Source organism: Sphaerodactylus townsendi, linkage group LG03, assembly GCF_021028975.2.
Source record: "Sphaerodactylus townsendi isolate TG3544 linkage group LG03, MPM_Stown_v2.3, whole genome shotgun sequence".
Taxonomy (NCBI): domain Eukaryota; kingdom Metazoa; phylum Chordata; class Lepidosauria; order Squamata; family Sphaerodactylidae; genus Sphaerodactylus; species Sphaerodactylus townsendi.
In genome coordinates this window covers 145,921,955-146,206,018 of record NC_059427.1, presented here as the reverse complement: position 1 = coordinate 146,206,018, position 284,064 = coordinate 145,921,955, and the positions used below count along the sequence as shown (strand labels likewise).

General features: G+C 59.5%; 4 protein-coding genes across 4 annotated transcripts; 1 reads left to right on the top strand and 3 right to left on the bottom strand.

The window, feature by feature from the left end:
* Positions 1-37,936: 37,936 nt before the first annotated feature.
* On the bottom strand, positions 37,937-38,794 carry LOC125429089 (glycine-rich cell wall structural protein-like; the record flags this gene model as incomplete). Its single annotated transcript, XM_048489864.1, has 1 exon — positions 37,937-38,794. A coding segment is annotated over one exon (858 nt), but the record flags the coding sequence as incomplete, so codon positions are not given.
* A 40,929-nt stretch (positions 38,795-79,723) lies between these two features.
* CACNA1F (calcium voltage-gated channel subunit alpha1 F) lies at positions 79,724-212,364 on the bottom strand. Its single transcript, XM_048488608.1, has 49 exons — positions 212,025-212,364; positions 210,571-210,832; positions 210,328-210,433; positions 206,325-206,464; positions 202,412-202,547; positions 197,443-197,470; positions 194,882-195,034; positions 190,279-190,475; positions 190,073-190,176; positions 187,038-187,204; positions 185,218-185,283; positions 176,176-176,266; positions 169,724-169,750; positions 169,461-169,621; positions 167,790-168,015; positions 165,321-165,528; positions 162,225-162,345; positions 158,125-158,203; positions 151,693-151,747; positions 147,515-147,560; positions 143,895-144,075; positions 142,925-143,054; positions 142,708-142,767; positions 141,786-141,892; positions 140,709-140,796; positions 139,025-139,132; positions 135,967-136,019; positions 130,951-131,097; positions 128,474-128,675; positions 127,405-127,563; positions 123,972-124,082; positions 121,484-121,567; positions 120,404-120,424; positions 115,647-115,775; positions 114,519-114,584; positions 113,024-113,115; positions 111,397-111,556; positions 109,263-109,390; positions 107,014-107,110; positions 104,599-104,701; positions 102,158-102,259; positions 98,471-98,601; positions 98,229-98,357; positions 92,328-92,566; positions 92,062-92,202; positions 91,057-91,220; positions 87,926-88,038; positions 84,376-84,681; positions 79,724-80,796 (listed from the first exon to the last, which is right to left on the bottom strand). Exons 1-49 carry the CDS (start codon positions 212,044-212,046, stop codon positions 80,488-80,490), a joined length of 6,255 nt encoding a protein of 2,084 aa, XP_048344565.1. The 5' UTR covers positions 212,047-212,364; the 3' UTR covers positions 79,724-80,487.
* Positions 212,365-251,452: 39,088 nt separating this feature from the next.
* Positions 251,453-257,490, top strand: CCDC22 (coiled-coil domain containing 22; the record flags this gene model as incomplete). The annotated part of the gene is given in 6 exon segments (XM_048492278.1): positions 251,453-251,605; positions 253,508-253,603; positions 253,697-253,756; positions 254,084-254,158; positions 257,031-257,093; positions 257,095-257,490. Coding segments are annotated over 6 exon segments (762 nt in total), but the record flags the coding sequence as incomplete, so codon positions are not given.
* Positions 257,464-279,681, bottom strand: LOC125430334 (forkhead box protein P1-like). The gene is made up of 10 exons (XM_048492276.1): positions 279,591-279,681; positions 274,945-275,073; positions 273,748-273,870; positions 272,411-272,519; positions 270,489-270,624; positions 269,715-269,790; positions 267,033-267,201; positions 263,350-263,426; positions 260,435-260,536; positions 257,464-258,109 (listed from the first exon to the last, which is right to left on the bottom strand). Exons 2-10 carry the CDS (start codon positions 275,062-275,064, stop codon positions 257,972-257,974), a joined length of 1,050 nt encoding a protein of 349 aa, XP_048348233.1. The 5' UTR covers positions 275,065-275,073; positions 279,591-279,681; the 3' UTR covers positions 257,464-257,971.
* Between the last annotated feature and the right edge of the window lie 4,383 nt (positions 279,682-284,064).

Genomic DNA, 284,064 nt, shown 5'->3' with positions numbered 1-284,064 from the left:
CTACAGGTGAAAACTGAGGATAGAGCCATTTTAGAAAAGGTGTTCCTTGACAGTGGACATCTGTGAGTGTTCCCTGATGACAATGACTCTCGCCTGAAAGTGAGCTTTTGTTCTTTTTTGTGCATCTGGTCAGCAACAGCATACAGATGTGCTCTATCTACGTCACAAGGACAGTAGATTCCAAATCTTTAGGAATAGCTTACATCAGAGTTCCTGTGGGCTAGAACTGGCACTGGGGCAGGGGGGGGGGAGGGGTTTTCCAAACATTCTCACCTCTTATGTTCCCTGCAAGAAGAAATCCCTATGCTTAAAAGAAGGTAGAATCTTAATGTAAGAAGGAAAAAGGCTCCAAAACCTAGCCTTTTTGAAAAGCAAATTTCCCACCTGCAGGAAATGTTATGGGGAGAGGGCTGTTTCAAAACAGCTACCTTCTTGGGCCATCAGAACTGTGCTCTAGATCAGGGGTGTCAAACTCGTGGCCCTCCAGATGTTCATGAACTACAATTCCTATCATTCCCTCCCAACATGAGCACTGGCAATACTGTCGAGGGCTGATGGGAATTGTAGTTTGTGAACATCTGGAGGGCCGCAAGTTTGACACCTGTGCTCTAGATGATGTATGACACAGTCCAAGAGGGAATCTCTTTCAAAGATCTAGAACAGGAGTGTCCAACTCTGGCCCTCCAGGTGTTCATGGACTAGAATTCCTATCAGCTCCTGCCTGGCAGGGGCTGATGGGAATCATAGTCCAGGAACATCTGGAGGGCCAGAGTTGGACAGCCCCGATCTAGAAGATGCTGGGGCCATTTCTAATCCTGGCCTCCCCTGCTCCTTTGCCAGTCTCCCTGGAGCTGTTGCTGAAAGGCCTAACCCCCTAGCCCCGTGGTGGTGAACCTTTGGCACTCCAGATGTTATGGACTACAATTCCCATCAGCCCCTGCCAGCATGGCCATGCTGATGGGACTGATGGGAATTGTAGTCCATAACATCTGGAGTGCCAAAGGTTCGCCACCACTGCCCTAGCCCCTGCCCAATCCCTGCTCATTCCCCAGAAGCTGCAAAGTCTGAACAAGTAGCCTTTAGTGCTTCATCATGAATGATGAGATGGTGATGGTGAAACCCCTCTGTTCAGAATGGGATGACCCAGAAAGGGGTGGAGACTGAAAGCAGCAGGAGGCTGCAGAACTTATGAAGCTGGAGGAAGGAAGGCTACCAGGCTGGGACCTGGACAGACTCTTCACACCTTGTCTAAGCTAACTGCGATGTTGTTGGGAACTAGTGGGAAGGCAGATGTTAAGAACAAGCCAGCTGGATCAGACCAGAGTCCATCCAGTCCAGCTCTCTGCTACTCGCAGTGGCCCACCAGGTGCCTTTGGGAGCTCACATGCAGGATGTGAAAGCAATGGCCTTCTGCGGCTGTTGCTCCCGATCACCTGGTCTGTTAAGGCATTTGCAATCTCATTTGCAATGTTTATTTTTCTTATGTTGTAAAAGTTAGAATGTCTTGTTTCAGTGCTTTGTGTGTGTGATGGGTGAGAGTTCTTTTGGGACCTTCATCATCTCGAATCCAGTACACCAAGCCTCTGGAGCAGAGGTGGGATCCAGCAGGTTCTCACAGGTTCCCGAGAGTAGGTTACTCATTATTTGTGTGTGCCGAGAGGGGGTTACTAATGGGTGATTTTGCCACGTGATTTTTGCCTTAGTTACGCCCCTCCTCTCAGCAGTAGCATGCAGAACTTGAAGCAGTCTAGCAGGAGGTGCACTGGCGTGCGTGCCAGCCTGCGCCCGCGTGCATTCGTTTCCTGCCCAAGGACCGGCGCAGCGGCTGCGTCCTTGCCACAGCCCCACCCAGGAATGCCCCGCCCCTGGAATGCCCGGCCACGCCCCCGTCGTGCCCCGCCCAGCCCCATTGGCGCTACGCCACAGTTTGAATCCCACCCCCATGGGAACCTGATACTAAAATTTTTGGATCCCACCCCTGCTCTGGAGTCTTCAAAAGCCACCCACTTGCCGGAAGAAATGGACTTGGCCTTATCAGACTGTAATTAGAAGGACTGGAAATGAAACTTAAACAGGACCTTGAATTGTTCTGTTCAATGTTAATGTTGATAAGTGTTCTATGTTAAGGAAAAGCAACCCATTCCTTCCAAATTTTGCCCCACAAAACCCACAAGCTGAGGTCACGCTGGTACATCCGGAAGCCTCTCCCCAGCCTCCGCATCATCCGGATGTTGTGCGTCACAAATTCAGAACTATGCGCTGCGCATGCAGAACTCTGGCCACGCCCTGGCAACGATGGCGGCCGTAGCAGAGGCAACCTCCTGTATCCTGGCCTGCCAGGCTCACGGGGAGTCAGGTGACACCTGCTACCAGGTACAGATGCGAGAGAGGGAGAGAGCAGTCTGAGCCCAGAGCAGTGGTGGCAAACCTTTGGCACTCCAGATGTTATGGACTACAATTCCCATCAGCCCCTGCCAGCATGGCCAATTGGGAATTGTAGTCCATAACATCTGGAGTGCCAAAGGTTCGCCACCATGGGCCCAGAGAAACAAGGTCTAAGCAGGTCTGGGACGAGGCAGTCAAGGGTTGAAGGTAGGTCAGGTCAGGCAATCCGGTCAGAGTTCCAAGTAATCCGTCTGCAAGCGGGTGTGGCGGGAAACTGTCAGGCTTTCAACAAGTTTGCGCCTGCAACGTACACTTCCTCAAGCAGGCCTCTTGTATGCCTGCGTTGTGGCTTAATCTCGATCCTGAGCTGACTCACAGCATTCTCTGCGCTGCCCGAGGGCTTCCAAGCGTGCGCTGCGCCTTTTAGAGTGCAGTTCCTGCTGGGTGTGAATTCTCAGCTCTCTCCCAGACTCACTGAGCCGGATGGACTGCTCGTTCAGGTCACAGTGGCCGGAGGGGCTTCTGCAACCACTCTGGCTTCCAACGCTTGGCTCTGGCCAGCTCTGCGTCCCGTGAAGCTTCTGGCTGTGCCTGAGGCCCAGTAGACTGGGGTTCCAGCACAGTGGGGTCATCCTGCCAGTGCTCCTCATCGGAGGACTCCTGGCTGGCTGGCTGACTCTGAGCCCACGACATCCTGGCTCTGGATGACCCGTGTTGTCCAAGTCCCTGGGAAGCATATCAAGGCTGGGGCGAAGAGGAGCAGCAGTGGCGTAGGAGGTTAAGAGCTCGTGTATCTAATCTGGAGGAACCGGGTTTGATTCCCACCTCTGCCGCCTGAGCTGTGGAGGCTTCTCTGGGGAGTTCAGTTTAGCCTGTGCCCTCCCACACACGCCAGCTGGGTGACCTTGGGCTAGTCACAGCTTCTCGGAGCTCTCTCAGCCCCAGCTACCTCACAGGGTGTTTGTTGTGAGGGGGGAAGGGCAAGGAGATTGTCAGCCCCTTTGAGTCTCCTACAGGAGAGAAAGGGGGGATATAAATCCAAACTCTTCTTCTTCTTCTTTTGCAAAGACTCACTTTCCAGGCTACATGAGTGGGTCATGTCACAGAGGGGACCTGGAAGATCTGGGATCATTTCCTACATGGGCAGCAAATCGCCCAGCACCAGTCAGTACCAGGAGCCATCAAGCAGGGACTCGGCATCTGAGTCCAGGTGGGCATCCAAGGCTGGGTCGAAGAGGACGCCCCACAACATCAGGCAGGAAACCCACGCTCAGGCTGAGAGTCAGGGACTCCAGAAGGAAAAATGGGCACCAGGACCCCAGCGGAGCATCCTAGAATAAAGACAGTCTAGCACGTGGTGAATGACTTAGTTCTTTTTTGTTGAAAAGGGTAGAGGACAACAGCTTCAGCACGTTGGCCAGGAAGAAGCCGATGGGGAACACCGCAGCCATTCAGCCCCCAGGTCCGCCTCCCCACTGCGCCCATTGGCTGCTGCACCACCTGATGGACAGTGCCAACACCACACACCCCAGCTGGCTTCATGAGGGTTGGGGAAGCAGCTCCACAGCAGCATTAGCAGCACAAAGGCCAGGCCTGGTCAGCGGGGGCTGCTTGGAGGATGGAGAGGGAGGCTGCTTGTTGTCTTACAGCAGGGGTCTTCAAACTATGGCCCTCCAGATGTTCATGGACTACAATTCCCATCAGCCCCTGCCAGCATAGCCAAGTGATAGGGCTGATGGGAATTGTAGTTCATGAACATCTGGGGGGCCATAGTTTGAAGACCCCTGTCTTACAGCAACGGAGACATCATGTTGTTTCGGCGAGTGAGAGAAGCAGGGGGCAACTCTGCCGTCCCGTTTCTCCCCAAGCCCTTTTATTGACTGTTTGCAAGAGGAAAAACAAACCAGGCAGGCAGGCAGGGGGTTGCAGCACCTGGATACAAGACAATGAACAGAGCAAAGGGCGCAGGGGGATTTGGGCAGGGGATATGGCATTTGCACGTACACACATTGGAGCCAGAGGGTCTGCAATGTCAGCAGTTTTCTCCGAAACCACACTTTGGAAGGAGAGGTCAGTCGGGGGTGTGTGGAATACCCTTTTCCGGTGGTGTGCCCCCCGTACTCGAGCGTTTCCCAGGCCCTCAGGCCCTCCAACAGCTGCTTCCCCAACTCAGCTCAGCTGCTGTCGCCCCATCATACGTTTTCCTATGCAAGCACATGGGAAGCAGCAACATTGTGGGGAACCTGTACTAAGAACACAAGGGATCACTTCCTCCAAAGCAGCCCTGTGAGGCAAAACTGTGGATAGTTTCTTCAGCCAATGCGAACATCAGAAGATGGATCAGATCAGAGGTCCCTCTAGTCCGTCCAGCATCCCGTCTCACACCGTGGCCAACCAGTTCCTCTGGAGGTCCAACAGCAGGGCATGGAAGCCAAGGCCTTCATTAGAACATGAGAACTTAAGAAAAACCATGGTGGAACAGACCAAGGCCAATCAAGCCCAGCATTCTGTTCACACAGTGGCCAACCAATCCCACAAACCCAAGACAAGCCCTTCTGGAATAGACAAGACTGTACTGTCTGAGACTTTTAAGGAAGCAACAACTGGATGGAAAACTCCTGGTGTCCTTTTACCGCTGTGCTATAGAGTGTCTTAACCTACTGCATCTGTGTATGGTTCTCCAGTTGCACAGTGGCAGATAGGAAGGCGCTCCAAAGGGTGATCACTACTGCACAGAGGATTATCGGCTGCCCTCTCCCCTCCTTGGAAGAACTCTATAATTCCCGAAGCCTAAAGAAAGCCCAAAATATTCCGAGAGACCCGTCTCATCCAGCACACTCTCTCTTTGAACTGTTACCATCTGGTAGGCGATACAGGTCTATCAAAACTAGGACAAAGAGGCTCAGAGACAGCTTCTACTCTAGAGCTGTGGCTATGCTGAACTCCGCGGCTTCGTGTTGATGTGTTTGGGGCTGTGTAGGGATGGGTGGAGGAAGGGGGACGTGAGGATGATGTATGAGTCTGAAATTGTATGAGTATGAGGTATTGTATGAAATTGTATGAGTATGATGTATGAGTCTGAAATTGTGTGCATCGAGGAATGCTGCTGTAAATTTTGTTGTGCGTGCACAATGACAATAAAATGCTTATGCTTATGTTTATGCAAGTGGTCCATCTAGTCCAGCATCCTGTCTCTCACAGTGGTCCATGTAGTCCAGCATCCCGTCTCACACAGGGGCCAACCCGTTCCTCTGGAGGTCCAACAACAGGGCAATGAGGCCAAGGCCTTCATAAGAACATAGGAGGAAACCTGCGGGATCTGACTAGTGGTTCATCTACTCCAGCATCCTGTCTTACACAAACAGCAGTAGAAAGAGCAAGCCAGGTTCAACACAAATAATGTGAAGATACTTGTAGATGAAACAGAAATGAAATTACAGTGAGTGTAATTAGATGAAAGAGTCCTAAAGAAAAGCTGTTTTGGTGAATGAGCATCGACCGAGTCTCCCATACCTCCCAGATCTTCTCTGTGTGTGGCCATACAGGAACGCAGTGGTGGGATCCCAAAATTTTAATAACAGGTTCTGATGGTGGTGGGATTCAAACAGTGGCGCCGCCGCACACGCGCACCTCCAGTCCCTATTGGGCAGGGAGGTTGCTTTAGTAGCCCCTTCTGGGCACTCAGAAAACATTAGTAACCGCTTCTAGAGAAGCGGTGAGAACTGGTTGGATCCCACCTCTGCATGAACGTGTGGCTCAGTTGATCCAAGCATGCAGATGCATCATCCCTTAGTGTTTTGATGGTCTTCTATCAAGCTATGTAGGTTAGAGTCTTTATTTGGGGATTTGTTCTATAGCAGGGGCCTTCAAACTATGGCCCCCCAGATGTTCATGAACTACAATTCCCATCAGCCCTATCACTTGGCTATGCTGGCAGGGGCTGATGGGAATTGTAGTCCATTAACATCTGGAGGGCCATAGTTTGAAGACCCCTGTTCGTTTGCTTGGAAGAGCTTTCGTTTGCTTGGAAGAGCCTAGAAAATCACCAAAGCCCTGCTATGAGGAAGAAGTTACCAGTTGCCCTGGGCTTTCAAAAGCAGCTGCATCTGAACGCTATGGACCAGGTTTTCCATTTGGTCTCTACCAATTCTCCTTTTCAACGAGGCTGCTGTCTCAGATGCCTTTTGTCCACACTGTTGGAATAAGCGACTTCTGCATGCCTGGACAATGGGGGACGCTATATATCTTTAAGCTGTTCTATTGTTGGCTCTCCATGTCTAGGCTCCGCCCACCAACTCCTCCTTCTTCACCCTGCAGCCCTTTTCTTTCTTCTTCTCCTTTGCACCGAGCACAGGTGATCGCTACCTGCTCCTGCTGGGGCTTTCCCGCAGAAGCAATTCTCACTTGCACCTACGGGACGGCGTGTTAGAAGGCCCACTTGTGATAGGGGAAGTTATCTCTTTAGTATAAGGTTTCTTACTGTCTACTTTTCACCTGGAACACAGGCATCAAACTCGCGGCCCTCCAGATGTTATGGACTACAGTTCCCATCATCCCCTGCCAGGATGATGCTGGCAGGGGATGCTGGGAACTGTAGTCCATAACATCTGGAGGGCCGCGAGTTTGACACCTATGACCTGGAACAATGCTTGTGATCCGTAGTTACTTGACATAAATGTAAGTTTTCCTTTTTGCATATGTTTGTTTACTGCACTCACACACAGAACTGGGCTGATCCATATTGAAGCAAAATTTCAACACTGTCCCTGGTGTGGACGATTCAACGGTCAACAGGATGTCCCCTCTCAGCCCAGTTGGAAAGTATCCAACCCATTAGGAAGTTATCATGGTTATCTTTGTGCGGTCAAAAGCTTCCTCTCTTGAATTTCGATGATGTGGCTGGCCTCCACACGGGCCAGGGCTTTTACAGCCCTGGCCCCGGCCTGGTGGAACGCTCTTCCACCAGCTGTCCGGGCCCTGCGGGACCTTGGTGAGTTCCGCAGGGCCTGTAAGACGGAGCTGTTCCGCCGGGCCTTTGGAGGGACCAGCCGCTGATAGTGCCCCCCCCTTCTTCTGGCTCCTACACCTGGGCCTATAACATCTGAGGGGATCTGCCGTACCTCCCTTGGGGGGAGGATTTGCTATTAGGTTATCGGGCGTCACCCACACTTTTATTTATGCTTTATTTTAAGTGTTAATGTTTAGATAGTCTCCGCTGCTTTTATAAGTTTTAGCCAATTTATGATGATTTTATGATTGTATTTATTAGATGCTGTACACCGCCCAGAGCCCTTCGGGGACGGGGCGGTATAGAAGCTCAAAGTATAAATAAAAATAAAAAAATTTCTGCAGATGATGTTAAAAACACAGGAGCAGGCTAGATTCTCTTTTCGTGCAAGTGTATTAGGTTCCCATCTGTCTTTTCTTTCATGTGCTAATCCAGACCCTGGGGAATCACACAGAGACAACAGAAGCAAGGAACACATAACTAAGCAAAGATGAGATTCAGGTCACTCAAGGTGGAAAATGCCATCCAGCCTCAACTATATTACGGCAACCCTGTAGGATTTTCTAGGCAGTAGATAAATAGAGCGGGTTGACTGTTGCCTGCCTCTGCAAAGCAACTCTGGACTTCCTTGGTGGCCTTTCCTCCAGTGGTGGGATCCAAAAATTTTAGTAACAGGTTCCCATGGTGATGGGATTCAAACAGTGGCGTAGCGCCAATGGGGCGGGGGGGCATGACGGGGGCGGGGCATTGCTGGGTGGGGCTGTGGCAAGGACGCAGCCGCTGCGCCGGTCCTTGGGCGGGAAACGAATGCACGCGGGCGCAGGCTGCCACGCACGCCAGTGCACCTCCTGCTAGACTGCTCCAAGTTCTGCGCGCTACTGCTGAGAGGAGGGGCGTAACTAAGGCAAAAATCACGTGGCAAAATCACCCATGAGTCACCCCCTCTCGGCACACACAAATAATTAGTAACCTACTCTCGGGAACCTGTGAGAACCTGCTGGATCCCACCTCTGCTTTCATCCAAATACTAACCAGGACTGACCCTGCTTAGTTTCCCAGATCTGATGAGATTGGGCTAGCTTGGGCCAGGTTAAGACAGAGACATATAAAGGTGGTTTGTCATTGCCTGTCTCTGCGTAGCAAACCCAGTCTTCCTTGATGGTCTCCCATACAAGCACTAACCACCAGGGCCAACCCTATTCGGCTTCTGAGATCTGACTAGATAAGGCTACTTGGGCCATGCAGGTGCACGCAAGAGACGGACCGAGGCAGTTTGCCATTGCTGCCTCTGTGGAGTAATCCTGGATTCATGGTCTCCCGTCCAAATACTAAGCAGGGCCAACACTGCTTAGATTCCAAGGCCGAATGAGATGGAGCTAGCCTGGTCATCCAGGTCAGAGCAAGCTAAGCATTACAAGCGAAGAAGTAAAATGCAGACGACGTTTAACATGCCAACGCGAAGGAACTTTGACAGGTTGATTCCGTACAAATTCTGAAGCTGGCGGTTGGCCACGGACGTTCGCTCTCTTGAAACCAGCCGAGTTTCACAGCAGTCTGTAGACAGTAGATGAACAAAGCGACACAGAAGTGACTAATATGATAGACATTGTCACCTCCTCCTATACCAAGTCCTGAAGGAACTGGAATTTCGAGCTGTTTCCACAGCTTGTGGAGGGAGAATGACAGAACTCAGCACAAGCTGTTACTTCTGGGTCTCTTAGTACGTAATTGGACATTTCAGAGCAGTGGAGGGGGGACGCTATGAAATGGGGCAGGGGCCAGGTTTTTACAAGCATCGTATTAAGGCAAGCTTGCCTTGTCCCGAAGAGCAGGGAGGGTTGGCCCCCAAATGCAAGTTCGCACGGCTTGCGTGTTACAGGTAAATGATGACACTGTATTGTCGAAGGCTTTCACGGCCGGAATCACTGGGGTGCTGTGTGGTTTCCGGGCTGTCTGGCCGTGTTCTAGCAGCATTCCCCCCCCCCACCCCCCCCCCCCCCCCCCCCCCCCCCCCCCCCCCCCGGCCCCCCCCTCCCCCCCCCCCCCCCCCTCCCCTTCCTTCCCCCCCCCCCCCCCCCCCCCCCCCCCCCCCCTCCCCCCCCCCCCTCCCCCCCCCCCCCCCCCCCCCCCCCCCCCCCCCCCCCCCCCCCCCCCCCCACCCGCCCCCCCCCCCACCCCCCCTCCCCCCCCCCCCCCCTCCCACCCCCCCCCCCCCCCACCCCCCCCCCCCCCCACCCCCCCCCCCCCCCACCCCCCCCCCCCCCCACCCCCCCCCCCCCCCCCCCCCCCCCCCCCCCACCCCCCCCCCCCCCCACCCCCCCCCCCCCCCACCCCCCCCCCCCCCCACCCCCCCCCCCCCCCACCCCCCCCCCCCCCCACCCCCCCCCCCCCCCACCCCCCCCCCCCCCCACCCCCCCCCCCCCCCACCCCCCCCCCCCCCCACCCCCCCCCCCCCCCACCCCCCCCCCCCCCCACCCCCCCCCCCCCCCACCCCCCCCCCCCCCCACCCCCCCCCCCCCCCACCCCCCCCCCCCCCCACCCCCCCCCCCCCCCACCCCCCCCCCCCCCCACCCCCCCCCCCCCCCACCCCCCCCCCCCCCCACCCCCCCCCCCCCCCACCCCCCCCCCCCCCCACCCCCCCCCCCCCCCACCCCCCCCCCCCCCCACCCCCCCCCCCCCCCACCCCCCCCCCCCCCCACCCCCCCCCCCCCCCACCCCCCCCCCCCCCCACCCCCCCCCCCCCCCACCCCCCCCCCCCCCCACCCCCCCCCCCCCCCACCCCCCCCCCCCCCCACCCCCCCCCCCCCCCACCCCCCCCCCCCCCCACCCCCCCCCCCCCCCACCCCCCCCCCCCCCCACCCCCCCCCCCCCCCACCCCCCCCCCCCCCCACCCCCCCCCCCCCCCACCCCCCCCCCCCCCCACCCCCCCCCCCCCCCACCCCCCCCCCCCCCCACCCCCCCCCCCCCCCACCCCCCCCCCCCCCCACCCCCCCCCCCCCCCACCCCCCCCCCCCCCCACCCCCCCCCCCCCCCACCCCCCCCCCCCCCCACCCCCCCCCCCCCCCACCCCCCCCCCCCCCCACCCCCCCCCCCCCCCACCCCCCCCCCCCCCCACCCCCCCCCCCCCCCACCCCCCCCCCCCCCCACCCCCCCCCCCCCCCACCCCCCCCCCCCCCCACCCCCCCCCCCCCCCACCCCCCCCCCCCCCCACCCCCCCCCCCCCCCACCCCCCCCCCCCCCCACCCCCCCCCCCCCCCACCCCCCCCCCCCCCCACCCCCCCCCCCCCCCACCCCCCCCCCCCCCCACCCCCCCCCCCCCCCACCCCCCCCCCCCCCCACCCCCCCCCCCCCCCACCCCCCCCCCCCCCCACCCCCCCCCCCCCCCACCCCCCCCCCCCCCCACCCCCCCCCCCCCCCACCCCCCCCCCCCCCCACCCCCCCCCCCCCCCACCCCCCCCCCCCCCCACCCCCCCCCCCCCCCACCCCCCCCCCCCCCCACCCCCCCCCCCCCCCACCCCCCCCCCCCCCCACCCCCCCCCCCCCCCACCCCCCCCCCCCCCCACCCCCCCCCCCCCCCACCCCCCCCCCCCCCCACCCCCCCCCCCCCCCACCCCCCCCCCCCCCCACCCCCCCCCCCCCCCACCCCCCCCCCCCCCCACCCCCCCCCCCCCCCACCCCCCCCCCCCCCCACCCCCCCCCCCCCCCACCCCCCCCCCCCCCCACCCCCCCCCCCCCCCACCCCCCCCCCCCCCCACCCCCCCCCCCCCCCACCCCCCCCCCCCCCCACCCCCCCCCCCCCCCACCCCCCCCCCCCCCCACCCCCCCCCCCCCCCACCCCCCCCCCCCCCCACCCCCCCCCCCCCCCACCCCCCCCCCCCCCCACCCCCCCCCCCCCCCACCCCCCCCCCCCCCCACCCCCCCCCCCCCCCACCCCCCCCCCCCCCCACCCCCCCCCCCCCCCACCCCCCCCCCCCCCCACCCCCCCCCCCCCCCACCCCCCCCCCCCCCCACCCCCCCCCCCCCCCACCCCCCCCCCCCCCCACCCCCCCCCCCCCCCACCCCCCCCCCCCCCCACCCCCCCCCCCCCCCACCCCCCCCCCCCCCCACCCCCCCCCCCCCCCACCCCCCCCCCCCCCCACCCCCCCCCCCCCCCACCCCCCCCCCCCCCCACCCCCCCCCCCCCCCACCCCCCCCCCCCCCCACCCCCCCCCCCCCCCACCCCCCCCCCCCCCCACCCCCCCCCCCCCCCACCCCCCCCCCCCCCCACCCCCCCCCCCCCCCACCCCCCCCCCCCCCCACCCCCCCCCCCCCCCACCCCCCCCCCCCCCCACCCCCCCCCCCCCCCACCCCCCCCCCCCCCCACCCCCCCCCCCCCCCACCCCCCCCCCCCCCCACCCCCCCCCCCCCCCACCCCCCCCCCCCCCCACCCCCCCCCCCCCCCACCCCCCCCCCCCCCCACCCCCCCCCCCCCCCACCCCCCCCCCCCCCCACCCCCCCCCCCCCCCACCCCCCCCCCCCCCCACCCCCCCCCCCCCCCACCCCCCCCCCCCCCCACCCCCCCCCCCCCCCACCCCCCCCCCCCCCCACCCCCCCCCCCCCCCACCCCCCCCCCCCCCCACCCCCCCCCCCCCCCACCCCCCCCCCCCCCCACCCCCCCCCCCCCCCACCCCCCCCCCCCCCCACCCCCCCCCCCCCCCACCCCCCCCCCCCCCCACCCCCCCCCCCCCCCACCCCCCCCCCCCCCCACCCCCCCCCCCCCCCACCCCCCCCCCCCCCCACCCCCCCCCCCCCCCACCCCCCCCCCCCCCCACCCCCCCCCCCCCCCACCCCCCCCCCCCCCCACCCCCCCCCCCCCCCACCCCCCCCCCCCCCCACCCCCCCCCCCCCCCACCCCCCCCCCCCCCCACCCCCCCCCCCCCCCACCCCCCCCCCCCCCCACCCCCCCCCCCCCCCACCCCCCCCCCCCCCCACCCCCCCCCCCCCCCACCCCCCCCCCCCCCCACCCCCCCCCCCCCCCACCCCCCCCCCCCCCCACCCCCCCCCCCCCCCACCCCCCCCCCCCCCCACCCCCCCCCCCCCCCACCCCCCCCCCCCCCCACCCCCCCCCCCCCCCACCCCCCCCCCCCCCCACCCCCCCCCCCCCCCACCCCCCCCCCCCCCCACCCCCCCCCCCCCCCACCCCCCCCCCCCCCCACCCCCCCCCCCCCCCACCCCCCCCCCCCCCCACCCCCCCCCCCCCCCACCCCCCCCCCCCCCCACCCCCCCCCCCCCCCACCCCCCCCCCCCCCCACCCCCCCCCCCCCCCACCCCCCCCCCCCCCCACCCCCCCCCCCCCCCACCCCCCCCCCCCCCCACCCCCCCCCCCCCCCACCCCCCCCCCCCCCCACCCCCCCCCCCCCCCACCCCCCCCCCCCCCCACCCCCCCCCCCCCCCACCCCCCCCCCCCCCCACCCCCCCCCCCCCCCACCCCCCCCCCCCCCCACCCCCCCCCCCCCCCACCCCCCCCCCCCCCCACCCCCCCCCCCCCCCACCCCCCCCCCCCCCCACCCCCCCCCCCCCCCACCCCCCCCCCCCCCCACCCCCCCCCCCCCCCACCCCCCCCCCCCCCCACCCCCCCCCCCCCCCACCCCCCCCCCCCCCCACCCCCCCCCCCCCCCACCCCCCCCCCCCCCCACCCCCCCCCCCCCCCACCCCCCCCCCCCCCCACCCCCCCCCCCCCCCACCCCCCCCCCCCCCCACCCCCCCCCCCCCCCACCCCCCCCCCCCCCCACCCCCCCCCCCCCCCACCCCCCCCCCCCCCCACCCCCCCCCCCCCCCACCCCCCCCCCCCCCCACCCCCCCCCCCCCCCACCCCCCCCCCCCCCCACCCCCCCCCCCCCCCACCCCCCCCCCCCCCCACCCCCCCCCCCCCCCACCCCCCCCCCCCCCCACCCCCCCCCCCCCCCACCCCCCCCCCCCCCCACCCCCCCCCCCCCCCACCCCCCCCCCCCCCCACCCCCCCCCCCCCCCACCCCCCCCCCCCCCCACCCCCCCCCCCCCCCACCCCCCCCCCCCCCCACCCCCCCCCCCCCCCACCCCCCCCCCCCCCCACCCCCCCCCCCCCCCACCCCCCCCCCCCCCCACCCCCCCCCCCCCCCACCCCCCCCCCCCCCCACCCCCCCCCCCCCCCACCCCCCCCCCCCCCCACCCCCCCCCCCCCCCACCCCCCCCCCCCCCCACCCCCCCCCCCCCCCACCCCCCCCCCCCCCCACCCCCCCCCCCCCCCACCCCCCCCCCCCCCCACCCCCCCCCCCCCCCACCCCCCCCCCCCCCCACCCCCCCCCCCCCCCACCCCCCCCCCCCCCCACCCCCCCCCCCCCCCACCCCCCCCCCCCCCCACCCCCCCCCCCCCCCACCCCCCCCCCCCCCCACCCCCCCCCCCCCCCACCCCCCCCCCCCCCCACCCCCCCCCCCCCCCACCCCCCCCCCCCCCCACCCCCCCCCCCCCCCACCCCCCCCCCCCCCCACCCCCCCCCCCCCCCACCCCCCCCCCCCCCCACCCCCCCCCCCCCCCACCCCCCCCCCCCCCCACCCCCCCCCCCCCCCACCCCCCCCCCCCCCCACCCCCCCCCCCCCCCACCCCCCCCCCCCCCCACCCCCCCCCCCCCCCACCCCCCCCCCCCCCCACCCCCCCCCCCCCCCACCCCCCCCCCCCCCCACCCCCCCCCCCCCCCACCCCCCCCCCCCCCCACCCCCCCCCCCCCCCACCCCCCCCCCCCCCCACCCCCCCCCCCCCCCACCCCCCCCCCCCCCCACCCCCCCCCCCCCCCACCCCCCCCCCCCCCCACCCCCCCCCCCCCCCACCCCCCCCCCCCCCCACCCCCCCCCCCCCCCACCCCCCCCCCCCCCCACCCCCCCCCCCCCCCACCCCCCCCCCCCCCCACCCCCCCCCCCCCCCACCCCCCCCCCCCCCCACCCCCCCCCCCCCCCACCCCCCCCCCCCCCCACCCCCCCCCCCCCCCACCCCCCCCCCCCCCCACCCCCCCCCCCCCCCACCCCCCCCCCCCCCCACCCCCCCCCCCCCCCACCCCCCCCCCCCCCCACCCCCCCCCCCCCCCACCCCCCCCCCCCCCCACCCCCCCCCCCCCCCACCCCCCCCCCCCCCCACCCCCCCCCCCCCCCACCCCCCCCCCCCCCCACCCCCCCCCCCCCCCACCCCCCCCCCCCCCCACCCCCCCCCCCCCCCACCCCCCCCCCCCCCCACCCCCCCCCCCCCCCACCCCCCCCCCCCCCCACCCCCCCCCCCCCCCACCCCCCCCCCCCCCCACCCCCCCCCCCCCCCACCCCCCCCCCCCCCCACCCCCCCCCCCCCCCACCCCCCCCCCCCCCCACCCCCCCCCCCCCCCACCCCCCCCCCCCCCCACCCCCCCCCCCCCCCACCCCCCCCCCCCCCCACCCCCCCCCCCCCCCACCCCCCCCCCCCCCCACCCCCCCCCCCCCCCACCCCCCCCCCCCCCCACCCCCCCCCCCCCCCACCCCCCCCCCCCCCCACCCCCCCCCCCCCCCACCCCCCCCCCCCCCCACCCCCCCCCCCCCCCACCCCCCCCCCCCCCCACCCCCCCCCCCCCCCACCCCCCCCCCCCCCCACCCCCCCCCCCCCCCACCCCCCCCCCCCCCCACCCCCCCCCCCCCCCACCCCCCCCCCCCCCCACCCCCCCCCCCCCCCACCCCCCCCCCCCCCCACCCCCCCCCCCCCCCACCCCCCCCCCCCCCCACCCCCCCCCCCCCCCACCCCCCCCCCCCCCCACCCCCCCCCCCCCCCACCCCCCCCCCCCCCCACCCCCCCCCCCCCCCACCCCCCCCCCCCCCCACCCCCCCCCCCCCCCACCCCCCCCCCCCCCCACCCCCCCCCCCCCCCACCCCCCCCCCCCCCCACCCCCCCCCCCCCCCACCCCCCCCCCCCCCCACCCCCCCCCCCCCCCACCCCCCCCCCCCCCCACCCCCCCCCCCCCCCACCCCCCCCCCCCCCCACCCCCCCCCCCCCCCACCCCCCCCCCCCCCCACCCCCCCCCCCCCCCACCCCCCCCCCCCCCCACCCCCCCCCCCCCCCACCCCCCCCCCCCCCCACCCCCCCCCCCCCCCACCCCCCCCCCCCCCCACCCCCCCCCCCCCCCACCCCCCCCCCCCCCCACCCCCCCCCCCCCCCACCCCCCCCCCCCCCCACCCCCCCCCCCCCCCACCCCCCCCCCCCCCCACCCCCCCCCCCCCCCACCCCCCCCCCCCCCCACCCCCCCCCCCCCCCACCCCCCCCCCCCCCCACCCCCCCCCCCCCCCACCCCCCCCCCCCCCCACCCCCCCCCCCCCCCACCCCCCCCCCCCCCCACCCCCCCCCCCCCCCACCCCCCCCCCCCCCCACCCCCCCCCCCCCCCACCCCCCCCCCCCCCCACCCCCCCCCCCCCCCACCCCCCCCCCCCCCCACCCCCCCCCCCCCCCACCCCCCCCCCCCCCCACCCCCCCCCCCCCCCACCCCCCCCCCCCCCCACCCCCCCCCCCCCCCACCCCCCCCCCCCCCCACCCCCCCCCCCCCCCACCCCCCCCCCCCCCCACCCCCCCCCCCCCCCACCCCCCCCCCCCCCCACCCCCCCCCCCCCCCACCCCCCCCCCCCCCCACCCCCCCCCCCCCCCACCCCCCCCCCCCCCCACCCCCCCCCCCCCCCACCCCCCCCCCCCCCCACCCCCCCCCCCCCCCACCCCCCCCCCCCCCCACCCCCCCCCCCCCCCACCCCCCCCCCCCCCCACCCCCCCCCCCCCCCACCCCCCCCCCCCCCCACCCCCCCCCCCCCCCACCCCCCCCCCCCCCCACCCCCCCCCCCCCCCACCCCCCCCCCCCCCCACCCCCCCCCCCCCCCACCCCCCCCCCCCCCCACCCCCCCCCCCCCCCACCCCCCCCCCCCCCCACCCCCCCCCCCCCCCACCCCCCCCCCCCCCCACCCCCCCCCCCCCCCACCCCCCCCCCCCCCCACCCCCCCCCCCCCCCACCCCCCCCCCCCCCCACCCCCCCCCCCCCCCACCCCCCCCCCCCCCCACCCCCCCCCCCCCCCACCCCCCCCCCCCCCCACCCCCCCCCCCCCCCACCCCCCCCCCCCCCCACCCCCCCCCCCCCCCACCCCCCCCCCCCCCCACCCCCCCCCCCCCCCACCCCCCCCCCCCCCCACCCCCCCCCCCCCCCACCCCCCCCCCCCCCCACCCCCCCCCCCCCCCACCCCCCCCCCCCCCCACCCCCCCCCCCCCCCACCCCCCCCCCCCCCCACCCCCCCCCCCCCCCACCCCCCCCCCCCCCCACCCCCCCCCCCCCCCACCCCCCCCCCCCCCCACCCCCCCCCCCCCCCACCCCCCCCCCCCCCCACCCCCCCCCCCCCCCACCCCCCCCCCCCCCCACCCCCCCCCCCCCCCACCCCCCCCCCCCCCCACCCCCCCCCCCCCCCACCCCCCCCCCCCCCCACCCCCCCCCCCCCCCACCCCCCCCCCCCCCCACCCCCCCCCCCCCCCACCCCCCCCCCCCCCCACCCCCCCCCCCCCCCACCCCCCCCCCCCCCCACCCCCCCCCCCCCCCACCCCCCCCCCCCCCCACCCCCCCCCCCCCCCACCCCCCCCCCCCCCCACCCCCCCCCCCCCCCACCCCCCCCCCCCCCCACCCCCCCCCCCCCCCACCCCCCCCCCCCCCCACCCCCCCCCCCCCCCACCCCCCCCCCCCCCCACCCCCCCCCCCCCCCACCCCCCCCCCCCCCCACCCCCCCCCCCCCCCACCCCCCCCCCCCCCCACCCCCCCCCCCCCCCACCCCCCCCCCCCCCCACCCCCCCCCCCCCCCACCCCCCCCCCCCCCCACCCCCCCCCCCCCCCACCCCCCCCCCCCCCCACCCCCCCCCCCCCCCACCCCCCCCCCCCCCCACCCCCCCCCCCCCCCACCCCCCCCCCCCCCCACCCCCCCCCCCCCCCACCCCCCCCCCCCCCCACCCCCCCCCCCCCCCACCCCCCCCCCCCCCCACCCCCCCCCCCCCCCACCCCCCCCCCCCCCCACCCCCCCCCCCCCCCACCCCCCCCCCCCCCCACCCCCCCCCCCCCCCACCCCCCCCCCCCCCCACCCCCCCCCCCCCCCACCCCCCCCCCCCCCCACCCCCCCCCCCCCCCACCCCCCCCCCCCCCCACCCCCCCCCCCCCCCACCCCCCCCCCCCCCCACCCCCCCCCCCCCCCACCCCCCCCCCCCCCCACCCCCCCCCCCCCCCACCCCCCCCCCCCCCCACCCCCCCCCCCCCCCACCCCCCCCCCCCCCCACCCCCCCCCCCCCCCACCCCCCCCCCCCCCCACCCCCCCCCCCCCCCACCCCCCCCCCCCCCCACCCCCCCCCCCCCCCACCCCCCCCCCCCCCCACCCCCCCCCCCCCCCACCCCCCCCCCCCCCCACCCCCCCCCCCCCCCACCCCCCCCCCCCCCCACCCCCCCCCCCCCCCACCCCCCCCCCCCCCCACCCCCCCCCCCCCCCACCCCCCCCCCCCCCCACCCCCCCCCCCCCCCACCCCCCCCCCCCCCCACCCCCCCCCCCCCCCACCCCCCCCCCCCCCCACCCCCCCCCCCCCCCACCCCCCCCCCCCCCCACCCCCCCCCCCCCCCACCCCCCCCCCCCCCCACCCCCCCCCCCCCCCACCCCCCCCCCCCCCCACCCCCCCCCCCCCCCACCCCCCCCCCCCCCCACCCCCCCCCCCCCCCACCCCCCCCCCCCCCCACCCCCCCCCCCCCCCACCCCCCCCCCCCCCCACCCCCCCCCCCCCCCACCCCCCCCCCCCCCCACCCCCCCCCCCCCCCACCCCCCCCCCCCCCCACCCCCCCCCCCCCCCACCCCCCCCCCCCCCCACCCCCCCCCCCCCCCACCCCCCCCCCCCCCCACCCCCCCCCCCCCCCACCCCCCCCCCCCCCCACCCCCCCCCCCCCCCACCCCCCCCCCCCCCCACCCCCCCCCCCCCCCACCCCCCCCCCCCCCCACCCCCCCCCCCCCCCACCCCCCCCCCCCCCCACCCCCCCCCCCCCCCACCCCCCCCCCCCCCCACCCCCCCCCCCCCCCACCCCCCCCCCCCCCCACCCCCCCCCCCCCCCACCCCCCCCCCCCCCCACCCCCCCCCCCCCCCACCCCCCCCCCCCCCCACCCCCCCCCCCCCCCACCCCCCCCCCCCCCCACCCCCCCCCCCCCCCACCCCCCCCCCCCCCCACCCCCCCCCCCCCCCACCCCCCCCCCCCCCCACCCCCCCCCCCCCCCACCCCCCCCCCCCCCCACCCCCCCCCCCCCCCACCCCCCCCCCCCCCCACCCCCCCCCCCCCCCACCCCCCCCCCCCCCCACCCCCCCCCCCCCCCACCCCCCCCCCCCCCCACCCCCCCCCCCCCCCACCCCCCCCCCCCCCCACCCCCCCCCCCCCCCACCCCCCCCCCCCCCCACCCCCCCCCCCCCCCACCCCCCCCCCCCCCCACCCCCCCCCCCCCCCACCCCCCCCCCCCCCCACCCCCCCCCCCCCCCACCCCCCCCCCCCCCCACCCCCCCCCCCCCCCACCCCCCCCCCCCCCCACCCCCCCCCCCCCCCACCCCCCCCCCCCCCCACCCCCCCCCCCCCCCACCCCCCCCCCCCCCCACCCCCCCCCCCCCCCACCCCCCCCCCCCCCCACCCCCCCCCCCCCCCACCCCCCCCCCCCCCCACCCCCCCCCCCCCCCACCCCCCCCCCCCCCCACCCCCCCCCCCCCCCACCCCCCCCCCCCCCCACCCCCCCCCCCCCCCACCCCCCCCCCCCCCCACCCCCCCCCCCCCCCACCCCCCCCCCCCCCCACCCCCCCCCCCCCCCACCCCCCCCCCCCCCCACCCCCCCCCCCCCCCACCCCCCCCCCCCCCCACCCCCCCCCCCCCCCACCCCCCCCCCCCCCCACCCCCCCCCCCCCCCACCCCCCCCCCCCCCCACCCCCCCCCCCCCCCACCCCCCCCCCCCCCCACCCCCCCCCCCCCCCACCCCCCCCCCCCCCCACCCCCCCCCCCCCCCACCCCCCCCCCCCCCCACCCCCCCCCCCCCCCACCCCCCCCCCCCCCCACCCCCCCCCCCCCCCACCCCCCCCCCCCCCCACCCCCCCCCCCCCCCACCCCCCCCCCCCCCCACCCCCCCCCCCCCCCACCCCCCCCCCCCCCCACCCCCCCCCCCCCCCACCCCCCCCCCCCCCCACCCCCCCCCCCCCCCACCCCCCCCCCCCCCCACCCCCCCCCCCCCCCACCCCCCCCCCCCCCCACCCCCCCCCCCCCCCACCCCCCCCCCCCCCCACCCCCCCCCCCCCCCACCCCCCCCCCCCCCCACCCCCCCCCCCCCCCACCCCCCCCCCCCCCCACCCCCCCCCCCCCCCACCCCCCCCCCCCCCCACCCCCCCCCCCCCCCACCCCCCCCCCCCCCCACCCCCCCCCCCCCCCACCCCCCCCCCCCCCCACCCCCCCCCCCCCCCACCCCCCCCCCCCCCCACCCCCCCCCCCCCCCACCCCCCCCCCCCCCCACCCCCCCCCCCCCCCACCCCCCCCCCCCCCCACCCCCCCCCCCCCCCACCCCCCCCCCCCCCCACCCCCCCCCCCCCCCACCCCCCCCCCCCCCCACCCCCCCCCCCCCCCACCCCCCCCCCCCCCCACCCCCCCCCCCCCCCACCCCCCCCCCCCCCCACCCCCCCCCCCCCCCACCCCCCCCCCCCCCCACCCCCCCCCCCCCCCACCCCCCCCCCCCCCCACCCCCCCCCCCCCCCACCCCCCCCCCCCCCCACCCCCCCCCCCCCCCACCCCCCCCCCCCCCCACCCCCCCCCCCCCCCACCCCCCCCCCCCCCCACCCCCCCCCCCCCCCACCCCCCCCCCCCCCCACCCCCCCCCCCCCCCACCCCCCCCCCCCCCCACCCCCCCCCCCCCCCACCCCCCCCCCCCCCCACCCCCCCCCCCCCCCACCCCCCCCCCCCCCCACCCCCCCCCCCCCCCACCCCCCCCCCCCCCCACCCCCCCCCCCCCCCACCCCCCCCCCCCCCCACCCCCCCCCCCCCCCACCCCCCCCCCCCCCCACCCCCCCCCCCCCCCACCCCCCCCCCCCCCCACCCCCCCCCCCCCCCACCCCCCCCCCCCCCCACCCCCCCCCCCCCCCACCCCCCCCCCCCCCCACCCCCCCCCCCCCCCACCCCCCCCCCCCCCCACCCCCCCCCCCCCCCACCCCCCCCCCCCCCCACCCCCCCCCCCCCCCACCCCCCCCCCCCCCCACCCCCCCCCCCCCCCACCCCCCCCCCCCCCCACCCCCCCCCCCCCCCACCCCCCCCCCCCCCCACCCCCCCCCCCCCCCACCCCCCCCCCCCCCCACCCCCCCCCCCCCCCACCCCCCCCCCCCCCCACCCCCCCCCCCCCCCACCCCCCCCCCCCCCCACCCCCCCCCCCCCCCACCCCCCCCCCCCCCCACCCCCCCCCCCCCCCACCCCCCCCCCCCCCCACCCCCCCCCCCCCCCACCCCCCCCCCCCCCCACCCCCCCCCCCCCCCACCCCCCCCCCCCCCCACCCCCCCCCCCCCCCACCCCCCCCCCCCCCCACCCCCCCCCCCCCCCACCCCCCCCCCCCCCCACCCCCCCCCCCCCCCACCCCCCCCCCCCCCCACCCCCCCCCCCCCCCACCCCCCCCCCCCCCCACCCCCCCCCCCCCCCACCCCCCCCCCCCCCCACCCCCCCCCCCCCCCACCCCCCCCCCCCCCCACCCCCCCCCCCCCCCACCCCCCCCCCCCCCCACCCCCCCCCCCCCCCACCCCCCCCCCCCCCCACCCCCCCCCCCCCCCACCCCCCCCCCCCCCCACCCCCCCCCCCCCCCACCCCCCCCCCCCCCCACCCCCCCCCCCCCCCACCCCCCCCCCCCCCCACCCCCCCCCCCCCCCACCCCCCCCCCCCCCCACCCCCCCCCCCCCCCACCCCCCCCCCCCCCCACCCCCCCCCCCCCCCACCCCCCCCCCCCCCCACCCCCCCCCCCCCCCACCCCCCCCCCCCCCCACCCCCCCCCCCCCCCACCCCCCCCCCCCCCCACCCCCCCCCCCCCCCACCCCCCCCCCCCCCCACCCCCCCCCCCCCCCACCCCCCCCCCCCCCCACCCCCCCCCCCCCCCACCCCCCCCCCCCCCCACCCCCCCCCCCCCCCACCCCCCCCCCCCCCCACCCCCCCCCCCCCCCACCCCCCCCCCCCCCCACCCCCCCCCCCCCCCACCCCCCCCCCCCCCCACCCCCCCCCCCCCCCACCCCCCCCCCCCCCCACCCCCCCCCCCCCCCACCCCCCCCCCCCCCCACCCCCCCCCCCCCCCACCCCCCCCCCCCCCCACCCCCCCCCCCCCCCACCCCCCCCCCCCCCCACCCCCCCCCCCCCCCACCCCCCCCCCCCCCCACCCCCCCCCCCCCCCACCCCCCCCCCCCCCCACCCCCCCCCCCCCCCACCCCCCCCCCCCCCCACCCCCCCCCCCCCCCACCCCCCCCCCCCCCCACCCCCCCCCCCCCCCACCCCCCCCCCCCCCCACCCCCCCCCCCCCCCACCCCCCCCCCCCCCCACCCCCCCCCCCCCCCACCCCCCCCCCCCCCCACCCCCCCCCCCCCCCACCCCCCCCCCCCCCCACCCCCCCCCCCCCCCACCCCCCCCCCCCCCCACCCCCCCCCCCCCCCACCCCCCCCCCCCCCCACCCCCCCCCCCCCCCACCCCCCCCCCCCCCCACCCCCCCCCCCCCCCACCCCCCCCCCCCCCCACCCCCCCCCCCCCCCACCCCCCCCCCCCCCCACCCCCCCCCCCCCCCACCCCCCCCCCCCCCCACCCCCCCCCCCCCCCACCCCCCCCCCCCCCCACCCCCCCCCCCCCCCACCCCCCCCCCCCCCCACCCCCCCCCCCCCCCACCCCCCCCCCCCCCCACCCCCCCCCCCCCCCACCCCCCCCCCCCCCCACCCCCCCCCCCCCCCACCCCCCCCCCCCCCCACCCCCCCCCCCCCCCACCCCCCCCCCCCCCCACCCCCCCCCCCCCCCACCCCCCCCCCCCCCCACCCCCCCCCCCCCCCACCCCCCCCCCCCCCCACCCCCCCCCCCCCCCACCCCCCCCCCCCCCCACCCCCCCCCCCCCCCACCCCCCCCCCCCCCCACCCCCCCCCCCCCCCACCCCCCCCCCCCCCCACCCCCCCCCCCCCCCACCCCCCCCCCCCCCCACCCCCCCCCCCCCCCACCCCCCCCCCCCCCCACCCCCCCCCCCCCCCACCCCCCCCCCCCCCCACCCCCCCCCCCCCCCACCCCCCCCCCCCCCCACCCCCCCCCCCCCCCACCCCCCCCCCCCCCCACCCCCCCCCCCCCCCACCCCCCCCCCCCCCCACCCCCCCCCCCCCCCACCCCCCCCCCCCCCCACCCCCCCCCCCCCCCACCCCCCCCCCCCCCCACCCCCCCCCCCCCCCACCCCCCCCCCCCCCCACCCCCCCCCCCCCCCACCCCCCCCCCCCCCCACCCCCCCCCCCCCCCACCCCCCCCCCCCCCCACCCCCCCCCCCCCCCACCCCCCCCCCCCCCCACCCCCCCCCCCCCCCACCCCCCCCCCCCCCCACCCCCCCCCCCCCCCACCCCCCCCCCCCCCCACCCCCCCCCCCCCCCACCCCCCCCCCCCCCCACCCCCCCCCCCCCCCACCCCCCCCCCCCCCCACCCCCCCCCCCCCCCACCCCCCCCCCCCCCCACCCCCCCCCCCCCCCACCCCCCCCCCCCCCCACCCCCCCCCCCCCCCACCCCCCCCCCCCCCCACCCCCCCCCCCCCCCACCCCCCCCCCCCCCCACCCCCCCCCCCCCCCACCCCCCCCCCCCCCCACCCCCCCCCCCCCCCACCCCCCCCCCCCCCCACCCCCCCCCCCCCCCACCCCCCCCCCCCCCCACCCCCCCCCCCCCCCACCCCCCCCCCCCCCCACCCCCCCCCCCCCCCACCCCCCCCCCCCCCCACCCCCCCCCCCCCCCACCCCCCCCCCCCCCCACCCCCCCCCCCCCCCACCCCCCCCCCCCCCCACCCCCCCCCCCCCCCACCCCCCCCCCCCCCCACCCCCCCCCCCCCCCACCCCCCCCCCCCCCCACCCCCCCCCCCCCCCACCCCCCCCCCCCCCCACCCCCCCCCCCCCCCACCCCCCCCCCCCCCCACCCCCCCCCCCCCCCACCCCCCCCCCCCCCCACCCCCCCCCCCCCCCACCCCCCCCCCCCCCCACCCCCCCCCCCCCCCACCCCCCCCCCCCCCCACCCCCCCCCCCCCCCACCCCCCCCCCCCCCCACCCCCCCCCCCCCCCACCCCCCCCCCCCCCCACCCCCCCCCCCCCCCACCCCCCCCCCCCCCCACCCCCCCCCCCCCCCACCCCCCCCCCCCCCCACCCCCCCCCCCCCCCACCCCCCCCCCCCCCCACCCCCCCCCCCCCCCACCCCCCCCCCCCCCCACCCCCCCCCCCCCCCACCCCCCCCCCCCCCCACCCCCCCCCCCCCCCACCCCCCCCCCCCCCCACCCCCCCCCCCCCCCACCCCCCCCCCCCCCCACCCCCCCCCCCCCCCACCCCCCCCCCCCCCCACCCCCCCCCCCCCCCACCCCCCCCCCCCCCCACCCCCCCCCCCCCCCACCCCCCCCCCCCCCCACCCCCCCCCCCCCCCACCCCCCCCCCCCCCCACCCCCCCCCCCCCCCACCCCCCCCCCCCCCCACCCCCCCCCCCCCCCACCCCCCCCCCCCCCCACCCCCCCCCCCCCCCACCCCCCCCCCCCCCCACCCCCCCCCCCCCCCACCCCCCCCCCCCCCCACCCCCCCCCCCCCCCACCCCCCCCCCCCCCCACCCCCCCCCCCCCCCACCCCCCCCCCCCCCCACCCCCCCCCCCCCCCACCCCCCCCCCCCCCCACCCCCCCCCCCCCCCACCCCCCCCCCCCCCCACCCCCCCCCCCCCCCACCCCCCCCCCCCCCCACCCCCCCCCCCCCCCACCCCCCCCCCCCCCCACCCCCCCCCCCCCCCACCCCCCCCCCCCCCCACCCCCCCCCCCCCCCACCCCCCCCCCCCCCCACCCCCCCCCCCCCCCACCCCCCCCCCCCCCCACCCCCCCCCCCCCCCACCCCCCCCCCCCCCCACCCCCCCCCCCCCCCACCCCCCCCCCCCCCCACCCCCCCCCCCCCCCACCCCCCCCCCCCCCCACCCCCCCCCCCCCCCACCCCCCCCCCCCCCCACCCCCCCCCCCCCCCACCCCCCCCCCCCCCCACCCCCCCCCCCCCCCACCCCCCCCCCCCCCCACCCCCCCCCCCCCCCACCCCCCCCCCCCCCCACCCCCCCCCCCCCCCACCCCCCCCCCCCCCCACCCCCCCCCCCCCCCACCCCCCCCCCCCCCCACCCCCCCCCCCCCCCACCCCCCCCCCCCCCCACCCCCCCCCCCCCCCACCCCCCCCCCCCCCCACCCCCCCCCCCCCCCACCCCCCCCCCCCCCCACCCCCCCCCCCCCCCACCCCCCCCCCCCCCCACCCCCCCCCCCCCCCACCCCCCCCCCCCCCCACCCCCCCCCCCCCCCACCCCCCCCCCCCCCCACCCCCCCCCCCCCCCACCCCCCCCCCCCCCCACCCCCCCCCCCCCCCACCCCCCCCCCCCCCCACCCCCCCCCCCCCCCACCCCCCCCCCCCCCCACCCCCCCCCCCCCCCACCCCCCCCCCCCCCCACCCCCCCCCCCCCCCACCCCCCCCCCCCCCCACCCCCCCCCCCCCCCACCCCCCCCCCCCCCCACCCCCCCCCCCCCCCACCCCCCCCCCCCCCCACCCCCCCCCCCCCCCACCCCCCCCCCCCCCCACCCCCCCCCCCCCCCACCCCCCCCCCCCCCCACCCCCCCCCCCCCCCACCCCCCCCCCCCCCCACCCCCCCCCCCCCCCACCCCCCCCCCCCCCCACCCCCCCCCCCCCCCACCCCCCCCCCCCCCCACCCCCCCCCCCCCCCACCCCCCCCCCCCCCCACCCCCCCCCCCCCCCACCCCCCCCCCCCCCCACCCCCCCCCCCCCCCACCCCCCCCCCCCCCCACCCCCCCCCCCCCCCACCCCCCCCCCCCCCCACCCCCCCCCCCCCCCACCCCCCCCCCCCCCCACCCCCCCCCCCCCCCACCCCCCCCCCCCCCCACCCCCCCCCCCCCCCACCCCCCCCCCCCCCCACCCCCCCCCCCCCCCACCCCCCCCCCCCCCCACCCCCCCCCCCCCCCACCCCCCCCCCCCCCCACCCCCCCCCCCCCCCACCCCCCCCCCCCCCCACCCCCCCCCCCCCCCACCCCCCCCCCCCCCCACCCCCCCCCCCCCCCACCCCCCCCCCCCCCCACCCCCCCCCCCCCCCACCCCCCCCCCCCCCCACCCCCCCCCCCCCCCACCCCCCCCCCCCCCCACCCCCCCCCCCCCCCACCCCCCCCCCCCCCCACCCCCCCCCCCCCCCACCCCCCCCCCCCCCCACCCCCCCCCCCCCCCACCCCCCCCCCCCCCCACCCCCCCCCCCCCCCACCCCCCCCCCCCCCCACCCCCCCCCCCCCCCACCCCCCCCCCCCCCCACCCCCCCCCCCCCCCACCCCCCCCCCCCCCCACCCCCCCCCCCCCCCACCCCCCCCCCCCCCCACCCCCCCCCCCCCCCACCCCCCCCCCCCCCCACCCCCCCCCCCCCCCACCCCCCCCCCCCCCCACCCCCCCCCCCCCCCACCCCCCCCCCCCCCCACCCCCCCCCCCCCCCACCCCCCCCCCCCCCCACCCCCCCCCCCCCCCACCCCCCCCCCCCCCCACCCCCCCCCCCCCCCACCCCCCCCCCCCCCCACCCCCCCCCCCCCCCACCCCCCCCCCCCCCCACCCCCCCCCCCCCCCACCCCCCCCCCCCCCCACCCCCCCCCCCCCCCACCCCCCCCCCCCCCCACCCCCCCCCCCCCCCACCCCCCCCCCCCCCCACCCCCCCCCCCCCCCACCCCCCCCCCCCCCCACCCCCCCCCCCCCCCACCCCCCCCCCCCCCCACCCCCCCCCCCCCCCACCCCCCCCCCCCCCCACCCCCCCCCCCCCCCACCCCCCCCCCCCCCCACCCCCCCCCCCCCCCACCCCCCCCCCCCCCCACCCCCCCCCCCCCCCACCCCCCCCCCCCCCCACCCCCCCCCCCCCCCACCCCCCCCCCCCCCCACCCCCCCCCCCCCCCACCCCCCCCCCCCCCCACCCCCCCCCCCCCCCACCCCCCCCCCCCCCCACCCCCCCCCCCCCCCACCCCCCCCCCCCCCCACCCCCCCCCCCCCCCACCCCCCCCCCCCCCCACCCCCCCCCCCCCCCACCCCCCCCCCCCCCCACCCCCCCCCCCCCCCACCCCCCCCCCCCCCCACCCCCCCCCCCCCCCACCCCCCCCCCCCCCCACCCCCCCCCCCCCCCACCCCCCCCCCCCCCCACCCCCCCCCCCCCCCACCCCCCCCCCCCCCCACCCCCCCCCCCCCCCACCCCCCCCCCCCCCCACCCCCCCCCCCCCCCACCCCCCCCCCCCCCCACCCCCCCCCCCCCCCACCCCCCCCCCCCCCCACCCCCCCCCCCCCCCACCCCCCCCCCCCCCCACCCCCCCCCCCCCCCACCCCCCCCCCCCCCCACCCCCCCCCCCCCCCACCCCCCCCCCCCCCCACCCCCCCCCCCCCCCACCCCCCCCCCCCCCCACCCCCCCCCCCCCCCACCCCCCCCCCCCCCCACCCCCCCCCCCCCCCACCCCCCCCCCCCCCCACCCCCCCCCCCCCCCACCCCCCCCCCCCCCCACCCCCCCCCCCCCCCACCCCCCCCCCCCCCCACCCCCCCCCCCCCCCACCCCCCCCCCCCCCCACCCCCCCCCCCCCCCACCCCCCCCCCCCCCCACCCCCCCCCCCCCCCACCCCCCCCCCCCCCCACCCCCCCCCCCCCCCACCCCCCCCCCCCCCCACCCCCCCCCCCCCCCACCCCCCCCCCCCCCCACCCCCCCCCCCCCCCACCCCCCCCCCCCCCCACCCCCCCCCCCCCCCACCCCCCCCCCCCCCCACCCCCCCCCCCCCCCACCCCCCCCCCCCCCCACCCCCCCCCCCCCCCACCCCCCCCCCCCCCCACCCCCCCCCCCCCCCACCCCCCCCCCCCCCCACCCCCCCCCCCCCCCACCCCCCCCCCCCCCCACCCCCCCCCCCCCCCACCCCCCCCCCCCCCCACCCCCCCCCCCCCCCACCCCCCCCCCCCCCCACCCCCCCCCCCCCCCACCCCCCCCCCCCCCCACCCCCCCCCCCCCCCACCCCCCCCCCCCCCCACCCCCCCCCCCCCCCACCCCCCCCCCCCCCCACCCCCCCCCCCCCCCACCCCCCCCCCCCCCCACCCCCCCCCCCCCCCACCCCCCCCCCCCCCCACCCCCCCCCCCCCCCACCCCCCCCCCCCCCCACCCCCCCCCCCCCCCACCCCCCCCCCCCCCCACCCCCCCCCCCCCCCACCCCCCCCCCCCCCCACCCCCCCCCCCCCCCACCCCCCCCCCCCCCCACCCCCCCCCCCCCCCACCCCCCCCCCCCCCCACCCCCCCCCCCCCCCACCCCCCCCCCCCCCCACCCCCCCCCCCCCCCACCCCCCCCCCCCCCCACCCCCCCCCCCCCCCACCCCCCCCCCCCCCCACCCCCCCCCCCCCCCACCCCCCCCCCCCCCCACCCCCCCCCCCCCCCACCCCCCCCCCCCCCCACCCCCCCCCCCCCCCACCCCCCCCCCCCCCCACCCCCCCCCCCCCCCACCCCCCCCCCCCCCCACCCCCCCCCCCCCCCACCCCCCCCCCCCCCCACCCCCCCCCCCCCCCACCCCCCCCCCCCCCCACCCCCCCCCCCCCCCACCCCCCCCCCCCCCCACCCCCCCCCCCCCCCACCCCCCCCCCCCCCCACCCCCCCCCCCCCCCACCCCCCCCCCCCCCCACCCCCCCCCCCCCCCACCCCCCCCCCCCCCCACCCCCCCCCCCCCCCACCCCCCCCCCCCCCCACCCCCCCCCCCCCCCACCCCCCCCCCCCCCCACCCCCCCCCCCCCCCACCCCCCCCCCCCCCCACCCCCCCCCCCCCCCACCCCCCCCCCCCCCCACCCCCCCCCCCCCCCACCCCCCCCCCCCCCCACCCCCCCCCCCCCCCACCCCCCCCCCCCCCCACCCCCCCCCCCCCCCACCCCCCCCCCCCCCCACCCCCCCCCCCCCCCACCCCCCCCCCCCCCCACCCCCCCCCCCCCCCACCCCCCCCCCCCCCCACCCCCCCCCCCCCCCACCCCCCCCCCCCCCCACCCCCCCCCCCCCCCACCCCCCCCCCCCCCCACCCCCCCCCCCCCCCACCCCCCCCCCCCCCCACCCCCCCCCCCCCCCACCCCCCCCCCCCCCCACCCCCCCCCCCCCCCACCCCCCCCCCCCCCCACCCCCCCCCCCCCCCACCCCCCCCCCCCCCCACCCCCCCCCCCCCCCACCCCCCCCCCCCCCCACCCCCCCCCCCCCCCACCCCCCCCCCCCCCCACCCCCCCCCCCCCCCACCCCCCCCCCCCCCCACCCCCCCCCCCCCCCACCCCCCCCCCCCCCCACCCCCCCCCCCCCCCACCCCCCCCCCCCCCCACCCCCCCCCCCCCCCACCCCCCCCCCCCCCCACCCCCCCCCCCCCCCACCCCCCCCCCCCCCCACCCCCCCCCCCCCCCACCCCCCCCCCCCCCCACCCCCCCCCCCCCCCACCCCCCCCCCCCCCCACCCCCCCCCCCCCCCACCCCCCCCCCCCCCCACCCCCCCCCCCCCCCACCCCCCCCCCCCCCCACCCCCCCCCCCCCCCACCCCCCCCCCCCCCCACCCCCCCCCCCCCCCACCCCCCCCCCCCCCCACCCCCCCCCCCCCCCACCCCCCCCCCCCCCCACCCCCCCCCCCCCCCACCCCCCCCCCCCCCCACCCCCCCCCCCCCCCACCCCCCCCCCCCCCCACCCCCCCCCCCCCCCACCCCCCCCCCCCCCCACCCCCCCCCCCCCCCACCCCCCCCCCCCCCCACCCCCCCCCCCCCCCACCCCCCCCCCCCCCCACCCCCCCCCCCCCCCACCCCCCCCCCCCCCCACCCCCCCCCCCCCCCACCCCCCCCCCCCCCCACCCCCCCCCCCCCCCACCCCCCCCCCCCCCCACCCCCCCCCCCCCCCACCCCCCCCCCCCCCCACCCCCCCCCCCCCCCACCCCCCCCCCCCCCCACCCCCCCCCCCCCCCACCCCCCCCCCCCCCCACCCCCCCCCCCCCCCACCCCCCCCCCCCCCCACCCCCCCCCCCCCCCACCCCCCCCCCCCCCCACCCCCCCCCCCCCCCACCCCCCCCCCCCCCCACCCCCCCCCCCCCCCACCCCCCCCCCCCCCCACCCCCCCCCCCCCCCACCCCCCCCCCCCCCCACCCCCCCCCCCCCCCACCCCCCCCCCCCCCCACCCCCCCCCCCCCCCACCCCCCCCCCCCCCCACCCCCCCCCCCCCCCACCCCCCCCCCCCCCCACCCCCCCCCCCCCCCACCCCCCCCCCCCCCCACCCCCCCCCCCCCCCACCCCCCCCCCCCCCCACCCCCCCCCCCCCCCACCCCCCCCCCCCCCCACCCCCCCCCCCCCCCACCCCCCCCCCCCCCCACCCCCCCCCCCCCCCACCCCCCCCCCCCCCCACCCCCCCCCCCCCCCACCCCCCCCCCCCCCCACCCCCCCCCCCCCCCACCCCCCCCCCCCCCCACCCCCCCCCCCCCCCACCCCCCCCCCCCCCCACCCCCCCCCCCCCCCACCCCCCCCCCCCCCCACCCCCCCCCCCCCCCACCCCCCCCCCCCCCCACCCCCCCCCCCCCCCACCCCCCCCCCCCCCCACCCCCCCCCCCCCCCACCCCCCCCCCCCCCCACCCCCCCCCCCCCCCACCCCCCCCCCCCCCCACCCCCCCCCCCCCCCACCCCCCCCCCCCCCCACCCCCCCCCCCCCCCACCCCCCCCCCCCCCCACCCCCCCCCCCCCCCACCCCCCCCCCCCCCCACCCCCCCCCCCCCCCACCCCCCCCCCCCCCCACCCCCCCCCCCCCCCACCCCCCCCCCCCCCCACCCCCCCCCCCCCCCACCCCCCCCCCCCCCCACCCCCCCCCCCCCCCACCCCCCCCCCCCCCCACCCCCCCCCCCCCCCACCCCCCCCCCCCCCCACCCCCCCCCCCCCCCACCCCCCCCCCCCCCCACCCCCCCCCCCCCCCACCCCCCCCCCCCCCCACCCCCCCCCCCCCCCACCCCCCCCCCCCCCCACCCCCCCCCCCCCCCACCCCCCCCCCCCCCCACCCCCCCCCCCCCCCACCCCCCCCCCCCCCCACCCCCCCCCCCCCCCACCCCCCCCCCCCCCCACCCCCCCCCCCCCCCACCCCCCCCCCCCCCCACCCCCCCCCCCCCCCACCCCCCCCCCCCCCCACCCCCCCCCCCCCCCACCCCCCCCCCCCCCCACCCCCCCCCCCCCCCACCCCCCCCCCCCCCCACCCCCCCCCCCCCCCACCCCCCCCCCCCCCCACCCCCCCCCCCCCCCACCCCCCCCCCCCCCCACCCCCCCCCCCCCCCACCCCCCCCCCCCCCCACCCCCCCCCCCCCCCACCCCCCCCCCCCCCCACCCCCCCCCCCCCCCACCCCCCCCCCCCCCCACCCCCCCCCCCCCCCACCCCCCCCCCCCCCCACCCCCCCCCCCCCCCACCCCCCCCCCCCCCCACCCCCCCCCCCCCCCACCCCCCCCCCCCCCCACCCCCCCCCCCCCCCACCCCCCCCCCCCCCCACCCCCCCCCCCCCCCACCCCCCCCCCCCCCCACCCCCCCCCCCCCCCACCCCCCCCCCCCCCCACCCCCCCCCCCCCCCACCCCCCCCCCCCCCCACCCCCCCCCCCCCCCACCCCCCCCCCCCCCCACCCCCCCCCCCCCCCACCCCCCCCCCCCCCCACCCCCCCCCCCCCCCACCCCCCCCCCCCCCCACCCCCCCCCCCCCCCACCCCCCCCCCCCCCCACCCCCCCCCCCCCCCACCCCCCCCCCCCCCCACCCCCCCCCCCCCCCACCCCCCCCCCCCCCCACCCCCCCCCCCCCCCACCCCCCCCCCCCCCCACCCCCCCCCCCCCCCACCCCCCCCCCCCCCCACCCCCCCCCCCCCCCACCCCCCCCCCCCCCCACCCCCCCCCCCCCCCACCCCCCCCCCCCCCCACCCCCCCCCCCCCCCACCCCCCCCCCCCCCCACCCCCCCCCCCCCCCACCCCCCCCCCCCCCCACCCCCCCCCCCCCCCACCCCCCCCCCCCCCCACCCCCCCCCCCCCCCACCCCCCCCCCCCCCCACCCCCCCCCCCCCCCACCCCCCCCCCCCCCCACCCCCCCCCCCCCCCACCCCCCCCCCCCCCCACCCCCCCCCCCCCCCACCCCCCCCCCCCCCCACCCCCCCCCCCCCCCACCCCCCCCCCCCCCCACCCCCCCCCCCCCCCACCCCCCCCCCCCCCCACCCCCCCCCCCCCCCACCCCCCCCCCCCCCCACCCCCCCCCCCCCCCACCCCCCCCCCCCCCCACCCCCCCCCCCCCCCACCCCCCCCCCCCCCCACCCCCCCCCCCCCCCACCCCCCCCCCCCCCCACCCCCCCCCCCCCCCACCCCCCCCCCCCCCCACCCCCCCCCCCCCCCACCCCCCCCCCCCCCCACCCCCCCCCCCCCCCACCCCCCCCCCCCCCCACCCCCCCCCCCCCCCACCCCCCCCCCCCCCCACCCCCCCCCCCCCCCACCCCCCCCCCCCCCCACCCCCCCCCCCCCCCACCCCCCCCCCCCCCCACCCCCCCCCCCCCCCACCCCCCCCCCCCCCCACCCCCCCCCCCCCCCACCCCCCCCCCCCCCCACCCCCCCCCCCCCCCACCCCCCCCCCCCCCCACCCCCCCCCCCCCCCACCCCCCCCCCCCCCCACCCCCCCCCCCCCCCACCCCCCCCCCCCCCCACCCCCCCCCCCCCCCACCCCCCCCCCCCCCCACCCCCCCCCCCCCCCACCCCCCCCCCCCCCCACCCCCCCCCCCCCCCACCCCCCCCCCCCCCCACCCCCCCCCCCCCCCACCCCCCCCCCCCCCCACCCCCCCCCCCCCCCACCCCCCCCCCCCCCCACCCCCCCCCCCCCCCACCCCCCCCCCCCCCCACCCCCCCCCCCCCCCACCCCCCCCCCCCCCCACCCCCCCCCCCCCCCACCCCCCCCCCCCCCCACCCCCCCCCCCCCCCACCCCCCCCCCCCCCCACCCCCCCCCCCCCCCACCCCCCCCCCCCCCCACCCCCCCCCCCCCCCACCCCCCCCCCCCCCCACCCCCCCCCCCCCCCACCCCCCCCCCCCCCCACCCCCCCCCCCCCCCACCCCCCCCCCCCCCCACCCCCCCCCCCCCCCACCCCCCCCCCCCCCCACCCCCCCCCCCCCCCACCCCCCCCCCCCCCCACCCCCCCCCCCCCCCACCCCCCCCCCCCCCCACCCCCCCCCCCCCCCACCCCCCCCCCCCCCCACCCCCCCCCCCCCCCACCCCCCCCCCCCCCCACCCCCCCCCCCCCCCACCCCCCCCCCCCCCCACCCCCCCCCCCCCCCACCCCCCCCCCCCCCCACCCCCCCCCCCCCCCACCCCCCCCCCCCCCCACCCCCCCCCCCCCCCACCCCCCCCCCCCCCCACCCCCCCCCCCCCCCACCCCCCCCCCCCCCCACCCCCCCCCCCCCCCACCCCCCCCCCCCCCCACCCCCCCCCCCCCCCACCCCCCCCCCCCCCCACCCCCCCCCCCCCCCACCCCCCCCCCCCCCCACCCCCCCCCCCCCCCACCCCCCCCCCCCCCCACCCCCCCCCCCCCCCACCCCCCCCCCCCCCCACCCCCCCCCCCCCCCACCCCCCCCCCCCCCCACCCCCCCCCCCCCCCACCCCCCCCCCCCCCCACCCCCCCCCCCCCCCACCCCCCCCCCCCCCCACCCCCCCCCCCCCCCACCCCCCCCCCCCCCCACCCCCCCCCCCCCCCACCCCCCCCCCCCCCCACCCCCCCCCCCCCCCACCCCCCCCCCCCCCCACCCCCCCCCCCCCCCACCCCCCCCCCCCCCCACCCCCCCCCCCCCCCACCCCCCCCCCCCCCCACCCCCCCCCCCCCCCACCCCCCCCCCCCCCCACCCCCCCCCCCCCCCACCCCCCCCCCCCCCCACCCCCCCCCCCCCCCACCCCCCCCCCCCCCCACCCCCCCCCCCCCCCACCCCCCCCCCCCCCCACCCCCCCCCCCCCCCACCCCCCCCCCCCCCCACCCCCCCCCCCCCCCACCCCCCCCCCCCCCCACCCCCCCCCCCCCCCACCCCCCCCCCCCCCCACCCCCCCCCCCCCCCACCCCCCCCCCCCCCCACCCCCCCCCCCCCCCACCCCCCCCCCCCCCCACCCCCCCCCCCCCCCACCCCCCCCCCCCCCCACCCCCCCCCCCCCCCACCCCCCCCCCCCCCCACCCCCCCCCCCCCCCACCCCCCCCCCCCCCCACCCCCCCCCCCCCCCACCCCCCCCCCCCCCCACCCCCCCCCCCCCCCACCCCCCCCCCCCCCCACCCCCCCCCCCCCCCACCCCCCCCCCCCCCCACCCCCCCCCCCCCCCACCCCCCCCCCCCCCCACCCCCCCCCCCCCCCACCCCCCCCCCCCCCCACCCCCCCCCCCCCCCACCCCCCCCCCCCCCCACCCCCCCCCCCCCCCACCCCCCCCCCCCCCCACCCCCCCCCCCCCCCACCCCCCCCCCCCCCCACCCCCCCCCCCCCCCACCCCCCCCCCCCCCCACCCCCCCCCCCCCCCACCCCCCCCCCCCCCCACCCCCCCCCCCCCCCACCCCCCCCCCCCCCCACCCCCCCCCCCCCCCACCCCCCCCCCCCCCCACCCCCCCCCCCCCCCACCCCCCCCCCCCCCCACCCCCCCCCCCCCCCACCCCCCCCCCCCCCCACCCCCCCCCCCCCCCACCCCCCCCCCCCCCCACCCCCCCCCCCCCCCACCCCCCCCCCCCCCCACCCCCCCCCCCCCCCACCCCCCCCCCCCCCCACCCCCCCCCCCCCCCACCCCCCCCCCCCCCCACCCCCCCCCCCCCCCACCCCCCCCCCCCCCCACCCCCCCCCCCCCCCACCCCCCCCCCCCCCCACCCCCCCCCCCCCCCACCCCCCCCCCCCCCCACCCCCCCCCCCCCCCACCCCCCCCCCCCCCCACCCCCCCCCCCCCCCACCCCCCCCCCCCCCCACCCCCCCCCCCCCCCACCCCCCCCCCCCCCCACCCCCCCCCCCCCCCACCCCCCCCCCCCCCCACCCCCCCCCCCCCCCACCCCCCCCCCCCCCCACCCCCCCCCCCCCCCACCCCCCCCCCCCCCCACCCCCCCCCCCCCCCACCCCCCCCCCCCCCCACCCCCCCCCCCCCCCACCCCCCCCCCCCCCCACCCCCCCCCCCCCCCACCCCCCCCCCCCCCCACCCCCCCCCCCCCCCACCCCCCCCCCCCCCCACCCCCCCCCCCCCCCACCCCCCCCCCCCCCCACCCCCCCCCCCCCCCACCCCCCCCCCCCCCCACCCCCCCCCCCCCCCACCCCCCCCCCCCCCCACCCCCCCCCCCCCCCACCCCCCCCCCCCCCCACCCCCCCCCCCCCCCACCCCCCCCCCCCCCCACCCCCCCCCCCCCCCACCCCCCCCCCCCCCCACCCCCCCCCCCCCCCACCCCCCCCCCCCCCCACCCCCCCCCCCCCCCACCCCCCCCCCCCCCCACCCCCCCCCCCCCCCACCCCCCCCCCCCCCCACCCCCCCCCCCCCCCACCCCCCCCCCCCCCCACCCCCCCCCCCCCCCACCCCCCCCCCCCCCCACCCCCCCCCCCCCCCACCCCCCCCCCCCCCCACCCCCCCCCCCCCCCACCCCCCCCCCCCCCCACCCCCCCCCCCCCCCACCCCCCCCCCCCCCCACCCCCCCCCCCCCCCACCCCCCCCCCCCCCCACCCCCCCCCCCCCCCACCCCCCCCCCCCCCCACCCCCCCCCCCCCCCACCCCCCCCCCCCCCCACCCCCCCCCCCCCCCACCCCCCCCCCCCCCCACCCCCCCCCCCCCCCACCCCCCCCCCCCCCCACCCCCCCCCCCCCCCACCCCCCCCCCCCCCCACCCCCCCCCCCCCCCACCCCCCCCCCCCCCCACCCCCCCCCCCCCCCACCCCCCCCCCCCCCCACCCCCCCCCCCCCCCACCCCCCCCCCCCCCCACCCCCCCCCCCCCCCACCCCCCCCCCCCCCCACCCCCCCCCCCCCCCACCCCCCCCCCCCCCCACCCCCCCCCCCCCCCACCCCCCCCCCCCCCCACCCCCCCCCCCCCCCACCCCCCCCCCCCCCCACCCCCCCCCCCCCCCACCCCCCCCCCCCCCCACCCCCCCCCCCCCCCACCCCCCCCCCCCCCCACCCCCCCCCCCCCCCACCCCCCCCCCCCCCCACCCCCCCCCCCCCCCACCCCCCCCCCCCCCCACCCCCCCCCCCCCCCACCCCCCCCCCCCCCCACCCCCCCCCCCCCCCACCCCCCCCCCCCCCCACCCCCCCCCCCCCCCACCCCCCCCCCCCCCCACCCCCCCCCCCCCCCACCCCCCCCCCCCCCCACCCCCCCCCCCCCCCACCCCCCCCCCCCCCCACCCCCCCCCCCCCCCACCCCCCCCCCCCCCCACCCCCCCCCCCCCCCACCCCCCCCCCCCCCCACCCCCCCCCCCCCCCACCCCCCCCCCCCCCCACCCCCCCCCCCCCCCACCCCCCCCCCCCCCCACCCCCCCCCCCCCCCACCCCCCCCCCCCCCCACCCCCCCCCCCCCCCACCCCCCCCCCCCCCCACCCCCCCCCCCCCCCACCCCCCCCCCCCCCCACCCCCCCCCCCCCCCACCCCCCCCCCCCCCCACCCCCCCCCCCCCCCACCCCCCCCCCCCCCCACCCCCCCCCCCCCCCACCCCCCCCCCCCCCCACCCCCCCCCCCCCCCACCCCCCCCCCCCCCCACCCCCCCCCCCCCCCACCCCCCCCCCCCCCCACCCCCCCCCCCCCCCACCCCCCCCCCCCCCCACCCCCCCCCCCCCCCACCCCCCCCCCCCCCCACCCCCCCCCCCCCCCACCCCCCCCCCCCCCCACCCCCCCCCCCCCCCACCCCCCCCCCCCCCCACCCCCCCCCCCCCCCACCCCCCCCCCCCCCCACCCCCCCCCCCCCCCACCCCCCCCCCCCCCCACCCCCCCCCCCCCCCACCCCCCCCCCCCCCCACCCCCCCCCCCCCCCACCCCCCCCCCCCCCCACCCCCCCCCCCCCCCACCCCCCCCCCCCCCCACCCCCCCCCCCCCCCACCCCCCCCCCCCCCCACCCCCCCCCCCCCCCACCCCCCCCCCCCCCCACCCCCCCCCCCCCCCACCCCCCCCCCCCCCCACCCCCCCCCCCCCCCACCCCCCCCCCCCCCCACCCCCCCCCCCCCCCACCCCCCCCCCCCCCCACCCCCCCCCCCCCCCACCCCCCCCCCCCCCCACCCCCCCCCCCCCCCACCCCCCCCCCCCCCCACCCCCCCCCCCCCCCACCCCCCCCCCCCCCCACCCCCCCCCCCCCCCACCCCCCCCCCCCCCCACCCCCCCCCCCCCCCACCCCCCCCCCCCCCCACCCCCCCCCCCCCCCACCCCCCCCCCCCCCCACCCCCCCCCCCCCCCACCCCCCCCCCCCCCCACCCCCCCCCCCCCCCACCCCCCCCCCCCCCCACCCCCCCCCCCCCCCACCCCCCCCCCCCCCCACCCCCCCCCCCCCCCACCCCCCCCCCCCCCCACCCCCCCCCCCCCCCACCCCCCCCCCCCCCCACCCCCCCCCCCCCCCACCCCCCCCCCCCCCCACCCCCCCCCCCCCCCACCCCCCCCCCCCCCCACCCCCCCCCCCCCCCACCCCCCCCCCCCCCCACCCCCCCCCCCCCCCACCCCCCCCCCCCCCCACCCCCCCCCCCCCCCACCCCCCCCCCCCCCCACCCCCCCCCCCCCCCACCCCCCCCCCCCCCCACCCCCCCCCCCCCCCACCCCCCCCCCCCCCCACCCCCCCCCCCCCCCACCCCCCCCCCCCCCCACCCCCCCCCCCCCCCACCCCCCCCCCCCCCCACCCCCCCCCCCCCCCACCCCCCCCCCCCCCCACCCCCCCCCCCCCCCACCCCCCCCCCCCCCCACCCCCCCCCCCCCCCACCCCCCCCCCCCCCCACCCCCCCCCCCCCCCACCCCCCCCCCCCCCCACCCCCCCCCCCCCCCACCCCCCCCCCCCCCCACCCCCCCCCCCCCCCACCCCCCCCCCCCCCCACCCCCCCCCCCCCCCACCCCCCCCCCCCCCCACCCCCCCCCCCCCCCACCCCCCCCCCCCCCCACCCCCCCCCCCCCCCACCCCCCCCCCCCCCCACCCCCCCCCCCCCCCACCCCCCCCCCCCCCCACCCCCCCCCCCCCCCACCCCCCCCCCCCCCCACCCCCCCCCCCCCCCACCCCCCCCCCCCCCCACCCCCCCCCCCCCCCACCCCCCCCCCCCCCCACCCCCCCCCCCCCCCACCCCCCCCCCCCCCCACCCCCCCCCCCCCCCACCCCCCCCCCCCCCCACCCCCCCCCCCCCCCACCCCCCCCCCCCCCCACCCCCCCCCCCCCCCACCCCCCCCCCCCCCCACCCCCCCCCCCCCCCACCCCCCCCCCCCCCCACCCCCCCCCCCCCCCACCCCCCCCCCCCCCCACCCCCCCCCCCCCCCACCCCCCCCCCCCCCCACCCCCCCCCCCCCCCACCCCCCCCCCCCCCCACCCCCCCCCCCCCCCACCCCCCCCCCCCCCCACCCCCCCCCCCCCCCACCCCCCCCCCCCCCCACCCCCCCCCCCCCCCACCCCCCCCCCCCCCCACCCCCCCCCCCCCCCACCCCCCCCCCCCCCCACCCCCCCCCCCCCCCACCCCCCCCCCCCCCCACCCCCCCCCCCCCCCACCCCCCCCCCCCCCCACCCCCCCCCCCCCCCACCCCCCCCCCCCCCCACCCCCCCCCCCCCCCACCCCCCCCCCCCCCCACCCCCCCCCCCCCCCACCCCCCCCCCCCCCCACCCCCCCCCCCCCCCACCCCCCCCCCCCCCCACCCCCCCCCCCCCCCACCCCCCCCCCCCCCCACCCCCCCCCCCCCCCACCCCCCCCCCCCCCCACCCCCCCCCCCCCCCACCCCCCCCCCCCCCCACCCCCCCCCCCCCCCACCCCCCCCCCCCCCCACCCCCCCCCCCCCCCACCCCCCCCCCCCCCCACCCCCCCCCCCCCCCACCCCCCCCCCCCCCCACCCCCCCCCCCCCCCACCCCCCCCCCCCCCCACCCCCCCCCCCCCCCACCCCCCCCCCCCCCCACCCCCCCCCCCCCCCACCCCCCCCCCCCCCCACCCCCCCCCCCCCCCACCCCCCCCCCCCCCCACCCCCCCCCCCCCCCACCCCCCCCCCCCCCCACCCCCCCCCCCCCCCACCCCCCCCCCCCCCCACCCCCCCCCCCCCCCACCCCCCCCCCCCCCCACCCCCCCCCCCCCCCACCCCCCCCCCCCCCCACCCCCCCCCCCCCCCACCCCCCCCCCCCCCCACCCCCCCCCCCCCCCACCCCCCCCCCCCCCCACCCCCCCCCCCCCCCACCCCCCCCCCCCCCCACCCCCCCCCCCCCCCACCCCCCCCCCCCCCCACCCCCCCCCCCCCCCACCCCCCCCCCCCCCCACCCCCCCCCCCCCCCACCCCCCCCCCCCCCCACCCCCCCCCCCCCCCACCCCCCCCCCCCCCCACCCCCCCCCCTCCCCACCCCCCCCCACCCCCCTTCCCCCATCCCCCCCCCCCCCCTACCTCCCCACCCCCCCCCCCCCCCCCCCCCCCCCCCCCCCCCCCCCCTCCCCCCCCTCTCCCCCCCCCTCCTCTCCCCCCCCCCCCCCCCCCCCCCCCCCCCCCCACCCCAAATTGCCCACCCCTGTTATAGATGGAGGCAGGGACGTAGGTAAGGGGGGGGGGGTGTTCTCGGGTTCAAACCCCTCCCATTACATGTCCGGCTTGCTTGAAACAATGCATGGAATGGAACAGCCGGAATGGCAGCTCAGTCACTGAACCAACCCCATAAAATATCTATACCTCCGTCACTGGATGGAGGCAGGTGACCGGTATGTACGGCACAGCCACTGGGCTGCAACTATCCCCAGACATAAAGCCAGGTGCAAGGTTAAGTTTGACCCCCATGTCTGGGGATAGTTGCAGCCCAGGCCCAATGGCTGATACCAACTCCGGGTTGGGACATTCCTGGAGATTTGGGGATGGAACCTAGGGAGAGAGGGGTGGGTTTGGGCAGCCCACAGAGCTCCTCTCCCATAGCTGCCATTTCCTCCAGGCGGTTCTCCAGATGTTCATGGACTACACATCCAATTGGCCATGCTGGCAGGGGCTGATGGGAATTGTAGTCCACAAACATCTGGAGAGCCGCAGGTTGCAGACTCCTGCTCCAGGGGAATCAAACGAGAGCTCCGCCGTAATTCTGGGAGATCCCCAGACACCGCCTGGAGGTTGGCATCCCTAGTATGAGCATGGATGACCTGCCTGTACAGACAGCCCAAGCACGTGGCGACAATATTCCTGAATACCAGAGGGGTGTCTTGTTAGCTCACTGCATTAAAGAATAAACAGGAGTCTCATGCAACTTTCTAGACTAGGAAGCTTTTTATTTCAGAGAGCAGCAGCGGCGTAGGAGGTTAAGAGCTCGTGTATCTAATCTGGAGGAACCGGGTTTGATTCCCAGCTCTGCCGCCTGAGCTGTGGAGGCTTCTCTGGGGAATTCAGATTAGCCTGGGCACTCCCACACACGCCAGCTGGGTGACCTTGGGCTAGTCACAGCTTCTAGGACAGTGATGGCGAACCTATGGCATGGGTGCCAGAGGTGGCACTCGGAACCCTCTCATCATTTGGGGGGTGGAAAATCACACACACACCCCACACACATCTAGACTGACCTGGGCCACTGAGCACAACGTGCACACACTGCAGTGAGCAGGGAGGACTCGGCTGGCAGGCCTGGTGCCTGTGCTCCGGGTGGCTGCTGCCCGAGGGGGGGGGGCACAGAGGAGGCAGAGATGCTAGAGAAGCAGAGAGCGGTGATCGTGGGACTTGCTGGAGGCTAGAGCAGGCTGGCCCCTGCTCGAGCAGGAGGGGCAGAGGAAGAGGGAGCCAACCGTTTTCTTCAGCATTCAGGTTAAATTGTCGGGTTGGCACTTTGCGATAAATAAGTGGGGTTTGGGTTGCAATTTGGGCACTCGGTCTCAAAAAGGTTCGCCATCCCCGTTCTAGGAGCTCTCTCAGCCCCACCTACCTCACAGGGTGTTTGTTGTGAGGGGGGAAGGGCAAGGAGATTGTAAGCCCCTTTGAGTCTCCTGCAGGAGAGAAAGGGGGGATATAAATCCAAACTCTTCTTCTTCTTCTTCTTCTTCTTTTATTTCAGTGTAAGCTTTTGGGGACGAGAGCACTGCTGTTTGGGGGACGCCTGGGTGGAGAGACCCTTTCCACCAGCTTTTGAAGCTAAAAAAAGTGATCTCCGTGCCTTGCTCTGGCGGAGAAGTGACAGACGACTTACAGAGGCTGGGACCCTGTGCATACCTACACAGAGCCAAAATCCTTTCAAAATACCAGCGTCGCTCTGCCTCTAGGTTAGCAGTTACAAAACACACAAGAAAATTGATTGTATTTTTATTGTATACTGTGCACCGCCCGGAGCCCTCCGGGGATAGGGCGGTATAAAAGCCTAAAGTATAAATAAATATAAAAATAAATAAATAAAAGATGGATTAAGAATTGCTGGTCCACAGAGGTATATGTATAAAATAATGATTAAAGCAGCAGCCCATGCAACAATAGCCTTGGGCTGGAAAGAAAATAAAAAAATGGACACTTCCAAAATGGTGAGAATATATCTGGGGAAAAGTGACACTGGATATTTTCGATATATTAACCAAAAATACGACGCGGTAAGATAAACAGAATGCAATTTCGAAGGTATGGATAATATACGTGGACTGGAGGAAAGACGCTCGAGTCGATGAAGACATATGGGAGAAGAGGCTACAGAGAATGAACTTACTGCTGTCTGTGTGACAAAACTATGAAGAAGAAGTAATGGGGGAGGGAGAAAAGGGGGGGAAAGTATCGTTTGAAAAGGTATGAAGAAGGAAAATACTATAAACCAGTGATGGCGAACCTTTTTGAGACCGAGTGCCCAAATTACAACCCAAAACCCACTTATTTATCGCAAAGTGCCAACACGGCAATTTAACCTGAATACTGAGGTTTTAGTTTAGAAAAAAAGGCTGACTCCGAGAAGTGTGTTACTCGGGAGTAAGCTTGGTGGTAGTCTGTGGCTTTGTTTTGAAGCAACCCTGCAACTCTTCCAACGGGTTAATCACGACCCTAGGAGGGTTTACTCAGAAGCAAGCCCCACTGCCAGCAACTGAGCTTACTCCCAGGTAAAGATTGTGCTTTAGTTCTTTGTATGAAAATCAGTGGGGTTTAACAGCACTTAACAGGGTTAGCTACACTGCTTCCCCAAAACTAGGTCTTAGGTTTAATGCTAATAATTGAGCCCAGCGGCCCAGGCCAGCCTAGATGTGGTGGTGGGGGGGGGGATTTCCCCCTCACATGATGAACTCTGTGCGTGCCCACAGAGAAGGCTCTGAGTGCCACCTCTGGCACCCATGCCATAGGTTCGCCACCACTGCTATAAACTGTAAAATTCAAATGATACAATAAAAAAAAATTTTTTTAAAAAGAATTGCTGGTCAACCTGACAGATAAAGGGATTTACGGTTTATCTAAAGCTTCGGGTGCAAGGATGAAATAATTTATGAAAGAATAAAGCAAAGAAAGTGGTGGAATTGGTATGCTGGAGAGAACAGATATATTCCGGATTGCTTGGGGGAGGGAAAATTAAGAGTCGGCCCATTCAGCCTGGTGTAGTGGTTAAGAGCAGGTGCACTCTAATCTGGAGAACCGGGTTTGATTCCCCGCTCTGCTACTTGAGTTGTGGAGGCTGATCTGGGGACTCCAGCTGTGCACTCCAACATATGCCAGCTGGGTGACCTTCGGCTAGTCACAGTTCTTCGGAGCTCTCTCAGCCCCACCCACCTCCCAGGGTGTTTGTTGAGGGGGGGGAAGGAAAGGAGATTGTCAGCCCCTTTGAGTCTCCTTACAGGAGAGAAGGGGGATACAAATCCGAACTCCTCCTCCCCCTCCCCCTCCCCCTTCTTCTTGGGTGAACGGTTCCACGGGGAGAATTTTGAACTGCTCCAAACTTTGGTCGATTCCGCACACCAAATGTAAAACATGTTGCAGTTGTTATAAAAGAAACCGTTTTCCTTTTTCCCGTTCCCAAGCGTGCCGTTCAGGCAGCAACTGGAGCCCACGGAAACAATCGGGGTTGCTTCCACCCCCTTGCACAGAGATTCTTCTCTTTTTAAAAAAATTCCGGCAACACATAAGTAACTACGCAGGCACACCGAAATGAACCCCCGCAGCCATCCCAAAATATGATTGGCTGCACCTGTGTAGCTGCGCATGTGCAACACACAAAATTAAAAGGAAAAGGAAAAGGGGCGTCCCTGCAACGGCAGGCAGATTCTCCCTGACCGTGGACAGCCCCGGTGGAAGGAAGGGAAATAAAACTCCTCCTGCTTTATATCCTGAAGGTCTGGAAAAGGGGATTTTGATGGCCCTCAACAATGTCTCTGCCCTGTTATAAATTGGCAGGGCTGCCAATTCCTGGGTGGAAAAAAACTGGAGGTTTGGGGGGTGGCCTGAGGGGGGATGAGGTTTGGGGAAGGGACAGACCACAGCAGAGTCCACTCTGCAAAGCCCCCATTTTCTCTAAGGCAGGGGTAGGGAACCTTTAACACTCAAAGAGCCATTTGGACCCGTTTTCCAAGGGAAAAGAAAACACTTGGAGCCGCAAATAATTTTTGACATTTAAAATAAAGATAACGCTATATATATAGGGGTTTTTTTACCTTTTACTCCGCTCATTCTGGAGAAGCTGCGATGGATGTGCTCCCGCCTCTGCTGCCGGTGCAGGGTGGGCAAGGATGAAGCCGGGCTGCTTCGGCCTTGCATTGGGCGCCGGGAAAGCACTACCGCCCCGCTCCAACGGGCGGGCGAGAGGGGAAGCGAGGCGCGGCGCCGCCCAGCAGACCGCGGGCAGTTAGTGCCTCCCGCCTCCTGCTACCACTCGCAGGGCGGGCAAGGATGGGGTCATGGGCTTGGCTCTATGGAGCCACAGTGCAGCGGGCAGAAGAGCCGATGCTGGGCTCTCCTCGAGCCAAGCTAGGTTCCTCTACCCCCCCTGCTCTAAGGGAACTGATCTCTGTTGTCCGAAGAACAGTTGCAATCCTGGGAAATCTTCAGTTCCCAAACCCCTGGCAGATTTTCACTGGGCCGCCCTGTGGGTTCTCAAGTTTATGTTTCTCTATTTTAAATGCTTTGGGCTTTTTTAAAAAAAAACAACGTGCTTGTATACTTCAGGGTTTCATCGGCTGGTTTTTAACGGCTGTGGATGTGAACGGGTTGATCTTGTTTTCTTCGGCTGGCTGCCTGGAACAGGTCCCTTAGGAAGCAGGCTAAAAAGGCTTTTGGGAAATCAAGAACCAACCGGCTGCAGCAAGGACCTTTCCAGCGGAAATGACAAGAGGCCAGCTTCAGGTTGGAAAATTCTTGGGAGGTGTGGAGGTGGAGCCGAGGGAGGGTAGACTTTGGGGGAGGGGGGAGGCTCAGCCGTTTATAATACCAGGCACCCCACCCTACAAATAGCCATTGCTGTAATCTGAAGATCAGATGTAATTCTGGGAGGTCTCCAGGCCCCGCCTGGAGGGTTGGCAACCCTAATGCTCAGCCAATGCCTGCTTCAAACTTACACAACTCTCCCCTTCAAAGGTTCCAAGGCTACTTTAAGGGCAACTGTGCTACTCTTCAAAGCATGCCTTCCTCTTCCTCAATTCCTTCTCTCTAAAACCCTGCATCACCCCCCAGATCAAACCTGTAGCTCTTTCTTATTCCTGCGGCGGAAGTCCCTCGCAACTGGTTTCCTGTTTGGGGGTAACCCCCACCCTCTAAATATGCTCCTTTGGCCCTCTCAGGTATCTCTATGGGAATAGCTTTCTCCAGAACAAGGACCGGTTGACCATCACTCTTAGAGTCCTTGGGACAACTGCTATGAAAACTCATCTTGAATCTCAGGTAGGGTTTCCAGGTGCAGGCTAAAGGTGAGCAATCTCCTGGCAATTCCTGCTTCCGCCTGCCGACACTCAGCTGTTGGGCAGGTGAAAGCAGGCTGGCTGGAAAGGGGAAGCAATGAGTGTGCACGCATTATTGTCATTTCCAGCACAAACGTGGAAGCCCCAGCATCACGCTAGGGCTATGCTCTATCACTCTCCCCAAAACTCTATGGAAATCATAGAGTTTGGGTGAGAGTGATGGGGCACCCCGCTGGTGCGATGCTGGTGCTTCCGTATTGCATCATCCTGCACGGATGCTGATCACCACAACCTGTCTAACAGACTTCCCTCTGTGATACACCTCTGAAGACACCAGCCACAGAAGCAGGCAAAACGTCAGGAACAAGATCCACCAGACCACGGCCACGCAGCCCGAAAAGCCCACCAGAACCAGTAATAATCTTACAGTTATTATTATGTTTACATAATTGATTCCGCCTCAAATGATAAAGTTCTCATTTCTCATCAAATTCATGTTTTGGGGAAAGGGAGGGGTTTCAGTGGGGTGTAGAAGAAGAGTTTGAAGAAGAAGAGCTTGGATTTATATCCCCCCTTTCACTCCTGTAGGAGACTCAAAGGGGCTGACAATCTCCTTGCCCTTCCCCCCTCACAACAAACACCCTGTGAGGTGGGTGGGGCTGAGAGAGCTCCAAGAAGCTGTGACTAGCCCAAGGTCACCCAGCTGGCGTGTGTGGGAGTGTACAGGCTAATCTGAATTCCCCAGAGAAGCCTCCACAGCTCAAGCGGCAGAGCTGGGAATCAAACCCGGTTCCTCCAGATTAGATACACGAGCTCTTAACCTCCTACGCCACTGCTGTAATACCATGGAGTCCACCTTCCGAAGGGACCATTTTCTCCAGACAAACTGATCTGTGTAACCTGGAGATCAGTCAGCTACTCTGCGTGGAGGCCAAGTTTGGATTGGGACCACAACATGAAAGAGGATAGGGCGTCCCCTGACCTGAAATAGCTGCGGGGAACCATTATGTGCCACTTTGAAGAAATTAAATGTGGCCATTGGTCCATGTTTTGGGTCAGGAAAATATCATATGGGCAAGTTCAAGGCTCTTCTGCTTTCCCCCCATCTTGATCCACGTTGTCTGGACCCATGTGCTTGAGAACGGATATTTGAGCAAGCTTGTTTTCTGCTGCCTCAGAGACTAGGACACGGAGTGATGGTTTCAAGGTGCAGGAAAAGAGATTCCACCTAAACATCAGGAAGAGCTTTCTGACTGTCAGGGCTGTGCGACAGTGGAATTCACTGCCTCGGAGAGTGGGGGAGTCTCCTTCTTTGGAGGTTTTTAAAGAGAGTCTGGATGATCATATGTCAGGAGTGCTTTGATTGTGCGTTCCTGCATGGCAGGGGGTTGGACTGGATGGCCCTTCTGGTCTACTTCCAACTCTATGAGTCTATGGAAGTTCCCAGGGTGGAATCCCATGACGTTCCACATCTCTGCCCCAGGACTTTTGAAATCTGTGAATCAGCTTTCAGACGATCTCAAGCAAGGTAGGGCGGCCAGCCTCTAGGTGAGTCCTGGGGACTGCCTGCTATTACAACTGATCTGCAGATGACCAAGATGTCTTCTTTGGAGAAACTGACTGCTTCAGAGGATGAACTCTATGGCCAGCTATAAACTGGGGCTCATTCCGCACATGCAGAATAATGCACTTTCAAACTGCTTTCAGTGCCCTTTGAAGCTGTGCGGAATAGCAAAATCCACTTCCAAACAGTTGTGAAAGTGGTTTGAAAATGCATTATTTTGCGTGTGCGGAAGGGGCCTGGTGCTCTGAAGGGAGATTCTTTTCAGGGCAGAACTTCTGTTGTGGACACCTTCCCCCCCCTCCCCACACACTGAGTGGCAGATCCCATCATCTCTGCTGTTTGTGACAGCAAGCAAAGTGTGACCTTTTCCCCTGTGTCACAGGGAAGACGAAAGAAACGGCCTTGACTTAATCTTTGTTTTGGGCTTTTTTCTGCCATTCCACCACCGCCGATCTACTTCTGCCCTCTCCAATGATCAGGAGGGCTTTGTAAAACTTTATTTCTGATTCAAACATGTGTACCACATTAGATCTGTACAAATAATGATAAATCTAATACAGGAATGTTGAAATAATAAGCCTCTCTCTTCTCCCGTGGCAGCAGCAGCAGGAAGTGTGTGCATGCATGCATGTGTGTGTGTGTGTAGGGGAAGAAAAGAGAATCTCAGTTCTGGGATATGGTCCCTTTCAGTGTGGTCCAGAGAACTGCTTTGCCTCTTTCATTTGGGGAGGGGGATTATTTTTTGGAAAGGGGCTACAATATTGATACAACAGCTTTAACAATTGCAGCAATCTTGTGACTTCCGGGTGTAATGAAATGTGCACCTTTAAAAGTGAGTTGATGGATGGAGTTAGGAGAAGCAGGACTGAGACCCAGGAGAGTTCAGCAGACTAACCACACAGCAGGCAGTGGGGTACTTCTGCAAACAGAAATGTGAGGAGACCCCCCCTACAACCCCAGTGTGCAGAGAAGAGCCCCAAGGAAAGTGTTCCCTGCATAATGGGCCTATGACATTATACCCTGCTGATGTTCTTCCCCAAACCCCATCCCCAAAATCTCCAGATATTTTCCAACCCAGAAGTGGTAACCTTAAAGCAAAAGGATGGGTCAACTGTCCCCCATTCTGGACCAGATGTGGCCTGCTAGGCAATTTGTCACACTCCATGGTGGCCTTACCAAATTAATTGCTTTAAAACATTTATCAGCTGCCTGTGGGAGTCAGGCAGATCATGTTGTGACTAAAACAACAATCATAAATTCTGTGGTCCCTGACCCCTCGATGATGCGGCTGGCCTCCACACGGGCCAGGGCCTTTACGGCTCTGGCCCCGGCCTGATAGAACGCTCTCCCACCAGCTGTCCAGGCCCGGCAGGATCTCAGTGAATTCCGCCGGGCCTTTGGAGGGACCGGCCGCTGATGGTGCCCCCCCCCTTTTTCTTGGCTCTTACATCTGGGCCTTATACTATCCGATGGGACTCGCTGTTCCTCCCTTTGGGAAAGGATTTAATAATAGGTAGCTGGGTACCACTCATACTTATAATTATCAGTGTCACAGTTAGTCTTTCGCTGCTTTTATAGATTTTAACTGATTTATGGTTTTATGACTGTATTTTATTATATGTTGTACACCGCCCGGAGCCCTTCGGGGATAGGGCGGCATAAAAGCCCAAAGATCCAGCTTATTATTACAAGTCATTGACTCTATGAAAACCCTGACAGAGCTTGATAAAGTAAATATGCTCTTAAACTGTAATGACCTTGACTGTTGTCTCGCAGTGGCAAAGTTTCTGGCTGAGGTTTGCGAACTGAACTTATGATCCAGTGTTGAAGTTTTATCTAGTAATTTTAACTGTATTTATATTGTATGTTCTGTATGCCAATAAAGGCTTATTGGAAAAAAAAAATTTTTTAAGCCCAAAGTATAAATTAAATAAATAAATAAATAGAGTTGCCAACCTCCTGGCAGTGCCTGGAGATCTCCCAGTATTTTAACTGATCTCCAGACAACAGAGCTCAGTTCCCCTGAAGAAAATGGCTGGGTGGACTCTGTGACATTATTCCTTGTCAGGGTCCACCCCCCAAAATCTCCAGGTATCTCCCAACCCAGTGTCGGCAACCCTATAAAAAGGGATAAAAGACCACAGTTCTAAAATCTCAATTAGGACTGCCAACCAATTACAAAAACCCTAAGCTAGTCAAATGAAGCCCGCAATAAAACTGCCCTCTGCTTGTTTGCTTCGCAGAAATCAGAAAACGAAGCCTTTCCCCACCGTACCCAAGCTGCTTGAGAATTCCAATTTCTTAAAGCAACCACATAAGTGAACTGTAAATTTTAATACATGACATGAAAACCATGGCAAAATGCATCAATATTAGACTGATATGTTCTCTGTACAGATTAAAGAATCCCAACGAAAACAGGAAGTCTTTGCAGTGGTCCAAACAAAAACAAAAGGTCTTATAGATTATGCTGATGCCAAAATCCAGACTATGTCTTTTAGCTAGGGATCTTGTTAAACTTAGAATCATAGATGTCAAGAGGCAGCACGATCTGAATAAAACACCCAATTTTCAGTAAAATAATGCTGAATAAACTTTCAATAATGCCTTATCTTACTTCTTTGTTTAACGTTAACTATCGAAGAGCCTACAGCCTACTCCGTTACAACGCCCTTTCGTCTAACTATACCAACGGGATTTATAACAAAGTACCAACTAAGGGTAGAATTTGCAGTTGTCAAATAGGAGGTGTTGAAAACTCGGAACATATATTATTTGAATGCTCATACTATGATGAGATCCGTTGGATGCTTCTGTCCTTTGACCAGACAAACTCTCCTTTGGCTAAGGTTAAAATACTGTTATCAGATACCAATAAAAATCTAACGTATTCTGTTGCCAAGTTTGCCTGGATATCAAGTAAAATCAGGAAGGCCCGACAGAGCACTACTGGCTCTGCCAGCTAATCCTTATTATTAATTATTATTAGACTGACCTTCCACTCATTATCTTGAGCTGATGTTCTGAGTTCCTGAGGCCTATTATCTGCATTTTGTTAACTGTCTTAATCTGTATATTTGTAATATCTGTAAATTTTATGATTTTAATTCTTTTGGATCTTGCTGGTCAATGACCGTAAATAAACTATGATGATGCTTGCTGTATAACTACAGGAAAAATATCACAATAATCATTATATCTAGATGCATCCAGTGGTGGGATCCAGCCGGTTCGCACCACTTCGGCAGAGCCGGTTGTTAAAATGGTGCTTATAAACAACCAGTTGTTAAATTATTTGAATCCCACCACTGGAACCGGTTGTTAAATTATTTGAATCTCATCACTGGATGTATCTCACCTCACAGGCTAAGCTGTACGTACGATTGCTTTCTGCAGGCTAAATCACATATGTGCTAAAGAAGGAGCTGGCGATCTACAAAAACAAGTACTGACCGGGGAACTTATTCTGTTTTCAACTCTCTGGATTTTTGGCACCAACATCACCTAGAAGACTGGCTGTTCCCAGCTGGACGATTGCAAAGAGTTTCTATTTTTGTTTGGATTCTTTAATCTGCACAGAGAACGTATAAAGGAATTTGGATTCTCTAATCTGTACAGAGAACATTGTAGGAAGGATGGTTTCAAAAGGTGCGATAGAGATCAAGAGGGTAAACGTTGTCACAGAGGACTGGTGTACTAGGATCTGGAACTCACCCATTGGAGCACCTTTACAAATCCCAGCGGCTCCTTGAAGACCCGGAATTGCCCAACGGCCACAAGCTGTGAAGAGCGAAAGAAGACATTAGCTTGAGAAAATCCAAGGACACAAGGAGGTAGACTAACCAGCCGCACTGGCTCCCAGTGGAGTTCCGAATCATTTTCAAGGTGTTTTTCCTGCCTCACTTAAATGATGGCCAATGTGCAGAGGCTGCAACTGGGCTAAACTGCGCCTGGTGCGCAGTGTGTTTTTTCCACACACCCCATGGCTTCCCGCAGCCCTCCCCCCACGGTGCCACACCTACTTTAGTTTCTTCTCTTGTTCCAGTACTTCTTTCAGGCTGAAAAAAGCAGCCTCTGCACAGTTCAGGCTAAAAACTGCCTGAGGAGACCTTGAGAGCCCCAAGGTCTCCTGGTTTTCAAGGTGTTGGTGTTGACCTTTAAGGCCTTACGCGGCCTGGGACCCACGTATCTTCGAGACCGCATCACCCCATATGTCCCTATATGGCCTCTCCGTTCGGCGGAGGCCAATCTGTTGGTGGTCCCTGGCCCCTCAATGATGCGGCTGGCCTCCACGCGGGCCAGGGCCTTTATGGCTCTGGCCCCGGCCTGGTGGAACACTCTTCCTCCAACTGTCCGGGTCCTGCGGGATCTTGGTGAGTTCCGCAGGGCCTGTAAGACAGAGTTGTTCCGCCGGGCCTTTGGAGGGACCAGCCGCTGATGGCGCCCCCCCCCCCCCTGTTCCAACTAATGGGACTCGCTGTCCCTCCCTCCTAGGGAAGATTTTTTAAAGTGGGGTTGTCGGACGCCTCTTATGATTATCGCTGCTTTAAATTGTTTTAACTAGTGTTTTAGCTGTATTTTATGTTGTACACCGCCCAGAGCCCCTTGGGGATGGGGCGGTATAAAAATCTAAATAATAAATAAATAAAAATAACCCTCAACCCACAGCTGGGAGGGAGGGACTCATAGGTAGGACATGCAATGCTAGAGAATTCCTGACAGAATCTAGTTCGCCCATCAGTTCCTCTAGTGCAGGGGTGTCCAACTCTGGCGCTTCAGATGTTCATGGAATACAATTGGTCATGCCTAATGGCCATAATAAAACTGACTGACTGGTCATGCCAGCAGGGGCTGATGGGAATTGTAGTCCATGAACATCTGAAGCGCCAGAGTTGGACACCCCTGCTGTAGTGAATCACAGTGTTTAGGCACAAAGGGCTGCCAACTCTAGGTTGGGAAATTCCTGGAGATTTGGGGGGTGGGGCCTAGGGAAGGTGAGGTTTGGGGTGGGACTTCAGCAGGGTATAACGCCACAGAGTCCACCTTCTCAGGGAAACTGGTCTCTATCATCTGGAGACCATTTATAATTCTGAGACATATCCAGGCCCCACCTGGGAATTTCTCTCACTGTTCCAGATTCTAAATCTCCCCTAGAAGTATAGGCCATAGCTGGTGTTCTCCAGATGTTAGGATTGAGCAGCTCATATCCCCCTGCCAGCATCATGCTGGCAGGGGATTATGGGAACTGTAGTCCATAACATCTGGAGGGCCGCGAATTTGACTCCTGTGCCCTAGAGAGTGGGGCTGCCAACCTTCAGGGGTAGCCTGGAGATCTCCTGTTATTACAATTGACCTTCACACTACAGAGATTAGGCCTCCAAAGAAAATGGCTGCTTTGGACTCTGGTGGACTCTGTGGCCCCTTCCGCGCACGCAAAATAATGCGTAATCAAACCACTTTCACAACTGTTTGGAAGTGGATTTTGCTATTCCGCACAGCTTCAAAGAGCACTGAAAGCTGTTTGAAAGTGCATTATTCTGCATGTGCGGAAGGAGCCTGTGGCATTATACCACACTCTCCTCAGCCTGCCTCCCAAAATCTTTAGGCATTTCCCAACCCAGCACTGGGAACCCTGGTAGAGAGGCAGGGGAAGAAGAAGAAGAAGAAGAAGAAGAAGAAGAAGAAGAAGAAGAAGAAGAAGAAGAAGAAGAAGAAGAAGAAGAAGAAGAAGAAGAAGAAGAAGAAGAAGAAGAAGAAGAAGAAGAAGAAGAAGAAGAAGAAGAAGAAGAAGAAGAAGAAGAAGAAGAAGAAGAAGAAGAAGAAGAAGAAGAAGAAGAGGAGGAGGAGGAGGAGAAGGAGGAGGAGGAGGAGGAGGAGGAGGAGGAGGAGGAGGAGGAGGAGGAAAGAAGTTTCGATTTATACCCCACCTTCTATCCTGTAAGGAGACTCACGGTGGCTTACAATCTCCTTTCCCTTCCTCTCTCCACAACAGACACCTTGATAGGTAGGTGGGGCTGAGAGAGTTCTGAGAGAACTGTGGTTGGCCCTAAGTCACCTAGCAGGCTTCACGTGGAGGAGTGGAGAAACGAATCCAATTCACCAGATAAGAGTTCGCCGCTCATGTGAAGTCAAACCTGGTTCTCCAGTTTAGAATCTAACCGCTACACCACACTGGCATCTTCCATGCGCTGTTTTCCTCAGAATATTAAGGGTCTCTGGTCTCTGTGGTCTCATGTTGTGAGCTTCCACCAGCTGTGGCTTTCCAGAGTCACAGGCTTCTCCCAATGGAAGATGCAATGGGCTGAACTAGAGGTCTATTTAAATCAAAGCCCGAACCCTACAGTCCAGCTACTGACCCTCATCCCTTGTATTCTCCTCCATTACAAACCACTTTCTTCTTGGAGTTCTGAACACAGGCAGGCACTGGCGTAATGCCCATTGGGCAAGGTGGGCAGCTGCCCAGGGCATCACCTTGTGGGGGGCATCAAAATGCTGGGTTCGTTTTTGGGTATTTTAGTGGTTTTCCATTTGTAGCCTGCAGGGGTGCAGTTGCTATGCTGCACTGTACTTCAGATTGATTAGGAGACTGCACCCTGCTACTCCCCTCATCAGCGCAGGAGGTTTAATTCAGGGAGTCCAAAGTTATGGACTCTCAGCGCGCCCCCATCTCCTATTAGCTCCCATTGGAAACAATGGGGGATGGGGCACCCCCTTTGGGAGTCCATAACTTTGGACTCCTTGAACCAAACCTCACTAAACTTGGGGAGTAGCATAAGAACAGTCTCCCGATGATGTGCTGAAATGTTGGTGCTGCTATGTCTAAAAATGCACCCCCTGCAGGCACCAATGTCCTGGTGCAAAAAGAAATTTGGTCGTGGTGGAGTGGCCGCCCATGGAGGGGGCATCCAACTCAGGTTTTGCCCAGGGCTACAGTTTGCCCAGGGCTGCCTCGTTATGCCCCTGCAGGCAGGCCTGTTCCCAGTTTGGCTCCTCCGCTCTGACCATTCCATCGGGCGGATTCTTAACCCAACCAGACACAGCAAGGACAACACTGCCCTGTGACCTTTCAACAAATGCACTGGAGCAATAATGGCCCTGATTCTGTTTTTAGAAAACTGAAGAACAGAACTCTGCTTCTGAAACGGCACAGGGAGGAGGAGGAGAAGGAGGAGGCGGAGGCGGAGGAGGAGTCTGGATTTATGCCCTGCATTTCTCTCCTATAAGGAGTGTCAACGCTGCTTACAAACTGAGAGGCAAGCCTTTATTGGCATAGACAACAGTACAACAGTAATAAAAAAACAGATTAAAAAGCATATACAATACAGGTCGAAGGAAATCCACTGGCGTTTAGTAATTTCCAGGAGAAAGTCTGCCACTATCATACAGAGAGAAGGATCAGGGTTGTCCAACGTAGTGTAATCTAATTAAATCGGGGAGATGGGGTAAATGTAAAGGAGTGAGATTCACATACTTGGATCTGATTTCCTTGAATCTGAGACAGTGTAGTCATTGGTGGGCCAGAGATTCAACTGAGCCGTCGTTACATGGGCACAATCTTTTAGCCTTTTCTTGCTTATTAAATCTGCCATGTAACAAGGCAGAAGGCAACTATTGGATAGAGAGTTCTCTACCCTAATCACCGCGGCCAAGAAAACGTGCTCCCCCCTGTATTTTTCTCTCCCATTTGAATGGGGCCACTTGGCACACTACCTGTATTGCTTAATAAACCCTGCTCAAAGGAGAGCCATAATGCTCGCCAGGTTTAATGTTATGCTTACAAACTGCTTCCCTTCCTCCCCCCATGTCAGACCCCTTACGGGGTTGGTGGGGCTCAGAGAGAACTGTGACCGGCCATCAGGCTTCATAGGCACCAGCAGGGAAACACATCCGGTTCACTAGGTAAGAACCTGCTGCTGGTGGAGGAGTTGGGAATCAAACCCTGTCCTTCAGATTAGAACCCACCGCTCCTAACCATGCTGGAGGGAATATGGAAGATAATTAGAAGGGTACAATTGGACTCAAACTACCTTGGCTTGCTAGACATTCCCACTTGGGTTGCCAGCTTCCAGGTTGTGGCTGGAGAACTGCTAGGATTACAATTCATCTCCAAGACACAGAGATCCGTTCTGGAGAAAATGGCCACTTCTGGAAGGTGGACTCTGGCATTATACGCCATTGAAGTCTCTCCCTTGCCAAAACCCCGCCTGCCTCAGGCTCCATGCCCCAAATGGTCAGAGATTTCCTAAACTAGGGGAATCGGACAGTTGAATTTGAAAGTGACAAGATTTTAATTATGGCATGGATTTTTACATTGACGTTTAAACTGCGATGTGAACTGCCCGAGGCTGACCAATGCCGGGAAAGGGGGGCATGCAAATCCAATAAAATACAATGCAATAAATGAGGGTTGCCAACTCCGGGTTGGGACATTCCTGGAAATGTTGAGGGTAGAAACTGGGGAGGGTGGGGTGGGGTTGGGGAGGGGACCTCAGTGGGGTATATTGCGATAGAGCCCTCTTTCCAAAGCGGACTTCTCCAGGGGGACAGATCTGTATAGCCGTGAAATCTCCAGCCACTCCCTGGAGACCTTAGCTACTACAGACTAACGTAGCTGCCCACATGAAATGTTGCCTTTCTGCCCCACAAAGAGATCGTGTCCCCCCTGAGATGCCTCTGGTCTAAACGGAAAAGTCATAAGAACATAAGAACATGCCAGCTGGATCAGACCAGAGTCCATCTAGTCCAGCTCTCTGCTACTCGCAGTGGCCCACCAGGTGCCTTTGGGAGCTCACGTGCAGGAGGTGAAAGCAATGGCCTTAAGAACATAAGAACAAGCCAGCTGGATCAGACCAGAGTCCATCTAGTCCAGCTCTCTGCTACTCGCAGTGGCCCACCAGGTGCCTTTGGGAGCTCACGTGCAGGAGGTGAAAGCAATGGCCTTAAGAACATAAGAACAAGCCGGATGGATCAGACCAGAGTCCATCTAGTCCAGCTCTCTGCTCCTCGCAGTGGCCCACCAGGTGCCTTTGGGAGCTCACGTGCAGGTGGTGAAAGCAATGGCCTTAAGAACATAAGAACAAGCTGGATGGATCAGACCAGAGTCCATCTAGTCCAGCTCTCTGCTACTCGCAGTGGCCCACCAGGTGCCTTTGGGAGCTCACGTGCAGGAGGTGAAAGCAATGGCCTTAAGAACATAAGAACAAGCCAGCTGGATCAGACCAGAGTCCATCTAGTCCAGCTCTCTGCTACTCGCAGTGGCCCACCAGGTGCCTTTGGGAGCTCACGTGCAGGATGTGAGAGCAATGGCCTTCTGCTGCTGCTGCTCCCAAGCACCTGGACTGTTAAGGCATTTGCAATCTCAGATCAAGGAGGATCAAGATTGGTAGCCATAAATCGACTTCTCCTCCATAAATCTGTCCAAGCCCCTTTTAAAGCTATCCAGGTGAGTGGCCATCACCACCTCCTGTGGCAGCATATTCCAAACACCAATCACACGTTGCGTGAAGAAGTGTTTCCTTTTATTAGTCCTAATTCTTCAAGATGGTTGAACTGTAAACCCAGAGTGCCTGAATCACAAGGCCATACAGATGATGGAGCAGGCAGAGAAATTCTTCTCTAACTTAGAACCAGTGTGTTGTGAAGGTTAAAAATGGGGAAAGCCTGCTTAAGACCCTCTGGGTGACCCCCAAGTCACTGTAACAGCCACCACCACCAACCATCATCATCATCATAATAGATAATTGTTACAGCCCTGGAGGCTGCCTGTTGCCCCTCTGAATGAGTTGCTGCTCTGAAGTTGCTTCCTTCCAAGCAGTCTTTCCTGGTGGGGCTGTCATTCCTCCTCAGCAGCAGTGGCGTAGGAGGCTAAGAGCTCATGTATCTAATCTGGAGGAACCGGGTTTGATTCCCAGCTCTGCCGCCTGAGCTGTGGAGGCTTATCTGGGGAATTCAGATTAGCCTGTACACTCCCACACACGCCAGCTGGGTGACCTTGGGCTAGTCACAGCTCTTCTGAGCTCTCTCAGCCCCACCCCCCTCACAGGGTGTTTGTTGTGAGGGGGGGGAAGGGCAAGGAGATTGTAAGCCCCTTTGAGTCTCCTGCAGGAGAGAAAGGGGGGATATAAATCCAAACTCTTCTTCTTCTTCTTCTTCTTCATCACATGGGATTAGATGCAACAGATTTCTCTGCTCTCAGAGGTGGGCTCCACATTCGATATCTGTGTGATTCACCGCTCTGGGCCTATCACCTTCTCATCAGGCAGCTTGCCTAGGACAGTGACTCACACAAGAACACAGGCAAATATTCACGTCCTTGGATACTGCAATGTTCAGTCTTTTTCTGACATAACAGGGAAATGCAACTCAGAAAAGAAGGCACATTTTGTTAGCCTCTCCTGTCCCTCTGGAAGGTGGGTACGGAATGTAAACATTTGACCTGACTTCTAAAAGACCACGAGGGAACTGGTTTGGTGTAGGACGTTCTACGGGGGGGGACTCTCTTGCAGTCAGTCCATATTCAGACTAGGACAGTGATGGCGAACCTATGGCACGGGTGCCAGAGGTGGCACTCAGAGCCCTCTCTGTGGGCACGCACAGAGTCCCCACCACCACATCTAGGCTGGCCTGGGCCGCTGGGCTTGGTTATTAGCATTAAACCTCAGACCTAGTTTTGGGGAAGCAGCGTAGGTAACCCTGCTAAGCCCTGTTAAACCCCACTGATTTTCATGCGAAGAACTAAAGCGCGATCCTTTACCTGGGAGTCAGCTCGGTTGCTGGCAATGGGGATTGCTTCTGAGTAAACCCTCCCAGGGTCATGATTCGCCCGTTGGAAGAGTTGCACAGTTGCTTCAAAGCAAAGCCACCGACTACCACCAAGCTTACTCCCGAGTAACGCACGCCTCGGAGCCAACCATTTTTCTAAACGAAAACCTCAGCATTCAGGTTAAATTGCCATGTTGGCACTTTGTGATACATAAGTGGGTTTGGGGTTGCAATTTGGGCACTCGGTCTCGAAAAGGTTCGCCATCACTGGACTAGGATATGTCTCTGTGCGTGTTTGTATGAGGGAATCTTCTCTAGCGTTGCTAACTTACAGGTGGAGCCTAGAGATCCCGTGGAATGACAACAGGTCTCCATCTTTCAGATATCAGCTTCCGTGGAGGAAATGGCTTCTTTGGAGGGCTGACTCTACGGCATTGTTGACTGTCTGGCACCGAGGTCTTTCCTTCCTTATGCCTTCTACAGTCTCTCCCCCCCTCCCCCCAAATCTCCAGGAATCTCCCAACCCAGAGCTGGCAACCCAACTTCCTGTCCAGCTCCAGAGCATGGCAAGGCAGACGATTTGCTGGCCCAAAGACCAACAGAAGGCCTACCACACCGATACAGCCTTTGCTCGGCCTTTGAAGGGGGCTTCTATTTATTTATTTATTTATTTATTTATTTGTTCCACTTTTATACCGCCCTCCCCCAAAGGGCTCAAAGTGAGAGAAATATCAGGGCCCTGAATCCAGAATCTGTCGCTGTTGTTTGAGCCCCACGGGTGAGATATTCTTGCTAGCATGGTACAGAGAGGCAGCGTGGTGTAGTGGTTAAGAGCGGTGGACTCTAATCTAGAGGACTGGGTTTCATTCCCCACTCCTCCACATAAGCGGCGGATCTTCTCTGGTGAACTGGGTTCAATTCCCCGTTCCTCCACATAGTGGCAGACTTGAATCTGGAGATCCAAGTTGGATTCCCCACTCCTCCACATGAGTGGCAGACGCTAACCCAGAAATAAGGGTTTGATTCCCCACTCCTCATAAGCTGCAGACTCCCATCTGGTGAACTGGAGTTGTTTCCTTGCTCCTCCACACGAAGCCTGCTGGGTGACCTTGGACTAGTCACAGTTCTCTCAGAACTCTCTCAACCCCGCCTTCCTCACAAGGTGTCTTTTGTGGGGAGAGGGAAGGAAGGAATTTGTAAGCTGCTTTGAGCCTCCTTACAGGAGAGAAAAGCGAGGTATAAATCCAAATTCTTCTCTTCTTCTTCTAACACTAGAGTAACCATATCACATCTCACACTCAAACACAATAAACACAGAAATGTAGAGCCTGGAGGGCCCTCAAAAGTCCTCTGCTTCAACCCTTTGCATAATGCAAGAAATTTACCCCATTCCCCAGTGACCTCTGCTCTTTGTCGAGAGGAAGGCAAGGAACCTCTAGGATCCCAAGGACTAACCAGTGAAGCTGAGTCCTTTTAAGTAACGAATGTAATACTGCTGTTTGAAGGGCCAGAAAACATCACGTTCTGCCCAGTGGTGGGATCCAAAATTTTTAGTAACAGGTTCCCTCACCTGCCCCTCCTCAGCAAAGGGGGGCAGAGGTGTACCTAGGCAAACCTGAGCCCTGGGCAAAGCCTGAGTTGGATGCCCCCCCATGGGCAGCCACGACCCCCAAAAATTTTTTTGCACCAGGTCATTTCCAAATCATCACCACATTATAGAAAATGCCCCAACTCACAAATCTGAACACAGCAATGGTGAAACACACAGGTTCTTTGATAGAGACTGGTGAGATAAAAGGTACGAAAGGCTGAGAATCAATGAATTGCAGTACCTGGAAGGGATTAACCCAGGTCAGGGAGTTACATGATTAGTCGCAATTGCTATATGGAACCTTCACGTTCAAAGGCAGGATGCCTCTCAGGGAGGCGAGGGCGAAAGCGGACCCACTTAGTAACCCCCTCTCGGCACACACAAATAATTAGTAACCCACTCTCGGGAACTGGTGAGAACCTGCTGGATCCCACCTCTGGTTTTGCCCCAGATGCAGTTCTAAGCCAAGAGAAATACTTGGAAAACAACAGGAGATCTGGGGGTAGAATCGGGGGAGGACGGGGTTTGGGGGAGGGGGGGGGGCTCAGCAAAGTATATTGCCACAGAAATGACCCTCCAAAGGAGCCATTTTCTCCAGGGAAACTCAGCAGCCGCCACCATGAAAGGTCAAGGCAAAATACAAATGGTTCCTCCTCATTCTGCTTATACTGCACCAACCAAATTCTTTTTTAGAAGGCCGTCGCTAATCTGGAAAACTCTTGCAAAATGTTTTTTCAGAGAACTCAGATGGCAAGACGTGACGTTTGGTCCTTCAGTGCATGTTGCCGAGTCTGAGCTGGAAACTTCCTGGAGATTTGTGGAATGGGGGGATGCCAGGTCATGTTTTCTCCAAGAGAACCGATCCCTGTCACCTGGAGATCTGTTGTGATTCCAGGGGACTGTCAGGTACTTCTAAAGACCGAAATCTCCCATGAGCTGCAGCGGCCAGAGATTTGGTTTGGTGGTGGTTCCCAGACTTGAGATGTTAATTGTTGTTTCTATCAGCCCCTGCCAGGATGGACAATTGGCCATGCTGGCAGGGGCTGATGGGAATTGCAGTCCATAACATCTGGAGTGCCAAAGGTTCGCCCCCACTGGCCTAGGTTCATATTTCCACCTGTCACATGACTTCCTGGGTGACCTTGGCCCAGTCACACTCTCTCTCCGCCTAACCTACTTCACAGGGCTGTTGTGAAGATAAAATAGAAGCAAGGAAAGAATCACATATACCCCCCTGAGATCCTCCAAGGCAGGGCAGGATTAAAAATGCACTAAATAAAAAACTGGTGTTCAGGGACCCATAAGCCTGCAGACACAGCGAGTGATCAAAAGCCATCTGGCACGACTTGTGGGTGAGAGGAGATCCCAACTGCTGATTTCCACGCTCACTGGTACGTTCTGATAGAGCGGCATCACATCTATCCACAGCAGTGACACATACAAAATGGCCTTTGTTCTCTCTCTGTCGCTCTCTCTCATGGACACTCACTCACACACACACACATACACACAGAGCTCACAGCACAATCCAGTTCTGTCCACAGACACACAAAAATGTTTCTCCATCTCTGCAAAGTCAGTGCATCCCGTAATCTCACCACATCTCCTCTTTTCCCTGTGTGAACAATCATAACCCCCATTCCAGTTGGAAAATATGTCCCTGGTTTGTGCATCTGCTCCAAGCCAGCACGACACCCGTCTCTCACGTGCCCACACAGTCACCTGCTCCCGGACCTTCCCCCAATCTTTGTCCACGTTCTGCCCATACGATGGTGTAATGCATCCTTTCTGTTTTTCACAAGCCAGCTTCACTTCCCAGATAGGTTTGCCAACTCAAAGTTGGAAGTTCCTGGCGAGTTGGGGGTGAAGCCTTGGGAGGGCGGGGCCTGAGGAGGGAGGGCCTCAGCAGATGATCCATGGACCACCTCAAGCCTCTGCATGGCCAATGCCAGCAGGGGCTGGTGGGAATTGTAGTCCATGAACATCTGAAGCGCCAGAGTTGGACGCCCCTAGTATGACTATAAGATTCCACCTTCTAAAGCAGACATTCTCTACAGAGGGACTAAACTTTGCAGTCTGGAGATAAACTGATTCCCAGGGATGTCCAGGCCCCACCTGGAGATTGGCAACTCTTTCCCCAGCACAATGCCCCTTCTGCGCGCACGACGCACACAGAAATCAAAATTCACAGTCACATTTTCAGTTTTGCACTTCACCCATCTGTCAATCCAGGCAACGACCCAAGTTCCTTGCAGACACAGTAGGGGTTTTGCTGCGCTAAAATCGAGCCCCCGGCACCGAAAGATCAAGAGTTGGCTTGGATGCTGTTCACGTCCAGGTTCGGTAACTTGGGGATCAGACTGCCAGATCCATCGGCTGCCAGATCCCTGGGCATCGCAACTGATCCCTGGGCATCACAACACACACAGCAAATCAGACACTTGGATCATCGGAGACCGTATTGCGACCCAGGCTGGAAGCAGCTCCCAAGTAGAGATCCTTCACGCCACCTGCAGCTTGATCTGGTCCCTTCTCTAGTTTAATCAGAGATGCCATTTGGGGATTGAGGTTGGTAGCTTCCGCATGGGGTTCTACAGCTGAGCCACGATCCCTCCCCTAGGTTAAGTGGGGGTTCTAACCACCGTAGGTTAGAAGAAGCCCCATTGCGTCTAGAAGCATACATGGGCAAAGGCGACGTATCCATCAGGCAAAGCATGAGCACCGGGCTGTCTCTCCCCTGAGCCGCTGACATCTTTGCAGACCCCATTAACTCAGCCTGCAGTTCTGGAGCCTCAAAATCTGCCTCATTCATTGGGCTGGTCCTACAGCCAGGCTGGCATCTGCCCACCATGAAAACAGAGAATGTCTCTCTCTGATCAAGGGAGTAAAAAAACACAAAACCATCTCCTTTTCCCCAACCACCCTGGTCCCGTTTTCTCTTTTCCATCGTCCAATGGCTCTTTTTCAATGGTCGCCCATCGGAATCAACTCATTTTAAACCATTTTTTAAAAAAATCCAGCAGCAGCTGACAGCCATTTCGGATCCCAAAAGCACATCATGCAAATATTCAAATGCCATTTAAAATATCCAATGTCCCCGGCCCATCTTTTCCCTTTTCTGGATGGAATTCAGAGGCCAAAAGAGAGATTCTCTAGGGCAGGGGTGGCCAATCTATGGTTCTTCAGATGTTCATGGACTGCAATTCCCATCAGCCCCTGCCAGCATGGCCATCTCTAGGGCAGGGGTGGCCAATCTATGGCTCTTCAGATGTTCATGGACTGCAATTCCCACCAGCCCCTGCCAGCCATTGGCCATGCTGGCAGGGGCTGATGGGATTTGTAGTCTATGTACATCTGGAGAGCCATAGGTTGGTCACCCCTGCTCTAAGACATCCACCAACTCCTGCCATTTAGGGAACTTTCCTGCCCCCCTCCCTCCAATCTTTTCAGGCTCTGTGGCTGGAATTCACATTCTGAAATGGGAATTCTCCAAAATATCCTCAATTTCTTTCCCACCTTGAAAAGCCGCCTGGAAAAAGATCTTCGCCTCTCTTGACCCACCTCTCTTGACCCTCTGGACCATCTCCCCTTCAAATCCTCTGCTGAAGCCCCCTTTTTCTCCCCCAAGCCCACACATCTATCGGGGTGTGTGTGTGGAGGGGGGGGTCCTCCATCCCTAAAACCTCTTCTGTTCCCCCCAAAATGCGTTCCACCGATTCCTGCGGAACGACACAACACCGCATCTCCTGGCGGAAGGGTGGGGGGGGGGGGGGAGGCAGCTGCTGGGCTGAATTGGAAGCCCCAGCCAAAGTGAGACCTTCTTCCTCTGCCCCCCCACCCCCACCCGCTTTGGCCATTCCTTGCAGCAATTGCCCGGGGAGCAGCCTCAAGAAAATGCCAGTCGACCCGTCTCTCATGCCCGCCTTCTTCCAATGCCCATCGCCATGGCATATGACTGCGCCCATCCCGTCCAATTTATTTACTGGCGGCTTGCCCCCCCCCCCAAATAGCTGCCGCAAAAATTAAATTCCCTGCCTGTCATTCGCTCCCCCAATATCCCTGCTCCTCCCGCCCCCCCCCCTTCTGTTGCTTCATTGACATGACTTGAAGTTCTTTCGCTGGATCTGTTTGCAGCCATATTGATGCTCTTCACCACCATCTGCTGCAATGGATCAAGGGGAGCTCTGCTAACCACCACCCCCCCCAATTTGCACATGTCCCCGCCAGCCCAGTTCTTGCCCCCCCCCTCATCCCCAGTGGAAGCAACCCCCCAGTCATCCTTGGCTACAAGCTTTCTTTCTGCCAGAACCTGCAAGAAAAACAATGTGCCAACTTGTCCTTTAGTGGAGGGGAGGGTGTCTCCCTCGGAACTCAACATACAACCTCCCCCCCCCCCGCTTTTTCTCAACCCTCCCTCCTTCCTATTGCAAGCAGAGATTTTGCTGCGTAGATCTCCCCCTCCCTTTCCCCAGCGGGTGTGGTGACTAATCCAACCCCCCACCCCCACCCCAGTCAACATGGGTTGCTCCCCCCCCCCCTTCCTTGCTGATTCCTGCCCGCAGGGGGTTATTGGCCAACACCAGTGCAGTGGTATCGATTGCTATCAGTCGGCTGTAGGGGAGGGGGGGGGTAACAAATGCGCTCCGTTTCTTCCTTCTCTAATTTCCGAAGGACCCCCCCCCCCCAACGTTGCGTAGCTTTCCTTCCTTCCTTCCTTCCTTCCTTCCTTCCCTTGCCTCTTTCTCCTGCAATGCCAAGAGAAGACCTCCAATAGGGCGAGCTGCAAAATGTACTTCCCAAAAAAAAAAAAAAGACTCTTCTAGGACATTTCTCGAGCTAATTGCAAGTGAAGGGGGGAAAGGGGTGTTGAAAATGGGGTCGACAAGCCAGTCGCTCCCCATAGATGGCGGTGGAGGGATCCTGGCTCTTTCTCTCTCCCCCCCCCCCCATTGCTTCCATCTGCTTCACTGCAGCAGCGCCAGAGCAGCCCCCCCCCTCCACCCCACAGGCCAATGCACCGGCTGCAAACTGCGGCAGTGGAAAATGTGATGCGATCATTCATCTCTCCCCGCCCCCCCCAACACCCCAAAAAACTGGGTCTCTCCCCCCTCTCTGCCCCCCCCCCCCACTGCTTTTATTTCCATTTGTGTTGGCTGCACCCAGCGCACGGAGAAGACGCGCGCAGCATCCTTGCTAGGCTCAGGGTGGAGGAATGGAGCAAGAAGGATGGGTGCATTGCTGGGGGGGGGGGAAGGTGCTCAAGGAGGGAGGGGGGCAGGCAGCCCGCCAGGATTCCCCCCCCCCCCCGTTCCCGTGGTTCTAGGCTCCGGCTGGGCGCCCGAGCGCTGTCCCTGGTGTTGAAATCCGCAGCGCTTACCTGATTGACGACTTCCATCTTTGCTTGGGGAAAGCGAGGGCGACGCAGCACAGCGCAGGGGAGGTGGGCGGCGGAGGGCGGGGGGAGCTTGCTCCGGAACAGCCCCGGGGGCGGGGTTTAGAGCTGGGAAAGAGGCTGGCTGGGGAGGTGGAAAGAGCCAAAAAAGAAGGGGAGGGAAAAGAATGCTGGAGCAGGGAGAAGCCAGCCAGGAGCCATGTCATTCCTGGGCAAAGCGAGGAGGGCACCCTTTCATGGCAAATGGTTGCCAATTCCAGGTGGATAAATAGTTGGAGATTTGAGGGGTGGGACTGGGAAAGTTGTTAGGGACAGGGCAGGGCCCTGTTCTCAGAGCTAAGGCTCTGTCCGGTTACTCACAAATAACCATCCATCAGCTTCTTCAGTGTTCACAGAGTTTTATTGTTTCAATTCATGCGCAGAAGAGGGGAACTCCTCCTCTGTTAGCCACAGGGAGGAGGTTCGCAAGCGCTGCCGCCTGTGCAAACCTGTATAATTTATAGTTACAAAACATGCCTCCCCGCGTCCTTGCTCATTGGGTTGAGTCAGAGTAGATCGCACAGACCCTGGTCATCTTATCCCACCTCTTACCACACCTTTCCATCTCATATTTTTAAATGTAACTTGAGTCTAAAACACCTCATGCACAAAGTTTCTATAGCAATCAAGTCTTCTGCTAACCCTTATCTATTTTGTGAACATCTTGCTAGCTCCCTTATCTCTACTAACAGGCTTCAAAGGAGGAGATATGACAGTCAAGCCATTAATCCAGGGGTCCCCAAACTTTTTAAACAGGGGGCCAGTTCACTGTCCCTCAGACTGTTGGAGGGCCGGACTAAAAAAACTTATGAACAAAATTCCTATGCACAAATGATTGTAAAATGTTTGATTTCACCTTTCAGCCTTTCTGTCATGGTCTATTTTTAGAACAGTGACCAAAGTATGTCACGTACAGGGTGGGCTCCAAATATTGTTGGGGAGGCTGTGGAATATCTTCCCCTGTAAAAAAAAAGAAGCAGAACTTTCCTCTAATGAAGCATTCCATCTTTAACCCAGGATCAGGGTATCTTCCTGGGTTCTTTTCCTCCCTAGCAGCCAGTGAGCTTATCTTCGCCGCCTGGCTGATGCCAATGGGAGTGAAGCGGAACAGAAAGCCTGAGGAGCAACACACATGGAGTAGCCGAGAGGGAAGGGTGGATAGGCAGGCTGTTACACGCGTGTGAGGTTTCCAACTCTGGGTCAGAAAATTCATGGAGATTTGGGGGGTGCCATCATGCACTGTAATCAACAGCCATTAGGGGCCGGGTTCCTTCCTCTCCTCGAGCCCCCCACTGCACATGAATGGAGAGCCATCAGCTTCGCCATGGCCTGGCGGGTCGATAAATGCCTTCAGGGGCCACATTTGGCCCCCGGGCCGAGTTTGGGGACCCCTTGCATTAATCTCTCCTTCTGTTCCCAACTATGAGTACCGTTCAGGTGGGACATGACCGCAGAGCCGGTGTGCTCTATCCCAATTAGCCAACAAACTTTAAGACTTCTTATCTGCTGTCAAGGTCACTTATGCCTCTTTGGCACCCCTTCTTCGCGATTCCCCTCTCCTGTTTACCTGATTTTCAGCAAGCTCAATTCCAAAGCCTCATCAGGGATGTTAGCTAAGATGATATTTTGAAGGTATACTTGGCGCTATCACTCTTTGTGCAGGCTAACTTTTAAGGCTACCTATATGTGTCTATATGGCTTAAAACACTATAAACTATATATGTGTACATATCAAAGTGGGGTGTAGGGAAGAGAGGGGCCTTGGCCGAGCTCAAAGCAGAGCAATAGAGAGCAGGAATGTGAAAGCTGTTCCAATGCCCTTTCAAACTGCTTTCGGTGCTCTTTGAAGCTGTGCGGAATAGCAAAATCCACTTGCCAACAGTGGTGAAAGTGGTTTGGAAACGCATTATTTTGCATGTGCGGAAGGGGCCAAAGCCATGTGAAGAGATAGCAGGAAGAATTGGCACTGGGGCGCACTCTAAGCCACTACATGTTACAAAGACAGAGACAGTAGAAAACAGAAAGAAAAGTGAGGCCCGTTACCATGACAGAGAACAGGAACCCTCTTGATGTCAGGAGCCCTCTTGACAGCCATTTTGTGGTCGCACCAGTGGCATAGCGAGAGGGCACGGGGGGGAGGGGGGGGGGCAAGAGCCCTGGGCGCCATTTCCCAGGGGAGGAGCACTGCAACTGGAGTTTGGGGGCAGGGGCGCAATTGTGAGCAAGTGGGGTGCAGCTGTGGTGGGGGCAGCCCCCCAGGGTGCTGTTTTACATAGCTACACCCCAGGGTTGCACCACAACCCTGTGTCAGAATCCCAAAGGGGGCCTGGCACAGGTTCAAACAGATGGGATACCTCAATGTAGACTGTAAGAATTCTCCTCACTTCCAACTCTAGTACATATTGTAGACTTGTAATAGGAGGTATTCTCCTATTACATATATGAGTAGGATATATGAGTAGGATACATGAGTAGGTTTGTTCATAGGTATCTTTATTTATTTATTCCATTGATACCCCGCCCTACACTGAAGTCCCAGGGCGGCTTACATAATGGGGTTAAAAGCCCTCTTAAAACATACAGTCCTAAAAACATAAAATGTAAACATTAAAAACTACCATTAAAACATCCTTTAAAAACAGCAAATAAAAACATCATTAAAAATCCCCACCCTTCAGCTGGTATCGATATGGGGGTAACATTTTAAAGGCCTGGGCAAAGAGGAAAGTTTTAACCAGGCGCCGAAAACCATAAAGTGTTGGCGACTGGCGAATTTTTGCAGGGAGTTTGTTCCACAGCTTGGGGCCCACCACAGAGAAAACCCTCCCATGATGAGCCCCCTCCCGCCACACCACAGCAGCAGAAGGGATCACCGGGAGGGCCTCCCCACTTGACCTCAGTGCACGGGCCAGATCATATTGTTACCCCGCTGCTCTTGGTAAACTTTTACAAACTCCGGTACTCCAGCTCGGCAGCCACTTTTTCCAGGAAATCCCAAGCAAGACCCTATTAATTAATGCAGTATAATAAAAGGAAGGTTTATTGAGATGCTGACCTAAGTGTAAGCACCTCCGTTCCACAAGACCACTGCACTGCCTAGCAGTCTTACAACATCTTAAATACATTTCACTCCCGTCGGGGAGCCCGAGGAAACCTCAAGACAACTCCACCACCATTCATTAACAAAATTCAAAACAACTAATCATGCCATTCAAGCTGACATGCGAAGAACCAATCAGAGTTCGATAAAGATCTCTCCTTCTTGCTCTCAAGGCCAAAAAGAGTCAGGGTGAGGGCGATGACGTATGTTCTGGCGGAGAATCACAAAAAAGGTCCTCCAGGTGTTCGGCAAAGTCAGGAAAGCGAGGGCTTGGATGGACGATGGCCCCCCTTATCTGCCTGCTAAGCGACGGGATTTGGCGAGGGCGGTGGGCGCTTTCCTCGAGAGCTTCTTTGTGTGCAGTAATTCCATCAGGGGCCTTTACACGTGAAAGGACGAAAAGGCTCAGTGTGGGCCGTTTAAAGGTGGACTCCTGCCTTGAAGCCGTAAGCAGGTTCCATGTGCAGTCCACAGATACAGAGAAACTTATAAAATCCTATTTCCCTATCTAATACATTTGGCTTTCTACCTAACTAATACAAAAATAAAACATAGTTTAATCCTTAGTCAGACAAAAGATCCAGGAACAGGTTTACTTCTGGCTCTGCTATCAATATGGGCATGATCAGTGATGTAAGCATAACTCTTATGGCATGGGTGCCAGAGGAATGGCACTCGAGCTCCCTCTCTGTGGACACGCACACAGAGTTCAAAATCACTGGGGCAGAAAATCACACTGACACACATCTAGGCTGGCCTGGGCCACTGAGCATGACGGTGCCCGTGTTCCATCTATGTGGCTGCTGCCCTGGTTGGGGCTTGAGAGGAGGCAGAGCTGCTAGAGAGGCACAGAGGCGGTGCTTTCGCGAGGGACTTGCTGGAGGCTAGAGCAGGCTGGCCCCTTGCCTCGAGCGGGTGGGGTGGAGGGAAGAGGAGCCAACCGGTTTTTTCTTAAACTAAAACCTTCAGCATTCAGGTTAAATTGCCATGCCAAATCTGGCCCTTTACGATAAATAATCTGGGGTTTGGGTTTAAGGCAATTTGGGCACCGGGTCTCAGTGTAAAAAAAAAGCTGTTCGGCCATGCACCATAGGTGCTCTTTTAAGTAGGTGGGACCCAAGCCATTTAAGGGCTTTAAATATTTGTCAGTACCTTGAATTGGGCCCGATAGTTGACCCATGAGCAGATTAGCTGCTGCATTTTTCACCAGCTCCAACTTTCGGACCATCTTCAAGGGGAACGTGTATATTTCAAATATGTATATTTATTTATTACATCCTGAATGGTGTGTTACTTTTTATAAGGAATACCCCACCCCACCCTGACGACGACGACTTCCTCTCTTTCCTCATGTCCTGTTCTACAGGATAAGCATAAGCATAAGCATAAGCATAAGCATAAGCATTTTATTGTCATTGTGCACGCACAACGAAATTTACAGCAGCATTCCTCGATGCACACAATTTCAGACTCATACAATTTCAGACTCATGCAATTTCAGACTCATACATCATCATCCTCCTCCACTCCATCCCTACATAGCCCCAAATACATCAACATGAAGCAGCGGAGTTTAGCATAGCCACAGCTCTAGAGTAGAAGCCAAGTCTCTAAGCCTTCTTTGTCCCAGTTCTGAGGGCCCTGTATCGGCTCTGCCAGGATGGTAGCAGTTTAAAAAAGAGAGTGTGCTGGATGAGACGGGTCCCTTTAGAATATTTTGGGCTTTTATTTAGATTTCCGGGCATTATAGATTTCTTTTCCAAGGAGGGGAGAGTGGGCAGCTGATAATCCCTTTGTGCAGTATTGATCACCCTTTGGGAGGCGCCTTCCTATTCGCCACTGTGCAACTGGAGAACCATACACAGATGCAGGTAGAGTTAGGACGCTCTTCATATAGCACTAATAAAGCGTAAAGGACACCAGAAGTTTTCCATCTAGTTGTTGCTTCCTTTTTTGGGTAAAAGTCTCAGAAAGTACAGTCTTTGCTGGGCTTTCTTAACCACCAGCCGAAGTCTGTAACTCCCAAGGTCAAATCCCTCTTTAATCATAACGTTTCCAGGAATTTAAAACTAGCCACCCGCTCCACTTGATCTCCATTTATAGTCAAGGATATTAGGATACATCAGTATGCGGCAATTTCCTGATGATTGTTATATTTATCAGAAGCTGTTTAGCCTATTAATATGTATTGCACCGCTGAGGAAGGCAGTCAGGCGAAACTCGTTGGGCATTTCATCGTTTTGGGATCCTCTTGACCCACTGCGTATGTACAGTAGAGCAATTTTTAAGTTGTATAAGATCTATTGGTTATTATTTTATGGGAATTTAGGGACAATGTAAACATATTTTCAGGTTTTCCCCTCATTGTCTGCGGTTTGGTTACATAACCTTTTTTGGTTATTTGCTGGGATTGAACCAGGGACCTTTTGTGTGTTGAGAAATCGCAGTACCACTGAGCCATGGTCCCTTCCGAAAGAAATATCCTGCCTTTTTTGGCTGACGCCCACGTTTATCATTATTTATATATTTATTATGGAACATATTTCGGGCCGAGAAGGCATCGCGATCAGGACTTAATCGGAGTAGTCAGCCTCAAAAAATAAGAACATAAGAACATAAGGAACTAGCCTGCTGGATCAGACCAGAGTCCATCTAGTCCAGCATTCTGCTTACTTACTCAAGAATGGCCCTCCACCAGGTGCCTTTGGGAGCTCACAGGCAGGGAGGTGAGAAAGCAATGGCCTTAAGGAACCCATAAGCAAGAACTAGCCTGCTGGGATCAGACCAAGGGAGTCCATCTTAGTCCAGCTCTTCTGCAAGTTACTCGCGAGTGGCTCCACCAGGTGCCTTTGGGAGCCTCACAGAGGCAGGAGAGGTGAAAGCAATGGCCTTTAAGAACATAAGAACTAGCCTGCTGGATCAGACCAGAGTCCCATCTAGTCCAGCACTCTGCTACTCGCAGTGGCCCACCAGGTGCCTTTGGGAGCCTCACAGGCAGGAGGTGAAAGCAATGGCTTTAGAGAAATCGATAAGAACTAGCCTGCTGGGATCAGACCAGAGTCCATCTAGTCCAGCACTCTGCTACTTGCAGTGGTGCCCAGCTCCACCAGGTGCCTTTGGGAGCTCACAGGCAGGAGGTGAAAAGCAATGGCCTTAAGAACATAAGAACTAGCCTGCTGGATCAGACCAGGGTCCATCTAGTCCCAGCTCTCTGCTACTGCAGTGGCCCACCAGGTGCCTTTGGGAGCTCACAGGCAGGGAGGTGAAAGCAATGGCCTTAAGAACATAAGAACTAGCTCATGCTGGATCAGACCAGAGTCCATCTAGTCCAGCACTCTGGCTACTTTGCAGTGGCTCCACCAGGTGCCTTTTGGGAGCCTCACAGGCAGGAGGTGAAAGCAATGGCCTTAAGAACATAAGCAAGAACTAGCCTGCTGGATCGTGCAGACCAGAGTCCATCTAGTCCAGCTCTCTGCTACTCGCAGTGGCCTCCACCAGGTGCCTTTTGGGAGCTCACAGGCAGGAGGTGAAAGCAATGGCCTTCTGGCGGGCTGTTGCTCCCCGCGAAAGCACCTGGTCTGCTAAGGTATTTGCAATCTCAGATCAAGGAGGATCAAGATTGGTAGCCATAGATCGACTTCTCCTCCATAAATCTGTCCAAGCCCCCCTTTTAAAGCTATCCAGGTGAGAGTGGCCATCACCACCCCTCCTGTGGCAGTATTATTCCAAACACTCCATCACACGCTAAGTGCGAAGAAGTGTTTCCTTTTAGTAGTCCTAATTTTTTCCCCAGCATTTTCAATGGATTGCCCCCTGGTTCTAGTATTGTGAGAAAGAGAGAAAAATGTCTCTCTGTCAACATTTTCTACCCCACGCATAATTTTATAGACTTCAATCATATCCCCCCCCCCCTCAGACATCTCCTCTCCAAAACTAAAAGAGTCCCAAACGCTGCAGCCCCTCCTCTACTAAGGAAGGTGCTCCAATCCCTTCAATCATCCGTTCGCGTTGCTCTTCTCTGCACTATTTCTATCTCTTCTCGATATCCCTTCCTTTTTTGGAGATGTGGCTAATTAGAACTGAACACAGGACCTCCAGTCGCGGCTCGTACCACTGCAGTTTCTTTATTTATATAAGGGCATGACAATCCTTGCAGTTTTGCAGCCTTCGCTTTAGCTTCCCTTCAGTTACACAGTGAACTTCCTTGTGCTGTGGTGGCCGTTGCTGCCAAAGAAATGTTTTATAAAAAGCAGTACAGCCAATCAAATCTCCAGTGGCCAATCAGAGGCCTTGCTGGGCAAAAGCTCCACCTAGACACTTTCTAAAAACACTTGACCGGCATCAGGAAAGCTGCTGACGGGCAACATGGTTTTACCTTGTAGCTGAATAGCAGTCATGTTTGGAGTGTGACCTAAAGCAATTATGGACCCAGTTTCTAACAGTTTTGACAGCGTTTGCCAAAGTCTCTAAAACCAATATACCAGTGGTGGCGAACCTATGGCACGGGTGCCAGAGGTGACACTCAGAGCCCTCTCTGAGGGCACGCACAATCAGAGTCACACACACACACACACCCCACACACCTCTAGGCTGGCCTGGGCCACTGGGCTCGATTATTAGTATTAAACCTAAGACCTAATTTTGTGGAAGCTGTGCAGGTAACCCTGTTAAGCGCTGTTACACCCCACTGATTTTCATGCAAAGAAGAAAAGTGCGATCCTTTACCTGGGAGTAAGCTCGGTTGCTGGCAATGGGGCTTGCTTCTGAGTAAACCCTCCTAGGCCATTGATTCACCGCATTGGAAGAGCGTATTGCACAGTTATGCTTCAAGTAAGGCAAGCCACCGACTCTACCACCTGAGTATGCCTCGGAGCCAACCATTTTTTGTAAACTAAAGCCTCAGCATTCAAGTTAAATGGCCGTGTTTATTATTATTATTATTATTATTATTATTATTATTATTATTATTATTATTATTATTATTATTATTATTATTATTATTATTATTATTATTATATTTATAAACCGTAGCCCACTCCCTAAGGGGCTCAGGGCGACAAACAAACAAATAGATAGAGCACAAATAAAATCAAATTTTTTAAATAGTTATTAAATATGGCTCTATATGTTAAAATCAGAGCCTTCCATTAAAATGCAGCATCTATCAAAATTACCGATGGCTGCCCTACTCGTGAAGTCCCCTAAGAAAAGAGGGGAGGAAAAGAAGAGGGAGGGGAAACGCGGGTCCACAGGATTTTGTAGAAAGGCATCAGAAGCTACCGGTTTCCCCAGTACCGGTGGAACAGCTTCCACTTGCAGGCCCTCTTGAGCTAAATTCATTAATATCCTGCAGGCTCAAGCAGAGTTGGAGGTAGAGCTGCCTGTTCCACCAGGCAGGGGCCTGGCACTTTGTGATAAATAAATGGGTTTTGGGTTGCAATTTGGGCACTCGGTCTCGAAAAGGTTCACCATCACTGCAATATACGCTACTTACAGGAATGGCTTAGATAGCAGGTTTCCTGTCACAGAAGGGCAGAATCTTCAGGCAGGGTCACAAATATGTGACTTATTAACACCAGCCGATTGTACACTGCTGCTCTGCTCTGCCCTGCAGCAAGGGTGGTGAGAACCACAAAGGATTGCGAAGAGCTCCAAGCGGACCTTGATAAATTAGGTGAGTGGGCTAAGAAATGGCAAATGCAGTTCAATGTTAAAAATGCAAAGTGATGCACATAGGGGCAAAAAAAAATCCAAACTTCACATAACACGCCATACAGGGTCAGTGCTATCAGTCACAGACTTCAGGAAAGCGGATTTGGGTGTCTTAGTTGATAGTTCCATGGGAATGTTTTATAAAAAGGCAAACTCTATGCTGGGGATGATTAGGAAAGGAGTTGATAATAAAACTGCATGGATTGTCATGCCCTTATATAAAGCCATGGTCAGCTAAACCGCATTCTTGGAGTACTGAATGTTCAGTTCTGGTCGCCACATCTCAAAAAAAAGGATATCTCGAAGAGATAGAAAAAAGAGGTGCAGAGAAGGGCAATAGCGAGGATGATTATTGAAGGATTGGAGCACCTTCCTTATGAGGAGAAGGCTGTAGCGCAGTTTGGGACTCTTTAGTTTGGAGAGGAGGCGCTGGAGGGGGATATGATTAGAAGTCTATAAAATTATGCATAGGGTAGAAAATGTTGGACAGAGAGAAATTTTTCTCTTTTCTCACAATACTAGGAAACCAGGGGCATTCATTGAAAATGCTGGGGAAGAATTAGACTAATAAAACACTTCTTCTAGCATAGCTAACGCGTGATTGGTGGGTTTCTTTGGAATTATGCTTTTACAGGAGGTGGTGATGCAGCCACTCAACCTGGATAGCTTTAAAAGGGCTTGGACAGATTTTATGGAGGGAGAAGTCGATCTATGGCTACCAATCTTGATCCTCCTGATCCTCAGATTGCAAATGCCTTTAACAGAACCCGGGGTGCCTCGGGAGCAGCAGCAGCAGCAGAAGGCCATTGCTTTCACCTCCTGCCTGTGAGCTCCCAAAGGCACCTGGTGGGCCACTGCGAGTAGCAGAATGCTGGACTAGATGGACTCTGGTCTGATCCAGCAGGCTAGTTCTTATGTTCTTATGTTCTTAAGGGAATTTTTCCTTCAAGGAAGAGATTTCTGTACTGACATGCTTTGTGTTACGTGCTGCAAATCCTGGAAGCCCTGTGGTTAGTGAGAAACCATATGATTTTCCCTCACTTTGGGGTTTCGTGGTTCTTCCAGGTTCACCATCCCCATATAATTGCCTGGGCACCTCTCCTAAGGAGCCAAGCGTTTGTAAATAGCACACAAATCTATATATATAAAAAACAAACCGTGAGCTTGTTCCTGATGGCCTAGCACAGGAACTGCTGGGCCAATTCCTCTGAAAATTCCCAGCCACTGTAGTCAGCCAGGCGAGAGTGTTTTTAGATGTTCACCATACCTGAAATTTCCTTCACACCTGGCCTTGTCAGGTAAATGCTCTTTTTTTCCTATTTGGCTCCATGGTGAAGGACATGCAGCTGGCTGTGTGTAACTGTCACCCTTAGAATGTTCGTGCCCTCAGAATGTTCGCTCAGATGGCCAGATATTGTTACCGCCAGGAAAATGAACAAAATATTTTCCTGAAGTCAGGTTGCCTGGCTACACTGGCTCCATGCCCGGACACGGAGACCTGTGTGGTTCAGAAGCCTCCATAAGGTTCACAGAGAATGTATATGTATGTGCCAATGCTATATGATTTCCCTTGTGTTTGTGTCATTCTATTTATTATTTATTTATTTATTTATTTATTCATTCCACTTTTATACCGCCCTCCCCCAAAGGGCTCAGGGCGGTTTTTTTGATAGGAAGAAAGAGGATCTACAGAATTAAGCTTCGTTTCAGAGAATAGCCATGTTAGTCTGCAGACAGTAGTAAATTTGAGTCCACCAGCACCTTAGAAATCAGCAAGGGCGGAGGCTTTCGAGATCCAATGTTATAATCCAGCAGCCCCAGCAACAGAGGGACTGGAGTCATATCCCGGATTCTTCCTTTCCATCAAGGGAGTTCTTGAACGAAAATGAACCATCATCCACAGCTGACGAAAGGTGTTTTGAATCTCAAAAGCTCATGCACCGAAAATCTAGTTGATCTCAAAGGTGCTGCTGGACTCAAATCGAGCAGAATTGAGCCCTAAACGAAAGGATACTGTTGCGATGATCCACAATCCTTTCCGCACGAGTTGTTTCAAATGTATTTTGCCACTCTACCTTTTTTCTTTGAATTCCACACTTTTCCCCCTCTGTCTGTTCCCATAAACATTTTCTCTTCATTTTACCTCCTTTTTTCCCCTGAGCATGACTGCCAGATGTGAGATGGTTTGATGGGAAATACCTGGAGATGGAAAGTACCTGGAGATTCTGGGGGTGGATCTTGGGGAAGATTTGGGGAGGGACGTCAGTGAGGCACAGTGCCATAGAGTCCAGCTTCCCGAGCAGCCACGTCCTCCAGGGGGACTGATCTCTATCACCTGGAGATACATTTTAATAGTGGTGCTACCTGGAGGTTGGAAAACCTGGCCCATCTGAATGGAAACACTGTAGGGCTTGAAGTGGAGGCAGTTTTGGAATGAAGAAGAAGAAGAAGAGTTTGGATGTATACCCCCCTTTCTCTCCTACAGGAGACTCAAAGGGGCTGACAATCTCCTTGCCCTCCCCCCCTCCCAACAAACACCCTGTGAGGTAGCTGGGGCTGAGAGCTCCGAAGAACTGTGACTAGCCCAAGGTCACCCAGCTGGCGTGGGAGTGCATAGGCTAATCTGGTTCCCCAGATAAGCCTCCACAGCTCAGGCAGCAGAGCTGGGAATCAAACCCTCCTGATTAGATACACGAGCTCTTAACCTCCTACGCCACTGCTGCTCTGGGGGCAAAGCCTACTATATTGCAGCGCTGACCAACCCTATATATAGGAGAGCCTACATGCTGGCTAGATTTAACATTATGCCATCCCCGCTCCATAGAGGAAGACTCAAGGGCCTACCAAACGATAAGAGGCTTTTGCCCCTGCAGTCCAGGGCAAAGTGGATTCCATTGCTATTCTCCCCACTGCCCACTTTACCAGAATCCAAGATCCAGCTTATTATTACAAACCATTGACTCTATGAAAACCCTGACAGAGCTTGATAAAGTAACTATGCTCTTAAACTGTAATGACCTTGACTGTTGCCTCGCAGTGGCAAAGTTTCTGGCTGAGGTTTGCGAACTGAACTTATGATCCAGTGTGAAGTTTTATCTAGTAATTTTAATTGTATTTATATTGTATGTTCTGTATGCCAATAAAGGCTTATTGAAATTGAATGGGGGCAAATCCCAAGCAGGGCCGATCGAGGTCGCCACGCTGCGAGCCTCTGCCCACTGAAGTCGTGCATTGATTTGACCCTCTGCGGCGGCAATCAGCAACCGCACGGTACAGCTGACAGTCCTAGTACAGATGGAGGAGACTTACAGTTGTCAGTGATAAGGCAAATCCAGGTCACCCAGGGAAAACAAGGACAGCGGGTGCTGCGACCTGAAAGGGGTGTGTATGGTGTGAGCTCAAACGAATGAGGCTGATTGAGGTTTGCCAGCACCGGGTTGGGAAATCCTTGAAGGTTTCGGGGTGAAGCCGGGGGAGGCCGGGGCTTGGGGGAGGGAGGGAGCTCAGCTGAGTACAATGTCTTAGATCCCCCCCCCCCCAATCAGCCATTTCCTCTGGGGGGAATCGATCTTGGCCATCTGGAGAACAGGAGCAGCAGTGGCGTAGTGGCTAAGAGCAGGTGCACTCTGATCTGGAGGAACCAGGTTTGATTCCCAGCTCTGCCGCTTGAGTTGTGGAGGCTTATCTGGGGAATTCAGATTAGCTTGTGCACTCCCACACACGCCAGCTGGGTGACCTTGGGCTAGTCACAGCTGGAGCCTCTCAGTCGCCCACCTCACAGGGTGTTTGTTGTGAGGGGGGAAGGGCAAGGAGATTGTCAGCCCCTTTGAGTCTCCTGCAGGAGAGAAAGGGGGGATATAAATCCAAACTCCTCCTCCTTGTAATAGCAGCCAGTTTCCAGATGCCTCCTGGGGGTTGGCAGTCTCAAGATTGGGCATTACTTTCTCTTCTGACCCATAGACAGTGCGGGAGGGGCGTGCGCAGAAACTGGCTGGAGGTGTGAATAACTCAAAAAGTGTCTTCTGAGTATCGTATGGACACCACACCCCAGCCTAACACCTCTCCTTGTGAACCCAGAAGGTTCCTTTCCAAGAAACATTCTGTAGTGACTCTTGATAAATCAGTATGCGTAGTGGTGAAGAGCAGGTGCACTCTAAGCTGGAGAACTGGGTTTGATTCCCCGCTCTGCCACTTGAGCTGTGGAGGCTTATCTGGTGAACCAGATTAGCTTGTGCACTCCAACACATGCCAGCTGGGTGACCCTGGGCTAGTCACAGTTCTTTGGAGCTCTCTCAGCCCCACCCACCTCACAGGGTGTTTGTTGTGGGGGAGGGAAGGGGAAGGAGATTGTCAGCCCCTTTGAGTCTCCTAGCAGGAGAGAAAGGGGGATATAAATCCAAACTCTTCTTCTTCTTCTAAGTTGAAACAAAAGGTTTCTGAATCTGCCTCCTAATTGAGGCACAGACCCACCCCCATTCCGATTGGGATTGTAACACGAAGGAGGGGATTTCAATCTTCCCCTTGCTGCTTCCTGATTCTGCAGAGCTGCCGTTTGTACCGATGGGAGGAAACCTACGGATTGCAACCGGGAGTGGGCCCAGCAGCATCAACAGCAGCTCCGCAGGGCTGTTTCAGGTTAGGGCAGTGGTGGCGAACCTTTGGCACTCCAGATGTTACGGACTACAATTCCCATCAGCCCCTGCCAGCATGGCCAATTGGCAGGGGCTGATGGGAATTGTAGTCCATAACATCTGGAGTGCCAAAGGTTCGCCACCACAGGGTTAGGGAGTGGAGTCCGGTTGCCAATGTCCAAGTGGTGGCTAGAGATCTCATGGGATTACAACTTCTCTCCAGGCAACAGAGATCAATTCACGCTGGAGAAAATGACTGCTTTGGTGGTGTCATGAGCCAGCCCCTGGAGACTGAAGACACTCGTGTAGAGCCTGAAGATGCTGTCGAGCCAGAGCATGAATATGAGGGCTTTTTGTTTTCAACATTAAGCATTGTCTTATAATGTTGGGATTTGAGGATCTCGATAAGCCAGTTTATACCGGCAGCAAAACACCTCCTCTCTTTGACTACAGAAACTTCGGAGAGCAATGGGGCTGCTACACCCACTCAGAATCCGGCCTCTCCTTTTGGAGGTTTCTCTTCAGTGATGCCCTAGTTTTATCCACTGCATCCAGCAAGCTGAACAATTTGTAAAAATCTCCACTGTGTCAGCTACCTGGCTTCTCCGGACACACCAGAGAGGGTGTTTGCTATATCACACGCATCTAGGAACTTATGTAATGGATCACGTTGAACAAATCCCATCTAAGGAAGTTAGGGTTAGGGGAAGGGTTAGCAATATGCAATTATGTGTGTCCAATTGACCCTTTGACTGTGAAAATGATGACATCACCATTCTTTGCCTGCCAATCTTGCTACAAGTCTTATTTTGCATGTTCTGTCTCACACACAGCAATCCTGTGTGTATAAACAGATTTATTCATGTTGTATACAAAACTACTCCTACTTAATACTTACTCCTACTCTAATACCCTTTCTCCTGTCCTGCCCTTCATCTTTTCTCTCCCCTTTCTTATTTTATTTTTTCCCTTTCCCCAAGCCAGTATGAATGGAGTTGTGAGTATGGACTTATCATCCCTCCCTTAGGATGCTGTGTGGTAAAGGCAAATTTTGTATGGTTTGGAAGTATTTATTATGTTTTTATGTTGTACGACACCCTAAGCCCATATACCTGGAGACAGCAGGGTCGTCGTTGAAAAAGAACATGAGAAGGTAATTAAATACCATGATTTGAAAATTGAGATTCAGCGACTGTGGCCCAAACCAGCTGAGGTCGTCCCGGGGGTAATCGGCACCCTAGGCGCCATTCCGAAAACACTACGGCGGCACTTGAAACATCTTCAAATGGACAAAATCAACATCAGTCAAATTCAGAAGCCAGCCCTGCTGGGATCCACATGAATACTACGCCAAATACATTACAATGTCCTAGCCCACTGTATGAATTGCAATGAAAAGCCATCAACCAGCTAAAGAACTGGAAGCTGTGATAGTAAACAAAATCAAATAATAATAATAAATCAGTGTAGCATTCTGCTGGAATCTGCACAAATACTACACCAACATATTACAGTGTTAGTTTTCCAGGCTGTGTGGCCGTGGTCTGGGGGATCTTGTTCCTAACATGGATCTTGTTCCTAATGTTCACCTGCATCTGTGGCTGGCATCTTCAGAGGTGTATCACAAAGAGAAGTGTGCTACACACTGTGTCCAGCCTTCGACAATACATATTACAGTGTCCTAGGCCTCTGGTTGAGGCTCGAATTGTAATGAAAGGCCAACAACCAGCTAAAGATCTGGCAGCTGAGAGATTAAACAACAATAAATGGAAACAATGTATAAACCAAAACGACATAAGGCCAATGACCTGGATAGCCCAGACTAGCCTGATCTCATCAGACCTCAAATGCTAAGCAGGGCTGACCCTGGTTAGTACTTGGATAGGAGATCACCAGAGAAATCCAGGGTTGCTACCCAGAGGCAAACCACTTCTGTTTGTCTCTTGCCTTGAAAACTCTACAGGGTTGTTGTAAGTTGGCCTTGAAGCCATTTTTTTATCACCACTGTTTACTTTGGTCTAGATGCCCCTGAAACTACATACTTGCTACACTGAGAAAGTCTGGGATTCCCAGCCTAGGGCCCAGGTATCTGTTGCAAAGGATATGCACACAGACCTGACAACCTCATGATGGGATTCCGTCCAATTTTATACCACAGATCCCTTCGGGGATAACTAGGGGTTTTCTTTCCGATCTCCCTTCTCCAAAAAAAAAAGACACCAGCCGAGGGCCCTCCCATCTTCCAGACAGTCTTTATTGTTTCTGATAGAAAAGACATTCTCTCATCTCCTTGGCAACACCAGCCTTCCAAGCCCGCAGTCCTGGACTGCTTATCCGTTAATGGTTGCCGAGGAAGATTCAGCGTCTAGAGATACAGCAGCAAAGAATAGTCTGCCTAAACCTGAGTGTTTCTAACAGCGCTTTTTGCATCAGTCAACAGGACAGCGGCATTTGGTCCACACGCATGAAGCTGCCTGATGCTGAACCAGACCGACAGTCGGTATTGTCTACTCGGACCGGCAGCCACTCTCCAGGGTCACACCTAGAGGTCTTTCGCATCACCTCCTGCCTGATCTTTTTAACTGGAGATGCCGGGGATTGAACCAGGGAACTTCCGCATGCCAAGCCGAGGCTCTGCCACCGAGCCAAGGACCCCCCTCAACGAAGCTGCATTAAGTCAAAGCCTTGGCTTCTCCAGCTCAGTACTCAGATGGGCAGCCGCTCTGCAGGATCTCAGGCAGAGGTCTTTCATGTCACCCACACCTGGTCCTCTTAGCTGGAAATGCCAGGAGTCGAACCTGCGGTCTTCTGCATGGCAAGCCGCTACTTTGCCACTGAGCTACAGACTTGTGATCCTCCGATCTCCTTGGTTTGATTGTTTTAGTCACTGCCACCGTGGCCCATCTTTGAGTGAGTTTCTCCTCACGGCCCAAAGGCCCTAAAGCTCTAGGTGTCTCTGCAATGGTGGTCTATTTGTGCCCCGCCAGAGGGGCCTGTCGCGGTCAATAAGAGGTGACGCAGGCCATCTCGTCGGCCAAGTCCTCTTCCTCGCGGGAACGGTAGGGCTCCTCGTCGCTGTAAATGGGGCCGAAGCTGCCAACCCCGCTGTGCTCCCCGTCGCTGCTGTACGCCGTGTGGCTGCTCCCGCGGGTGCCGCTTTCGCCACCGGGGCGTTTGCGGCTCAGAAGGTCCGTGGCGGCGCTCTCCATCTCGTCGATGGTCATGTGGCAAGCGTCAGCAATCTCCCGCTTGGCAAAGGCCACAAACTTTGGGTCCCGGGCATAAAGGCCCAAGCCTTCAGAGATGAGCACCTGGAAGGAAAAGGAAGAGGAGGGCCAATCAGAGCCAGGGACCAAAATCAAGATAATTCAGGTAACAGTATTCACCATTACTATGTATGAATGCAGTGACTGGATAATGCAGAACAGGTTCTTAAGTGTAAGGATGTGTCACTAGCAAGACCATGTTAATTCATGCCATGGTGTTCCTATTACTACGTTTGGGTACAGAGGGGTATCGGGGGGGGGGGATGGTACCTGGGGACAACTGCTGCTCTGGGTGCCCCCAGCCCTGCCCCCCGCACTCTGAGGCAGGGCTCAGGGGTGAGGCTTGGAGCGGCACCCATCCAAGCCACCCCCCTGCTGGTCACTTCCTTGCAGGCCCTGGGAGGGAGGCGGGGGGGAGGGTGCCTCAGCAGGTGGCTCAGGAGGTGGCCTACCACCACGGTGCCAGTCCAAGCTGCCTCCGCCCCCACCCCTGAGGACCTGGGAGGGGAAGGAGGCCGTTCGGACAGGCAGCGCATACCGCCCACGGGGGCATGGAGGTTCAAATGACCTACCAGGTCGGTGCGGGGGAGGGAGCGATTTTGCAGGGCGGGGCGCCAGTGCGCCCGGGGTCATTTGACCCACCCTGTCCCTGTGGGTAGTGCACCCCTGTATGGGTATGAAAGCTGGTCAAGGAAGAAGCGTAGATTTGTTTGAAACATGGGCCCTTTCCGCACGGGCCAAATACAGCATCCCTGGGAGACCGTTTGCATGGCAGCAGCGCCGGCCTCGCAACTCCCGTGGCGCAAAGCCGCTGTTTCCGAACCTCGCTGCCGGACCGAGGTTTTTCGGAAACAGCAGCTTCCAACCGGTGCCATGTGAACGGCAGCGGCTGGAAGGCGCCATTCCCCCCCCTTTCCCAAACGCCTTACCGTCCCTCCGGCTTTCCGGCGTGTTGCACAGATCAGGGGACACACACCCCCTGCCCTGCGACTCCAGAGCTGTCGCACAGGGCAGGGGGGCGAGGACCCTGGCCTGTGCAACGTGCCGGAAGGCCGGAGGGACGGTAAGGCTTTCGGGGGATGACGCAGCCTTTGAGCAGGCTGCGCCATCTTCCCCACCCCTACCGGGACCGTCTGTGCGAACAGTGTTCCAGATCCTGTGAATTGCCAAAAAGACAAATAATTGGGTTCTGTGTCAAATCAAGCCTCAGCTTTCCCTATAAGATAAAATGACTAAACAGAGAAGATAAAAGTCATCGCAAAAGCAGGAGGCAGCAAAGAAAGAGGAAGACCCAACACAGGTGGGGAGACTGCATGAACATAAGAACATAAGAACAAGCCAGCTGGATCAGACCAGAGTCCATCTAGTCCAGCTCTCTGCTACTCGCAGTGGCCCACCAGGTGCCTTTGGGAGCTCACATGTAGGATGTGAACGCAATGGCCTTCTGTGGCTGTTGCTCCCGATCACCTGGTCTGTTAAGGCATTTACAATCTCAGATCAAAGAGGATCAAGATTGGTAGCCATAGATTGACTTCTCCTCCATAAATCTGTCCAAGCCCTTTTTAAAGCTATCCAGGTTAGTGGCCATCACCACTTCCTGTGGCAGCATATTCCAAACACCAATCACACGTTGCGTGAAGAAGTGTTTCCTTTTATTAGTTCTAATTCTTCCCCCCAGCATTTTCAATGGATGCCCCCTGGTTCTAGTATTGTGAGAAAGAGTGAAAAATTTCCATGAAGGAATCCACGGCCCCCATTCCGCAAGATCTCAGCAAGGAGGAAAAGGAGTGGGGTGTTTGGGAGGACCCGGATTCACAGGAAGTGACTCGATGGCACTTCGCACACGCACAGTCAGAGCTGCTTCATGGAGGCGGATGCTCATTTCAGACATCTTATAAATAAAGCTTAGTGGCCCAGTGCCTGAATTCGCAAGCCGTGGCAAACCAGAAACAGAAGCCAGGGGCCCTGGTATTCACGGGGGCAAACTTCTTGCTTTCCCCTGGCACCCACAATTCTCCAAAACCTGGCCCCCAGAGTGTGTTTTGCCATTTTAAAAAGTAGCAGGGATGTTACTATCCTCAGAGCCGCCAGCAGCATACCCTGAGGTGGGGCAGCTGCCAGGGCCAGGCTTTCTGGGGTCGTTCACTGCTGTCTATCCCAACTCACACCTGCCACCTATCTGTACCCATGATGCCCAAATGTGCAGTCATTGAGGAAGGGCATATGGTTAGTGCACAGTGGCAGCACCCCGAGCTGCATACGGTGGTCAGAGCTGCAATGGGAGGGCTCAAGAGTGGGAAGAGAAGAAGAAGAAGAAGAAGAGTTTGGATTTATATCCCCCCTTTCTCTCCTGCAGGAGACTCAAAGGGGCTGACAATCTCCTTGCCCTTCCTCCCTCACAACAAACACCCTGTGAGGTAGGTGGGGCTGAGAGAGCTCCGAAAAGCTGTGACTAGCCCAAGGTCACCCAGCTGGCGTGTGTGGGAGTGTACAGGCTAATCTGAATCCCCCAGATAAGCCTCCACAGCTCAGGCGGCAGAGCGGGGAATCAAACCCGGTTCCTCCAGATTAGATACACAAGCTCTTAACCTCCTACACCACTGCTGCTCCTTGGTGAAGAGAAGGTGAAGAAGGTGTACAGGTAGGTGGAGACCGTGCAAGTTTCAATCCGGCTCAGTGCACAAATGTATCACTTTTGGAATTCTGACACAGCACACTGGCAGCAGGCACACAACGGTTGTGGCAGGAAGGAGGCAGAGCTGGCTACAAAACGGCTGCTACGGCTTGCCTTCTCTTGGCCCCTTCCACACATGCAGAACGATACACTTTTAATCCACTTTCACAATTGTTTACAAGGGAATTTTGCTCTTCCGCACAGTAAAATCCAGCTTCAAAGTCCATTGAAAATGGATTGAAAGTGGATTATTCTGCATGTGCGGAAGGGGCCCTTCAGTAAAGATCTTTGTGTTGGGGTGGCGGCTGCTGCCAAAGCCAATTTAAAAAAATCTACACAGCCTTCCTCCCAGCAAGGCTTCCCCTGGCCCCACCCACTTTCTAAAAACACGTGCTGGACTCCAGGAAGAGTATGGGCAGCTGCCCTAAATGCAGGAAGGATCCAAGAGGGCTGGGGGGCAGATTGTACCCAGTGAGGTTTTCACCCCGCCCACTCCTGCCACCAACCTGGAGGAGGCTGTGGGCTTGCATCTCAGTTGCAGCAGGGGATGTTGGAGGGCCTGAGTGCCTGGGAAACGCTTGAGTACGGTGGCACACCACCGGAAAAGGGTCTCTCACATTCCCCCGACTGATCTCTCCTTCCAAAGTGTAGTTTCGGAGAAACTGCTGAGGTTGCAAGACCTCCTGGCTCCAATATGTACATGCAAGATACCAAATCCTCTGCTCTAACCCATGCTCTTTGCACCGTCCATTGTGTTGTGCTTCCCCCCACCTGCATGCCCTGTTTGATCTTCTACCTGTAACTATCAATAAAAGAGCTTGGGAGGGAGACAATACGGCAGAGTTGCCCCTGGCTTCTCTCACTCGCCGAAACGACATGCTGCCTCGGTTGCTGTAAGACAACAAGGGGAACCACATTGGCACCCACGAAATAAGCCCCCCTCCGCTCACCGCCTCCACCAGGCTGTCTGCGCTCCCCCGCTTGTCTCGGTAGCTGTGCTGGAGCGGGCTGGGCACGTGGAGGTGGCCGTAGGTGCGGCAGGGCAGCTCCTCGTCCTCCGTGTACCAGCGGGACCGCGACATGGGCGGGAGGCTGCTGCTGTTCTGCTCCCAGTCGCGGCCGGTGGGGCTGTCCTCCTCCACCAGGATCAGCGGGGCATAAAGCAGCCGGCTCCGTTTGGGCGGCGTCGCCCACGACTTCGAGGACGCCGCTGAGGAGTGGCTGCCACTGTGCCATGAATCGTAGTTGCCATAGCCCTGGCGGGGAGAAGAGAGAGCAGGTGAAGAGCAGCCAGAGGGGACGTCCTCGGCAGCAGAGCTGTGGGGAACGCAGGCAATGCTGCAGACTCTTCCCCTGCAGTAAAGAGCCAGCAAGAGCAGGAGACAAGACAATGCCATAAAGCCAAGCAACGTGTATGGCAGTGATGGCGAACCTTTTCGAGACCGAGTGCCCGAACTGCAACCCAAAATCCACTTATTTGTCGCAAAGTGCCAACGCGGCAATTTAATTTGAATACTGAGGTTTCAGTTTAGAAAAAACGGTTGGCTCCGAGGCGTTACTCAGGAGTAAGCTTGGTGGTAGTCGGTGGTTTTGCTTTGAAGCAACCGTGCAACGTTTCACATGAGTGAATCACGACCCTAGGAGGTTTTACTCAGAAGCAAGCCCCATTGCCAGCAACTGAGCTTACTCCCAGGTAAAGGATCGCACTTTTCTTCTTTGCATGAAAATCAGTGGGGTTTAACAGCGCTTAACAGGGTTATCTACACTGCTTCGCCAAAACTAGGTCTTAGGTTTAATGCTAATAATCGAGCCCAGTGGCCCAGGCCAGCCTAGATGTGGTGGGGGGGGACACACTCTGTTTGCGTGTGCCCACAGAGAGGGCTCTGAGTGCCACCTCTGGCACCCGTGCCATAGGTTCGCCATCACTGGTGTATGGCCTTGTCAGCCAGAAGCACCAGCCCAAGGAGATAGTTTATGAGGGTAGTCACGCTGGTCTGGAGTAGAACTGTTAAGATCTGAGTCCAGTAGCACCTTAGAGACCAGTGAGATTTTTTGGAGCATAAGCTTTTGGATTTAGAGTTTGGATTTATAAATCCCCCCCCCCTTTCTCTCCTGTAAGGAGACTCAAAGGGGCTTACAAACTCCTTTCCCTTCCCCCCTCACAACAAACACCCTGTGAGGTAGGGGGGCTGAGAGAGCTCCAAAGAACTGTGATTCGCCTAAGGTCACCCAGCTGGCATGTGTTGCACAAGCAAATCTGGTTCACCAGATAAGCCTCCACAGCTCAAGTGGCAGAGCGGGGAATCAAACCTGGTTCTCCAGATTAGAGTGCACCTGCTCTAAACCACTACACCACGCTGGTGTTTGGGAGTCAACGCCGCACTATTTGTTGAAGGGAGGTTTGACTCTCGAAGGCTCTTTGCGCATTTATGGTTCTCAGTGTGGCTGTGTGCTTCGCAGTGGGGCCTCCTTGTTTCCACATGAGGAGGTGCCCCGCTGATTCCCCTTAGCCTAGCTGCCATTTTGACAGCCCCCCGAGGAGAATGCTTCTGGGCTCACGGGGTTGTTCGCTGCTTGTTTCTTTTTTTTTTTTTAAAGGCCGTCCCTTTGATCTGTCACTCCTGGGTTAGAATGGAAGTGCTTAAATTAAAACGACAAAAAGGGGCCCTATTTGTCCCCCAGAAATGTCAGCGGAGCTGCTCCTGCATGGGCAGTGGGAGGGCGGACAGGAGCTGAAGGAAGCAAAATGCATACCGCTCTGCTCCACCTGTGCAAGCGGGGTGGGGGTGGGGATTGCACTTTGTAGACTCTTGGAAACCATGGGGCTTCTCTGATCTGTGGTGCAGTGTGCTCTGAAGAGGGGGGTAAACATGTGTGCGATTGAGAATCTGACCCAAAGGTAATGTACAATTAATCCAAAGAGACCAAACGTGTGCAAAAGGCCAAAACCTTATACTCTAAGAATCTTGTTGGGTTATAGGGTGCTCTCCGACTGCCCAAGTAAGAGAGCTTTAGAAGAAGAAGAAGAAGAAGAGTTTGGATTTATATCCCCCCTTTCTCTCCTGCAGGAGACTCAAAGGGGCTGACAATCTCCTTGCCCTTCCCCCCGCACAACAAACACCCTGTGAGGTGGGTGGGGCTGAGAGAGCTCCGAGAAGCTGTGACTAGCCCAAGGTGACCCAGCTGGCGTGTGTGGGAGTGCACAGGCTAATCTGAATTCCCCAGAGAAGCCTCCACAGCTCAGGCGGCAGAGCTGGGAATCAAACCCGGTTCCTCCAGATTAGATACACGAGCTCTTAACCTCCTACGCCACTGCTGCTCCTATCTCTATGAAGATCAGTTAAAATTCCAGGAGATGTCCCAGCTCCATCTTACATGGGAAGGGGGTGGATGAACACAATCCACAAAAATTGCTTCCCCCACCTTTAATCGCCCCTATTCCTGATACAGAGCCTTTTAAGCAAGTGGCACTCCCCCCATTTCAGAGATAACGTTCCGCTGATACATTTCTGCATAGATCGGGCTGCTCGGGGGGGGGGCGGGGGGGGGTGTTGAAACTCCTTACCTCATGGCGAAGTAAATAAGGTCTATTAAGCTTCTCTTAAAGGGACAGGAAGAAGAAGAGTGGGATTTATATCCCCCCTTTCTCTCCTGCAGGAGACTCAAAGGGGCTCACAATCTCCTTGCCCTTCCCCCCTCACAACAAACACCCTGTGAGGTAGGTGAGGCTGAGAGAGCTCTGAGAAGCTGTGACTAGCCCCAGGTCACCCAGCTGGCATGTGTGGGAGTGTATGGGCTAATCTGAATTCCCCAGAGAAGCCTCCACAGCTCAGGCGGCAGAGCTGGGAATCAAACCCGTTTCCTCCAGATTAGATACACGAGCTCTTAACCTCCTACGCCACTGCTGCTTCTTTAGGCCGTTTTGCCCATGGAGCAGCCACACAACAGTTCGGGGGCATCACAGCCATGCACTGCTGCTTGTTCTTGAAGCTGCAAAGGGCAGGATGTGCCCTGGTTCAGCTAACAAAGCGGATGAGGACACGGCCGAGACAAAATATGGCCATGAAAAACAGCAGCACTGTACGTCCACTTCACAGTGGCGCAACAGCCAGGAAACACGCTGTTCCGCAGAGTCAGCTCTCAAAGGGAAGGTGTTCAGCCGGAACAGGTAGCTTGATAATGCGCCGTTACACGGTCTGACATCAGCCGGCCCACTGAGATGAGCCGAGGTTTACACAGTCACGACAGACCAGCGTCGAGGGCTCTGAATCTGCTTTCAGTGACTGACGTCAGCCCTAGCATAGGCGAAACAGTAACAGAGTGGAGTGCCTCCAAGCGTGGGCAGCACACGTAGCCCATAATACTGGGGAATCACAACCAGCCACTGTTAATCTGGACACGGGACACAGTTCAGACCGGGTTCGACAGTTCCCTTTTCAGAATTCAATGGAGCCCTGGAGGCAGGCGCTCTCTCGAACGCATAACCTGCTCGGAAATTACCTGCATGCGCGCTCTGCAGGGGGGCGCGTTCTGGTGATAGGTGCCTGGAATGGGGATATCATCACAGCTGCCTTGGCGCTGCAGACACTGAATGTTGAAGGTCGGTTTGCGGCCTGTCGTAGCAGGAAACATGGGACAGAAGGGTGAGAGATGCCACGGAAGGCCACGGGCGAGGGTGGGCGGCACACAGTGTTCGGCGTAACCCGCTCGTCTTCAGATGATGGCCCCTCACCCGCCCGCTTTCCCATCCAGCGTTCCTTAAACATTCTGAACTTGGATACTGCTTCTAAATTTATGCTTCTCCCGCCCCAGCCCGCCACCGACCATCTGTTCTGCAGGTGAGGATGCAGCGATGGTGCATAATTGCGTGAGCGCCGTCTGCAGTGGCTTCCAAGATTTGGGACATGCTGCAGCGGCTTCTTGCTTGGAGGAAAAGTAATGTGAGAGCGGGGGGGGGGGGGGTCAGGGGAAGAAGACGATTCCCACAGAGCCCCTCCCTCCCTCCATCCCTCCCTCCATCCAAACAACCGAGTCCTGACTCTTATTTCGCACCTCCATCCCTATCTGCTTTGGAGAGATTTTGGGCCTGTTTGGCTAGGGTGGAGTCTAACAGAACCCCGCCCACCAGTGATCTCTGCAGCTCATTGGGTGCTTAACAGACCACTTTATTCCCCTGTGGGTTTTTCCCCAGGGGCTTGAATGCCCCCAACCCCACCCCTTAGGGCAGTGGTGGCGAACCTTTGGCACTCCAGATGTTATGGACTACAATTCCCATCAGCCCCTACAATTGGCCATGCTGGCAGGGACTGATGGGAATTGTAGTCCGTAACATCTGGAGTGCCAAAGGTTCGCCACCACGGCCTAAGGGAAATGCCTGGGAGAACAGGAGGCAGAAAATGTCTCCTAGACACGCGCATTTTGGTACCTGGGGACTGGGGGAAACCCTGTTCAGACATCCCCTCCTACTCTACCGTGACAGTTTCTGCTGGCTGGACCTTTGGTATTCACTCTGGCCCTTTCCCCACTTACCGTAAGCCCCGCGCTACTCTCCTAAAGTAGCACGGGGTCCCAGCCTCCCACTCCCCCCCACTTCAGGGGCTGGCCCGAGAGCACTTGCCCAGCCGCCCGGCGGCTGCCTCTCTCGCGCCCCCTCAGCGCGTGTAATTCCTGGCGCCTTTTCAAATGGCGCCTTTTGATGACCCGCAGAGCGCAGGGTAGGTGGGGAAGCTGGGGCGCGTGCCAGGAATTGCGCGCGCTGGGAATTGCGCGCAGCAACTCTCTGACAAGGGTAAGTGGGGAAAGGGCCTCTGTTAGATTCCATCTATACAATAGATGTGTTAGATTCCATCTATACAATAGATGTGTGTTCCTGCATGGAAGGGGGTTGGACTTGATGGTCCTTGGGGTCTCTTCCAACTCTATGATTCTAAGAATACCGGTGACCAGAGTCTAGGGTTTCTCCTGACCTGACTGGTGGTCAGACTTTCCAAGTGGGAAGATGGGAGGCCTTCCATCCCACGATGCTTTTTGCCAGCAGAAATAGTCATAGAGGGAAGGTGGACTGTTTGCATCCTCTTTGGGCTCCACAGGTCTTTGGTCATATGATACAAGGACACGTGGAGCTGGGGTCCCCTCCCCTCCCCACCATGGCTGTTCCTGCTGGCCTGGGAGGGAGGGCTGAGGCCCTTCTTGCCTCTCACAGTGCTTATAAGACTCCACAAGCAACTGAAGAAGAAGAAGAAGAGTTTGGAATTATACCCCACTTTTCACACCTGCAGAGTCTCAAAGCAGCTTATAAACTCCTTCCCTTCTCTCCCCACAACAGACACCCTTGTGAGGTAGGTCGGGCTGAGAGAGCTCAGAGAGAACTGTGACTGGCCCAAGATCACCTAGCACTGTGGTGGCGAACCTTTGGCACTCCAGATGTTATGGACTACAACTCCCATCAGCCCCCGCCAGCATGGTCAATTGGCCATGCTGGCGGGGGCTGATGGGAATTGTAGTCCATAACATCTGGCGTGCCAGTGATTCCTAGCAGGCTGCCTGTGGAGGAGTGGGAAAATAAATCCAGTTCACCAGATAAGTGTCAGTTGTTCGTGTGAAGGAGTGGGGAATCAAACGCAGTTCTTCAGATTAGAGTCCACCTGCTCTTAACCACGTCACCATGCTGGCTCTCCACACTTTGGAAGGTGAGCCCCGTCCAGGAATGTGCAACTGTGAGCCAGGTTGCCGGGGGGGGGGGGGGGGAAGAGAAAACCACTGGACATAAGTCACAGGCACTGAAAGCTCTCACATTGTCCAGATAAAATGCTAGTTGGGGTGAGGAAACATATGCTACCCTGAGATCCTTGGGGGAAATATGGGAAGGGTCTATATGACCCAGATTAGCCTGACCTCGACCCCTTCCGCACATGCAGAATAATGCACTTTCAATGCGCTTTCAGTGCACTTTGCAGCTGGATTTTACTGCGCAGAACAGCACAATCCACTTGCAAACAATTGTGAAAGGGGATTGAAAGTGCATTATTCTGCATGTGCGGAAGGAGCCCTTGTCAGCTCTTGGACACTAAGCAGGGTAAGTTCTGGTTAGTACTTGGGTGGGAGACCCCTCTCAAGGAAGTCCAGGGCTGCTCTGCAGAAGCAGGCAATGGCAAACCACTTCTGAATGTCTCTTGCCTTTAAAATCCCATGGTTCAGCTGTGGCTTGACTGCCCCTCCCACCACATATATCATACACACAAGGTGTACTTTTGGGGGCAGTGGTGCCTTCCAAACAGCCGGCCTCTCAGCCGTTCGTGGCGTGAAGTGGTACAGTCCAGAAAAGATTTACCACTCGTATTGTCGAAGGCTTTCACGGCCGGAATCACTTGGGTGCTGTGTGGTTTCCGGGCTGTATGGCCGTGTTCTAGCAGCATTCTCTCCTGAAGATGCCAGCCACAGATGCAGGCGAAACGTCAGGAGAGAATGCTGCTAGAACACGGCCATACAGCCCGGAAACCACACAGCACCCAAATTTACCACTCGGTCTTGCTGCTTTTACAGATCACATTTTAACTTGACAGAGCCCTCCCAGTCCCCCTCCCCTCTTGCCCAGCAAACCGGAACCACCACCCCCCCCCCGCTGTTCTGACCTGTAGGTGTGGCGGGCAAGAGGCGCCTGCGCTTGGTTTGCCTGCTCTCCGGTAGTCCGTTGGTGAGCACGCTGTTGCCGTGACGGCTGGGGAGGGGCAACGATCCACCGTAGCCATTTTCCCAGTGACGCCGGCGGGGCCGAGGGTTGGTCAAGCTGGGCAGCCTGTATGGGAGAGAGACCCCACTGTGCAAATCACAGAAGGACAATCCTGAAAACCAATCCCAAGGGAACAAACGGGCTTTCCTTAATTGTTTTGCTCAGGCGCGTGCATGATTCTTTATTTCATATCGATGTTACTGTTTTTTATTTAGAAGAAGAAGAATTTGGATTCATACCCCCACCTTGAGGAGACTCAAGGTGGCTGACAAGCTCCTTTCCCTTCCTCTCCCCAGACACCTTGTGAGGCAGGTGAGGCTGAGAGAGTCCTGAGAGAACTGTGACTAGCCCAAGGCCATCCAGCAGGAATGTGGGAGTGCGGAAACACATCTGGTCTACCAGACAAGCCTCTGCCACTCAGGTGGAGGAGTGGGGAATCAAACCCGGTTCTCCAGATTAGACTCCACCTGCTCTTAACCGCTACACCACGCCGGCTCTCATTTATACCCCACTCAGGGCGGCTTCCAACAATAATACATTACAAACACAAATTACAAAGAGACAACTGAAACTATAGATCCCAATTTAACTTGACAGATGGCGTTCTAGGTACATACCTACTCTATATAATAAACTGTTCTTGAGGGTGGGCTGGTTCTTAACACTGGTAAACAGCTGATCAGACCCAGACATTCACGGGTCCTCCAAGGAGTAGAGCAAGAAATAGAAAACAGGCAGAATGGGAACAAAAACAAGGGAAGGGAGGAAGGGAATGAAAGAAGAAGGGAGGGAGGGAGGCCAGCCGATCCACTTACCTGTCGCTGTCCTCAGCCAGATGCACGGCACAAACTTTCACGTGGAGTCTACTCTACAGCACAGGCGCTGGGTCAAAGTACCAAACTCTTACCTGTCGTGGGAGGCCAAGCTCTCTGAGTCCTCCTCTCGACTGTAGTATCCTTGCTCAGCTGAGGTGTCCTCCGCATAATCTTCCGCATGCGTGGCTTCTTTTTGCACTGTTGGTGGGTTGCTGCCGCCGTCTGAGCTACGTCTGGAGAGACACACGTGGCTGTAAGGGACCCCAGGAGCTTGGCTTCTACCCTCAACACCCAACCGCACCTCTCAGGACCCCTCTGAACCCTGCAGCCCTGGCCCTTCCCTCCCCACGCCCAGCACCTGCTCATCCTGCGACGGGTCTGGGGGTTTGGCGGCTCGGTGGGCCCATCACCGCCGCCGACGTTTTCCTCGTAGTGGGTTGGCCCGTTGGTCATGTGGGGAAGGCTGGCGCTTGAGGGGTTGCGGGAGCCCGCCAGGCCGTTGGCCATGGTCTTGTTTTCCTGATCAGGCGACGTTGTGGCAGCTGCGGCCTGGTGGTGGTCACATTCGGGAGCGCTGCTATATAATGCTTCAGAACTCTGTAGGAAGAGAGAAACCAGATGGGCTTTGCATACATGGGAAGTGGACTGGCCCTTGAACTGGCTGGGAAGTTCCCAAAGGGCGGTTGCCCTGGAGTGCTAGTGACAGTCAAGAGCCCCGCCACCACACCCCAGGAGTACTTGCCAGGGTACTATACCAGCAGGGTACTATACCAGGGTACTATACTTGCCAGAGTACTATACCAGCACCGATGGGACCAATTGGTTCTACTCAGAGAGCCAGAATGGTGTAGTGGTTAAAGGCAGGTGCACTCTAATCTGGAGAACTGGGTTTGATTCCCCGCTCTGCTGCTTGAGCTGTGGAGGCTTATCTGGTGAGCTAGATTAGCTTGTGCACTTCAACACATGCCACTGGGCGACCTTGGGCTAGTCACAGTTCTTTGGGGCTTTCTCAGCCCCACCCACCTCACAGGGTGTTTGTTGTGGGGGGGGGGGAGGGAAAGGAGTTTGTAAGCCCCTTTGAGTCTCCTTACAGGAGAGAAAGGTGGGATATAAATCCAAACTCTTCTTCTTACTTGCCCCAATGCATCTACCCCGTTGCTAACTGATCATCTACCCTGGGGGGAAGGGGAGGGATGGAAGAGTTCCAAGCCGGACACCTCGTTTTTTAGAGTTCTCCGGGCTTCATTACGGTTCCGTACAGCAGCTGCACAGAATGATTTTTCTTTAATAAGAAAACACACAACACCCTGTTTGGACTCAGAATGTTACTGCAGGAAGAAGAAAGCCTCCTGCCTTCTCCCCCCCCCCCCTTTTCCAGGCTGTTTTCCTGTACCGAAATAGCATTGTGTGTCTCTGTGTGAAATGCTGACAAGTCGCAGCAGACTCACCGCAACCCAGTAGGGTTTTCAAGACGAGAGACAAGCCAAGGAGGTTTGCCAGCGCCTGCATCTGAAGAACAACCCTGGACTTTCTTTGTGGTCTCCCATCCATTTACTCATTAAGACTGACCCTGCTCGGTTTCTGAAATCGAGCAAGACCGGGCCATCCAGGCCGTGGCAAAACGCTGCTCTGCAGGGGGGTGGGATCGTTTCCCCATTTTATGAACAGGTGCGACATGCCTTTCGCTGAGCGCTGAGCTCAAAAGCCCTGCAATAAGCACAAGGAAGGAGGAGGATTTGGAGTTATACCCTGCCTTTCTCTCCTGCAAGGAGTCCCAAAGCAGCTTACAAATTCTTTCCCTTCCTCTCCCCACCACAGACATCTTGTGAGGCAGGTGGGGCTGAGAGTAGGTCACCCAAACAGAATCTAGGAGCGGAGAGACAAGCCCGGTCCACCCCAATTGGAGTCTGCTGCTCTTAATCACTACGCCACCCTGGTTTAGGCCAGAGGAAACCCCTTGCATTCTAGCATCTCCTTTTAAAGGCTGGCCATTGACTGGGTATGATGGTAAGTTTTCACAGGGTTTGGGGGAATTCAGCGCCAAGAAGTACACTACAGCAGCTCCCTCCTTCCCTCCCTCCCTCCCAGAAGAAGAAGAAGAGTTGGATTTATATCCCCCCCCCCATTCTCTCCTGTAAGGTCACCCAGCAGGAATGTGTTGGAGTGCACAAGCTAACCTAGGTCGAATCCCCACTTGAAATTTGCACGCAGATCCAAACCTGTTAGTTGTGAAACCGTGTCCTCTTTATCGGAGTCCCCACCACCACCACCACCACTGCAGCAAGCACACAGCAGATACACCCAGTTGCAGAACTCTTAGCAATCCCCACTACCAGGAGAGCTCGCTTCGCTGGTCTCCCCTGATTGGCTGGCATGCCTTGATGGTGCGGGACCTTTTCCCACTGCAGAAACGTACATTGTAGGGGCGCGATAAAAAAAAAACAGCATGTAAAAGTTTAACATTTAACTGTGCAAACAGTTAATCGTTACCTGTGTAAACCATTAAAGATTCAAAGTTACACGTTTGACTGTTTAACGTTTGCGTCCCCTTCTGCTGGCCAATCGCAAAAGCGGAAATGAAACCAAGGAAAGGCTGCGTGTGCATCGCAGTGCTGATTGGTTGCCCAAATTCTGCGTCACACTCCAGGGGGGGAAATGAGTCAGGGTTTCAACCCTCATCCCTCCCTTCGGATCAGCCCTGAACCATGTTAATGGGGTCTATGCCACTTGCAACCAGGTCCTGCCGGAACACAGATTAACGAGGGCCAGAAACAGAATCTGCCCCACAAGCAATGGGGAGGTCGTCCCTCAAACCTGGTTAGTTTGTGTTCTGAAACCTGGCTAAGACGGTAGTGGGGATTCGACCCTAGTTCACCAGATAAATCTCCACAGCTCAAGTGGCAGAGTGGGGAATCAAACCTGGTTCTCCAGATTAGAGTGCATCTGCTCTTAGAGTACACCAGATTAGAGTACACCACACTGGCTCTGGAAGGGTATGGAAGGGTATGAAAGCCACGGCTGTGACAGTGGGGGCTTTGCAGGTCTTTCCCCCCTCTCTCCTCAATGCCTGATTTCTCCACCTTCTGGAGCCAGCCAGCCTCGAGAAGCCAGAAGCCCATGAGGGATCGTTCTCCTCCCCTTCCCCCCAATATCTCGCAACCAGCCTTACAGTCCCTCCTCTTCAGCAACACACAGTAACATATTGCACACATATCTGCTCCCCAGCAGCCCCCTCCGTTGTGAGCACGGAACAGCAGGAACTGGGAAGCGGCAACCTTTTCTGATTTGCATTTCGCACTATGTTGTCTAAGAGGCGAGTTTGAGGAACAGAAGAATCAGGGCTCATATGGCTTGAAAATAATACATTATCTTCCAGTTTCTATGTAAAATCACGCCCGCCCCCACCCCCACCCCCCCACACACACACACTATGGTTCACTGGCTGGCTGTTGTGGGTTTTCCGGGCAGTATGACCGTGGTAGGGAAGTTTTCGCGTCTAATATATGTGGGCAAAACATTAGCAGCAAAACTACCCAACCATGGCCACACAACCCGGAAAAACCACAACAGCCAGCTGATTCCAGCCATGAAAGCCTTCAACAAAATTTTTGGTTGTTAGATATCGTTTGCAGCTCTGCCGCTATCACTGAGAATAGACTACTTTGGCTCCTTCTGCACATGCAGAATAATGCACTTTCAAACTGCTTTCAATGCTCTTTGAAGCTGTGCGGAATAGCAAAATCCACTTGCAAACAGTTGTGAAAGTGGTTTGAAAATGCATTATTCTGCGTGTGCGGAAGGGGCCTTTGTGTATGTATTTGGCATCGGTCAGTTCAATGAAGTTCAATGAAGATAGTTCCAGAGGGCAGCAATGTTGGTCTTGGGCAGAATAGCTCGATATGAGTCCATTCGTACCTCGGAGACCGACAAGATTTTCAGAATATAGCTTTCGAGAGGGAAAGCTCCTTTTATCGGATACAAACAAGAAAGAAGATCCATCAGCTCTTGCAACCTTATATATTCTTTGCAGTCCCCTTCTGACCTAGATAGAAAGGCTTCATTCTTTTTTGTATCTGACAAAGGGAGCTTTGGCACATGAACGCCAAAGTTGGCACACGATCCCCAAAATCTTGTGGCTCTCTTAGAAGAGAAAAGGGGCACACTGATTATTTATTTATGTGGTTCAATTGATAGGCCGCCCTCCCCGAAAGGGTCCTGTCTGCCTTCCTCGTGATTTCCTTTGGCGACTGCTCCTCGCTGACGCGCTGGTCAGCTCCAAATGTCACTCACACGCCTGGCAGTCACCAGCAATTTCCACCCGCCTCAGACTTGGTAATCCACTGCGCACCAATGTTAAAAAATCGCGAAGCGTATGAGAATGTTTGTCACTTCCCCCCGGCCTGAGCCCCGGCAGCTCTTCTGAATAAACGCTCCACCTCAACCCCCCCCCCCCCTGTCCACATTCTTAGGGGCAAAAAGAAGGTCCTAGTTTGCTCTGAGGCACTAACCTGGACAGGAGAGGTTGGCCATTCTCATGAGATCTCAGAAGCTAAGCAGGGTCGGCCCTGGTTAGGATTTGGATGGGAGAAAGTCCAGAGTCGAGACACAGAGGGAAGCAACGGCAAACCACATAAGAACATAAGAACAAGCCAGCTGGATCAGACCAAAGTCCATCTAGTCCAGCTCTCTGCTACTTGCAGTGGCCCACCAGGAACACTTTGGTTTGTCTCGGCCCTGACCTGGATGGCCCAGGATAGCCTGATCTTTTCAGATCTCGGAAGTTAATCAGGGTCAGCCCTGCTTAGTAGAAGGAGTTGGGTTTTATACCCCGCTTTTCACCCCTTTATGGAGTCCCACAGTGGCATTCAATCGCCCCCAAAGGCGATAATCATTCAATGAGCTCCCAAAGGCACCTGGTGGGCCACTGCGAGTAGCAGAGAGCTGGACTAGATGGACTTTGGTCTGATCCAGCTGGCTTGTTCTTATGTTCTTATGTTCCCTTTCCCTCCCCCCAGCAGATACCTTCTGAGGTAAGTGGGGCTGAGAGAGTTCTGAGAGAACTGTGATTAGCCCAAGGTCACCCAGCAGGCTTCAGGTGGAGCAGCAGGGAAACAAACCCAGTTCAAAAGATAACAGTATGCCACTCATGTGGAAGAGCCGTGACTCAAACCCGGATCTCCAGAGTAGGGTCTGCCACTCATGTGGAGGAGTGGGGAATCAAACTGGATCTCCAGATTAGAGTCTGCCGCTCATGTGGGAGGAGTAGGGACTCAAACATGGAACTCCAGATTAGAGTCCACTGCTCTTAACCACGACACTGAAGAGGCTGCAATCTAGAGGGGAAGACCAGCACAGGAAGACGCAGTAGGCTTCTGCTTCATGATATACACTTTCATTCCATTTTTCCTCCAAGGAGCTCCTGGACAGGTACATGACAGCCCTCGCATTCTGGTCTCACAAGAAGCCTGTCACTGAGGTGAATTTGAGAGAGCGCGACCAGTCCAAGACCTCCCAAGACAGGATTCGAACCCCAGTCTTCCAGGTGTTAGTTCAATGCTCTAACCATTGTGCTCCGCTTAACCTGGCCCGCTTAACCTGGCCCCTCAATGATGCGGCTGGCCTCCACACGGGCCAGGACCTTTACGGCCCTGGCCCCAGCCTGGTGGAACACTCTCCCTCCAGCTGTCCGGGCCCTCACCCGGGAGACCTTGGTGAGTTCACTTGGGGCCTGCAAGGCAGAACTGTTCATGCCCGGGCCTTTGGAGTGTCAGTCGCTGAGAATTCGCGCCCCCCCTCCCCCCTCACTTTGCTTTGCTCCTTGAGGCTTTGCTCTCTATTTGCACATAATTTATTTGTATATTTATTGTTATTTTAAGAAGAGTCTGGCCGCTCCCTCCTTTTTGGGGCGGTTTAAGGAATTGGGTTACGGGACACCATCATCATTATTGTTGTTACTGTTTTTGTCCGCTGCTTAAATGGTTTTAATGGTTTTAATGGATTTTAGTGTATTTGGTCACCATTGTGACCCTTGTTATATATTGTGTATATAATGTTGTACACCGCCCAGAGCCCCCCGGGGATTGGGCGGTCTATAAATTCAAATAATAAAATAAATAAATAAACCCTATTTCCACTGGTCATTTTTGCACTGAAACCCCACACCCCCAGCTGCTTTTTTCCCTGGTAGAGGGGAAAAGATACAAGAGCCTGAGCCAGGTCCACACAGGCTTTGACCCTGGGAACGAAGGCAAGCGCTCACCTTGTAGGTCACTGTCTCTTCTTCGCACACTGTCTCATCTGCTTCCTCCTCCTCCTCCTCTTCTTCCAGGTCGCAGGACATCGCCCGGCGGATTTCGGGTCCCAGGTCTTGCAAACTTTTCAGTCCTGCCTACGTGGGACAAAGAGGCCCAAGGGAGAAGATTAACCAGTCCGGTATTCTCACTGCTCTCCTTGATCATCAAATCAGGAAGGAAGACCATGCCATGGTAGGGGGGAACACACCTGCAGAGCAGAAGAGTTGCTCGGGGACCCGTCTGGCCCCAGCAGCCCCCTCTCCTTCCGCTTCCGGAACTTCCGGAAATAATCCTGGATCAAGAATGTGGCGTAGAACTTCCCGACAGTGACTTCCTCCTCTGCCAAGGGAGACAGAAATGGTTGATTGGGAGGGATACATGCTTATTTCACCAGTAATACCATATAGCTCCATAGAATAGGCACGCTGTCGAGCCCTGGATCTGCCGACCAATATAAGACTGTAAATATCAAATCAGTAGCCTTTATTGACAGACGTCAACATGGCCAAAGAAGCCAGTTCTAAAGAACTGACTTCAGGTATAATCTTTTATTCCCAAGTTTCCCGCCCTCCCACCTTTCCTTCCCCACATCAAAGGCAAAATAAAACAAGACAGGAATGTTTCAGTTGTTAGGTCTCAAGGCCGGAGTAACGAGAGCGCCAAAGGCCAACACTTGGGTGCACTTTAGTTTGTTACAAGTTGCACTTCAAAGGAATGTGGGAAATCGAAAGTAGGATAGAATAAGAGGGGAAGTCCTCCTATGGATTAAAAACTGGTTGAGAAACAGGAAGCAAAGAGCGGGTGTAAATGGGAAGTTCTCACAATGGAGAGATGTAGGGAGTGGTGTCCCCCAAGGATCTGTTTTGGGACCAGTGCTCTTTAACCTATTCATAAATGACCTGGAAGTAGGGGTGGGTAGCGTGGTGGCCAAGTTTGCAGATGATACCAAATTATGTAGGGTGGTGAGAACCACAAAGGATTGCGAAGAGCTCCAAGCGGACCTTGATAAATTAGGTGAGTGGGCTAAGAAATGGCAAATGCAGTTCAATGTAGCAAAATGCAAAGTGATGCACATAGGGGCAAAAAATCCAAACTTCACATACAAGCTACAAGGGTCACTGCTATCAGTCACAGACCAGGAAAGGGATTTAGGCGTCTTAGTTGATAGTTCCATGGGAATGTCAACTCAATGCATGGTAGCTGTGAAAAAGGCAAATATGCTGGGGATCATTAGGAAAGGAGTTGATAATAAAACTGCAAAGATTGTCATGCCCGCATATAACAAAGCCCGTGAGATCGCGTGCCGCACTTGGAGTACTGTGTCAGTTCTGGAGAGTAAGCCACATCATCAAAAAAAAAAGGATATACGAAGAGATAGAAAAAGTGTCAGAGAGGGGCAAGCGATGGATGATTGAGGGATTGGAGCACCTTCCTTATGAGGAGAGGCTGCAGCGTTTGGGACTCTTTAGTTTGGAGAGGAGACGTCTGAGGAGGGATATGATTGAAGTCTATAAAATTACGCATGGGGTAGAAAATGTTGACAGAGAGAAATTTTTCTCTCTTTCTCACAATACTAGAACCAGGGGGCATTCATTGAAAATGCTGGGGGGAAGAATGAGGACTAATAAAAGGAAACACTTCTTCACGCAACGTGTGATTGGTGTTTGGAATATGCTGCCTCAGGAGGTGGTGATGGCCACTAACCTGGATAGCTTTAAAAGGGGCTTGGACACTGTGCTTATGGATTTCAATGGCTTTCAGAGTGGTCCAGAATTTCTGGACATAGAATATTATTTGAAAAAACAGAAATTCTGGACCACTCTGAAAGCCACTACGTCAGACTACACAGAGAAGCCATTGAAATCCATAAGCACATGGACAATTTTAACAGAAAGGAAGAAACTATGAAAATGAACAGAACTTGGCTGCCAGTGTTGAAAAATACTAGAGTCAAGACAGTGTCTAACCAGCTCCACACAAACATAGGATGACTATAGACAAAGGAAACAAAGGCCAGGATACTTCTATTCAGAGGCTCCCACCAGTGACCTTGCTAGCTCCATTGTTACTCCCATGCTATAGACTTCATTGTTACTCATACTTCTATTCAGATGCCCTCAACTATTGACCTGGTTGCCTTCTTTGTTACTCACAGACAATGTTTCTTCACCCACCCTGGACACTCCAACAGATATATATACTCCACTTGCTTTCCCAACATCATATCCTCTGAAGATGCCAGCCACAGATGCAGGCGAAACGTCAGGAGAGAATGCTGCTAGAACACGGCCATACAGCCCGGAAACCACACAGCACCCAAGTCTTAAAGTTTATCTAAGCCTTCAACAATACACTATTTGTTGATTTTACTTATTCAAAACATTTCCCACAACCCCTCTAGCGACCTTATACTGAACAAGACCTTCCGGGCAACAAGGTCAGTACTGCCTACAGACCGGCAGCAGCTCTCTGTGGGACTCACGCAAAAGTCTTTCACATCACCCACTACCTGATCCTGGGGATTGAACCTGGCACCTTCTGTATACCAGGCAAAGGCTCTGCCACTGGGCCACAGTGCTGTTCTACCTTGCAGAACTCAAGGAAGCTTACAATGTAAACAAAACCGTGACAGACAGAAAATCTTGATTGGCATATAAAATATGCCCCATAGTTATAATCGAACTATAAACAAAATTAAGGGTAAGCCTTACAGATTACAGATAGAATAAAGAACAATTTATCTCCCAGTCTTATCGTGGTGCAGTTTTATAGCAAAAACTTTGCTACTTTTCTCACTTATTTTGAGTTTGGGAATTATTCAAGAGAAGGAACAACTTTGCAGAATCAGGAACTCCCGTCCTATTTACTCAAAAAGGACTTAAATATTTTGTTCAAATTTCCAGATAAAAGGGACAATAAGGTAGCGCCTGCTGGATCATTTCATTGCAACCCTCATTACAAAAGCAATGCCTATCTCGGGGGTGTCCAACTTTGGTGCTTCAGAAGTTCATGGACTAGAATTCCCATCAACCCCTGCTGGCATGGCCAATTGGCCATGGGATTAAGCAGGGGTTGATTGGCCATGGGACATCAGCAGGGGTTGATGGTAATTGTAGTCCATGAACCTCTGACGCGCCAGAGTTGGACACCCTTGGCCTACCTGAATATGCTACATTTTAATATATTCCACAAAGAATTTCAGATGGCATAACACTGAATCTGGCCAAAGAAAAAGCTCTACGTTGGTTCAGATTTTGAAGATGGTAAAATATGCGGTGATTATAAGCAACGCATAAAAGACCACAATTTAAAATCTCAATTAGGACTGCCACTAAGTGAAAACTAGATCAGTCAAATGCAGTCCTAAGTAAAACTGTCTTCAACTGCCTCCTGAAGATTGAAAGTGAGGGAGCCGGGTGTACCTCTCTGGGGAGGTTCTTCCATAATTTGTGGGGATGCCACAGAAAAGGCCCTATCTCATATGCCCCCAGAAAAGCTTCTTTAATTGGTGGGGCAGTCAGGAGGGCCTCTCCCCGTGACCTCCCCAGGCAGAAATGCAGTCCTGAAGACACCCTCGTTTCAAAGCCAAGCAGTGTTTTAACTAACTAACAAAATTCAACCCAACTTTTGTGATCTATAGTCCACTCGTCTGGATGCAATGAGTGGGCGCTCACAAGGTAGGCATTTTATATAAGAAGTTTTGGGGGGAGAAAGCCCAGACAGCAAGGTCAAGAGGTTGTGAACTGCAGGAAGCATGAAATGAAACGTAATTATGTACAATAATTACAAAATGGGGTTGAGAAGAGGTACTAGGCCAGGAGGCCAGATATCTAGGTTCAGTTTCTATGTCTAGGAGGGGAACAGAGTCCAGCTGCTAGAAGAAAGAGGAACTAACCTTCCGGCGGGGGGATCACCTCATTCAGTAGTTTGGGCTTAGTCCGCTTCCAGATTTTTTTGATGACAGTGCGGAGCTCCTTATTGGCCACCTCCAGCTCACCTAGAGGAGTGGGGCAGAAGGGCAAAGGAAGATGACAGAATGAGAACGAGATAATTTTCCAGATTTCCTGAGCCCTGCGGGGAACGGGGAAGGGGTAGAAATGTGAAAATAAATAAAAATAAATAAAATAAATGCCTCCATTAGGGTGCTGCTGCAGGGCCTGACAGGGGAGTGGCATTGAAATAAAGAGCTGTGGAACAGGAGGGGTGGGGCTCCAAATCAAATGGGAATGAGATGGTCAGGATAATAATGAGAAATGAGCGAGAATCTAGACCAAACAGCTGGAGTCACAGTCTGTGATGGAGCAAGACAGAGGCTTTTTCTGCATTCTCTTCTTCTATGCCTGTTTCTTTGGATTTTCAAAAAGTTCTGCAAGTGTTTTACACCTTCTATTGGCCGATTCAATTTAGCAGAAGATGAAATCTAGCTTGTTCCCTTCTGATTTAAACTGCAGTTTTTTACCCTTGATAAAAAAACTGGGTGTAATATCAAATCAACCAGTAGAGGGAGCAAAACACAAACAGAACTTTAAAATGTCACAAAGTAGCAGGAACTTGGAGACAAGGAAAAAGAGAATGAGGAAAAACCCAAGGCTGTTTCGGGGGGGGGGGGCGGGGGGGGCGGGGCAGGAAGAGGACTGCTCTGGTCCATTCCTACCACAACTTGGTTCTGGAGTATACAATGGTTGCACAATTTAGCTTGGTTTTATAGCCATTGTGTGCGGTCACCAAAACCCCTCCATTCCACCCCCTCCCCTCCTTGGAATCATGAAAGGAGAAGATCCAATTAACTGCCCATGTACAGTTGCCAACTCTCGGTTGGGAAATTCTTGGTGATTTGGAGGCGGGGCCTAGGGAGGTGGGGTTTGGGGAGGGGAGGGGAGGGGAGGGGCTTCAGCCGGACATCATGCTATAGAATCCACCCTCCAAAGCAGTCGTTTTCTCTGGGGGAACTGATGTCAGGCTCAAGACCAGTCGTAATTCCAGGGGCTGATGGGAATTGTAGTCCATAACATCTGGAGTGCCAAAGGTTCGCCACCATGGGCCCAAATCTTGCGTGACCCCAGCAGTCACTTCAGATGCCAGCCAGCAGGCAGTCGGCATGCGGGAGGAGGTGACCGCAAGCACCTGCAACTTGGGCAAGGTCTATGCCGGGCTTCACAGGAAAGTGCAAACTGCAGACTGGATCTTTTGGGGGAAGGGAAGGAGTGGAGGACATGAGGGATTGCTCCATCCTCTCCACATGGTCCAGGAGGAAGAAGGTCCTCCCCCTCATATGGGTGTAGCATCCACAGTGGTGCTATCGAATTCCTGGCACACCCCACCAACTGCGGTCAGTCCTACCTGAACATATTGTACCCCACCCCAGTCTGCTTTTTTTTTTTCTTTTGGCTGGGGGCAGGGCCAGCCTTGCACCAAGTTTGACGGATTTCCCAAATCAATTTGGAAACCAAAGGAAGTGTCTTGCTGTAATATTTTTGTCACTCTTCATGTTCCCACACTCTGCATCCAACCCAATGCAATGTTCTTCCTTCTACCAGATGATACAACAGAGAGCACCATCTTCCATCCTCTGATAGATCTTGCACCTGCAATCCTGGTCTTGAAGAAACCGTCCATCATGTTCTACTATATTGCCCTCTATATGCTGTAGAGCGGGAAAGACTACTTAATCCTCTCTTAGCTGCTCTAGGCAACACGACAGATGCTGTCAAAACTTTGTTCTTGTTAGACAGCAACTCAACTGTTACCATCGAACAAACTGCTAGATTCTTGTGTGTTGTCATCACTGAACGTTCCCAAATGCTTAGCAGACTCAATCCCAATTCAGTGGCTTAATATTTCAGCTCTCCTGGTGCTTGTTTTTTTTTAAACTCTTTTACCAGCCAATTTTAATTTCCATTGTATAATTTATATATATGCCATTAAAGGTTTATTATTATTATTGCACCAAGATTGACAGATTTCCCAAGTCAATTTGGAAACCAAAGGAAGTGTCTTGCTGTAATATTTTTGTCACTCTTCATGTTCCCACACTCTGCATCCAACCCAACCTCATAGCCATGGCTTGTTGGTGGTACCCGGGTGGTCAGTAGGTATGGACAGCCTTCTGAGAAAGCACATGTCCCATTTTTTATTTAGCTTTACAAAGCAATAGGAAAGTCTCTGGCACATCAACTTCTTAAGGACTCTCCCTTGTCTGTTTCCTTTCCTGCGGGGAATGGAGCTTTTATCCCGGGCTTGCGAAACAGTGGAGGGGCGTTCTCTAGAAGCTGGAAGGCTGGTTGCCGTCTGTGGGACCTCAGCAGATGGTGCCTTCAGCACCTTCTCACAGCTTACCGTCCGTCTTGATCTTGAGGGATGTCCGCACCAGAGCAAAGAGGGTAGCGTTGAAGGTGACAGTCCCGTCTGAGTTGAGGGGCATGTTCATCGCCACCAACCTCTGCAGAGACAAAGAATGGAAGCCAAGAGTCCCAGCCCTCTCCCAGGCCCTTCCTCACTGCTACATATCTTGCCTCCATCTGGCCACCAACAGTCCCTCCAATCGTTGCCCAGGGCTGTGCAGAACTTCCCAGATGCTGCGTGGAACTGAGCCACTTGGGAGAGTTCCCCTCGCCAGGAAGTCCCTTATCTGCCCAGCACCAATGTGGAACCCACACAGCTTACAGGGAATGCTGGTAGCCACCCTAGACGTCAAACCCTATTATCCTTCTGTCAGGTCACAACCAACTTATGGTGACCTGTCAAAGGGTTTTCAAGGCAAGAGGGAAACAGAGATGGTTTGCCCTTGCCTGCTTCTGTATAGTGACCTTAGACCTCTTTGGTGGTCTCCCATTCAAGTCCTAACTGAGGCCAACCCTACTTAACCTCTGAGTTCTGATGAGCTCCATCTATCTTGGGTCGTGCCAGGTCAAGGCAAAAGACAAAGATGCGCTTTCTTGGCTGCTGTGGGGTTTCCAGGTTGTGTGGCCAAGGTCTGGTAGTTTTAGCTCCAAGCATTTTGCTTGCATAAGAACATAAGAACTAGCCTGCTGGATCAGACCAGAGTCCATCTAGTCCAGCTCTCTGCTACTCGCAGTGGTCCACCAGGTGCCTTTGGGAGCTCACAGGCAGGAGGTGAAAGCAATGGCCTTAAGAACATAAGAACTAGCCTGCTGGATCAGACCAGAGTCCATCTAGTCCAGCTCTCTGCTACTCGCGGTGGCCCACCAGGTGCCTTTGGGAGCTCACAGGCAGGAGGTGAAAGCAATGGCCTTAAGAACATAAGAACTAGCCTGCTGGATCAGACCAGAGTCCATCTAGTCCAGCTCTCTGCTACTCGCGGTGGTGGCCACTGGGTGCCTTTAGCAGGAGCTCACCTGCAGGAGGTGAAAGCAGTGGCCGCCCAAGAACATAAGAACAAGCCAGCTGGATCAGACCAGAGTCCATCTAGTCCAGCTCTCTGCTACTCGCAGTGGCCCACCAGGTGCCTTTGGGAGCTCACAGGCAGGAGGTGAAAGCAATGGCCTTAAGAATATAAGAACTAGCCTGCTGGATCAGACCAGAGTCCATCTAGTCCAGCTCTCTGCTACTCGCGGTGGCCCACCAGGTGCCTTTGGGAGCTCACAGGCAGGAGGTGAAAGCAATGGCCTTAAGAATATAAGAACTAGCCTGCTGGATCAGACCAGAGTCCATCTAGTCCAGCTCTCTGCTACTCGCAGTGGCCCACCAGGTGCCTTTGGGAGCTCACAGGCAGGATGTGAACGCAATGGCCTTAAGAATGCTAAAGACTAGTCTGCTGGATCAGACCAGAGTCCATCTAGTCCAGCTCTCTGCTACTCGCAGTGGCCCACCAGGTGCCTTTGGGAGCTCACAGGCAGGATGTGAACGCAATGGCCTTCTGCGGCTGTTGCTCCCGAGCACCTGGACTGTTAAGGCCTTTGCAATCTCAGATCAAAGAGGATCAAGATTGGTAGCCAGAGATCGACTTCTCCTCCATAAATCTGTCCAAGCCCCTTTTAAAGCTATCCGGGTTAGTGGCCATCACCACCGCCTGTGGCAGCATATTCCAAACACCAATCACACGTTGCGTGAAGAAGTGTTTCCTTTTATGAGTCCTAATTCTTCCCGCAATTTCATGTTTGAGCTCTTTAAGAACTCTTGGGTGAATGTGATCTGGGCCAGGGGATTTGGTAACATCTGTATGTAGCATCTTCAGATGCCAGCCACAGGCAAAACATTATGAGCTAAAATCACCAGACTGCCCAGAATACTCACAACAGCCAGTTGATTCTGGTTGTGTAAGCCTTCGACAATACAGAGGTTGTTTGCCACAGCCTGCCTCTGTGTGGGGACCCTGGCTTTCCCGTGTGGTCGCCCAGGGTTGACGCTGCTTAGCTTTCAAGCTCTAATGAGCTCAGGCTAATCAAAGCTATTCAAGAAGGCGAAGGAGAAGAGTTTGGATTTATATCCCCCCTTTCTCTCCTGCACAGTGACTCAATCTCCCTCCCCTCCCCCTGCCCCCACAACAAACACCCTGTGAGGTAGGTGGGGCTGAGAGAGCTCCGAAGAAATGTGACTAGCCCAAGCTGGCATGTGTTGGAGTACACAAGCTAATCTGGTTCCCCAGATAAGCCCCCACAGCTCAAGTGGCAGAGCAGGGAATCAAACCCGGTTCTCCAGATGAGAGTGCACCTGCTCTTAACCACTACACCACAATGGCTCAGCCCGCAAGAGAGAATTTTAGCAGTCACAACCATATAGACAGAGGATTACCTTGCAGGCTACACGGTGGGGGCAGAGTTTCCCAAAACCCAAGGGTGGCTGTATCCGTCGTAGCAGGGCCACCACATCTAGGTGCTTGATGCGACCCCTGAAGGAACAAAATATTGGTATTTCAAATGAACGGGGGAGAGCTGAGGCACAGATGGAGTGCTGCTCCCCCCCCCCCCCACCTCTCACTGGGGCTACAAGTGATGCAAACTGGGATTGCAGTGGCATCCTCTAGTCTAGAAAGTGAAACAGATGTCCAAATCCAGTAGAATCATTTGGTCAAAGATGTCAAGCGGAAGAACAAACAGGTTCTCCAGTGTTAAGTTGTCAGGAGGGCCTCCTGACATCAAAAGGGGTTCTGTTTTCTGTCATGTTAATGGGTCTCACTTGTACATTGTAACATGTCGTGATTTAGAATGTGCCCGAGTGCCAGTTTGTTCTGATATCTCCTCACACGGCCTTGAGATCAAACAGCTCTCACATTCCTGTTCTGTATTGCTTTGCTTTGATGTATCTGGGAGAAGGGAAGAAGGGGGGCATACTGTTGGGCATAAAAGGGTGCTTGGGAAAGCCAGAACTGGCTTCTTCTATGGCCATGCTGTTGCCTGTCAATAAAGGCTTCTTATTGAAATCACGGAGTCCCATATTGGTCACAAATCCAGGGCTTGACATAAGTATTAAAACTGCAAAAGATTAAAAACTGTGAGAGTTTGGACTCAAACGGGGACCGGAACTCTCTTGTATGTGGGCCCCAAGATTGGGTGGGAGTAGGAGGAACTTGGCAAACTGTGAGAGGAGGTTCAAGGAGACTCAGAGGAAAACTTGGGTTCATCTCTGCGTAACATGCCAAACGGTCACGAAACCAGCCTGTTGCTCAGTAATTGCCCCATATGTCCAGTAATTGCCCCATATGTCCCGTCTTGCCCCATATGTCCCAAATCGGCCTCTGCGCTCAGCAGAGGCAAATTTACTGGTGATCCCTGGCCCCTCAATGATGCGGCTGGCCTCCACCCGGGCCAGAGCCTTTACAGCTCTGGCCCCTGCCTGGTGGAACGCTCTACCTCCAGCTACGCGGGCCCTGCGGGATCTTAATGAATTTTGCTGGGCCTGCAAGACAAAGCTGTTCCACCGGGCCTTTGGGGAGCCCGGCCGCAGATGCCCCCCCCCCTTTCTAAAATCTGTGGACCCTGCCGTTCCCCCTTCCTCTTCTTTCCTCCCCCCTCTTTTCTTAAGGGACTACGAGTAGGACGCCATCGGTAATTTTGATAGATGCTGCATTTTAATGGGGGTCGATTTTAATATATAGAGCCATATTTAATAACTATTTAAAAATTTGATTTTATTTGTGCTCTATCTATTTGTTTGTTCGCCGCCCTGAGCCCTTCGGGGGAGGGCAGTTTATAAATATAATTAATAATAATAATAATAATAATAATAATAATAATAATAATAATAATAATAATAATAATAATAATAATAATAATAATGCTATCTATTGATAAATTCAGAATCTGAAAAAACTTCATCCGTGCTTACTGATGGCAAAGCCTTTCATTTTATGTTGCAGGTGGGGAGGAGGGAGTAACAGGGAATACCTTTGCAAGTAGGAAAAATCAGAGTACATCTAGAAGAGGGTCCCACTTTAAAATGTTTGAGAACTGCAGGGTGGGTTAGACTCAGTTTTAGGGGGCAGCTGTGCTGCAGTAGAACAGCTAGATTCGGGTCCAGTAGACCGTTAGGGACCACTTAGTCCTAGAATTTGAGAGTAGAAGCTTTCAACAGTCAAAGCGCCCTTTGTCAGAGGTTAGGGTCAATGTCTCTCTGGTGCCTCTAGTGGCAGAATCTGGGATTTCAGCCATGGTAAGAACAGACTACTAAGGAAAGGAGAATTTGAAGCTTTATCTCTGCTGAACTCGGCATAAAGTACCAAAACTACAAGAGGGCCTAGGAAAGAAAAACCCCAAGTGGAGTAGGCCAACAGTCAATCTAGACCAGCATCCTTTCCCCCACAACAAAGATAACATGGAAACACCATGGAAGGGACACCCCCACCCCCAATTGCCCCTCAGCAATGGACACTGCCTCTGAATGTGAAGTTTCCCGTTGGGCATCCATGAATTTGTACAGCCTCATTTTAAAGCCATCTAAACTAGTGGTCACCACCATATCATGTGGCAGTGAGTTCCATAAATTAATACCGGTATTTTGATTTGGGGTTCTAGATGGCAGGAAAAAGAAGCGTGGTCTCTTACTTTGCAGCTGGGTCATATTCTGACCAGATCCGCTTGAACTCATCGAGATGGTGGGGACCCAGAATGGACCAGTCTCGAGTTAGATAGTCAAAATTGTCCATGATGACAGCAACAAAGAGGTTAATGATCTAGGGGAGAGAGAGAGAGAGAGAGAGAGAGAGAGAGAGAGAGAGAGAGAAGGTCAGAGGTCAATGGATGCTTCCATGCAGGCCACCAGGGGGAGAAGAAAACTTGAATAAACCAGAGACGAAAAGCACCTTTAAAGACACATGAAGCTGCCTCATACTGAATCTGATCTTTGGTCCATCAAAGTCATTATTGTCTACTCTGACTGGCAGCCACTCTCCAGGGCCTCAGGTCGAAATCTATTGTATCACCTGTTGTCTGGTCCTTTCACCTGGAAATGCTAGGGATTGAATCTGTGATTCTCTGCAGGCAAAGAATGCCACAACCCCTTCCCAAAGGGCCCAAAAGGATTTGTTGGTTTGTTTTGTCCAGCGTATGTATGACAATCATGTATATATTAATTAAAAATGGTGCACTAGTTAAGAGCGGCTGAACCTGGAGAACCAGGTTCAATTCCCCATTCCTCCACATGAATGGCGGTCTCTTATCTGGTTAACTGGATTTGCTTCCCCATTCCTCCACATGAAGCCCCCTGAGTGACCTGGGGGCAGTCACAGTTCTCTCCAAATTCTCTCAGCCCCACCTACCTCACAAGGCATCTGTGGTGGGGAGAGGAAGGGAAAGCAGTTTTATGCCCCTTTGAGGCTCCTTACGGTAGAGAAAATTGGGGTATAAAAACTGACTCCTCTTCTTCTTCTCATCTAGATGGATCAAAGGTCCATGGAACGCAGGAAGCCGCAAAACTTGAAAGTAATCAAGAAAAGCACCCAAGCCCATTGACAAAAGCGATGACTAGCTGTTTGTCTGGTTTCGCGAAGCTAACAACACAAATGGCTGTGGTGGTGAAGAGGTTTTACCAAGACAGTTATGGATAATATGGACTCTATTTTAGTAATCAATGTTCTGGAGTCCGTATCTTTGTGTCTGTAAAAGCTGTTGGAAAGGAGGAGATTCTGAGCAGATAAATGGCAGGAACGAGAGAGGTTCAACAGCCCCTTCATACATGCCAAACTTTTCATTTGCTTCTGACTGTAGCACCCAAGGCACATCTCTCCAGTGTAATGTTTAGGGTGGCCACAGGGTGGAAACAGATGTCCTGGCATCCAAATAGGCGGGCTTTGCAGAGGAGTGGAGCCCCAGTCAGGGAATCAACAGCAACCAACCAAGGCTGGGCAGAGGGTGGGTCTGTCTGTCTGTCTCTGTCTCTGTCTCTGTCTCTGTCTCTGTCTCTGTCTCTGTCTCTCTCTCTCTCTCTCTCTCTCTCTCTCTCTCTCTATCTATCTATCTATCTATCTATCTATCTATCTATCTATCTATGGGATCTCTATACCGCCCAATCCCCAAAGGGCTCTGTGGTGTACAACATGGATTCCACATACAGTATATAAACAAAACCCCATTAAATTAAAATGTAAGTTTAAAAGTTTAAATATTTAAAACGCAGCAGTAATTCAGTAAAATGGCGTCAGCAATACCCCAGATTAAACCCTCCCAAAAAAGGGGGAACAAGACAGTAACAAAAGTGGGTCCCCTAGATGACAGGGGGACTCCGAAAACCGGAGGAATAGAGTAGAAGGGGCACCTAATCAGCGGCTGGACACTCCAAAAGCCCGGTGGAACAACTCAGTCTTACAGGCCCTGCGGAATTCACCAAGATCCCGCAGGGCCCGGACAGCTGGAGGGAGTGTTCCACCAGGCAGGGGCCAAGGCTGAAAAGGCCCTGGCCCGAGTGGAGGCCAGCCGCATCATTGAGGGGCCAGGAACCACCAGTAAATTGGCCTCTGCTGAACGCAGAGGCCGAGTAGGGACATATGGGGTAATGCGGTCCCAAAGATACGAGGGTCCCAGGCCGCATAAGGCCTTAAAGGTTAACACCCACACCTTGAAGATGATTCGGAACTCAACTGGGAGCCAGTGCAGGCTGCGCAGCACAGGTTGGATGTGATCACGATAGGCGCCCCCTGTGAGCAAAAAAAAAAAGTAAAAGCCATTCCCGCCCAAGACTTACTAGGAAGGCACAAAGCATGAAGAAGCTGATGAAATAAACAATGGCGAAGTAGCTGCCACAGGTGAACTCTTCCCCAGGCTCGTAATCGGACTCTGGATCGCAGCGTTTGCCGGGCATGCAGGCCAGCATGATTTCCTGCCAAGCTTCCCCTGTGGCACACCTGGAGAGGAGGGGACAGCAATGTGAAAGGATCCCATGGAGCTCAGATAGTCTTGCCCTTGTGCACGTGGGCATCCTGGAGTGTGGGAGATGCCCATTGGAAGGCAAGATTTAAACCATAAAATGCTTTGAGGGTCATTTGAATGGTTGAAAAGCAAGATATAAATCTCCTAAGCCAGGGGTCCCCAACCTTTTGGAGTTTGTGGGCATCTCCGCAACGCTGACACACTGGGGCGGGTACAGCCACAAAATGGCTGCCACCGTTTACCTTCAACCACACTTGAAGAGCCTTGGCTGTGGTGGTCGCTGCTGTCGAACCAAAGTTATTAAAAATCTGTATGACCAATCAGATCTTCAACAGCCAACCAAAAGCCCTGCCCAGCCCACTTTCTAGAAACACTCAGCTGACATCAGGAAAAGTGTGGGCAGGCGGCCAGGTGCCCATGTTGGGGACCCCTGTCCAAAACAACTGTCAGAATGATAAACCAATCCCTTTACTTAGGAATAGGTGATTCCTTGACCTGTGCTGACAAACACTCTGATAGAAATTATGCAACAGGAAGAAGAAGAAGAAGAAGAAGAAGAAGAAGAAGAAGAAGAAGAAGAAGAAGAAGAAGAAGAAGAAGAAGAAGAAGAAGAAGAAGAAGAAGAAGAAGAAGACGAAGAAGAAGAAGAAGAAGAACAAGAACAAGAACAAGAAGAAGAACAAGAAGAAGAAGAAGAACAAGAACAAGAACAAGAACAAGAAGAACAAGAAGAACAAGAAGAAGAAGAGGAGGAGGAGTTTGGATTTATATTCCCCCTTTCTCTCCTGCAGGAGACTCAAAGGGGCTTACAATCTCCTTGCCCTTCCCCCCCTCACAACAAACACCCTGTGAGGTGGGTGGGGCTGAGAGAGCTCCGAGAAGCTGTGACTAGCCCAAGGTCACCCAGCTGGCGTGTGTGGGAGTGTACAGGCTAATCTGAATTCCCCAGATAAGCCTCCACAGCTCAGGCGGCAGAGCAGGGAATCAAACCCGGTTCCTCCAGATTAGATACACGAGCTCTTAACCTCCTACGCCACTGCTGTAGAAGACAAACAACTACCCCCAAGATTCTTCAGCTGCTCCCTCTGTGCCATTTTTGCACTTAACTGAGTGGGAAGCAAGTAAAAAACAGCCCCTCCATGATGCCCTTCACCTTACGTGGCAGACATATGTTTGAGTATATGGGGGTAGTGGGAAGCAGGGGCAGAGAGAACTCGCCATTCTGGAATGCTGGAACAATTCTGCTTCGCAGAGGAGATTTAAGATAATTTATGATAGGACACAGATCTTCAGGTCAGCAGATTCCAAGAAAGCACGTCTTTCACGTTCCAGTTACATTTCCCTTGGGAACGTCTCTAAGAAGGTTATCATGAGAGCTGCAGTTCTCCACCAGAGACAGTTAAAGTGGAAAGAAAAACACAGAGAGGAGGGAGGGGAGATACCTGAAGAGCAGCAGCACGGCCTGCGGAAAGGTCTGGAAGTTATTGTTGCGGTTGATCGGCGTGTAATCCTGCAACGCCACTTTCCCAAAGGTCTGAAAGACAAGGAAACCTTTCTGCAATTCAGGTCACAAAGGAGCAAACAGATCTGAGGTGGGAAAGGTTTCAGCAGCGAATGGACAAATGACTCAGACTATTTCTCCAGCTTGTCGGGGGGAAAAACTCACACTTCATGCTAGGTCTATAACAAGATGCTGTTTCAGGTACCCTTGGACCAGAGGCGTGGGGGGTGGGAGGGAAATGGCACCCGGGGCAAAACCTGCCCCAGGTGCCCCCCCATAACCTCTGCACCCCTCCCCCCCGTGCCCCACTTGCCTGGCTGGGCCACCACCAGGCACCCCTCAGCCCTGTCCTGCCAGGCTGCTCCTTCAGCCGGCGGACTCTGCCGGTTGAAGGAGCAGCCTGGTGGGGGCGGGCTGAGGGGAGTGGTGTGGATGGCGATTCTCTGTCCCCATGGGACCAGCTGGCGTGCACTCGGGGACGTGACCCCACGTGTCCCCATGAGTGCTCCGCCTCTGCCATGGACATCGTGTGCGTGTTTCTCATGCACATCTCTGGTTTAATTTGCAAAGCAGAGAAACAAATGTGGGACTCAGACTAGAGCACAGGTGTCAAATTCACGGCCCTCCAGATGTTCATGAACTACAATTCCCATCAACCCTTGCCAGTGTAGCCAATGCTTATGTTGGGAGGGACTGATGGGAATTGTAGTTCATGAACATCTGGAGGGCCGTGAGTTTGAAACCCCTGGACTAGAGTATCATATATGCGTAGAAAATGCTTCAGTAGCACATAGTTGTTGTCCTGACCAAGTCAGCCAAAAGTCTCAATTTATAAAATGCCTGTTTACCTAGGGCCCAGTGCAATCTCGGTGTACAGTTCTAGCACCAGAAATCCCTACTCGGTTTTGTTCTGTTTTGGATTGATGGAAAACTGTAAATAAATTATCTATCCATATAACTTACTCAGAAATGTATTTCATTTATTGGATGCAATTTGTACCCCACCCTTTCCCAGGCAAACCAGGCTCAGGGGACTGGCAATATGTTAATGTGACACGTGTAAAATTTACAATGAAAAATCACAGAAGTCTGATCCAACAAAAACATAAATCCCATCTTGTATGTAGACGGCATGCTCAAATATGACCTATTCGCCCTATCTCCTAAAGCAGGGGTCTTCAAACTACGGCCCTCCAGATGTTCATGGACTACAATTCCCATCAGCCCCTGCCAGCATGGCCAAGTGGTAGGGCTCATGGGAATTGTAGTCTATTAACATCCGGAGGGCCGTAATTTGAAGACCCCTGTCCGAAAGAAAGAGCATTCCCACATGGTGGCGAGCCAAGGTGGCATAGGTGACCACTCGTCTGCAGAAAAGACAGGGTTGCTTCAATTTCCTTCTCGTAGCGTTTGGGCCGGGGCTGGGCTCTGCTTACCTGCATGCCAATGACGGCGTAGATAAAGAAGATCATGGCAATGAGAAGAGCGACATACGGAAGTGCCTGGAAGTGGAACAGATTCAGAGTGAATTGGGAAGGAGGGGTCTGCTCATCTCGGGTTGCCAACCGCCAGGGGAGGCCCAGAGCTTTCCCAGCATTACAGAAGAAGAAGAAGAGTTTGGATTTATATCCCCCCTTTCTCTCCTGCAGGAGACTCAAAGGGGCTGACAATCTCCTTGCCCTTCCCCCCTCACAACAAACACCCTGTGAGGTAGGTGGGGCTGAGAGAGCTCTGAGAAGCTGTGACTAGCCCAAGGTCACCCAGCTGGCGTGTGTGGGAGTGCCCAGGCTAATCTGAATTCCCCAGATCAGCCTCCACAGCTCAGGTGGCAGAGCGGAGAATCAAACCCGGTTCCTCCAGATTAGATACACGAGCTCTTAACCTCCTACGCCACTGTTACAGCAGATCTCTAGATGACAGAGATCGTCATGGAGAAAATGGCATTCCACAGTGCTGATCTCCCTCCCTGCTCCAAACCCTGCTTTCTCAAGGCTTCACCCCCCACCCCCCCACCCCCACCAATCTCCAGGAATTTCCCAACCAGGAGGTCGCAATCCGACTCAAACCCAAATTTCCTACCAAAAATTTACCCCAGCCTACGTGCTGTAGCCTGCATGAGAATGGAGAAATGCAGGCAGCCAGGGCTGGTTCAAGGTATTCGTGGGGACAGCACTTGGGGCCCCCATCTCCCCACAACCATCTCCCCGTGCCACCTCCCATCTGAATGCTCCCCACCTCCCCATATGCTCTTCTCCAACTTGCAAGCCCACCCACTGCCCACCTAGACATCCCTTCCCCAACCACCCTGGGCTAGGAGAGCCATTGCTGTGCACCACCCACTGTGCACCACCCACTGTGTGCACCAACCACTGTGCACCACCCTGCTGTGCACCAACCACTGTGCACCACCCACACGCTTGCTTCAGTGATGCTGGGCAGTTCAGAGAATAGGTAGAGACTCTTGGCAGAGGAGGTGCATGACACAACTCCTGCAAGTGGAGATCAATAGTCTCACGTCCACAGGGATGGTAAAGGTCACGTGGCCGCCTAGGAAAGCTGATGACCTGGAAGGATTTGATGAAGGTCCAGAGAAGGGTGCGGATGCCCTCCCCTTTGCTGAGCAGCTTGACCAGACGCATGACACGGAAGAGGCGGAAGAAGGTGATGGAGATGCGGGAACTATCCTCGGAGCTCTGTGGAGAAGGGATCTGGATCAGCACGTTTCTGATTAAAGGCCCCATTCGATTCATGCATGAAAAGCAGAGTGGCCATGCTAGACCAGACTAAGCACTGCCAAGCCGCAGCCAATAGAGGGAGACCCCTTGCGGGGTTTTCCAGACAAGGAAAGAGCAGAGGTGGTTTTTCGCCGCCTGCCTCCGCATTCCAGCCCTGGACTTCTTTGGTGGTCTCCCATCCAAGTGCTAACTAGGGCCAACCTAGCCTTGTTCTGAGATCTGATGAGAATGGCCTACCCCCGTGGTGGCGAACCTTTGGCACTCCAGATGTTATGGACTACAATTCCCATCAGCCCCTGCCAGCATGGCCAATTGGCCATGCTGGCAGGGTTGATGGGAATTGTAGTCCATAACATCTGGAGTGCCAAAGGTTCACCACCACTGGCCTACCCTGAGCAATCCAGGACAAGGCCCAGGTGAGATACACAATGTAAATCAATGCCGTCAATAGCAATGCAATAGACTCTAGAGTTCCTTGATGCTCTCCCACCCGGGTACTAATCAGGACCAACTCTGCTTAGCTTCTGAGATGAGGCTAGTGCCCTGGTTGGGGCAAAAGCTTCATCAAAGGTACCAATTTGTGTTTTCCCAAGTGACAGGCACTGGAATGGAGGTGGAGGAACCACGTGGGCCTCCTCATAAGGCAAATGACTCCTCATGCCCCAAATGCTTGCTTTGGAAGGAAGAACAACTAGGCCGTTGTTGGATACAGCCGCTGCTAATTCTTCCAGGCGCATGGCTGACTGTTTTGCCCCAATGCAGGCATTTTATTGGTCCTAGATTAGCAGGGAAAGTGCTAGACAGTTGCTAAGCAACCAAACCACTTTCCTTCCCCCACTCCCCCAGCATCCGTATGCAGCAAAGCACAAGATGGGACCAAAGGAGCAAAGCACATGGCGGGGTCATGTGGCAGAAACGGCAGCCAGAGCGGACACAGCGGCAAGGGTGTGGAAAGGAACGCACAGACTCCGGGGAGTGGCAGTGATGCATGCCAAGCCAAGGCAGTTCATGACCAACCTGGAGGCGGCACCGTCAGAGGCATATGCCATGCCAGCCTCCCCATAATGCAAGCAACCTTTGCTCATGGGGTCCAAGCAGTCGTGCTCCCTTCTCAAACCCCACACAAAACCCGTCTGCCAAATATCCAGGTGGAGGGCCAAGGACCAAGCCTTGAGCTCACAGCCACTGAGCGACACTGTGCAGAAATTCAGGGACACTCCCAACATGGCCACCGTGCAGGAATTCAGGGACACTCCCAACATGGCCACCAGCAGGGTGACCGGCTGCACGAGCCAGGGAAATGTGAGAAGTCACAGTCCACATGGCCTGACTCCTGTGAAAGTTTCTTTTCCTGGCCAGAGTTGGGACCGGATTTGGGGGCCTTGGGCAAAACGCTGTCCAAGCACGACTGTGGCACAGATAAGAGAGGGCCTGTCCTGGTCCCTGCTGCTTCTGGCTCACTTGACTGGGCAAATGAACATCTGGTGCCACCAGGATGGGCTGCTGCTACTGGCTCACCTGGTCCCTTCCCTTGGGCGGCTGCTGCTACAGGCAGCACAAAACTGTCACCTGGGCTATTTCAAACCTGGGGTGCTGTGTGGTTTCCGGGCTGTATGGCCGTGTTCTAGCAGCATTCTTTCCTGACATTTCGCCTGCATCTGTGGCTGGCATCTTCAGAGGATCTGAGATGCCAGCCACAGATGCAGGCGAAACGTCAGGAGAGAATGCTGCTAGAACACGGCCATACAGCCCGGAAACCACACAGCACCCCAGTGATTCCGGCCGTGAAAGCCTTCGACAATATATTTGAAACCTGTTAACCCAGGTTAACCCAGGTTAATATGTACAAAATAATTTCCTCTAACAATACCGGAAATGTGTTTTATGATTTTTATCATTTTTATGACTCAGACTTGGCAAAATGATTGGCATAATGATGACAAAATTTGGATTGTGCATCACAATGTATAGAGCCAGTATATGTCTGCACTGGAGAGACAGCGTGATGTAGTGGTTAAGAGCAAGTGCACTCTAATCTGGAGAACCGGGTTTGATTCCCCGCTCTGCCACTTGAGCTGTGGAAGCTTATCTGGTGAACAAGATTAGCTTGGGCACTCCAACACATGCCAGCTGGGTGACCTCAAGCGAGTCACAGTTCTTTGGAGCTCTCTCAGCCCCACCCACTTCACAGGGTGCTTGTTGTGTGTGCGTGTGGGGGGGGGGGGGAAGGATGTAAGCCCCTTTGAGTCTCCTTACAGGAGAGAAAGGAGGGATATAAATCCAACTCTTCTTCTTCTACACACACACCGCATTATGTTTATTGCTGTACTATTCATCCAGCCATGAAGTTTGAGCCATAAAAATTAGAAAATTCATGAAACATATTTCCAATATTGTAAGAGGAAATTGTTTTGTGCATACATAGTCAACAGGTTCCAAGCAGCCCAGGTTCCTGTTTTGTACCGTACGGCTTTCGGCCTGCTATACTGCGCCCTCTCTTTTGTTCTTTGTTGTGGCTGTGTCATTGCTGCTGGCTGACATTACTCTTGCCTCGGGCAGGTGAGCACACAGCGGCATGCTGTGGTCACTGCTCTTCACCCTCTGAGAATCTGGCAGAGGAGGAGGAGGAGAAGATGAAGAAGAAGAGTTTGGATTTATATCCCCCCTTTCTCTCCTGCAGGAGACTCAAAGGGGCTTACAATCTCCTGGTCCTTCCCCCCTCGCAACAAACCCCCTGTGAGGTAGGTGGGGCTGAGAGAGCTCCGAGAAGCTGTGACTAGCCCAAGGTCACCCAGCTGGCGTGTGTGGGAGTGCCCAGGCTAATCTGAATTCCCCAGAGAAGCCTCCACAGCTCAGGCGGCAGAGCTGGGAATCAAACCCGGTTCCTCCAGATTAGATACACGAGCTCTTAACCTCCTACGCCACTGCCGGTATACCACGGGAAGGTTGCTGGTATACCACGGGCGGGCGAAGGGCTCAGTTCTCCCAGAGGGCAATTCATCAAGGAGACCTCCAAGGCCACCATCCACAGATTAGGCAGCAATTCTTGCTTCGGCAGCACAGCAGCTGGCCCTCTCAAAGGCCCGAGGCCTCGGCAGCTGCTCGGCAATGCCTGCTCCTGTCACTGGCCCGGGCTAGAGCAAGTAGCTGATTGCTCTTCATGTCAGCTTCAGCAGGTGGCCTTGCTCCATCATTCTCAACGGGTGTCAGAATTGACAGCCCACCAAAGACAAGGTCTCAAGTTTACTACCTCCGTTCACGACCTCCACAATTGTACCCTCACACATAATCACATATAGAAGGGGAAGAGTTTGGGTTTATACCTCACCTTTCTCTCCTGTAAGCTTTCTTTCTAAAATCTGTGGACCCTGCCGTTCCTCCCCACCTCTTTTCTTAGGGGACTACGAGTAGGACGCCATCGGTAATTTTGATAGATGCTGCATTTTAATGGGGGTCGATTTTAACATATAGAGCCATATTTAATAACTATTTAAAAATTTGATTTTATTTGTGCTCTATCTATTTGTTTGTTCGCCGCCCTGAGCCCTTCAGGGGAGGGCGGTTTATAAATATAATTAATAATAATAATGATAATAATAATAATAATGATGATGATGATGATGATGATGATGATGATGATAAGCTGACTCAACATGGCTGAAAAATTCCTTTCCTGCTTTGTGAGGTAGGTGGGACTGAGAGTTTTGAGAGAACTGTGACTAGCCCAGCAGACTTCATGTGTAGATAAAGACTTCACGTGTAGAGAAAGAGTCTGCCGCTCATGCAGCATGGGGAATCAAACCCGGTTCTCCAGATTAGAGTCCACAGCTCTCAACCACTATAAATATTTGCATGTATATGTACACATTTGCCTGACCTGGAGAGAGATACTTTCTAACAGCCAAAGGGAATCCCCTCCAAGTCAGGGTGAGAGAAAAGAGTGAGTAGGGGGACAAGAATAGAAGTGGAGAGGAAAGGTGGAGTTGCAAAAAGAGCAGTGAAGGAGATAAGAGTTTGGATTTATACCCCACCTTTCTCTCCTGTAAGGAGATTCAAGGTGACTTACAAGCTCCTTTCCCCTCCTCTCCCCACAACAGATATCTTGTGAGGTAGGTGGGGCTGAGAGAGTTCAGAGAGAGAACTTTGACTAGCTAGCCCAAGGTCACCCAGCAGGAATGTAGGAGTGGGGAAACACATCTGGTTCACCAGATAAGCCTCCGGCACTCAGGTGGAGGAGTGGGGAATCAAACCCAGTTCTCCAGAATAGAATCCACCTGCTCTTAACCACGACACCATGCTGGCTCTCAGAGTGTGGGGCAGAGAGTGTGGAGAGTGTGGGGCAAACGACAGAGAGTGTGAGGCAAAGGGATTATCCTTGTTATGTGAGCCCCCCTCTCACTTCAAGATTTCCACACTTACTACTTCCATCCCTTAGCCCGAGATTGCTTAGCTAACCCCAGTCCCATTTTTAGAGACACCACAACCCTGATTTATGAACCTGCTTGTTGTATCCACCCAGCATCATTGTGGTCAGCCTTCCACAGCCCGCCCCCAAATAGCTCTGCGATTAAATACATGGATAATACCTCTCCAACATGTCCTCCGTTCTAATATGACAGGATGAAGGGAACGGCGCCAACAGAGTGATAATGGTGGAGATGAAGCCACCCGACAAACATTCCAATGGGAAGCAGCAAAATGGCAAGAAGAGGAACAGAATGGATGCGTGGATAAACAGAGACAAAAAGACAAGGCAGAGAAGATGGGTGATGGATCCAGGAACACAAAAGATGTTTTATGTGAAGGAGCAATGTTTCATCTCACGCTTCACGCTTGTTCAAAATCTGGAGCAGAAAATGGAAGCTGGCACAACATTTAGATTTCCTTCTTCCAAAGTGGGTTTCTAGTCCTCATGGTAGTGGAGGTACATTTGAATTTCACTAGCCCTGTTCACATGTTACAGCAAACACATGTATACGCTGCATGTATCACTACACATCTATGTGCAAGGAAGAGCCAATCCACATTGCCAATTGAACTGGCGACTGGTACCTGGGATAGTATGGGGTTTAAATCATGCGTCCAGGTGTACATGTCTGGAACATATGTAACATTTCCAGACATTTTTCGAAGCCTCAAGGGAAAATCCTTTTTCCCGACAAAAGAATATGGACATTTGGGGAACAAATGAAATATATGCAATATAATTTCTTATCAAAGCAAAACTGATTTATCAGTACAAAATACACCATTTATAACCTAGCATATAAAAATCTGTCCAGTCAACAAATCTCCCATGGCCAATCAGAAACCTTGCTGAACAAAAGCCCTACAAGGCGTTATTCACTTTCTAAAATGGGATCTGTAGGTGCCAGGATACCCATGGGGGAACACTGGTCTACATTAGAACAACTAGATTTGAATGCAGCAGTACCTTAGAAACAAACAAGATCTTTGGGTATAAGCTGTTGAGGGTCAAAGTCCCATTTGTCAGACACCAGATATGATGAAGAGAGCTTTGACTCTCAAAAGATCATACCCCAAAAATCCAGTTGGTCTCTGTGGTGCTGCTGGACTCAAATATTATCTGCTCCAACATCACACGGGCCATTACAGCAAGAAGAGAACACTGAGGTCTGGAACAGCCTGGAAGAGGGATAACTCACATTCACTTCTGTGACAGCGATGTCCACAACACTCCCCACCACGATCAGGGCATCAAAAGTGTTCCATGCGTCGACAAAGTAGTGCTGTAACAGAGCAACAAAAACAGCCCCTCTGCAGCCATTTCTGCCTGGATACATAGCATAAAATTTCCAAAGGAGTTATACAGTACAATGCACTGACACGTGGTAAATGGCATTCAGTCATAAAAGGTTAAAAATGTAGCAGGACTTTTTAGTGGCATATTTGGATTGTACTTTTCTAGCAGCCAAGGAGAAAAGTGAAACTCTGTGTGAAATAAATGAGCCTTTATCAGACAACAGAAGCATCCATTTCTCAAAGTCAGAATGAAAATTTAGGCCCATTAGTATTCCAGTGATAAATTTGGCTCTGGATTCCTTATAGAGAGGACAGTATAAGCCACGCCAGCAGGGACTGATGGGAATTGTAGTCCATGAACAAATCAACCATGCCAGCAGGGGCTGATGGGAATTGTAGTCCATGAACATCTGAAGCGCCAGAGTTAGACACCCCTGGTATAAAACATGTGGTAACCACCCCCTGCTTCTACTCCTCCTCATACTGAACACCCAAGTAAATCAGAGGAAGCAAGAGGGAATTCTTAGATTCTTCAGGAATTCAAGAGACTTTGAGTCATGGTGGTTTGAGAACAGATGAAGCCGTCCCTAACCTGGTTATAGGAACATGTGACAGCATGAAGATTGGACCAACAACTGTAAATAAGCAACAAATCCTGAGTGGGCTACACCATATTGGAGTTTAGTTGCGTAAACTGGAAAGGGCTGGGATCCCTGGCTGTCTACTTTCTTTCTTTCTTTCTTTCTTTCTTTCTTTCTTTCTTTCTTTCTTTCTTTCTTTCTTTCTTTCTTTCTCTCTCTCTCTCTCTCTCTCTCTCTCTCTCTCTCTCTCTCTCTCTCTCTCTCTCTCTCTCTCTCTCTCTCTCCTCTCTCTCTCTCTGAACATAAGAACAAGCCAGCTGGATCAGACCAGAGTCCATCTAGTCCAGCTTTCTGCTACTCGCAGTGGCCCACCAGGTGCCTTTGGGAGCTCACATGCAGGATGTGAACGCAATGGCCTTCTGCGGATGTTGCTCCCAAGCACCTGGACTTTTAAGGCATTTGCAATCTCAGATCAACAGGATCAAGATTGGTAGCCATAAATCGACTTCTCCTCCATAAATCTGTCCAAGCCCCTTTTAAAGCTATCCAGGTTAGTGGCCATCACCACCTCCTGTGGCAGCATATTCCAAACACCAATCACACGTTGCATGAAGAAGTGTTTCCTTTTATTAGTCCTAATTCTTCCCCCCAGCATTTTCAATGGATGCCCCCTGGTTCTAGTATTGTGAGAAAGAGAGAAACATTTCTCTCTGTCAACATTTTCTACCCCATGCATAATTTTATAGACTTCAATCATATCCCCCCTCAGCCGTCTCCTCTCCAAACTAAAGAGTCCCAAACGCTGCAGCCTCTCCTCATAAGGAAGGTGCTCCAGTCCCTCAATCATCCTCATTGCCCTTCTCTGCACTTTTTCTATCTCTTCAATATCCTTTTTGAGATGTGGCGACCAGAACTGAGACACAGTAATTCAAGTGCAGTCGCATTCAATGGCTTCCTATATAAGGGCAGCTGACCAAATGCTTTGCAGTTTTATTCTCAATTCCTTTCCTAATTATCCCCAACATAGAGTTTGCCTTTTTCACAGCTGCCATGCATTGAGTTGACATTCCCATGGAACTATCAACTAAGACGCCCAAATCCCTTTCCTGGTCTGTGACTGATAGCACTGACCCCTATAGCGTGTATGTGAAGTTTGGATTTTTTGCCCCTATGTGCATCACTTTACATTTTGCTACATTGAACTGCATTTGCCATTTCTTAGCCCACTCACCTAATTTATCAAGGTCCGCTTGGAGCTCTTCGCAATCCTTTGCGGTTCTCACCACACTATATAATTTGGTATCATCTGCAAACTTGGCCACCACGCTACCCACCCCTACTTCCAGGTCATTTATGAATAGGTTAAAGAGCACTGGTCTCTCTCTCTCTCTCTCTCTCTCTCTCTCTCTCTCTCTCTCTCTCTCTCTATCAAACTTATATACCGCCCAATCCCTGAAGGGCTCTGGGCGGTGAACAACATGAAATTCAAATACAAATAAACATAAAATCAAAAACAATAATCTCTCAATAATATAAATTAAAATGCAGCAATTAATACGTAACAATGCCCGTTAAGATCCTTCTTAAACCCGCCCAAGAGGAGAGAAGAAAGGGTGGGTTCCGTAGATGATAATGAACCCAAATTTCCATGGGGGTGAAAGAGAGGGGGGGGGCACTTTCAGCGGCTGGACACTCCAAAGGCCCGACTTGAAACCTTGCAATTGTTCAGAGGAAGTGGAGGAGAGAATCTCTAAAGCAAAACAAATGAACAAACTTCACAGCCCTCCACCAAAACTCCTCGCTCCCAAACCTTGGGCTTGAAGGCAATGATTTTCAGCACCATTTCGATGGTGAAGAGGCCCGTGAAGACCATGTTGAGCAGGTCCATCACGTAGTTGAAGGGTGTCGACTGTTCGTGGTGCTGGAAAAAGGAGACCGGGAAATGAGACAGGCAATTCTTGGAAGTCGCCTTGAACCATGAAGAAAGGCGAAATATCAATGTTTTAATACATAAATAAAATAACCACCACCACCTCCAGGAAGTCTTGGAGATCTCTCAGTTTGCCAACGGATCACTGAATCACAGTCCCCTCGGAGAAAATTACAGCTTTGATGTGGGTGGACTCTATGGAATCACAACTGCACCAAATTACCTCCTCTCCTCAAACTCCACCCCCAAATCCCTAGGAATTTTCCAACCAAGAATTGGCAATCCTTGTTGCGAGACTCATACGTGATTCACATGAAGGGATTTGGCCTAAAGGGGAGAAGTTAATAAACTCGGTGAAAATTTCCTCAGTGGAGGCTCAGTGGGGTGGGGGGCAGGGGCGAGAGAGAGAAGAACATTTGACCCAGGACTGTTGTGTGGGGGGAGGACATTCATGTCACCTCCTACACGATCCTCTTAACTGGAGATCCCAGGGATTGAACCAGGAACGTTGTGCATGCGAAGCAGAAACTGAGAGAGCAGCAGTGGCGTAGGAGGTTAAGAGCTCGTGTATCTAATCTGGAGGAACCGGGTTTGATTCCCAGCTCTGCCGCCTGAGCTGTGGAGGCTTCTCTGGGGAATTCAGATTAGCCTGTGCGCTCCCACACATGCCAGCTGGGTGACCTTGGGCTAGTCACAGCTTCTCGGAGCTCTCTCAGCCCCACCTACCTCACAGGGTGTTTGTTGTGAGGGGGGAAGGGAAAGGAGATTGTAAGCCCCTTTGAGTCTCCTGCAGGAGAGAAAGGGGGGATATAAATCCAAACTCTTCTTCTTCTTCTCTTCTTTATCACTAAGCCACAGCAACTCCCTTCTAATGGTGAAGTCCTGGCCCCTTACATCGTTAAGGCCCTGCTACTCCAACCCTTCAGGCTCAGATTCTGCCCTTCCCTACAAGATGGAGTTCCCCCCTAAAAAGGGAAAACTATTGGTTCTTCACACCACACTTCTCCTTCCTTGGTTGGAAGTGAAGGAATCTGTAATATCATTTTGCACCAGAGGGAGCAGTAGAGCTAGAAGGCAGAGAAGTCCCTTCCTGTTGCCCATTCCGTTGCTGTCTCTTTGATCTCAGGAACTTCCTTCCAGCTTTCCTCTCTCTCTCTCTGACCTCCATGCGTAGCGGTATGCATTCTTAGCCCCATTACGCATTGAGTGCTTCCCGCGCTGCTCCTCACCCAGCAGTTCCTTCGCAGTGGGTTCCTCTTCCAATTCCTTGTTTACACGTGAGGTGTCCCACTGCCTACTGTGTGGCTTGCCTGCCCCACTTCCAGGTTGTACCCCAGTGGCGTAGCGCCCACGGGGCAGGAGGGATTGTGATGCCCCAGGCGGAGCCATGGTAGAGGCGTGGCTGGGCCGTGAAGGGGGCGTTCCGGGGCGTGGACGGGTGCCACGGGCACAGTTTCCCCTCGTTTTTATTTTTATTTATTTATTTATGATCGATTCTGTATACCGCCCCTCCCCCGAAGGGCTCTGGGCGATGAACAACATAATAATAGCACAATAACATTAAAATCCCCATTAAAACAGCGAATTGATTAAAAATACTACGGCATCCGACAAAAGCTTCATAAAACATAATAAACCCACCCTGGAAAACAGACCCAGAAAGCTAAGGGCCCCATAGTGTTGGGAGGAGGGGGGGGCGCACATCAGCGGGTCGGCCCCTTGCCAAACGCCTCGGTGGAACAATTAGGTCTTACGAGGCCCTACTTGGGAACTCTCCAAGATCCCAAGCGGTGCCAGGACAGCTTAGGTGGTGGGGTGTTCCACTCAGGCGGAGGCCAGGGCTGTAAAGGCCCTGGCCCGGGTAGAGGCCAACCGCATCATCGAGGGGCTAGGGACAACCAGCAAGTTGGCCTCTGCCGAACGCAGAGGCCGCAAGGGGACATATGGGGTAAGACGGTCCCGAAGGTACGAAGGTCCCAGGCCGTGTAAGGTCCCAGGCCGTGTAAAGTTCCACCTCTGTTGTACCCCCATCAAAGTCAAGAATGAAGATTGCTGTTGTTGGGGTATTTTAGCCCTTTAAATGTAATCTCGATATTCCTTATATCTTTGTTGTGCAGATTCTTTTTGTTTTTTCAGGGAAATGCCAGGTATCAATTCTAGCGAGGTGTGTGTGTGTGTGTGGGGGGGGGGCTCTTCTGAGATTCCTGATTGTTCTCCCAACTGCACGGCATCAGGCTGTCTTGGCTTGCAGGAAAGGGCTCTGCTGTCTGCATTTCCTCGCAAGGAGCCACCTCTGGCTCCACAGTGTCTTCAGGCTCTACGTCAGAGTCCTCAGTGTCCAAGGACTGGCTCATGACAGAGCCCCCGGCACCCTCACAACTGCACACTGCCTTCAAACTCCCTGTGGAGTTTGGGGCAGGAGTGCAGTTGAATGCTGACCAAAAGGGTTGGCCTTGCCCCCGAACACCACGTGGGGAGTTCAAGACAGGGCACAGTTGGGGGGGGGCAGCCCTGTAATGCGCCCCCATGTGACCTAGGGAGTGTCGCCCAGTGCTCTCGGTCCTCTATTCCCCCTGGCTATGCTACTGCTCTCAGCCTAATCTACCTCGCAGGTAGATCTGAGAATAAACTGGGAGGATAAACTGGGAGAAAGGAGAATGGAGTAAGTTGCTTTGGGCAGAGGTGTATTGGGGTAAAATGGCACCCCCCACTGTGCCTGGGGGCAGGGCTTTGCCCCACCCCTAAGCAGCACCCCCCTCCTCTGGGCTCCTGGAGCCCGGCACCCGGCAGCCCGGCTTCCACCCTTCCCTCTAGGGAGAGCAGAAGAGACTGCCATTCTCCGTCCTCCGAGAGGTGCTTTTATAAACACTGAGGCTGGGGGCAGGGCTCAGGGGCGTGGCCACGACATGGGCAGGGTCGAGGGAGTCCAAAGACGACAAAGCAGCAGGACTTCCTGCAGCCTTGTCGTCTTCGCACTGCACCTAGTCACGTGGGGGGCCAATTTTGTGCCCCCCACATTACCAGATTAGTGGTGCCCAGAGACAGGGGTTACACACACACACCCCGTCCCCAGGCAGATATGCCACTGGCTTTGGGTCCCAGTTGGGAAGGTGGGGTATAAATGAAGCAAATAAACAAGCAAATAACAGTTTCCCCACCCCTGATGTGGACAAGGCCAAGCCAGGCTTCTGACTGTCCCCATTATGCCCAACTTGGCCTCAACTGCCCAACTTGGCCTTAGCTGCCCACCATCACCAGTCTCCCCTTCTGTTCACAGACCACCCGCTCTCGCCTGTCGGCCGCCCGCTCTCACCTGTACAGCCAGTGCTATGGTGTTGAGCAGGATGAGCACGAACATGATATACTCAAAGCCCGTGGAGTTGACCATGTACCAGACCTTGTACTGGTATTTGTTCTTGGGGATATAGCGGCGCAATGGCTGGGCCTTCAGGGAATACTCCACGCACTGCCTCTGTGGAAGGAAATAGGAAAGAGACTGAGCTGGCAGGGAATGAGCAAAGCCCTCATGCTGAAGGCTTCCAAATCTTCAAGGAGCTCCTTCATCAACACACCCAGAGGCTGGTCACACAGGGTTGCCAACTCCAAGTTGGCGATTTGAGGGGGGTACCTGGAGAGGGGACCTCTGATGGGTATCATGGCAGAGAGTCCACCCTCCAAACCAAGTGTTTTCTCCAGGGGAACTGGTCTCTGCCACCTGGAGATCGGCCATAATCCCAGGAGATCTACAGGCCCCACCTAGAGACTGGCAACCACAGCCGTCCTTCATACTGTCCTCAGGGCTCTTCCAGCTTTGCTGAGCCCACATGCTGTTGGGGATTTTGAGAAAGGGTCAGCTGGCATGACTACAAAGAAGACATTACAATCGATTTCCAGGCAACAGAAATCAACTCGCCTCTAGAGGAAATGGGTGCTTTGGATGGTGGACTAGATGGCATCATGCCCTACAGAGGTCCTGCCCCTGCCCAACCCCCTCCCCCCTCAAATCTCCAGGTATTTCCCAACCTACCTGGACTGGCCCTTGAACACACAGGAAAAGATCCTTGGTGCCCAGGAGCCAGCTGAGCCAACGGACCCCCAGCCTGTGCGGTCAGTGGCACAAGCTCCATTCAGCTCAGACTTGAGCTACTGATGATGGCCACGAAAGAAGGCTTGCCCACTGTCGCGATGGGGTGGATCCCAAGCCGAGCAGACTTTGAGCCGCTGCCAATGCTACCGGGGCGCCTTGGCTCAGCTCACTCCAGGGTTGTCCCCACGTCCCAGCCTGCTCCTACTTCCCCTTCAGTTGGCTCTGGGCCAGGAAGGAAACGGGAAGGATTTCTGGGAGGGGGGATGGCAGCTGTTCACAAAGGGGAAACAGGTACCTGGTTCTTATCAAGCTCGCAATTCTTGTATTCTTGTTCCCCCTGGGCTCGGAACGTGATGATGACAAAGCCCACGAAGATGTTCATCATGAAGAACGCGATGATGATGATATAGACAATGAAGAAGATGGAGATCTCCACTCGGTAGTTGTAGATGGGGCCTTTGTTTTCATCATTGGCATCAATGGCCCTGTACAGTAGCCTGGGGTATGGGGAAGGGGAGAGGAAGTATGAAGAAACCGAGATCATGGAGGTGAAGAGAGATGCCGAGCCAAAGGTGGAGTCTTTGTAAGCTGCATACATCTAGGACAAACCAGAGCCTAATGGGGGGAGCACAGATTTTGCCCCCAGAGTCCTCTTGGGAATCTCCCTGAGGCACTGGACCAGCCTGTGTTGGTGCAAATTGAAATCGCATCAGCCACATCTGGTGCCAGAAGTTGGTGGGACCAAGACCCATTCAAGTGCCCATCTGGAGAATCTCAGTTCTCACCAGATCAGAGATCAGGCAAAAGTGGAGGCACAGCTCACTGTCTCCACCCAGGCCGGGCCCCACAAATACACCTCTGAGATCTTTAGCGTAGGGCAGGAAGTTCTAAGGAAGCTCCAAGCTCTGTTCATGCATCAGTTCTCCTCCATTCTTCACCAGGCAGGTCTCCCAGTGAAAAAGGCAGTCAGATTTGCAAAAAGACCTGGGATGCTGCAGCCAACCCTACTGTGGATCGCTGGTCTAACCCAAAAGTGTGACTGAGAACTCAAAAGGTAGATAGAAGGGGAAGCAGAGGAGTGAGCTGGTGGGCAGTTAACAGAACACAAGACAATTAGTAGAGCCCTGCTGGATCAGATTAGTGGTTCATCTAGATCAGCATCCCGTTCCACGCAGTGGCCAACCGGTTACTCTGGAGGTCCGGCAACACAGAAATAGAGAGCGAGGTCTTCCCTTGATAAGATAATCAGAAGAGCCCTGCTAGATCAGACCAGTGGTCCATCTACTCCAGTATCCCATTTCACACAGTGGCCAACCAGTTCCTCTGAAGACTAACTACAAGGCATAGGGGTGATGGCCTTCATAAGAAGAGCTCTGCTGGATCAGACCAATGGTCCATTTAGACAGTGGCAAAGCTATAAGGGGGAGGAGGGGGGTGGGGTGTGTGCACCGGGCACATGCCTGGGGGGGTGGAAAATCGGCCCCTGACCCCTTCCCCCCGTTGCGCCTTGCCCCCCCTTACCTTAGTTCAGCCTGAAAAAGTTCAGACTGAGAAACCGGTCCATTCAGTTCAGGCTGCAAAAAGTGCCGTGGTGGGAACTACACTACCCAGGAGACCTTGTGAGCCCCACAGGCTGAACTAAGGTAAGTGGAGGGGGTGCTGCTGTGGTGGGGGGGGCACCATGGAGGGGACGGGGGGGGGGAGAAAACACAGAGTCTGCCCTAGATGCAGTTTGGCACAGCTAGGCCTCTGAATTTAGACCAGCATCCTGTCTCCAACACTGGCCAACCAGCTCCTCAGGAGGTCCAACTACAGGGCATAGAGGCTGAGGTCTTCCCCTGTTGAGAACACAAAGAACAGCCCTGCTGGATTCGACCCTGGGTCAATCTAGTCCAGCACCCTGTCTCCCTCAGTGGCCAACCAGTTCCTCTGGAGGTCCAACAGCAAGGCATAGAGGCCGAGAACTTCCTCTGATAAGGACATCAGGGGAGCCCTGCTGGATCAGACCATGGAGGTCCATCTAGTCCAGCATTCATTTCACACAGTGGACACCCAGTTCCTCTGGAGGTCCAGCAACACAGCACTGAGACTGAGGCCTTGCTTGACAAGAACCTCAGAACAGCCCTGCAGGATGAGACCCAGTGGTCCATCTAGTTCAGCGTCCCATCTCACACAATGGCCAACCAGTTCCTCTGGAAGGCTAACCACAGGGCATGCAGGCTAATATTTTTATAAGAACAGCTCTGCTGGATCAGACCAGTGGTCCATCTAGTCCAGGGGCATTGGCCATGCCAGCAGGGGCTGATGGGAATTGTAGTCCTTGAACATCTGAAGCGCCAGAGTTGGACACCTCTGATCTAGTCCATCATTCTGTCTTGCACACTGGACAACCAGTTCCTCTGGAGGGTCAACAACAGATGCTGAGAGCTTCCCAACATTGATACTCAGAGGCTTACTAGTCCTTGATCTGGAGGTTCCCTTTTGTCACTTCATCCTCCAGCAGCAAACTGAACGTTTTAATCACCGCATCTTACTTATGAGTCATACTGACTATCACAGAAGTGTTTTTAATGACAGAAGAAGTAAGGCACATCATGGCGATAACAAGCTCCCCTATAAAGAGCTATCACTTTTATAAATAGGATGATGATGCACAAAAGGCTCAAGGGGGAGGGGGAGATGGTGGTTGAAAATCCAGGAAAGGGTTTCTTTGAAAGCATGTCACACACACAACAGCAAGCCACACACAGAGTCCTGTCTAGAGTGACTCACGCTGGCCAGCCCTCAAAAGTGGAGACGGTGAAGAGGGCCATCATGCCCGAGGGGACATTGTCGAAGTTGAAGTCACTGTTCAGCCAGAGGCGTTCGCGCACCATCGGGTGAGTTACGTCCCCATCCTTGTACACAATGAATGTGCCCCTAGAATTGGGGGGTGGGGGAGAGGGGGTGTAGTGGGAGGGAGAAGGGACAGAAGAAAGATCTAGCTTTGTAGCGGCTGCAATGATATCCTTCTTTTCTTGCGGAGTTTGAGACCGAGAGTTTACACACTTTTCAACTGTTCTAAACTCTGCCACTTGGATCTACCTTCATCTTGGACAGTTAGCTGAAACAGTTACAGGAAAAAAACCTAGATTAATTGCTTTTTAATAAAAGAAGAGTTTGGATTTATATCCCCCCTTTCTCTCCTGTTAAGGGGACTCAAGGTGGCTTACAAGCTCCTTTTCCCTTCCTCCCCACAACAGACACCTTGTGAGGCGGGTGGGGCTGAGAGAGTTCCGAAGAACTGTGACTAGCCCAAGGTCACCCAGCAGGAAGATAGGAGTGCAGAAACACATCTGGTTCACCAATTAAGCCTCTGCCGCTCAAGTGGATAAGTGGGGAATCAAACCTGGTTTAGAGTTGAATTGGCCTTCTATATTGCTATACCAGATCTATCTCAGGTGCCCCTGCTGGTTAGCTTTTTGCTGTCATGTTGCTTATGGTATGCACTCCTGGAGCTAATATTCATTCGTATTACTTATTATTTATTTTACTGGATTTGTATCCCATCCTTACAACATACAATATTATACAAAAATACAGTATAAAAATACATCTTTCATTAAACCAATTAAATCCCAACAATTAAACACTCCATAGCATGTTGTTATAAGAATCTGATATAGGGTGATTCCCCGTGGTCCAAAAAGCCCGTGACACTCATGATAAAAATCCCGGCTTGGGCAAGGAGTCCCCACGGCTTCAGTGCCCAACTCGGCTCCATCCCGGCCCTGGTGTGCGCTCTGCCTCTCATCCCATGTTTTTTCAAAAACCAACAGGAAGGTGCAACTTTTTGAAAAACACGGGCTGAGGCCGGATCAGTTGGGAGACACAGGGAAAACAATCAGTTTATTTTTCCCACCTTAGGGAGTGATGTGACATTTTCCAGCCAATCAGAGCGCAGTGGACTGGGCACAGAGAACGCAAAGCCTTTTTTGGGGTGCATGCTGGTCGTGGCTACGAAGACGCGCTCCTGCAAAGAGGCGGAGCAAGTGTGCATACCTGTGTAGCAATGACTGGGGTCGCCATGGCTGGCATGAGGTAAAAAAGACTACCTGAACTTCTACGAAGCTGAGCGAAAATAATATTTTTTTTAAAAAGCAGAGGGGAGGGGTATTGTTCCTGCCCCAACACAACACCCAATCAGATCGAAGAACAAAAGAGCAGATCGCGGGTTCGTGGGAAATGTTGCATTGTTTGATACCGGGATTAACTTCGAGCCCCTCAATAGACACTCACTGAGTGGGGAGGGAGAAACCACGATTAAAAGCTGCTGTATTGTCGAAGGCTTTCACGGCCGGAATCACTGGGGTGCTGTGTGGTTTCCGGGCTGTATGGCCGTGTTCTAGCAGCATTCTCTCCTGACGTTTCACCTGCATCTGTGGCTGGCATCTCAGATCCTCTGGAGATGCCAGCCACAGATGCAGGCGAAACGTCAGGAGAGAATGCTGCTAGAACACGGCCATACAGCCCGGAAACCACACAGCACCCAAAAGGTGCTGTATCTTATTGAACCAGGGGGAAACAGGTTTATTTTTTCATTGGGGATTCACCCGAAGTCCTCTTGGTTGATCAACCTAGGAGGAACAAACTAATATACAATGACCAAAGCAAACTAAGGATTAAAGATTATTCTCCCCCTTTAAATTGTGTTGAAACTATATAAGAGGGGAATCATTATCTCAGCATAATTTTAGTTAGTCAGGTTTTTAAGGCTTGATATTGTTATATGTATATATGTATGTATGTTTTATTGGGTTGATGAACTATGAAGATTTATAGCGTTGTCAGCTGCCCTGAGCCCGGATTATGCTGGGAAAGGGTGAGGTGGGAATCCTGTCAAATCCAATCAGTTTTATAGCCACAGCAATGGCAGTGTTGACTTTCATGTCTTTATTTTTTCCTGTCTTGCTCAACAAAAAGAAAGTTTTCTTTTTGCAATAAACAACAAAAGTTCATGCAGGTTGTTTATGTCTTGTTTGGTGGTTAATAGTTCAGAGAACATAATCTCTGTATTTTTGCATCATTGGAGCTGAAGGTTGTAAATCTCCCTTAATACATCTCAGAAAATTCTGCTGCTAATCAGGTTTGCCGAGGCAAAGCCTTGAAAATTGTTTCGTGCAGATCCTCTAACAGGAGGGAACCTCTCGATACATTTTCGTAGGGTAGCCATGTTGGTCTGCAGCAGAACAGTTATATTTGTTTGTTTGTTTGTTTGTTTGTTTGTTTGTTTGTTTGTTCAACTTGTTAAATCGCCCACCCCTGAAAGGCTCTGGGCCGTGTACAGAAGATAAAAATAAACAATCACAATCACAATCTAATCATTAAAACAAACTCAATTAAATACAGCTTTAACAAAACAGAAAAAAACTAACATTAGATGGCAACCAGAAAGAAACCTCCTGTCCCGCTGGGAGGGGGCCGGGCACAGCACATGGCGGCCAATGATGATGGTATATGGGGGAAACGGCGTGGGAGACAATCAGCGACCAGCCCCCAGCCCCCACCCCCAGCCTGGTGGAACAGCTCCTTTTCACATGTTAGAAACGTGGGTCCAAGGACCTTCAAAATAATTTGGACAAAGTTGGTGAAGCAGATAACAAAGCTTTTATTGGTTTACGGTGTTGCAAGCCCGGGTGCTCACCCAGTGGTGGACACCCAGTTCCTTTGTTCTACAGCAGTTTATATTACTTTTTCAGGACCACCCAATCCCTCCCTCACCTCTCCATTGGCTATGAGACAAGAGGGCCCAGCCTATTACAATTCATCTAGGCATACTATGTCATATACCAGGTGGTATCTCCTCCAATTAATACATCTCTATATGATTATTTCCTGTAATTAGTATTTGGTTCTTCTTAGTTGTCAACCCTTCGTTGGTGTCTTCATGATTTAGTTCATGCACCTGCCATGTCTTTGGTTCCCTTATTTTACTGTGAAGACACCATCACATTTCAAACACTTTTTAACAAGCTCATCAGGTTCATCTAAAGGCCTTCCATCTTAGCCTCCTATAAGGGGGTACCTCTTGGCACAAGAACCTAGGTTTTCCTGACCCACTCCCCTGCTTTGAAGACACCATCCCAAGCTTGTTAGGGGCCCTCTTATCAGTAGGTGTCTATTTGGCACAAGAACCTATATATATAAAAGCAACATTATACCATCTCTCACACACAGGCCTTGTGGAACTGTCCAACGTCCTGCAGGGGCCCTGATGGCTGGAGGGAGAGCATTCCACCAGGCAGGGGGCAGGGCAGTGAAGGCCCTGGCCCAGGAAGAGGCCAGTCGCATCACTGAGGGGCTGGGAATCACCAGCAAATTTGCCTCTGCAGATCGCAGAAGCTGAGTGGGGAGGGGGGGATGGACACTACTCCAGCCCAAGTTTTGTCTCATCGTTGTTTTGCAACCAGGTGTGGATCAATTACAAATATGGAGGCCAGGTGCCAGGTGGGATCTGGAGATTCCCTGGAATTTCAGCTCATCTCCAGTCTACAGAGACCAATTTGCCTGGAGAAAATGGCTGCTTTGGAAAATGGACTCTATGGCATTATACCAGAGGTCTTCAAACTATGGCCCTCCAGATGTTCAGGAACTACAATTCCCATCAGCCTCTGCCAGCATGGCCAAGTAGCAGGGCTAATGGGAATTGTAGTTCCTGAACATCTGGAGGGCTATAGTTTGAAGACCCCTGCATTATACCCTGGCTGAGGTTCCTGTCTTCCCCAGGCACCCCAAAATCTCCAGGAGCTACTTAACCTGGATATGGCAACCCTACCCCTATTCCTGGGGGGGGTGGGACTTGGAAACTTCAATAAAGGAACAGATATTAAAACATGAGTCTGTGTCACTTAGTCATGATCAGTAATACAGGATCTGGGTGGTGGGAAAGGATAGCAGAGGAATGAAGACAACGGCCCATTAGGCATGGAGCCAGCGCGGTGTAGTGGTTAAGAGGAGGTGGATTCTAATCTAGAGAACCGGGTTTGATTCCCCACTCCTCCAGCCTTATCTGGTGAATCAGATGTGTTTCCGCACTCCTACCTTCCTGCTGGGTGACCTTGGGCCAGTCACAGTTCTCTTGGAACTCCCTCAGCCCCACCTACCTCACAAGGTGTCTGTTGTGGGGAGAGGAAGGGAAAACGAGCTTGTAAGCCACCTTGAGTCTCCTTACAGGAGAGAAAGGTGGGGTATAAATCCAAACTCCTCCCCTCCTCCTCCTTCAAGGCTCTCAGCTCTGCAGTGGGGTCTGGTGTTTCTTTGCTTACAGATGAGGAAGTGCCCTCACTTCTGGGTCAATCGCAAGATTGCCTTTTAAAAAAAAGTCCTTTAATTTTTTTATATTGCGGTTGTGAAGGCTCATTATTGTTATTATTATTATTTTAAGCTGGCCGTTGATCCCTTGGAAATGCCTGCGGGAGCAAGGGGCAGGAAGGCCAGAAGGACTGGAAATCCAAAAGTGAGGGAAAACACTGGGGTTTGCCCACTCAGAAACTGTGGGGCTTGTGAAATCTGCCCCGCCACAAATCTGAGTGTGTCTGCAATCAAAACTCTGCCCTGAAGGAGACGTACCCTCGCTGTGGGGCAGAGCACTAGTGCGTGATCGGCCAAGGACTTTTGTGGCAGGCCTGGGAAAGAACAAAACCTGCTGGGAGCAGATTTGGCTGATGCCAATGGGGCGACTGGATGAAGTAGTACTAGACATCTTGAGCCGCTGCTGTTACGACGTGCCACGGTCTCACTGGTACTTACTTGCACTCTGCCGGCGTGTGCTTGGCCTCATCTGTGCAGCTATAGAATTTGCCCTGCAGGAGAACGTAAACAAAAAGAAATCTGGAGCTAGAATGGTGGTGATGAAACAAGCGAGCCTTCTGCTCTCAGGAAACTCCCGCCCTCCTGAAGTTTTGGAAAGACACCCTGAAACTAGCTCTCCCTGAGCAGCATTCTTCAGCCTGTACTAGATCTAGGAGCCATCTTGAACCCAGCCTGAAAAACCACACCCACATTTATTATACGGGGGTAGCCATGTCCGTCTGCAATAGAATTGCTAGATTCGAGTCCAGCAGCACCTTCAAGACCACAAGATTTTCAGGGTATAAACAACCTGCTACCTGAAAAAGGAAATTTTGATTCTTGAAAGTTCATACTCTGAAAATCTTGTTGGTCTCTAAAGACGTCTCAACTCAAATCGAGCACGTTAATTGTTTTATTTTCAGATGCTGAACTTCACATGAGGCTGAAGCTGAAAACAGCTGCCTTCCCCAAAGTCCCATCCTTTTCACCAGGATAGGAACATAAGAAAGAGCCTGCTGGATCAGACCAGAGTCCATCTAGTCCAGCACTCTGCTACTCGCAGTGGCCCACCAGATACCTTTGGGAGTTCACATGCAGGATGTGAAAGCAAGGGCCTTCTGCTGCTGATGCTGATGCTCCCGAGCACCTAGTCTGCTAAGGCATTTGGAATCTCAAATCAAGGAGGATCAAGATTGGTAGCCACAGATCGACCTCTCCTCCATACATCTGTTGAAGCCCCTTTTAAAGCTATCCAGGTTAGTGGCCATCACCACCTCCTGTGGCAGCATATTCCAAACACCAATCCCACGTTGCGTGAATAAATGTTTCCTTTTATTAGTCCTAATTCTTCCCCCCAGCATTTTCAATGGATGCCCCCTGGTTCTAGTATTGTGAGAAAGAGAGAAAAAAATCCCTCTATTGACATTTTCTACCCCATGCATAATTTTATAGACTTCAATCATATCCCCCCTCAGACGTCTCCTCTCCAAACTAAAAGAGTCCCAAACGCTGCAGCCTCTCCTCATAAGGAAGGTACTCCAATCCCTCAATCATCCTCGTTGCCCTTCTCTGCACTTTTTCTATCTCTTCAATATCCTTTTTGAGATGTGGCGACCTTGTGAACTGGAACATGGTACCTGTGGCGCGGTCGTCGCGACTACTGCTTTATGGCAGGACTTAATAATCTTGGTAGGTTTTATTATCAGTTCCTTTCTCACTTATCCCTGGCATAGAGCTTGCCTTTTTCACAGCTGCCATAGTACCAGCTGACATTCTACATGGAACTATCAACTAAGACGCTTCAAATCCCTTTCCTGGTCTGTGACTGATAGCACTGACCCCTGTAGCATGTATGTGAAGTTTGGATTTTTTGCCCCTATGTGTGCATCACTTTACATTTTGCTACATTGAACTGTGCATTTGCCATTTCTTAGCCCACTCACCTAATTTATCAAGGTCCGCTTTGAGCTCTTTCACAATCCTTTGCAGTTCTCACCACCCTAGTATAATTTGGTAACATCCTGTGAAATCCTAAACAAATGCTTACCCACCCCTACTTCCAGGACATTTATGAATAGGTTAAAGAGCACTGGTCCCTAAACGGATCCCTTGGGGACACTGCATTCCCTAAGCATCTCTCTCCATTGTGAGAATTTCCCATTTACACCCACCCTTTGCTTCCTGTTCCTCAACCAGTTTTCAATCCACAGAGGACTTCCCCTCTTGTTCCTTGATTGCTGAGTTTTCTCAATAGTTTCTGGTGAGGAACTTTGTCAAAAGCTCTTTTGGAAATCCAAGTAGACAATGTCCACTGGTTCCTCTCTTATCCACATGCTTGTTTACACTTCCCTCAAAGCAACTCTAGTAAGTTAGTAAGGGCAGGACTTGCCCCCTGCAAGCTGGCCATGCTTCGACTCTTCCCTCAGTAGGTGGCTCTTTTGACATTTCATACATGTTTTATAATTCTCTAATCTTTAATGATAGATTCTACTAATTTACCAGGAACAGATGTCAAACTGACTGGCCTGTAATTTCCTGGGTCCCCCCTAGATCCTTTCTTAAAGATTGGTGTGACATGGGCCATCTTCCAGTCTTCGGGGATAGAGCCTGATTTCAGGGATAAGTTGCATATTAAAGTGAGAAGATCAGCAATTTCATGCTTGAGCTCTTTAAGAACTCTTGGGTGAATGCAATCTCGGCCAGGGGATTTGGTAGCATTTAGTTTATCAATGGCTGCCAGAACTTCTTCTTTGACTACCACTATCTTCACCAGTTCCTCGGATTTCCCTCCTAATGAGCAGCTATGTTTTAGGAGGTTGCTAGAGCCTGCGGTATCTAATCTGGAGTGAACTGGGCTTGATTCCCAGCTCTGCCGCTTGAGCTGTGGAGGCTCATCTGGGGAATTCAGATTAGCCTGTACACTCCCACACACGCCAGCTGGGTGACCTTGGGCTAGTCACAGCTTCTCGGAGCTCTCTCAGGGTAAAAGGTAAGTGTTTATTAGGAACTACATTTAGGATAGGAAAGAGGGAGTGATAACATGCTGCTATCTTGCTAGCTAGGAAGAGTTTCTGCAATTAACTTCCGAGAAGAAGCAGGATTTTAGACCTGAAAGTATCAGTCTAAGGACAGACAAGAGGTGACACAAAGGGACAGAGGGGTCACTAACCTTACAGCCTTATCTAGCCAACTACTTGCCCACCCTCTACTTAGTCTTCTTCTCAGTTCCTTTCTACATTAGGCACTGCTACATCCAATAGACACCAGGAAGAGTACCATATTACTACGTATGTATTCCCAATGGGGACCCAACTTACTCCCCTAGACTCCATTGGGGAGATATCCATTGTAGATATTCCAGTCTAGTAAGACATTAATATTACCATAGAGTTTTGTTCTATGACATTAAGGCAGAGTTTTATGGTAGACTGATCCATGGTAATTAATGAGCAATCAGTTAACAACACCATCCATACCTCCCGTGACCTATCTGGATGCATAAATGTTAATTCCTCACCTTGAACAGCTGAACTCCAATGCATGCAAACATGAACTGCAAGAGAGTGGTGACTATCATAATGTTCCCGATGGTGCGGATGGCTACAAACACACACTGGACCACATGCTGTTGGGGAAGAAGGAAGGGAAACGGGTGTGAGATGGCCAGCAGTAGAGACATTTCCAGCCCTCCTCTGCTCTAGGAGGAAGAAAAATAGGGAAAGAACTATAGAGGGCTATCTAGCATGTCAAATATCCGTGGTCTCATATCTTGTTTGGTCTGCAGGCACTTTTGGAATATCGAGAAAGAGAATTAGGTAGCTTTCATAAAAAGGCTTCCACAGAGTCACAACACCCTGGGAGGTTTGTACATTTATTTAAAACATTTATTAGCCACCTTTCTCCCTTATGGAACTCAACACAATCTATAATATAAATAAACTATTTTTTTAAAAAAAAACACAATAAAACAACAATTAGAAAACCCATAAAACTCCAGGTTAAAAATTCCAAATTGGACCGTTAATAATAAAAGGGAAATCAATTAAAATGCAGTCCTAAATTAATGAAGTCCTGACAATCAAGAGTGAGGGGGCCAGGAGCATCTCCCTGTGGAGATTATTCCATGATCATGGGGCTGCCACTGAGAAGGCCCTGTCTTGTGTAATGACCAAACAAGCATCTTTAATTGGTGGACAGTCAGAGGACATCTCCCTGCAATCTTAATTTCTGGGCAATTCCGTGCTAAATGTCCTCTTGTGAACGAGGTAAATGCTCCCAAATGGGTGCTCTTTGAAGTCATAAGGGAGACCCCCTGGGGTCTGCAACCTGCGGCTCTGGAGCCGCATGCGGCTCTTTCAGCCTTATACTGCGGCTCCACGTGGCCTGGAGGTCGGAGGGTAGCATGGGCATGTCCCTCCAGCCCTCCAGAGAGCTGGAAGGAAAGGTGAGTGGAGGGCCCGAACCGGAGGTGGCTCCTTGCAGAGCCGCCTCTCTGGTTTGGTAGATCTTTGGGGCCATGGAAAACAGGTCCAAATGGCTCTTTGGGTGGTAAAGGTTGCCGACCCCTGTTCTAAACAGCTTCCTCTGCCAAACAGATGGGAGGAAAGCTGGAATCAGCATCGCGTACAGCCCACTGCGTTCTCATTGGATGGGAGGCTCCACGTCACCACCGGCAGCAGGAAAAACAAATCCGGATTCAACCCCCGAACTTCCCCACTGCTCCAGATTCCACACGTGTTTTTGAAAAAGGTGTACTTGCAAGCAGGTTCTGGAAAAACACGTGATTGGGAGGGGGGGAAGAGTGCCAGAAACGGGATGAATGCGTGTTGGGCGCAGGTGAAGTGAGGAGTTCTGCACCAAACCTGGATAATTTCCGTGGGTATCATGTGTTTAATAGTCAGTGGGGAATCGACCCTTATCTGGAATGGCCGGATTCTTGTTTGTTTCAGTGTATAAAAAACTCGCTTTTGGGAGAGTTCCACAGAGAAACATCTAATGGGCATGAGCCCCATTTCTCTCGCTGGCAAACAATAAAGCTTTATTCCTGGCACTTTGGATGGTCTGTAATTTAGGTTTTTGCTTCACATCGGCAGGAACTGCTTTGGGGATCTGTGCCCTACATGTTGCAGAAAGGAAAGGGCAAAAAATGGCCCGCCACCAGATCCAGGGGCATCAGGTGCTCTTGGGAATAGGTTCCTCACCTTGAGCCCCTTGGCCCGGTTGATGGCTCGGAGCGGACGAAGCACCCGCAGCACTCGCAAAATCTTCACCACAGAGATGGCGCTGGAGCTGAAGATGAAGAAGGGAAGGAAATGACTGTAGTGCAGGGCTCAAAAAACAGCAGCATGATTCCTTTTCGGCTTGGACACGTGACTTCCTTAGCCTTCCTGCAAGCAGCACCTTTTCCTCTCCAGAGTGGATCAAGCTAGTTCATTCCTTTCCCTTTTCCAATGCATGTCTCCCAAAACTCTGTGAAAGGGATCTGGGAGTCTTAGTAGACCGCAAACTAAACATGAGTCAGCAGTGTGATACGGCAGCAAAGAAGGCCAATGCGATTCTGGGTTGCATCAATAAGAGTATAGTGTCTAGATCGAGGAAAGTAATTGTACCAGTCTATTCTGCATTGGTCAGACCTCACCTAGAGTACTGTGTTCAGTTCTGGGCACTGCAATTTAAGAAGGATATTGACAAGGTGGAACGTGTCCAGAGGAGGTCATCCAAAATGGTAAAAGGTTTGGAATCCATGCTTACGAAGAGTTAGTTTAGTCTGTTAGTTTAGTGTTAGTTTAGTTAGTTTAGTGTTTAGTCTGGTGAAGCGAAGATTAAGGGGGAGACATGATAGCTATGTTTAAATATTTGAAGGGATGTTATGTTGGTGAGGGAGAAAGCTTGTTTTCTGCTGCCTCAGAGACTAGGACACAGAGTACTGGATTCAAGGTACAGGAAAAGAGATTCCACCTAAACATTAGGAAGAACTTTCTGACTGTCAAGGTTGTTCCCCAGTGGAATTAATTGCCACGGAGAGTGGTGGAGTCTCCTTCTTTGGAGGTTTTTAAAGAGAAGCTGGATGAACATCTGTCGGGAGTGCTTTGATTGTGTGTTTCTACATGGCAGGGGGTTAGACTTGATGGCTCTTGGGGTCTCTTCCAACTCTGATTCTATGAAAAACCACCAGGGGACCCCCACCCCCACCCCCGGAGTGGACTAATGTGATTCATTCCATCTCTTTTCTCCTGAATCTGTGCGAGGGAGTCTGCCCGCCCCCCATTCAGACTTACTGGATGCCGAAGGAGATGAGTGATACGCTGACTACAAGCAGATCCAGAAGATTGAACCAGTTCCGGCAGAAAGAGCCTTTGTGCAGGAAGGCGCCGTAAGCCGTCATCTGAGGACAGAGACACATGAAGCGCCCAGAACGAGGCGCCAAGATCCACTTGGAAACTTGGCAAGTTGTGCAACCGATGGTGCAAATTTCCCTTCTTTGCATGGCAAATTACAAAATCAAATTCTTCTTGGTGCAACATTTTAACAATTTCTTTTAAAGCACAACATATACATCCCAGCTGTGCCTATAGCAAAAACTGATCTGTTTGGTTTGCCAGTCTATCTTGGTTGATTACAGATTGGGGCGGGGGCGGGGGGGGGGGCTTACCTCCTCTCTGCCGTGCCGCAGCACCAGGGCGCACCTAAAGTACTTTTGCTCTCCATGGGGAGAGCTGAGAACAAGAGTAGTCGGCACGCGGCAACTTCCTTGTACGTCTGTAAAAGAACGTTTGCCGCATACCACGTCTCCTCCCCACGAGTGGCAACTTCCTTGTACATCAGTACAACAGAGTTTGCCATGCCGGGGTTCAGTTGCCAGCGCGCCACGGGGGGCTCCTACGTAAACGGCCCTTGTGACCTTAATAAGCAGTACCAAGCACAATAGCTAATACTGGCCCAAATCTGTATCTTCCATTAACATATATTTAGACACTTGGAAGCCCTGGCCCCTCGGGTTTTTCCCCCAACCCACACAGAGAGTATTACTTGGACTTTTTTCTGCTAACCTGCTTCTCTCTGATTTTGGAAATTGCAGGGTTAGAGGCCACTAGCCCTGGTGGCAATCAACTTCAGGCGCATGTGCTCCATCTTCCCAATTGATGAGGCCCCCCTCCCCCCCTCCCACATGTCATCTCCTCTCCACCTATGATCTAGTACCTTGAGCAGAATCTCAACAGTGAAGATAGAAGTGAAGGCGTAGTCAAAGTAGCCCAGAATCTGAGCAAGAGGCGAAAAGAAGAAAGCCAAAAAAAGAGAGAGAAAAGTGAGGGGAAGGAAGAACAGACACAGGGAGAGAGAACAGAAGAGCGAGAGCGGATTCTTCTCCCGCTTCCCCCCTCCTTCCTGCTCCCCTCCCCTTGCCTTCCTGGCTTACGTTATTGCGGAAAGAGTGCGCCCGGATAGGGTCCTCAGCTGCCAGAGAGATGCTGCTGAGGATGATGAAGACGAGGATGAGGTTGGTGAAGATGTGATGGTGGATCAGCTTGTGGCACTGAACCCGAAGCCTGGTGGAGAAAAGGGAGGCAGCCGGTTGGGTGAGCTCTGGGCCTCGGAAGAAGGCTGCCAGCAGCACAGGGCAACTAACAACTGGTGACTGGCTGACCAAGAGGTTCGTTCTGGCGAAGGAAGGGGCAGAGTCTTTTGCACCTAGTGGGTTGAGGAAGATCCAGGCAAGGCCTGCTTTCTCGATGTGTGTCTGATGGTTACCAATCGCCATGGGTTGAGAGCCAGCATGGTGTAGTGGTTAAGAACAGGTGCACTCTAACCTGGGGAATCGGGTTTGATTCCCCACTGCCACTTGAGTTGTGGAAGCTTATCTGGTGAACCAGATAAGCTTGTGCACTCCAACACATGCCAGCTGGGTGGCCTTGGGCTAGTCACAGTTCTTCGGAGCTCTCTCAGCCCCACCCACCTCACAGGGTATTTGTTGTTGGGGGGGAGGGAAAGGGGCCGCTGGGGGCAGGGCTGGGGGCAGGGCAGGGGAGACTGCTGTCCCCAGCCTCGGAGCACTGAGCCCAGGGACGAAGGTTGGGGAGGCATGGCCATGCCCCCAGGGGTGGGTAGGGGCATGGCCACGCCCCCGAACCCCTCCCCATACAAAATCTATAGCTACGTCACTGCCCAACACATGTCACGTCAGAACCTGACTGGACTGGCAGATGTACATCAGGGGAACTAATGTTAAAAACAAAGCTTATAACACAGGTGCTGAACAAAATTGTGCACTCCTGTTCTGGGTCCTACTCTATATCCCCAGCCTATTTATGTCCAGGCTGTAGGGTCCTCCCGGAATAAGGCGGGATAGGGTCTCCCTCTTCCTTTTGTCTATCCCCTTCCATACTCACAGGTTCGTCTTGCTGAGGCAGAAGAAAGAGCTTCCATCAGGAATCGGCAGCACTTTCTCCTTGGGAGTATCCTCTACTTTGTCATGGTGAGATTCTGCTAAGCTCTCTTGGTCTCCTTCCTGTTCCTCCTGCTCTTCTTCCTCCTCCTCCTCCTCCTCCTCCTGCTCTTCCTCCTCCTCACCTGTCAGTACGGCAGGATATAGGTTTAAGTTCAGGATTCCATAGGATCATCCCTTTGACACCAGGTGCCCCCACCTTGTGGAACAGGCCACCTGAGGTCAGGAAGGCTCCCAACTGCTTTCTGCAAAGTACAAAACTGATTTATTTGAGAGGGCTTTTCTACACAGGCAACAGAGTTGCTCTTTACTAAATGTTTTACATCATCTTTGGATAAATTATTAGGAACTATAGTCTACACTGCTACGTTCAGTTTATTGGAGATGGGATCCTACTGGGAAGTTTTTGAACCATTTAATGTGTCGTGGGTCCTTTCCGCAAAAACCTTTTAAAACGTTTTGAGACAGAACACAAAACATGTCCTCCGGTGAGCTCTGCATTGCCTTTACCCCCTTTAGTTTCCAAAATGTTTTATTTGCAGCCTCAAAACGTTTTAAAGGAAGGCCATTTTAAAACAACTTAAAATGAATGCCATTTTAAAACAATGTCTTCCCTGAACTTCCGTGGCGCCATTTTCTGAGCTTACTCTCTGTTCCCCTCAACTGTTTTTTGAGCATTTTTGTGAACTTTTTTTTGGGGGGGGGGGGGATGTTTGATGCATCGAGTATATGAGAGCAGCACGAGGTATTTGAAGCACTGAAGTACTGATTCGACAAAATGCTCAAAAAAGTGTGTGGGGGGGATCACAAAATAGCAGCCAGGAATTGATTCGAGGGGGTGAGTGCGGACGTGCATCGTGGTAAAGGAGAGGGATTGACAATATTTCAGAAACGTTTTCAGGCATCTGTGTGGAAAGGGGCATGTGAATATTTATGCTTTCCTTTGCTAAAAGAGAACTGGTATAAATTGTTTTATAGATGGCACATAACTCCTGAAAGGATCAAGAAGATTACTCAATAAAGTGATGGTCTCTGCTGGAGATATCATAAAGAGGTTGGGCCTTTCTTCCATATGTGGTGGACTTACAAAAAATATTAGGAACTATTGGATAGAAGTACATCCAAAATGCAAAAGATAATCAAATTAAAAAATTCCCCCCTGCTGCCAAAACAATGCTACTGGGCATCTTGATAGAAAATCTTCCTAAGATGCAAAATGGACTCTATGGGCACATTAACCACAGCAAAAATGATAATTGCATCTTGTTGGAAAACCGATAAAGATCCTAATACAGAACTCTGGGAATATAAAATCAGAGAATATGTTGATGATCAAGATACAAGAAACTGTTTAGTAAAGATGCTGTAGAGTCAGTGGACAGAAGGTTGTGAATGTTAAGACTGTGTAATGTTCTCTCTAATAATACTAGTTTTATAATTTCAAGATCTAACATGTTTTTCAACCATTATTTGAACTGAACAAGAATAATTTCACTCAGTTTTGGGGTAGAAGTACTGTCTTCTGTCTTTGTTTGACTCTCCTTTTTTGTCTTTTGGCTCATGTTTGTCTTTTTTGTCTTTCATGTTGGCTCATGTTCATCTTGTGTTTCTTTTGCCTGTTTGTTAATCATATTGAGAAAAACAAATGTTATCTAAAAAATACTTATGATTTCCTCCAGTTCTGTTTTTAGATTTCTGATTACTTCTGCAACTTGAAGCCAACTGTCCTGTTTACTGAATACCCTTATCCTGCCAATTGTATGGACCACTCTGTGCAATTCACCTCGAGTCCAAGTGAGAAAGGAAGACCATAAATGGTGTAAATAAAATAAACCAGTAACAATAAAGGGATGCCTGTTCTTATTACGACAATAATGCTATGCAGACACATTGTACTTGAGAGAGGAACAAGATGTCTGATTCCCGCCCCAAGGAGTTTCCAGCCTAAAATTCAACATAGCAGAAGGCGACAGAAGAAGTACTGGAGCACCTTCCCTATGAGGAGAGGCTGCAGCGTTTGGGACTCTTTAGTTTGGAGAGGAGACGGCTGAGGGGGGATATGATTGAAGTCTACAAAATTATGCATGGGGTAGAAAATGTTGACAGAGAAATTTTTCTCTCTTTCTCACAATACTAGAACCAGGGGGCATTCATTGAAAATGATGGGAGGAAGAATTAGAACTAATAAAAGGAAACACTTCTTCACGCAACGTGTGATTGGTGTTTGGAATATGCTGCCACAGGAGGTGGTGATGGCCACTAACCTGGATAGCTTTAAAAGGGGCTTGGACAGATTTATGGAGGAGAAGTCGATTTATGGCTACCAATCTTGATCCTCCTTGATCTGAGATTGCAAATGCCTTAACAGACCAGGTGATCGGGAGCAACAGCCGCAGAAGGCCATTGCGTTCACATCCTACATGTGAGCTCCCAAAGGCACCTGGTGGGCCACTGCGAGTAGCAGAGAGGTGGACTAGATGGACTTTGGTCTGATCCAGCTGGCTTGTTCTTATGTTCTTATGTTCTTATGACAACAAAAACTGGTTTCTTTAAGAAGTTTCTTGTTCCGTTCAAATAATGGTTCAGGCTGTTTCTTTCTTTGAAAACACAGGTCAAGCTGCTGGAGCTTCAGATGCTCACACAAGGGACGTGGGAGGTAATGCAGGTGCCAGTCACACCTTCAGGCCTGGCAGTTTCAAGGGCACAAGAATCTAGGTAGGAAGGTAAGGACCAGAAAGCAAAGGCAAATATCCCTGGGTGGCACCCATTTAGTCACATGGGAGGGGAAATCGCCCCCACACCCCTCCTCCTCCCCTACGTAGCAGGCACTCTCTCGGGAAGGAAGGGACCACCCCTCTGCGGATAGCACTCTAGGCTGACCACCCTGAGTTGCTGCTGGGCCAACCCCGCCACTGCCCCGTCCACGTGCCTTCTGGGTGGTGGCCCCGCCAGACGGCAGAGCAAGTCGGGAAGGTAGGTCCCACAGGCTTCTGGCCTTTGCCGGCCTCCCGCCCCACTCCTTGCCCCAGGGGCCGCCCAAGGGTGGGGTGGGGGGGAGTGGAAAACTCACTTCTTGCCCTGGCTCCATTTTTTGTTGCTATGTCACTGTCAGAAAGTCTGTGTGGCACAGCCTTCCTCTGCTTCTGGTCTGGTGCTGCAGCACAAAGCAAGAGATGCAGAGGTGGAGCCTGGGGCAGACAGGGACCTTAGCGGGGTACAAAGCTCAAGGGTCCTTTCTTCCAAAGCATCCATTACCTCCAGAGGAACTGATTTCTGTGCTCTGGAAACAAGGTGGCATTCCAGGGGACCCCTAGGTCCGGGAGACCGGCATCCCTAATATGTGGTTGTGTGAGGTGGGTCGGATCACAAGGATCAGGACTTGGGATGCCCCCCCCCCCCCAAAAAAAAATTGCCAGGCCTCAGTACCAGTGAGTGACGTCACGGAAAAGCCCTTATATCACTGAAACACGTTTTCTCTTTGTAAGGATTTTGGAGGCAATGCTTGAAAAATTGCATTAAAATAGAATACAACAATCTTTTTTTAAAAAAAGATTTCTTTCTTACCTCCTTCCGGATTGCCTCCTTCCTTCTCTTCGTCGCCACAGTCCACCTGAGGAGAACCCCAAGGGAAATCGAGATTAGAAGCTCATAAAAACAGAAGTCCTGCTGGATCGGGTCCGTGGTCCAACTAGTCCAGCATCCCTTTTCACACAGTGACCAACCAGTTCCTCTGGATTTCCAGCAACGCAGCACAGAGGCTGAGATTTACCCCTTCTGTTGACCTCCCTGCAGGAACCAGAGCCTTGGGTTCAGGAATCGGTTTATTGAAAGGACACAGCGAACAGCATGCAGAGGCAGGCAATGACACCCCACCTCTGTTTCTGCCCTGACCTGGATGGCCTAGGCCCGTGGTGGCGAACCTTTGGCACTCCAGATGTTATGGACTACAATTCCCATCAGCCCCTGCCAGCATGGCCAATTGGCCATGTAGTCCATAACATCTGGAGTGCCAAAGGTTCGCCACCATTGGCCTAGGCCAGTGATGGCAAACCTTTTTGAGACCGAGTGCCCAAACTGCAACCCCAAACCCACTTATTTATCGCAAAGGGCCAACACGGCAATTTAACCTGAATACTGAGGTTTTAGTTTAGAAAAAATGGTTGGTTCTGAGGCGTGCGTTACTTGGGAGTAAGCTTGGTGGTAGTTGTTGGCTTTGCTTTGAAGCAACCATGCAACTCTTCAAACGGGTGAATCACAACCCTAGGAGGGATTACTCAGAAGCAAGCCACATTGCCAGCAACCTAGCTTACTCCCAGGTAAAGGATCATGCTTTAGTTCTTTGCATGAAAATTAGTGGGGTTTAACAGCGCTTAACAGGGTTACCGACACTGCTTCCCCAAAATTAACTTAACTAGAGTTAATTCCGATTCAGTTCTTGTGAGAATTTTGCTGGAAGACCGAGTTTCTCTTATATCTCAGCAGGTAGCTAAATTTTGTATGCAGGCATATAGTAAGAGAAGAATCATGTTGGGACCAAGAGCCAGACCACATGAGGGTGACTGTAATAATGCTACAAGCTGATGATATTTTTTGTGTGGATTTCTGTATCGTGGATTTCTGTACAAATTCGATTTTTCTTTTGGTTATTGTTCTTCCTTTTTCTTGTTCTTCTCTACTCTTTTTTGCTGGCCTAATGGCCGTAATAAAACAGACTGACTGGCTTCCCCAAAACTAGGTCTTAGGTTTAATGCTAATAATTGAGCCCAGCGGCCCAGGCCAGCCTAGATGTGGGGGGGGGGGCGATTTCCCCCCCACATGATGAACTCTGTTTGTGTGTGCCCACAGAGAGGGCTCTGAGTGCCACCTCTGGCACCCGTGCCACAGGTTCGCCATCACTGGCCCAGGCTAGCCTGATCTCGCCAGATCTCGGAGGCGAAACAGGGTTGGCCCTTTGACGGGACAGCCCCAAGGAAGCCCAGAGCTGCTATACAGAGGGAGGTGATGGCGAACCACTACCGAATGTCTCCCGCCTTGAAAACTCCATGGTCCTGTGTTGGTTGGAACTTGACGACACACAATTTTTTCACACCCACACCCACACTTGGAGAAGACAAGGTTCGCTGGGAAAGACCATCATGCTAGGAACATTTGGAGGCAGAAGGAAAAGAGAGAGACCCAACATGAGGTGGATGCACTCAATCGAGAAAGCTGCGGCTCTCAGTTTGTGAGACCTGAGCAAAGCTGTTAATGATGGGTTATTAATTCAGTGGTTATTAATTTAGAGGTTATTAATTCAGTGGGCTGCCATAAGCTGGAAGTGACTTGACAGCTCTAAACATACACACGTACACACATGCATTTAGTCTCCTGGGAAGCATCAGTCGCACCTCCAGAAGTGGTTTGGTCAGAGCCGTAGGGCAAGGACCGTAGTTTATTTATTTATTTATTTATTTATACTTTCAGCTTTTATACCGCCCTGTCCCCGAGGGGCTCCGGGCGGTGCACAACATATAGTGAGTACAGAATAATCAGTGAATACAGTCATAAAACCATCATAAATTAAATAAAATCTATTAAAAATCTATAAAAGCAGCGAGGCCTAACTAAGTGTAATCTCTTAATAAAGTTCCAAATATAGATATGGGTGTGGATGGCGCCCCATAACCCGACATTAAATCCTTCCCCCAAGAGAGAGGCGGCAGACCCCATCGGATGGTACAATCCCAAAGATAGATCAGGGAAGGGGGAAGGGGAGGGGGCACCATCAGCGGCTGGTCCCTCCAAAGGCCCGGCGGAACAGCTCCGTCTTACAGGCCCTGCGGAACTCACCAAGGTCCCGCAGGGCCCGGACAGCTGGTGGAAGAGCGTTCCACCAGGCCGGGGCCAGAGCCGTAAAGGCCCTGGCCCGTGTGGAGGCCAGCCGCATCATCGAGGGGCCAGGGACCACCAGTAAATTGGCCTCCGCCGAACGAAGAGGCCGCGTTGGGACATATGGGGTGATGCGGTCTCGAAGATACGAGGGCCCCAGGCCGCGTAAGGCCTTAAAGGTCAATACCAACACCTTGAAGACGATCCGGAATTCTACTGGAAGCCAATGTAGCTGGCGCAGTACAGGCTGGATGTGGTCCCAACTGGCGCTGCCTGTGAGCAGGCGCGCCGCCACATGTTGGACCAGTTTCAGTCTCCGGATCGAACGCAAGGGAAGGCCCGCGTAGAGCGAGTTACAATAGTCTAGCCTGGAGGTGACCGTTGCATGGATCACAGTGGCTAGGTCCGCTTGGGAGAGGAAGGGGGCCAACCGCCGGGCCTGGCGGAGGTGGAAAAAGGCAACCCGGGTTATATGGGCCACCTGGGTCTCCATAGAAAGAGACGAATCCAGGTGGACCCCCAGGTTGCGCACGGAGGGGGTCGGCGCCAATACGGCCCCCTCCCACACCGGCGGCTGGAAAGCCCCGTCTCCCCCCTCGCGGCCAAGCCAGAGGATCTCCGTCTTCGATGGATTCAGTTTTAACCTGCTCTGTCGCAACCAACCAGCGACCGCCTCCAAACAATGCTGTAGAGCCGCAGGGGCGGTGGCTGCTCCCCTCTCCATCAACAGAATGAGCTGTGTGTCATCCGCATACTGATGACAGACCAGCCCAAAACTCCGTACCAGCTGAGCAAGGGGTCGTACGTAGATGTTAAACAATAGCGGGGATAGTAACGCCCCCTGGGGTACACCGCAGGAGAGCGGGCACTTCCGGGAGGCCTGATCCCCGCACCTCACTTGCTGATTCCGACCCCGGAGAAACGAGACAATCCATTGAAGGACTGTGCCCCGCACTCCGGAGGCGGCCAGCCGGTGGGTCAAAAGGTCATGATCGACCATATCAAACGCTGCTGTAAGGTCTAACAATACCAGCAGCGCCGATCCGCCTCGGTCGAGCTGTATACGGAGTGTATCTGTGAAGGCGACGAGAACAGTCTCCGTCCCATGCCCAGCACGGAAGCCGGACTGGAAGGGGTCAAAAGCCGATGTGTCATCCAGAAAGCCTTGAAGCTGCTCCAGCACCACTCTCTCAATTACCTTCCCCAGAAACGAAAGATTCAAGATGGGGCGGTAATTGGCCAGATCCCTCGGATCTAATGGTGGTCTTTTTAAGAGTGGGTGGACCACTGCCTCCTTCAACCCATCCGGGAAGACCCCTTGCTCAAGGGAGTCATTGATAATGCTCAACAGATGGGGTCGTAGCTCCTCCCGGCAGGTTTTCACAAGCCAGGAAGGGCACAGATCCAGAGGACAGGTAGTAGGTCTAACAGCAGCTAAGGCCCTGTCAACAGTGGCTTCGGAGAGCAGGGAAAACTGGGCCATACAAGGGCCTGAAGACGGCAAGGGAGCCTCCAGTTCACTAATTATATCCAACGTAGGAGGAAGGTCCTGGCGGAGCGACGCGACCTTATCCGCAAAAAAGCTCATAAATGCCTCACAGCTGATACTCAATTGTGAATTTGAAGAACCCTCTGATAGGGAAGTTAAAGACCGAATTATACGAAACAATTGTGCCGGGCGAGAGCTAGCGGACGCGAGAGAGGAGGAGAAGAAAGCCCTCTTCGCCTCCTTCGTCGCCATCTCATAGGCTTTCATAAACGTCCTATAAGATGTTCGCGCAGCTTCGTCACGAGATTTCCGCCATGCTCGCTCTAGGCGTCTAAGCGCCTGCTTCATATGGCGTAGCTCTTCCGTATACCATAGTAGTTCTCACCTTCACACTCGTCTCGTCTTTCTCATTGCTCTCCTCCCCTTCTGTTGGGGCCCCTCTGCAAAGGACAGGAGACAGCGTTTAGACAGTGGAGAAGAAAACATGTGCCTCAGTCTTAAATCTGCAATATGGTACCCATATGTTCCCCAGGGTTTTAGTGGAAACAGCTACAGGGAGTGTTACTTTCCAAGGAGAAAACACAAGAGGTGGAAAGGGCTGAAGAGAACCTATCTGATAAGACAATCTCTGCATCAACCCTAGCCATTTTTTGAAAATCACCTTAAGTACACAGGAAACAAGACATAAAGTGTAGCTGAGTCCTGGCTGGGTGCATTCCATTCTCAGGCCATTTCTGCACAGCTAAAATATTGCGGGGTGAGCAAGGAAAATATCCCTGTGCAGTCAAGAATTCCACACAGTTCTTGGTGCTAATGTGGGCCTGCCCCAGTGTTGCCCCGCAATATTTACTGTAGCCCGGGATTTTCAAAAATCGCCAGTTTGGAGGTTCTTTTAAAAAATCCCAGCGTGACCCTGCGTTTGCCTGCTACTGTGCAAAAACCAATCGGGAGCAGGACCGGTTTATTTTTCCCACCCAGCCACCTGATCTCCCCACCAGACATTCATTCAAGCTGCCACTCAAAAACAACAGTCAATCAGAACATGGAACGCCAGGCACACTCAGAGATGATTGCAGCTGCCACTCAAGAATAACAGCCAATCAGAACATGGGACACTGGGCATGCTCAGATATGTTTCCAAAGTAAATACAGAAGTCCCGGGCTCATGCAGAGCAAACTGGAGCGTTTCTTCCCGGTCCTAATTCTGCTCCTGGGAAGAAGCGGGAAGGCGCACGGAAGAAGAAACAAGGATAAATTAGACATGGTATGTAAGACCCTGGTTCAAACCCCGTATCACTGTGCCGTGCGGAAACGGCCTTACAGTAGAAGTCTGCAAGTAACAGATGTGTGATGTAGTTCTTTTAGTTTACAATCTGTTCTACCACCTTTATATCATTCATCTTCTAACGGTGCCCCCCGATTTATTTATATTTTAAATTATATTGCCTTCTTGCTTGGTCAGGGCCAGCAAAGCAGTTAACAATTAAAAGCAGAACATTAAAATGCATCAGAAAAGCATTCGCAAAATTATATTTTGCCTTGTTGCAGAACCAGCAGCTAAACATGTGGCAGAAAGAACAGGCAAAACAGTAAAGTCTCCACCCACTGGAGGAAGACAGTGAACCTTTCTGCATTTCTTATTCTCATGGCTTGAGTGCCCATAGTGTGTCGGAGTTTTCTTCTTTTTCCACCCATCTTTTGCTCCCTCTAGTGATCGCTTCCATTTTTTTTACTGCTCTGGTTTATTTCTGTGCACTTTTAAAATGCTCAGGAATAAACCCAGTGCTTTACCTTCACCTTTCTACAGAGATGAAATATCGAAGCAACCACTAGTGCAGGGGTAGGGAACCTGCGGCTCTCCAGATGTTCAGGAACTACAATTCCCATCAGCCCCTGCCAGCATGGCCAATTGGCTGGCTGGCGGGCTTTGATAGCCAACGGACATCTGAGAGCCAAGAGGTTCCCTACACTAGTGAATGCAAAACTTAAGTGGAAAAGGGGAAAAAACAAGGCAATACAGGGACACAATCAATGAAATAACATGAGCCTCTTCTGCCATTAGACACATCTTCCATGACCATCCATGTATAGAGGTCAAAGATCTGTACTTCATGTGTTCCAGGACCCTCAAAACTTGACCAGAGTGGAACCATTTCCTCACCAAAAAGCAAAGACAACATTTTTTGAGAGCAAAATAGCAAAAAGGCAAGTAGAGAGGAACTCTGCCAGCCCTGAGCAGGCTGAGACGTTTCCTGATAAATGGTCTGGACAGAAAGGGGTTTATGTTACTGAGAGCAGCAGGGGAATGCCAAACAGTCAAGATAAAGCTGTAGCTGGAGGGAGATGTATTATGAAATACACTTCAACCTTGACAAAGCATGAAGGAATGCAAAAGACAGCTGACTGGAACCCCAGCAATTCAGGGGGAAAATCACCTTGTTTGGAATGCTAGGTTAGGGTTGTAAAGTCTGGGATGGAAAATTCCTGGAGTTTAGGGAGGGCAGCATTTGGGGAGGGGAGGGATCTGGATGGAACGATGCCTTAGAGTGACTCTACTCTTCAAAGCAGCCATTTTCTTCAGGGGAACTGAGCTCTGGAGATCAGTTGTAATTCTAGATTGTCAGGTCCAAAAAGGTCAGAAACCCCGGGGAGCTTCTCAGGTGTCTGTCTAATATAAAACAAGGGGGAAATTTTTTTTTGGGGGGGGGGAGTACCATGCAGAGAAACAGAGGGATAGTAGGAGTACCAGAGGTACAGCAAACCCTGGCCATTTATGGGGGATCCATTCCTAGGGTCACTATAAATAGCAAAATCCATGACCGGGGGCGGGGGGGGGGGTCTAAGATGATGGGAAGATAGTAAAAAGAGGCTGTAGATGTAGGAATGCCAACCTCCAGGTGGGGCCTGGAGATCTCCTGGAATTTGAACTACTTTCTAGGTCAGTGGTGGCGAACCTTTGGCACTCCAGATGTTATGGACTACAATTCCCATCAGCCCCTGCCAGCATGGCCAATTGGTCAAGCTGGCAGGGGCTGATGGGAAGATCCCTGTCCTAGTGCTGGATGCTCCCTACGGCTCTAGGTGTTAGATCAGTTTCCCCGGAGAATGTGGCTGTTTGGAGGGAGGACTGTATGGCATTAGACTCTGCTCTCTCCCATCCCTAAAGCCCACTCACCCCAAGCTCAATATCACCAGGTATTTCCCACTCTGGAGTGGATAACCCTATTCAGATGGCAGCAGTGGCGTAGGAGGTTAAGAGCTTATGTATCTAATCTGGAGGAACCGGGTTTGATTCCCAGCTCTGCCGCCTGAGCTGTGGAGGCTTATCTGGGGAATTCAGATTAGCCTGTACACTCCCACACATGCCAGCTGGGTGACCTGGGGCTAGTCACAGTTTCTCGGAGCTCTCTCAGCCCCACCCACCTCACAGGGTGTTTGTTGTGAGGGGGAAAGGGCAAGGAGATTGTCAGCCCCTTTGAGTCTCCTGCAGGAGAGAAAGAGGGGGATATAAATCCAAACTCTTCTTCTTCATCATGTGGTTGGACTGTGAATAAGTGCAATGGTCACGAAACTGCAAATAATGAGAGTGTGTAACTCCTCTGTTCAGAATGGGATGACCCAGAAAGGGGTGGAGACTGAAAGCAGCAGGAGGCTGCAGAACTTATGAAGCTGGAGGAAGCAAGGCTACCAGGCTGGGACCTGGACAGACTCTTCACACCTTGTTTAAGCTAACTGCGATGATATTAGGAACTAGTGGGAAGGGAGATGTTAATTTTTGCTATGTTGTAAATGTTAGAATTTATTGTTTCAGGGTTTGTGTGTGAATGCAATTGGTGAGAGTTCTATCGGGGACCTTCATCATCTCGAATCCAGTACACCAAGCCTCTGGAGTCTTCATAAGCCACCCATTTGCAGGAAGAAATGGACTTGGTATTTTCGGACTGTAATTAGAGGGATGTGAAATGAAACTTAAACAGGACCTTGAATTTGTATGTTAAATGTTAATACTGGATGAGTGTTATATGTCAAGGAAAAGTAAACAATTTTGTTTAAAATTTAGTTGTTGCAAACTCCTTCCAAGTTCTGCCCCACAGACCCCATAAGCTGAGGCATCACGTGACTGGACTGTGAAGAAGTGAAGTGATCACGAAACCGCAAATGGTGAGAGTGTACGATACCATCATCTGAGAAAACACCAGTGGGAAAGGATAATGACACCTACCCGGGTCCATGAGGATACTGATAGGGGCTGAATTAGGTATTCTATTGTCCTTCAGTTCTAAAAGGCCCTTTCCTCGCTTACCAATTGTTGCGCACTAGTTGCGCTAAATGTGTGAGGGTCACAAGCGGCCTCCCACAACAGCTGTCCCGACTCTGCCACTCTTGCGCCCCCTCAGCGCGGGTCATTTCTGGTGCTGTTTGGAACAGCACCTTTTGGATGACCGCGCGCAGTGGGGAAGCCTGGCTGGTCTTTACCCGACCTCAAAGCGCCGAGTCCGGCGAAGGCAAGGTAAACGAAGAAGGGGCGATGGCCCGCCTGCCAGCCCCAAGCTGGGCACTGTCTGGCTCTCCGCCGGCGGCCAGTGGGGGCTTCTCAAGCCAGGGCTAAGCCCCCTCCTCAGACTTCCAGAGGGCTCCTTTTTCTCTCTCCCCTTGCTGCCGGTGTTCTTCTGCAGGCCCAGGGGACGCTCTTGCCGAACGCTGCCTTCCCCGGACGCAGACACCAGCCTCCCTCGCCCCCAAAGCTCCGCCATCAGAGATCCGCCTCCCACTTGCTGGGAGAGAAGGAACTGCAGCAAAGAAGAGTTGTGCCTCGGCTGCAAAGTCCGGGCAGGGGGAGCCCCTCCCGTCCAATCAGGGCATGGTGGGGCGTTCGCGATGCGGCAGGATTTTTTTTTAAATTTTCAATTGGACGAATCCTTGACTATTTGTGTCCTCAACTATTCGACTATTTGTGTCCACAAATAGTCAAATTAGATCGATCAGTTGAAAATTTTAAAAATTCCAACTACATCCTTGAAACACTTGGCAACCAATCAGGACACCCCTTGAATGGATCGTGGGGAGTCCTGCCACAGCTGCTACTTGGCGGCTGCTGCGCTCTCATTTCAGGAAGGGCGGAAGCAGCAGTGAGGGAACATGACCTTTGAAAAGGTCCGCGGCAGAGCAGAGCAGTAAGAATCTCCACGTTATTTTTAGAGTGGGGAAACGCCCAAAGTCACCTGATCAGCTGTGCCTTGTGAGTTCCGTACTGGGAATTCCATCTCAGGCACACATGGGCAGATTCAGTGCACCAGGAAGGGGAGTTTAAGCCTCTTTCATGATATCTTCTTGACCTGAAATGGCCCAATTGGGATCCACCAGTAAACGTAGCTTCCCCAATTAGACAAACTGAACTCCTTGGGACTGGTTTTCAGGTCAGGAAAACTGTGAACAGGGAAGGCTTGGGTTGCCAATTATAGGTTGGGAAATTCTTGGAGATTTGGGAGTGGAGACTGGGAAGAGCGGGATTCGGGGAAGAGAGGAATGTAAGTGGAATATATTCCAATAGAGTCCACTCTCTGAAGAAGCTATTTTTTCCAAAGGACAACATAACACTTTAAACTTTATAATTTCTTAAGAAGTATAAATGTTCCACTGTGTTTTCTATAGAATTTTAATTATCTTGTCTGAAACTTGTGCTTTTATTATTTCAGATTATTAGCTACGCTTTCTAAAATCTGTTTGGTGCCATATATTGGACCGTGGCCGTAATAAAGTTTGGTTTGATTTGACAGTTATAACTCTGTAACATCTCCAGGCTCCACCTGGAGGATGGCAACTCTACTAAAGACCCACACTGCAGGCCTGATCCTGAGCCCATCATGTCCCAGTCTGGGAAGCAAATTCCTAGCAAAGAATTCACCATATCTAAGGTCCTGGGAAAGATGTGAAGGAAATGCAGCATGTAGTAGACCATAGGTAGGCCTGAATAAGCTTATAATAGTTAACTGAGTAAACAGAAAGGTGTTTTTGCCACATTTGTGACAGGCAGAATCAGTTAATTTTTAAAATCTGAACTGTAGTCCTGTGTCCTTTATTGGTATGGCTGCCAACCTCCAGGCGGGGGCTGGAGATCTGGGATTACAATGGGTCTCCAGGTGACAGAGGCCCTTTCCCCTGCCCGGCCCAGCTGCCTCGAGGGACAGTAGCCGGGGTCCCTCGGCACTCCCACTGAGAGAGTGACAGGCCATAACTGCCCCGGCTGCCAACAATGCAGCCCTCAGCTGACATCCCAGATGTCTCTTCTGAGCCAGCCTTTGTGACCCTTTGGGGCCAGCGAGGGTGGTGAGGCGCTGGTAGCCTGGGATGCCAGCTGAGAGCAGCAGCAATGACATAGGGATAGGCCAGTGAGGAGAAAGGCAGATCAATCCCCCTAGAGAAAATGGCAGGTGTGGAAGGTAGATTCTGTGGCATTATACCCTCCCCTCCCCAAACCCCGCCCTCCTCAGGCTCCACCCCTAAAATCTCCAGGTATTTCCCAACCTAGAGCTGGCAACCCTCTTGATTGTTTGGGAACCCAATGGCATTAGAGTGGTTCACAAGAATCTCTTGAATCCTGTCTTCTGTACTATAATGCTTTACAATTCCTCTAAAAAGCCACTTTCCTCTAAAAAGCTACAGATAGACTTTAGGAGTCCAAATGTTCATCTTCTGCAAGGTTTTGGCATTTCTGCCTGCAGGAGCTGAGCATGAGGGTTTGGCGCCCCTCCTCCTCCCAGCCACCACATAATCCATCATGCCCCATTTCATGTCCCTGATTATGAACAGCTCATACTTCTTTTTTGAGGCATTGATGCTGTCCGCATCGGCAAGATTGTCCACAGCAATGGCCAAGAAGACGTTGAGGAGGATATCTGCGAGTGAAAGCTCAAGAAAAGTCATTCATGTGGAGAGAAGCCTCTCATCCTCAATACAGAACTGAGTGTGACACTATTCACACGCATACATAACACCTATTCTGCTTTGAGTCCATTTTCCAAACATTACTAATTATTTTATTTAATTAAATTTGCGACCCTGCTTTTTCCAGCCGGACAGCCAAGTTCAGAGCAGCTTACCCACATGGTTAAAATATAAGCAATACAATATAAAATTTAAGGATGGCAAAGTACCAAAATATAAAATATTAAAGTCATATCCAATGATGGCAGCTTAGCATATTTAAAACCCCAACAGGCTACAACAAATGGTTGCAGACAGAGGTAGGATCCAGCAGGTTCTCACAGGTTCCCGAGAGTAGGTTACTAATTATTTGTGTGTGCCGAGTGGGGGTTACTAATTGGTGATTTTGCCACGTGATTTTGCCTTAGTTACACCCTCCTCTTAGTAGCATGCAGAACATGTAAAGCAGTCTAGCAGGGGCACCCGGCATGCGTGGCAGCCTGCAGCCTGCTTGCATTCGCTTTCCCTTGGGACGGTTCTTGGCCCGGCTGCGTCATGCCACAGCCCCGCCCAGCAATGCCCCGTCCCCGGAATGCCCGGCCATGCCCCATTGGTGCTACGCCACAGTTTGAATCCCATCACCATGGGAACCTGTTACTAAAATTTTTGGATCCCACCGCTGGTCGCAGACTAACTAAAACAACAGCAAATATCTCCTCCCCATTTATAATCCACATTTACCATATCTGGGGAGATGTGTGTGTGTGGGCGGGGGGGGGGGGGGGGGAAATGTCAGGAGGCTAACAAGTTGGAAGGAAAAATCTAGATGTTTCAACCAAAGGCCCAGTGGAACATCTCTGTCTTACAGGCCTGGAGGAACTGAAGTAGATCCCGCAGGGCCCTGGTCTCCGTCGACAAGAAAGTTCTACCAGGCCAGAGCCAGGACCGAAAAAGTCCTGGCTCTGGTTGAGGCCAGCCGGACTTTTTGGGGAATGAACACATGAAGTGGTCCATCAAAGTCTGCAGTGCCTACTCAGGCTGGCAGCTGCTTTCCAAAGTCTCGGGCAGAGAGGTCTTTCACATCATCTACTTCCAGATTCCTTAATTGACGATGCCAGGGATTGAACTTGTTTATTTTCTGCATGCCAAGTAGAAGCTTTACCTCTGGGCTAAAGGCCTCCCAACATACAGAATCCTAGAGTTGGAAGAGACCCCAAGGGCCATCAAGTCCAACACCTTGCCACACAGGAACACACAATCAAAGCACTCCTGGCAGATGACCATCCAGCCTCTGCTAAAAACCTCCTAAGGAGGAGATTCCACCACACTCCAAGGTCGTGGAACTGCCTTCTACTGAATCAAACCATTGATCCAACAAGGCCCCAACCTGGCAGAATGCTCTGTTCAGTGAGACCTAAGACCTGCAGGATGCAGGATGCAGTTTCGTGGGGCCTGTAAGACAGAGCTGTTCCTCCAGGCCAGAGGTCTTCAAACTATGGCCCTCCAGATGTTCAGGAACTACAATTCCCATCAGCCTCTGCCAGCATGGCCAAGTAGCAGGGCTGATGGGAATTGTAGTTCCTGAACATCTGGAGGGCCATAGTTTGAAGACCCCTGCTCCAGGCATACGGCTGAGGCAGTTATGGTTCTTACAGTCAAAATGGCCCCCCTCTCCCCCTACACCTCCGTCTTGTTGTGTTAGTTGGGATGTTACTGAATCTTACAATTATTGGCTCATTTAATGATTAGGATTTTAATTGCCATCTGTTCTAAGGGTTATATATTGCATGACTGTGTATTTCTACATTGGAAGCCTCCTTGGGCCCGTGAGGGGAAGGGTGATGTATAAAATAAATAAACAATAAAAGATCCAGTATTCATAGAAGCATAGAGTTGCAAGAGGCCGCAGAGGTCATCAAGTCCAACTTCCTGCCATGCCAGAACACACAATCAGAGCACTCCTGACAAATGGCCATCCAGCCTCTTGTTTAAAAACTGCCAATGAAGGAAACTCCACCAAGGCAGGGAGTTCTTCCTAATGTTTAGGTGGAATCTCATTTCCTGTACCCTGAATCCCTTACTCCTTGTCCTAGTTTCTGAAGCAGCAGAAAACAAGCTTGCTCCACTTTCAACATGACCTCTCTTCAAATATTTAAATGTGGCTAGCATCATGTCATCCCTTAACCTTCTCTCCTCCAAACATACCTAGCTTCCTAAGCCAGCGTGGTGTAGTGGTTAAGAGCAGGTGGATTCTAATCTGGAGAACCGTTTGATTCCCCACTCCTCCACGTGAGAAGTACAGGCTTATCTGGTGAGCCAGATGTGTTTCCGCACTCCTGCATTCCTGCTGGATGACCTTGGCCAGTCACAGTTCTTTGGAACGCTCTCAGCCCCACCTGCCTCACAAGGTGTCTGTTGTGGGGAGAGGAAGGGAAAGGAGCTTGTAAGCCACCTTGTCTCCTTACAGGAGAGAAAGGCAGGGTATAAATCGAAACTCTTCACTTTTTCTTCTAAGCCGCTAAGTCCATACTACCTGCTTCCTGAAATCTGACACAGGACAATTGGGGAGAAAAGATGTGCTAATCTTGATTAGATGACACCAGCACAGAAACTACACTCCCATATGTCTATAGCAGAAACAGTTCATTGGAGCATGTGTGCCGCACGATACGGACTGCAAGAAGTGCTTGTGGTGTCATCCCTGATCGCCCACCCAAGAATTTAAAAACATAAGATGCATAAAAGAAGAGCCCGGATGGATCCGACCAGTGATCCAGCTCATCCAGCATCCTGCCTAACACAGCGGCCAACCAGTTCATCTGGAGGGTATAGAGGCCGAGGCCTTCATAAAAAACTAAGAAGAGCCCTGCTGGATCAGAGCAATGGCCCTAGTCCAGCATCCTGCCTCATACTGCCCAACCAGTTCCTCTTGAAGGCCAATAATAGGGCACAGAGGCTGAAGCCTTCTTCTGAAAAGAACGTCAGAAGAGCCCTGATGGATCAGACCACTGAGGGTCCATCTGGTCCGGCATGCTAATTTATAGTGGCCAACCAGTTCTTCTGGAGGCTAACAACAGAGGCCGAGGCCTTCCCCTGATAAGAACATTAGAAGAGCGACTAGTGAGAATCTATCTAATCCAGCTTCCTGTCTCACATAGAGGCCACCTGATTCCTCTGGAGGTCCAATAACAGGGCATAGAGCCAAGGCTTCTCCCTGATGTGGCCTTCTGGCACTGGGGTTTGGACGCTGACTGCCTCTGAACATGGAGGTTCCCTTTAGTCACCATGGCTTTAAGACACTGATGGACCCGTTCTCCATGAATCTGTCTCGCCCACCGTCAAAGCGGTCTACGCCTGTGGCCATAGCAGAGGCGTAGCTCCCGGGGGACGTGATGCACCAGGCACGTGCCCTGTGGGGTTGTGGTGAGGGCGTTCCGGGGGCATGGTGGGGGTGGGGCAGGGGAATTCCGCGGTGGGGGCGTTCCGGGGTGGGGCGGGGCAGAGAATGCACCAGTGCTTTCCCCCCTTGCTACATCTCTGGGCCATAGCTACCCTGTTTCTCCGAAAATAAGACATCCCCTGAACGTCGAACAGAACACCAGAGCATGCAGCTGTGGAGCGGAAAAATAAGACACCCCCTGAAAATAAGACATAGCGCATCTTTGGGAGCAAAAATTAATATAAGACACTGTCTTATTTTCGGAGAAACACGGTATATTCTCTGGCAGCGAATTCCACATTTGCTTTTATATGAAAAATCATAGAAAACCGGGAGTACTAGCAGTGTGGGCTGGGCCAGTCATTCACGTTACTTAAGACATATGAAATATAGGCAGGACAGAAAGCCGTCTATGAAAAGATACCATTAGACCTACATTGGCATCCACTCTGCTGATGTAAACCCATTTTCGGGGCCCACATTACCCAATGTTGCTCTGGTGTTGTTCCATGACAATATGGGCTATTTCTGCCAAACCAACCATCAAAGGATACAGTTTCCACAGATGAAGAGGATGATGAAATAAACACAGACCAACATGCCTGGGAAATAGGGGCCGCCGTAGGCCATGATGCCATCATACATCACTGCATTCCAGTCCTCGCCAGTCAGGATCTGTGACAAGGGCAGACGGCACAATAAAGCTACAGTTCTTTCCCAAACATGCCTTCAGCATGCCTGCTCACAATATTCTAATGGGGGGAACTTGGATTGTGTTGTGCAGTCTCAAGAAAGCCATCTCCAACTACACAAACAAGGAATTCCAGGGCATTTCAGTCACACATCCTCCTGCATGTTTCAGAACATTTACATATCTTTGTAGCCAGCTGTCCATCATATCTGTGTTTCACTCTACTTCCACGGAACTCGGTCCAAAGAGTGCAATTTAATTTTCACAGTTAATTTACATGCCTTGACCTGGATGGTCCAGGTGAGCCCAGTCTGAGCCGATCTCGGGTCGGCCCAGGTTAGTATTTGGAAGGGAGACCAAATACAGAAGTCCAGAGTTGCTATGAAGAGGTAGGCAATGGCAAACCACCTCCGCATGTCTCTTGCCCTGACCTGGACTAGCTCGATCTCTGCATAGCAACCTTGGACATTCTTGGTGGTCTCCTATTCAAGTGCTAACCAGGGGCCGATCCTGCTTTGCTTTTTAGATCCGTTGGAACATAGGTGTCAAACTTGTGGCCCTCCAGATGTTATGGACTACAGTTCCCATCATCCCCTGCCAGCATCATGCTGGCAGGGGATGATGGGAACTGTAATCCATAACATCTGGAGGGTCGCGAGTTTGACACCTGTGCGTTGGAATGAGCAACTTCTGCATGCCTGGACAGTGGGGGGGGGGGAGGGGTGCTGCGTGTCTCACTCTAACTATGTTGCTGCCTCTCTTGCTTGCCCTCCTTGGCCGAATTCCCACTGAAAATTTAATCTAGATACAACCAAGTTTCAAAAGAATTGGTACCTTTTCATCCAGGTTCCAACATCCTCACTGCAGCATGTTTCTAGTGAAGACATCTAGGCCTGCCCCTTGGAGGGGGTGCCTGCTGTCAGGGGTGCAATTGTTAAGCTAGCACAGACCTGGGCATTATACGGCCCGGGGGCCACATCCGGCCCGCCGGATGACCCTGACTGGCCCTTATGACAGACTTGGCCCTGGCCTAAGAGGACCTGTTTAGAACCGCGCTGCTCACACTAACCCTCCCCCTTCCCCCCTCACCTTGCCACTGCGCTGGAAAGGGCCTTTGAGAAAGGCCACGCCCCTCGCGCAGTGGCTTCTGGGGCGTCCCCCTCCTTTGAAAGCCCCGCAGAAGCCGGTTGCCTTGGCTGCCGGCTTCTGCGGGGCTTTCAAAAGCGCCAGTCGATGAAAAAAGTAGGTCAAGGGACTTAAGTTTACCCACTTGCTTGATTGTCACAGTGGACAACTATGCAGGTAGGTTAAGCCTGTGATTCTTTGTGCCAAATAGTGTTGTATGCAGAACTGTTGCCACTGATTCCAAGTTGATCTGTGCACCTGTCTGTCACTTATCAGCCCCTATTATGCAGAATTGAGTTCAGCCTTTTGGCCCTCCACAATATTTTCTGTTTCTTATGCGGCCCCATGGAAAAAATAATTGCCCACCCCTGAGCTAGCAGCACCAAAATTTCAGAGTATCTTTAGGAAACCTGATGATACCACCCATATACAAGCAGCTCCAGGAAAATCCCATGATAAGGGGGGGGGGGGGGCGCCAGAAACGGGACTAATCTGTGTTCTGTGGTTTGGCAGTGGGGAGATCACGAGGAAACCTGGATATTTTGGGTGACAACCCCAGGATTAATTGCCAGTGGGAAATCGCCCCTTGTCTGGCCCACTAGCTTCCTTTCTTCTGCAAGCTGCAGCCACATTTCGCCCGTCCTTTGTCCTGAGCGCATGGACAATGGCTCTCGGCCTCTGTGGACCTTTCCCACAGAAGCAACCCTTTCTTCCACACACGTGATGGCGCATAAGAGTGCCCACTTGTCCTAGGGCAGTGATGGCGAACCTGTGGCACGGGTGCCAGAGGTGGCACTCAGAGCCCTCTCTGTGGGCACGCACAAACAGAGTTCATCATGTGGGGGGGAAATCGCCCCCCCACACACACACACATCTAGGCTGGCCTGGGCCGCTGGGCTCAATTATTAGCATTAAACCTAAGTTTTGGGGAAGCAGTGTCGGTAACCCTGTTAAGCACTGTTAAACCCCACTCATTTTCATGCAAAGAACTAAAGCACGATCCTTTACCTGGGAGTAAGCTCGGTTGCTGGCAATGGGGCTTGCTTCTGAGTAAACCCTCCTAGGGTTGTGATTCACCCGTTGGAAGAGTTGCATGGTTGCTTCAAAGCAAAGCCAACAACTACCACCAAGCTTACTCCCAAGTAACGCACGCCTCAGAGCCAACCATTTTTTCTTAACTAAAACCTCAGTATTCAGGTTAAATTGCCATGTTGGCACTTTGCGATAAATAAGTGGGTTTGGGGTTGAAGTTTGGGCACTCGGTCTCAAAAAGGTTCGCCATCACTGTCCTAGGGAAAGTAATTTCTCAGATTAGGGTTTCTTTCTCTCTACCTCTTACCTGAAACAAAGCTGTGAACTGAAGATACTTGAGTAAATGTAAGTTTTTTTCCCTTTTACATTTATTTCTTGGGAAGTTTCTATAAATTGTACTCACACACATTACTGGGCTGGTCCATAATTAACTAAATTCAACAAGATCTGACAAGGTCAGGCTAGCCTGGGATATCCAGGTCAAGGCAAGGTACAAGCAAAGGGGCTTTGTCATTGGCTTTCCTTGGTGGTCTCCAACTAAAAACTAACCAGAACTGACCCTGCTTAGCATCCAAGGTGCTGGTGAGACTGGGGTAGTAGGCTGAGGCATCCAGGTCAGAGTAAGTCTGTAAAAAATGCCCACCACCACTGTCAGACGTAACTCAAGGGGCCTTTCAGCATCTCTAGCTTCTGCATCCCAGGAATCTCCTGTTACTGCTGCAAACCATCCGTAGTCACCAGAGAGGTTCTGGATCCTCCACCCTTGCCGCCAGCCCTCCTCCCGCCCGACAGGTGCTCATACCTGGAAGACGGTGAGCAGCGCTTGGGGGAAAGTGTCAAAAGTGCTGCGCTTCGTCTGGGTCTCGTCGAAGTTGAACTTGCCCCCAAAAAGCTGCATGCCGAGCAAGGAGAAGATGATGATGAAGAGGAAGAGCAAGAGAAGCAAAGAGGCGATGGACTTCATGGAGTTCAGCAAGGAGGCCACCAGGTTGCTTAGCGAGGCCCAGTGCCTAGAAGGTCAATCGGATACGGGTGAGCGGGTGGAGTAAAATGGTGTTGATGGGTCCTTTCCACACAAACCAAATGAAATGTTTTGCGGTAGGGAATAAGATGGTCCCTCCTTGGAGTTCTGGGTGGTTTTTAGGCCAGAGTGTTTTATTTTGTTCCTGAAAATGTTTTGTTTGCATGCTGTTGCCAAGCAAGGCTTTTGTGGAAATGGTTTTCCGGAAGCAATTCTTTTGTGGAAGTATTTTCATTTGCTGGGTGGATCTCTTTAAAATGTTTCCCACACTGCTCTGCAGTCCCCACACTTCCTCATCAGAGGCATTTTCTGAGCTCATGTCAGTCATCTTAAGCTGCATTTATTTCGGGGGGGGGGGGTTGTGTCTATATAGCTACGTAGGCAAGACCCCTGGAGAATCACAGCATGAAGCTTTCAAGTCTCATAACATCTGATCGAAGAAGAAGAAGAAGAAGAAGAAGAAGAAGAAGAAGAAGAAGAAGAAGAAGAAGAAGAAGAAGAAGAAGAAGAAGAAGAAGAAGAAGAAGGAGAAGAAGAAGAAGGAAGAAAAGTTTGGATTTATATCCCCCCTTTCTCTCCTGCAGGAGACTCAAAGGGGCTTACAATCTCCTTGCCCTTGCTCCCTCACAACAAACACCCTGTGAGGTAGGTGGGGCTGAGAGAGCTCTGAGAAGCTGTGACGAGCCCACGTCACCCAGCTGGCGTGTGTGGGAGTGTACAGGCTAATCTGAATTCCCCAGATAAGCCTCCACAGCTCAGGCGGCAGAGAGGGGAATCAAACCCGGTTCCTCCAGATTAGATACACGAGCTCTTAACCTCCTACGCCACTGCTGCTCCCTTTTTAAAGAAGTCTTAAAAAATCAGAACAAACACAAAATGGCAGCCAGGAAGCATTTTCAGGAAGGTGAGTGCAGATAAACGAGGGGTTTTGAAAATGTTTGAAAAAAGTGTGCAAAACATTTTCAGGGGCTCCTTCCCTTCCCCCCCCCCACACACAGACACACCCTGTGAGGCAGGGGGGGCTGAGAGAGTTTGGAGAGAACTGTGACTGGCCCAAGGTCAGCCAGCAGGCTTCATGTGGAAGAGCAGGAAAGCAAACCTGGTTCTCCAGATACGGGTCTGCCGCTCATGTGGAGGAATGGGGAGTCAAACCCACATTAAAGTCTGCTGTTCTTAACCATTACATCATCAAGTACCTATAGATTCCAGTAGTCCCCCCCCCCCCCCCCCCCCCCGTGAAGGTCCTATTCCTGAGACTCAAAAGACTCAACCTTAGAGATAAGTCATTGAACTCGCTCTACATGGGCCTTCCCTTACAGCTGACCCAGAAACTGAAGTTGGTCCAGAATGCAGCAGCCCGACTTCTCACAGGTAGTTCAATACGGGACCATATCTCTCCACTGCTGTGCCGGCCGCACTGGCTCCTGCTGGAATTCCGGATCACCTGTAAGGTACTCCGCGGTCTGGGGCCTAAATATCTCAGGGACCGTCTGTCCCCATATGTCCCCGCTCGGCCTCTATGCTCAGCAGAGGCCAACTTACTGGTGGTTCCTGGCCCCCCTATGATATGGCTGGCCTCCACCCGGGCCAGGGTCTTTCCACCTTGGCTCCAGCCTGATGGTCCTCCAACCATCCGGGCCCTGCGGGACTTGGAACAGTTCCACGGAGCCTGCCAGATGGAGTTGTTCTGCCGGGCTTTTGGAGAGGTTAGCAGGTGAGGGCGCCATTCCCTGTATCCCATATTCTATCTTATATTCCATCTAGTTGTATATCTACTGTCTTGACCGCCCTCGGTGAATTTTTGTTTATTGTTGTCATGTCATCTTATGCTAGGGAGTTAGGGTTGGATTTTGTTTTATGGTTTTAGCTGGAAATTTTAATGGCTATGTTTTACTTGGTTTGTACACCACCCAGAGCCCTTCAGGGGAGGGCGGTATACTGCATTTAACAAATGAATGACTGAACGAACGAACGAACAAACAAACCAACAATCTGGAGGAAGAGTTGGGTACAAATCCAGAGAGATACCAAAGAATAATTACAACCACTTTCTCAAGACCCCATACGGGACATCACACTCGTGCCAGGTAGTCTTGCAAGACTCTCATTCAGTGGTGGGATTCAGCCGGTTCGCACCACTTCAGCAGAACCGGTTGTTAAATTGTTTGAATCCCACCGCTGCTCCCATTTTAACCTTAAATCTCGAACATCCCACCCTCAGTCACAACCGGCCCACGAATGCCACCAGACCTGGTAACCTTGAAGATCCGCAGGAGGCGGACGCAGCGAAGAACGGAGATCCCCAGGGGCTGCATGATTTCAAACTCAACCAAGACGGTCTCCAGAATCCCACCACACACCACAAAGCAGTCGAAGCGGTTGAAGAAACTGATGAAGTAGGCTTGCAAGCCCAGGCTGTACATCTTCACAAGCATCTCCAGGGTGAACAGCGACAGAAGCACCTTGTTGGCATAAGCTGTTGGGGGGTGGGGGGTCGGGGGGAAGAGTAGGAGAGACCATGAGGTGAGCATCCCTCAAGGTGACCTTGGGAGGAGGAGGAGGAGGAGTTTGGATTTATATCCCCCCTTTCTCTCCTGTAGGAGACTCAAAGGGGCTGACAATCTCCTTGCCCTTCCCCCCTCACAACAAGCACCCTGTGAGGTCGGTGGGGCTGAGAGAGCTCCGAGAAGCTGTGACTAGCCCAAGGTCACCCAGCTGGCGTGTGTGGGAGTGTACAGGCTAATCTGAATTCCCCAGATAAGCCTCCACAGCTCAGGCGGCAGAGCTGGGAATCAAACCCGGTTCCTCCAGATTAGATACACGAGCTCTTAACCTCCTACGCCACTGCTGCTCCTCTGCCAGCCTCTGCCACCTTCTATATAAGCAAAGCCACAGATTTGTAGGTGACTATGCAGGCGCTCTACTGCAAGACCCCGTCCTCCTTCTGTAAAACTGGAATAATGTAGTGGGGGGGGGGTGGAAAGTGCTGTCAAATTGCAGGCCCCAGTGAGTTTCCAGTTACAGTGACCCCAGTGAGTTTCCAAGGCAAGAGACAAACAGAGGTGGTTTGCCATTGCCTGCCTCTGCAAAGTGACTCCGGACTTCCTTGGTAGTTTCCCATCCATGTCCTAACTGGGGGCTGACCCCGCTTAGCTTCTGAGACCAGACCCTGCTTCTGAGACCTGATGAGATCAGACTGTCCTGGACCATCCAGGTCAAGACAAAAGATGAACAGCGGTGGTTTGCCATTGCCTGCCTCTGTAAAGTGACCCTGGATTTCCTTGGTGGTCACCCATCTAAGTACTAAGTGGGGCTGATTATTATTTGTAGGCTGTTTGTGACTATTATGCTGATAAGCTGTAACATATCTTAAAAAGAAATAAGTGAAAGGTTCCTACTGATTGAGGTAGTGGTGGTCTGAGAACTCTCAGCCCAGGGCCCCGCAAACCTGGAGCCAGCCCTGGTTATATGGCCAGGGATGCTCATTCAATTCTGTCCAGGTAAGAAATACTGACAGGGGCTCCCAAACATTCAGAAAAAAAAATGGCTTCCTTCCCCCTAAACATTTGAAGATGCCTGCAATTGGATTCGAAAGCCATCATGCACGCAAGTGGCTTGCAATGGCTATATCCTTCCCCGCCCCTGGCTGATACTCCCGAGTTGAAGCTTAGGTGTCTTTCCCTAGTAGTGTAATGGGTGTGTGTGTGTGTGTGCGTGCAAGGAGTCTGGACCCCTGGGCGACACTTGGGCAGATCACACGGGGGGCACATTGCCAAGCTCCCCCACCCATCACAACTGTGCTCCTGCCCAAACTCCATTTGCAGTACGAGAGCAGGGGCACAGCTGAACGCTGAGCCAACCACGTGGGCACGTTCGATGCTGGGCTCAGCTTGGCCGGGTCCCGTTTTAAACTTCCCCTACCTTGGATCGCTGTGAGCCAATCGGGCTGGTTGTAATGCTCCGAGGCGATAGTGAGGGTGTTGAGAAAGACCAGGATCAGGACCATCCAATAGAAAGAGACCGATTTGACAGCCAGGCGGCACTTTTTCCGGAAAAAACGGTTGATGCGTCGCACTCGGCGGCTGCAGCAGAAAAGGGAGGGCAAAATCTGCTGATAACGCACCCGAAGACGTCGTTTCCCCAGGCCAGGTTTGCAGCGGAAGGGAAAGGGACACGCTACTCACCCAAATGTGGTCTTTGCGAGCTTGCCTCTGTGAAATAGCAGACATAAAAAGAGAAGTCACGCAAGGCCACCAGTTGCAGAGATCTCTATCAGGGATGCAGGGACCACTCTTCACAGACAAATACCATCCACATTTAACAGTACTGCATACTTCACAGATACACTCAGAGTACAGTTCCAGGCTTTCTTTCTTTCTTTCTTTCTTTCTTTCTTTCTTTCTTTCTTTCTTTCTTTCTTTCTTTCTTTCTTTCTTTCTTTCTTTCTTTTTTTCTTTCTTTCTTTTTTTCTTTCCTTTCACTTTCTGCACTTCTTCTTTCTTTTCTTTCTTTTCTTTCTTTCTTTCTTCTTTCTTCTTTCTTCTTTCTTTCTTTCTCTTTCTTTATACATACATACATACATACATACATACATACATACATACATACATACATACATACATACATACATACATACATACATACATACTTTAGACTTTTATACCGCCCTGTCCTTGAAGAGGCTCACTTGGGCAGATGTACAACTATATGGCATGCGGGTACGAATTCCTTAGTCATGGCAGATAACTAAAACTGTTAAAAGCAGCGATAACAATAAAACTAAGTATACTAATATAATAAATACAAATTTAGAGATAGGTGGCGGCCAGCAACTCAATGTCGAAAGTCCCCTCCCCTCAGAGTGGGAGGGAGCTAGCCAGTCCCCATTTGATGACAAACGGTCCTGATGTAAGGGCCTAAGAAGGGGGGGCACTATCAGCGGCTGGTCCCTCCAAAGGCCCGCCGGAACAGCTCCGTCTTACAGGCCCTGCGGAACTCACCAAGATCCCGCAGGGCCCGGACAGCTGGAGGGAGAGCATTCCACCAGGCCGGGGCCAGAGCCGTAAAGGCCCTGGCCCGCGCGGAGGCCAGCAGCATCATGAAGGGGCCAGGGACCACCAGTAAATTGGCCTCTACCGATCGAAGAGGCTGTATAGGGACATATGGGGTGATGCGGTCTTTTTAATAGGTCTTTCTCCTGTACGTCAGAAGATAAGAAAGTTCTCCTATCTAAGGTTGCCAATTCTGGTTGGGAAATTCCTGGAAATTGGAGTGTAGAGTCTGGGAAGGACATTAACCTCGGTGGGATGAAATGCCATGCGGTCCACCCTCTAAAGCAGCCTTTTTCTCCAAGGGAACTGATCTCTCTTATCTGGAGCTCTGCTGTAATTCCAGGAGACCTCCGGGGCCCACCTGGAGGTTGGCAAACCTACCCCATCACTGCATGTATAGACATAGGTCAGGAAAAGCTTGTCTGGCTGTTTGTCAGGCTGTTATATACAGAAGCAGGGCAAAAGGAAAAAAGCACTGTTTACTTCCTGAACAGAAGTGAACGAGCCAAGGATCTAGGTATGGGGAGTTTCACGGGTTCAAACCCCCCATTACATGTCCGAAGCTCCGGGGGCCCCGCCCTCACCCCCCACCGGCTGGGCTCCCAGCCGGCAGTCCCTTCTTCCCTCCCCTCCGGGGAGAAGAGACTGCCGTTCCCGGCCTCGGAGAGCTGCTTTTATAAGTGGGGGGAGAGGCTTGGGAGGCGTGGCCATGCCCCAAGGTTGGTTGGGGGTGTGGCAATGCCCCCCGAACCCACCCCATAAAAAATCTATAGCTACGTCCCTGGAATGAGCATCCCTTGCGGTATCGCCAGGGTTGGTTCCAGGTTTTGGGAGAGAGAGTTCTGAGGGTCCCCTTCTCCTCCTCACGATCAACGAGAAACGTTTGTTTATTCCTTTTTAAAATATGCTAGAAGATAACCATATTGTAGGATAAAACAGAATTAAGTCTTTATGGCCAATCCCTTGACCTAGGCCAGAGAAAGATGTGATCTGAAAGGCCTTACCACGCTGTACATTGTTCCGAGCTCCATCGCCAGAGGTCACCAAGCTCAGGTGGGCAGGGAAGTTCCGGATAAAATTTGGATTCCCAAGAGCTTGCAGAATTACTAATGATCTCCAGACTTCAAAGATAAATTCCTCAGCATGGTGTAGTGTAGGTGGACTCTAATATGGTGAACTGGGTTTGTTTCTCTGCTCTTCCACCTGATGCCTGCTGGGAGACCTTGGGCTAGTCAAATTGCTCCTGGCTCTATTGCCAGGGGTCATCAAACTCATGTGGGCAGGGAAGTCGGGAAGTCTCGCATAAAATTTAGATTCCCAAGAGCATGCAGATTCTATCTGGACCAGGCCTATGTGCCTACTATTGAAAGAGCAAAAATGTCAGGCACAAAAACTACCAGACCACGGCCACACAGCCTGGAAAATGCATAACACCCAGTTGAAGAGTTCCAATTATGGCTATGCACAATTTGGCTCTCTGACATTTTGTGATGGGCTCTTCCTCTTGTGGCAACTGTTTTGTGGTTGCTTATGCCACTGTCATGTTTCAGAATTCTAAGGGAGTCCCCATGGGGGGGGGGGGGATGGAGGTTGGGGTGGCCAGATCCAGGTTGGGAAACTACTAGAGATTTGGGGATGATAGAACCTGGGGAGAACATTGAGGTACAATGCCATAGAGTCTTCTCTTCAAAACATCCATTTCCCCCCGGATAGCTGATAGAAGAAGAAGGAGAAAAGGAGGAAGAGGAGAAGAAGAGGAGGAGGAGAAGGAGAAAAGGAGAAAGAGAAAAAGGGGGAGGAGGAGACAGAGAAAAGGAGAAAGAGAAGGAGGAGAAGAAGAGGAGGAGGAGAAAAAGAGAAAGAGAAGGAGTAGAGGAGGAGAAAAGGAGAAAGAGAAGAAGGGGAGGAGGAGAAGGAGAAGAGGAGAACGCAAAGAGGAGGAGGAGGAGAAGGAGAAAAGGAGAAAGAGAAGAAGGGGAGGAGGAGAAGACAGAGAAAAGAAGAAAGAGAAGGAGGAGGAGGAGGAGGAGGAGGAGGAGGAGAAAAGGAGAAAGAAGAAGTAGAGGAGGAGAAAAGGAGAAAGAAGAAGAGAAGACAGAGAAAATGAGAAAGAGAAGGAGAAGAAGAGGAGGAAAAGGAGAGAAGAGGAGGAGGAGGAGACAGAGAAAAGGAGAAAGAGAAGAAGAAGAGGAGGAGAAGGAGAAGAGGAGAAAGTGAAGAGGAATAGGAGGAGGAGAAAAGGAGAAAGAGAAGAAGGGGAGGAGAAGACAGAGAAAAAAAGGAGAAGGAGAAGGAGGAGGAGGAGAAAAGGAGAAAGAGAAGAAGGGGAGGAGGAAAAGACAGAAAGGGAGAAAGAGGAGAAGGAGGAGGAGAAGAAGGAGAAAAGGAGAAAGAGAAGAAGTAGAGGAGGAGAAAAGGAGAAAGAGAAGAAGAGAAGACAGAGAAAATGAGAAAGAGAAGAAGAAGAGGAGGAAGAGAAGGAGAGAAGAGGAGGAGGAGGAGGAAGAGTTTTGGATTTATACCCCACCTTTCTCTCCTGGCCTACAAACTCCTTTCCCTTCTTCTCCCCTCTTGTGAGGGAGGCGGGGCATTAAGCCTGCTGAGGGCCTTCTCCTCCTTGAACCCCCATCCATCCCAGGCACTACTTCTAAATCTCCAGGAATTTCTCAACCCAGAGTTAGAAACTCCAAGTGCTTCTAGACATTATGCAGACTTTGAATTATTAGTGGGCTACTCTTGCCTGCCAGGAAAGAGCAGAGAAAAAAGCGACAGAGTGAACTATATTGAGTTCAAATTGCTTTGAAAGTTTACATTCTAGAATGAAGCCCATTGCAAGTGCCACAGCTAAAGCAAACTCAACTTTATGGTGCTGGCTGATTTGAAAAAGGCCAGCTCCCCTAGGTAAGAAGACTGTGAAATTTTCATCACTTAGAATGTAGAGCCACCTACTGATCCTTTATCATACTTTCAGCAGCACGAAAGTCCCCTCTGGAACAGATGAAGCCAATTTCTACTACAACCAGACTGTTGGTCTATCTGGCCCGGTACTGATCACTCCAATTGGCAGCCATTCCCATATCTCACACAACAATATTTTCTAGCTCTGCAGCTCAAGATTCACTTGAAGGACTGAACTTGGGGCCCTCTGCATGCAAATCGGATGCTGTGGTCACAAAAGAAAGAGGAGCTAAGGTTGCCAGGTACCTGGTATAGACCTGAAAGGCCTGGTATTGGCCTGAACAGTCCAGTATTTTCACTGACTGTTGGGGGGGGGGGGCTGAAAAAATACCAGACATTTAAACGACCAACATTTTTTCAGGTTTTTCTAAACCAGTCAGCAAAAATACTGAACTGACCAGGTCAACTGGCAGCCTTACCACACCCCAACAGCACAAAGCACACTGTTTGGCCTTGGAGATGGCAGTGCTAAGGCCAAGTGCTGTTGCTCGGTGCTTGAGTTGAGTGCTCGAATATTTTGCAGTGATCTAAAGGAGGAAATAAGTTATTATATAACCCAAGTATAGCCCAGTGGGTTTTTTGTTCTTTTCCAACTAGCAGATAAGATACGTGATGCATGAACTCATCCACCTTAGGTTATCCAGAAGGCACAGAAGAGCCTTCACCCTATTATGCTGCAATGCACTTCCTTCAGCAGTAATAGAAGGGAGATATAAAAAGATCCCAATGGAAAAACTATGATCTCCTTGTGGAGATCCAAGTGTACAAATGGTAGAAAATGTTATTTTTGACTGTGCTAAACACATCCATTGTGTTTATAACACTCCAACACCCACGGACTAACCAAGTCAATTGTACGCTGGTGCTCTACCCCATGGGGAAGATAGGTTCCGTTCAGGGCAGAATTTCTGTTATGGGCACTTTATCCTCCCTCTCACACACACCATGTCACAGTTCCAATAATCTTCATGGTTGTGCGAGTGGGCAAAAAGCAACCTTTCCCCCAACTTCGCAGAGGAAGCAAACAGATGTCCTAGAGCACAGGTGTCAAACTCACGGCCCTCCAGATGTTATGGACTACAGTTCCCATCATCCCCTGCCAGTGCTGGCAGGGGGTGATGGGAACTGTAGTCCATAACATCTGGAGGGCCGTGAGTTTGACACCTAGGTCCTAGAGTTATTATTCCTTCAGGCTTTTTGACTCCACTCCTCTTCTTCCGTTCTGTTTCTGCCTTTGCGGATGATTGGGAGGGGTTTTTTTTTTTTACTTTAAGCACATGGACTGTATTAAATCTATCAAAATAATGCTATATCTAATATGGAAAACAATAATTTTGATAGATCTAATACAATCCATGTGCTTAAAGTTTTTTTAAAAGCCCTCCCAATCATCACCAAAAGCAAAAGCAGAAAGGGGGAGGCAGGGGGGAGCCCCAAAGAGGTTTTGAAGGCAACAAGGAAATCAGCGGTGGGCAGGCAAAATGGCAGCTCAGCTCAGTTCGTTTTGCAGCAGGGTGATCGGGTAAAGACAGAAAGCTGCAGGGAAACCCCACTCAGAAGCAAGCAGCCGTGCAGGAAGTGGCCCATGCATAATGGGCCACAGATTGTTTCATCTTTCACTGCTGCTCTCTGATAAGAATCCTGAAATTTCATGCCATGTTGCAAAATTTGGTCTGAATGCAAGTGGGATTAGGACAGGGGTGGGCAATTATTTTTTCCATGGGGCCGCATAAGAAACAGAAAATATTGTGGAGGGCCAAAAGGCTGAACTCAATTCTGCATAATGGGGGCTGATAAGTGACAGACAGGTGCACAGATCAACTTGGAATCAGTGGCAACAGTTCTGCATACAACACTATTTGGCACCAAGAATCACAGGCTTAACCTACCTGCATAGTTGTCCACTGTGACAATCAAGCAAGTGGGGAGACTTAAGGCCCTTGACCTACTTTTTTCATCGACTGGCGCTTTTGAAAGCCCCGCAGAAGCAGGCAGCCAAGGAAACCGGCTTCTGCGGGGCTTTCAAAGGAGGGGCGTGGCCTTTCTCAGAGGCCCTTTCCGGCGCAGTGGCAAGGTGTGGGGAGAAGGGGGAGGGTTAGTGTGAGCAGCGCGGTTCTAAACAGCTCCTCTTAGGCCAGGGCCAAGTCTGTCATAAGGGCCAGTCAGGGTCATCCGGCGGGCCGGATGTGGCCCCCGGGCCGTATAATGCCCAGGTCTGGATTAGGAGGTCCCTGGTTAATTCTATTGATATCCAGAGGTTGTCTCTGGGCGCCATTTACCCCTGATATGCCTCTGTTGATATCTAAAGTGGTTCTAGTGTTCTAATGTGTACGTATTTTACTTAATTTTGTATTTTATCTTGTTTTATCCTGTGCTGAAGAAATTTTAATCAATTATGTTGGGGCTCCTCCCAGAGTAAAGAGCATGTTTCCCACCGTTTGCTCTGGGAGGAAGTAGAGCTGAGCATCCAGTGCATCCAGTATTTTTTTAAAGTCTCTGGCAACCTTGAGAGGAGCTGAAAGCCTGTATTTCTCACTGCCTCCTTTTAGGAGTCAGCCTCATGGAAACTTTTGCATTGGCCCACTGTCTGTCCCCCCACCCTTGTTGCTTTGGTCCAGCAAACTCACAAGCACATTTCATAGCAAGCGTTCGGATGATGCTCTTCTTCCCCAACGTTCTCTGTGTTCACGGACGTGGTTTCGCTGGCTGCAAGACTGGCTGCAGGAGAGAAAAAGGAGGGTTTTTGTTATTTTCCAAATGGCAGATAAGACATGTGACTCCCTCTCAAAGGAATCAAGCCCCGTCAGGGGCATATCTGCCAGAGAGACATGTGGGGTCACGTGTCCCTGGGCACCCCCCATTTGATTATGTGGGGGGGTCGCAAAAATGCACCCCCATGTGATCAAGCTGTGGTCAAGGGTTGGGAGCCTGCATGTCCCTCTGGCAGGTAGGGATGCCCCTGCTGGCAGTAGCTGGCGCTGGGTCATGGCAAGCCCCTCAAGTGAGGCAGGCACGCCCTCTGATTGAGGTGGGGGGGATCTGCAGCAGCCAGCGCCAGGCCGGGAGCAGGCTGCGGGCCCGCTGGGCACCCCTTGGCAGGCTCCCAGCCTGGTGCCAGCTGCAGCTGCCTGCCCCCCCATTGGAGGCCGAGCCTGCCTTGGCGCAGCCTCTAATAGCTGGGGGGCCCTTGAAGGGCCCGCGGCAGGCTCCCAGCCCGGCACCAGCTGCTGCTGCCTGCCGGGGGCCCCCCCATAGGTGGGTGCTTGGGGGGGGTGAAGGGCGCATGGGGGGGAGGTTGCACTGGGCACCAGTTATTGCCAGTATACCTCTGAGACCCATTCAGAAGGACTTATATTGCATTATAGGTTTCAACCAGGGCCCCCAAATCCTTTTCAGCACCTGGGAACCTTTGGAATGCTGACACAGGCTCATGGGCCCAGTAGAGAAATGGCTTCCCCCACCCTCCTTGAGGTTTTAAGGGAACACTTAAGGGGGGGGGGTTGCCTCTGAGTAGGAGGCTTCCAGCCTCACCCAACCACCTTAGAAATGCTAATACAGGTAGTGAGAGACAATGGGTTGGGTTAAGTGCCCCCTGCCCTCCTCCCTTTCCCAAGCAGGTATCACAAATTTGAAAGCCAGGTCAAGGAACTGGGAACTCATTTCCTCTAGCTTAGCCAGCCTTTAATCCTCTGTCCTTACTGCAGATTCCCCCCAGGACACTATTACCAGGTTCGAAGATCTTCTTAAACAAATTGTGGCTGGTCTTTCGACATCCACTGTGGGGAAACCCAGCAAAAACAGAAAGAGAACACCTTGGTCTGATAGAGAGTGTATGGAGCACAATAGCCAAATTCGCTCCTTACATTGGAACTTTAGGGCTTCAGGAGACCAGGACCTCCTCGTCCTACTAATAAATTGTAGGAACAACTTTCGCCAGTTAATCAGGAAGAACCAAATGGAACATGTCATCACTCAATGGGAACATCTCCACTTTGCAGTAACTTCTAACAACTCCAAGCTACTCTGGGCTGTCCTGAATAATTTTAACCGAAGCAAGCCTCCTACCCCTACCTGTATTACCCCTGATATTTGGCATGACTATTTTAGCAAACTTTTTAACGATGATATTTTAAGCAATGGATCTCCTTCACCTATCCCTTTAGATTTGCCAAGTTGGCCTCCTGTCTCATCTCAAGAGGACCTCAAAGGAAGGAAAGCCCTGGCCCTGATTCTATAATTCCAGAGATTCTGAAATTTCATACTGATTGGTGGGCCCCCATCCTGGCCACTCTTTTGACCTGAGTAAACAGCTCAGGTATGATACCCAAGACTTGCAACTGTGTTTCCCATTCATAAAAAAGGAAGACATTCAGAGCCCACCAATTTCCGCCCCATCAGCCTCCTCCCAGTGATAGGGAAGATTTATGCTAAATTGTTACTGAAGAAACTTCAGCTGTGGCTTTCCCACTCTGGTGCAGTGGGGGCTGAACAAATAGGCTTTCGTAAGGGGAAATCTCCTCTGGACCATGCCTTGGTGCTATTACACCTAGCCAGTAAATACTCAATCAATGCAGATAACAAACTGTACGCTGCCTTTATTGATTTAAAGGCTGCCTTTGATTCTGTGCCGAGAGTACTTCTCTGGGCAAAACTGGCTGCCCTCAACATTGATGCCAGACTCCTGTTCTTAATTAGGCAACTGCACACAAATACCAGTTGCCGGATCAAGTGTTCCCACGAAGGCCTTTTGACAGACAGTATTTCAATTTCCAAAGGGGTCAAACAGGGCTGCGTCCTGGCCCTCACTCTTTTCAATCTTTTTTTAAGTGACCTCCCCTTTGCTCTCTCAGCAGTGAACAGCCATACCCCAAAACTGGGTACATCCCATGTATCAATTTTGCTCTACACAGATGATGCTGTCCTTCTCTCTCGATCCAGAGTTGGCCTCAGACGCTTAGTGAAGTGCTGTGTGGATTAGTGTGAATCCAACAGACTGACAATTAATTATGAAAATACAAAGATTTTGGTCTTCTCTAGGCACTTTAAGACGCTCACGTGGGCAATGAATAGCACCCAAATTGAACAGGTTAAGTGCTATAAGTACCTCGGCCTTTCATTCTCCTATAACCTTTCATGGGCAACCCATAGGAAGGCCGCTCTCCTTGCTACATCTAACAGTATGTCAGCATTACTATGTTTCTTCTACAGCTGTGGCCATTCCTTTATCCCTCCTGCCCTCAAATTTTTCAATGCCAAAGTCACCTCGAGATTGCTTTACGGAGTCCCAATTTGGATTCAAGCTATTAACCACTCCTTGAATTCCCTTCAATCCAATTTTTTTCACAAGATAACTGGACTCCCAAATTGCGTGCCCTATGCAGCCCTTTGTCTGGAGTTAGGTCAAAACTCCTTGGAATCAGCTGCTTGGCTGAGGGCTTTTAGATTCTGGCTGAGAATCCATTTTCTCTCAGACTGTAATTCCCTGGTCCACCGTCTGCTCTCTGACACCCATTCCAACCCCTGGTTTTCCATAAGAAAAAATGGCTTCTATTGGACTGTCAGTGGATTCACTTTGCCCTTTGTCCTATTCAGAAGCCTATAGAAAATTAAAAGGTCAACTATTGGATAGAGAGTTCTCTACCCTAATCACCGCAGCCAAGAAAACATGCTCCCCCCTGTATTTTTCTCTCCCATATGAACAGGGCCACTTGGCACACTACCTGTATTGTTTAATAAACCCTGCTCAAAGGAGAGCCATAATGCTCACCAGGTTTAATGCCACAAAGGAGAGCCATAATGCTCACCTTCTGCCTTGTTACATGGCAGATTTAACAAGCAAGAAAAGGCTAAAAGATTGTGCCCGTGTAATGATGGCTCAGTTGAATCTCTGGCCCACCAATTACTACACTGTTTCAGATTCAAGGAAATCAGATCCAAGTATGTGAATCTTACTCCTTTACATTTACCAGATCTCCCCGATTTACTCAGATTACACTACTTGCTGGACAATCCTGATCCTTCTCTCTGTATGATAGTGGCAGACTTTCTCCTGGAAATTACTAAATGCCAGTAGATTTCCCTCCACTTAACATTTATTTCCTGTACTGTATATGTTTTTTAATCAGTTTTTTTACTATTGTTCTACTGTTGTCTATGCCAATAAAGGCTTGCTTGCGAGAAAATCTTGGGATCAAGGAAGAATCTCTCCTCTGGCTGAGACCAAGGAAGGGGACAGAGCTCTTGCTCGAGTTCTGGAAAGGGCAGCCATTTTGACCATGTGTTTACCCAAGGAGCTGATAATAGAGAATCTGGAGACAGATGAACATCCTAAGCTTAAGAGCCTACTCTATTCTAACAACTGATAGAGTGTGTGTACAGAAAGGGACAGAGGAATTGACTTTATCTCTCGTTTCTTTTGAATCCCTTGCTCAGTCTGGTGCTGTGCTTAAAAGTATGCTTGTAAACATTTTTTTAAAAAAAATACTTTTAAATGTTGGATGCTGGTAGCAGTTCTCTGTACCACAGAGACCTCCACCATCTTGGACATGCTAATTTATGAAGGGGGGCACCAGAGGGGGGGAAGGCTGGCAGTTGGCAAGCGGCTATTCCTCCAGGGGTGCACCAGGCCGTGAACCATCCCTGTGCCGTGAACCCAGCAGAGAAAAAGCAGGAGACACAGAGGCAAGGCCTCTGAGTTGGACAGGAAGCTGGGGGGGAGGGGTTCTTACCCTGCCCAGTGGGAAATTCCTACAAAGGTTAGTCGGTGGCAGCAGTCACCCGAGAGAGAGAGAGAGAGAGGGAGAGAGAGAGAGGGAGGGAGGGAGAGAGAGGGAAAGAGAGGGAGAGAGAAAGAGAGGGAGAGAGAGGGAGGGAGGGAGAGAGGGAGGGAGGGAGGGAGAGAGAAAGAGAGGGAGAGAGAGAGGGAGAGAGAGGGAGAGGGAGAGAGAAGGAGAGAGAGAGGGAAAGAGAGGGAGAGAGAAAGAGAGGGAGAGAGAGAGGGAGAGGGAGAGGGGGGAGAGAGGGCGAGGGAGAGAGAGAGAGAGAGAGAGAAGGAGAGAGAGGGAGGGAGGGAGGGAGGGAGAGAGGGAGAGAGAGGGGGGAGAGAGAGGGAGAGAGAGAGGGAGAGAGAGGGAGAGAGAAGGAGAGGGAGAGAGGGAGAGAGAAGGAGAGGGAGAGAGAGAGAGAGAGAGAGAAGCCCCTCCAGGAGTAGCTGAGAACCCCTGGGAGAGGGCTAGATGGAATAGGGCCTGCAGGTCAAAGCAGGCTTTTTCCACCACAGGCCCAATTGCAAAATGGCTGCCACAGGAGGCAGAGTAAACACACAAAGGCCAGTAAAGAAGAGGGGTAACTTAAGACAGTACACTCTTAAGGGCAAGTGAGAGACAGAAGAAAACCATCACTCTGCTGGCAGAGACCACCAAAACAACATCGTTTCAAGTGGTGCTGCCAATCAAATCTTCAGGTCCCAATCAGAAGCTATGAGGACAAAGAGCCCTATTTGGCCCCAGTCACTATCTGAAAAAACTTGGCAGGCACCAAATAAGATGTCTGTAGACTGTAGGCATCCTGGTGCCCACAGGAACCACGTTGGGGACCCCTAGTTTAAATTCTCTCGCCAAACCTGTTGCAAGTGCCACATTTATTTCAAGAGGCACAAAACTGTGATCCTTCCAAGGGACAAGAAATACCCAGGGGAGAGAAAACCCAAGGGAGAGAAGCAGATTTTTGTAAAAATGGAAGTGAAGTAGAGTCAACAGAGGCTTCACTCCCTGTGGACATTGTGGCTTGTCTGACTGTTGCCTCTTGTCAAAAAGACTTTTCAGAAAACTACCAAAATTTGCACAAGGAGGCTCGGTCCTTGTGCCTGCCACTCTCGGCAATCCCTTTTGCAAGCACTCTGGGGGAAAGTCTCGCCTGTCTTCAGGCCGAAGGAAAAGACAGACATCGTCTCAGCCCCTGGAGGCTCCCAACTCCACTCCTTTGTCGCTTCGTACCTGGATCGGCCAGACACACCAGCCAATTGGGCATGGAAAAAGGACAGAAGCTGGCATCCGAGAGCATTAAGGGGAAAGACGAGCACCATTCCCATGAGGAAAGGCTGTCGACTTTGAGGCTTTTCAGTTTACAGCACAGACAACAAAAGGGTTGCACAGTTACACAGGGCGTGGGAAAAGTAGACAGAAATGACTTTTCTCCTCTCCCTCATAGTGTCAGAAATTGATGAAATTAATAGGTAATAAATTCTGGTTGGACAAAAGGACGTGGAATTCTGCAGGGGCAACCTGCTGATGGGCGAAATCTGCCACTGGCCTTACGTGTGCTTTCCATATTGTGGCTCCAGCCTTGTGGAACAGCCTGTCCAAGGAGGCCAGGAAAGCCCACACGCTCCTGGCCTTTGGCATGTTGGAAGTGAAGGACTTAGGCCAGTGATGGCGAACCTATGGCACGGGTGCCAGAGGTGGCACTTGGAGCCCTCTCTGTGGGCACGCGCACACAGAGTTTGTCACCACACACACATCTAGACTGGCCTGGGCCACTGAGCATGATGTGTGTGCACCACAGTGAGCAGGGAGGACTTGGCTGGCGGGCCTGGTGCCTGTGCTCCAGGTGGCTGCTGCCCGAGGGGGGGAGGGTGCAGAGGAGGCAGAGATGCTAGAGAGGCACAGAGTGGTGCGCACAGGACTTTCTGGAGGCTAGAGCAGGCTGGCCCCTGCTCGAGCGGGTGGGGCAGAGGAAGAGGGAGCCAACAGGTTTTTTCTAAACTAAAACCTCAGCATTCAGGTTAAATTGCTGAGTTGGCACTTTGCGATAAATAAGTGGGGTTTGGGTTGCAATTTGGGCACTCGGTCTCAAAAAGGTTCGCCATCACTGACTTAGGCTGTCTCCAATAAACCTGGCCTGGGGGTGGGAAAAAAATGTTTCGGGGGGGGGGGCGCAGCTTCGCACGGTTCCCAACCCTAAAGCAAGGCTGCCCCGTGTTAAACCCCTCCCCCCAAAAGCAAGATGTTTGAGAATCACACTATCCACAATTCTTTAGTTGTAATGTGGGTTGCAGCTGCCCATGAGCAAACGGCTGCCCAGGAAGAGCATTACTTGGCCGTGCATCCCTTTTTATTTTTTACAGTCCCCGCCTCCCAGCTGCATAGCCAAGCAGGTGCACAGGAATGGCAGCCTGGCTGTGAGGGTCCATGCCTGCCTGCCCGTGTAGCTATGCAGCAAAGGAGGTACGGTAAACAAAAAAACAACCACGCCTCCACGCGAGGGTGCGAGGGCAGCCCGCATTGCTTCCACGGGCTTCGTTCACTGCCTGCATGGAGGCATGCGAATGGGAAAACAGGAGGGCGGGTTACTTTAGCCTGGCTGCAACCTGTTCCACCTTTGCTGCATGGAAGGAGCCAAAGGGATCAAGACACTGGGCACCTTTTCTCTACTGCATTATCCCTTTGAAGTGCAGATTGCTACTTTCCAGCCTGCTTCTCCTCCCCTGTCCGCCATTCCTGCGCACACCCTCCATTTTGCAGGGATGCAGACAGCCTCTCCCCCCATCCAGCTAGATACATTAGAATAGAGAACCTCTCTCTCCACTTTTCTATCCAGAATGGAGTTCACTAATAAAGACTCCTCTTATTAGTTAGAAACTATGAATGGGCTCTGAGATTCTCTTGTCGCTAGTACACACATGCATGGGTAAGGCCCCTTCCCCACATGCAGAATGATGCACTTTCAATCCACTTTCACAATTGCTTGAAAGTGTATTTGGCTCTTTCGCACAGCTGCAAAGTGCATCCAGCTGCAAAGTGCACTGAAAGTGGATTAAAAGTGCATTATTCTGCATGTGGGGAAGGGGCCTAAGCTTCGCTGTGTTTTGCCTCAGTGCACTCTGCGTGTAATGCAAAGGTATCTCTTTGACCGGAAAGAATTACCCACGTGGCAAACTATGCAGCAGGACTTTTTTGTGCAAGCAATGGGGCTCCCCTGCACAAAAGAGTTGTCAAACATGCTGGATAAACAATTGAGGCTGTGGTCTATATCGCTGCATACAACTTATTGTCAGTAGGATCCTATTATGAAATCTCTGCACCACTTAATCTGTCATGTTAAGACTTAGGCTATGCGTCACCTCTTTCTGGTGGTTCCAGACTTCTAAAATCCTAATGCACTGGTTACTGAATGTCCCATTTTTGCTACCTGCACTGATTCATTCTGTGTGATCTGCCTTGAGTCCCAGTGAGAAAGGCAGGCTAGAAATAGTGTGAATAATTACATTCATTACCAGCAGATGCAATTAATGGCCACAGATTCATGAAGGAGAGGTCCACCAGTGGTTGGGTTACCAGGTCAGGATTGGGAAATACCTGGAGGTTCTGAGGATGGAGCCTGGAGGGGCTGGGGTTTGGAAGGGGAGGGTCTTCAGCGGGCTATAATGCCATGGAGTCCATTTTCCAAAGCAGCCATTTTCTCCATGGGAATTGAACTTGGTCATCTGGAGACCAGTTGCAAAAGCAGGAGATATCTCCAGATGCCACCTGGACATTGGCAACTCTTATAAATGGCTACTGGTCATGGTGACTGAAGGGAACCTTCAATATTAAGAGGCAGGAAAATTCTGACTCTGAATGCTGGGAGACCACACCAGGGGAAGGTCTTGGCTTAGATATGCTCTGTGTGTTATCCCTTCAGAAAAACTGGTTAGCCACTGTGTGATCCAGGATGCTGGCCTAGATGGACCACCGGTCAGATTTAGCAGGGTTCTTCCTATGTTCTTATCAGGGAAAGGCCTCAGCCTCTATGTCCTGTTGCTGGACAACAAGAGGAACTGATTGGCCACTGTGTGAGGCAGAATGCTAGACTAGATGGATCCCCACTGGTCTGATCCAACAGGGCTCTTCTTACAAAGGCCTCAGCCTCTATGCCCATGGTGGCGAACCTTTGGCACTCCAGATGTTATGGACTACAATTCCCATCAGCCCCTGCCAGCATGGCCAATTGGCAGGGGCTGATGGGAGTTGTAGTCAATAACATCTGGAGTGCCAAAGGTTCGCCACCACTGCTCTATGCCCTCTTGTTGCCTCTCCAGAGGAACTGGTTGACCACTGTGGGAGACAGGATGCTGGACTAAAAAGACTCTCATTGGTCTGATCCAGCAGGGCTCCTCTGATGTTCATATGAGGAGAGGCCTCAGCCTCTATGCCCTGTTGTTGGTCCTCCAGAGGAACTAGTTGGCCACTGTGAGAGACAGGATGCTGATCTAGGAGGTAATATCATGATGAATAGGAACAAGTAGACTCACGGTCCTCCAGTTGTTATGGACTACAGTTCCCATCATCCCCTGCCGTCATGATGCTGGCAGGGGGTGATGGGAACTGTAGTCCATAACATCTGGAGGGCCACGAGTTTGACACCTGTGAGAGAGGCTAATATGTCAGTTGGTCAAGGGATTGGCAACATGAGAGCCATAAAGAAGAAGAACATCTGCTGGTCCCCAAACAAACCAGAATAAACAAGGGTAGCCTCAAGGTCAGAGTTCAATTACATCACCATGGTCAATGAGTGGAGCACAGGTAGGGTACGGAATGGAAACACGGGATGCCCCTGGGATCGTTTCTGCTGTTTAGACCTTAAAAGGACGGGAACATGGAAACGAGGAAAGAGCAAAATAAAGACATTACACTGAGTGTCGATGGAGGGCTGGCTGTGTTTGAACCATTTCTTGGCTTTCTTCTTCCCCGCCAGATCTGCCGCAGACATGCCGTCCGTCAGCGATGGAAAGACAAAGGGATGGAAAGACAAAGAGAAGGGAGGAGGGGTAAGAAGGAAAAGAAAACAGGAAAGAGGAAATGGATGGAGAAAGAAAAAACATAAAATGGGTACGAGTTACATGACACAGATGCCAGAGGGAAGAGGGAAGTTAAATTCTCAAAATCCAAATCCCTGCTAGTTAGTTTGTTTGCTTCCATGCTGTCCCTGTTTCTAAGATGGAGAAGGGTTAGAATCATAGAGTCATCGAGTTGGAAGAGACCACAAGGGCCATCAAGTCCAACCCCCTGCCATGCAGGAACACACCATCAAAGCACTCCCAACATACATTCATCCAGTCTCTGTTTAAAAACCTCCAAAGAAGGAGACTCCACCACTCTCCGAGGCAGGGAATTCCGCTGTCGAACAGCCTTGACAGTCAGGAAGTTCTTTCTAATGTTTAGGTGGAATCTCTTTTCCTGCACTTTGAATCCATTACTCCGTGTCCTAGTCTCTGAGGCAGCAGAAAACAAGCTTGCTCCCTCTTCGACATGGCATCCCTTCAAATATTTAAACATGGTTATCATGTCCCCCCTTAACCTTCACTTCTGCAGACTAAACATTCCTAGCTCCCTAAGTCTCTCCTCATAGGGCACAGAATCCAGACCTTTTGCTATTTTGGTTGCCCTCCTCTGGACACGTTCCAGCTTGTCAATATCCTTCTTGAATTGCAGTGCCCAGAACAATATTCTAGGTGAGGTTGAGAATTCCTGGCGTTTGCTCTGGATAATGAAAGCTGGTGTGGCTAAGTGACTAAAGTGTTGCATTAAATTCGGATCCCCACTTTACCATGGAAGCTCAGTGGGTGACCTAGTGCCAGTCACACACTCTACTCTAACCTACCTCAAAGGGCTATTGTGAGGATAAAATGGTGGAGAAAAGAATGACGTAAGCCATTTTGGGCCCCATTGGGTAGGAAAGCAGGCACAAACAAGGCAAACAAATAAACAAGCAGACCTGGGAGGGAAAGCAGTCTAGTGGTTAGAGGAGGGGTGCACGATTCACATGTAAATATCTATTTGGCATTTCCGCATTAACTAGTATTGCCAGTGGCTCAGCAACCCCCAAGTGGCTGGCAAGACCCAAGTAGTCCACTGATCTCAGTGCCACGGTGGTGGGCCCCTTGGAACTCTGTGCCATTTTCTCCTGCCACAGAGTATAGCTGAGGGAAAGGGCAGGCGCAAGCAGAAAGCTGCCACCCATTGGCCAGTTCTGGGCATGGCCAGAGGGACAGATGCAGCCTCCGTCTCTCTTCTGTCACCAGAAGGCGGGAAGGGGGGAGGGAGAGACAGAGCAGAAATGTTTTGAAAAAGGCACAGCAGGACAGTTGGCCGCTCTGGCCTGTATTGCCGCTCCGTTCTGTTCCTGCCCTGCACTGGGCCCGCCCCACATATTTCCAGCGGGTGGGGTACTTCTGCTTGCCCATACGTGACCCCTTATGCTTCCATCTCTCTCTTTTTCACCTCAAGCAGGAATCTTTCACAAGCTGGCAATTTCCTTGCTGTCCCTGCTAATCTTATATTGCCGCAGCTTGGATTGATTCGTCTCTAATCCCCTCACACGGAGCTGCCACAAGGCCCAGATGGTAGAATTCGGGCCACTGACTCCGCTGTCCCCTCGGTATAGCAGAGCGCTTTTCTGTGGCAAACAGGGCTGGGGGCCCAGAAAAGAACAGCCCTGCGAGAGCCCTTACGGGTGTGTTTGTCATCCACCTCGTCCCCTTCCTCGTCGAGCTCAATGTCTTCAGCCTGTGTGATCCAATCCAGGTAACCCTTCATGTCCTCCTCCATTTGCTGCTTCTCCCGTAGCTTTTGGAAGTCGCCCCGGGCTTTGGCCTTCTCTCGCTCCTTGGAGAATTCTCTGCAGGAAGGGACGGGTCAGATTAGCCGTGCACACAGCTGCTCAGCAGACGGTTGCAAAATTCCGTCAGATAAAAGGCCCACCTGCTGGCAATATACCCTTTGATCCGGTTGGGTTTCCATGTCTGGCACAGCCAGAGAGCTTAAGGCACATGCGGAGCGGAATCAGAATGTCGGAATCTTAGAATGAATCATCGGGTTATAAAATACAGGCCGTGCACGTACACACGGAGTTCCCGAGTCAGGACCACACGTGGACAGAGGCAGAGCGCTCACGGGAACATGTCGGGTCACATATCCCCGGGCGCATGGCAGCTGGTCACGTGGGGGGGGAGAATCACCCCCCGCATCCCTCCCCTTGGCCCCACCCCACCAGGCTGTTCCTTCGGCTGACAGATCCTACGCCCATGGTGGCGAACTTTTGGCACTCCAGATGGGAATTGTAGTCCATAACATCTGGAGTGCCAAAGGTTCGCCACCACTGTCCTACGCCAGCTAAAGGAGCAACCTGGCTGGGCCACCACTGGGCACCCCTCAGCCCAATCCCGCCAGGCTACTCCTTCGGCTGGCAGGGCAAGGCTGAGGGGCGGCCTGCACCAGGCTCCTGCCGGCTAAGGTAAGTGGGGGAGCATGGGGGCGATGGGGGAGTCTGGTGTTGCCCCAGACCCCATTCCCCCCCCCACACGCCTCTGCACATGTATCATCACGATAAACATTTATTCACATCAAAATTGCTGATTCTGGGATCAGAAGTTTCTGGAGATTGGGGGCTCGGGGGAGCCTGGGGAGGGCAGGGGCCTCAGCAGGGTACAAGGTGGCCATTCTCCAGGTAAGACCTGAAGATGTCTTGGAATTACAGTTGATCTCCAGCTTCTGGAGGTCAGTTGCCCTGGAGAAAGTGGCAGCTTAAGAGGGGAAACTCTATGGTATACCATAGATTCTAGGTGCAACACCAGCCTAGATTGCTCCCTCTACAGGCACTGCCTCCAATTCTCCAAGAATTTCCCAGACCAGAGTCAGCAGTTCTAGCAGGGAATAAGAGTCCACTTTTCAAAGTAGACATTTTCTCGAGGGGAACGGATCTCTATCGTCTGGAACTGATCTCCGTAGGCTCCACTTTGGAGACGGGGAACTACAAGCAATCAAAAACCTGCATCTTAAGTGGGATGAGAAAATGAACAAGCAGTCGGTGCCAATCTTTAAGAGCAGCCCTGGATTAACCATGAAGCACAATAAGCCTGTATTTAGGGCAGTAAGGGGAAAGGGGGCACCACAGAAAGTTTAAAAATGGCATCACCACCACAGAAAACATTTACAGTGGCTGAAGGGGGGGGGAGCCCCACCACCACAAAAAAAAGGAGCCCCACCACCACAAAAAAATTAGTTCAACTTCAGGTGAACTACGATCTCACTATAAAGGCCCATCACATATACGTATATCTTATACAGATAGAACCATATCTGTATGTTATACAGATAGAAACGCAGTCAACAAATACCCTTAACTAAAATGCATAACAATTGACATGTCTCTATCCCATCTTAGTGTCATCATCTAGGGAATGTGAATTCTGGCAGCTAAGGTGGTTATTATTATTATTATTATTATTATTATTATTATTATTATTATTATTATTATTATTATTATTATTATTATTATTATTATACACATAACAACACAGGACAAGTGTCTGGAATTCATCTCTGAATATCGAGTCCTTCCCAAGGACCTAGGACAGTGGTGGCGAACCTTTGGCACTCCAGATGTTATGGACTACAATTCCCATCAGCCCCTGCCAGCATGGCCAATTGGCCATGCTGGCAGGGGCTGATGGGAATTGTAGTCCATAACATCTGGAGTGCCAAAGGTTCACCACCACGGACCTAGGATATTAGAGGTATTTGCGTAGAATATGTGCAGTTCCTAGAAGTGCTGCTTTCTGCAGCATGTGGACTGATGTTCTGTCCAAGTTTAGGCTTTCCAGATGTTTTTCAAGATTTCTTGGGATTCCTCCTAGAGCACCGACTACTAGTGGGATTACTGTTGTTCTTTTTTGCCACAATCGTTCAACTTCAATTTGTAAGTCCTTGTATTTTGTGATCTTTTCCAGCTCTTTGTCCTCTACCCTGCTGTCAACTGGCACAGCAACATCTATGATCCAAACATGTTTTTTCTCTACCACTGTTATGTCTGGGGTGTTGTGTGCCAGGTGTCTGTCTGTCTGTATTCTAAAGTCCCAGAGTATTTTTGCTTCTTCATTTTCTGTGGTCTTCTCTGGCTTGTGCTCATACCAGGTCTTGAATAATAATAATATAATATAATAATAATAATAATAATAATAATAATAATAATAATAATAATAATAATAATAATAAACAGCAGCAGCAGCAGCAACATGTACTTCTCACATTTTCCTGATGTGAAGAAGCCATCAAAGAATATGCATTCTCATTGTAACTGGATGCTATTCTCTGTCTCAGATAAGGATGTTAGTACGGTCGGTTGAGGTTCAGCAGTTGAGACTGCTTCTGAATTGGAATATGAGAATTATCCTTCATTTTTATGCATTGCGTATGTCAAAATCATTGTTCTGCGCATTACTGAACATGGTAGTTTGATACAAGGCCATGGATAGTTAATTGAACGACTACCACCAATACTTGCCTTCTACAAACTAGAAGGCACTAGGACCCAGGCAGAGCATTCTACAACAAAGAAGGTCCAGCATGTTGAGTTCTGTGGTGGAGGAATAGACAACCTCCTAACATCTTTTTTGGAGACAGAGTATAGATCTTTGTGTCGTTTCCATTTGAGTAAATATATTGGGGCGCTGATTCATAAATAATGCCTGCTCAGAACTGAACTTACCCACTCAGTACACCCAAAACAAGGTTGAGGACGAAGAAGGAGCCAAAGATGACGAGGCTAACAAAGTAAATCCATGGCAGCTCGTGACCCATTGCATCCTGCATCTGCAGAAGAGAGTCAGGGGGCGCAGGTATGAGAACCACTTTGGAAAGACACTGGCAGTGCTGTTCTCTTGCTCCCACAAACAAGATGGGAGGCTCACTTACCCAGTAGAGTACATCCGTCCAACCTTCCATGGTGATGCACTGGAAGACAGTCAGCATGGCAAAGAAGAAGTTGTCAAAGTTGGTGATGCCCCCATTGGGTCCTTCCCACTTGCCGCGGCACTCGCTGTTGTTCACTGTGCATTCCCGACCGTGCCCGGAGAAGGCACAAGGGGAGGGGTCCTCCTCAGCTTCCAGGTCTGCAAGAGTAAAAGAATCTGAGATGGGTGAAAAGAACTGGGGAAGAGGGGCAAGAGTTTGTAAATTACTGTGACATGAAAACAACAGGGAAGACGGGGAGGAAAGTGAGAAGGAGAGAGAGAGAGAATGAATGAATGAATGAATGAATGAATGAATGAATGAATGAATGAATGAATGAAACAACAAATGAAACAAAGAAAGAGGGAGAGAAAGAGAAAAGAGATAAGAGAGAGAAAGAGAGAGAAAGAAGAGGAAAGAGAAAAAAGAGAAAAGAAAGAAAAAAGAAAAAAGAGAAAGAAAGAAAGAAAGAAAGAAAGAAAGAAAGAAAGAAAGAAAGAAAGAAAGAAAGAAAGAAAGAAAGAAAGAAAGAAAGAAAGAAAGAAAGAAAGAAAGAAAGAAAGAAAGAAAGAAAGAACTATGCAAATCTGTGAAGTCAACTTCATGAACATTTGCTAAACACTCAGAAAGCTCTCTCGATTGGGGTGGGGAATGGCCATACGGTTTCTAGATTTGCAAAAAAGAATTTAAAAAATTAAAATCCAGGCTTTGTGGTATAGTATTGCACAACTTTCTAAAATAGATACAAACGTTCAGAGCAAGATGGCTAAAATAAATATACAGGCAATGTTCGATCCTCACGGATGAGTGTGTCATCATTACAGCTGCTTGTCAGGAGAGAAGGTGCCTTCAAGGGATAAGTTCTTCCACCTGCTCAGCCCCACCCCATTCCTGCTCCTCTATTATTGTGGTTGTTATGTGAGCACAACTTTGCCCTGGACCTCTTCCATCCTCCCATGGTCAGCCTTCCCACTCCCTTGTGCTACCATCCACACCTTCTCCCTCACCCCCCACCCCTCTTCCATGTTATCAGCTGCTTCAAGTCACAAAAAAGAAGCTCACTCAGACAGTCTTAGCCAAAACACACTGACCTCTAATTCTCATATGAACATATCAAGACATCAATACAATAATAACAGAGGGCGCTTGGAAATAACAAGCCTCTCTGTCCTCCAGCAGCAGCAGCAGCAGCAACAGCAGCCGGAAGAGTGTCTGTGTGTTTGTGTGGAGTGGAGGGCATTCTTACAAAGATACCTTTATCATAATAGAAGGATCCAGGAAGAATGCTTTAATAAAGGGAAAGGGACTGTGAACTACGCTACTATTATTTAATTCATCTATACCCTGCCTTTCTCCCCAATGTGGATCCAAATCATTCTACTCCCTTCTTTTTTATCCTAACAACAATCCTGTGAGGTATGTCAGGCTGAGAGATTGTGACTGTCCCAAGGTCACTCAAGTGGGGATTTGAACCTGGGTATATCCTAGTCTGCCCTCTTACCCACGATACCACACTGGCTATACTGAATATTGCTTGTACTGCCTGCTGGTGTATGCTGGATCCTACTGTGCGACTTTTGCATCATATAATGGGTCATGTTAACATTTAAGCTTTGCTTTAGTTCTGTGGTCAGGTTTCTGGTAGATTCCAGCTCTGCAGCTCAAGTGGCACAGCGGGGAATCAAACCCAGTTCTCCAGATTAGAGTGCACCTGTTCTTAACTACTACACCACACTAGCTCTCTACATGCTTTATTGCATATCCCAGCTGGTTGACTGTATTGACTCATTCACCTCCAGTCCCAACAAGAAAGGTGGGCTATAAATAAATAAAATAATGTGATACCTTATTGTTTAGGATCATGTCATAGTGAAGCCCTCCCAGTTAAAAAAGGGATGGAGGATGATGCCAAGAAACACAAACCAACGGACAACTGCTGTGAACTGCTACAAAAAGGTGTACTGAAAAATGGAAAGTGGGGGAGGTTTTTTGCTATTTCTTTTGAATCGGTTGCAGTGGCATAGCTACCACGGGGCAGGGGGGTGCGCGTTGCACTGGGCACGCCTGGGGGGCAGCAACAATGTATTTTTTATATTTTTAGTGGTTTTACTTTGTCGGCTGGCAGGGGGCACAGTTTTTAGGCTAGCGGCACCAAAATTTCAGGATATTATCCGGCGACACTCCTGCTGATACCAGCCAAGTTTGGTGAAGTTTGGTTCAGGGAGTCCAAAGTTATGGACCCCCAAAGAAGGTGCCCCATCCCCCATTGTTTCCAATGGGAGCTAATAGTAGATGGGGCTACCCTTTTGAGAGTCCATAACTTTGGACCCCCCTAACCAAACTTCACCAAAGCTGGGAGCCTAAAAACTATGCCCCCTGCAGGCCAAAAACTGGAAAAAAACACTAAAAAATTCAAAAAACACAAACATGGGGGGCAGCAAAACTCCGATTTTGCACCGGGCACCCTTTCCCCCAGCTACGCCTCTGATTGGTTGTGGTGGGTTTTCCAGGCTGCGTGGTCGTGGTCTGGTAGATCTTGTTCCTAACGTTTCACCTGCATCTGTGGCTGGCATCTTCAGAGGTGTATCACACAGAGGTGTATCACACAGAAAAAGAGGTGTATCACACAGAAAAAGAGGTGTATCACACAGAAAACTCAGGCAAAACGTTAGAAACAAGATCCACCAGACCACAGCCACGCAGCCTGGAAAACCCGCCACAACCAGTTGAATCCGGCTGTGAAAGCCTTCGGCAATACATTCTTTTGAATCCTTTACAATGGCAAACTTCACCACTGCAATCAGATTCACATGGGCATCTGTAACATTGCTTTATCGTGGATCAGACCATTGGTTCATCAAGGTTAGTGATGTCTACTTGCAGTGGCTTTCCTAGGTCTTAGGCCAGACCTGGGCATTATACGGCCCGCGGGCCACATCCGGCCCGCCGGATGACCCTGACTGGCCCCCCTGCCGTAGCGTTGGGGAGCCGGCAGGCTGCGCTTCGGAAAAGTTCCTTGCAGAAGCTGGTTGTTTCAAAGTTGCCGGCTTCTGCGGGTTAAAGCCGCCTGCAGTTGAGCTGCAGGCCTTTGAGTCTCCTGCAGAAGCTGGTTGCCTGGCTACCGGCTTTTCATGGGCTTCTGCAAAAGCCAGCCTCAGCCTTGCTGGGGAGCCAAGCTATCTTCTTGAAAGCCCCACAGAAGCCGGTTGCCTTGGCTGCTGGCTTCTGCGGGGCTTTCAAAAGTGCCTCGCCCCCCCTGCCTTTTGGCCCGGCCCTCCACAACATTTTCTGTTTCTTATGCGGCCCCATGGAAAAAATAATTGCCCACCCCTGTCTTAGGCTCATTCCGCACACGCAAAATAATGCACTTTCAAGCTGCTTTCACAACTGTTTTTGCCATTCCGCACAGCTTCAAAGAGCCCTGAAAGCAGCTTGAAAGTGCATTATTCTGCGTGTGCGGAATGAGCCTTAGGCAAAGGTGTTTCACATCACCTTCTGCCTGATCTTTTTACCTGGAGATGCTGGGGATTGAACTCAGGGACTTCTGCATGCCAAGCAAATGCTCTACCACTGAGCCATGGCCCCTCCCCACATTCAATAAACAAGTGGAAAGTGCCTTTAACAGCTGTGTTATGGTGACCCCTCATGGGGGTTTCAAGGCAAGAGACATTCAGAGGTGGTTTGCCACCACCTGCCCCTTTGTAGCAACCCGAGATTTCCTTGGTGGTCTCTCATCCACGTACTAACTAGAGCCAACTCTTCTTAGCATCTGGGATCTGATGAAATCAGGCTAGACACCACAAGAAGTGGTTTGTCATTGCCTGCCTTTGTAGAAATACCCTCGGCTTCCTTGGGGGTCTCCCGTGCCAGTGTTAACCAGGCTTTGCCTTGGGTGAGTTTCTGAGCCCTGACAAGATCAAGCTAGCCTGGGCCATCCAGGTCAGACAAAAATGCAGCCTGGTTGTAGCCTCTTCCCCATTCAGCAAGGAAGGAACAGAGTCGTTCCCAACAGCAGGCCCACACAGGTTTGTGGGGATAAGTCCCACTATAAAAGCTTATTAGTTTGGGACGTGGAAGTTCAGGAGTTCAGGAGTTACCTCCTTCCTGTCAGGTATGGCTCCCGCCCTCCCTGGCATCACACCATGCGGGGCCCAAGGCCACACCTAGGCAGGGGTGTGTGAATAATTTCATATGCCTTTGTCATATGTTAATGGACCTTTTGTTCTAAATCACTGTGCTTGGTAACATAGTTTAGCCGACCTCGCCAAGAGCCTCCAGAAGGAGGGAGGAAGGAGGCTCCAGGCAGAAGACTATCGCTGAGACACTCAGAACTCCATAACAAAGCTTTTCACACCTTGTTGTTCCACTAATCTGTGGGAAGATGGAAGGGGGTGCTCGAGTGGGAAAAGGAGGGAATAAATATGTCTGCAAGAACCAGTATCCCCAGATCTAGCTTCCTGCTACTGGAGTCCTTGCTGACAACCCAATAAAGACTTCTGATTTCATATCCGGAGGCAAATTTATTGATCGTTGTACCAAGACCTAACCCTGCCTTCAGCAACCATACCAGAGCCAACGATGAAGCAGGTCTTGTGCATGCGCCCGATGAACAGCTCCAGGCCGATGATGGCGTAGATGATGATGACAAAGAGGACCAGCAGGGCAATATGCAAGAGGGGCACCATGGCCTTCATGATGGAGTTCAAGACGATGTGCAGGCCTAGTGGGAGGAAAGGGGAGCCAACGATGTGACACACAAGAGCAGCCTCAACTGGATCCAGATTTCACTGACTTCATTCATACCCCCCCACCCGTCTTTCTCCCCAGCAGGAGACCAAAAGTTAGGGCTGCCAATCTCTGGGTGGTGGCCACACATCTTCTGCAATTACAACTGATCTCCGGGCAAGACAGATCACTTCCCCCTGGAGAAAATAGTAATAGTAAGTGCAAGAGCCAGCGTGGTATAGTGGATAAGAGCAGGTGCACTCTAATCTGGAGAACCGGGTTTGATTCCCCACTCTGCCACTTGAGCTATGGAGCCTTATCAGGTGAACCAGATTAGTTTGTGCACTTCAACACATGCCAGCTGGGTGACCTTGGGCAAGTCACAGTTCTTCAGAGCTCTCTCAGCCCCACCCACCTCACAGGGTGTTTCTTGTGGGGGTGGGGAGAAGGGAAAGGAGTTTGTAAGCCCCTTTGAGTCTCCTTACAGGAGAGAAAGGGGGGCTATAAATCCAAACTCTTCTTCCTCTACTACTATCAGGTGGGGAGGTACAGAATCTAGTCATCAGTAAAGAAAACAGCTGTTCAGGGCCATAAAGACTGTAAAAGAATTTTCCCTTTTCACTGTATTTTTCATTTTCACTGTAAAAGATTTTTCATCTTAATCAACCAAAAGATTGTATCTACAAAAAAACAATCTTTTGGTTGATTAAAGTGATCAGCCAAAAAAAGCTCTGACAGTCTTTGTGACTTGGAAGCCGCAAGTACAGCTCTTTTCTTTATTGATTACCCCTTGAAGAAATGGTTGGTTTGGAAGGTGAACTCTATGGTATTATACCCCATTGAAGTCCTTCCCCTCCCAAAACCATGCCCTCCTCAGGCTCCACCCCCAAAATCTCCAGGTATGTCCCAATTCAGAGTTGGCATCTTGATTCAAAGGTCAATTCCCCACGGTCAATTAATTGCGTGACACTCACACGAAATATCAAGGTTTCAGCAAGAACTCCCCACTGCTTGAGCGACGAAAAGGGATTCATCCCGTTTCTGGCGCTCGTTTTCCCCGTGGAGGGTGACGCAAATGTCTAGCAACCAATCAGCGCTCGGCGGGTGCCGAGCGATGCATGTGCAGCCTCTTCTGGTTTTCAATTTCGCTGTTGGTCTCGGCGAGCACGTACGTGAGGAGACGTTAGCATAGGAGAACGAAAAACCGCTTAAACGATTCACCGTTCACCCTTCCAAACGAGCAAAAACCCGCTTAAGTGCCTAAACGCTTAAACGTTCATCCTTGCAAATGAGTGAACCTCAGGTTGCAAGTAGCAGGGAAAAATTTCCCACCCCAAAAAGGTCCTGCCCCAACACAGCACGCCAGCCAATCAGGAGAGACCCACAAAGGAGACCGCATGGTAGTGCGGATTGCTACATTTCTGGAATCCAAGATAGGCCTACATGTCTTCGCTGAATACTATTTTGGTGGTGTGGGCCTAGTTGGGTGGATCGTTGATTAGTACTAATATTTTAAGTTCCACAGGATCTTCTCGTCTTATGAGCTTATTCTAGCTTTTGTACTAGAAGATCAGGTTCACTGATTGGTGAAAATATCACATTCTGCACTTTCCCCCACGCAGCTGCAGAATTAAAGTATACACACAGCAAAAGCAAGTTCTGAGGTTGTGAACTTCCTCCATCTGTAATTAGTAAGTGCGTAAATAAGATCTGGAAGTCCCCCCAAGTTCAGCTCTCAGCTGTGCCATGAAGCTGGGTGACAGCGACCCTCCCGCTCTGCCTCACCTGTTGTCAGGATAATGTGGAGAAGGCAGAGAAATTAGTCAAACCACCCTCTGATGCCGGGAGGAATGAAAGGTTAAAACCAGTGGTAGGATTCAGCAGGTTCGTACCCCTTCGGCAGAACAGGTTGTTAAAATGGCACAGTGAAACTATACCCAGATAAAGATCATGAGCACATCGCACAGTTCTGCAGACCCCTGGAAGCCCTTCTGAATGAGGTGGGCAAAACCACAGCCAGCACTTATGATGAAGTATTCACACAACTAATGAAATAAAGTCCCTACTGGATCAAAGTGTCCATCAGTATGCTGGGATGTCCAGGAACAAGGCACAGAACCCCCCGTTTTCCCTGTTGTTTGCCTCTCATCATCTAATCATACAGAGGTATGCTGCTTTTGAATCTGGAGGTTCTATTTCGCCATCATAGCTAATAGCCATTGATCAACATTTCCTCCATAATTTATCCCATGCAGTTTGCAGACATCTAAGTCAATGACTTCACCGTCATGGTCTTGTTGCTGCAAATGGCATCAGTGACTGTTCTTCCTTTTGTCTGTCTTCAGTCTACAGCCAGTCAACTACATTGGATGACCTTTGGTGTTTTTTTAAAAATTAAAAGACTCTCTGCCCCACTCAATGTTAGAATGGGCTATCCATGGTGGGCTATATCTTGCAACCCAGTTTAATTAGCCTTGCCTGCTCAGAACAAGTGAAAAAATTAACCCACCCTTCTATCATTGATGCAGAATTTAATAATCTCTATTGTGTCCTCCTGAGTGTTTTATATTAATTCCAAAACTTTTGACTTTTTTCCACAGGGAAGCTGCTCTGAGTCCTTGAACTTTTTCATTCCCTTTTTTTCTGCATTCTTCTAGCTCTACACTATTCTTTTTTGAGATGGAATTACCAGTACAGACACAGTACCCAAAATGCAACTGCATCATAGATTCATATAATGGCATTCTGAGGCCACATGATTTGTAGTCCTTGGCTCCCTAGCACAGAATATGCCTTTCTTTGCCTCTGACACCACCGAGTTGATGTTTTCACGGAGCTACCCACCCTGACCCTGTGGTTAGGGTGGTCTGCTCAGTTCTTATAGTGCAGGGGTAGGGAACCTGCGGCTCAAAAGCCGCATACGGCTCTTCTGCCCTTGCACTGCGGCTTCACGAGCAGAGCCGCCGGCCCCATCCTTGCTGGGCCGCGCCGCGGGCTTCCCCTCTCATCTGCCCTGTTGGAGCAAGGTGGGCGCTTTCCCGGCAGCCGGCAAGGCCGAGCCACCGGCTTCATCCTTGCCCACCCTGCAGGCAGCAGGGCGGGCGCACCAATGGCCCGCGGCTGGCTGGGCTGCGCCGCAGGCTTCCCCTCTCGCCCGCCCCGTTCGAGCAGGGCGGGTGCTTTCCCGGCGGCTGGCAAGGCCGAGCTGCTGGCCCCATCCTTGCCCGCCCTGCAGGCAGCAGGGCGGACGTATCCATGCGCTTCTCAGAATGAGCAGAGTAAAAGGTAGAAAAAACCCCAATATATATAGTGTTATCTTTATTTTAAATGTCAAAAATTATTTGCGGCTCCAAGTGTTTTCTTTTCCCGTGGAAAACGGGTCCAAATGGCTCTTTGAGTGTTAAAGGTTCCCTACCACTGTTATAGTGTATACTGTTTCACTGTGAGTTCATTCTGATCTTGTGCAGAAAAAAGGAGGCCCGCTGTTTTAAAATACAATTACTAACAGCCAATTCCAGGGGGAGGGGATACACTCTCTTTCCGCACAGAGGGCAAATGCGCCAGTGAAGGGGGGAGATATGCGGGTGGGTGCCATGCGGCTTTTTGGTGCCCGACCCTGGAAGCTACTGCCATTCTCCAGCCCCGCCAGTGCAGAAAGATGCCCTGGCCTGGCTAGTGGCATTCCAGGAGCATTCCAGCAGGTGGAGTCAACTGTAGTCAGCTTTCGCTACTCTTCCTGCCCCTGTGTGCCAATGGAGCCGGCCTCGGATGTACGACCTGTTTTTTTGGTAACATACATCCATTATCCTCTATGGGGGATTTTAGCGGGCTGGTGGTTTTCTTTTGATGGAGGGGCTTCCCATGCCACAAGGAAAGCCCTTTGAAGGTGGTGGGGTGGTTCCACAGTGGTGCCACCCCTGCCTGGCGGAGAGGTGTGGATGGGCCCTTAAGTTTTCCCCTTGTGAAAAAAAAAAAGGATGGAAATCACATGTCATCAAAATGCAAAACTTGAGAATATACATCCTAGCGATCTGGCAAAAATGTCATTCAAAAATAGCAACTGCGATCAGTCCTCCCCACAAATTATTATTATTATTATTGATTTTTATTGACTTTATAAACCGCCCTCCCCCGAAGGGCTCAGGGCGGTGGACAACATAAGTAGGCACTTGGCACAAAGAAAGTCAGTGTGTATGTCAGTGTGTATGTCAGTCACCAACCTCCAGGTAGGGCCTGGAGATCTGCTATTGCAGCTGATCAATTCCCCAGGAGAAAACAATTGTTTTGGAGGGTAGATTGTGGCATTATGGCCCATAATTACCCACTGCCGATTGTTCCCCGCCCTTGACCCACTCTTGTGCGAAAAGTCACGCCAGAAATGCTCTTGCTTTCCCTGAGGAAAGTGTGAAGAAGAAGAGTTTGGATTTTTATATCGCCTCCAGGGGCGTAACGAGGCAAACTGTAGCCCTGGGCAAAACCTGAGTTGGATGCCCCCCCCCCCCCCCTCCATGGACGGCCACTCCACCACGACCAATTTTTTTTTTTGCACCAGAATATTGGTGCATGCAGGGGGTGCATTTTTAGACATATCAGCACTAAAATTTCAGCGTATCATCAGGAGACTGTCCTTATGCTACCCCCCAAGTTTGGCGAGGTTTGGTTCAAGGAGTCCAAAGTTATGGACTCCCAAAGGGGGTGCTCCATCCCCTATTGTTTCCAATGGGGAGCTAATCCTGGCCAAATTGTGTATTGCTCCTATATGCAGCCCCCCTTTGTCTGGAGCTAGGGTCAAAACTCCTCTGGAATCAGTCGGCTTGGCTGAGGGCTTTTAGATTCTGGCTAAGAATCCTGGTTTTCTCTCGGACTACGTAATTCCCTGGTCTCACCAAAGGCTCTGCTCTCTGGACACTCCATTCCAACCCCTGGTTTTCCATAATTGAAGAAAATAAATATGGCCTCTATTGGACTTGTCCAGTGTGATTCACTTTGCCCTTTGTCCTGTATTCATAGGAAGCTTATAGAAAGTATGTAAAAGGTCAACTATTGGAGTTAGGAGAAGTTCTCTAGCCCTAATCCACCGCAGAGCCAAGAAAACGTAAGCTCCCCTGTATTTTTTTCTCTCCCATTTGAATGGGGCCATTTTGGCTACATTCTCACTCTGTATTGTTAATAAAACCCCTGTCTCAAAAGGAGTAGGGCTTCATGGCAATGCTTGCCAGGTTTAATGGTTATGCCTTCTGCCTTGTTACATGGCAGATTTAACAAAGGGCAGTGGAAAAAGGCTAAAAGATTGTGCCCATGTAATGATGGCTCAGTTGAATCTCTCTGGCTCCTCACCTAATTAGCCTAGCATTCTGTCTCAGGATTCAAGGAAATCAGATCCAAGTATGTGAATCTTACTCCCTTTACATTTACCCAATCTCCCCGATTTAAGTCTGAGATTACACATAACTATTTCTTGTTAGGACAATCCTGATCGCTTCCTCTCCTTGTATGATAGTGGCGAAGACTTCTCTCCTGGAAATTACTAAACGCCAAAGTAGATTTCTCTTCTGACCCTGGAACATTTATTTCCTGTATTGTATATGCTTTTTAATCCATTTTTATTATTGTTGTACTGTTGTCCTTGTGGCCAATGAAAGGCTTGCAATGGGACCTAATAGGAGATGGGGGCTACAGTTAGCCTGAGGGTCCAGTGACAACTTTGGCCCCCGGAACTGAACTGTACTCAAACCTGGGGGGTGTGAATCATCCAGGGCAGTCTCCTCGATGTGAGACTCCTTGAAAGTTTGAGATCTGTGCCTTCTGTAGAAATGCCCCCCCTTCTTCTTATTGATAGTAATGGGAGAAAACCTCAATGCAGAACCAAAGATTCTTGGGCAAATTTCTGGATGGAAATCTAGTAAAGGGTTATTTTTGATGTAGCCTAAAAGTATCACAAAATGTCAGGTATCGGTCATCTGAGTCCAACTGTCCTGATGTGTAACTCACTAAGTTTTTGGTGCAAAGCTTGGCTTGGGGAGATGGGAGTTACCCCTGCTAAGGAGGATGGGGCTACCCTTTTGAGGTGTCTTGCATAACTTTGGACCCCTGAACAAAAACTTCTGTGTCACCAAACCTTTGGGGTGCCATCATGACAGTCTCACAGATAGATACCCTGACATTTTGGAAAGCTGATGATCATTCAAGAATGCCCTCCCTTGCAAGAACATCCAAATTTGCAGTCCAAGACTTTTTGTTCTGCATTGAGTTTTCTGTGGCATTGAGCTGTCACGGGCGGCAGGCTTTGGAGGGGGTAAGACATTTCTGAAGGCACAGTTCTGTAACTTTGGTCTCATCAGGGAGACTGAACTCTAATGATAATTTAGAGTTTATGCAGGTTTTGTTCATGGGGCCAAAGTTATGGACCCTAAAAACTGTAGCCCCCATCTCCTAGTTGAAGCTCCCCATTGGAAACAATAGATAGGGTACCCCCTTTGGGGAGTCTCATAAATTTGGAGTCCCTTGAACCAAACCCTCACCAAAAAATTGGGGTAGCATGGTGATGGACAATCTCCTGGATGATAGCTGCTGAAATATTGGTGCTGCTAGCCAGTTTTAAAACCCAAAAGCGCCTCTGCTGGTACAAAAAATGGAAAACCACCAAAATACGCCGGTTCAAAAAACGTGAACCTAGTGATTTTGATGCCCCCTACAAGTGTGATGCCCCAGAAGTTGCCAATTGCCCAAGTCTAATGGGCATTACGCCAGTGATTGCCTCTTTCTCTCCTGTAAGGGGCTTTCAATCTCTTTCCCTTCCTCCCCCCCCACAACAAACACCCTGTGAGGTGGGTGGGGCTGAGAGAGTCTCTAAGCAACTGTGAGACTCACCTGGCAAGGTCACCCAGCTGGCATGTAGTTGGAGGCACAAGCTTAATCTTAGTTCACCACTGATAACCCCCCCCCACAGCTCAGCGTGGTGGTGGCAGAGTGGGGAATCAAACCCGGTTCTCCAAATTAGGGTTTACCTGCTCCTAATCACTATAACCGCTGAAGGGGCAAGGGAAGTGTACTGGGGACAAGATTTCTTGCCCCAAGGTGCTTCCAGTCCCACTGTGCTGCAGAGCACGGGTGGGTAATTGGCCTCTTGGAGTCCTGGTCACTGAGGTCCTTTCCTTCCCCAAACCCCACCCTCTTGAGGCTCCATCCTGAAATGTCCAGGAATTTTCCAGCTCAGACCCTGATTCCACTCGAGGAAATAGTATGTGCATCAAGCAGGTAAGCTTGCCTTTGAACCCCGAGTGGACGGAGGGGTATAACAATGTTTTCATAAATAAAACTCAAATAGTTTGAGTTTTGAGCTAAAAAGAGAACTCTACTAGGGACTGTATACTTCCAGGGCGCAGAGGTCGTGAGGCCTGACGCGGAATGCTCTCAAAGCCTTGACATCAAAACCTCCAGGCTTCCCACCCATGTGATGGGCTTCACCGGCCTTGTGTGAAAATTGTTCTAAGATCACACTGAACAGCCTGAGAAGAAACCAGAGGAAGGTGTCATTCCTCCCAAGAAATGTAGTCTCCAATTCAGCAGAGGTATATCTAGGGGCAGGGACCTCGGTAGAATCATGTTTTCCAGATACCAGTCCACTCTCATCAGCTTTCACCTAGCATGGCAAGCCACTGTCAATATGTGCTGACAGAGGCTGATGGGAATTGTAGTTCCTGAACATCTGGAGAGCCGCAGGTTCCCTACCCCTGATCTAGGGAAAACGGAGCCCGGGGCAAAATCAGAGCATTTCCTCCCACCCCCCCCCCACCTCCTGTCTACGTCATTCCTGGAGTCCCAGCAAGGCTTGTCTCAGATCTATTGCCCGGAGCCAGAAAGGCACCCAGGTCTACTGCCCGAAGCCAGTGAGTGCAGCCCACGCCCGGTGCCCCCCACGTAATTAGATGGCGTATGCCCGGGGGTATATGATACCCCATGTTCATCTTGCAGGTATGTCCCTGCTACCTAGGTACGAGCAGAAGAGAACAAACAGGCTCCTGGACATCTGGCCCAACTGTCAAAATATTGGACACACCTTGGAAAAATGTGACATCAGAATTGCCCTGCAGGATCGGACCAACAGATTTGTCTAGTCCAGACTTCCTGTTTCCAAAACCAGTTCAACAACGGCTCTCAGGCATCAGGTTATAACACTAAATCAATGGTCTTCCCAGTGTTGTGTTCTTCTCAGTGTCTGGTACCCAAAGATATACTGTCTCTGGACCTGAGAGTTCCACTCCTACTCAAGCTGCCCTGCTGGATCAGTCCAGCGGGCTATCTCCAACAGCGGACAGCTTCCGGGAAGCTCACAAGCAGTTGCTAGAATTCAATTTCAGTAGCAAAGACCAACAAAATTTTTGGGATCTGACCTTTTTAGAGTCAAAGTTCCTCTTGTCTGAAGGGAGGCGTGAGGTCATGAGCTCTGACTCTGGCGAATGTTTGATGCCAAGCTCCAAAGCAAATTGACACGGCTACAGTTGCAGGCGACAGTCTCCTGGCCAAATGACTCTTTGCTCGGGAGCTTGGCGAGCCAGAACAGAAGGACGATCTTATCAACCCTAAAAGCATCCTCCAGACAGGAATAGTGATTATACTCAAAACTTTGTAACGTTAATTATACACAAACCTTGTACTAGTAAGACACTAATATGTAAGAATCGCTTGATCAGTCTTTATTAATATACTTTGCTAATGAGTGAAAGTGCCTTAACAGCCTCTGGCTATGGTGGACTCTATACTTTGTATTGTTGAAGGCTTTCACGGCCGGAATCACTGGGGTGCTGTGCGGTTTCCGGGCTGTATGGCCGTGTTCTAGCAGCATTCTCTCCTGACGTTTCGCCTGCATCTGCATCAGAAGAGGCCAGCCACAGATTCAGGCAAAACATCAGGAGAGAATGCTGCTAGAACACGGCCATACAGCCCGGAAACCGCACAGCACCCCAGACTCTATACTTTGTTAATTCTGTTAATAATCTTGCAAGGTGATGTAATGTATAAACTGCTTAATAAAAGGAACCCGGCTCACAGTAGTGATAGCTGAAAAAGCTCCAACACAACTGCGTGTGTGTTGCCTGTTATTACTTCGCCTTCACCCGCCACACTTGTCAGATAGGCTAGGACAGACCTGGGCATTATACGGCCCGCGGGCCACATCCGGCCCGCCCGATGACCCTGACTGGCCTCCCTGCCGTGCTGGGGAGCGAGGTGCCTTTGAAAGCCCCGCAGAAGCCAGTTGCCTTAGCAGCCGGCTTCTGCGGGGCTTTCAAAAGCGCCTCGCCCCCCTGCCTTTTGGCCCGACCCTCTACAATATTTTCTGTTTCTTATGCGGCCCCATGGAAAAAATAATTGCCCACCCCTGGGCTAGGAGCTTTGACTCTCAAAAGTTTATAACCTGAAGATCTTGCTGGTTTCTAAAGCGCTCCTGGACATAAGTCTAGCTGTTCTGCTGCAGTCTGACATGGCCGTCCTCTGAAGTTATAATAAGAAACAGTGTCTCTGAGCGTGCACAGAATCCCTTGTGCTTTCCCGAGGTTGACAAACAAAACCAAAACAAAATGAACAATCTTGCAATAGTGGTCAGGGTGAACGAAAGTGACCAGGCTAAATTTTGCAGCTGATTAGAAGTCTGATCCCAGATCTTCCATTTAAGCACAGCTCTGCTGTTTCGTATGAACAGGCTGCTCAAAGTGGCATCCCAGGATCATCGGTGATTCAAAGAGGTTTGGGGTGAATCTAGGCGCGCAGAAATCCTGGTGCGGCATAGAAATTTCCTGCGCTTGCAACTGATCTCCAGTTCCCCTGGAGAAAATGGCTGCTTGGGGGGTGTGGGCTCTAGGGCATTGTAAACTTCGGAGGTCTTCCCCTCTGTAAATCCCGCCCTCCCCAGCCCCACCCCGAAACCTCTAGGAATTTCCCAGCCTTGGGGATAAAGCTAGGTAGGCACAAGGACCCAAACAGAGCATTCTAGAACAAAGACAGTCCAGAAAACGGTGGATGAATTCTCGAATCTCCTGTCATATTTACGTTGAAAAAGGTAGAGGAACCTCTCACACTGTATGGCATTCATGCTTCTGGTGAAATGTCTTGGACAGAGCTTGATAGTTCAAGAGTTTCACGCGGGATCACTTCAGAGGAAACTTAGCGATGGAGCAAATAGCATGGGGGATGGGGGACACATACACTTGCGGGCAGCAGTCTGGCATCTGGCATGCTCTGAAAGGCACAGACTGTCCTGTGAGAGGCACTGGGCTAGTCTAACCAGATGGACTTTCACAGCCCAGTGGGTAATGACTTTGGAAAATGGGCCAATGTGATCATGGCTGTCTGACCCCTGGTCTCTTGGCATTCAATGCAACTGCTTAGCGTTGTGATCATATAAACCTACTATATGCTTTCTTTGTGTGGGGTTGCCAATTCTGAGCTGATAACTTCCTGGAGATTTGAGGGGGAACCCTGGGGTGGGATCAGGGTTAGGGATACTGCCCATGGGGACATGGGGTATCCCATGTCCTCAGGCGCACACCGTTTCGTCATGTGGGGGGCGGGACTGGGCACTGGCCAGGTCCTCCCACCCAGCCTCTTTCACGGCATGGCATGACGACCCAGCTTGCTCCCAGCGGCTCCCCCCATGCCTGGGCACCACCCGCCGGCTGAGCTGTTCGCCGCGGCCACAGGCCAACTCCTCCCCCCCCCCGGGAGACCAGGGAGGGCAGGAGCCGGCCAAGCTGCCCACCCCCAAGCCCCACCCCCAGCCTGCAGGGAGGCCAGGGGGTGGGGCTTGGCAGTGGATGGCCCAGGCGGGTGCCACAGTGGCCTTTCAAGCCGCCCCTGAGCCCTGCCCTCCCTTGGCCTCCCTGCTGGCTGCCGTAAGTGGGGCGCAGGGTGTGTGTGCAGGGAGCCGGTCATGCCCGAGGCGCCATTAGTCCCAGTACGCCTCTGGGAGGAATCTCAGCAGAGCATACTGCCCTAGAATCCATGCTCCAAAGCAGCCTACTCCAGGGCGACATGATTTTTACAGTCTGGAGGTCGGTTGTGATTCCAGATCTCCAGGCCCCACCTGGAGGTTCGCAACTCCTCCACAATACTCCTCCAGCCATTTATATTCAGCCTGGAGCAACAGGAAGACTCAACTCCAAAACAGTTTCTCCAAAACTGTCCCCCTGGCCCTCAGCAAATGATCCGCTTTTGGGAAAACAAACTAAAAAACAAGCGACCTGCTGGAGTGAGTTGCAGGCGCTCCTTTTGCTACGTTGAAAACTCACCCCACCACAACGATGACAAAGTCAAGAAGGTTCCAGCCGTTGCGGATATAGGCACTGGGATGCATGACCAGACCGTAGGCAAGGATCTTGAGGAACGTCTCCACCGTGAAAATGATGAGAAAGATGTACTCCACTTGCTCCTGCAGAGTTGGAAGAAAGAGGGGCAGATGCCCCAAACATTTGTGTTCTGCATTGGGAAACACTCCTTCTCAGAAGCGTACCAGGGGTAAATGGCGCCCGGAGACAAATTGTCTCCAGGACGCCCGCACAGGCTCTGCCGCCTGCCTCTGCCCCCACCACCTTAGCTCCGCCCCTGATGCCCCAGGCTCCACCCCCACTGTCCTAGAACCCGCCCATGTCACCATGGACATGGGCAAGGGCTAGGGTGCCCAACCCTAGGGCTAGGGTGGTGCCCTAACCCAAGGGCTAGGGTGCCCAAGGGCTAGGGTCCCCCCCCAACAGACTCCCCCTGCCGGCTGGGAGCCCAGACTGCAGGCTGCCAGCTGGGAGCCCAGCTGGTGGGGGGGGAAGGGAGGGGGGAGTCCAGGGTGGGGTTGAGGGCACCTGGAGGCAGCAGGACTTCCTCATCGTTTTTGCGTGCCTCGGATGGGGTCGAGGCACGCGAAAACGATGAGACAGCAGGACTTCCTGGTCACGTGGGAGGCCAATTTTGCGCCCCCCACGTGACTAGAACAGTGGCGCCCGGGGACAAGGGGTACCCCTTGTCCCTAGGCAGATACGCCACTGCTCCTTCTTGCTTTGGACTTGAACACAGAACTTAACATCAATGCTCCCAAATCAGGGTGATTCCGAAGAGCTTCAAAACGAAAGGTTTTCTGTTCTGGAAAAGTTCCTGTGCTGGAACAGTTTCCGTTCTGGCATGCTAACACTAGAGAGACAGGGGCTCGAAATTCCGATCCAAGGAAACAGGCAAGGATTTCTCTGGATTAGCACCCTCTCTGTTCAAAACTGGCACGAGCTGCTTACGGAGCCAGCAGAGAAAGCAGCAACACGAGACCAGAAATGCCACCAAGGCAAACAGCTGCGAGTATTACACGTGCGCATGGTCACACACCCCCAGACACAAGCACAGCAATGCAAACACACACACACACACACACACACACACACACACACACACCCTGGAACATACAATATAATGCACACATGGAATGTAGCAGCGGGTGCACATCTGTCCCATAGCCCAGAGAAATAATAAGGAAAGACTCATTGAGTCTTCACACAAAGCCCAGGAATCGTGATTGATAGATCCTCCGTGCTATTCTCTAAAGACCTGGAAACTGCACCCTGGCGAGTGGAATCCTCAACAGGGTCACATCGTTCGAAGAAGAAGAAGAAGAAGAAGAAGAAGAAGAAGAAGAAGAAGAAGAAGAAGAAGAAGAAGAAGAAGAAGAAGAAGAAGAAGAAGAAGAAGAAGAAGAAGAAGAAGAAGAAGAAGAAGAAGAAGAAGAGGAGGAGGAGTTTGGATTTACATCCCCCCCTTTCTCTCCTGTAAGGAGACTCAAAGGGGCTGACAATCTCCTTGCCCTTCCCCCCTCACAACAAACACCCTGCGAGGTGGGTGGGGCTGAGAGAGCTCCCAAAAACTGTGACTAGCCCAAGGTCACCCAGCTGGCGTGTGTGGGAGAGCACAAGCTGAACTAGTTCCCCAGACAAGCCTCCACAGCTCAAGTGGCAGAGCCGGGAATCAAACCTGGTTTCCCAGATTAGAGTGCACCTGCTCTTAACCGCTACACCATGCTGGCTCTAAGCCTGCTGAGGTCAGTGAATTTACTGGAATTCCACTGCTAGACTGTTTCCTTCCTTCCAAAGATCTCTTCACGTTCCGTATTCCAAACAACTCTATGTAGGTGAGGGAAATATGCCAGATTCTATCTCTCACATATTGTTGGACTGCTGGCTTCATAATGATCTGGGAGAGAAATTAATCACCCCATGAAACGCAAGTTAAAACAGCCCAAAGTAAAAAGAAGCAACTTTCTTTACTCTTATCAGATAAGCACCCCATTTTTACTAGCTGTGTTGCCAAATTTGTCTCATCGGTATTATAAAGGCTTGTCAAAAACTGGAACAAATTGGTTGAGCTGCTCAACTATTCATCCCCCTTTTATAATTTATCGATTTTACTGTTCAACAAATGTTTATTTGTTATTGTAAGCCAATCGAGTTATCTGAATTCTTTCCAAACAAGTATATTCTCTCCTATAGTGGGAACAAATTCCCAGAAATCCTGGATCTGCCACCCTGTTTTTGCAAGCCATGAAACATTATTGTTTTCCCCCCAAAGGGTTGTGTGGTGTGTGAGCTGCGCACCTTTCAAAGTTTAAGCCCAGAAAGATAAAAGAGAAATGAGATCAAGGTCTATCCCTGATCTCTCTGGGGTCAAGTGTGTCTGGTTTTACTCTGGAAAGGAGAAAAGGGATCAGTAGCTGGCCAAGGTCCAGTTTTAGTCAAAGGATTATTCTGGATTTACTCTTGGGAAGCTATCAAAGTCTAGCCCTGACCCCAACCGCAGTCAGCAGAGGACTTCAAATTTGGAGGGGAGTTTCTCTGGCATTGTTGCAAGACCCTCCCTTTAGTCACTGGGGGCAAACTGGTTTGCTCGGTGGGAGGGAGGAACAGTTGCCTCATCTGTCCCCAGTCAGGTGGTGGATTAATGGTTATTAAGAGATAATAGATTTAATTGGCATTAACGTGTTGCCTTCAGCAGAAATCAAGAGGTAAAGATGGAATCGCTAACAGAGAGAGAGAAAAATAGCAAACAACTTGTGGGTCTATAGGAAGAAGCTGTGAGACAAGATTCCTGGGTTCTTTGGAAAGAAAATGGAATGCAGTGCATTACAGTCAAGAGAGCTATGGTTCTTGGGTTCATAGGAGAACAAATGGACCCTTAAAGGCCAAAATAGCCTGGCAAGGACCCTGGTCCTTCTCCCCACTTTCACTGACAGAAACAAAGGCTTGAAGGCTGACAATACTGTTGCGATTGCCTAGAAATGGCCACTGAATCTGTTTGTTAAACACATTTCACATTTTTTTCTGCTAGCCTGGGACTTTTCTCACGCCTGTAGGAAGACCTGCCTTGTTTATCCATGGCTCCATCTCCAGAGTTAAGTATCTGCAGACTGGGCCATGTTGAGAATCAGCTATATTGATACCGCTGTCTTTTACTGAGTCGTATCACTGGTTCAACTAGCCCCCGGCACCATCACGTCTGCAGTCACCGTTAACCATTTCTTTCCATCCCTGGCCCGAGAACTGCTTTTCAGGGAACCACCAACCATGTGCCCCACTGGGTAAAGGACTTGCCCACTTTCCTGAAACATGAGGTAAGTGCCACAGTGGGGAATCATGGTCAGAAGAGCCACAGGTGGCATGTCACTGACTATCATTGGTCTAGTACTGGAGTAGATCTCCAAAGCCCCCTCCAAGGCCTGAGGCAAAATTTTCCTCTTTCCCTGCTATCCAAGTAGAAAAAGAAGAGTTTGGATTTATACTCTGCCTTCCTTTCTTGTAAGGAGACTCAAAGGGGCTTACAAACCCCTTTCCCTTCCTTTCCCCACAACAGACACCTTGTGAGATAAGTCAGAGAGTCCTCAAAGAATTGTGACTGGCCCAAAATCACCCAGCAGGCTTCATGTGTAGCAGGGGGGAAACAAAAGCAATTCACCAGATAACAGTCTGCTGCTCATGTGGAGGAGTGGGGAATCGAACCCGGTTCTCCAGATTAGAGTCCACCGCCCTTAACTTCTACATCATGCTGGTTCTCAGATGCCAGAAACTGCGGGTGCTAGGCACTGCGATAAAGGAATATGTCCTTCTATACAGCTATATCCAGTGGTGGGATTCAGCAGGTTCGCACTTCGGCAGAACCAGTTGTTAAAATGGTGCTTGTAAACAACCAGTTGTTAAATTATTTGAATCCCACCACTGGCTATATCTCCTTCCCTCTCAATCTATCCATGGCGTTCAAAAAGACACTTACCAAGTTGTGGTTGGCGACATTGGAGTCATCCTCTGGGAAAGGGATATAGACCCCTAAGGCCACGCAGTTAGCAAAGATGGTCATGAGAATCAAAATGTCGAAGGGTCTGGGAAGCACTCAGTTAAGGAACAACACTTTAATCGCTTCCCCTGATCTTCCCTCGCCTCCCACCCACAAGTCAGCCAAAACGAAACAGCCCACTCTCCAGTTAGTCCTCTTCCAGTTATTCAACAAAAAGGATGCTTCCATTCAACGATACTGATAGCAGCCCGGCGAATGGGGTTGTTTAACCTGAGGCAGAAGAGGGCTCGTGGAGATCGATGTACCACGTTGGTGCCCTGGGTCTTATGTTTGTTGTGCTGCAGACGCTTCTTCTGTCCACCACTGCCTGTTGAGCCCAGAGTATCTGTACCCCCATTGGTGAGCGTCCATGCCAGGGCCTGACCCGTCGCCTCCACAAAAGCCTCAGCTGCCGAACGGGCTGGCGCCTCAGGACTGCCAGCCGCTACAGAACAGAGAGGGAAATTATTACAGAACAGAGAGGCAGTTATTGGATGCTTACAACTCTATTTCTCAGTCCAGAGGGAGATATCGCGCATAAAGCTATCCTCCCTAAACCCCTGCTTTTCAGTTACATCGTGAGAAGACAAGAGTCACTGGAAAAGACAATAATGCTAGGAAAGGTTGAAGGCAGCAGGATAAGCAGAAGAAGCAGAAGAAGAAGAAGAAGAGGAGGAGGAGGAGGAGGAGGAGTTTGGATTTATATCCCCCCTTTCTCTCCTATAGGAGACTCAAAGGGGCTTACAATCTCCTTGCCCTTCCCCCCTCACAACAAACACCCTGTGAGGTAGGTGGGGCTGAGAGAGCTCCAAGAAGCTGTGACTCGCCCAAGGTCACCCAGCTGGCGTGTGTGGGAGTGTACAGGCTAATCTGAATTCCCCAGATAAGCCTCCACAGCTCAGGCGGCAGAGTGGAGAATCAAACCCGGTTCCTCCAGATTAGATACACGAGCTCTTAACCTCCTACCTGAAACAGACTGATTTAACCAGAGAAGCCACAGTCCTCAGTTTGAAAAAAATATGAGCAAGGCCATTAAGCATAGGAAATGTTGGTAGCCATAGGATTGCTATAAATTGGAGGCGACTCGACAATGTGTAATATGTGGAAAACTCGCCAGGCTCTTAAAAAGAAGGAAGCTGATGATCAAAGAAACACAATACAGTTTGATCCAGAGTGGGAGATAGCTGCAAGGCCAGGCCGAGGCCTCTGTGAGCCTGGGCTAAAATAAAATTCTCCCTGCATATCTGGTGTGGGCTCAGCCCTTTACAATTCTCCCAATTCTATTTCCCAAATGCCCCCAAATCTGACTTTAGCAAGAAATCACTCTTCCAATTCTAAAGCATCCAAAGCTTTCTGTCCTGTCTCCCAACACCTTTTCAGACCTAGACATGATGGAACCATAGGCCCATCTCCGAGATCCCCTGCCATACCAATTTTTTCCTACTGATCTGAAGAGCTACACCCATTTCCAACTAAGTCCCCTCCACAACGGGACTTGCCTCTGTGCCTGCCACTTACTAGTATCTCGTTTCCCCTAGTATCCCCTGAATGAGCCCCCCAAGAGGTACTAAAGCTATTATCGCCCAGTAGTTTACCGCTAGTCCTTAAACCATGTGTGTGAACATGGGGTCACTCACGTCTTCCGTTGCACTCTGTCATCTCGCCCGATGGTTGCAGGGGAAAGGTATCTTCAGAAGGCACTCTTGCTTTTTCGGCCCAGGCCTCTGTCCGCCTCACAAGGGAGATCCCTCATTCTTCTGGCCTGTCTCCTTTGACCTGCAGGTAGGGCCAAATGAATTCCAGGTATTCTCATGGAGGGACAGAAGCCATAGTCTTGCCAGCCCCTTTCCCTGTCCCACTTCACTGCACCATCGCGTCCACCCTGGGGGTCCCTCTGCAAGGAATTTGTCTGTTTCACGCTCCCTTTCTCTCTCTCTCTCTCTCTCTCTCTCTCTCTCTGTCGCATCCGCTGCTTCGTTCCCTTGCTCAGTTGAGGATTAAGGCAGATTGCCTACTTTAAAGGGCAGCGCAGGGAGGCGGGAGCTCACAGCTGGTTAGGTCACTGAATGTGAAGCGCTGGGGGCATCCCAGTTAGCCAGGCCGGCCAGGCCCAGGAAAGGGCAGTGTTGCCAATGGTTTGAGAGCAACAGGGAACAAAGACACTAGGGTGACTGTCTAGGGATGCTCCAAAAAAGGCAAGAACCCTCAGAGAGGGGGAAAGTCCCAAAATTGTGCAACTAATTTAAACTGATAGAATGTGAATTACTGGAATTCAAGCATCTGTCGTTTTTTTAAAACTTTTTTGTTTATACACAGATTCCACACGAGTTAAATTTAGCGAAAGGCCCTAAATGTTACTTGCAGATGGATTCAAACAGGATTGTTAGTCTGCAGGTGGGAGTTGGAAATCTCTCGCTATTACAACTGATGTCCAGGTGAGAGTTTAATCCCCTGGGAGAAAAATGGCTTCTTTGGAAGGTGGACTCGGAAGTTCTTCCTTTCTCCAGTCTCCACTCCCCAAATCTCCAGGAATATCCCAACCTGGAGTTGGCAACCCTCCTGTTACCAGTGAACCCCCCAGAATGTATTAGAAATATATTCTGTTGAACCCTGACCCTATATATGTGTGTGTTAGTACTAATAAAATATTTGTTTAGGCCTTTAAGCCCACTATGAAGCAAGACCAACCCTTTGCCTGGAAGAATGCAATTGTGTAAACCTTTAAAGAAGTAGGCTTAGAAATAAGGATATTACTTAAATAACTCCTTCCTTGTCTTTATTTTTGATATATGTACCTTTAGATACGTTGTACATTCCTTGATATTACACTGATGTTGCTTTGCTTGCTACCCATGTGTGTACGTAGTAAAAATGTATTAGTGGTGTGCCCCCCCCCCCAACATATAAGCATGTTGTTATAAGGTTAAGAGATTCTATAGATTCTGACGAATCTCAGGACATTAAGTAATAGACAAGAAAAGAAATGTACTAGAAATATTCCTTTTACTTTATTATATTAGTAGAATAAGTTCCATAGGACTATAGTAGTTTTAGTTTAGGTAATATTAAGGTCTCCAGGAAGTAAGTTAGAAGATGCAAAGTGAGCCAACACCCTTCGGCAATCAAGAAAACCCATCAACATACACAAAATACTTTTGTTCTTACAAGTGATAGGAGGAAGGGGTGCCATGGCCATTGGAGACAGCATCCTATTTTTCCTATTGGACTATTTGAACCTTCACTGAAGAGGATCTCAAGCCCATTGGACTGTTGAATTTTCCACTTCTAGGATCTCAAGATTCATTGGCTTATTTGAATCTTCCTTTGACAGAATCTCAAGGCGCAAGCCTCAGGTAAGAGAAGGTGCAGACTTTTCTTCTGGGACTTAATCCCATCCTCCTGTTTGTTTTAAATTGTTTCTGTATTATGTGGAAGGTTGTTTTGTACTATGGAGATGGGGACTGCCCCTTTCCCCTCTGATTGGGTGAAAAACTGTATAAAAAGGACTGCATTTCGCTCTGTCGGGGGCAGTCTGGCCTGGAAAGAGCTTGAAATCACAATAAAGAACCTCTGCTCTGAAGGCAGCCTGCCTCTGCATTCACTCACTGCTGCCAAAGCTGAAATCACTCTGAAATCACTATCGCTTATTGCCACCAAAGCTGAAATCACTCTGAAATCACTTTCTAGTTACCCCGGGCAGTGGGTAACACTCCTAACAAATATAATAATTCCCATAGAAATACACACTATAGAAATACTGATGCCAGCCCCATTGGCTATCTAGGGCCTAACCTTTAATGGGGAATTTTTCCAGGTCCTTCTCTTCTCTTTGGACTCATTTTCTTGAATTCACCCCAAACTGCCTGATCACTTGAGTGGCCTTTCTTCCAGCTGCGGGCAGTTCTGGGGACCTGCAGTTGTTTTTTCACAGCCATTTCAGTTGATTTTACGTGCCAGAATCTGGACATGGCGGAAGATAAACCTCAAAAATGAGGCGTGCCCTTTGAAAAGCTGTCTGACTTCCCTACCCTTATTCAGCACACACCATGCACTGGAGAAGGCTGAAAACAGAATCAGCTAGAATGGTGAGTCTCCAAGATGGACCTGAAGTTCTCCCAGAATTACAACATCTCCAGACTAGAGAGATCAGTTCCCCAGGGTGGGGGGTGGGGGATGGTTTCTTTGGAGGAGGGGGTGGTCTGAGGCCTTGTAGCCCACTGCGGTGCCTCCCCTCCCCAAGCCCTGCCTTCTTCAGGCTCCAGACCGAAATCTCCAGGAATTTCCCAACCTGGCTTTGGCAGCCCGAGGCAATATCCAAGATGCCTGGATGCAATCTTGCCATACTCACCCCAGCGCTTGCTGAGTAGATTGATCCCTCCATTGCTATGATCCTATTTTTTTCCTCATTCTGGTGTACATCGGGCTCACTTCTGACGAATCTCAGGACAAAAAGAATTCTGCAATTGGTGATTGCAATTAAAGCGCCAGTATTAATTGCAAACCGATAAAAATTACAACTGTGTATATACCCTAATTGCTGCATACCAATTGAAAATGAGAGTGTTTCTATAAAATTACCTGTAATGAATCCTAATATTTCTGCTACCATATAAAACCTATCAAAACATTAAAGGAATCAACAGCTAAGTCTGCCAACCTCCAAGAGGGAGCTGTAGATCTCCTTAATTTATCATTGATCTCCAGTCTGCAGAGATCTGTTCCTCTGCAGAAAACGGCTGCTTAGAAAGGTGGACTGTAATAGTGTTACTGGTGGCCAAAAGAAAATCATATTCTATTTTGTCTTATTATTTAGCTAGATATATTCTGTTTTAAAAATCTGTTTCTGTAAAAGATATTTTCCTATAAGGTTTTCCTGCAGCCTGAAAAACTAATGACCTTCCATCTGCTTTGTTGGACGTGAGGTATGCTCACATTCCCTATGCCCGCGGTGGCGAACCTTTGGCACTCCAGATGTTATGAACTACAATTCCCATCAGCCCCTGCCAGCGTGGCCAATTTCCCCCCCCCCCCCCCCCCCCCCCCCCCCCCCCCCCCCCTCCTCCCCCCCCTCCCCCCCCCAGCCCCCCCCCCCCCCCCCCCCCCCCCCCCCCACCCCCCCCCCCCCCCCCCCCCCCCCCCCCCCCCCCCCCCCCCCCCCCCCCCCCCCCCCCCCACCCCCCCCCCCCCCCACCCCCCCTCCCCCCAACCCCCCCCCCCCCCCAACCCCCCCCCCCCCCACCCCCCCCCCCCCCCACCCCCCCCCCCCCCCACCCCCCCCCCCCCCCACCCCCCCCCCCCCCCACCCCCCCCCCCCCCCACCCCCCCCCCCCCCCACCCCCCCCCCCCCCCACCCCCCCCCCCCCCCACCCCCCCCCCCCCCCACCCCCCCCCCCCCCCACCCCCCCCCCCCCCCACCCCCCCCCCCCCCCACCCCCCCCCCCCCCCACCCCCCCCCCCCCCCACCCCCCCCCCCCCCCACCCCCCCCCCCCCCCACCCCCCCCCCCCCCCACCCCCCCCCCCCCCCACCCCCCCCCCCCCCCACCCCCCCCCCCCCCCACCCCCCCCCCCCCCCACCCCCCCCCCCCCCCACCCCCCCCCCCCCCCACCCCCCCCCCCCCCCACCCCCCCCCCCCCCCACCCCCCCCCCCCCCCACCCCCCCCCCCCCCCACCCCCCCCCCCCCCCACCCCCCCCCCCCCCCACCCCCCCCCCCCCCCACCCCCCCCCCCCCCCACCCCCCCCCCCCCCCACCCCCCCCCCCCCCCACCCCCCCCCCCCCCCACCCCCCCCCCCCCCCACCCCCCCCCCCCCCCACCCCCCCCCCCCCCCACCCCCCCCCCCCCCCACCCCCCCCCCCCCCCACCCCCCCCCCCCCCCACCCCCCCCCCCCCCCACCCCCCCCCCCCCCCACCCCCCCCCCCCCCCACCCCCCCCCCCCCCCACCCCCCCCCCCCCCCACCCCCCCCCCCCCCCACCCCCCCCCCCCCCCACCCCCCCCCCCCCCCACCCCCCCCCCCCCCCACCCCCCCCCCCCCCCACCCCCCCCCCCCCCCACCCCCCCCCCCCCCCACCCCCCCCCCCCCCCACCCCCCCCCCCCCCCACCCCCCCCCCCCCCCACCCCCCCCCCCCCCCACCCCCCCCCCCCCCCACCCCCCCCCCCCCCCACCCCCCCCCCCCCCCACCCCCCCCCCCCCCCACCCCCCCCCCCCCCCACCCCCCCCCCCCCCCACCCCCCCCCCCCCCCACCCCCCCCCCCCCCCACCCCCCCCCCCCCCCACCCCCCCCCCCCCCCACCCCCCCCCCCCCCCACCCCCCCCCCCCCCCACCCCCCCCCCCCCCCACCCCCCCCCCCCCCCACCCCCCCCCCCCCCCACCCCCCCCCCCCCCCACCCCCCCCCCCCCCCACCCCCCCCCCCCCCCACCCCCCCCCCCCCCCACCCCCCCCCCCCCCCACCCCCCCCCCCCCCCACCCCCCCCCCCCCCCACCCCCCCCCCCCCCCACCCCCCCCCCCCCCCACCCCCCCCCCCCCCCACCCCCCCCCCCCCCCACCCCCCCCCCCCCCCACCCCCCCCCCCCCCCACCCCCCCCCCCCCCCACCCCCCCCCCCCCCCACCCCCCCCCCCCCCCACCCCCCCCCCCCCCCACCCCCCCCCCCCCCCACCCCCCCCCCCCCCCACCCCCCCCCCCCCCCACCCCCCCCCCCCCCCACCCCCCCCCCCCCCCACCCCCCCCCCCCCCCACCCCCCCCCCCCCCCACCCCCCCCCCCCCCCACCCCCCCCCCCCCCCACCCCCCCCCCCCCCCACCCCCCCCCCCCCCCACCCCCCCCCCCCCCCACCCCCCCCCCCCCCCACCCCCCCCCCCCCCCACCCCCCCCCCCCCCCACCCCCCCCCCCCCCCACCCCCCCCCCCCCCCACCCCCCCCCCCCCCCACCCCCCCCCCCCCCCACCCCCCCCCCCCCCCACCCCCCCCCCCCCCCACCCCCCCCCCCCCCCACCCCCCCCCCCCCCCACCCCCCCCCCCCCCCACCCCCCCCCCCCCCCACCCCCCCCCCCCCCCACCCCCCCCCCCCCCCACCCCCCCCCCCCCCCACCCCCCCCCCCCCCCACCCCCCCCCCCCCCCACCCCCCCCCCCCCCCACCCCCCCCCCCCCCCACCCCCCCCCCCCCCCACCCCCCCCCCCCCCCACCCCCCCCCCCCCCCACCCCCCCCCCCCCCCACCCCCCCCCCCCCCCACCCCCCCCCCCCCCCACCCCCCCCCCCCCCCACCCCCCCCCCCCCCCACCCCCCCCCCCCCCCACCCCCCCCCCCCCCCACCCCCCCCCCCCCCCACCCCCCCCCCCCCCCACCCCCCCCCCCCCCCACCCCCCCCCCCCCCCACCCCCCCCCCCCCCCACCCCCCCCCCCCCCCACCCCCCCCCCCCCCCACCCCCCCCCCCCCCCACCCCCCCCCCCCCCCACCCCCCCCCCCCCCCACCCCCCCCCCCCCCCACCCCCCCCCCCCCCCACCCCCCCCCCCCCCCACCCCCCCCCCCCCCCACCCCCCCCCCCCCCCACCCCCCCCCCCCCCCACCCCCCCCCCCCCCCACCCCCCCCCCCCCCCACCCCCCCCCCCCCCCACCCCCCCCCCCCCCCACCCCCCCCCCCCCCCACCCCCCCCCCCCCCCACCCCCCCCCCCCCCCACCCCCCCCCCCCCCCACCCCCCCCCCCCCCCACCCCCCCCCCCCCCCACCCCCCCCCCCCCCCACCCCCCCCCCCCCCCACCCCCCCCCCCCCCCACCCCCCCCCCCCCCCACCCCCCCCCCCCCCCACCCCCCCCCCCCCCCACCCCCCCCCCCCCCCACCCCCCCCCCCCCCCACCCCCCCCCCCCCCCACCCCCCCCCCCCCCCACCCCCCCCCCCCCCCACCCCCCCCCCCCCCCACCCCCCCCCCCCCCCACCCCCCCCCCCCCCCACCCCCCCCCCCCCCCACCCCCCCCCCCCCCCACCCCCCCCCCCCCCCACCCCCCCCCCCCCCCACCCCCCCCCCCCCCCACCCCCCCCCCCCCCCACCCCCCCCCCCCCCCACCCCCCCCCCCCCCCACCCCCCCCCCCCCCCACCCCCCCCCCCCCCCACCCCCCCCCCCCCCCACCCCCCCCCCCCCCCACCCCCCCCCCCCCCCACCCCCCCCCCCCCCCACCCCCCCCCCCCCCCACCCCCCCCCCCCCCCACCCCCCCCCCCCCCCACCCCCCCCCCCCCCCACCCCCCCCCCCCCCCACCCCCCCCCCCCCCCACCCCCCCCCCCCCCCACCCCCCCCCCCCCCCACCCCCCCCCCCCCCCACCCCCCCCCCCCCCCACCCCCCCCCCCCCCCACCCCCCCCCCCCCCCACCCCCCCCCCCCCCCACCCCCCCCCCCCCCCACCCCCCCCCCCCCCCACCCCCCCCCCCCCCCACCCCCCCCCCCCCCCACCCCCCCCCCCCCCCACCCCCCCCCCCCCCCACCCCCCCCCCCCCCCACCCCCCCCCCCCCCCACCCCCCCCCCCCCCCACCCCCCCCCCCCCCCACCCCCCCCCCCCCCCACCCCCCCCCCCCCCCACCCCCCCCCCCCCCCACCCCCCCCCCCCCCCACCCCCCCCCCCCCCCACCCCCCCCCCCCCCCACCCCCCCCCCCCCCCACCCCCCCCCCCCCCCACCCCCCCCCCCCCCCACCCCCCCCCCCCCCCACCCCCCCCCCCCCCCACCCCCCCCCCCCCCCACCCCCCCCCCCCCCCACCCCCCCCCCCCCCCACCCCCCCCCCCCCCCACCCCCCCCCCCCCCCACCCCCCCCCCCCCCCACCCCCCCCCCCCCCCACCCCCCCCCCCCCCCACCCCCCCCCCCCCCCACCCCCCCCCCCCCCCACCCCCCCCCCCCCCCACCCCCCCCCCCCCCCACCCCCCCCCCCCCCCACCCCCCCCCCCCCCCACCCCCCCCCCCCCCCACCCCCCCCCCCCCCCACCCCCCCCCCCCCCCACCCCCCCCCCCCCCCACCCCCCCCCCCCCCCACCCCCCCCCCCCCCCACCCCCCCCCCCCCCCACCCCCCCCCCCCCCCACCCCCCCCCCCCCCCACCCCCCCCCCCCCCCACCCCCCCCCCCCCCCACCCCCCCCCCCCCCCACCCCCCCCCCCCCCCACCCCCCCCCCCCCCCACCCCCCCCCCCCCCCACCCCCCCCCCCCCCCACCCCCCCCCCCCCCCACCCCCCCCCCCCCCCACCCCCCCCCCCCCCCACCCCCCCCCCCCCCCACCCCCCCCCCCCCCCACCCCCCCCCCCCCCCACCCCCCCCCCCCCCCACCCCCCCCCCCCCCCACCCCCCCCCCCCCCCACCCCCCCCCCCCCCCACCCCCCCCCCCCCCCACCCCCCCCCCCCCCCACCCCCCCCCCCCCCCACCCCCCCCCCCCCCCACCCCCCCCCCCCCCCACCCCCCCCCCCCCCCACCCCCCCCCCCCCCCACCCCCCCCCCCCCCCACCCCCCCCCCCCCCCACCCCCCCCCCCCCCCACCCCCCCCCCCCCCCACCCCCCCCCCCCCCCACCCCCCCCCCCCCCCACCCCCCCCCCCCCCCACCCCCCCCCCCCCCCACCCCCCCCCCCCCCCACCCCCCCCCCCCCCCACCCCCCCCCCCCCCCACCCCCCCCCCCCCCCACCCCCCCCCCCCCCCACCCCCCCCCCCCCCCACCCCCCCCCCCCCCCACCCCCCCCCCCCCCCACCCCCCCCCCCCCCCACCCCCCCCCCCCCCCACCCCCCCCCCCCCCCACCCCCCCCCCCCCCCACCCCCCCCCCCCCCCACCCCCCCCCCCCCCCACCCCCCCCCCCCCCCACCCCCCCCCCCCCCCACCCCCCCCCCCCCCCACCCCCCCCCCCCCCCACCCCCCCCCCCCCCCACCCCCCCCCCCCCCCACCCCCCCCCCCCCCCACCCCCCCCCCCCCCCACCCCCCCCCCCCCCCACCCCCCCCCCCCCCCACCCCCCCCCCCCCCCACCCCCCCCCCCCCCCACCCCCCCCCCCCCCCACCCCCCCCCCCCCCCACCCCCCCCCCCCCCCACCCCCCCCCCCCCCCACCCCCCCCCCCCCCCACCCCCCCCCCCCCCCACCCCCCCCCCCCCCCACCCCCCCCCCCCCCCACCCCCCCCCCCCCCCACCCCCCCCCCCCCCCACCCCCCCCCCCCCCCACCCCCCCCCCCCCCCACCCCCCCCCCCCCCCACCCCCCCCCCCCCCCACCCCCCCCCCCCCCCACCCCCCCCCCCCCCCACCCCCCCCCCCCCCCACCCCCCCCCCCCCCCACCCCCCCCCCCCCCCACCCCCCCCCCCCCCCACCCCCCCCCCCCCCCACCCCCCCCCCCCCCCACCCCCCCCCCCCCCCACCCCCCCCCCCCCCCACCCCCCCCCCCCCCCACCCCCCCCCCCCCCCACCCCCCCCCCCCCCCACCCCCCCCCCCCCCCACCCCCCCCCCCCCCCACCCCCCCCCCCCCCCACCCCCCCCCCCCCCCACCCCCCCCCCCCCCCACCCCCCCCCCCCCCCACCCCCCCCCCCCCCCACCCCCCCCCCCCCCCACCCCCCCCCCCCCCCACCCCCCCCCCCCCCCACCCCCCCCCCCCCCCACCCCCCCCCCCCCCCACCCCCCCCCCCCCCCACCCCCCCCCCCCCCCACCCCCCCCCCCCCCCACCCCCCCCCCCCCCCACCCCCCCCCCCCCCCACCCCCCCCCCCCCCCACCCCCCCCCCCCCCCACCCCCCCCCCCCCCCACCCCCCCCCCCCCCCACCCCCCCCCCCCCCCACCCCCCCCCCCCCCCACCCCCCCCCCCCCCCACCCCCCCCCCCCCCCACCCCCCCCCCCCCCCACCCCCCCCCCCCCCCACCCCCCCCCCCCCCCACCCCCCCCCCCCCCCACCCCCCCCCCCCCCCACCCCCCCCCCCCCCCACCCCCCCCCCCCCCCACCCCCCCCCCCCCCCACCCCCCCCCCCCCCCACCCCCCCCCCCCCCCACCCCCCCCCCCCCCCACCCCCCCCCCCCCCCACCCCCCCCCCCCCCCACCCCCCCCCCCCCCCACCCCCCCCCCCCCCCACCCCCCCCCCCCCCCACCCCCCCCCCCCCCCACCCCCCCCCCCCCCCACCCCCCCCCCCCCCCACCCCCCCCCCCCCCCACCCCCCCCCCCCCCCACCCCCCCCCCCCCCCACCCCCCCCCCCCCCCACCCCCCCCCCCCCCCACCCCCCCCCCCCCCCACCCCCCCCCCCCCCCACCCCCCCCCCCCCCCACCCCCCCCCCCCCCCACCCCCCCCCCCCCCCACCCCCCCCCCCCCCCACCCCCCCCCCCCCCCACCCCCCCCCCCCCCCACCCCCCCCCCCCCCCACCCCCCCCCCCCCCCACCCCCCCCCCCCCCCACCCCCCCCCCCCCCCACCCCCCCCCCCCCCCACCCCCCCCCCCCCCCACCCCCCCCCCCCCCCACCCCCCCCCCCCCCCACCCCCCCCCCCCCCCACCCCCCCCCCCCCCCACCCCCCCCCCCCCCCACCCCCCCCCCCCCCCACCCCCCCCCCCCCCCACCCCCCCCCCCCCCCACCCCCCCCCCCCCCCACCCCCCCCCCCCCCCACCCCCCCCCCCCCCCACCCCCCCCCCCCCCCACCCCCCCCCCCCCCCACCCCCCCCCCCCCCCACCCCCCCCCCCCCCCACCCCCCCCCCCCCCCACCCCCCCCCCCCCCCACCCCCCCCCCCCCCCACCCCCCCCCCCCCCCACCCCCCCCCCCCCCCACCCCCCCCCCCCCCCACCCCCCCCCCCCCCCACCCCCCCCCCCCCCCACCCCCCCCCCCCCCCACCCCCCCCCCCCCCCACCCCCCCCCCCCCCCACCCCCCCCCCCCCCCACCCCCCCCCCCCCCCACCCCCCCCCCCCCCCACCCCCCCCCCCCCCCACCCCCCCCCCCCCCCACCCCCCCCCCCCCCCACCCCCCCCCCCCCCCACCCCCCCCCCCCCCCACCCCCCCCCCCCCCCACCCCCCCCCCCCCCCACCCCCCCCCCCCCCCACCCCCCCCCCCCCCCACCCCCCCCCCCCCCCACCCCCCCCCCCCCCCACCCCCCCCCCCCCCCACCCCCCCCCCCCCCCACCCCCCCCCCCCCCCACCCCCCCCCCCCCCCACCCCCCCCCCCCCCCACCCCCCCCCCCCCCCACCCCCCCCCCCCCCCACCCCCCCCCCCCCCCACCCCCCCCCCCCCCCACCCCCCCCCCCCCCCACCCCCCCCCCCCCCCACCCCCCCCCCCCCCCACCCCCCCCCCCCCCCACCCCCCCCCCCCCCCACCCCCCCCCCCCCCCACCCCCCCCCCCCCCCACCCCCCCCCCCCCCCACCCCCCCCCCCCCCCACCCCCCCCCCCCCCCACCCCCCCCCCCCCCCACCCCCCCCCCCCCCCACCCCCCCCCCCCCCCACCCCCCCCCCCCCCCACCCCCCCCCCCCCCCACCCCCCCCCCCCCCCACCCCCCCCCCCCCCCACCCCCCCCCCCCCCCACCCCCCCCCCCCCCCACCCCCCCCCCCCCCCACCCCCCCCCCCCCCCACCCCCCCCCCCCCCCACCCCCCCCCCCCCCCACCCCCCCCCCCCCCCACCCCCCCCCCCCCCCACCCCCCCCCCCCCCCACCCCCCCCCCCCCCCACCCCCCCCCCCCCCCACCCCCCCCCCCCCCCACCCCCCCCCCCCCCCACCCCCCCCCCCCCCCACCCCCCCCCCCCCCCACCCCCCCCCCCCCCCACCCCCCCCCCCCCCCACCCCCCCCCCCCCCCACCCCCCCCCCCCCCCACCCCCCCCCCCCCCCACCCCCCCCCCCCCCCACCCCCCCCCCCCCCCACCCCCCCCCCCCCCCACCCCCCCCCCCCCCCACCCCCCCCCCCCCCCACCCCCCCCCCCCCCCACCCCCCCCCCCCCCCACCCCCCCCCCCCCCCACCCCCCCCCCCCCCCACCCCCCCCCCCCCCCACCCCCCCCCCCCCCCACCCCCCCCCCCCCCCACCCCCCCCCCCCCCCACCCCCCCCCCCCCCCACCCCCCCCCCCCCCCACCCCCCCCCCCCCCCACCCCCCCCCCCCCCCACCCCCCCCCCCCCCCACCCCCCCCCCCCCCCACCCCCCCCCCCCCCCACCCCCCCCCCCCCCCACCCCCCCCCCCCCCCACCCCCCCCCCCCCCCACCCCCCCCCCCCCCCACCCCCCCCCCCCCCCACCCCCCCCCCCCCCCACCCCCCCCCCCCCCCACCCCCCCCCCCCCCCACCCCCCCCCCCCCCCACCCCCCCCCCCCCCCACCCCCCCCCCCCCCCACCCCCCCCCCCCCCCACCCCCCCCCCCCCCCACCCCCCCCCCCCCCCACCCCCCCCCCCCCCCACCCCCCCCCCCCCCCACCCCCCCCCCCCCCCACCCCCCCCCCCCCCCACCCCCCCCCCCCCCCACCCCCCCCCCCCCCCACCCCCCCCCCCCCCCACCCCCCCCCCCCCCCACCCCCCCCCCCCCCCACCCCCCCCCCCCCCCACCCCCCCCCCCCCCCACCCCCCCCCCCCCCCACCCCCCCCCCCCCCCACCCCCCCCCCCCCCCACCCCCCCCCCCCCCCACCCCCCCCCCCCCCCACCCCCCCCCCCCCCCACCCCCCCCCCCCCCCACCCCCCCCCCCCCCCACCCCCCCCCCCCCCCACCCCCCCCCCCCCCCACCCCCCCCCCCCCCCACCCCCCCCCCCCCCCACCCCCCCCCCCCCCCACCCCCCCCCCCCCCCACCCCCCCCCCCCCCCACCCCCCCCCCCCCCCACCCCCCCCCCCCCCCACCCCCCCCCCCCCCCACCCCCCCCCCCCCCCACCCCCCCCCCCCCCCACCCCCCCCCCCCCCCACCCCCCCCCCCCCCCACCCCCCCCCCCCCCCACCCCCCCCCCCCCCCACCCCCCCCCCCCCCCACCCCCCCCCCCCCCCACCCCCCCCCCCCCCCACCCCCCCCCCCCCCCACCCCCCCCCCCCCCCACCCCCCCCCCCCCCCACCCCCCCCCCCCCCCACCCCCCCCCCCCCCCACCCCCCCCCCCCCCCACCCCCCCCCCCCCCCACCCCCCCCCCCCCCCACCCCCCCCCCCCCCCACCCCCCCCCCCCCCCACCCCCCCCCCCCCCCACCCCCCCCCCCCCCCACCCCCCCCCCCCCCCACCCCCCCCCCCCCCCACCCCCCCCCCCCCCCACCCCCCCCCCCCCCCACCCCCCCCCCCCCCCACCCCCCCCCCCCCCCACCCCCCCCCCCCCCCACCCCCCCCCCCCCCCACCCCCCCCCCCCCCCACCCCCCCCCCCCCCCACCCCCCCCCCCCCCCACCCCCCCCCCCCCCCACCCCCCCCCCCCCCCACCCCCCCCCCCCCCCACCCCCCCCCCCCCCCACCCCCCCCCCCCCCCACCCCCCCCCCCCCCCACCCCCCCCCCCCCCCACCCCCCCCCCCCCCCACCCCCCCCCCCCCCCACCCCCCCCCCCCCCCACCCCCCCCCCCCCCCACCCCCCCCCCCCCCCACCCCCCCCCCCCCCCACCCCCCCCCCCCCCCACCCCCCCCCCCCCCCACCCCCCCCCCCCCCCACCCCCCCCCCCCCCCACCCCCCCCCCCCCCCACCCCCCCCCCCCCCCACCCCCCCCCCCCCCCACCCCCCCCCCCCCCCACCCCCCCCCCCCCCCACCCCCCCCCCCCCCCACCCCCCCCCCCCCCCACCCCCCCCCCCCCCCACCCCCCCCCCCCCCCACCCCCCCCCCCCCCCACCCCCCCCCCCCCCCACCCCCCCCCCCCCCCACCCCCCCCCCCCCCCACCCCCCCCCCCCCCCACCCCCCCCCCCCCCCACCCCCCCCCCCCCCCACCCCCCCCCCCCCCCACCCCCCCCCCCCCCCACCCCCCCCCCCCCCCACCCCCCCCCCCCCCCACCCCCCCCCCCCCCCACCCCCCCCCCCCCCCACCCCCCCCCCCCCCCACCCCCCCCCCCCCCCACCCCCCCCCCCCCCCACCCCCCCCCCCCCCCACCCCCCCCCCCCCCCACCCCCCCCCCCCCCCACCCCCCCCCCCCCCCACCCCCCCCCCCCCCCACCCCCCCCCCCCCCCACCCCCCCCCCCCCCCACCCCCCCCCCCCCCCACCCCCCCCCCCCCCCACCCCCCCCCCCCCCCACCCCCCCCCCCCCCCACCCCCCCCCCCCCCCACCCCCCCCCCCCCCCACCCCCCCCCCCCCCCACCCCCCCCCCCCCCCACCCCCCCCCCCCCCCACCCCCCCCCCCCCCCACCCCCCCCCCCCCCCACCCCCCCCCCCCCCCACCCCCCCCCCCCCCCACCCCCCCCCCCCCCCACCCCCCCCCCCCCCCACCCCCCCCCCCCCCCACCCCCCCCCCCCCCCACCCCCCCCCCCCCCCACCCCCCCCCCCCCCCACCCCCCCCCCCCCCCACCCCCCCCCCCCCCCACCCCCCCCCCCCCCCACCCCCCCCCCCCCCCACCCCCCCCCCCCCCCACCCCCCCCCCCCCCCACCCCCCCCCCCCCCCACCCCCCCCCCCCCCCACCCCCCCCCCCCCCCACCCCCCCCCCCCCCCACCCCCCCCCCCCCCCACCCCCCCCCCCCCCCACCCCCCCCCCCCCCCACCCCCCCCCCCCCCCACCCCCCCCCCCCCCCACCCCCCCCCCCCCCCACCCCCCCCCCCCCCCACCCCCCCCCCCCCCCACCCCCCCCCCCCCCCACCCCCCCCCCCCCCCACCCCCCCCCCCCCCCACCCCCCCCCCCCCCCACCCCCCCCCCCCCCCACCCCCCCCCCCCCCCACCCCCCCCCCCCCCCACCCCCCCCCCCCCCCACCCCCCCCCCCCCCCACCCCCCCCCCCCCCCACCCCCCCCCCCCCCCACCCCCCCCCCCCCCCACCCCCCCCCCCCCCCACCCCCCCCCCCCCCCACCCCCCCCCCCCCCCACCCCCCCCCCCCCCCACCCCCCCCCCCCCCCACCCCCCCCCCCCCCCACCCCCCCCCCCCCCCACCCCCCCCCCCCCCCACCCCCCCCCCCCCCCACCCCCCCCCCCCCCCACCCCCCCCCCCCCCCACCCCCCCCCCCCCCCACCCCCCCCCCCCCCCACCCCCCCCCCCCCCCACCCCCCCCCCCCCCCACCCCCCCCCCCCCCCACCCCCCCCCCCCCCCACCCCCCCCCCCCCCCACCCCCCCCCCCCCCCACCCCCCCCCCCCCCCACCCCCCCCCCCCCCCACCCCCCCCCCCCCCCACCCCCCCCCCCCCCCACCCCCCCCCCCCCCCACCCCCCCCCCCCCCCACCCCCCCCCCCCCCCACCCCCCCCCCCCCCCACCCCCCCCCCCCCCCACCCCCCCCCCCCCCCACCCCCCCCCCCCCCCACCCCCCCCCCCCCCCACCCCCCCCCCCCCCCACCCCCCCCCCCCCCCACCCCCCCCCCCCCCCACCCCCCCCCCCCCCCACCCCCCCCCCCCCCCACCCCCCCCCCCCCCCACCCCCCCCCCCCCCCACCCCCCCCCCCCCCCACCCCCCCCCCCCCCCACCCCCCCCCCCCCCCACCCCCCCCCCCCCCCACCCCCCCCCCCCCCCACCCCCCCCCCCCCCCACCCCCCCCCCCCCCCACCCCCCCCCCCCCCCACCCCCCCCCCCCCCCACCCCCCCCCCCCCCCACCCCCCCCCCCCCCCACCCCCCCCCCCCCCCACCCCCCCCCCCCCCCACCCCCCCCCCCCCCCACCCCCCCCCCCCCCCACCCCCCCCCCCCCCCACCCCCCCCCCCCCCCACCCCCCCCCCCCCCCACCCCCCCCCCCCCCCACCCCCCCCCCCCCCCACCCCCCCCCCCCCCCACCCCCCCCCCCCCCCACCCCCCCCCCCCCCCACCCCCCCCCCCCCCCACCCCCCCCCCCCCCCACCCCCCCCCCCCCCCACCCCCCCCCCCCCCCACCCCCCCCCCCCCCCACCCCCCCCCCCCCCCACCCCCCCCCCCCCCCACCCCCCCCCCCCCCCACCCCCCCCCCCCCCCACCCCCCCCCCCCCCCACCCCCCCCCCCCCCCACCCCCCCCCCCCCCCACCCCCCCCCCCCCCCACCCCCCCCCCCCCCCACCCCCCCCCCCCCCCACCCCCCCCCCCCCCCACCCCCCCCCCCCCCCACCCCCCCCCCCCCCCACCCCCCCCCCCCCCCACCCCCCCCCCCCCCCACCCCCCCCCCCCCCCACCCCCCCCCCCCCCCACCCCCCCCCCCCCCCACCCCCCCCCCCCCCCACCCCCCCCCCCCCCCACCCCCCCCCCCCCCCACCCCCCCCCCCCCCCACCCCCCCCCCCCCCCACCCCCCCCCCCCCCCACCCCCCCCCCCCCCCACCCCCCCCCCCCCCCACCCCCCCCCCCCCCCACCCCCCCCCCCCCCCACCCCCCCCCCCCCCCACCCCCCCCCCCCCCCACCCCCCCCCCCCCCCACCCCCCCCCCCCCCCACCCCCCCCCCCCCCCACCCCCCCCCCCCCCCACCCCCCCCCCCCCCCACCCCCCCCCCCCCCCACCCCCCCCCCCCCCCACCCCCCCCCCCCCCCACCCCCCCCCCCCCCCACCCCCCCCCCCCCCCACCCCCCCCCCCCCCCACCCCCCCCCCCCCCCACCCCCCCCCCCCCCCACCCCCCCCCCCCCCCACCCCCCCCCCCCCCCACCCCCCCCCCCCCCCACCCCCCCCCCCCCCCACCCCCCCCCCCCCCCACCCCCCCCCCCCCCCACCCCCCCCCCCCCCCACCCCCCCCCCCCCCCACCCCCCCCCCCCCCCACCCCCCCCCCCCCCCACCCCCCCCCCCCCCCACCCCCCCCCCCCCCCACCCCCCCCCCCCCCCACCCCCCCCCCCCCCCACCCCCCCCCCCCCCCACCCCCCCCCCCCCCCACCCCCCCCCCCCCCCACCCCCCCCCCCCCCCACCCCCCCCCCCCCCCACCCCCCCCCCCCCCCACCCCCCCCCCCCCCCACCCCCCCCCCCCCCCACCCCCCCCCCCCCCCACCCCCCCCCCCCCCCACCCCCCCCCCCCCCCACCCCCCCCCCCCCCCACCCCCCCCCCCCCCCACCCCCCCCCCCCCCCACCCCCCCCCCCCCCCACCCCCCCCCCCCCCCACCCCCCCCCCCCCCCACCCCCCCCCCCCCCCACCCCCCCCCCCCCCCACCCCCCCCCCCCCCCACCCCCCCCCCCCCCCACCCCCCCCCCCCCCCACCCCCCCCCCCCCCCACCCCCCCCCCCCCCCACCCCCCCCCCCCCCCACCCCCCCCCCCCCCCACCCCCCCCCCCCCCCACCCCCCCCCCCCCCCACCCCCCCCCCCCCCCACCCCCCCCCCCCCCCACCCCCCCCCCCCCCCACCCCCCCCCCCCCCCACCCCCCCCCCCCCCCACCCCCCCCCCCCCCCACCCCCCCCCCCCCCCACCCCCCCCCCCCCCCACCCCCCCCCCCCCCCACCCCCCCCCCCCCCCACCCCCCCCCCCCCCCACCCCCCCCCCCCCCCACCCCCCCCCCCCCCCACCCCCCCCCCCCCCCACCCCCCCCCCCCCCCACCCCCCCCCCCCCCCACCCCCCCCCCCCCCCACCCCCCCCCCCCCCCACCCCCCCCCCCCCCCACCCCCCCCCCCCCCCACCCCCCCCCCCCCCCACCCCCCCCCCCCCCCACCCCCCCCCCCCCCCACCCCCCCCCCCCCCCACCCCCCCCCCCCCCCACCCCCCCCCCCCCCCACCCCCCCCCCCCCCCACCCCCCCCCCCCCCCACCCCCCCCCCCCCCCACCCCCCCCCCCCCCCACCCCCCCCCCCCCCCACCCCCCCCCCCCCCCACCCCCCCCCCCCCCCACCCCCCCCCCCCCCCACCCCCCCCCCCCCCCACCCCCCCCCCCCCCCACCCCCCCCCCCCCCCACCCCCCCCCCCCCCCACCCCCCCCCCCCCCCACCCCCCCCCCCCCCCACCCCCCCCCCCCCCCACCCCCCCCCCCCCCCACCCCCCCCCCCCCCCACCCCCCCCCCCCCCCACCCCCCCCCCCCCCCACCCCCCCCCCCCCCCACCCCCCCCCCCCCCCACCCCCCCCCCCCCCCACCCCCCCCCCCCCCCACCCCCCCCCCCCCCCACCCCCCCCCCCCCCCACCCCCCCCCCCCCCCACCCCCCCCCCCCCCCACCCCCCCCCCCCCCCACCCCCCCCCCCCCCCACCCCCCCCCCCCCCCACCCCCCCCCCCCCCCACCCCCCCCCCCCCCCACCCCCCCCCCCCCCCACCCCCCCCCCCCCCCACCCCCCCCCCCCCCCACCCCCCCCCCCCCCCACCCCCCCCCCCCCCCACCCCCCCCCCCCCCCACCCCCCCCCCCCCCCACCCCCCCCCCCCCCCACCCCCCCCCCCCCCCACCCCCCCCCCCCCCCACCCCCCCCCCCCCCCACCCCCCCCCCCCCCCACCCCCCCCCCCCCCCACCCCCCCCCCCCCCCACCCCCCCCCCCCCCCACCCCCCCCCCCCCCCACCCCCCCCCCCCCCCACCCCCCCCCCCCCCCACCCCCCCCCCCCCCCACCCCCCCCCCCCCCCACCCCCCCCCCCCCCCACCCCCCCCCCCCCCCACCCCCCCCCCCCCCCACCCCCCCCCCCCCCCACCCCCCCCCCCCCCCACCCCCCCCCCCCCCCACCCCCCCCCCCCCCCACCCCCCCCCCCCCCCACCCCCCCCCCCCCCCACCCCCCCCCCCCCCCACCCCCCCCCCCCCCCACCCCCCCCCCCCCCCACCCCCCCCCCCCCCCACCCCCCCCCCCCCCCACCCCCCCCCCCCCCCACCCCCCCCCCCCCCCACCCCCCCCCCCCCCCACCCCCCCCCCCCCCCACCCCCCCCCCCCCCCACCCCCCCCCCCCCCCACCCCCCCCCCCCCCCACCCCCCCCCCCCCCCACCCCCCCCCCCCCCCACCCCCCCCCCCCCCCACCCCCCCCCCCCCCCACCCCCCCCCCCCCCCACCCCCCCCCCCCCCCACCCCCCCCCCCCCCCACCCCCCCCCCCCCCCACCCCCCCCCCCCCCCACCCCCCCCCCCCCCCACCCCCCCCCCCCCCCACCCCCCCCCCCCCCCACCCCCCCCCCCCCCCACCCCCCCCCCCCCCCACCCCCCCCCCCCCCCACCCCCCCCCCCCCCCACCCCCCCCCCCCCCCACCCCCCCCCCCCCCCACCCCCCCCCCCCCCCACCCCCCCCCCCCCCCACCCCCCCCCCCCCCCACCCCCCCCCCCCCCCACCCCCCCCCCCCCCCACCCCCCCCCCCCCCCACCCCCCCCCCCCCCCACCCCCCCCCCCCCCCACCCCCCCCCCCCCCCACCCCCCCCCCCCCCCACCCCCCCCCCCCCCCACCCCCCCCCCCCCCCACCCCCCCCCCCCCCCACCCCCCCCCCCCCCCACCCCCCCCCCCCCCCACCCCCCCCCCCCCCCACCCCCCCCCCCCCCCACCCCCCCCCCCCCCCACCCCCCCCCCCCCCCACCCCCCCCCCCCCCCACCCCCCCCCCCCCCCACCCCCCCCCCCCCCCACCCCCCCCCCCCCCCACCCCCCCCCCCCCCCACCCCCCCCCCCCCCCACCCCCCCCCCCCCCCACCCCCCCCCCCCCCCACCCCCCCCCCCCCCCACCCCCCCCCCCCCCCACCCCCCCCCCCCCCCACCCCCCCCCCCCCCCACCCCCCCCCCCCCCCACCCCCCCCCCCCCCCACCCCCCCCCCCCCCCACCCCCCCCCCCCCCCACCCCCCCCCCCCCCCACCCCCCCCCCCCCCCACCCCCCCCCCCCCCCACCCCCCCCCCCCCCCACCCCCCCCCCCCCCCACCCCCCCCCCCCCCCACCCCCCCCCCCCCCCACCCCCCCCCCCCCCCACCCCCCCCCCCCCCCACCCCCCCCCCCCCCCACCCCCCCCCCCCCCCACCCCCCCCCCCCCCCACCCCCCCCCCCCCCCACCCCCCCCCCCCCCCACCCCCCCCCCCCCCCACCCCCCCCCCCCCCCACCCCCCCCCCCCCCCACCCCCCCCCCCCCCCACCCCCCCCCCCCCCCACCCCCCCCCCCCCCCACCCCCCCCCCCCCCCACCCCCCCCCCCCCCCACCCCCCCCCCCCCCCACCCCCCCCCCCCCCCACCCCCCCCCCCCCCCACCCCCCCCCCCCCCCACCCCCCCCCCCCCCCACCCCCCCCCCCCCCCACCCCCCCCCCCCCCCACCCCCCCCCCCCCCCACCCCCCCCCCCCCCCACCCCCCCCCCCCCCCACCCCCCCCCCCCCCCACCCCCCCCCCCCCCCACCCCCCCCCCCCCCCACCCCCCCCCCCCCCCACCCCCCCCCCCCCCCACCCCCCCCCCCCCCCACCCCCCCCCCCCCCCACCCCCCCCCCCCCCCACCCCCCCCCCCCCCCACCCCCCCCCCCCCCCACCCCCCCCCCCCCCCACCCCCCCCCCCCCCCACCCCCCCCCCCCCCCACCCCCCCCCCCCCCCACCCCCCCCCCCCCCCACCCCCCCCCCCCCCCACCCCCCCCCCCCCCCACCCCCCCCCCCCCCCACCCCCCCCCCCCCCCACCCCCCCCCCCCCCCACCCCCCCCCCCCCCCACCCCCCCCCCCCCCCACCCCCCCCCCCCCCCACCCCCCCCCCCCCCCACCCCCCCCCCCCCCCACCCCCCCCCCCCCCCACCCCCCCCCCCCCCCACCCCCCCCCCCCCCCACCCCCCCCCCCCCCCACCCCCCCCCCCCCCCACCCCCCCCCCCCCCCACCCCCCCCCCCCCCCACCCCCCCCCCCCCCCACCCCCCCCCCCCCCCACCCCCCCCCCCCCCCACCCCCCCCCCCCCCCACCCCCCCCCCCCCCCACCCCCCCCCCCCCCCACCCCCCCCCCCCCCCACCCCCCCCCCCCCCCACCCCCCCCCCCCCCCACCCCCCCCCCCCCCCACCCCCCCCCCCCCCCACCCCCCCCCCCCCCCACCCCCCCCCCCCCCCACCCCCCCCCCCCCCCACCCCCCCCCCCCCCCACCCCCCCCCCCCCCCACCCCCCCCCCCCCCCACCCCCCCCCCCCCCCACCCCCCCCCCCCCCCACCCCCCCCCCCCCCCACCCCCCCCCCCCCCCACCCCCCCCCCCCCCCACCCCCCCCCCCCCCCACCCCCCCCCCCCCCCACCCCCCCCCCCCCCCACCCCCCCCCCCCCCCACCCCCCCCCCCCCCCACCCCCCCCCCCCCCCACCCCCCCCCCCCCCCACCCCCCCCCCCCCCCACCCCCCCCCCCCCCCACCCCCCCCCCCCCCCACCCCCCCCCCCCCCCACCCCCCCCCCCCCCCACCCCCCCCCCCCCCCACCCCCCCCCCCCCCCACCCCCCCCCCCCCCCACCCCCCCCCCCCCCCACCCCCCCCCCCCCCCACCCCCCCCCCCCCCCACCCCCCCCCCCCCCCACCCCCCCCCCCCCCCACCCCCCCCCCCCCCCACCCCCCCCCCCCCCCACCCCCCCCCCCCCCCACCCCCCCCCCCCCCCACCCCCCCCCCCCCCCACCCCCCCCCCCCCCCACCCCCCCCCCCCCCCACCCCCCCCCCCCCCCACCCCCCCCCCCCCCCACCCCCCCCCCCCCCCACCCCCCCCCCCCCCCACCCCCCCCCCCCCCCACCCCCCCCCCCCCCCACCCCCCCCCCCCCCCACCCCCCCCCCCCCCCACCCCCCCCCCCCCCCACCCCCCCCCCCCCCCACCCCCCCCCCCCCCCACCCCCCCCCCCCCCCACCCCCCCCCCCCCCCACCCCCCCCCCCCCCCACCCCCCCCCCCCCCCACCCCCCCCCCCCCCCACCCCCCCCCCCCCCCACCCCCCCCCCCCCCCACCCCCCCCCCCCCCCACCCCCCCCCCCCCCCACCCCCCCCCCCCCCCACCCCCCCCCCCCCCCACCCCCCCCCCCCCCCACCCCCCCCCCCCCCCACCCCCCCCCCCCCCCACCCCCCCCCCCCCCCACCCCCCCCCCCCCCCACCCCCCCCCCCCCCCACCCCCCCCCCCCCCCACCCCCCCCCCCCCCCACCCCCCCCCCCCCCCACCCCCCCCCCCCCCCACCCCCCCCCCCCCCCACCCCCCCCCCCCCCCACCCCCCCCCCCCCCCACCCCCCCCCCCCCCCACCCCCCCCCCCCCCCACCCCCCCCCCCCCCCACCCCCCCCCCCCCCCACCCCCCCCCCCCCCCACCCCCCCCCCCCCCCACCCCCCCCCCCCCCCACCCCCCCCCCCCCCCACCCCCCCCCCCCCCCACCCCCCCCCCCCCCCACCCCCCCCCCCCCCCACCCCCCCCCCCCCCCACCCCCCCCCCCCCCCACCCCCCCCCCCCCCCACCCCCCCCCCCCCCCACCCCCCCCCCCCCCCACCCCCCCCCCCCCCCACCCCCCCCCCCCCCCACCCCCCCCCCCCCCCACCCCCCCCCCCCCCCACCCCCCCCCCCCCCCACCCCCCCCCCCCCCCACCCCCCCCCCCCCCCACCCCCCCCCCCCCCCACCCCCCCCCCCCCCCACCCCCCCCCCCCCCCACCCCCCCCCCCCCCCACCCCCCCCCCCCCCCACCCCCCCCCCCCCCCACCCCCCCCCCCCCCCACCCCCCCCCCCCCCCACCCCCCCCCCCCCCCACCCCCCCCCCCCCCCACCCCCCCCCCCCCCCACCCCCCCCCCCCCCCACCCCCCCCCCCCCCCACCCCCCCCCCCCCCCACCCCCCCCCCCCCCCACCCCCCCCCCCCCCCACCCCCCCCCCCCCCCACCCCCCCCCCCCCCCACCCCCCCCCCCCCCCACCCCCCCCCCCCCCCACCCCCCCCCCCCCCCACCCCCCCCCCCCCCCACCCCCCCCCCCCCCCACCCCCCCCCCCCCCCACCCCCCCCCCCCCCCACCCCCCCCCCCCCCCACCCCCCCCCCCCCCCACCCCCCCCCCCCCCCACCCCCCCCCCCCCCCACCCCCCCCCCCCCCCACCCCCCCCCCCCCCCACCCCCCCCCCCCCCCACCCCCCCCCCCCCCCACCCCCCCCCCCCCCCACCCCCCCCCCCCCCCACCCCCCCCCCCCCCCACCCCCCCCCCCCCCCACCCCCCCCCCCCCCCACCCCCCCCCCCCCCCACCCCCCCCCCCCCCCACCCCCCCCCCCCCCCACCCCCCCCCCCCCCCACCCCCCCCCCCCCCCACCCCCCCCCCCCCCCACCCCCCCCCCCCCCCACCCCCCCCCCCCCCCACCCCCCCCCCCCCCCACCCCCCCCCCCCCCCACCCCCCCCCCCCCCCACCCCCCCCCCCCCCCACCCCCCCCCCCCCCCACCCCCCCCCCCCCCCACCCCCCCCCCCCCCCACCCCCCCCCCCCCCCACCCCCCCCCCCCCCCACCCCCCCCCCCCCCCACCCCCCCCCCCCCCCACCCCCCCCCCCCCCCACCCCCCCCCCCCCCCACCCCCCCCCCCCCCCACCCCCCCCCCCCCCCACCCCCCCCCCCCCCCACCCCCCCCCCCCCCCACCCCCCCCCCCCCCCACCCCCCCCCCCCCCCACCCCCCCCCCCCCCCACCCCCCCCCCCCCCCACCCCCCCCCCCCCCCACCCCCCCCCCCCCCCACCCCCCCCCCCCCCCACCCCCCCCCCCCCCCACCCCCCCCCCCCCCCACCCCCCCCCCCCCCCACCCCCCCCCCCCCCCACCCCCCCCCCCCCCCACCCCCCCCCCCCCCCACCCCCCCCCCCCCCCACCCCCCCCCCCCCCCACCCCCCCCCCCCCCCACCCCCCCCCCCCCCCACCCCCCCCCCCCCCCACCCCCCCCCCCCCCCACCCCCCCCCCCCCCCACCCCCCCCCCCCCCCACCCCCCCCCCCCCCCACCCCCCCCCCCCCCCACCCCCCCCCCCCCCCACCCCCCCCCCCCCCCACCCCCCCCCCCCCCCACCCCCCCCCCCCCCCACCCCCCCCCCCCCCCACCCCCCCCCCCCCCCACCCCCCCCCCCCCCCACCCCCCCCCCCCCCCACCCCCCCCCCCCCCCACCCCCCCCCCCCCCCACCCCCCCCCCCCCCCACCCCCCCCCCCCCCCACCCCCCCCCCCCCCCACCCCCCCCCCCCCCCACCCCCCCCCCCCCCCACCCCCCCCCCCCCCCACCCCCCCCCCCCCCCACCCCCCCCCCCCCCCACCCCCCCCCCCCCCCACCCCCCCCCCCCCCCACCCCCCCCCCCCCCCACCCCCCCCCCCCCCCACCCCCCCCCCCCCCCACCCCCCCCCCCCCCCACCCCCCCCCCCCCCCACCCCCCCCCCCCCCCACCCCCCCCCCCCCCCACCCCCCCCCCCCCCCACCCCCCCCCCCCCCCACCCCCCCCCCCCCCCACCCCCCCCCCCCCCCACCCCCCCCCCCCCCCACCCCCCCCCCCCCCCACCCCCCCCCCCCCCCACCCCCCCCCCCCCCCACCCCCCCCCCCCCCCACCCCCCCCCCCCCCCACCCCCCCCCCCCCCCACCCCCCCCCCCCCCCACCCCCCCCCCCCCCCACCCCCCCCCCCCCCCACCCCCCCCCCCCCCCACCCCCCCCCCCCCCCACCCCCCCCCCCCCCCACCCCCCCCCCCCCCCACCCCCCCCCCCCCCCACCCCCCCCCCCCCCCACCCCCCCCCCCCCCCACCCCCCCCCCCCCCCACCCCCCCCCCCCCCCACCCCCCCCCCCCCCCACCCCCCCCCCCCCCCACCCCCCCCCCCCCCCACCCCCCCCCCCCCCCACCCCCCCCCCCCCCCACCCCCCCCCCCCCCCACCCCCCCCCCCCCCCACCCCCCCCCCCCCCCACCCCCCCCCCCCCCCACCCCCCCCCCCCCCCACCCCCCCCCCCCCCCACCCCCCCCCCCCCCCACCCCCCCCCCCCCCCACCCCCCCCCCCCCCCACCCCCCCCCCCCCCCACCCCCCCCCCCCCCCACCCCCCCCCCCCCCCACCCCCCCCCCCCCCCACCCCCCCCCCCCCCCACCCCCCCCCCCCCCCACCCCCCCCCCCCCCCACCCCCCCCCCCCCCCACCCCCCCCCCCCCCCACCCCCCCCCCCCCCCACCCCCCCCCCCCCCCACCCCCCCCCCCCCCCACCCCCCCCCCCCCCCACCCCCCCCCCCCCCCACCCCCCCCCCCCCCCACCCCCCCCCCCCCCCACCCCCCCCCCCCCCCACCCCCCCCCCCCCCCACCCCCCCCCCCCCCCACCCCCCCCCCCCCCCACCCCCCCCCCCCCCCACCCCCCCCCCCCCCCACCCCCCCCCCCCCCCACCCCCCCCCCCCCCCACCCCCCCCCCCCCCCACCCCCCCCCCCCCCCACCCCCCCCCCCCCCCACCCCCCCCCCCCCCCACCCCCCCCCCCCCCCACCCCCCCCCCCCCCCACCCCCCCCCCCCCCCACCCCCCCCCCCCCCCACCCCCCCCCCCCCCCACCCCCCCCCCCCCCCACCCCCCCCCCCCCCCACCCCCCCCCCCCCCCACCCCCCCCCCCCCCCACCCCCCCCCCCCCCCACCCCCCCCCCCCCCCACCCCCCCCCCCCCCCACCCCCCCCCCCCCCCACCCCCCCCCCCCCCCACCCCCCCCCCCCCCCACCCCCCCCCCCCCCCACCCCCCCCCCCCCCCACCCCCCCCCCCCCCCACCCCCCCCCCCCCCCACCCCCCCCCCCCCCCACCCCCCCCCCCCCCCACCCCCCCCCCCCCCCACCCCCCCCCCCCCCCACCCCCCCCCCCCCCCACCCCCCCCCCCCCCCACCCCCCCCCCCCCCCACCCCCCCCCCCCCCCACCCCCCCCCCCCCCCACCCCCCCCCCCCCCCACCCCCCCCCCCCCCCACCCCCCCCCCCCCCCACCCCCCCCCCCCCCCACCCCCCCCCCCCCCCACCCCCCCCCCCCCCCACCCCCCCCCCCCCCCACCCCCCCCCCCCCCCACCCCCCCCCCCCCCCACCCCCCCCCCCCCCCACCCCCCCCCCCCCCCACCCCCCCCCCCCCCCACCCCCCCCCCCCCCCACCCCCCCCCCCCCCCACCCCCCCCCCCCCCCACCCCCCCCCCCCCCCACCCCCCCCCCCCCCCACCCCCCCCCCCCCCCACCCCCCCCCCCCCCCACCCCCCCCCCCCCCCACCCCCCCCCCCCCCCACCCCCCCCCCCCCCCACCCCCCCCCCCCCCCACCCCCCCCCCCCCCCACCCCCCCCCCCCCCCACCCCCCCCCCCCCCCACCCCCCCCCCCCCCCACCCCCCCCCCCCCCCACCCCCCCCCCCCCCCACCCCCCCCCCCCCCCACCCCCCCCCCCCCCCACCCCCCCCCCCCCCCACCCCCCCCCCCCCCCACCCCCCCCCCCCCCCACCCCCCCCCCCCCCCACCCCCCCCCCCCCCCACCCCCCCCCCCCCCCACCCCCCCCCCCCCCCACCCCCCCCCCCCCCCACCCCCCCCCCCCCCCACCCCCCCCCCCCCCCACCCCCCCCCCCCCCCACCCCCCCCCCCCCCCACCCCCCCCCCCCCCCACCCCCCCCCCCCCCCACCCCCCCCCCCCCCCACCCCCCCCCCCCCCCACCCCCCCCCCCCCCCACCCCCCCCCCCCCCCACCCCCCCCCCCCCCCACCCCCCCCCCCCCCCACCCCCCCCCCCCCCCACCCCCCCCCCCCCCCACCCCCCCCCCCCCCCACCCCCCCCCCCCCCCACCCCCCCCCCCCCCCACCCCCCCCCCCCCCCACCCCCCCCCCCCCCCACCCCCCCCCCCCCCCACCCCCCCCCCCCCCCACCCCCCCCCCCCCCCACCCCCCCCCCCCCCCACCCCCCCCCCCCCCCACCCCCCCCCCCCCCCACCCCCCCCCCCCCCCACCCCCCCCCCCCCCCACCCCCCCCCCCCCCCACCCCCCCCCCCCCCCACCCCCCCCCCCCCCCACCCCCCCCCCCCCCCACCCCCCCCCCCCCCCACCCCCCCCCCCCCCCACCCCCCCCCCCCCCCACCCCCCCCCCCCCCCACCCCCCCCCCCCCCCACCCCCCCCCCCCCCCACCCCCCCCCCCCCCCACCCCCCCCCCCCCCCACCCCCCCCCCCCCCCACCCCCCCCCCCCCCCACCCCCCCCCCCCCCCACCCCCCCCCCCCCCCACCCCCCCCCCCCCCCACCCCCCCCCCCCCCCACCCCCCCCCCCCCCCACCCCCCCCCCCCCCCACCCCCCCCCCCCCCCACCCCCCCCCCCCCCCACCCCCCCCCCCCCCCACCCCCCCCCCCCCCCACCCCCCCCCCCCCCCACCCCCCCCCCCCCCCACCCCCCCCCCCCCCCACCCCCCCCCCCCCCCACCCCCCCCCCCCCCCACCCCCCCCCCCCCCCACCCCCCCCCCCCCCCACCCCCCCCCCCCCCCACCCCCCCCCCCCCCCACCCCCCCCCCCCCCCACCCCCCCCCCCCCCCACCCCCCCCCCCCCCCACCCCCCCCCCCCCCCACCCCCCCCCCCCCCCACCCCCCCCCCCCCCCACCCCCCCCCCCCCCCACCCCCCCCCCCCCCCACCCCCCCCCCCCCCCACCCCCCCCCCCCCCCACCCCCCCCCCCCCCCACCCCCCCCCCCCCCCACCCCCCCCCCCCCCCACCCCCCCCCCCCCCCACCCCCCCCCCCCCCCACCCCCCCCCCCCCCCACCCCCCCCCCCCCCCACCCCCCCCCCCCCCCACCCCCCCCCCCCCCCACCCCCCCCCCCCCCCACCCCCCCCCCCCCCCACCCCCCCCCCCCCCCACCCCCCCCCCCCCCCACCCCCCCCCCCCCCCACCCCCCCCCCCCCCCACCCCCCCCCCCCCCCACCCCCCCCCCCCCCCACCCCCCCCCCCCCCCACCCCCCCCCCCCCCCACCCCCCCCCCCCCCCACCCCCCCCCCCCCCCACCCCCCCCCCCCCCCACCCCCCCCCCCCCCCACCCCCCCCCCCCCCCACCCCCCCCCCCCCCCACCCCCCCCCCCCCCCACCCCCCCCCCCCCCCACCCCCCCCCCCCCCCACCCCCCCCCCCCCCCACCCCCCCCCCCCCCCACCCCCCCCCCCCCCCACCCCCCCCCCCCCCCACCCCCCCCCCCCCCCACCCCCCCCCCCCCCCACCCCCCCCCCCCCCCACCCCCCCCCCCCCCCACCCCCCCCCCCCCCCACCCCCCCCCCCCCCCACCCCCCCCCCCCCCCACCCCCCCCCCCCCCCACCCCCCCCCCCCCCCACCCCCCCCCCCCCCCACCCCCCCCCCCCCCCACCCCCCCCCCCCCCCACCCCCCCCCCCCCCCACCCCCCCCCCCCCCCACCCCCCCCCCCCCCCACCCCCCCCCCCCCCCACCCCCCCCCCCCCCCACCCCCCCCCCCCCCCACCCCCCCCCCCCCCCACCCCCCCCCCCCCCCACCCCCCCCCCCCCCCACCCCCCCCCCCCCCCACCCCCCCCCCCCCCCACCCCCCCCCCCCCCCACCCCCCCCCCCCCCCACCCCCCCCCCCCCCCACCCCCCCCCCCCCCCACCCCCCCCCCCCCCCACCCCCCCCCCCCCCCACCCCCCCCCCCCCCCACCCCCCCCCCCCCCCACCCCCCCCCCCCCCCACCCCCCCCCCCCCCCACCCCCCCCCCCCCCCACCCCCCCCCCCCCCCACCCCCCCCCCCCCCCACCCCCCCCCCCCCCCACCCCCCCCCCCCCCCACCCCCCCCCCCCCCCACCCCCCCCCCCCCCCACCCCCCCCCCCCCCCACCCCCCCCCCCCCCCACCCCCCCCCCCCCCCACCCCCCCCCCCCCCCACCCCCCCCCCCCCCCACCCCCCCCCCCCCCCACCCCCCCCCCCCCCCACCCCCCCCCCCCCCCACCCCCCCCCCCCCCCACCCCCCCCCCCCCCCACCCCCCCCCCCCCCCACCCCCCCCCCCCCCCACCCCCCCCCCCCCCCACCCCCCCCCCCCCCCACCCCCCCCCCCCCCCACCCCCCCCCCCCCCCACCCCCCCCCCCCCCCACCCCCCCCCCCCCCCACCCCCCCCCCCCCCCACCCCCCCCCCCCCCCACCCCCCCCCCCCCCCACCCCCCCCCCCCCCCACCCCCCCCCCCCCCCACCCCCCCCCCCCCCCACCCCCCCCCCCCCCCACCCCCCCCCCCCCCCACCCCCCCCCCCCCCCACCCCCCCCCCCCCCCACCCCCCCCCCCCCCCACCCCCCCCCCCCCCCACCCCCCCCCCCCCCCACCCCCCCCCCCCCCCACCCCCCCCCCCCCCCACCCCCCCCCCCCCCCACCCCCCCCCCCCCCCACCCCCCCCCCCCCCCACCCCCCCCCCCCCCCACCCCCCCCCCCCCCCACCCCCCCCCCCCCCCACCCCCCCCCCCCCCCACCCCCCCCCCCCCCCACCCCCCCCCCCCCCCACCCCCCCCCCCCCCCACCCCCCCCCCCCCCCACCCCCCCCCCCCCCCACCCCCCCCCCCCCCCACCCCCCCCCCCCCCCACCCCCCCCCCCCCCCACCCCCCCCCCCCCCCACCCCCCCCCCCCCCCACCCCCCCCCCCCCCCACCCCCCCCCCCCCCCACCCCCCCCCCCCCCCACCCCCCCCCCCCCCCACCCCCCCCCCCCCCCACCCCCCCCCCCCCCCACCCCCCCCCCCCCCCACCCCCCCCCCCCCCCACCCCCCCCCCCCCCCACCCCCCCCCCCCCCCACCCCCCCCCCCCCCCACCCCCCCCCCCCCCCACCCCCCCCCCCCCCCACCCCCCCCCCCCCCCACCCCCCCCCCCCCCCACCCCCCCCCCCCCCCACCCCCCCCCCCCCCCACCCCCCCCCCCCCCCACCCCCCCCCCCCCCCACCCCCCCCCCCCCCCACCCCCCCCCCCCCCCACCCCCCCCCCCCCCCACCCCCCCCCCCCCCCACCCCCCCCCCCCCCCACCCCCCCCCCCCCCCACCCCCCCCCCCCCCCACCCCCCCCCCCCCCCACCCCCCCCCCCCCCCACCCCCCCCCCCCCCCACCCCCCCCCCCCCCCACCCCCCCCCCCCCCCACCCCCCCCCCCCCCCACCCCCCCCCCCCCCCACCCCCCCCCCCCCCCACCCCCCCCCCCCCCCACCCCCCCCCCCCCCCACCCCCCCCCCCCCCCACCCCCCCCCCCCCCCACCCCCCCCCCCCCCCACCCCCCCCCCCCCCCACCCCCCCCCCCCCCCACCCCCCCCCCCCCCCACCCCCCCCCCCCCCCACCCCCCCCCCCCCCCACCCCCCCCCCCCCCCACCCCCCCCCCCCCCCACCCCCCCCCCCCCCCACCCCCCCCCCCCCCCACCCCCCCCCCCCCCCACCCCCCCCCCCCCCCACCCCCCCCCCCCCCCACCCCCCCCCCCCCCCACCCCCCCCCCCCCCCACCCCCCCCCCCCCCCACCCCCCCCCCCCCCCACCCCCCCCCCCCCCCACCCCCCCCCCCCCCCACCCCCCCCCCCCCCCACCCCCCCCCCCCCCCACCCCCCCCCCCCCCCACCCCCCCCCCCCCCCACCCCCCCCCCCCCCCACCCCCCCCCCCCCCCACCCCCCCCCCCCCCCACCCCCCCCCCCCCCCACCCCCCCCCCCCCCCACCCCCCCCCCCCCCCACCCCCCCCCCCCCCCACCCCCCCCCCCCCCCACCCCCCCCCCCCCCCACCCCCCCCCCCCCCCACCCCCCCCCCCCCCCACCCCCCCCCCCCCCCACCCCCCCCCCCCCCCACCCCCCCCCCCCCCCACCCCCCCCCCCCCCCACCCCCCCCCCCCCCCACCCCCCCCCCCCCCCACCCCCCCCCCCCCCCACCCCCCCCCCCCCCCACCCCCCCCCCCCCCCACCCCCCCCCCCCCCCACCCCCCCCCCCCCCCACCCCCCCCCCCCCCCACCCCCCCCCCCCCCCACCCCCCCCCCCCCCCACCCCCCCCCCCCCCCACCCCCCCCCCCCCCCACCCCCCCCCCCCCCCACCCCCCCCCCCCCCCACCCCCCCCCCCCCCCACCCCCCCCCCCCCCCACCCCCCCCCCCCCCCACCCCCCCCCCCCCCCACCCCCCCCCCCCCCCACCCCCCCCCCCCCCCACCCCCCCCCCCCCCCACCCCCCCCCCCCCCCACCCCCCCCCCCCCCCACCCCCCCCCCCCCCCACCCCCCCCCCCCCCCACCCCCCCCCCCCCCCACCCCCCCCCCCCCCCACCCCCCCCCCCCCCCACCCCCCCCCCCCCCCACCCCCCCCCCCCCCCACCCCCCCCCCCCCCCACCCCCCCCCCCCCCCACCCCCCCCCCCCCCCACCCCCCCCCCCCCCCACCCCCCCCCCCCCCCACCCCCCCCCCCCCCCACCCCCCCCCCCCCCCACCCCCCCCCCCCCCCACCCCCCCCCCCCCCCACCCCCCCCCCCCCCCACCCCCCCCCCCCCCCACCCCCCCCCCCCCCCACCCCCCCCCCCCCCCACCCCCCCCCCCCCCCACCCCCCCCCCCCCCCACCCCCCCCCCCCCCCACCCCCCCCCCCCCCCACCCCCCCCCCCCCCCACCCCCCCCCCCCCCCACCCCCCCCCCCCCCCACCCCCCCCCCCCCCCACCCCCCCCCCCCCCCACCCCCCCCCCCCCCCACCCCCCCCCCCCCCCACCCCCCCCCCCCCCCACCCCCCCCCCCCCCCACCCCCCCCCCCCCCCACCCCCCCCCCCCCCCACCCCCCCCCCCCCCCACCCCCCCCCCCCCCCACCCCCCCCCCCCCCCACCCCCCCCCCCCCCCACCCCCCCCCCCCCCCACCCCCCCCCCCCCCCACCCCCCCCCCCCCCCACCCCCCCCCCCCCCCACCCCCCCCCCCCCCCACCCCCCCCCCCCCCCACCCCCCCCCCCCCCCACCCCCCCCCCCCCCCACCCCCCCCCCCCCCCACCCCCCCCCCCCCCCACCCCCCCCCCCCCCCACCCCCCCCCCCCCCCACCCCCCCCCCCCCCCACCCCCCCCCCCCCCCACCCCCCCCCCCCCCCACCCCCCCCCCCCCCCACCCCCCCCCCCCCCCACCCCCCCCCCCCCCCACCCCCCCCCCCCCCCACCCCCCCCCCCCCCCACCCCCCCCCCCCCCCACCCCCCCCCCCCCCCACCCCCCCCCCCCCCCACCCCCCCCCCCCCCCACCCCCCCCCCCCCCCACCCCCCCCCCCCCCCACCCCCCCCCCCCCCCACCCCCCCCCCCCCCCACCCCCCCCCCCCCCCACCCCCCCCCCCCCCCACCCCCCCCCCCCCCCACCCCCCCCCCCCCCCACCCCCCCCCCCCCCCACCCCCCCCCCCCCCCACCCCCCCCCCCCCCCACCCCCCCCCCCCCCCACCCCCCCCCCCCCCCACCCCCCCCCCCCCCCACCCCCCCCCCCCCCCACCCCCCCCCCCCCCCACCCCCCCCCCCCCCCACCCCCCCCCCCCCCCACCCCCCCCCCCCCCCACCCCCCCCCCCCCCCACCCCCCCCCCCCCCCACCCCCCCCCCCCCCCACCCCCCCCCCCCCCCACCCCCCCCCCCCCCCACCCCCCCCCCCCCCCACCCCCCCCCCCCCCCACCCCCCCCCCCCCCCACCCCCCCCCCCCCCCACCCCCCCCCCCCCCCACCCCCCCCCCCCCCCACCCCCCCCCCCCCCCACCCCCCCCCCCCCCCACCCCCCCCCCCCCCCACCCCCCCCCCCCCCCACCCCCCCCCCCCCCCACCCCCCCCCCCCCCCACCCCCCCCCCCCCCCACCCCCCCCCCCCCCCACCCCCCCCCCCCCCCACCCCCCCCCCCCCCCACCCCCCCCCCCCCCCACCCCCCCCCCCCCCCACCCCCCCCCCCCCCCACCCCCCCCCCCCCCCACCCCCCCCCCCCCCCACCCCCCCCCCCCCCCACCCCCCCCCCCCCCCACCCCCCCCCCCCCCCACCCCCCCCCCCCCCCACCCCCCCCCCCCCCCACCCCCCCCCCCCCCCACCCCCCCCCCCCCCCACCCCCCCCCCCCCCCACCCCCCCCCCCCCCCACCCCCCCCCCCCCCCACCCCCCCCCCCCCCCACCCCCCCCCCCCCCCACCCCCCCCCCCCCCCACCCCCCCCCCCCCCCACCCCCCCCCCCCCCCACCCCCCCCCCCCCCCACCCCCCCCCCCCCCCACCCCCCCCCCCCCCCACCCCCCCCCCCCCCCACCCCCCCCCCCCCCCACCCCCCCCCCCCCCCACCCCCCCCCCCCCCCACCCCCCCCCCCCCCCACCCCCCCCCCCCCCCACCCCCCCCCCCCCCCACCCCCCCCCCCCCCCACCCCCCCCCCCCCCCACCCCCCCCCCCCCCCACCCCCCCCCCCCCCCACCCCCCCCCCCCCCCACCCCCCCCCCCCCCCACCCCCCCCCCCCCCCACCCCCCCCCCCCCCCACCCCCCCCCCCCCCCACCCCCCCCCCCCCCCACCCCCCCCCCCCCCCACCCCCCCCCCCCCCCACCCCCCCCCCCCCCCACCCCCCCCCCCCCCCACCCCCCCCCCCCCCCACCCCCCCCCCCCCCCACCCCCCCCCCCCCCCACCCCCCCCCCCCCCCACCCCCCCCCCCCCCCACCCCCCCCCCCCCCCACCCCCCCCCCCCCCCACCCCCCCCCCCCCCCACCCCCCCCCCCCCCCACCCCCCCCCCCCCCCACCCCCCCCCCCCCCCACCCCCCCCCCCCCCCACCCCCCCCCCCCCCCACCCCCCCCCCCCCCCACCCCCCCCCCCCCCCACCCCCCCCCCCCCCCACCCCCCCCCCCCCCCACCCCCCCCCCCCCCCACCCCCCCCCCCCCCCACCCCCCCCCCCCCCCACCCCCCCCCCCCCCCACCCCCCCCCCCCCCCACCCCCCCCCCCCCCCACCCCCCCCCCCCCCCACCCCCCCCCCCCCCCACCCCCCCCCCCCCCCACCCCCCCCCCCCCCCACCCCCCCCCCCCCCCACCCCCCCCCCCCCCCACCCCCCCCCCCCCCCACCCCCCCCCCCCCCCACCCCCCCCCCCCCCCACCCCCCCCCCCCCCCACCCCCCCCCCCCCCCACCCCCCCCCCCCCCCACCCCCCCCCCCCCCCACCCCCCCCCCCCCCCACCCCCCCCCCCCCCCACCCCCCCCCCCCCCCACCCCCCCCCCCCCCCACCCCCCCCCCCCCCCACCCCCCCCCCCCCCCACCCCCCCCCCCCCCCACCCCCCCCCCCCCCCACCCCCCCCCCCCCCCACCCCCCCCCCCCCCCACCCCCCCCCCCCCCCACCCCCCCCCCCCCCCACCCCCCCCCCCCCCCACCCCCCCCCCCCCCCACCCCCCCCCCCCCCCACCCCCCCCCCCCCCCACCCCCCCCCCCCCCCACCCCCCCCCCCCCCCACCCCCCCCCCCCCCCACCCCCCCCCCCCCCCACCCCCCCCCCCCCCCACCCCCCCCCCCCCCCACCCCCCCCCCCCCCCACCCCCCCCCCCCCCCACCCCCCCCCCCCCCCACCCCCCCCCCCCCCCACCCCCCCCCCCCCCCACCCCCCCCCCCCCCCACCCCCCCCCCCCCCCACCCCCCCCCCCCCCCACCCCCCCCCCCCCCCACCCCCCCCCCCCCCCACCCCCCCCCCCCCCCACCCCCCCCCCCCCCCACCCCCCCCCCCCCCCACCCCCCCCCCCCCCCACCCCCCCCCCCCCCCACCCCCCCCCCCCCCCACCCCCCCCCCCCCCCACCCCCCCCCCCCCCCACCCCCCCCCCCCCCCACCCCCCCCCCCCCCCACCCCCCCCCCCCCCCACCCCCCCCCCCCCCCACCCCCCCCCCCCCCCACCCCCCCCCCCCCCCACCCCCCCCCCCCCCCACCCCCCCCCCCCCCCACCCCCCCCCCCCCCCACCCCCCCCCCCCCCCACCCCCCCCCCCCCCCACCCCCCCCCCCCCCCACCCCCCCCCCCCCCCACCCCCCCCCCCCCCCACCCCCCCCCCCCCCCACCCCCCCCCCCCCCCACCCCCCCCCCCCCCCACCCCCCCCCCCCCCCACCCCCCCCCCCCCCCACCCCCCCCCCCCCCCACCCCCCCCCCCCCCCACCCCCCCCCCCCCCCACCCCCCCCCCCCCCCACCCCCCCCCCCCCCCACCCCCCCCCCCCCCCACCCCCCCCCCCCCCCACCCCCCCCCCCCCCCACCCCCCCCCCCCCCCACCCCCCCCCCCCCCCACCCCCCCCCCCCCCCACCCCCCCCCCCCCCCACCCCCCCCCCCCCCCACCCCCCCCCCCCCCCACCCCCCCCCCCCCCCACCCCCCCCCCCCCCCACCCCCCCCCCCCCCCACCCCCCCCCCCCCCCACCCCCCCCCCCCCCCACCCCCCCCCCCCCCCACCCCCCCCCCCCCCCACCCCCCCCCCCCCCCACCCCCCCCCCCCCCCACCCCCCCCCCCCCCCACCCCCCCCCCCCCCCACCCCCCCCCCCCCCCACCCCCCCCCCCCCCCACCCCCCCCCCCCCCCACCCCCCCCCCCCCCCACCCCCCCCCCCCCCCACCCCCCCCCCCCCCCACCCCCCCCCCCCCCCACCCCCCCCCCCCCCCACCCCCCCCCCCCCCCACCCCCCCCCCCCCCCACCCCCCCCCCCCCCCACCCCCCCCCCCCCCCACCCCCCCCCCCCCCCACCCCCCCCCCCCCCCACCCCCCCCCCCCCCCACCCCCCCCCCCCCCCACCCCCCCCCCCCCCCACCCCCCCCCCCCCCCACCCCCCCCCCCCCCCACCCCCCCCCCCCCCCACCCCCCCCCCCCCCCACCCCCCCCCCCCCCCACCCCCCCCCCCCCCCACCCCCCCCCCCCCCCACCCCCCCCCCCCCCCACCCCCCCCCCCCCCCACCCCCCCCCCCCCCCACCCCCCCCCCCCCCCACCCCCCCCCCCCCCCACCCCCCCCCCCCCCCACCCCCCCCCCCCCCCACCCCCCCCCCCCCCCACCCCCCCCCCCCCCCACCCCCCCCCCCCCCCACCCCCCCCCCCCCCCACCCCCCCCCCCCCCCACCCCCCCCCCCCCCCACCCCCCCCCCCCCCCACCCCCCCCCCCCCCCACCCCCCCCCCCCCCCACCCCCCCCCCCCCCCACCCCCCCCCCCCCCCACCCCCCCCCCCCCCCACCCCCCCCCCCCCCCACCCCCCCCCCCCCCCACCCCCCCCCCCCCCCACCCCCCCCCCCCCCCACCCCCCCCCCCCCCCACCCCCCCCCCCCCCCACCCCCCCCCCCCCCCACCCCCCCCCCCCCCCACCCCCCCCCCCCCCCACCCCCCCCCCCCCCCACCCCCCCCCCCCCCCACCCCCCCCCCCCCCCACCCCCCCCCCCCCCCACCCCCCCCCCCCCCCACCCCCCCCCCCCCCCACCCCCCCCCCCCCCCACCCCCCCCCCCCCCCACCCCCCCCCCCCCCCACCCCCCCCCCCCCCCACCCCCCCCCCCCCCCACCCCCCCCCCCCCCCACCCCCCCCCCCCCCCACCCCCCCCCCCCCCCACCCCCCCCCCCCCCCACCCCCCCCCCCCCCCACCCCCCCCCCCCCCCACCCCCCCCCCCCCCCACCCCCCCCCCCCCCCACCCCCCCCCCCCCCCACCCCCCCCCCCCCCCACCCCCCCCCCCCCCCACCCCCCCCCCCCCCCACCCCCCCCCCCCCCCACCCCCCCCCCCCCCCACCCCCCCCCCCCCCCACCCCCCCCCCCCCCCACCCCCCCCCCCCCCCACCCCCCCCCCCCCCCACCCCCCCCCCCCCCCACCCCCCCCCCCCCCCACCCCCCCCCCCCCCCACCCCCCCCCCCCCCCACCCCCCCCCCCCCCCACCCCCCCCCCCCCCCACCCCCCCCCCCCCCCACCCCCCCCCCCCCCCACCCCCCCCCCCCCCCACCCCCCCCCCCCCCCACCCCCCCCCCCCCCCACCCCCCCCCCCCCCCACCCCCCCCCCCCCCCACCCCCCCCCCCCCCCACCCCCCCCCCCCCCCACCCCCCCCCCCCCCCACCCCCCCCCCCCCCCACCCCCCCCCCCCCCCACCCCCCCCCCCCCCCACCCCCCCCCCCCCCCACCCCCCCCCCCCCCCACCCCCCCCCCCCCCCACCCCCCCCCCCCCCCACCCCCCCCCCCCCCCACCCCCCCCCCCCCCCACCCCCCCCCCCCCCCACCCCCCCCCCCCCCCACCCCCCCCCCCCCCCACCCCCCCCCCCCCCCACCCCCCCCCCCCCCCACCCCCCCCCCCCCCCACCCCCCCCCCCCCCCACCCCCCCCCCCCCCCACCCCCCCCCCCCCCCACCCCCCCCCCCCCCCACCCCCCCCCCCCCCCACCCCCCCCCCCCCCCACCCCCCCCCCCCCCCACCCCCCCCCCCCCCCACCCCCCCCCCCCCCCACCCCCCCCCCCCCCCACCCCCCCCCCCCCCCACCCCCCCCCCCCCCCACCCCCCCCCCCCCCCACCCCCCCCCCCCCCCACCCCCCCCCCCCCCCACCCCCCCCCCCCCCCACCCCCCCCCCCCCCCACCCCCCCCCCCCCCCACCCCCCCCCCCCCCCACCCCCCCCCCCCCCCACCCCCCCCCCCCCCCACCCCCCCCCCCCCCCACCCCCCCCCCCCCCCACCCCCCCCCCCCCCCACCCCCCCCCCCCCCCACCCCCCCCCCCCCCCACCCCCCCCCCCCCCCACCCCCCCCCCCCCCCACCCCCCCCCCCCCCCACCCCCCCCCCCCCCCACCCCCCCCCCCCCCCACCCCCCCCCCCCCCCACCCCCCCCCCCCCCCACCCCCCCCCCCCCCCACCCCCCCCCCCCCCCACCCCCCCCCCCCCCCACCCCCCCCCCCCCCCACCCCCCCCCCCCCCCACCCCCCCCCCCCCCCACCCCCCCCCCCCCCCACCCCCCCCCCCCCCCACCCCCCCCCCCCCCCACCCCCCCCCCCCCCCACCCCCCCCCCCCCCCACCCCCCCCCCCCCCCACCCCCCCCCCCCCCCACCCCCCCCCCCCCCCACCCCCCCCCCCCCCCACCCCCCCCCCCCCCCACCCCCCCCCCCCCCCACCCCCCCCCCCCCCCACCCCCCCCCCCCCCCACCCCCCCCCCCCCCCACCCCCCCCCCCCCCCACCCCCCCCCCCCCCCACCCCCCCCCCCCCCCACCCCCCCCCCCCCCCACCCCCCCCCCCCCCCACCCCCCCCCCCCCCCACCCCCCCCCCCCCCCACCCCCCCCCCCCCCCACCCCCCCCCCCCCCCACCCCCCCCCCCCCCCACCCCCCCCCCCCCCCACCCCCCCCCCCCCCCACCCCCCCCCCCCCCCACCCCCCCCCCCCCCCACCCCCCCCCCCCCCCACCCCCCCCCCCCCCCACCCCCCCCCCCCCCCACCCCCCCCCCCCCCCACCCCCCCCCCCCCCCACCCCCCCCCCCCCCCACCCCCCCCCCCCCCCACCCCCCCCCCCCCCCACCCCCCCCCCCCCCCACCCCCCCCCCCCCCCACCCCCCCCCCCCCCCACCCCCCCCCCCCCCCACCCCCCCCCCCCCCCACCCCCCCCCCCCCCCACCCCCCCCCCCCCCCACCCCCCCCCCCCCCCACCCCCCCCCCCCCCCACCCCCCCCCCCCCCCACCCCCCCCCCCCCCCACCCCCCCCCCCCCCCACCCCCCCCCCCCCCCACCCCCCCCCCCCCCCACCCCCCCCCCCCCCCACCCCCCCCCCCCCCCACCCCCCCCCCCCCCCACCCCCCCCCCCCCCCACCCCCCCCCCCCCCCACCCCCCCCCCCCCCCACCCCCCCCCCCCCCCACCCCCCCCCCCCCCAAACCCCCCCCCCCCCCAAACCCCCCCCCCCCCCCACCCCCCCCCCCCCCCACCCTCCCCCCCCCCGACCCCCCCCCCCCCCCCCCCCCCCCCCCCCCCCCCCCCCCCCCCCCCCACCCCCCCCCCCCCCCACCCCCCGCCCCCCAAAACCCCCCCCCCCCCCACCCCCCCCCCCCCCCAACCCCCCCCCCCCCCCCACCCCCCCCCCCCAACAACCCCCCCCCCCCCCCACCCCCCCCCCCCCCCCCCCCCCCCCCCCCCCCCCCCCCCCCCCCCCCAACCCCCCCCCCCCCCCCCCCCCCCCCCCCCCCACCCCCCCCCCATTTTTCGAAGAGCAGATTTGACGCGCGCCAGGGAGGAGGAAGAGTGGCAATTTCTGCGCAGCCGCGCAGTGGACGCTGGGGATGTGGGGAACGTCCTGGCTCCCCGCGTCTGAACAAGAGAAAACCCCGCGGCTAATGGTGAGTGGGGAGCGACCCAATGTGAACCTTTATCTCTCAGATTCCTCACACAAGGTTGCTTTAAACCAGGGGTCTGCAACCTGTGGCTCTCCAGATGTTCATGGACTATAAATCCCATCATCACCCCCCCGCCCCCCCACCCCCCCCCCCCCCCAACCCCCCCCCCCCCCACCCCCCCCCCCCCCCGACCGCCCCGCCCCCCCCCCCCCCCCCCCCCCACATGCAACCTGTGGCTCTCCAGATGTTCAGGAACTACAATTCCCATCAGCCCCTGTCAGCATGGCCAATTGGCCATGCTGGCAGGGGCTGATGGGAATTGTAGTTCCTGAACATCTGGAGAGCCGCAGGTTCCCTACCCCTGGACTAGGCCAAAGGTCACCCAGCTGGCATGTGTTGGACTGCACCAGCTAATCTAGTTCACCAGATAAGCCCCCACAGCTCAGGTGGCCGAGCGGGGAATCAAACCCTGTTCTCCAGATTAGAGTACACCTGTTCTTAACCACTACACCATGCTGCTACTCCTTCCAACAGAATGCCTCCTTTTTTATATACACAGAAAACTAGGAAGGAAAATTCCATTCTGTTGGAAGGAGTAGCAGCATGTTGTAGTGGTTAAGAACAGGTGTGCTCTAATCTGGAGAACAGGGTTTGATTCCCCGCTCTGCCACTTGAGCTGTGGGGGCTTATCTGGTGAACTGGAATTGGCCATGCTGGCAGGGGCTGAAATGGAATTGGCCATGCTGGCAGGGGCTGATGGGAATTGTAGTCCATAACATCTGGAGTGCCAAAGGTTCGCCACCACGGGGCCCTGAGCTGAGGTTATACCACCTTGAGGAGAACCAGTCCTTCAGCTTCTTCACGGAGAATATTTTAGGTGTGCTTGGAGCCTCCGGGCCTTTGCTGATCCATCTCCTCCATTTGCACTCTCTCTTGTGCTCCCTGCCTGCAGCTCCTGGAGCTGGAGTCCCTTCCCAAAGACGTCACTCGCTCTGCCTACACTCAGCGCATCCTGGAGATAGTCAGCAACATCCGCAAGCAGAAGGAGGAGATCACCAAGGTAAAAAAATATTAATAAATTCCCCCTGGGAGGGGGCTCTCTTTCAAGGTGGGCCTGGGCGTCAAGCTTTCTCTGCACGCTCACGCCGCCAGCAAGGAAACCCTGAGATGTCTTCTGGCTCTTGTGTTTCCAAGCGAGTCCAGCCTGGTGCGCAGTGCAGGAAATTCACAACTACCTTCCCCTCCACCCCAACAGAGACCCCTGCTCTATTCCCAGAGGAAGGCAAAACCCCTCCAGGATCCCAGGGTCAATCTGGCCTGGAGGAACATTCCTTCCTGACCCCCAAGTGGTGATCTGGGTGTTCCAAGAAAGGGCCAGGAGAGCAATGGCTCACCCCTTCCTGTCATTATCTACCCGAGTTCGCAGAGTCTCGCGGAAGGTGTCTGTTGCTGGACTGTACGGCATCAGAGTGCTGGGGCTGGGAGGAATCGAACGCTCAAATGCTTCCCTCGCTTCCCATGGAAAACACAAAGGCCGTGCCTGCACACTACGCCGGCACATTAGCTCAGCATCCAGCCCCTTTGTTCGCTTTCTTCATTGTCCCGTCTGTATGGGGTAAAGCAGTTGCAAATGAAAACACCCGAAGCTACCTGTTGCTAAACCAGACCCCGGGGCTAACAGGGGCAGTCTTGCGTACTTAGACAGACTGTGGATCTCCAAGGTCTCTTCCACATCACCTCCTGGATGGTCCTTTCCACTGGCCACCAGCTTGCCTGCTGTTGTTGGACCTCCAGAGGAACTGGTTGGCCCTGGGGAGAAAAGGATACTGGACTAGGTGGACCCGCATTCCGTAGGTCTCTCCCCACATTGCCCTTGTAGGTCCCGCCGTCCTTTGGAGGGGAACCTTCTGGAAACCCCTGACCTGAAACTATCTGGCTGGCCTCGACAAGGGCCAGGGCCTTCTCAGTCCTGGCCCCTACCTGGTGGAATATGCTCCCGGCTGAGATCAGGGCCCTGCGGGACTTTAGTACTTTCCGCAGGGCATGCAAAATGGAGCTATTCCGCTGGGCCTTCCCTGATGGCCAGCCGGACTAACATCTGCTTTTTGGCCTCCCGGGGAGAGGGACATATTAAATTTGTACGTCGCCATCTGGAGTTAGATTTTTTTAGCTATGACTGTTAATTGTTTCAATATATTTATTATGATTTTATTGTGATTGTTTTTAAAACGTTGCTTCCCTGAGCCCCTTGGGGAAAGGGCGGGGTAAGAATCTAAAAATAAATAAATATATAAAATTACTCTGATCGAGCTGAGCATTTTTGATGTTTTTTTTTATCAGGGGAAGAAGGCCTCAGCCTCTAGGCCAGTGATGGCGAACCTTTTTGAGACCGAGTGCATTTCAGCTTTACAACCCAAAACCCGCTTATTTATATAAAGAAGTGCCATGCAAACGGCAATTTAACCCAACCCTGAATACTGAGGTTTTAGTTTAGAAAAACGGTTGGCTCCGAGGCATGCGTTACTCGGGAATAAGCTTGGTGGTAGTCGGTGGCTTTGCTTTGAAGCAACCGTGCAACTCTTCGAACGGGTGAATCACAACCTTAGGAGGGTTTACTCAGAAGCAAGCCCCATTGCCAGCAACTGAGTTTACTCTCGAGTAAAGAAATCACACTTTGGTTCTTCCCATGAGAAATCAGGGGACAACAGTTACTTTTACATGGCGCACTCTGTAAGCACGTGCTGCACAGAGGGAGGCTCTGATTAACCACCCTCGGCACCTGTGCCATAGGTTCGCCACCACTGCTCTAGGCCCTGTTGCTGGACCTCCAGAGAAACTGGCGGGCCACTGTGCGAGACGGGATACTGGACTGGGTGGACCACTGATCTCTTCTAGCAGGGCTGTTCCCATGTTCTCCATTTGTTTAGCTTTACGTTCCATGTATTTTCTGTGCCCTCTCAAGATCCTGTCTGACACCAAGGAACTCCAGAAGGAAATCAACAGCCTAACCGGCAAACTAGACCGGACTTTCGCTGTTACCGACGAACTGATTTTTAAGGTGGGCGTCGGGATACTAGCTGCTGGGGTGGGGAGCGTCCGGTGCTGCCATTGGCTCCCTTTCCCACCCGTTCTTCCCGTGTTTCTTCTGCAGGATGCCAAACGAGATGAGGCCGTGAGGAAAGCATACAAGTACTTGGCTGCCTTGCACGAGGTAAGAGGCTTCATTAGCAGGAGGTTGCCAACTCTGGATTGGAAAATTCCTGGAGGTTTGAGGGCTGGAGCCTAAGGGAGCAGGAGTTGTGGGGGGAGTCGGCCTCATCAAAAGTATAATGCCACAGAATCTGCCCCCCAAACCAGCCTGTTTTCCCAGGGGAAATGATTGCTGCGGTCTGGAGATCACTAATTCTAGATCTCCAGGCATCCCCTGGTGGTTGGCAACTTATTTCCACAGGCAGCGATGTGTTGCTGGGTTGGGCGTGCGTGTTTTCATCCCGAATGCCTTTCCCCACTGACATGGCCGCCTCTCCTTTTTCTCCAGAGCTGCAGTCAGCTGATCCAAACAATTGAGGACACGGGCACCATCTTAAGGGAAATTCGGGACCTAGAGGAGCAGGTAAGGCCAATCTGCGTGGGAGTCTGTGACTGGCAGTCAGGGCCAGTTTCGGGTTTTGTGGGGGCATGGGAAGGGGGTTTGCCCGGCCCCCTCCCCTCCTCTGCCCGTTCCCAGGTCCTGCTCACACTTTCATTCCCTCCCACCCATCTGCACACCAGCCTCTGCGTCTTCCCCCTCACTGTTTGCAAGGACATTCACTGCCCACAGTGATCGGCACCACCCGCATCTCTTTCCTTGGTGGCGGAGCTGGGAAGCGTGCAGGGACTGTGGGGGGTGGGGGGTAGTGCTAGCAAGGAGCACGGCAGAAGTGGGGCCCCTCAGAAGCCCTGGGCCCTGGCAGCTGCTCCACCTCAAGAGCATGCCGAGTTCAATCTGTTTGAGACCCCGGGGCAGAATTCACATCGGATGCACTGGTTTGGGGCCTGCAGCCCTCTTCATAGTATCCCGTCCTGTGATTTGATGGCAAAATCACACACACACCCACACACCCAAAAGTACAAATCACACTTGCCACTAAATGTCAACAAGAAAAAAAAACACCTGTATTATATATGGTAGAAAATTTCCAATAAAAACTATGTAAAAGCATAAACGCCATCTCCCAGGAAGAAAACAGTGTGTGTGAACATTTGTGGAGTTGTTGCTGTTCTCTTGTATGTTTCTCACTGGAAATTCTGACTTTGTGGGGGTTTTTTCCCCTTGTTTCAAGGACCTTGTCTCTTTTTTCTTTTCTGGGGCTCCTCATAGCAGAGTCGGAATCCAAGGGGTGGTGGGTGGAAAGGGGGCTTGGCTTCACTATCTTCTGGTTTGACTCTGAACTGGGTCTGGAGGAAAAGCTAGTATAGGCTGGCTCTTAGCTTTATAGCCAGGCATACATCTCTTCCTAGACTTCTGTCATGGGAAACCCAAACGATGGCCCCTTCCGCACACGCAAAATAATGCATTTTCAAACCACTTTCACCACTGTTTGCAAGTGGATTTTGCCATTCCGCACAGCTTCAAAGAGCACTGAAAGCAGTTTGAAAGTGCATTATTCTGCATGTGCGGAATGAGCCGATGACTCAGTGAAGCATGCTGCCTATTGGTAGCCCAGGATTTGGTCGTCAGCTGTCAAAGCCCAGTTGCTATTGGAGAGGCTGAGAACTGACCTGGGTCTTTCTACCCGAAGCAAAGTTGATTCTCTGCTACACAGATCTGTAGTTCCTCCCATACTAATTACTCCGAGTTAACACAAATGATATTCAGTGATAGCAAGCAGACTCCGTTCAGCAGCAAAAGTGAGGGGAAATGAATACTTGGCCCGTACAGGGCAGAAGCACAGAAAGAATTTGACAGGATATTGCCAGGCGTTTGCTGGAAACTGGTGGGCTGGGAGTTAGTTTGGATTATGTGAAAAAGGATGGCCAGGGGGCTCCAGAGAAAATGGGTCAGGGTTGCTGCTGCAAACATCTATGACAGTGATGGCGAACCTTTTCAAGACCGAGTGCCCAAACTGCAACCCAAAACCCATTTATTTATCGCAAAGTGCCAACCGGGCAATTTAACCTGCACACTCAGGTTTTAGTATAGAAAAAACGGTTGGCTCCGAGGCGCACGTTACTCAGGAGTAAGCTTGGTGGTAGTCAGTGGCTTTGCTTTGAAGCAACTGTGCAACGCTTCGAATGGGTGAATCACGACCCTAGGAGGGTTTACTCAGAAACAAACCCCATTGCCAGCAACCGAGCTTACTCCCAGGTAAAGGATCACGCTTTCGTGAAAATCAGTGGGGTTTAACAGTGCTTAACAGGGTTACCTACACTGCTTCCCCAAAACTAGGTCATAGGGTTAATGCTAATAATCTCCCTGAAATAATGATTATCACATGATGAACTATGTGCATGCGTGCCCACAGAGAGGGCTCTGAGTGCCACCTCTGGCACCCGTGCCATAGGTTCGCCACCACTGATCTATGAGATGGTGCCCTAGTCTAGCCTGATACCTCTGACTTTTTTTGTTGGCTTTCATTCAGAATATTTATCAAATGCTACAGTTGTATTGCAGGGTGGAAATCAGCCTCCTAACCTCACAGTGGGAGATGCGCTTGATTTGGGGGTTTTGTTCGTTTTGGGTTTTTTTGCAGTTGCTGGTCCCAATTGCCAAAAATAACCCTAAAGCCTTTCAAAAGCGGTTGGGGGGGGGGGGAGACTCTATTGGTGTGGATATTCTGACCTTGTTAGGGTGGGTGTGAGTGAGGAAATCAGTAAGCAAACAGATGTCATGGATATCTGATTCACTCTGATATAAGAAGAGCTAGATTCTCAAACTCACGGCCCTCCAGATGTTATGGACTACAGTTCCCATCATCCCCTGCCAGCATCATGCTAACCTGGAGAGCTTTAAAAAGGGCTTGGACAGATTTATGGAGGAGAAGTCAATCTATGGCTGCCAATCTTGATCCTCCTTGATCTCAGATTGCAAATGCCTTAGCAGACCAAATTGTCGGGAGCAAAAAAGCAACTGCAGGTGCCGCATTGCTTTCACGCTCCACCGCGTGGAAACCGAGGGGCACCTGGTGGGTCCCTCTTGAGGTAGTAGCAGAGTGCTGGACTAGATGGACTCTGGTCTGATCCAGCAGGCTAGTTCTTATGTTCTTATGATGGGAACTGTAGTCCATAACATCTGGAGGGCCGCGAGTTTGACACCTGTGCAGTAGACGGTCAAGGTTTTGAGGGTACGAGCTTTTGACCGTCAAAGCTCCCTTCAAGAGAGCTGTGAGTCTCCAAAGCTTGTACACTCAAATCTTATCCTCCTGTGACCTGTCTGCGTCCTTGCAGTGTTAACTTTATTTTTTAAAGCCCGCCTGCCTTCTCACATGACCCTCCTTCCTTTCCAGATCGAGAGCGAGACCAGCAAGAAAACCCTGGAGGCAGGTGGAAGGGATCCTCGCGAAGACTACCCGGGCTCTGACGGAGGAGCTCACTAAGCTGCTGGGCATTACCAGGGAGACATGTGAATGCTGTACTGGCCAGCCCCCCCCTGCCAGGGAGCTGTCCCCATTCAGACTCTGCAGTGCCTCTGAAGCTGTGAGGGCGTGGGGAGAGAGCCAGCCTCGCCTTTCCAGCCTCGCCAGCCTTACAGAATGGCCTAAAAACCCAGCCGAAACTCAGCCCGTTTTGCGGGGAAACGTTGCCCCCGGTTCATCCTCCTGCCATAGATTGGACATTGAAGATGTCTGGCGTGGGAAACCAGGGATCGGTTCCATCCCTTATTGATTGATGCCAGCGCCTCTTTCATGTCCCTTCCACCACCCCACCACCCCAAAAATAAAGCCCCCCTTCTCACTTTTTGCAGAATATTTGTGCTGATCCATGTGAGTGCGTAGCTGTTCCGAGTTGCATTCATTTTCTGCTAGATTCCAGACCGGCAGCACTTTAGAGATTAACAAGGTTGTTTTAAGTTCTCATACCCTCAAAATCTCATTTGTCCCTAAGGGGCTGCTGGACTCGAATCTGGAACGATATGGCTACCTTCTGAAATGTGCCCCCCGCCCCCTTGTTTCTGAATCTGGTCCCTTTTGCAAAGCTCTTTCCTGGTTGGCTAATGAGATCATCTGCCAATGTTGTGTGCATTGTGCGGCGTGACCAAACAGGATGTAAGGGAGGAGGAAGGGTTCAACTTGGAACACACACACCGCCACCCTGGGAGAGCAGGATGAGCCACCCACTTCAAGAGCACTTTTGAAATGAGGGGTTGACTCCAGAAGCCGGCAGACCATGTTGGTTTTGGTTCCCGGATAGTGCCTCTTTACATCCCACAAAGAGATGGACCCAAGAACTAGGTATTAGAGCCTTCGGAGCGTTGCTGGTTTCTTTTCTTCTGGTATTCTAGCTCGTCCACGGTCCACACGGCTCCTTTCACGTTCTCCACGCGCACAAAGCATTTGTGCAAGCTGAGGTTGTGTCGAATGGCGTTCTGGGGTGGCAGGGGGAGAGAAAGATGCTGAGAGAGGGCGTATATGCTGGGGCCTGCCTCCCATTCGATGCCTTGGCATGTTAGGAACAAGATCCACCAGACCACGGCCACACAGCCCGGAAAACCCACCAGAACCAGTTGAATCCGGCCCATTGTGCCATGCATGCTGCCAATACCTTGGCATGCAGTTTCGCGAGCGCTGCTTTCTCACTGGCCTGAAGAACCAGGGGGCATTCATTGAAAATGCTGGGGGGAAGAATTAGGACTCATAAAAGGAAACACTTCTTCACGCAACATATGATTGGTGTTTGGAATATGCTGCCACAGGAGGTGGTGATGGCCACTAACCTGGATAGCTTTAAAAGGGAGCTTGGACAGATTTATGGAGGAGAAAGTGAATAACGGCTTATAATCTTGATCCTCCTGAGCTTGAATTACCAAATGCGCCAAGCAGACCAAGGTGCTCAAGGGCAGCAACAGCAGAAAGGCCCTTGCTTTCCACAGCTATCATGTAATGAGCTCAAAAAAGGCACCTGGTGGAGCCACTGCATGGAAGTAGCAGAAGGCTGGGAAGGACGGGCGGGGCTGATCCAAGCTGGCTTGTTCACTATGTTGCCATGTTCCTGTTCTCCACCTGCCAGCTTGCCCACAACCTGTGGGAACACCAGGCATCTGTTAGAAACGTCTTGTTCTCACAGCCCTTTGCCCCTGCTCCACAGTGTCTTGAGCTTAATGATAATAAAAATGGAACCTGCCCTGGGTGGCCCATTGGTTTCGGTAGGAATATCAGAAGCTAGCAGGTTTAGTGCTTAGATGCAGGAGATCGCTCAAAACGAGAGCCGCGCAAACCACCTCTGTTCCCTAGTCCCATCTTGTCAGATCTCAAACGCTAAGCAAGGTCAGCCCTGGTTAGTAGAAGAAGAAGGAGGAGTTTGGATTTGCATGTGCACACTTACCTCTCACCTGCAGGAGACTCAAAGGGGCTGACAATCTCCTTGCCCTTCTCCCCTCACAACAAACACCCTGTGAGGTGGGTGGGGCTGAGAGAGCTCCAAGAAGCTGTGACTAGCCCAAGGTCACCCAACTTCCAAGTGGGAGTGCCCAGGCTAATCTGAATCCCCCAGATAAGCCCCCACAGCTCAGGCGGCAGAGCGGAGAATCAAACCTGGTTCCTCCAGATTAGATACACGAGCTCTTAACCTCCTACGCCACTGCTGCTCCTGGAAGGGAGCCCCAGAAGTTCAGGGTGTTGCTCTGCAGAGGCTGGCAATGGTCACCCACCTCTCCCAATCTCTGACCTTGAAAACGCTTTGCAGCGTCCCTATAAACCAGCTGTGATTTGACACCACTTCATCATTCTTAATTCACATTTAATCCTTACAAGGGAGTTTCAGGGTCGGGGCACAAAAAACTGGACTTCGAGACCTCCCTCTTCTTCATTTCCTTCTCTGTCAATGTTTTCATTTCCTTTCCTCTTGAGTTCAGACACCTCCTTTTCTGTCTGCCTTGCCGCCTGCTCCCTCATATTTATTTATTTACTACATTTGTATACCAGCGATGGCGAACCTTTTCGAGACCGAGTGCCCAAACTGCAACCCAAAACCCACGTATTTATCACGAAGCGCCAACACGGCCATTTAACCTGAATGCTGAGGTTTTAGTTTAGAAAAAACGGTTGGTGGTAGTCGGCGGCTTTGCTTTGAAGCAACCGTGCAACACTTCGAATGGGTGGATCACAACCCTAGGAGGGTTTAGAAGCAAGCCCCATTGTCAGCAACCGAGCTTACTCCCAGGTAAAGGATTGTGCTTTAGTTCTTCCCATGAAAATCAGTGGGGTTTAACAGAACAGGGTTACCTACATGTCGTGCCCAGCAGCCCAGGCCAGCCTAGATGCGTGTGTGGGAGGCGATTTTCGCCCCTCCCCCCCAACATGACGAACTCTGTGCACGTGTGCCCACAGAGAGGGCTCTGAGTGCCACCTCTGGCACCTGTGCCATAGGTTCGCCATCACTGTTGTATACCGTTCTTCCCTTTCCAGGTTTGGGGCAGTTTCCGGCATCTGATAAAATTGGGCATAAACCTTAGGAGTAATTTAAAACTTACATTTCAAAATGAGTACAAACCTAAAATCAACAGTGAGCGCTAGTTCAGGCTATTAACCAGTCCCTCATTCCACCAACTTTTGTGACCTTCCCCTTGAGTGGGACTTCAGCAACAGGATCGAGAAGCAAGTAAATGGGGATGGGGGGCGGGGGGGAGAAGGGAAGGAGAAGAGGGGAGGCGGGTATGCTTTTTTCACTGCCCAGAACCGAGATCTCCTCTCACCTTCCAGGTGGGTACGTTATGATTGTAGTAACTGAAATTCCTGCTGAACCAGCGATAAATCTCACTCAAGCTGAGCTGTTTCTTTGGCGATCCTAGAATGGCCTGCAAATTAAACGTGCGTGGGGTTAGCTTGAGGGGGGTGGGCGGGCAGAAGGCTCCTCATTTATTTATTTTTTGCAGAGGAATACAGGCCCTGGTGCCGAACTGGATGCATGTGGACGGAATTGGGGTGAGCGCAGCATGCTTTGCTGATGCGCCCTTTGTACATGGCATCCACAGGCCAAGCACAGGCCAGTTGAAAGTATGTTCTCTATCCTCTACAAGCCCTAGCTAAAAAGGTGCTCAAAGGTTATTTGTGTTGCTTGGTAGGCAGAGGCGCACCATGGGTAAATGGCGCCCGGAGACAAATTGTCTCCAGGATGCCCCCCCAGGCTCTGCCCCACCGCCGCCCGGCTCTGCCCCCTGATGCCCCCAGGCTCCACCCCCCACTGACCTTGACCCCGCCCATGTCACCATGGACATGGGCAAGGTCTAGGGTGCCCACCTCCCCTCCCCCTGCCGGCTGGGCTCCCAGCCGGCAGCCTGCAGTCTCTTCTGACTGGGGAGGGGAGGAAGAGAGGGAGGGGGGGGTTGAGGATGCTTAGAGGCAGCAGGAAGTCCTGTTGCCTCATCGTTTTTGCGTGCCTCAACTGACACGGATAGGTTGAGGCACGCGAAAACTACGAGGCAGCAGGACTTCCTGGTCACATGGGGGGCCAATTTTGCGCCCCCCACGTGACCAGAAGAGTGGCGCCTGGGGACAAGGGGTACCCCTTGTCCCTAGGTAGATACACCACTGTTGGTAGGATACTGGGTTCAACACCTCACAGGCAGGAGACACACGGAGCTCCCTCATACTGAAGCAGACCGCATGCGGCTCTTCTGCCCTTGCACTGCGGCTCCACAAGCCGAGCCGCCGGCCCCATCCTTGCCCGCCCTGCAGGCAGCAGGGCGGCCGCACCAACTGCCCGCGGTCAGCTGGGCCGTGCCGCGGGCCTCCCCTTTCGCCTGCCCATTGGAGCGGGGCAGGCGCTTTCCCGGCGGCCGGTGAGGCCGAGCCACCGGCTTCATCCTTGCCCGCCCTGCAGGCATCAGGGCGGGCGCATCCATGCGCTTCTCAGAATGAGCGGAGTAAAAGGTTAAAAATCCCCAATATATACAGTGTTATCTTTATTTTAAATGTCAAAAATTATTTGTGGCTCCAAGTGTTTCTTTTCCCGTGGAAAACAGGTCCAAATGGCTCTTTGAGTGTTAAAGGTTCCCTACCCCTGGTCTATTGAGACTGGCAGCGACCCTTTGGGGCTTCAGGCTGAGGTCGCCCTTCATATCAGCTACTTCCCTGTTCATGCTGGGGGTTCATCCCAGGATCTTCTACGTCCTCTACCCCCTCCACAGCTCTCAAGCAGAGATCTTCACGGCATCTACTTCCCGGTTCTTCTAACTGGAGGTCTGGGGATGAATCTGGGATGGCCCAGAATAGTCCAGTTTTGTCACTTCCTGGAAGCTAAGCTGGACTAATCCTGGTTAGTACTTGGGTGGGAAACCAACAAGGAAGTCCAGGATTGCTACACAGAGGCGAGTTCTATTCATCTCTGTCTTGACCCAGATCGGGTCTGCAACCTGCGGCTCTCCGGATGTTCGTGGACTACAAATCCCATCAGCCCCTGCCAGCATGGGGTTTGTAGTCCGTGAACATCTGGAGAGCCGCAGGTTGCAGACCCCTGACCTAGATGACCCAGATTAGGCTGATTTTGGAAGCTAGTCAGGGTTGGCCCCAGATTAGTGCTCAGATGGGAGACCAAGGCAGTCCACGGTCGCTGCACAGAGGCAGGCAAAGGCAAACTCTCTCGGCTCCTCAACCTGTCTTGAAGACCCTACATAGTTACCATCAATCAGCTGCGAATTGACAGCGCTTAATTACTAATACAGCTGAAACAGTAGGTAGCAAGGCTGCGCTGGAGTATTCCAGTCGACAAGGTGTTAATTTTTTTAGCAAAATGATGAAAACATGCTTTTCAAAATCAAAACCTCCAGGGCACAGGTGTCAAACTCGCGGCCCTCCAGATGTTATGGACTACAGTTCCCATCATCCCTTGCCAGCATGATGTAGTCCATAACATCTGGAGGGCCGCGAGTTTGACTCCTATGATCCTGGGTATCTCCCAGTCAGAGGTGTATCTGTTGAAAATGGTGCCCAGGGCTAGCACTACGGCTCACCCAGCCTCAAACTCCACGTGAAGTCCAGAGGCAGGGCACACCACCACCTATCCCGCTGGGCTCAGATTAAGCCCAGCGTCCAAGCAAGCGCCTTAGCAGGGTGTGACTGGCCCAAGCTGGTTATTCTACTGCTGGTTCCCCCCAAGCTCCACTTGGGCTGCAGTGTAAAGCTGGAGTGGTCATACTGAGTGCTTAGTTCTATGCTGGGCTCAGCCTGGCAGGATTGGGCTTTAAACCATCAAACAGGTGCCGCCCGCCCCCATGAGGAGTTCAGGGGTGGGTGCAGTTGTTCCCAGAGGCTGCAGGGCACCAGCTTGCACTCCTTGAGGGGCAGCACCCAGATCATATGCCACGCCTTGGTCCACCCTAGATACGCCTCTGCTCCCACTATGAACATCCCCCCTTTTTTTCTTGCAGTAACCCTGTTCCTGTTCAGAAATAGCACCCATGTGCCGAAGCACTTGGGCAAATCAAAAATAAGTCCCAAATTATTAAAACTTAAATTTACAAATGTTTGATCCCTGGATTTATAGAATACATACAATACATATATAATACATACATAATTTTAGGAGCAGAAAAAATAACTGCAGAATAATTTTTCAACCCTTATCGCTACCAGCCAAGAGGAATAAATGGTGAAATCGTGCATAACTTACCAAACTAATAAGGGTGGCATAGGTGTAGGGCGGGCGGGAGCTGCTGAACTGATCACTGCACACTCTTGGGTTTATCCCTGGGGGGCAAGGAAAGAGTACAGGGATGTTACTGGGGACAAACCCCTCTGCTGCAGCCCGATATCTCTCTTGAGGTTGAGGGAACTCTGTAGAACAAGGACTCCCTATGCTTCACTCCTACTTGAAACAGAACCTTTTCGCTGTAGAAAGCTGACCCATTGTAGTGCAGACTGACATTTTGTATATGCTCAGGGGCCGTCCTCTCCAAGGTAGCTCAGGGTTGCAGAAAAAAAATAAAACTGGAGTACTTGTTTATCCCGTGTTTCCTCCAAGGACTCTAAGGTGCTTTCCAATTATCCTCGGAGGATAACTGAGGAAAGACAAAACTGGACCCATCGGAGCAGGCGCCGAAAAAAGCAGCCAGGTTGATGGGGGTCTGGAGACCGAGCCCCACAAGGAGGGGCCAAGTGTGGAGAACTGGAGATTGAAGGGGGGCTTGATTGGCCTCTTGAGGTATCTGAAAGAAGGGCAGGGAGCTGCTCCTGTTGACAATGGCGTATAGGACTTGCAATCGTGGGTTTAAATTACGGCGGAAAGGTACCGACTGGATATTAGGGAAAAAAATGTTTCCAGTAAGACGAGTTCAGCAGTGGAATTGGCTGCCTAGAGTGGCAGTGAGCTCCCCCTCACTCGATGTCTTCAACCATCAACTGGACAAACACTTATCAGGGATGCTTTAGGTAGATCCTGCATTGAGCAGGGGTGTTGGATCTGGGGGCCTGTCTGACCCCTTCCAACTCTATGATAACCCTGTGAAGTAGGAGTAGGCAGAGGGTATATGTGACTGGGTCAAGGTCCGCTTAGCGATTGAGCCTGGCTCCCCCAAGTCCTAGGCCTGGACCTAGAGAAAAAGAAGCGTTTGGATTTATACCCCACCTTTCTGCCCTGTAAGGAGACTCACGGCGGTTTACAAGCTCCTTTCCCCTCCTCTCTCCACAACAGACACCTTGTGAGGCAGGTGGGGCTGAGAGAGTTCTGAGAGAACTGTGACTAGCCCAAGGTCACCCAGCAGGAATGTAGGAGTGCAGGAACACATCTGGTTCACCAGACAAGCCTCTGCCACTCAGGTGGGGGAGTGGGGAATCAAACCCAGTTCTGCAGATTAAAATCCACCTGCTCTTAACCATGACACCAGTCGTTAGATTCCAGGATGCCCACTGGCTTCTTGTAAAACTGGGGCTGTCTTTATCCCACTCGCAAAAGGGAATGGAGTATATATCCCTGCTCAAGGTGGTGCTTGTAATTCTGTACTCTTGGGGAGAGAGAGAAGAAGAAGAGTTTGGATTTATATCCCCCCTTTCTCTCCTGCAGGAGACTCAAAGGGGCTGACAATCTCCTTGCCCTTCCCCCCTCACAACAAACACCCTCCTAGCAGGGGTAGGAACAGAGCTGAGAGAGCTCCAGGAAGCTGTGACTAGCCCAAGGTCACCCAGCTGGCGTGTGTGGGAGTGCACAGGCTAATCTGAATTCCCCAGATAAGCCTCCACAGCTCAGGCGGCAGAGCTGGGAATCAAACCCGGTTCCTCCAGATTAGATACACGAGCTCTTAACCTCCTACGCCACTGCTGCTCCCTTTTGTCAGGATACCTGGGAAGTCATGGCACGGCCTGGTCACTGAGGCAGGGAGTGTGCTATCTAAAAGCAGCTATCCACAGCAGGAGCCCTGCGGAGGAGAGTGGTCAGCTGCAGCACTGTAGTCAAACCTCTGCTCACACCCTGAGTTCGATCCCGACAGAAGTTGGTTTCAGGTAGCCGGCTCAAGGTTGGCTCAGCTTCCCATCCTTCCAAGGTTGGTAAAATGAGTACCCAGCTTACTGGAGGTAAAGAACAGACAAATGGGGGAAGGCAGTGGCAAACCATCCTGTACACATAGTCTGCCTGCCTAGTGGGTGCACTCTAATCTGGAGAACCGGGTTTGATTCCCTGCTCTGCCACTTGAGCTTATCTGGTGAACCAGATTAGCTTGTGCACTCCAACACATGCCAGCTGGGTGACTTTGGACCAGTCACAGTTCTTCGGAGCTCTCTCAGCCCCACCTACCTCACAGGATGTTTGTTGTGAGGGGGGAAGAGAAAGGAGTTTGTGAGTGAGCCTCCTTACAGGAGAAAAAGGGGGGATATAAATCCAACTCGTCTTCTAGTAAACACTGTGATGAGTCATCACCATATGGTTCAATGACCCCTTTATTTAATTAGATGTACACCCCGCCCTTTCCCAGCTACACTCTGGGCAACCAACAACAAACATAATATACAAAAGTCAACAAATCAAGAAACAAACTATAAACTCACACACACATAAATTCAAAATTTAAATTAGCTAAAATGATGCCCTAAAGATTATTCCCTCATTATGCCAAATTAATAATTGTGGCATTCTTTACTCCAACTCTTGTCTAAACTTAGAACTAGAACTAAGAACGGAAAAGTATAGGCAAGGGCCGGAATCCAGATAAGTCTATTCATGCCAGCAAAACAGACTTTGCCTTCTCCTTTACCCATGGCTACCTTGCAGCAATGAGGGCCAAGTCCAAGAGCCATGTCCTCGTCAGTAAAGTATAGGGCATCTGCTTTAGTAGGGTTAGTCAAAAACACTACTGGAGATATGTCGAAGACTTTCACAGCTGGATCCAACTGGTTGTTGTGGGCTGTGTGGCTGTGGTCTGTTGGATCTTGTTCCTAATGTTTCGCCTGCATCTGTGGCTGGCATCTTCAGAGGTGTATCAGACACAGTGTGTAACAACAGACTTCTCTCTGTGATACACCCCTGAAGATGCCAGCCACAGATGCAGGCGAAACCCTGAGCCCTTGTGGGGAGGGCAGTGTACAAATAGAATTAGTTAGATCGATCGATAGAGACAGACAGACAGACAGACGAGAGACAGAAGAGAGACAGACGAGAGACAGACGAGAGACAGAGAGACAGAGAGACAGATGAGAGACAGAGAGAGATGAGAGATCGGGGGTTGGGGTGGGGAGCCTGGTGGGGGGGGAGAAGGGAGGGATTTCAGCAGGGTCTAATGTCTTAGCATTCACCTTCTAAAGCAGTCATTTTCTCCAGCAAAACTGACCTTCGTTGCTTGGAGATCAACTATAATAGCAGGAGATCTCCAGGTATTACCTGGAAGTTGGCAACCTGACCAGGGAGGCAAACAGCCTCTTGGCCCCTGTTCAGTGGTGGGATCCAAAAATTTTAGTAACAGGTTCCCATGGTGGTGGGATTCAAACTGTGGCGTAGCGCCCTCAGGGCTGGGCGGGGCCCGACGGGGGCGGGGCCCGACGGGGGCGTGGCCGGGCATTCCAGGGGCGGGGCATTCCTTGTCAGGGCTGTGGCAAGGACGCAGCTGCTGCGCCAGTCCTTGGGCGGGAAACGAATGCACGCAGGTGCAGGCTGCCACGCACGCTGGTGCACCTCCTGCTAGCCTGCTTCAAGTTCTGCGCACTACTCCTGAGAGGAGGGGCGTAACTAAGGCAAAAACCACGTGGCAAAATCACCAATTAGCAACCCCCTCTCGGCACACACAAATAATTAGTAACCTACTCTCGGGAACCGGTGAGAACCTGCTGGATCCCACCTCTGTCCCTGTTACTGTATTTCTCACTCACTTGAGCAGGTGTGGGCCCCGAGCCTGTGGGAGACACGGTCCTGGGTGCGAATCTTACCTCTCGGCCGGTTGCTCTGAGCTCTGGCCTCTGGGGCATAAGGGTGCTGTGAAGGAGGCTCAAGGTCCTGCTCCGCCCGCATAATGCGCAGTTTGTGCTGCTCTTGGGCCAGCTGGGAAGATGTGGAAGAAGGAGAGGAGAATTGCGCACTTGATTCCTTCATATGACACCTGCGTCGTTTGGGCAACCGGGTGGCACATTAGACTGCATGTGATCACAGCCAGTTCCAGGGGCTTCTTCTTCCCTTCCATCGTCAGGTCCCCTGTTCACGCCATCCTTCCCTCCCGCCACTTGCATGCCCTTCCCCTGCCTGCCTGCAAGCATCCCCTCTGCCCACGCTTACAGCTGCATTACCATTTGCAGTCCTCCTTTTCCTGGTGGGAATGGCAGCGTGTGCATCTGAGATCATGAACCTATAGCAAAGAGGGTCAGCGGGGCATCTCAACCATAGTAGGCACAAATGGGCCCCACCCAGAGACATATCTAGGGAAAATATAGCCTGGGGCAAAATATGAGTGCCCCCCCCTCCCCCAGCCCAGTATCAAACAACGTTTTTTTGCACCCGGAGGGAAGGAGGAGGGAACAGATGTGTAGCTGGGCAAAGCTGCGCCCAGGGTGGCCTGCGAGTCCCCCTCCCCCCCCCCCCAGCGCCACCACTTACCTTAAGCACCACTTCCAGGTATGATGGTGCGGCACGGGGATCCATTGGGGGGGGGGAGAAAATTTGGAAGCTGCCATCCCCCCTCTGCCCCACGGACCACCTGCTCCTTCAGGCGGAGGGGGTTTCCCTGCCCGGCGCCTCTGCCTCCCGGAGTGCCCGGGACAAGCCTCCCCAGATATCCCCATTGGCACTACGCCTCTGGGAGGGAAGGAGGAGGGGTATGGGGGGCGATTTTCCACCCCCACGTGACTAAATGACCACAGCCTGGGGACATCTGATCCCTGGGCAGTACGTCCCTGGCCCCACCACCTGTCTCTCCACAGGGCATGCTGACGCCAACCTTGCATCTACTAACGGCCACTCCCCTTAACTGCCGGCTGTCAATCTCTGGCCTTTTCCACACAGATCATTTGCATTGTTCCCAGCCTGCAAATAAAACATTTCTTCTGTGGAGTTCCACACTGTTTTCCTGGTTGGTTTTGGAAACGTTTCCAGCTCCCTGCCAAGTAGCCGTCTGTAGTTTCTATGCGACTACAAATGCCCAGCCCCTTCTAACATTCAAGCTGCAAACTATTTTGCTTGATGGTGGTCACCTTCCTGGACTATTACAGCGATTGCAACCCCAAGCTTGAAGAGAGATTCCGAATGAGAAAAACGATCCCTTCATTGTTAAGAACATAAGAACATAAGAAAAAGCCAGCTGGATCAGACCAGAGTCCATCTAGTCCAGCTCTCTGCTACTCGCAGTGGCCCACCAGGTACCATTGGGAGCTCACCTGCAGGATGTGAAAGCAATGGCCTTCTGCGGCTGTTGCTCCCGATCACCTGGTCTGTTAAGGCATTTGCAATCTCAGATCAAAGAGGATCAAGATTGGTAGCCATAGATCAATTTCCCCTCCATAAATCTGTCCAAGCCCCTTTTAAAGTTATCCAGGTTAGTGGCCATCACCACCTCCTGTGGCAGCATATTCCAAACACCAATCACGCGTTGCGTGAAGAAGTGTTTCCTTTTATTAGTCCTAATTCTCCCCCCCAGCATTTTCAATGGATGCCCCCTGGTCAACATTTTCTACCCCATGCATAATTTTATAGACTTCAATCATATCCCCCCTCAGACAGCTCCTCTCCAAACTAAAGAGTCCCAAACGCTGCAGCCTCTCCTCATAGGGAAGGTGCTCCAGTCCCTCAATCATCCTTGTTGCCCTTCTCTGCACTTTTTCTATCTCCTCAATATCCTTTTTGAGATGTGGCGACCAGAACTGAACACAGTACTCCAAGTGTGGTCGCACCACGGCTTTATATAAGGGCATGACAATCCTTGCAGTTTTATTCTCAATTCCTTTCCTAATTATCCCCAGCATAGAGTTTGCCTTTTTTCACAGCTGCCGTGCATTGAGTTGACATTCCCATGGAACTATCAACTAAGACGCCCAAATCCCTTTCCTGGTCTGTGACTGATAGCACTGACCCCTGTAGCATTGTTCCGCTGAACGCCTTTCTCATCTGGGGCCGGAGTCTGCTGCACTAGTGGCTTTCCGGTAGAACAGCAGCCCATTTGGTTTGCTCCCAAGCAGGTGAATGAGTCACAACACTGCCTTTTTTTTTTTAAAGCAAGTTGTCCATTTGAAAAACGGGAAAGCCCCCTGGTGGTATGCGTGGGAATAGCTGTGGGGGTGGGGCTGAGGCAGGGGGTGGGATCATAATGCAGATGTGGGCGGGACCAAGAAAACTCCAGAGTTTCCTGTCCTCATGGCTGCCTTCCTTGGCTTTGCTGTGCTCTTCCCTAAAAGTAGAGCAAGTTTAGGAAAGAACGGGAAAGCCAGAAGGGGAATGAGAGCACCACAACACCGGATGGAAGGGACGGGCAGCAAAGCCCCAGCTGGCGCAGCCTTACTCAGAAGTAAGCCTCACCGTGCTCCGACTTTCTGCCCAGCCGCTGAGCTCAGTCCCTGTGTGGTGCTTACCTGTTCTTCCAGTTGGTACACCAGCTTCTCCTGCATCCACCGCTCAATGCTGCTCGCCATCTGCTCTCGGCATGCTCTGGGAAAGACAAGAGGGCTGCTCAAAGCCATCTTCGAGGCTTTCTCTGTCAACTGTGCCAAGAGGAGAAAACCCAGCGAGGCTCTCTGCATTTCTCACCAGAGGCCCAAGGCCCAGTTTTCCCTTGCAGAGCTCAAAATAGAACCCGTGGCGTAGGAGGTTAAGAGCTCGTGTATCTAATCTGGAGGAACCGGGTTTGATTCCCAGCTCTGCCGCCTGAGCTGTGGAGGTTTATCTGGGGAATTCAGATTAGCCTGTACACTCCCACACACGCCAGCTGGGTGACCTTGGGCTAGTCACAGCTTCTCGGAGCTCTCTCAGCCCCACCTACCTCACAGGGTGTTTGTTGTGAGGGGGGAAGGGCAAGGAGATTGTAAGCCCCTTTGAGTCTCCTGCAGGAGAGAAAGAGGAGATATAAATCCAAAACTACTACTCCTCCTCCTCTTCTTCTTCTTCTTCTTCTTCAAGTTAGGCTTAGTGACAAATGCAAGGAATGGGCACATAGAGAGATGGATTGATGCACCAACTACAGTTGAGCGCCTCAGATTATGAGGCGTCTCTAAGGGAATGAATTACGACATTTTCAGGACAGCATAGACCAGGGTCTCCAACACCGTCGTTGTGGGCGCCATGGTGCCTGCCAACACCTTTTCTAGTGTTTTCTGTAATGGGCACAGTGGCAGACAAGATCAACTTACCTTCCTCCGAGAAAAGAGTGGAAACCAGGCATGGAGTCTGCAGGTAATTTCTTCCCCAGGTATCTCTCTTGGGAAGGAGATGTATGGAGAATGGCCTCTTGGCTCAAGCTCCATCTTGTGGCGTTCCCTCCTGGAACTGAGAAAGACAACAAGAAGAAGAGTTTGAATGTATTCCCCGCCTTTCTCTCTTGTAAGGAGACCCAAACCCCTTTCCCTTCCTCTCTCCACAACAGATACCTTGTGAGGTAGGTAGAACTCAGAGAGTTCTGAATGACCTGTGACTGGCCCAAGATCCCCCAGCAAGAATGTAGGAGTGGGAAAACAAATCCAGTTCACCAGATAAGAGTCCGCTGGAGGGGTGGGGAATCAAACCCGGTTCTTCAGATTAGAGTCCACCTGCTCTTAACCACTGTACCAGGAGTCTGCAACCTGCAGCTCTCCAGATGTTCATGGACTACAAATCCCATCAGCCCCTGCCAGCATGGCCAATTGCCCATGCTGGCAGTGGCTGATGGGATTTGTAGTCCATGAACATCTGGAGAGCCGCAGGCTGCAGACCCCTGCACTATACCATGCTGGCTCTTAAAATAGAGGAATAGGTAGTTAGCTACTCGCTAGCGGTCAGTGCGAATTTCTGATACTTGACCTTACAACACAAAAACCTCCATTTCCACTACATTCCATTTCATGCAAAATGAATTTATGATTTGTTATTTTTCCACCATTTCCTTCTTCACACTAAATATTGCTCAACACCAGGTGTCAATATTATTATTATTATTATTATTATTATTATTATTATTATTATTATTATTATTATTATTATTATTATTATTATTATTATTATTATTATTACTACTACTACTACTACTACTACTACTACCACCACCACTTTTATGTATGTATGTATGTATGTATGTATGTATGTATGTATGTATGTATGTATGTATGTATGTATGTATGTATGTATGTATGTATGTATGTATTTATTTAATATACCGCCCCATCCCGAAGGGCTCTGGGCGGTGTACATCATAAAATATCATACATAAAACATCATAAAATATTAGCTAGAGGAGCGAATCAAAATTATAATTAATAGATCAGTTCTCTGGGTCTCATGCCTGCAATGGAGGGCTCAGGCTAACCCAATCTCATTAGACTTCGTCAGCTGAGCAGGACCAGCCAGGTTCAGTAGTTGAATAGCAAACCACCAAAGAAGTTCAGAGTCGCTCTGCAAAGGCGGGCAATGGCAAACCACTTCTGTCCATCCCATGCCTTGACCTGGATGGCCCGGGCTTCTCTGATCGCATCATATTTTGGAAGCTAATCAGATTAGTGCTTGGATGGGAGCCAAAGGGATAGCTGGGCCAAACCAGCCTGGTGCTAGTCTATATTTTTCTCTCCCATGCTCCCCATGGCGCCTCTCATCTCTTCCTTCATTTTAGCCCTTTCCTTTTTCCCATAACTTTAGGGCTGAAAAGGTTCATTCGCGAGTTCAGGCTTAAAACGGCCTGGATGGGAATTACACTTCCCAGGAGACTCTAGGAGCTCCTTAAGGTCTCCTGGGAACTGAAGTTCCTCAGGTCATTTTTTAGCCTGTACTGTGAACAGGCCTTTTTTTCTGCCTGAAAAAAAGTTCTAGGAAAAGGAAAGGAACTAAGGTAAATGTGGATGGGAGGGCTTGGCCAAGGGGCACCACAAAGGGAGGGGCCTGGGGGTGATTTTCTGCGCCCCTCCAGGCGTGGGCCCGGTGCACAGTGCATCCCTTGTCCCCCTTGTAGCTCCACCACTGATGGGAGACCATCAAGGAAGTCCAGGCAGAGGCCAGCTATGGCAAACCACCCCTGAGCATCTCTTGCCATGAAAATCCTCTGTTCTGTAAAACATGACTGCAGGAGGAAGGACTTGAGTCTACTTACAAGAGGAGAGACTTTGGCCCAGGATGTCTGTCTGGGCATCTGACTGCCGGAATGCCCCATGAAAGGGTGCGAAGAGAGGCTGTGGTTGACTGCTGTCCGTCAGGGAGACCTGGGAGAAACAAAGGAGTGATGCCAATATCGGCATCTGTGCACACAGTGCCAGGGGGAAGGAACTCAGGGAACCCAGCGGGGTGTTGGCAACTATACGTCATGAGGTTGTGGCATGCCCCCTAGCCAGGCTCTCCCCCCCCCCCCAAATGTCCTCAGAAATGGCCAGTGGACAGCTGACAAGTGCCAAGTTACATTTCGTGATGATGTCCCTTTTGGAAGCAGATGTTGATACATCAGTGCTGGCCTTTGTTTGCAGCTGAAAAGTCCCATTCCCCCACTCCACCCCCTGCAGGTTGCCAGAGGGTACCCGGCAACCTTATTGTGACATAACTTCTTCCTGAACGCCCAGAAGTGGCACCCCAGGGTCTGGGATATTCTAGGAATCCTCAAAATATCTGTGATAAATACCATAGAATTGGGGGAAATGCCTAAAGCATTGCAGGCACTATGACAGTGGTGGCGAACCTATGGCACGGGTGCCAGAGGTGGCACTCAGAGCCATCTCTGTGGGCACGCACAAACAGAGTGCTCCCCCCCCACACACATCTAGGCTGGCCTGGGCCACTGGGCTCAATTATTAGCATTAAACCTAAGACCTAGTTTTGGGGAAGCAGTGTAGGTAACCCTGTTAAGTGCTGTTAAACCCCACAGATTTTCATGGGAAGAACTAAAGTGCGATCCTTTACCTGGGAGTAAGCTCAGTTGCTGGCAATGGGGCTTGCTTCTGAGTAAACCAACTAAATATGGTTGTGTATGGTTGATTCCGCATAGCATAATTATACTGGGTTACATTTGGGAGAGTCGTACGGTTTCTTCAAAGCAAAGCCACCGACAGCTACCAAGCTTGCTCCCGAGTAACGCATGCCTCTGATCCAACCGGTTTTTTTTAAAATTAAAACCTCAGTATTCAGGTTAAATAGCCATGTTGGCACTTTGCAATAAATAAGTGGGTTTTGGGTGGCAGTTTGGGCACTCGGTCTCGAAAAGGTTCGCCACCACTGCACTATGACATCCCTTCTGGACTGAAGATGACATCATGATTTTCACATAGATTTCCCCACCCTTTCCCCCCCTCCTCAAGCTCCTTAAGGCAACCCAGTAAGTCTCTTTGGCCCACAGGTGGGTTCATCATTATTATTATTATTATTTATTAAATTTGATATACCGCCCTATCCCAACAGGGCTCATAGACTTGCCAGGGCTCATAGACTTGCTCATAGACTTGCCTTGACTTTTGGAGTGCTCGGGGGTCCTGGCGAAATCTGTTGGATCAGCACCAGCTGGTCCGATTTGTCCCGGGACCAAGTGGGCATGACCCTTGATTGGTTTGGCAAGAGCCGTGGGTGGACCTGCAGGGCAGAAGCAGACAACACAGCAGTTATTCTGCTCATACGAGGTTAAGCTTCCTGTTTTGGGGAAGTCCTCAAGAGACAACTTGGCCTAGGAGAGCCCCAAGCATCGGGGGGGGGGGGGGCTGGTGGCAGAGTGCCACAGATGTGCAGTGATGTGGCCTTGATCTTGAAGCAAAGGAAAGTTTGACCCTTTGCACTGTTATTAACTCTTGGTCCAGCCTACCTCATAAGTTTGTTGTGGAGTTAAAATGGGAGGAATGCACACACATCCCCAAGCTCCTTAGAGAAAGTGTGGGACATGAGCATGAGAGATGTAACAGGAGGGGGTTGGACTTGATATATAATAGGATTGCCGATACTGAAATAATAAGTTCTGGGGATTTGGGGCGGAGTCTCGGAAACCTGGGGAGGGAAGAGACCTCAGCAGGACATGACATAACAGATTCTACCCTTTAACAGATGCAACTCCGTTTCCCATGGGACCAGGGTGTCAGGGGAAGCCTAGTCATCTACAAAGCGTGTGAAGCCATTTTCTCCAGGGAAACAGATTTCTGCAATCTGGAGATATCCTGTAATTCGGGGAGATCCCCAGACCCCACCTGGAGGTTGGTAAACCACAGTAGGGAACTTATTCTCTGTCAGTGCAAAATCTGAACAAGCCCAGTGATACAGCTTGTTAGAGCTTTGCTGGTGCGCGGGTTTGATCTAGTAGATCTTGTTCCTGAATATTTAAGCTCAGACAGAGCTCAGAGGTGTATCACAGAGAAAAGTGTGTACTTCTCTCTGTGATACACCTCTGAAGATGCCAGCCACAGATGCAGATTAAACATTACGAACAAGATCTACCAGACCACGGCCACACAGCCCAGAAAGCCCACAACAACCAGTTGAGTCTGGCTGTGAAAGCCTTCGACAATACACTGAACACCCAGCATAGCTGCACCATCTGCCCTAAGCAAAAGGTGGCAGCAGGAGAAACCCCTGCCTCTACGCGCCCAGAGACAAATGCTCTCTGATGCCAGCCACAAGTGAGTGGGATGTTTGTCTCGCAACTTGAATCCCGACACTTACTGGTTGCTTGGAAGATGCAGCCCGGATCACCACCGTTGGTCGGTTCTGGGGGCCTCCCCTTTGGCTGTTCTGCACAAAGCTCTTGGGAGCCACAGAAGAGGATGGCTTGGAGCCAGGCATTGGGAATATCTGGAATAAAAACATGGTCAGATTCATGAGCATTTATTTATTTATTTATTTATTTATTTATTTATTTATTTATTTATTTATTTATCTATCTATCTATCTATCTATCTATCTATCTATCAAATTTATAAACTGCCCACCCCCTCATATTCTGGGCGGTGTGTACACTGGGCTGTTACTACAATGGCCAAAACAACATACACCCAAAAATCAGTTAAAACAAGTTAAAACAATATACTCAAATTCATAAAACTAGCATCAATACAATATACATAACAGCAAGAGATTTCATAAGTATGTGTGGCTCCGCATTCCAAGGCCGATGGGGTAGCAGTGTCAGTCAGGATATTATATTAGACGGGTTGATGGTAAGATGGCACGTAGCATGGGGCATCCTGAGGGGGGTCTAAGGCCGGCCTCACCAAAAGCCCGGGTGGAACAAACCGCTTTTACAGGCCCCAAGTGACTCTCCTGTCCCAGGGGTCTACACGCCTGATGGAAGGGCTGCTCCACCAGGCAGGGCCAGGGTTGTGGAAAGCCCTGTCCGGGTAGAGGCTTTCAGTCGTGATAATGGAGGGGCTAGGGCCACTAGTAAATTGGCCTCTGCCGGACCACAGAGGCCTAATGGGACATATGGGGTGAGACGGTCACGAAGGTATGCTTTCTGCACAACCTTCAACACCAAAGGCCTGTCCCAAATCAGTAGGAATTTTTGAAAGTTGCCAAGGCTCATGATTTAGGATTTAGACACCACAAATTCACCAGATGCACTCACTTGTGCCCATCCACCATAAACCACTGAAGCAATTTCTGGCTCTGATGAGGAATGCATTAGCTTTTTATTGGCTGATGCTATTTTGATGCTATTGGCTGATGCTATTTTGATGCTATTGGCTGATGCTATTTTTGTTTTCTTTTAAGCAATAAATATAAGGAAGAAATTAGTACATATTAATTCTGCATGAATCCTAGGCAAATTGTTTTAATGTTTTAATACACACGTCAGTGCTTAATACTTGTATATGATTTTCTTTGTCCAAATCCAAATCCAAAACCTTTATTAGGCATAAAACCTGAGTGTGTCATGAATTCCAAATACAATAAAAAGATTATTATTGCACAACTTGCAGTACACAGAGTAAAAATGTAGCAACAGCTTGTTTTTCTTTGTAATATGTTTGTATTAACTGTCTGTAATACGCATTACGTGAAACCTATGTTTAATAATGTTATGGCCCATGGCTACAAGAGTAAATACATGACTGACTGATGCTCACCAGGAAGAAAGTCCTACCAAAACATGTGGGTCAGAGTTTCAAGACAGAAACAAACTGAACATTGGGCTAGATCCAGAGGAAATTTTCCTGGGGCAGGATGGGGCTTCCCTGCCCCCCCCCCCCCATTGCAGCTCATGGATCTCCACCAACTAACGCTCCTGGGAATTCCACACCTGGAATCTGGCACTTTAGCACTGTGCCTTACAGTCCTTCCTCAGTGAGGGGAAGGGCTGGTGACCATGCTGGGTGTTAAAGCAGCAGATACTCTGGAGTAGACCACATTGTACAATGCAATGCAGAAACAACTGACAGACACACAGTCAACGGTGCAGAAGTTCTACGACATTGCACACGACACTGATTTTGCACTCAGCACTTGTCTAGGGGTGGACACATCTGTCATGGAGCAGCAGTGGCGTAGGAGGTTAAGAGCTCGTGTATCTAATCTGGAGGAACCGGGTTTGATTCCCGCTTCCGTCAGCTGAGTTGTGGAGGCTTATCTGGGAATTCTGTAGATTAGCCCAAGCGTGACTCCCACACACACGCCAGCTGGGTGACCTTGGGCTGGGGTCACAGCCGGAGGCCTCTCAGCCCCAACTCCACCCCACAGGGGTGTTTGCTGTGAGGGGGAAGGGCAAGGAGATTGTAAGCCCCTTTGAGTCTCCTGCAGGAGAGAAAGGGGGGATATAAATCCAAACTCTTCTTCTTCTTCTTCTTCTTCATGTAGATTTTGCCCATCTACACATGTCATTTTGACAGTCTCTGACAGGCAGAGGGTTACTCAGCTCGGCACCTACCCATTCCGAACTCTGCATGACTTGCACAGGGCTTCCTCACTGAAAAAGGGCAGCAGAGTCTGGGCAGAGGAATTCTCAACCAGAGGGTTTGCTTGTCTCAAAGCACCCCCTTTCCTGCGTTAGGTCTCGAACCTTAAGCCAATAAACAGACTCTGTAGTGTTGATCAGTTATGCTTATTGATGAGGCATCATAAGGTCAAAGCCTGGCAAAGCCAGTTCTAACAACCCTGGCCTTTGCCATCCTCTTTATCCCTGTTGCAAATCCCCCCCTCCCACTTTCCCAAGAAGTTGTGGAAAACAGTCCCCCGAGCTGAGGTGTCCCAAAGTCGGCAGCAGACGGTAAGAGAAAGCCACCTGGCTTCCTGACCCCACAAGAAATGAATGCAACTCCGTTTCCCATGGGACCAGGGTGTCAGGTGAAGCCATAAAGTAAAGATCAATGAAAGAATGCAGTGGTAACATATACCTGGCTGGTTACATATATCTTTTAGCAGCATTGATTTGTAGAGTTAGGAATGCATCTCAATCACATAGATACAATCCCCCTGATACTCTGGCTCATTCCACACATGCAGAATAATGCACTTTCAAACTGCTTTCAGTGCTCTTTGAAGCTGTGCGGAATAGCAAAATCCACTTGCAAACAGTTGTGAAAGTGTGCGGAAGGGGCCCCTGCCTGCCTGCCTGCCTGCCTGCCTGCCTGCCTGTGCCTGCCTGTGCCTGCCTGCCTGCCTCACTATGGTGCCTTTGCACCTCCACCCAAACTCTGCTGCCCCACTGTGGAGGCTGTGCTGAGGCAGTGGAGTTTGGGCAGAGGAGGGGGGCACAATTTCAGTGCTTGCCCCAGGCACCATTTTCCGTAGCTACGACCCAGGGAAACTGATCTATGTAGTCTGGAAATCAACTGTAATTTCAGGACATCTCCACCTGGAAGATGACAACCTGATGTGTTGTTGAAATGGGGCCCTCGTGTGGCCTCGGTGCTCCAAAACCATCTTGATTTGGCAGCTTGAGCCGGCCTGCCATTGTGTCTGTGCTCCCTCGAAACAAGAGGGAATGTTCTGTCTCTTGTCAATGCAGATATCACGGGGGGTCCAAATAATCGCATGGGTCAAAAGAGGCAGGCAGCTGGCCCCTAAAGAAACAGTACACAAGCCTCACACCAACAAGTATCAGATTGCACAAGCTTTGAAAATTGATCTCCTTTTGCCTTTATATTGCTGTTTTACTGTCTGCACAGTTAATAAAGCACCACTTGGTTTTCCACTGCATTTACATGATTGCTGGTTGACTTTCTCACCAGGCAAAAGGGGGCGCAGCTGCTGCATGACCCCAGGTTCCTTTCACACGACAGGCGTAGGTAGCATTCCCAAACTGGAACGCTTGCCACGAAAGTGATCCCCCTGAGTGCTAAGTTGGGTTGCCAACTGTGCTTTGGAACTACCTGGAGACGTGAGGGCGGAACCTGGTGGAGTCTAATGCCACGCAGCCCACCTTCCAAAGAAGTCATTTTCTCCCGGAGAAGTGGAACAATTGTTTCAAATAAATACATAAATAAGTGACCTGTGTAGTCTGGAGATGAGCTGTAATCCTGAGAGACCAAACTCTTGTCCTCCTTGGGCAGACTTCAGGGATGGGACCTGACCCTCACTCCAACAGACACATCTGCTTGCGCACAACAGGAACTCAAAAACCACGGGGGTGGGGGGAATTGCTGCAAAACACCTGCGCCGCAGCCCAGATCCGAGTGGCAGGGTTTCGTTTTGATGCAATTGGGCTGACTGATTTGCATTGAAAGCAGAGTATAGCAGAAACCAATACAGAAAGACCCAGATAATCCTGAGTTGCTTCATAATAGGTGGACTAATTAAAAGCGAGGGGAAACGTGGGAGAAAGCAAGCAATAAACTCTATACTACACTTTGACATGCTACATGATGCTTTGGGGTCTGGCTGGCACATGGCCCCGACGGCACAGAACAAAGAAGCCAAGATAACTTTATACGGGTATAAGATGGATGTGCCCTTTGATTGATTGATTGATTGATTGATTGATTGATTGATTGTGTTTATATACCGCCCTCCCCTGGAGGGCTCAGGGCGGTGAACAAAACATGATATAGAGCACATACATCAGATTAAAATTCATTAAATATCAGTTAATAGGCTCTAATAAAATAAACCCCACCCCATTAAAATGCAGCATTATTAAGATCAACATAAAAGACACACAACCGAGGGCTACTATACTGATCAGTACCTAATCAATAGGTCAGCTCATTAGAATGTGACCTCAGCAGCTTATTTACATACAAGCAGAGAGTTAACACTTTAATGACTGGTTGTGACAAACACTTTTCTTTTCTTTTTGCAAAAAGCGCTGGCCAACCCGCATCTTTCCTGCTTTGACCTTTCTCCAGAAAGCAAAATGCGAAGCCAGTTCTTACGGGAAAGTAGGGAGAGGTCTGACTCCGACAGTTCCTGGCTGAGGTGCAGCAAGCGGGTTGCAAACTCTGCCACTTAGGGCAGACTTTTAGATTTAAAAGAACCCGGAAAAGACGGGGTTAACACGTGTCCTGCTTCTACCGCACGGCTTTATGGGAGTTGGAGGCAATCTGGTCCATTTGATGCTCCATCTCTCGCTCTCTCTCTCTCTCCCTCTCTCTCCCCCCCCCCCGGAAATCCGGGCAAGGAGCAGTCTTTTGAGCAAAGCATGCTGGGAGTTGTAGTCCACAGCTGCTCATATTTTGTTTTCTTCTGTAAACCAGAGCACCTTTGTTTATAAAAGAATACATGACCCACAACGCCCATCAGCCATAGCCAGCCCGCTCCACTCATTCTTTGGTTTCACACAAGTTTTTTAAGGCTTGCCAACCTCCAGGTGGCACCTGGAGATCTGCTACCGTATTACAATTGATCGTCAGGTGGCAGAGATCAGCTCCCCTGGAGGAAATGGCTGCATTGGAGGGTGGTTGCCAGATCCAGTTTGGGAAAGTCCTGGACATTTGAGAGGTGGAGCCTGAAGAGAACAGGGACCTCAGTGGGATACAATGCCCTACCCTCCAAAACACTCCCCAGGAACTGTCCCTACATTCTGGAAATGAGCTGAAATTCCAGGTGATCCCCAGGTCCCACCTGGAGGCTGGCATCTGTACACCCTCCCCAAGCTCCACCCCCCCCCCTCAAATCTCCACGTATTTCCCAACCCCAAAATGGCAACCCTGGCTTTTATGGTCCAGGTGGCCAACTCCAGGTTGTGTTACCGCCAGGAAAATATGAAAACTATTTTCCTAAGCCTATCGCTAAACTACACCGGCTAAGGACCAGAGCAAAGAGACCAGTGTTATCCGAAAGTCTCCATAAGGCCTGGAAAGGACGTGTATATATGGTTGTGCTAATGTTTCACATGGTTTTCTTCTTGCTTTTATCCCTGTTAAGATTTAATGTAAGCCCCTCAGTGTTGGATTTATTGTTTGCCCAATGTTTAGGCTTACGTCTTAGCTAGGTTTTCCAGTTGATTCAAGGTTTGTTTACACGTTAGTTTAGGACGGGAGTAGGGAACTCATGGCTCCAAGAGTCAAGATATGCTCTTCTGCTCCTAGCACCAAGGTTCCACTCCAGCAGAGCTGCTGGCCTATCCCTTGCCTCGTCCTGTGGCGTGCAGGGCGGGCGCACCAACTGCCCGCAGTCAGCTGGCCGCACCCTGCTGGCTTCTCTCTCATCCGCCTCTGTTGGAGCTGGGTGGCGCTTTCCTGCAGCCGCAAGGCCGAGCCACCGCTTTCATCCTTGCCTGCCCTGCAGGCAGCAGGCGCGTGTAGCTAATGGCTCATGGCTGGCTGGGCGGCAGCCTTCTCCTCAGCCTGCCCTGCCTCGGCGAAGCGGGCGGGAGCGCTTTTCCCATGGCCCGGCAAGTGCCCCAGCTGGCCAGAGGCGGGGATGCATCCATGCGCTTCTCCAGAATGAGTAGAGTAAAAGGTAGTAGAAACCCTGAAAATGCCTATATATACAGTGTTATCTTTATTTTAAAATGTCAAAAATTATTTTCTATGTGTCTAAGTGTTTTCTTTTCCCGTGGAAAACGGGTCCAAATGGCTCTTTGAGTGTTAAAGGTTCCCTACCACTGGTTTAGGATATTCCTGTTTTTTATATAAAAAATAAAAAACAGGAATATCCTAAACTAACATTAATAATGAATCAACTGGAAAACCTAGCTAAGACATAAGCCTAAACATTGGGCAAACAATAAATCCAATAATCCAATAAATCCATATATAGATGGGTGCTTTTACTGGATTGTAAGTTCTTTAGGATTGCATCTAATGTTTAAATTAGATATGTTATTTTAGATATTTGTATCTGTTAGTAAAAGCAATAGCTTGTAGCAGCTGATATTAAGACACAAGGAAGTTAGTCTTGGAAGTCAGTTTAGCCAACTTGCCGGGTAGATCTCTCTTTGTAAGAACACCGACCCTTTGGAATTAAGCAAATTGAATTCAAGGGAAGACATCTGACAGCTTAGATCTCATGGTTCCGTTCACAAAGTTGTAATTGTACCTCTCTTTTATGTATTGTTGATGTTTCTTTATTGTTGTAAGGTAAGGGACCTGCCCCCTTACCTGCCCCCTTGCCCTCTTTTGATCTTTGTGTATAAAAAGTCCTGCACTTGGCTACAAAAGGGCAAATCCCCTGCCTGAGCTGTAGCCACCACTTTCGAATAAAAATACTTGCTTTCGAAGAACACCGGCTTCCTGCGCCTCACTATGTTGCCTGAGCTGAAATCACTTAATGTTACCCGAGCAGCAGCGGTAACAGTTGGAAGATTAGGGAGGTGAAGTACACAGTTGAAGAGTTGGACCTCAGCTGAATATATGCCATAAAGTCCACCCCCCAAAGCCACTGTTTTCTCTCTAGGGGGGCTGTTCTTCGTTGTTTGGAGATCCCTTGTAATTCCAGGAACTCTCCAGATCCAACGTTGGGGTTCCCAGCTCAGAAGATCTGTTGCAATTCGAGGATATGTCCAGACCACAACTAAAGGTTGGCAACAACAGTGTTCTCGAGTAGGTTGACACACACATACTGTTTTCTGTATAACGGGCCTTGTTCCTGGAACAAGTTGCCAGCATACAATGCCTAGTGATAGATTTGCCAGCTCTGGAGATTTTGGGGAGTGGGTTTTGAGAGGGTCCTCAACAGGGTATGAAGCCATAAAGTCCTTCCTCTGAAGCAGCCGTTATTCTCCAGGGGAACTCATCTTGATTGCCTGGAGATTAATTACCGTACTAGGAATTCTCCAGGTATTTCCTGAAGGTTGATAACCCTACCTGTGCAACGGCAAGAAATAAGGGCCACAGATATCATAGAATCATAGAGATGGAAGAGACCCCAAGGACCATCAAGTCCAACCCCCTGTCATGAAAGAACACATAATCAAAGCACCCCCGACAGATCATGTCACCTCTTAACCTTCTCTTCACCAAACTAAGCATCCCCAGCTCCTTCTTCTGGACCCATTCCAGCTTGTCAATATCCTTCTTTGAATTATTAGGGTGCCCAGAACTGTACACAATATTCCAGGTGAGGTCTAACCAATGCAGAATAGAGAGGTACAATCACATCTCTTGATCTGGACCAGTGGTTCTCAACCTTCCTAATGCTGCGACCCTTTAATACAGTTCCTCATGTTGTGATGACCCCCAACCCTAACATTTATCCATTTTACAGATGGAGAACACTGATGCAGAGAGTCTTAGGCGACCCCTGTGAAAGGGTAGTTCAACCCCTAAAGGGGTCGCGACCCACAGGTTGAGAACCGCTGATCTAGACACTAAACTCCTATTGATACAGCCCAACATCCCCTTTCCATTGTATAACAAACTCCAGGAGAACATAATCACTCCCACCTAAGGATCCTACCACTTCCCCTTCCACTACAGTTATGCCAGTAGATTCTTGTGGTGTTGTCATCACTTTAAGTGGTGTTACCATTTTAAGAGACTCAGCTCTGGCAGTAAACAAGACATTACATGTCCCCTGAATTTATTTACCTGTCGCCAGTATAGTCTTCTTGAACTGTACCTCCACTCATATCAAGAAGAATACTGACAAGCTGGGACAGATCCAGAGAAAGACAACCAAGATGGTAAAAGGTCTGGATTACGCATCCTATGGGGAGAGGCTTAGGGAGCTGGTAATGTTTAGTCTCAAGAAGAGTAGGTTAAGGGGTGACATGATAAGCATACTTGAATATTTGAAGGGATATCATGTTGAAGAGAGAGCAAGCTTGTTTTCTTCTGCTCTGACTAGGACAGTGGTGGCGAACCTTTGGCACTCCAGATGTTATGGACTACAATTCCCATCAGCCCCTGCCAGCATGGCCAATTGGCCATGCTGGCAGGGGCTGATGGGAATTGTAGTCCATAACATCTGGAGCGCCAAAGGTTCGCCACCACAGGACTAGGACAAGGAGTCATGGAATCAACGTTCAGGAAAAGAGACTCCACCTAAACATTATGAAGAACTTCCTGACGATCAGGGCTGTTTGACACTGGAATTTGCGGCCTCAGAAAGTGGCAAAGTCTCCTTCTTCGGAGGTTTTTAAACAGAGGCTGGATGACCATCTGTCAGGGGTGCTTTGACTGTATCTTCCTGCATGGCAGAGGGTTGGACTGGATGGCCCTGGTGGTCTCTTCCAGTTCTATGGTTTCTCCATCAGTATTTCTCATGCCTCTCCTGTCCATTTGATCTTCAGGAAATTATGGTTGCCAACCTACAAGTGGGGACCTCTCAGCACTAAAATTGATCCCTGGACTGCAGACATCAGTTCCCCTGGAGAAAATGGCTGAATCAGAGGGTGGGCTTATGCCCTGCTGAGATCCCCCCCCCTCTTTAAACCCCACTTTCCCCAGGCTCGACCTCCCCCCA

Coding starts and splice junctions, on each gene's coding strand:
- CACNA1F (XM_048488608.1), bottom strand. CDS start 212,046: ATGACAGAGTGCAACGGAAGAC. Junction 206,465..210,327: donor ATGTCGCCAACCACAACTTG/GTAAGTGTCTTT, acceptor CCAACTCTGCAG/GAGCAAGTGGAGTACATCTT. Junction 195,035..197,442: donor AACATTGAGTGGGGCAGAGA/GTCTTTTAATTT, acceptor TCCTCCCACTAG/GCCTGCACATCGTCTTGAAC.
- LOC125430334 (XM_048492276.1), bottom strand. CDS start 275,064: ATGCCTGGCTCCAAGCCATCCTCTTCTGTGGCTCCCAAGAGCTTTGTG. Junction 270,625..272,410: donor GGGCCAAAGTCTCTCCTCTT/GTAAGTAGACTC, acceptor TGTCTTTCTCAG/TTCCAGGAGGGAACGCCACA. Junction 260,537..263,349: donor ATGCCACCCTTATTAGTTTG/GTAAGTTATGCA, acceptor TTTAATTTGCAG/GCCATTCTAGGATCGCCAAA.